This window comes from Phascolarctos cinereus, unplaced genomic scaffold (assembly GCF_003287225.1).
Source record: "Phascolarctos cinereus isolate Bilbo 61053 unplaced genomic scaffold, phaCin_HiC Scaffold_5;HRSCAF=322, whole genome shotgun sequence".
NCBI lineage: Eukaryota > Metazoa > Chordata > Mammalia > Diprotodontia > Phascolarctidae > Phascolarctos > Phascolarctos cinereus.
Window position 1 is genome coordinate 327,885,769 of NW_027555958.1, and position 288,358 is coordinate 328,174,126.

The window sequence follows — 288,358 nt, forward strand, 5'->3', positions numbered from 1 at the left end:
TATGAGTGTGTGCCTTTTTTTTCCCACAAGCCCACCAACATTGACTATTGTCATTTTTTAAATCATTTTTGCCAGTTTACAAAGTATACGGTGAAACCTCAGGGTTGTTTTGATTTGCATTTCTCTTTTTATTAGTGATTTGAAACATTTTTTCCATGTGGTTATAAATATTTTTCAGTTCTTCTTTTGAGAACGTTTTGTTCATATCCTTTGACCATTTCTCTATTGGGAAATGGCTATTAGTCATATATTAATGGAATAGACTAGACAAGGGAGATTCAGAAGTCACAGTGTTAAATAAAGTGGAAAACACAAGTTGCTTAGGGAAAAACTCCGTTTGCTAAAAAAAAATAATTGCTGGAAAAACTGAAAAGCAGTATTTCAGAAGTTAGATTTAGACTAACACTTTACATCACACTCCACAATTCATTCTAAAAGGCTATGTGACCTTAATATTAAAGATCATACCATAAAAAAAATAAAAAGTAAGCAGATACTATACCTCTCATGGGTAAGAGGTATATATATATATATATATATATATATATATATATATATATATATATATATATATATATATATTTACTAAACCAAGAGAGAGAGGCAAGAGGCCATTACAAGAAATAAAATAGATAATTTTGAGTATTTGAAACTGAAAAGCTTCTGCACAGACAATATAATTGGATCTAGAATAAGAAGGGAATTGATAAAATGGGGGGGGAAATCTCTGAATCAAAGATTTGTAAAAAATCTTTGTATCAAAACCCTTTGATAAGGGTTTAATACATAAGATATATAAACAATTTTACATATATACATATATATGCATCATAATATACATATGTAAACATATATGGATACATACATAGACAAGTATAAGTGTATATGTATATATATATATACATATATATATAAACACACACACACACACATATACTTTATCTAACACTAGACCATTGAATTTTGTTGTTTCTGAATCTCCCTTGCCTAGTCCATTCCATTTATCTATCTCTCTATTCTTTAATTAATACCAAATGGTTTTGATGACTGTTATTATATAACATAATAATTTGAGGTCTGATAGTTCTGTTCTTCCTTAGTCCTTACTTCTCTGCATAATTTTCCTTGATATTCTAGATCTTTTGCTTTTTTTAAATTAATTTTATTTTATCAAGTTCTATGAAGCATCCATTGCTAATCTTATTGGTATGGAATTACAAGCATAAATTAATTCTGGTACTATTAATCATTTTTATTATGTTGACCTGGACTAACCATGAGCACTGAATACTCCTCCAACTATTTAAGTTGTTCTTTATTTCTTGAGGGAGCATTTTGTAATTGAATTTACATAAATATTTTGTGTGCTTTGGGAGGTTGATCCCTAGATATTTTGTCCATTTTGTAGTTATTTGGAATATTTCCCTTTTTATTAGTTTGTTGTGTTTTATATTATTATATAGAAATGCTGTTGATTTTAGAGAATTTGTTTTGTAACCCACACTTTGTTAAGTATTAATTGTCTCTATTAGTGTCTGTTGATTCACTGTAGTTTTCCAAGTAAACCATCATATCATCAGCAAGCAAAGATAGTTTAATCTCCTCTTTACCTATCTTTATTCCTTTAATTCCTTCTCTTGTCTTTTTGATATTGCTAGCATTACCAAAACTGTATGAAATAATAGTGAGGAGAATAAACATTATTGCTTCATTTCCATATTTATTGGAAAAAGCTTTTAGTGTATTCCCATTGTATATAACGCTTACTTTGAGGTTTAAATACTTTTATGACATTGAAAGATCACTTTATTCCTATATTTTGTAGATTTTTTTATTATTAAAGATTGTTGTTCTTTGTCAAAACTTTTTTCTGCTTCTACTGAGTTGATCTCAAATCTGAGTTTAATATTATTAATTATACTGATTTTTTTCCCTAATGTTTAACCGTCCCTGGTATAAATCTCACTTGATCATAATGAATGATTCCTTGGATAATTTTCTATAATATGTTTGATGGAATTTTGTTTAAAAATTTTGAGTCTGTATTCATTAATTATATTGGCCTATAGTTTTTTTTTCTTTCTGTGTCTTATCTTTCCTTGGTGTAGTTATTAGACTATATTTGTCTCATAAAAGGATTCTGGTAGGTTGCTTTCTTTCTCAATTTTTGAAAATAGCTTTTGAAGTATGATTACTAGCTGTTCTTTAAAATTTTGGCAGAATTCTCCTATGGGTCCTTTAGTTCCAGGGTTTTTATTTTCCTTTGATAGTCCCTTTACAGCTAAATCTATTTCCTTTTCTAAGATCAAGTTATTTAAGATCTTTATTTGGTCTTCTGATAGTTTGAATACTTTGCATCTTTGAAGGCATTCCTCTATTTCTTTTATGTTCTTAACTGTGCATAATATGTTCTAACTATTCTTTCTAATTCTTCTGGTTTTACTGCAGTTTCACCTGGCATAATTATTATGTTATTGATTTGATTTTCTGCTCTCTTTTAAAAATCAAATTAGCTAAAGGTTTATCAACTTTTATTAGTCTTTTCAAAGAACCAGATTTTAGTTTTATTTACCAATATTATGTTTTTTAATTTATATTCTACCTCTCCTCTAATTTTTAATATTACATCTTTTGTTATTATTTTAGGCTTATTTGTTGATTTTAATGTATATTTAGTCCATTAATCTTTTTTCTATTTTGTAAATGTGTCATTGTAAGGATATGATTTTCTCCCTAATGACTGCTTTAACTTGCATCCTAGAAATTTTGGTATGCTGTTTCATGATTGTCATTTTCCTTTACATAGCTATTAATTGTTTCTATGATTTGTTCTTTGACCTGCTCATTATTTAACATTTCATTGTAAATTCTAGGTGCGGGTTTGTATCTTTTATTTGTGGGCCCTGAACCAATTTTTATTTTTACTACAACATGGTCTGTATTGACTATTTCTGACTTTTTTACATTTGTTTTCAATATCTCTATGCCTTAATACATGGTTAATTTTTGTAAAAGTTCTTTGTGGTACAGAGAAATAATGTATATTCTTTTTTATTGCCCTACTTAGAAGCTGCCATAAGTCTTTTAACTCTAGTTTCTCAAGAAATTTATTTATCTGTATTTTCCCTTTCATTTATCTTTCTTTTAGATTTATCCAAAACTAGTAGAGGGATATTGAAGTCTCTTTTCATTATTTTGTTACTGTGTCTCCTTGAAGCTCAGATGACATTTCCTTTGTGAATTTCAATGCTGAAGTATTTGGAGGATATAAGTTTATTACTGATATTAGTTTGTTGTCTATGGTTCTTTTCAGCATAATGTGGTTTCCTTGTTTGTCCCTTTTTAGTTTTTGAATGTTTTTGATTTGTCTGAGAGCATGATAGCAACTCCTGCTTTTTTGAATTCACTTGATGCACAGTAAAGTATGTTTTTTCTATCCTCTCAGTTTTATTTTGTGTATTTTTTTTAAAAAATGTTTTTCTTGTAAGCAACATATTGTACAGTTTTGTTTTCTTGTCCAATCTGTTGTTCTTTTTTGTTCTATTGGATTGTTCAGTCCATTCACATTTAAAGCTATGAGTTAGATTTACATTTTCCCTTATCTGTCTCTAAAATTTCTTTTAGCTTATGATTTTTCTTTCTTCTACTGTAAATACAATACTATGTTCCTTTAGTTATTTTACTTTAATTATTTTTTAAAGTGGTTCCATTCCCAATAGCTCTCTTCCCCTCACCCCAATTTCCTTTTCTCATTTGTTACCCTTTTCTCTTTAGGTTTCTGTTTATTAGTTCCTCTCTCCTACAATTCTCCGATTACATATTTCTTCTCCATCCCTGTTCTTCTCAGTTAGTCAAGTAGATTCCTCCTCTCTCATCTCCTTCACTTAGTCTTGTTCAGTAGCTTTTTAATTTCATCTTTTTGCTCCTTTGATTTCTTCCCCCACTTTCATGTACCATCTCCTGTTACAGTCCTACAAAAATGATCATTCACCTGGAGGCATAAGCTGGCCAGGTTTTATCCCTAATGCCTCCTGTCCACCTCTTCACTGATAGCTCTGCCAGACTTCTGCTACCACCCCCATCTCCTTGTGTACATTTAGAAAGAAGTCTCTTGATCTTTCTCTTGTCATTCTGTTGCTGTCTTCATTTATTCACTCCCACATTTCTGTTGTTTGGGGACGTTTGGGAAGCAAAGAATCTCTTCAATTTTGATTTTCTTTCTAAAAGTGTTTCAAACTCTTTTTATCATTGAATGTTCACCTTTCACTCTGTATAGTTAAGCTCAGATTTGCAGAATAGGTCACTCTGGGCTGCATTCTGAGCTCCAATGTCATCCCCTACTCCTTTTTTTCTAGTGGGTATGGAATAATGTTGCATAATTTGAATGTTCTTTTCTTTGTATTTGAAAGTCTTTCTCTTGGTGGCTTGTAGATTTTTTTTTAATGGAATCGTTAAATTTAGCTACTATATTTCTTGGAGTTTGCAGCCTTGTCCCTCCCTCCCCCCAGAGGCAATCTGTGAATTATTTCAACTGGAATTTCATTTTTTGTGTTCAGAAGTCATGGGCAGTTCTCTTCTATTAATTCCTTCAGTATTTCTTCTTCATTTTTGTCCTGCTGTGTCCTTCTAGGAGACCTATGATCCTTAGGGTATTTCTAGGCATTCTGCCTTTGAGATCCATATGTTCTACTGGCAAAGTGAGCATATTTTCTTTTAACAGTCTTGCTTTTCGCTTCTTTTCTTCTAGGTTGTCCTTCATTCTGTGTAATTGCATTCTCAATCTGTTGTTCTTTTGTTTGTTTGTTTGTTTTGGCGAAGTTTGCCATTGCAGATTCAAAATTTTCTATCCTAACAAAAACCACATGATTATCTCAATAGACACAGAAAAAGCTTTTGCCCAAATACAATGCGCATTCCTATTACAAACACTACAGAGCATAGGAATAAATGGAGTCTTCCTCAAAATGATAAGTAGCATCTACCTAAAATCTTCAGCAAACATCATATGTAATGGGGATAAGGTAGCAGCATTTCCAATAAGATCAGGAGTGAAATAAAGATGTACGTTATCACCACTGTTGTTCAATATGGTACTAGAAATGTTAGCTTTAGCAATAAGAGAAGAAAAAGAAATTGAAGGTATTAGAATAGGCAAAAAAGAAACACAGCTATCACTTTTTGCAGATGGTATGATGATATATTTAGAGAATCCTAAAGAATCAAATTTTAAAAAACTACTTCAAATAATAAACAACTCTAGCAAAGTTGCAGGTTATAAAATAAACCCACATAAATCATTGGCATTTCTATATTTTAGCAACAAAGCCCAACAGCAAGAGATAGAAAGAGAAACTCCATTTAAAGTTACTGTAAAAATTATAAAATACTTAGGAGTCTACCTGCCAAAACAAACTCAGGAACTATATGAACACAATTACAAAACATTTTTTACACAAATAAAATCAGATCTAAATAAATGGAAAAATGTTAGTTGTTCATGGGTAAGCTGAGCTAACATAGTAAAACTTTACTTATTCAATGCCATACCGATCAAACTACCAAAAAATTATTTTATAGAGCTAGAAAAAAATAATAAGATTCTTTTGGAAGAACAAAAAGTCAAGAATATCAAGGTAACTAATGAAAAGAAATGCTAGGGAAGGTGGCCTAGCCATACCAGATCTTAAATTGTATTATAAAGCAGCAATTATCAAAACTACTTGGTACTGGTTAAGAAATACATTGGTGGATCAGTGGAATAGGTTAGGTACAGAAGACATAGTAGTCAATGACTATGGTAATCTACTATTTGATAAACCCTAAGATCCCAACTTCTGGGATAAGTACTCACTATTTGACAAAAATTGCTGGGAAAACTAGAAAAAATATGGCAGAAACTAAGCATAGACCAAAATCTTATATCATATACCAAAATAAAGTCAAAATGGGTACATGATTTAGATATAAAGGCTGATACTAAAAACAAACTGGGAAAGCAAGGAATAATTTTTCTGGCAGAATTACGGAAAATACAAGAATTTATGACCAAACAAGAGATAGAGAACATTATGAAATGAAAAATGGATAATTTTGATTACATTAAATTGAAAAGTTTTTGCACAAAGTTAATGCAACCAAGATTAGGAGGGAATCAGAAAACTGGGAAAGAATTTTAACAGAGTGTCTCTGATAAGAGCCTCATTTTAAAAATATGTAGGGGACTAAGTCAAATTTATAAGAATACAAGTCATTCCCCAATTGCTAAATGGTAAAAGGATATGAACAGGCAGTTTTCAGATGAAGAAATTAAAGCTATCTATAGTCATATAAAAAAATGTTCTAAATCAATATTGATTAGAGAAATGCAAATCAAAACAACTCTGAGGTACTATATCACACCTACCAGATTGGCCAACATGACAAACAGGAAAATGATAAATATTGGAGAAGATGCAGGAAAAGTGGAACACTAATGCATTGTGGACAGAGTTGTGAACTGATCCAACCATTGTAGAAAGCAATTTGGAACTATGCCCAAAGGGCTTTAAAATGTGCATACCCTTTGACCCAACAATAGTACTTCTAGGGCTGCATCCCAAAGAGATCATAAAAAACGGGAAAAGGAGGGCAGCTAGGTGGCACAATAGATAGAGCACTTGCCTTGGATTTAGGAGGACCTGAGTTCAAATCTGGCCTCAGACACATAACACAAGCTGTGTGACCCTGGTAAGTCACTTAACTCCATTGCCTGGTCAAAAAAAAATGGGAAAAGGACCCACATGTACAAAAATATTTATAGCAGCTCTTTTTGTGGTGGCAAAAAATTGGAAATTGAGGTGATGTCCATCAATTGGGGAATGGCTGAACAAGTTGTGGTATATGAATGTAATGGAATATTATTGTGCTGTAAGAAATTATGAGCAAGTAGACTTTAGAAAAACCTGGAAAGACTTTTATGGACTGATGCTGAGTGAAGCAAGCAGAATCAGGAGAATGCTGTGCACAGTTACAGCAGTACTGTATGATGATCAGTTGTGAATGACTTAGCTGTTCTCAGAAGTACAAGGATCTAAGACACCTCCAAGAGTCTCATGATGGAAAATGTTATCCACATCCAGAGAAAGAACTATGAAGTTTGAATGCAAATAGAAGCATACTATTTACTCGTTTTTTTTCCTTCTGTTTTGTTTTCTTTCCTCTTTCTGGTTCCTGCTATTAGCTCTAATTCTTCCTTATATTGTCAACAGTTTTAGTCTCATTGTTCCAGGAAAAATGGACTAAGTTGTGCAACCTTGGACAAGTCCCTTAACCTCTGTTTACCTCAGTTTTCTCAATTGTAAATTAAAGATAATAATAGCACCTACTTCCCAGAGTAGTCATGAGTACCAAATAAGATAATATTAGTAAAGTACTTAGAACAGTACCTTAAACATAGTAGGCACTATGTAAATGCTCCTATTAAAGAAATAAACATCTAATCTACATTGGATAGTTATACTGTATCTTGAATGTATTTTCTAGAAGGGAAGTTGTTAATCTCTTTTGAGGAGAAACTAGATTTGAGCCATATCTAAGTGTTTTCTTTAATTTCCTCCTAGTTATTCTGGAGATTAGACAGTGAACCAGTGAGATAGATTGAGAGATGACTGACCACCTACTTTTAGGGGTTAGGTTCTCCTCAGGATGAACGTTGCCTATATGACTCCAAAGCAAAAACTACTCATGGAAGGAGGCAGCTCCTCATAGAAAGGTACACTTTGGGCCACAGTCACACTATATTATTTACAGCTTTAATGGATGGAGAATGTTTAAAACAGACATAGAATTTTATGTTTTCTTTTTGTGTTTTTAAGTTTAATTTAATTTCTTTTTAATTTATTTTTCTTCCTCCCACATCCCATCCCAATTAAAACAAAAATAAAAACAAAACAAAATAAAACTCTTATAACAAATATGCAGTCTATTGAAACAAATCCTAGTGCTGGCCCTGTCCAAATGTCTTATTCTGCACTTTGAGTCCTTTTCTCTGACAGGAGATGGGCAGTATACTTCATCATTGGTCCAATAGAATCATGCTTCATCATTCTGTGAATCAGAATTCTCAGGTCACTCAAAGTTATTCATCTTCACAATGTTGGGGTATTTTTTTTTTGTTTTGGGTTTTTTTTTTACTTTCTTCACTCTTTATTTATTTTCAATTATTCAATTACTACTAATTCAATTTATTACATTTTCAATCCATGGAACAAAACAAGCATTTCCATAACACAGTACAATAAAAATGATAATTGCACATGAAACTGCAAATCTACCATATACAGCTTGCTATTCCTTCCAAATATGCAACAAAGTTACCATGAAATTTTTTCCCCTTTTTTCTTCCCTTCCCTCCTTCCTGCCCTAGAGATGGCTACCATTAGAAATATCTATCTATCTATCTATCTATCTATCTATCTATCTATCTATCTATCTGTATGTATGTGTATGTACTTATACGTGTGTATATGCATATATATATATATATATATGTGTGTGTGTGTGTGTGTGGTGTATATACATGCACATAAACATACACACATACATTTTTACCACACACTTACATAAAATATATGTGCTACCATTAGAAACATACATATATATATTTATGCATGTATGTATGTAAAATTATTCTCTAGACGTAGGTAGAGTCTTTCTTCACATGTCCTTTATTTTTAATTTGTACAATTTATAATAATCAAAATGACTTACTCACCCAAAGTTGTTCTTAAAATAATATTGCTGTTGCTGTATACAATATTCACTTGGTTCTGCTCCCTTTGCTTGTCATCATTTTGTGCAAGCCTTTCCATGCCTTTCTAAGATCATCAAGCTCATCATTTCTTATAGCACAATAATATTCCATCACAACCATACACCACAACTTGGTTCAACCATTCCCCAATTGTTGGGGAACCCTGCAATTTCTTGTTCTTTACCAGCACAAACAGAACCACCATAAACATCCCAATCACATCTAAAGTTAAAATTATTTGTGAATTTTCCTCCCTCTTATTTTTACTCACAATTTTCTTTCTCAGCCTCTTTTGACCCTATCCCTGTTACCTTACCTTCTCCCCACACCCTCCCACCCTACATCATCCACCCTTCTAACAGTCCCTCATCTCCTCCCCCACCCCCATCTCAATCCACACACCTCTCCAAAAGTCCCCCTATTTCCTTCCCCACACTGACAAATCATAATTCACATAACCCTCTAAAATCCCTGCCCAACCCTTTCCCACAGTTTTCTCAACTCTCTACATATTCAGAAGATTTCTACACTCTTCCGGACACACATGTTGTTTCCTCTTCAACCCAGATGAGAGTAACATTACCAGCCCCCCACCCTCACCTGTTTTCTCTGTATTAGTTCATCCTTTTATGCCCCATTTTTATAATATAATTGCTCTAATTTACCTATTCCCACTCAATTTTGTTTTTTACAATCACTCCATCATACACAACTCAGCTCCAACCTTTTTTTCAAATTACCTTAGTAATGATGACAGTTTTGAGAATACTGATAATACAAATGTTGTTATATGTATATTGTTCTCCTGATTTTTCTCACTTCACTTTGCATTCTTCTTCATAGATTTATCTGAAACCATCTTTCATCATTTTTTATGGCATAAGAATATTTTATCACATTCATGTATGTTACTTTGTTTAGCAATTCACATATATTCTTGGCAAAGATCATCCCTGAGTTACAGCAAAGATAAACTTTTTGTAATCTTTTGAATAGATAAAAAATCAAATGAAGGTGGTACAAAGTTATCTGAGAGGAGGTAAAAAGTTAGGAAACTGATGGATGTATATAAAGTTGGGAGATGAAAAAAGGCATACAAAATCCTTGAAGCTCAGCTGTCATGTAGGTAGGTTTGAAATAATCAGAGAAAAAAAGTACAAATTAATGAATATTTGGTTATAACAATTTGAGCAAATGCTTTACTTTGTTCTGGCTAGGGTCAGCAAATTTTCACGTGGGAAAGACATATTCTCACAATCCTTCAGGGTACCAATATCTACCCTACCTATACCTCTCTACAAGAAGGTAAAGCTTTCGGGACACATCACCAAACAAGTCAGGCTTGGAGTATTGACTCCACATTCCCCACATTTTGTTCCTTTTGAGGACAAGAGAGATTGTCCCAGCAATCAAGACCATCTTCACAATCTAAGACCCTGAGGTGGTTAAAATACTCAATATTATAAAAGTGATCTTTTTAAATGGCAAGGACTCTGAGGCAGACCTAATTTCATTGGGTAGGCTAAAAAGTGTTGTATGATTATTGAAGACATAAGAGGGAAATGGCCAAGTATAATTCTGAATATCAGGACAATGATACAGGTAAGACTTATGAAGATGCTACCCACTTCCCATCCTCCATGCTTATCAAAGCCTAGACAGTTTTCTAATCAGCTTAACCGGACCTTTTCATTGTTTGGGCTAATTTTGAAACCTACTGACTTCACATGCAGTGAATACTATCTGTAAGGTTGCCAGGGGAATCAGGCATGTAGGTACAGAATTTCTGTCCTATTAGGGTAAAGTGTTCCCTTAGTTAACTCACACATAATCTGCTTAATACATGATGTTCAGGGCTATTGAATAGAAAAAAAGTTCTTTGGTCCTTATGGAAGGGCTCCAGCCCACATGTCCAGCAGTTGGTCTAGTTTATGTCTTTGGAAATATGATGAGAGAAAGGAACAAAGGTAGTATTCCAATGTACAAAAATCATTTTGCCATCATTTAGAGGTGTTTGGGGAAATTTGATGGGTCAGGGAAGAGTGGCCCAGATAAGTCCTACTAGCAAGAGGTAAAAAATGACTACACATGCACACTTTGGAAATCAAGACTAGGAAGGACCTTTTCACTTTCAAGTGGGTTTCATTCTGGAGTAAAAAAAAAAAAACCCTCTTCCTTCACCAGTAGGTGATCTACCCACTGCTTTTCTTTTCTTTTGGTACTCTACACTTGAGCGTTCAAAAGAGCCAGACAGAGGTGATGGTGAATAGCCCTTGAAGATTCTAGGGTTCTAAGAGGACATTTGTTTCTTCTTCCTCTATTAGCATGTAAACTATTAATTCCTGACAAAGTCTCTTCCAGTTATTCAAATGTGGATATCTTTCTATGTTTCTCTTGTGTTTTTTTATTTCCAGTTCAAAGCATTTACTCATTTCTGGGCTTTTCCACAAGGATGCTGGGAAATCCTCTTTTTAATTAAAGATCCATTTCCCATTTATAGGATGATATTATGTAGATTATTCCTATATGGTTTATTCTTGTTTGTAAGCCTTTATTATTGGCCATTTGGGATATAATATTTCAAGTTCACCTCTCCTTGGCACCTGCCAGGCTTTGTGTGAAGCTAGTAGTTGTTTTCTGGTACTTAAATTATTTCCTTTTGGATACCTGCAGTATTTTTTCTTTGACCTGAAGGTTCTGAATTTTGGCTATGATGTTCCTGAGATTTTTCATTTTGGAGAATCTTTTAGGTGGCTCATAGATTCTTTCTATTTTTCACCTTTCCCTCTAGTTTTAAGATTTCTGGGCAGTTTTCATTTGTGACTTCTTGAATTACAGTGTCCAAACTTTTGTGTGGGTGTCATGATTTTCAGGTAATTTGCTGATTTCTAGATTATCCCTCCTTGACTAGCTTCCAGGTCAGTTTTTAATTTTAAAAAATATATATTTTGCATTTTCTTCTTCTTTTCCAATCTTTTTTATTTTGTCTTAATGTGTCCTGTTGTGTCATGGAGTGACTGGCTTATTTTTGCCCCATTCTAATTTTCAGGAAGTTCAGTTCTTGAGCAAAGTTTACCACCACCTCTGAAGTATAAATTCTTCTTGCCATTCTTTCTTCTTTAACTATGCCATTTTGTATATCTTTTTCTATATTTCTTTCATGTTCTCCTTTAGTCTCTGTGGTGAAGGTTTTCTTATCTCTGAGGCGCTATGTTAACTTGTGGAGTTATTCTGGATTTACTCTTCGGGCTTCTTTCAGTCTAAGTTGTTTCTTCATTGGTATTTTCTTCATTTTTTTTTTTATATTTCTTGCCTCAGTTTCTGGATTGAGGACTTGTGCTTCAGTCAAACTCTACTCTTATACTCCTGCAAGCTGTGGGCAGACCCTCCCTGAGCTTGAGTTCTGTTGCTGTCTTGGCCCTGATTTCTTTTTGTGATCCAAACCTGGGCTACCTGGATGCTGGGTTGGACTTTGATTGCTAGGTCAGGACACTCCTCTAGCCCCATCTCCAGCTACAGATGATATATCTAGATCAATTTACAATGAGTGCTACTCTGGCCCTACATCTTGCAGTGGGTCTGGACCATTTTGGACTTTACCTTCTCTCCATTGTAGCTTGCCTCCACTCCATGCTTCCTCGGGATTCTGGCAGTCTTGGGATGATCCTACACTGGATATAGGAATTTATAGCTGATTCTTCTGCGTTTTATTGATTGTTGTTCTTCTTTATGTATCTTTATACTTTCCTGGAGTATTTTTGCACTCCATCTTTATAATTTCTGTATAAAATGTTGATAGCATTCCGTATATTTCCAGTACTTGTGAACTATACTATCTTCAAGGCATGATTTTTGTGATTTTAAAGTTAGCACGGTCTACTTATTTATTACTGTACAAGAAAAAGCTTGTTAGAAGATCTGAATGAATTTAGTATCAAATAAACTCTTTAATGAAACTACTATAAAGTGTCATCTTCTCATCTGGTGGGGAGTGGGAATAGGACTCAGATATATTTAGGAATTTTTTCATAAACAAGCACCTATCCAGTTGTCTAAATGGATAAAAATCCATGTAGCCTTCTATTCATAGTATAGAACTCTAAAGTCCATACCCAAATTTCAAATTAGCACATTGAGAGGAATATTGATGTCCATTAACATATATGGGAGCATTTAGATTTCAATTGACTTTCAGGCTTAAAATTCAGGATGTTTCAGCCACCTGAGCTGCCTTTTCTTTAGCTTCTTAGTTATAAAATGGCATGAGCTCTTCCTGCTATTGAACTACAAGAAATTAAAGTCAACAGTTTGGGATCATGATTAGTTAATGCCAACTGCTCTTTGCCATACTTGAAACTGCACTTTAAGAATTTTTTATTTTTTCCTTACATTTATTATGTTTTACACCTAGTGTATAGAATATCTCTTTACAGTATGCATTGTCTTTTCAGTGCTTAACAAAACAGAATTAGCACTTCACATATGCCAGGATGTAGACATTTAGAGAATCATTAGCCAGAAGGAGTGTGCCATGTCCCCCAGCAATAAAATTCTTTCCAAAATTATGAAGCCAGGAATTTATAAATGACTTCCTTGCAGTTATGTACACATTACATTCCACCATAACTTTTCTCCCTCTCTTTTTGCTGCCTATTAGTGTCAACTTCTACATGAAGCCTTTTCTAGTTTTCCTGGCTTCCCTACCACAATCACCTTGTATTCATTTTGAATATATATTTTATATATCCATGATTTCTTTCCCATTAGAATGTAAACTCCTTGAGTACAGAGACTATTTCACTTTTGGCCTTGTGTCCCCAATCACTAGCAGGCTTCCTAGCATGTGGTAAGATCTGAATGAGTGTTTAATGACTATTGAATTATTGATCAACACAAAGCAAACACATATTATTAAACTTTAAAAGACCATAAAAATGAATGTATAGAACACCAAGCTGATAGCATTAGTTAAATGAATCTCTAAATTATCTACTTGGAAAAAAACAACAACATGCAAATATTTCCCAATTTGACATTCCCTGCTACTTCCATACTATCAATTAGCTATTGGTGGTGAAGAATACAGAATCTATCTATTTTAGGATTCCATGAAGGCTAACATTTTAAAAATAGAGTATTTATCAATGTTAATATTGCATTTGTAGAGGTATGACACCCTTGTCCATAGATTGCCATCCACAATCCAGACCAAATATACTTTGGGTAACAATTGTCTCCATCTAATCTATCAAAGTCAATGGAAATCTAAACTGATAATGATCAATTCTAAGGTTGCTTCATGAGTTCAACTTCTTTTTCTGAATCTACACTAGGAAACAAGTATCTGTGAAATTAAATTTGAAAAATCACTATAAATCTTCCCAACTCTATAGAGAAGAATTGTCTTGTCAGAGACAATTTCTTGTTCCAGAGAGTTTCTAACCTATACCTTTTGACCCAGCAAGACCACTACTAGGTCTATTTCCAAAGATGATTAGCTAAGTGCTTTTGTGTATCCTTTTCTCTTCTGATTTTCAATTCCAATAACTTGCAAATGGCTGATAACTCAGACTTTTTCTATTGTAAATTACTACATTTATCTTCATATATATATATATATATGTGTGTGTGATACTTCAACTTCCTTTTTGTACACTACTGTTAATTGATTAAACTTAAATATTTCTGTTTCAACTCCTGTTTTATGTGTTTCAATTACAGCATTAGTTTTAGTTTGCCTTTTTCCACTCATTCTCCCTTGCAATTTTGTACACTTTCTATGTATTGGACTAATAATATTTTCCCTTATTATTCCTCCTAGATAATTACAACTAGATCTGCATACACCTTGTTTCGATTTGCTAAACAATTTAATTCAACCAAGTCATTTTTCATACTGATGCTCATGCAATTAATAGTTTTCTCCCTAAAAATAAAGTATTGATTTTCAAAAAAAAAGTGGAGAGGAAAAATAAAAGGCAGGAGAATTTAGCTTATACACTTTCTAGTAATAAATCAACTCAAACATAAAAGTGATTTAAAAGAAAACAAAGCAGTAAAATGTCCTTATATTCTAAATTGATCCATACAAAACGCATTTACATTGCACAGGAGATAAAAATCAGAACAGGACTTGAGAGAATTCTTGTATTCAATTATCTTCATGAGAAAGCCAAAAAAAGGACTTGTTGAATATATTCAAAATTATTAATTTCTAATTTAACAATCTATAATAAATCCAAAGAAACTGCACTATGAAATTTGGAATAAAGTCAATTTTGTTGCCATTTTAGTTTGAACATTCATATTCAAAAGTTCATACCTGACTGCTCAGGCCATGGTTCTTACTACATGAAAATAAGTTCAAATAATTACATTTCAGTCTTTTGGTGGAGTCATAAATTTAATCTTTTCCCCAAAAATCTCAGGAACCATCAATGTTAATATTGCATTTGTAGAGGTATGACACCCTTGTCCATAGATTGCCATCCACAATCCAGACCAAATATACTTTGGATAACAATTGTCTCCATCTAATCTATCAAAGCCAATGGAAAATCTAAACTGATAATGATCAATTCTAAGGTTGCTTCATGATTTCAACTTCTTTTTCTGAATCTACACTAGGAAACAAGTATCTGTGAAATTAAATTTGAAAAATCACTATAAATCTTCCCAACTCTCTGGAGAACAATTGTCTTGTCAGAGACAAGAATTTTTTTCAATCTCAAGAGCATGATCTTCTTCCTGTCTCCTAATGTGGCCAGAGCACAGGAAATGAAGGATCTCAGATTGAGAAATTCTCTGTTTTCTTTTTAAACTGATTTCCCTTCAACAAGGCTGGTCATCCTAGGAAAATGACAAACACTGGAGGGCCTATGGGAAAACACTCACATGAATTCATGAAGGGACTGTGAGAAAATAGGCACATGAATGCATTATTAGTGTAGCTTTGAAATTGTCTGTTCTTTGAAACAAATTGGAACTATGCTCACAAAGCAACTAAACTGTACCTAACTTTTTGCCCAGCCATGCTACTACTGGGCACATACCCCTAAAATATCAAAGAAAAAGAAACATATGTGTAGCAACTCTTTTCATAGTAGTTCCAAAACTGAAAGCTAAGATGGAGCTCACCCACTGAGGTATGAGTAAGTAATTTAAGTAATGGAATGTTACTGAGCCAAGAGAAATGATCAGATGGGCAATTTCAGAGGAAGCTGGAAAGGCTTCCACGAACAGATATAGTGAAGTAAGGCAGAAATAGAATAGTTTTTTTTAACAACATTATAAAGAAAAACAACTTTGAAAGATGTTAGAATTCTGATCAATACAATAATAAACCACATGACCAATGTATCTTTTTTTTCCTTTTTGATGACCCAATCAGGGTTAAGTGACTTGCCCAGGATCACACAGCTAGTCAGTTTCAAGTGTCTGAGACAAGATTTGAATTCAGGTCCTCCTGACTCCAAGGCCAGAGCTCTATCTACTATACCACCTAGACCAATGCATCTTCTTACAATGAGACAACAAATGACATGCACATTTTTGGACATGAGCAATGAGAGAATTTGCTTCTATTTACTATGCATATTTGTTATGATTTTTCTTTTTTTGTTTTCATTGTTTAATGGGTGTGGGAAAGAAAAAAATCTTTCATCATTGAAAAATAATATTTAAAAAATAAAGTATACTTATTTTATCTAGATAAAAGGATTGTCTCCAGTGTTGTTCTCAGTATAAATGTCTGCTTTTCTAAAAACTGACAGGCAGACTATAATGGGTTTAAAGCTAGATTCTCTCTTTCTTGAGGGATGTGATAAAACTTTGGAGTACCCCTCCTCCCATGATACTGTATGACTCAACAGAAAAGATATTGGGCTTTCAGAAGAAATAGAGATAGTGATATCTGGAATACGGAAAAAGGAAGGTACAAGAAAAATAAGCAGCCATAATTGGCTATAGACATGATATGAAAGACAGACAGATAGAATCTGCTCAGGGTATCAGGAAGTTTCAAGATAACCAGATAAAACCAACAAAGAACAGAATCTTATCTAAGCAGCATAGCTAGTGGTTTTCAAGAAATACTAACAGAAACCAGAGCCATGGCTAAACTTTGAAGATTGTGAGGCCTTCAGTCAATACCAAACATATCCAGCTTACAACAAGAGAGTATCCATGAAGTTTTAAGATCCCTGCAAGCCAAATCCACTTAATACAAACAAAGACACACCCAAACACTTTCACCTACTGTGCATCAGAGAGACAGTCATAAAATGTTTAGAACCTACTAACACCAGAAGCTAGTTTAACACTAGGTCCAACTTTTTGGAGCCATTAACTATGAAGCACAAGCCTTCAAATCAGTACATGTGTCAAAAGCAGACCTAAATCACATCATGATTTAACTAAGAAATGGAATTTAAAACTCCATGGTGGGGAGTATGTGTTAAAAAGGGCATACTTTCACCTTTCTGAGGCAGGCAGCCCAGGCAAGTGTCCAACCCTCACCAAGTCCCTACTTAACAATTTTAAAACATGTCTTTACTTAGAACGGGCCCAGGAGTTTTGGTGTGGGAAGACCAAAAAATATCACTGACTAGTCATAAAACAGGGTTTTATCCAGGAAACAGCACCAAAAAGATGTTGAAAAATGAACCCATTACTGTACTTTGGTGGATAAAATAAAGCATTATTCTTCATTTACAGCAGTAAAGAAGGAAGCATTTCATACACAAACACAGAGTCCCAATGCTATAAAGAAGCATCACCCTGAAATTGAGTAAGGCTCAAATTTTTAATAGGGTAGCTAGGTGGTGTAATAGATGGAGTGCTGTTCCTGAAGTTAGGAAGGCTCATCATCATGAGTTTGAATCTGGCTTCAGACACTTACTAGCTGTGTGACCCTGGGCAAGCCACTTAACCGTGTTTGTCTCAGTTTATCATCTATAGAATTAACTGGAGAAAGAAATGGCAAACCACTACAGCATCTTTGCAGGTGATACAAGGTCAGCTGGGAGAGGAAGGCACAAAGTTAGGAGACTGATGAAGATATGCAAAGTTAAGAAATAAAGGTATGCAAAATCAAATCCTTTGACAAAAATGTTGTGTCCTAGTCAGACCACTGGCCTTCCTGTTGTTCCTCACACATGAACCTATTTCCCATCTCCATGCATTTGCACAAGCTGCTCCCCATGTATGGAATGTACTCACTCTTTATTTCCACTTATTGGAATCACTGATTTTCTACAAGCAGCTCAAGCTTCACTTTTAGCAGAAGACTTCTCCTGGATCTCCAAGCTACTCATCCCTTGCCCTTGATGGTTAGTTTCTACTTTTAAAATATTTTGCATGTACCTGAATATGTGCATGATGTCTCCCCCATTAGAATGTAAGCTCCTGGAGGGAAGGGATTGTTTTACTTTTGACTTCATATTTCCAATTACTAACAAGTGCCTGGCACACATTATGTACTTAAATGCTTGTTGAAATAATTATTTATTAATGAGTATAAAGAGAAAACAGAAGATGTTCAATTATATAGCATTCAAGGATGCTTACACCTAGTGGAAAGGAGAATGGAGAAGTAAAGAAGGAATAATCACAGAAATGCAAAAACAAAGGGAGAATAAAAGGATGGTCGATAATGTTAAATGTTGCAATAAGAGTAAGCAAGATGAAGGATGAGGACACTTTTGAGAGAACAAGTTTATTAAGGGGATGAGAGTAGAAGACAAATAGCCAAGGGTTATGGAATTAGGAAATTCAGAGGAAGTAGAGGCAGCCAATGGAGAGCAAATTCCCCAAAGGCAGTGATCATATATTACAGCTCCCTCTGGATCACCCAAATTACTTTTGATGGACATTCAGTTAATTCTCATTGAATTGAATTAGTTGGTTATAACAATTCAGAGGTCTAATCAACCTAATGGTATTAAGGTTCCTCAAGTTCTTATTTCCAGCAGTCCAGAGAAAAGATTTTTTTCAGTCTGCCTCAGAAGCAATACAAGAAAAGAAAGGTACTATTAGCATACAGGATCTGATATTCCTAAAACAATCTTGCCATTTTCCCAGGATGCTAGCTAATTAAGTAGCTTTTCTCATGATGCGGAGAGATCATAGACCTGAGGAAGGCCAATACAGACCATTTGCCCATGAGCACACAGACTTTTCCCACAGTAACCTCAAGCTTTCTCAGGGACACAACTGGTAAGGTCAGCTCCTATAATGAGACTCCCGGGAACTGTCCAACCTAGTTATAACATCAGTAAAGAACCTTTAGAATGATGATTGCTAACTTGGGATCACACTCAGTTTGGGCCCCAATGAGGTAATTCTTTGACTTATGTGTTTTTGCCAAACTATTTGGCATATAGGGGAATCTGAAGATGGTAGAAATTTCGTATTGAGAAGGGTCATGGAGCTTGTGGCATGGGGTAGACACACTACCTCATTCTATTTCCAAAGCATAGTGCAGGGAATCAGTGTGACTAGCAACAAATCTCAGTCATAAAATCATAAGATCATAGACTTAGAACTTGGAAGACTGTGAATGTCGTTCAATGCCCTTATTTTATAGATAAGAAAACTGAGGCCCCTAGAGATGAAATGACTTGCCTAAGGTCACCTAGCTAGTAAGTGGAAGAATCACAACTTGAACTACCTCCTCAACTTTAAGTTCACAACCCTTCCTAATCTTACCAAAATCCTGGTACATAGTCATCGTTTAATAAATCTTTATTGATTGTTTTCTCATTTCATTTTTTCAATTACATGTAAAATTGTTTGACATTCATTTTCTTTTATTAGAAATTTGAAATTTCCTCCCTTCCTTCTTCCTGTTCCCTTCCTTGAGAAGGCAAGAAATTTGATGATATATGTTATACATGTGTACTCATGCAAAATATATTTCCATATTAGACATGTTGAAAGAAAACACAGAGCAAAAGAAAAGAAAGTAACAAAACATGCTTTGATCCACATTTGGCATTATTAGTTCTTCTCTGGATGTGGATAGCACTTTTTATCATAAGTCCTTCAATATTGTCTTGTATAATTATATTGCTGAGCATAATTAAGTCATTCACAGCTGATCATGCAATATTGCTGTTATTGTATACAATATTCTCCCGGTTCTGCTCATTTCACTTTCAATCTGTTCATGTAAGTCTTCCCAGATTTTTCTGAAAGCATCCTGCTAGTCATTTCTTATAACACAATAGTGTTCCATCACAATCATATAATACAGCTTGTTCAGCCATTCCCCAATTGATGGCTATCCCTTCAATTTTCAATTCTTTGCCACCAGAAAAGAGCTAATATAAATATGTTTGTATATATAGGTCCTTTTCCTTTTTCTTTGATCTCTTTGGGATATAGACCAAGAAGTGGCATTGATTGGTCAAAAGTTATGCACATTTGTATAGCCCTCTGAGCATAGCTCCAAATTGCTCTCCAGAATCATTAGATCAGTTCACAACTCTACCAACAGTGCATTAGTGTTCCAATTTTCCCACATCCCCTCCAACATTTACGTTTCCTTTTTCTGTTATATTAGCCAATCTGATAGATGTGAGGTGGTATCTCAGAGTTTTTTAATGTATATTTCTTCAGTCAATAGTGATTTAGAGCATTTTTTCATATGACTACATATAGCTTTGGTTTCTTCTTCTAAAAACTGTCTATTCTTATTCTTTGACTATTTATCAATTGGGGAATGACCCATACTCTTGACTCAGTTCTATGCATACCTGAGAAATTAGGCCTTTATTGGAGAAATGTTCCCCCCCCAGTTTCCTATTTTCCTTCTGATCTTGGCAGCATTTGGTTTTAAAGGTTTATTGATTAATAATCTTGAACATACTGCAGGCCATCCCTACTATTGTGTTTGCCCTAGAGTCCCAGTCAATGGTGAGAGTAAAGGGAAGTGGGAAAAACAGTCTCTCTCTACTTTCTCCCTCTCCCTACTTTCTAATACTCCTAACCTGTATTCTTATTGTTGTTGCTACTGATGGTGGTGGTGATAGAATATCTATACATGGGTTAAGTATTGATTGCTGCTCCCTAATTTAGAAGTTCTCTAAGAATCCATCTAACCTCTAATTGGATTCTATTCTGTGTTTTGGGTAATGCTTGGCCCCACCATAGCTCTTCCTTACTTTATCAATAAGCTTAGCATAATAAGATCTAGGTCTGGAAGGAGAAGAATGAAGGAAACAGCATTTATTAAGTGCTTACTATGTGCCAGGCACTGTGCTAAGTGCTTTACAAATATTATCTTATCTGATCCTCACAACAACCCTGTGAGGTAGGTGCTATAATTACACCCCCATCTTATAGTGGAGGAAACTGAGGCAGACAGAGGTTAAGTGACTTACCCAGAGTCACACAGGCTGTCTGAGGCTGAATTTGGATTCAGGTCTTCCTATCTTCAAGCTCAGTGCTCTATCCATTGTGTCACCTAGGTTTAACTGCTTCACTTTGCATATATGTTGACGCTGAGACCCACGGAGAGGGAATGACAGCCAAAAACCAAATGAAGTTTTTTTTTTCTAATTCCATAGCTGTCAAACTTTCAATGTTGTGGTAAGGACAAATTCAACCCCTGAACACAACCATGTCTACAACCTGTCTGTCCAGATGCTTCATACTGAAGTAAATTCCCCTATGTCCAGCTCAGCCTCATTCATCTCCCATTTAGCTTTCCCTGCCCTCTCCTTTTCAATCTCCCTTCTTAGTCCAGACTCCCTGTCAGACACAAAATCCCTCATTCCCCAGGGGATGTTTCTATCCCTTGAGTCTCTCCTCCAATGAGCCTTCTCCAGGAATATCATGTGAAGAACGCCTGAGATTGTTCTCAGGTGGCTAGGATTGGAGGTTGAGGCAGAACCGAGATCTCTGTGGTTTGACTATGTATGGAGTTCTGGTGCTAGGGAAGACAGAGGAAGGGGAAAGTATTGGCCCTGACCTATGGGAACTTGCTAGCAGATAGGAAGGAGGGCAACTCTTAGGCAACAAAGACACATGGAATCCTCAAAAGGTGTTTTGATGAAGGAAATAAACTATTCCTTCCTCCCTCCTCCTAAAGCCTAGCTTTAAGTGAACATGGGTGGCTCTCTTAGATTTCCTACATTCGTATGTGTGCCTAGTTTCTTCCAACACAGTTTCTGTGAGGCTCTTTCCTTATTACCTCTTCTTCACAGAATGGTGAAAACCACAGCTTACTAACTTTTTTCCAGTTCTTAATCTTTTTCTTGCTGTTGTTGTTTTGGATTAGATCTGTCATTTCTTTGGTCTAGAGAACTCTGGATCAAAAAACTTCCTTTACCAATGGAGAGTCCCACTTGCTCTGACTTACGGTCTTACATAGGCATGAAACTTATGCCTAGGGTCCCCCAAAATCTACAGAATTCCCAAGGGTTAAACAACCAATGTATGTCAGAGGCAGAACTAGAACTCAGGCCTTTTCTATGCTGAAGCCATGCCAACTGTCACAGTAAGTTTCCCATTCAAAGAAAGAATAAGCACTAATGAGCATAGTGTTTTTCCTTTTCTGTCTCTCTCTTCCTCCTTCCCTCCTTCTGTTTTCCTCTCCTTCCTTTCCTCTCCATCTTTTCCTCTCTCTCTCTCTCCTTCCTTACTTTCCCTCCCCCTCCCCCTCCTCTTTTTCTCCCTCTTTCCCTTTCCCTCCCTTTCCCCTCTTTTCTTTTTCTTCCCCACCACCCCTGCTTCCCACCATTGGTTGACCTCCAGGTCTAAAATTATATGTTTTTAAAGGAGAAAAATAATTCTACCAGTTTACAGCCTGACTTATTCTGAGCCTTTTGTATTTCAGACCTGGGGGCTATGTATGTATATATTTATATGTATGTTTATATGTGTATGTGTGTGTATGTGTGTGTGTCATAGAAGAGTATTGAGAAGTTAGTTTTCCTTTCTCAATTCAAGCATTTACTGATTGCCTATTTTTTCTTATTCTTATTCTTATTTTTACAAATCACCGTGTAAGCTACCAAGGAGGGATCAAAGTTAAATAAATTTAAAATTGAGTTTAAGACACCATCCCTCCTTCAAGGAAATTCCAGTTTAGTAACTTCTAACCTTAACATCTCCTTCTTAGCCATTAAATTTTAGGTTAGGCTCTCCAGACTATGTCTTGCTCATCACCATGTAACTATAACTCTTATTTGTTCTGTATTAAGGCCCTTCCATCTCTGCCTCTCACCTGTATGAACATAAATATGCTGACTACTTATCTGATTGCTTGTATGAAGTTTATAATAATTAATCCAGCAAATAAGAATACTCTCAGCCGAACAGTTTGTAGGAAGTGACTAAATAAGCCTTGAACAGTCACATGACATGAACACCAAGTGCCATGGCATACAAAATATCAGACCAAAGATTTAGGAGTGTGTTGATTCTTTAATACCAAACTAATAGAAAAAGCCTTAGTTATTCTCCCTGGAAAAATATATAATTCAGGTAAATATTGTTATGATTATGGATAAGAAGTTGATTATATCACCTTTAAATTGTTTTTAACATTTTTATTTAGTTTTGAGTTCCAAATTCTATCCCTATGTTTCTTCACTCACTGAGACAGTAAGCACTCAGATATAGGTTATACATGTGAAATTATGTTAAATATTTCTATATTAGTCATTTTGTACAAAAGGACTCAAAAGAAAAACAATGAAAGAAAAAAAGTAAAAATAGCATCTTTAGGATGTATTCAATCAATATCATTTCTTTCTCTGGAGGAGGATAGTATACTTCATCATTAGTCCTTTGGGATTGTCTTGGATCATTGTATTATTGAGAATAACTAAGTCATTCACAGTTCTTCATCAAACAATATTGTTGTTACTGTGTATGACATTTTCCTGGTTCTGTTCACTTCATTATGCATCAGTTCATGTAAGTCCTTTCAGGTTTTTTTCTGAAATAATCCCGTGTGTCATTTCTTACAGCACAATAATATTCCCTTACAATCATATACCACAGCTTATTTAGCTATTTCCCAATTTATGGGCATCCCTTTGATGTCCAATTCTTAACCACCACAAAAAGAGCTGTTATAAACACTTTTGTACAAATAAGCCCTTCCTCTCCTTTTTTTTTGGAGGTTTTTGGAATATTAACCTAGCAGTGGTACTGCTGAATGAAAAGGTATGTACAGTTTTATAGCCCTTTGGGCATAGTTCCAAAGTGCTCTCCAGAATGGTTGGATCAGTTCACAACTCCACCAATAGTACATTAGTGTCCCACTTTTCCTAAATTCCTTCCAAGATCTAACATTTTCCTTTTTTGTCATATTAGCCACTCTGAGAGGTGAGAAGTGGTACCTCAGAATTGTTTTAATTTACCTCTCTCTGATCAATAGCAATTTAGAGTATTTTTTAATATGACTAGCCATAACTTTGATTTTTTTTGTCTGAAAACTATCTGTTCATACCCTTTGATTATTTATCAATTGGCGAATAACTTGTATTTTTATAAATTTGACACAGTTCTCTATATATTTAAGAAATGAGACCTTTATCAGAGATAACATTTTTTTTTCTAGTTTTCTGCTTTCCTTATAATTTTGGTTGTATTGGTTTTATTTGTGCAGAAACTTTTTAAAATTTTATATAATCAAAATTATCTATTTTACATTTTGTAACGCTCTATATCTTCTTTGGTCCTAAATTATTCCCTTACTAATAAATCTGACAGATGAGCTATTCCATGATCTCTTAATTTGCTAGTTTTATCACTTGAAGGTTGACAAAGTGTTTTCATCATAACAACCCTGTAAAATATATAATTCAAGAATTATTGCTCCATTTTATCGATTAGGGAATTGATGTTTAGATGCTAAATGACTTGTCCATAATCACAGAGCAAGTAAATATTTGATTCAACATTCAAATTCAGGCTCTCTGACTCCAAGTCCTCTCCTCTTTCCACCACACCTTTTCAGAATCATTATCCTCAAGTAGTAGCAGTTACTGCCCTGGCCCCGCTATTGACATTGCTTAATTTCATGCTGTAGTGCAGTGGGCCAGTCAGAAAAGATATTCTCTAGCTTGTGGCAAGTAGACTGCAGTTTGACCTTGTGTCAAACTCAAAGAGATTCTAGGATAGGGATTTCCTTCCCACAGCCCGGAGCAGGGCCTCTTTGATCTCCTTATTCCTCAAAGTGTATACAACAGGGTTCAGCAGTGGAGTGAAAACCGTATAAGTCACTGAGATCAACTGATCCTGGTCCCTGCTGTTTTCTGATTTGGGCTTGAGGTAGGCAATAGAAGCACATCCATAATGAATAATGACCACGGTAATATGAGAAGCACATGTAGCAAAGGCCTTCTTCTGCCCTTCAGCAGATGTAATCTTTAGGATGGTGGAGATGATGAGAATGTAAGAGAAGAAGACCAAACCCATGGGCACCACAATCACTAGTGAACTAATGATAAAATTGATGATATCATGGATAGAGGTGTCAACACAGGAAAGTTTCATTACTGGCAGGATATCACAGAAATAATGGGGTATTTTTGCTTCACAGAAGGGCAGCCTGAACACAGATGCAATCTGAACTGTTGCAACAGTCAGACCAATGCCACATGCACCACATACTAGCTTGGTACACATCTTCTTGTCCATGATTACCGTGTACCGCAGGGGGTTGCAAATGGCCACATAACGATCATATCCCATTGTCGTGAGCAAGAAACAGTTATTGATAGCTAAGGTGATAAAGAAAAACATCTGTGTAGCACAACCTGCTAAAGAGATGGGCTGGTTCAGACCAATGAGACTGGCCAGCATTTCTGGGACAATTATCAATGTATACAAGGTCTCAGAAACAGACAGCATACTTAGGAAGAAGTACATTGGAGTATGGAGGTGGTGGTCCACACTGATTATGGTCACAATAATGGCATTGCTTGCAAGGGTTAAGAGGTACAGAGCAAAGAACACTATGAAAAGTGTAATTTGGTGCTCCTGAAAGCTGGAGAACCCTTGAAAAATAAACTCACTCACCTCTGAATAGTTTTCTCTCTTCATTGGGCCTGAAGAATAAGAAATATAGATTTAGTCAGTCAGTTATATAATAAAAAGAGCACCTGTTATGTAGAGAACTTTGTACTAAGGGAAATAGAGAGAATCCCAACCTACTCCTTATATAATTGGGGAAACAGAACATCCACGTCAAAAAATTAACTTAGCACAACCAGGGAGAATTTGTGATCATATGGAATTTTATAAAATTGTTCTGGGGAATGAATATAGTGATTAGAACTCTAACTGAACATAATTTGGAATTGTAGTGCCAGAAAAAGGGAGGTGCATTGGGAAGTGCATCCTGTGAAAAAATGGTAATAGACATAAAGTGTTTTTGTCTAAAAAAATGGAAGGATAAGACAATGCACAGTAAAGTTTGTCAAATTTTTCTTGGGCCCACCCAGTCTTCAGGTTATGTATATGGTTATACAACCTTAACTTGGATTTTTCCATGGAAAAAGCTCTTTTGCTAGTCTATAACTTTTGCTTCCCCCATTGCCTATTTTTTTCAAATTCAGAAGGTCTCATCCTAGAGCTGGAAATGGCATTAGAAGTTATCTAGTTCAATACCTTCTTTTTGAAATGAGAAAATAAAAATTCAGAAAGGTAGGGTGATTTACCTAAGGTAATATATGTACTTAACAAGCTGCCTCCACCTCTGATCACAATCCAGATTGTACTTTCCACTTGAGTCACACAAAACTACCCATCATTCTCTGCTCAACTGTCATCCACTCCTTCCATGGAACAGTATCTCATCTAGTTCATTCCCAACCCTCAGACCACCTGATGGCCAATCTTTTCACCAAGTCATGGACCATTCCTCCTTTAAAAGTGGCCTCAGCTCTCTACTTCTCCAGACTGATCCTACTCATAATTACAGTTCTCCATCCTATACCACATATTTAGGCAGTGAGGTGATATGGTACTATGGAAAGGGTCCCTGCTCTGGCATTAAAATTATACATGTTCAAATCCTGCCCTTGACACTTACTACCTATGGGATGTTGGTCAAATAACCCTGGCTTCCTGGTCCTCAGTTTCATCATCTGTAAAACGAAGACATTGGGTTAAAAAAACTTCTGGGCTTCTTTCAGTTTTAAACCTGTGGTCCTATGATATCTTGCTGAGATAGGCTATAGTGGTTTCTCTATGAATTTTCAGGTTTATCCAGATGGTGTCTTAATGTATATAACCATAGGTCTCTTGTCTCTCTTATTAAATGGTGAGTACCTCATTAGGGACTAAAGCTCTCACAACATTAATAAAGAACTCTACAAGAAGAATGATCTCAGTGGCATTACTTTTTCATATCCTTTGCTCCATTCCACCTTATAAAGGAAATAAAATTCAGAAAGTGTGAAAGCTGGTCAACTGGAGCAGAGCTCTGGCTTTAGAAGAGAGTCCGTAGAGGCAGAATCCATGAGGGTTCTTCCCTAATCACAGGCACCTCACTTCTGAAAAGCAGGAAAGGATGATAGCAGGATAAAAAGGAAAGAGTACTAGATATGGAGTCAAGAGATGTGGGATTATATCCCAGTTCCAACATTTATTACCTGAATATGGGGAAGCCATTTAAGTTCTTTGGGCATCTATTCTCTCATTTGTAACACAAGTGATATTATTTGCCCTCCAAACTTAAAAAGACTGTGGCTAAGAAGATGCATAGTAAACCTTAAAGAGTATCAGAAATGATAGCTGTTTTCAAGGGTTATAACACAGCAAAAAACAAGTCTTAATTTGACATTTTGCTGAGGATATTGGCATGTTACATCTGCATGAATATTAACAATGGATCCTCTTTCAGAAGAAGCATTAGATAAGGTTGAAAGACTAAGGAGGAAAGGACAAATGAATAGAGTTATTTTAGCTGAGAGAAGGGAAGGCTGAAGGAGAAATAAATGGCATTCTTAAAGTCTCTAAAAAGACAGAGAATGGTGACCTAAGAATCTTTATTTCTACTGAAGACAGACCAAGAAAATATTACTTTTACTGTGGAAAGAAGCATTTAGGTCAGACCTATGGAAGAACTTTCTGTTGACAATCAATATGAAATGTGAAACATTAATTGTGGCAGGTTATGGAATTTATATGAAGATCCTTACAAATAAGGGGAAAAAATCAATGAGAAAAGATTAAGTGAAATTTTGCATGTAGTCTAGAGGGTAAAGTGTAGAGAGTATTGGAGTCTGGAATACTTGAATTTGAATCCAGTCTCAGACACTCACGAGCTATGTGACTCTGCTCAAGTCACTTTCTCTCTGCCCCAGTTTCCTCATATACAAAATAGGGATGATAATAGCACCCAGGGCTATTGTGAGGATCAAATGAGAAAATGTACATAAAATACATATTATGATTATGGTAAAGAAGAATGATTAAAGTACCCTCTATCTCTAAGCTCTATTTTGTGATGCACTGTTGAACAAGGAAGAACAAAGCATTACTATCACTAAAAGAATTATCCTCTTTGTGATAAAGGGAATGGGGGAGTTGATGAGGAAAAAAAGGAGCTGGGTCAGAAGAGAGAAATTGACTGGGTCAAGATGTAATATGACAGGATCATAGATCTAGAGCTGTAAGGTACTTCAAGAAAAAGTCATCTAGTCTAACTCCTCTCATTTTGTGAATGGGAGAACTGAGGCCAAGAGAATGTAAGTAGCTTATCTAAGGTCATGAAAGTAGTGGCTCTCTGCAAACTGTCTACTTAACAACCCCAAAACTCATTGACTCAAGAAGATAGCAAAGTCACCATTCTATGTGAACCTCAATATTTGGGTGTACTCTGCTTTCCTTAGATCCTGAATCTTCCCATTTTTAGTCATGTGAAGAAAAGCTATAATAAAAAATACTACCTCCCCTTGTCTTAGGTTCTAGATTTCTGACTAGGAGTAACAGAAGCAAAGTCCTCCTGATCTCAGAACTCCTCTCAGAAGGCAATTATCCCTAGGCTGGTAGAGAACAGCCATCTACTGTTAGAGAGTGATAATCTCGGTGGGAAAATGCTGATGTCGCTTATTTCATCCTATGAGCATCTTATTGTAAAGATAGTCTCTCACCATTTGTGAGCTGCTTAGCTTAATACTTATTTGTCTGACAGCTTTAAATATGTTTTGTCATTTATTGTCTATCACCATAGCAAGAATGACATGAAGGGGTGTGAAAATCAATATGGCATACCCATCTCTAGAAACTATGAATAAGAAATGAGTGGCACTTTGACCCCATTCCCATTCATTTCTACCAATGACAACTCATTTCTATTGGCCCACATCAAAGTTAAGTAGAAGGATTATTCCAAAAACAGAAAAGTTTAGGAGTAATTGAAGTAGCCATTACCTATTCAGAGAAAAATAAGAGAGAGTCTCCAAGTCTCCAAGACACCCTGATAGTAGCAATTTAAAATTAAATCCAAGGAGAGACCAGCTCTCCAGGGTTCCAGAGTGGACCTCCTGCCACAAACGTGAAAGGAGAGGTCCAAGCCATTATCTCTTGTAGCCCAAGGATTTTGTAAGAGAGAGATGGAGTCTTTTCAAATCTGAATTTCAAGAATCTTTGGCTGTTTGGTCTCCAGATGAAGATGAGATTGGTCTGCCCCAACACTCTAGGGAATTTCCCCCCAGAGTACCTATCACTTAGGCGGCACAGAGAGTTAGGTAATACAGAGTCTGACTCCCCATCTCTAGAGGCCTCATTAAGAACATAAGAAAGGGAAGTTATTTTCATTTAGTTTCTGATTATCAAAGTGTCTTGGCCTTAAGAAATCAGTCCCATCATAAAAATGAGAAGGTGTAGCATAATGGATATTAGATGCAGGTTTGAGTTCTGCCTCTGACATGTGCTGGCCATAGGACTCATGACAAATAATTTAACCTTTCAGGGCTCATCAATTATCTAAGACCATGCATTTCAGAGAATGTGCTGATCTGAACTTCTAGACAGAGTTTCCACACTAAGAATTCCCTATACCAATGAAATCACAGGCCCATTCCCTGTAGAAATTTCATGCTAAACATAAACACAAGCATATCTTAAGAGATATTGTGGGTTTGATTCCGGACCATCGCAATAAAGTAAATGTCACGATAAAGTGAGTCACACTAATTTTTTGGTTTCCCAGTGCATATAAAAATTATATTTACACTATACTGTGGCCTATTAAATGTGTAATAGTAGTATGTCTAAAAATGTGCATACCTTACTTAAAAATATTTTATTGCTAAAAAAAATGCTAACCATCATCTGAATCTTTAGCTAGTTGCAATCTTTTTGCTAGTGGAGGGTCTTGCCATGATGCTAATGACTACTGGCTAAGGGTGATGGTGGCTGAAGGTTTAGATGGCTATTGCAATTTCTTAAAATAAGACAACAATGGAGTTTACTGGGCATTGATTGACTCTTCCTTCCATGTGAACATTTAAAGGTCATTGTAGGTTATTAATTGGCCTAAATTCAATATTGTTGTGTCACAGAAACTAGGGAAGCCTGAGGAGTGAGCGGGAGATAGAGAAATATGCATCAGTGCAACAGTCAGAACATACACAACATTTAAAGACTAAGTTTGCTGTCTTGCATGGGTGTGGTTCATGGCACCTCCCCAAACAATTACAATAGTAACATCAAAGATCATGATCACAAATTATCATAACATATGTAATAATAATAATAATAATAATAATAATAATAATAACAACAATAACAACAACAGCAACAACAAGTTTGAAATATTGTGAAAATTGCCAAAATGTGACACAGAGATACTATGTGAGCACATGCTGTTGGAAAAAGTGGTGCTAATAAAGTTGCTTGATGCAGGTTTGCCATGAACCTTCAGTTTCTAAAAAATGTAATATCTGCAAAGTGAAATAAAGTGAAGTGCAGTAAAATGAGGTATGCTAGCACAAACACAGAAGACATATGCCAAGGGAATTCCAATTGCTTTAACTTTCAGCCTCTATGGATCTAAGAACTACTCTTTTCCCTTAGCATATTCACTCAGATCCAACAAATAAAAGATTAAGCATTCTATTTACGATTTTATTAACAATAGCAAGTGTATATATATATATACATATATATATATATCATATTTGTAGATGTCACAAAGTTAACATATTAGATGACAAAATCAAGATTTAAAAGGATGGTAATAGGCTAAAATAATAGGCTAAATCAAATAAGATTTCATTTAATAGGAATAAGTACAAATTCCTACACTTGGATATAAAAAATGAAATGCACAAGTACAGAATGTCTAGAAATAAGTTCATGTAAAACAAAGAAACAAATAAACCATGATAATACAAAAAAAAAACAAAATTAAATTAATATCTCCAAAAACACATAAAATAACCCACACCAACAAATCAGGAAATATCTCAATCCCAGAAAAAAAAATGAGGAAACTATATCTGACCACTCAAAGGGGGAAAAAAAGAGAATCTTACGAACAAACTTATAAATGAACCGTATCAAATATTTAAAGAGCTATTAATTTACGTGCTACTTAAATTGTTCTTAAAATAAAGAAGATATTCTTTTTTTTTTTGCTTTTAGGCAATTGGGGTTAAGTGACTTGCCCAGGGTGACACAGCTAATAAGTGTCAAGTGTTTGGTCTGAGGATGGATTTAAACTCAGGTTCTCCTTACTCCAGGGCCACTGCTCTATCCGCTATGCCACCTAGCTGCCCCTAAGAAGATATTCTCATACAAAACTTTTGTATGCTGTAAATATGGTTTGGATATCCAAACCAGGGCAAGATAAGTCAGAGAAAGTGCTATTGACCAATATCCCTAAAAAATACAGATGACATTTTCTGTTAAAAAGTGAACAGAGCAGGAAAGGCCCTTCTCACTCATTTGGAAGGTGAACACATTTGAGGACAGGAAGCATCCCAGCAAGCCAGCAGCAAGACCCACCTCACCAAATCAGCAGGAGATCCTGAGCTGCAGTGTGGTGGAGCAGGCAAATGCCAGCATCAGGACCCTTCTCATGCTTTAGTCTATCCAGAGGAATGGCAGATTCCAGCTCCAAGAACCACCATATACTCCAGTGTAACCCGAGGTGGACATGCATTCCAGCAGGGTGCAGGATATTCATATGCTTTGGCACAGCTCAGGGGAAACAGGCATTCTCCAGGGACCAGACCTCCATGTGCTTCAGTGCAGTTCCAGGAAACACAGAAAAACCCCACCTAGCCTCAGCACATGCTAGACATCACTACTAGGACTCTCGCTCAGCACCAGGTAAGTTGCTAGACCCTAAAGCCTGCAGCAGTGCCAGCCACCCCCTACCTTACCCCCTTAACACAGCATTAGACATGAGGGTCCCCTGTGGGCCTCAGGACAACATCAGCATAGCACCAAGTAAACAGCCCGTGCCTAAAGCCAGTAGCACAAAAAGCCTGAGACAGAGCCCATTCCTAGCTATTAGCTATCTCTGCTAGGAGCAGAGATAAAATTTAAAAGAAAGAAAAAATGCCCCCCAAAACCGAGCAAAAAACAACAACAACAACAATAACAAAAAAAAGAATCTGACCATAGAAAGTGATTATGGTGACAGGGAAGACCAAGACACAAACTCAGAAGAGGGCAACAATGTCAAAATACCTATGGGCAAAACTCCAAAGAAAAACAGGAAGTGGCTTTAAGCCCAGGAAGAACTCATGGATGAGTTAAAAAAGGAACTTAAAATCATATAAGAGAGGTAGAAGAAAAAATGGGGAAAAAATGAGAGTGATGCAAGGGAATTATGAAAAAAGAGTCAACAGCTTGGAAAACTGCTTAGAAAGTAGAATTGGCCAAATGGAAAAGAAAACACAAAATCTGATTGAGGAAAACAACACCTTAAAAGTTAGAATTAGGCAAGTAAAAGCTAATGACTTTATGAGACATGATGAATCAATCAAACAAATTCAAAAGAATGAAAAAATGGAAGAAAATGTAAAATACTGCATGTGAAAAACAACTGACCTTGAAAATAGATCCAGGAGAAAAACTTTAAGAATTATTGGACTACCTGAAAGCCATAATCAAAAGGAGGACTGGACAGCATCTTTGAAGAAATAATCAAGAAAAACTGCCCTGATGTCCTGGAACCAGAGGGTAAAATAGGCCTTGAAAAAAATCCACTGATCACCTCAGGAAAGAGATCTCAAAATAAAAGCCTTAAGCAACATTATAGCAAAATTTCAGAATTATCAGAAAAAGGAAAAATACTAAAAGTGGCCAGAAAGAAACAATTCAAATATTGAGGAGACATAATCAGGATCACATAGGACTTGGCAGTTGCAACATTTAAAAACCAGAGGTCATGTAATATGATATTCTGGAAGGCAAAGGAGCTCGGGCTATAACCAAGAATCATTTACTCAGCAAAATTAAGCACAATACATCAAGGGGGGAAATGGCCATTCAACAAAATAGAAGAATTTCAAGTCTTCATAAGGAAAAGACCAGAACTGAACCAAAAACTTGACCTTCAATATCAAGAACCAAGAGAAGTATAAACAGGTAAAAAGGGAAAAGAAAACAAGGAATTCAAGAAATCTTCCCTACATGGGAAGATGCTATTTGTGAAACTGTATCACTAACAGTACAGATAGAAGGAATGTGTGTGTGTGTGTGTGTGTGTGTGTGTGTGTAGGCAACAGAGGGTATAGGTATAAGGTGAATTTGAAGGAATGACATAAAAAAATTAAGGGATGAGAAAGGAGAATACAATTGGTGCAGAAGGAAGGGAGAGATGGGATACATTATCTCACATGAATAGGTGAGAAAGACCTATTACAGTGGTGGGGAAGATGGGGGGGTGGGCAGTGGGCAGTGCTTGAACCTTGCTGTCATCAATATTGGTCAAAGAGGGAATAATATGCGCAACAGTTGAATATCAAAATCTATCTTACTCAATAGGAAAGTAGGAGAGGAGGAGATTAAGTAAAGGTAGGGAGCTGATTGAAAGGAAGGTAGATCTGGGGAGGTGGTAGACAGAAGCAAAACCCTGATGAGGAGGGAAAGAGTGAAAGGAGAGAGAAGACAAACAGGAGGAAGAATAGGATGGAGGGAAATACACAGGTAGTAATCACAACTCTGAATGTGAATGAGATGAACTCTCCCACAAAATGGAAGTGGAACAACCAGAATCCTACAAGAAACAGACTTGAAGCAGAAAGACACACACAGAGTAAAGGTAAGGGCCTGGAGCAGAATCTATTATGCTTCAGCTGAAGTAAAAAAAAAAAAATAGCAGGGGTAGCCATCTTGATCTTAGACAAAGTAAGAGCAAAAACAGACCTAATTAAAAGTGATAAGGAAGGAAAGTACCTCTTACTAAAAGATAGACAATGACTTCATAGACAATGAAGTAATGAAATTAGAAGGGCAAGGAATAGGCTACCTGTCAGATCTATGGGGAGGAGAAGAATTTATGACCAAACAAGAAATAGAAAGCATTGAAAATTGTAGAAGAGATAATTTTGATCATATTAAATTGAGAAGCTTTTGTATAAACAAAATCAATGCAACCAAGGTTAGAAAGAAAGCAGAAAGCTGGGAAACTATCTTTACAGCAAGTGTCTCTGATAAAGGTCTCATTTCTCAAATATGCAGAGAACCAAACCAAACTTATGAGAATACAAGACATTCCCCAATTAATAAACGATCAAAGGATATGAACAGGTAGTTTTCAAATGAAGAAATCAAAGATATCTACAGGCATATGAAGACATGCTCTAGATCACTTTTTATTAGAGAAATGCAAATTAAAACAACTCTGAAATATCACTTCACACCAATCTGATTAGCTAGTATGAGAAGAAAAGAAAATTATGGAGAAGATGTGGGAAAATTGGGACACTAATGCATTGTTGGCAGAGTTGAGAACTGATCCAGCTATTCTGGAGAGTAATTTGGAACTATGCCCAAAGGTGAACCAAGCTGTGCATACCCTTTAAGGGTCTGGCAATACCACTGTCAGGTCTGTATCCTAAAGAGGTCATAAAAAAGGGAAAAGGACCTACAAGTACAAAAATATTTATAGCAGCCATATTCGTGGTGGCAAAATATTGGAAATTGAAGGGATGCCCATCAATTGGGAAATAGCTGATCAAGCTGTGGTATATGAATGTAATGGAATATGATCATGCAATAAGAAATGATGAATAGGCAGATTTCAGAAAAACCTAGAAAGACTTGTACAAACTGATTCTGAGTGAAATGAGCAGAAAGAGGAAAACACTGTACACAGTATTAGCAACACTGTGTGATGATCAACTTCAAATGACTCAGTTTTTCTCAGCAACACAATGATCCAAGACAAGTACAAAGGATTCATGAAGGAAAATACTATCCAAATTGAGATATCTTGGGATGGAAAATTCTTTTGCCCTGACATTTTGTTGGTTCTATTATTCCAGAATTCATTTTCCGAAGTTATTTTAAATTTCTTTGACTGGGAATTTGGGAGAGCTCATGTGAATCCCTGTCTTTACTCCACAATCTTGGCCTTTTTTTACTTATTTTATGTCATATTTATTACTGAAACTATTGCCTCAAAGTTTTTGCTATTGATTCTCTATGGTTTTCTTAGTCAATAATCATATTGTCTGTACACAAGAATAAATTTTCCTCCTCCTTGACAATGCATATTGTTTTCATTTCTTTTTGTTAATTTATTGCTACAGCAAGCACTTCTAGTACTAGTCAAAGCATTTTATTGGGAAAAACCTCAAGTATTTTTCATTGTAAAAAAATACTAGTTCTTGGTTTTAGAAATTTCTATTATTGTATTAAAGAGGCCCTTCTGATGCCTTGCTTTTTTATTTAAAAAAATTAAATGAATGCCACATTCATCTTTTGACATCATCCTATTTTTGTGAATATGTAATCGTTTTTTCGTAAAGTTGAAATGTTTTTAGTATAAATACAATTTGCTCAAAATAAAAAAAATTGTTTTTGGAGAGTAGTAATAATGTGGAGTAGTAGTAATAATAGTAAATTTTTGAGTTCCAAATTCTGTCCCTCCCTCCAGCACTTTCCCCATTCATTGAAAAGGCAAGCAATACGATATCTGTTATGCATGTGAAGTCATGCAAAACAGATCTCAATATTGGCCATGCAGCAAAAATAAAAAGCAAGAAAAATTAAGAGTGAAAAATTTGCTTCTGTCTGCAGTCAGAGTTCATCAGTTCTCTCTCTGGAAGTGGATGGTGTTGTTTATCATGAATCTTTTGTAATTGTCATTGATCATTATATATAATAATTATTTGTGAAGCAGTATGCTTTAATAGATAGAAAACTTGCTTTGAATTTAGGAAGACCTGAGTTCAAGTCCCAGCTTTGACATATTCTGGCTATATGATACTTGGTTAATTTCTCAGCATACTTTCATGCATTATAATTATAAATTGCAAAGTAGTTGCTGTTCTGATTGGTAGGAGTTTCCTCATTGGAAGTTACAACTATCAATTAAATCACAAGTCCTGCCCCTCCCAGCATTCTCCCAAATAGTCTTTTTTGTTAATTTAATTTTTTTTGGCTTAGAATAGTATTTTATTTTCCCCACAATTGCAAATTAAGAAAATTTTCAGTATTCATTTTTATAAGATTTTGAGTTCCAAATTTTTCTCCCTCCCTCCCCTCTCCTCTTCTGAGGCAGTTTGATATAGTTTACATGAATGCTATCATGTAAAACATATTTCCACATTCATCACAGTTGTGGAAGAAAAAATAGATCAAAAGGAAAAAAACACAAGAAAGAATAAAGTAAATTAAAAAGATATCCTTCAATCTGCATTCAGAGTCTATCAGTTCTTTATCTGGATTTGGATAGTATTTTCCTTCATGAATCCTTTGTACTTGTCTTGGATCATTGTGTTGCTGAGAAAAACTGAGTCATTTGAAGTTGATCATCATACAGTGTTGCTAATACTGTGTACAGTGTTTTCCTCTTTCTGCTCATTTCACTCAGAATCGGTTTGTACAAGTCTTTCTAGGTTTTTCTGAAATCTACCTATTAATCATTTCTTATTGCATGATCATATTCCATTACATTCATATACCACAGCTTGATCAGCTATTTCCCAATTGATGGGCATCCCTTCAATTTCCAATATTTTGCCACCATGAATATGGCTGCTATAAATATTTTTGTACTTGTAGGTCCTTTTCCCTTTTTTACGATCTCCTTAGGATACAGACCTGACAGTGGTATTGCCAGACCAAAGGGTATGCACAGCTTGGTTCACCTTTGGGCATAGTTCCAAATTACTCTCCAGAATAGTTGGATCAGTTCTCAACTCTGCCAACAATGCATTAGTGTCCCAATTTTCCCACATCTTCTCCATAATTTTCTTTTCTTCTCATACTAGCCAATCAGATTGGTGTGAAGTGATATTTCAGAGTTGTTTTAATTTGCATTTCTCTAATAAAAAGTGATCTAGAGCATGTCTTCATATGCCTGTAGATATCTTTGATTTCTTCATTTGAAAACTACCTGTTCATATCCTTTGACCATTTATTAATTGGGGAATGTCTTGTATTCTCATAAATTTGGTTCAGTTCTCTGCGTATTTGAAACATGAGATCTTTATCAGAGACACTTGCTGTAAAGACAGTTTCCCAATTTACCAACTGCAATTAACAAATTGTTTTCTGCTCTTATGTTTTGTACTTCCTTCCCCATTTGGCCAATTATATTTTTTAAGGACTTGTTTTCTTCAGTCTACTTTTTTTCCAGTTGGCCAATTGTATTTTTTAGGGACTTGTTTTCTTCAGTCTACTTTTTTTCCAGTTGGCCAATTGTATTTTTAAGGAGGTTGTATGGTGACTAATATTAATAAACTCAACCCTTCCCAGCAATACAAGGATCTAAGACATCTCCAAAGACCTCATAATGGAAAATGCTATCCACATCCAAAGAAAGAGCTATGTAGTTTGAGTGCAGATTGAAACATACTCTTTGCTATTCTTTTTTCTTCTGGTGAGTTTTGTTTCCTCTTTCTGGTGGTTCCTCTTACTGGTTCTAATTCTTACTTACAACATCACTAATATGAAAATATGCTTAATAGGAATGTATATGCATAGCCTATATCAGATTGTGTGCCATCTTGGGGGAGGGTGGTGGGGAGGAAGGGGGAGAAAAATTTTAAACTCAAAAGCGTGTGGGAGTGAATGTTGATAAATCAAAATAAATTAATAAAAAATTAACCAAAAAACAAAAACCAAAAAAAAGAAGAGCCTATAATGGAAATTTTGGTGATATCAAGCTCTGAAAACATATTTTAGTTTCATTCTAATCACTTGGGTAAGGTTTCATGTGCATATTTACTTGGTGTTAAAGTTTCCTTAAGCTTTAGTGTTATTTCCAACAATGATCTTTATTTGTATTATAGTCAATGTTAAAGTACTGGATAACATAGAAATGAATTTCTACTTATTAAAAGCAATGATGGTTAATTGGAAAATCCTCAAATACAGCTTAGAATATTGAGATTGTAAATTTCTTAACAATGGAAATAAAGGAATGATATTTGATATACAAAAAAAAATCTATCTCAATGTAAATCCCAAATAATTAATTATATTTTTTCTTGCAAAGGCAAGACATCATTAATTTATTATCAGACTTAGGAAGAACTATTCTCAGCTTTTTCTGGCTTAACTCATTCTCTTTGCAAGAAAGTCCTCATCCTAGTCCCTGAGGTGTTTTTGAAAACAAAACAGACAAATAAGTAAGTAGTGCCCATAGGAATTGTCTCTTTGTATTTTCAGCTTCCTGCTCACCAAGAGCAATATTCCTGTCTCAAGCTTCTATTTGATTTAAGGTTAGAAAGTCTTCGTAATTCCCAATTTAATGTCAATTATTAAACTGTACCCATTTACCATCATTTTAGGGGATGACCTTCCAACAAATTGGCAAGGCCTATTGAGGTCTAATGTTGGACAGTTTTCTCAACCCTGGATTCCTTTGGTCTTCCATGAAAATGAATTAGAGGGGGGAAGGAAAAGGAAAAAAGCCCATACATGAAATCACTTCAAGGCTTTGCCATCTATTGAAATTCTTTATTTCAAATTCCTGCTTATATTACTATGTGGTAGACCAAGCCTCTCTAGGATTTGAGAACTACCCTATGTACAGAAATGAACAAGTCAACACCCAGTGCCCCAGAAAACACTTTAAAACTCTACATTACAAGCAGATCAACTGCTAATCTCCTTCACAGAGGAAGTTTCCACATCGAAAGTTACCTTTGCCAATAAAATCATATACTTAGACCCAAAAATGTTTGTTGTGAAGTAACCAATGTAAGAGAACAAACTCTAACAATTAAAACAACTTGTGAAAGGGGGAAGTAGTGAGTGGTCCATGGGCTGTAAAACACAATGTTATCAACAATGTCATGTGGCAGCTGAAAACATGGTATGATTTTAGGATATATTAAAAATACAGTGCCTAAAATGAAGGAGGTGAGATTCTCACTCCACTCCGTTAATCTACGTCTAGATCTTTGGATAATAGATTTAAAGCTAGCTGGGATCTTACAGCTATTTTTTTAATAGATGAGGAAACTGGAACCCAGAGAGAAGGAACTGAGCTGAGGTCATAAAGTGAGCAAATAACAATATAAGAACTTGAACCCTGGTCCTCTGACTCCAAATCTAGCACTCTTTTCATCATACCCCACTATATTAATCTGTCCAATTCAGAGCATACATTTTAGGAAGTGCATGGAAACAGCATGAATGCTTTTTGAGGAGGAATAAGAGATGGTAAAGAAACTTAACACCCTGGCATATAAAGATTGATTAAAGGGATAAGAGGTGTTCAGTTTTCAGTAGAGAAGGTTTAGGCAGCTAGGTACATAGTAGGTAAGAGTGTTGGACTTGATGTCAGGAAGATCTGAGTTCAAGTCCTGATTGTACTACCTGTATGGCCCTGGGCAAATTACTTTACCTCACTTGGTCTCAGTTTCCTCATCTGTAAAATAGAGGTAACAGTAGCACCTACCTCAAAGTATTGCTCAGGTCAAATACTAGCCATGTGATCCTAGGGAAGTCTCAGTCTTTTTGACTTGGTATCAAGAAGACCTGGGCTTAAATCTTGCTTCTTACATTAGCAGTGTGACCCTGGACAAATTACTCAACTCTCAGCCTTGATCTCCTCATCTGTAAAATGAGAGCCATAATAGCACCAACCTCACAGAGTTGTCAGGATCAAATGAAATAACATAAGTAAAGTGCTTTGCAAATCTTAAGACACTGTGTCAATACTAACTAATATTATAGGAGACATGGTAGATATCTTTAAATATTTGAAAGATTTTCTGGTAAAATGAGATTCAAGTTTTTCTGCTTGGTCCTGGAAGGTAGAAATAGGACCAATGACTGAAAACTAAAAGGAAGCAGAGTTAGACTCAATATTTAGAAGACATTATTATTTGGGCAGCTAGCTGGTGCAGGCCCGAAGTCTGGAAAACCTCAGTTCAAATCCAGCCTCAGACACTTACTGCAATGTGACCCTTGACAAGTCACTTAATTCTGTGTGCCCCTCAGTTTTCTTGTCTGTAAAATGAGCTGGAGAAGGAAATGGCAAACTACTCCAGTATCTTTGACAAGAAAACCCCAAGTGGGTTCATGGAGAATCAGACACCGTTGAAATGACTAACCAACAGTAACAACAACAAGAAGGAAAACATTCCTAAGAAATAGATCTGCACGAAAGCAGAAGGAGCTATTGATTTCTCCATTCCTGGAGGTGTTCAAGGGATGTAGGATGAGTAACAGTCAAGATGTTTAAGAGAAGGTTTGTGAATCAGATAGAAATTGGACTAGAAATCATTTGAGGTCCTTGGCATCTTAGAGTCTATGATCCCATGAAGGAGGGAAGAATATGCCAATGGCTTTAATATTCAGTCTCATGGTGTAAGTGGAAAGGGGTGTGGGTTTGGAGTTGAAGGACTGGTTTTGAGTCCGTTCAGTTTTACTGGATTTAATTCTTATTTACTGTATTCAATTCAATTCAGTTCCTAATAAGGGCAAGGGAGAGTGTTAAGCACTGGAGTGCATGGATTAAAGGGAACAGTCCCTGCCATCAGGTAGCTTATATTCATTGGGGAGGTGTACAAAATATTCACAAGTAATTAAATATAAGGTATATATAGAGAGTAATACAATGTAGTCTTAAGAGGGACAGAATGCTAAGTACTGGGAGATAGAAAGGGAGGAGGATGTGAGGAGATCAGGACAAACCTCCTAAAGGAGATGGAATTGGATTTCTGATTTGAAAAATAAACACAAATAGGAATCCTGTAAGACAAATGTGAAGATGGATTACCTTTTATCTATGGGGGACTGACTACCCATATCCAAAGGCAGAGATATGGGAATTAGAATGTTGGTGTCTGGGGAGCCTTGAAGACCATCTACTCCAACCATCTCATTTTCCAGGTAAGAAAGAGGCTCAAACGGGGCAAGTGAATTGCCAGACTTTATTACCTTTCTCACAATGTTTCTGAATTCTCAACAGATATTAATTTTTGGGATTTGTGATCAAGAAATTATAATTCTTGGGAATTCCTGAAATCATGTTATTCTATATTTTTCATAATATTTTATTTATGTGTTTAAAAATAATGAGTGACCTTAATACTAGTGAATCATTTTTATAGGGTTACACTAAAAGTTTCATATGTTTTCTATAAAAACACATGATTTATTGTTATTATGAATGAATGTATTTTGACAACAATTTCAAACATATCTGGCAATGAACTGACCGATTTCCTTTATCCTTCTTAAATGACTTCTGGCATCCTTCATACTCTATTCATTATTATGACTATCTCAAAATGTGTTTAATAAATAAAAACATTAAGTTTAGTAGTATTTATGAAGAGTCAATCAGTCAATCTGTAAACATTTGTCAAATGCCTACTGTGTGCCAGGCATTGTGCTAAGCACTGGGACTGTAGCCTATACTGAATATTCAAACACCAGAAAACTCCATCAAACATTATTGGATGGTATTCAAATGATATAACATTCAGATATCCTAGCAAGGCTCTCAGCACTACACAGAATCAATCCCATATAAAAAATGCCAATTTAAGGAATTATTTTCTTCCAAAACTTGCAATTTCTTGGAACATCACTCATAGGGTTTGTATAAAATATACTGCGTATAAACTTGTTGACATTTATTTTGCTTGCAAGAATGACTCACTTAACAGCAAATGGGATCATGATCACATGCTTATAACATGGCAACAGCTACAAGCAAAACTGATTAGATTATAACCACTTTTCTCCTGTGTGCTTTTATCTTAGTTCCCAGAAATGCTGTGCATGTTCTTGGTAACTGCTCTTGTTTTTAACTTGACGTCAATGAATTTCTTCAAATCAGTAACGTCTCTATGTAGATAGTCAACCTTTAATTCTCAGAGGAGAATTATAAGCTTTTCCCTAATTTCTTCTACTGATTTTTCTTGTGATTAGGATTTGGAAATACATGTAAATTTCTGGAGAAATGTCATGGAGGAATTAGGCTTAATTAAGACCTCTGTCCATTCTCTCCTATATATCATACCAAGACTGTTTATCCTAATTATCCCAAATCATAAATGGCTCTCTATTGCCTAAAGCATGATAGCAGGCTGGTTTAACTGGAATATAGATTACATGAAAATGAATAATATACAATAAGCCCAGAAGGCAAGCCAAAATAAGATCGTAAAGGACTTTAAATACCAAACAGGGGAGTTTAGATTTTCTTCAAAAGACAAGTGGCTTCTCAAAGATTTTTGAATAGGGAGTGACATAGACATGTCTCTGTTTTTGTAACATTAATTGGACAGCTGTGTGGAGATTGAACTAGAAAAGGAAGAGACATGAGGAAGGAAGATGAATTAGCAGGCTATTACAATAGCTTGGGCAAGAGGAATTGAAATTGGTTAGGGTCTGTAGGAATGGAAAAGGACAGATGTTAGAGATATTGTGGAGACAGAATTAGAGTACTTGGAACCTGAATATAGGGGGTGAGCGAGAGAGAATATGAGTCTAAGTTTGTGAACCAGGATGACTGTAAGAATGGTGGTGCAATCAACAGAAATGGTGAACTTTGGAGGAGGAACGGATAGGTTTAGGGGAGAATATAATTAATTCTGCTCCTGATTTTGTTAACTGTGTGACTTTGGGTAAGTCACTTAAACTCTTTGTGCCTCAGTTTCTTCATCTATAAAGAAAGAAGATTGAACTATATGATCTATAAGGTCCTTTACAACTCTAAATCTATAATCCTATGACAGCAGTTCAGTACTGTAATAATGAAAAGTTTGGAGTTGGAAAATACAGGTTACACTTATAGCTCTATTACTTGTTAGCTTGACCTTGCTCAAATAACTTAACCTTTATGAGACTCAGTATCCTCATCTGTAAAATTGGAATAATACTATTAATACAAGATTGTGAAGAAAGTGTTGTATAATCCTCAAAGCCTTAGGTAGGGAAATTTATGATTATTAGTGATCATTCTTAGCATTCTCAGTAGATAAAGGGTAAATTGTGGCTCCTGCACGGCCTCAGTTACCATATTAGAAACTAAGTTTATTTTCTTTCTCTTAGTTGCCCCTTTCCAATTTCTTATCTCCAAGGTTCACAACCTAATAATCCCACTTAGTTCCCTTCTTGTCTCTCTACCTGCATCTAGCTCATTGATTACCTTCTCCTTTTCACCACTGATAGTTCCATGGCAGTATCTCAGATACCTAGACAGACAGCTTCCAGAATATGCTTATCTCTGTGCTGGCTCAAATAATTCCTGTGATGAGCCAACAGGGGTCACAATTACTCCAAAGGGAATGACACACACTCAAGCCCTGGATTGGAGGGTAGATAATCAGTAACCAGTCCATCACCTCCCCTGCCCCCAGATTATATCAGAGTTTCCTGAACTCCTCTAGGGCTAATTATCAAGATACTATCAAAGCTGGAAGGGACGGCTGAAGAACATCTATTTTAACCCTCTTATTTCTCAGATAAAGATGTTGAAGTCAATCCAGAGGAAATGACTTGCTAGACCTCACTGCCTCTTAGATGAACTATTTCAACAGACTTCTCCCCCAATTAGGGCCCTAGTCCATTCTCACCTATGTACCATAGGTGCATTTCAAGAATAATTTTCTTAATGATCATACATCAAAAATGGTTCCCTATTGCCTAAATGATAGAGTTATAGATAGAAACTGGACCTATGATTTTTCACTGATACAGGAGTCTCCCAAATGAGGTACCAATGCAGATCTGGATCTTCTCTGCAACTCAGTCCTAAGAGAGTTGCGTCAAGTACTTAGTTGTTAATTGACTTGTCTAGTGTCACATAGCCAATGCATGTTAGAGACAGAGATCTTAGTTATTCTAAGGCCAGCTCTCTATCCATTTGACTATACTTGCTGCCCCTTGGATAAATCATTCAAATGGCATAGATTCAGTACATTTTCATTAAGTGCCTACTATATCCAGAGCTAAGCTCTAGAGGGGAAACAAATGTAAATAAGACAATTCCTCTATTCATGAAGCTCCTCATCTAGCAGAAGACATATGGCATGTAAACAAATAGAATGTATATGAAATAGAATGGTTCAATGTACTGGATAGTTTGAAGAAGCAAAGATCGTTCCTACTTGGAGGAATCGAGGAAAGAATTGTGGAAGGGATATAAGTTGAGCTAGCTCTCTCTAGATGGATAAAATTTCAACAGACATTAAACAAACATGTATTATATGTGCCAGGAACAGTGCTAGCTGCTGGAGGTGAGAAAGTTTCAGCAATGTGATAAGGTGAGAAAGAGAGAGAGAGAGACAGAGACAGAGAGAGAATATTCTACACTTAAGAAATTGTATGGACAAAGACAAAGAGGTGGGAAAACTCGGGATGCATGCAAACAATACAAGTCAGTTAGACCATCAAGTTCACGATGGGAAGTAGTAGCCAGGTAAGGTAGTAAAAGCACTATGGTACCAGATTGTGAGGATCCTTCAGTGCTAATGAGAATAGTCTTTATTTAATAAGCCAAAGGTTCTCAAAGTATGGTATAGGGATTCCTAGAAAGTTCCCTAAGACCCTTTCAGGGGGTCAATGAGCTCAAAAACAATTTTCATAATAGTATTAAGATATTTGAATTTTTAATATTGTAAGTATTGATAGACATAACTCACATAAACAGAAACTCTTTGGGGATAAGATTCTCACTAATTTTTAAAAGTTCAAAGGGGTCCCTGAAACTGAAAAGTTAAAGAACCACTAGGGTAAGAATAGGGGAGCACTAAAGGTTCTCCGAACTATTGAATGGAGTTTAGAAGACCATCTCTATGTATCACATGGATTATTCTGACAGCTAACTGAAAGATAGATTGGATGGGAAAGGGAGAAGGTACAAAGACTTGTTAGGAGAAATTTGCTTAGATGATGGTAATGAGAGTTTATATTAAGATAGGATCTGAAAGACTAAAGGGTTAAAAATTAAAGAAAAAGGATTAGATGAGAAAGTGAAGGAGAAGGAAGAATCAAAGATAATTCCAAGTTCTTCAATGCTGTGGATTCTGTTAATGATGCTATCTTTGACACACAAAGAGAGAGAGAGAGAGAGAGAGAGAGAGAGAGAGAGAGAGAGAGAGAGAGAGAGAGAGAAGTTAGTTTTTTTGGGGAAAGGTAATAAGTTTAATTTTGGACATACTGAATCTGATGTGCCATTAGAATACTGTCCAAAGCCCTCTACCAGTTTTGCTCCAATCTATCTTCTAGGTTGGTACTCCACTACAACTTAACATTCTTTGTGCCTTCTTGGTTTCTCTGAGTGTCTGGGGAGCTTTCCTGTCTCTGCAACTTTGCTTACACTGCTTCCTATGCTTGCTCGTGCTCTCCTTCCCTCTATTGGTTGAATTGCTTCAAATGTCCATCCTTCCAGTCCCAGATCGAATGCCACCTCATCCACAGAGCTTTCCATGATTTCTTCAGTCAGAAGCCTCCATTGCCTCCTTTGTAATCATATCTTGTATCTCTTACATGGACTTACTCTAGTCTACTTATTGTTGTGACAACATTATTTGTTGTGTTACATTATAACATTATGTGTCATATTATAACACATTATATGTGTTATATTATAACACATTATATGTGTTATATTTTCTCAGCTCAGAGTTGAAGCTCTGCATTAGGGCATACTCAGTTTTGGAATGGTACTGGACAGTCTTACCCAATCTGACAAAGTTGCCTTTGAGAAGGGTATAGCCAGAGTGTGTCCAGCCTATACCCTTGATATGCAGCCAACAATGCTTTAAATGCCCAGGAAGCAGGCAGGTGGGAAGGAGGAGGTAGAAGGCAGGGGACATAGAAAAAGAAAAAGCCATGCCCTAGAGAAGGGGCATAATGGCAAGTGAGTAATGATGGTCACTCTGGGATTTTAGGGGGAAGGTGGATGACAGCTAGGGAATGGGATTCCGGGGTAAAGAAACATCATGTCTCCCCTCTCTCCCATCATATGTTTGCATGTTGAAGAAGAGCCCTATTCAATCAATTCTAGTCATAGCTCCACCCCTGCTAGAATGTGTTCCTACTACTGCAAGACCATTGATTATGTAACCATATGACCTAGGTTTGAATCTTGGCTCTTAATTACAAGCTGTATGACCTTGGACAAGTCATTTTGCCTCTGGGCTTCAGTCTCCACATCTGTAAAATTGTTGCTGTTGTTGTCTGTCCTTTGTTCTTGAAGATGACCGATGATATCAGTAGGGTGATGTCTTGACTTGCAAGTGAATTGGATTGAGTACGGCAGAGCTGTGCAAAGTCATTAGCCTCACTCTCTCCTCCAAAGTCACCAGAGTCCAGTGGCAAGACATAGATCAGAATGACTGACAGTGGTCCTGGATGCAGTGGGAGACCTTTTTAACCTAGGTCTTTCCCAGGTCTCAGTTTGTCTGAGGCAACACCCATTCAGTAATTAAAGGCTAAGTAAGAATGGAGGCAAACAATGGCCTAGTTTGCCTTCACAAAAGAATCAATCTGAGAGGGAAAGAGTCTCAAAGTTTCTGGCTGGGACAGAAACAATTGCTGTTTACACTCACTCTGAGACAACCAAACAGGCCTTCGAATGGAGTGATCCCTAGTGTTCCTTCCAGTTTAAAACCCTCTGATCTGTGAGAGCAGGGACTAGATCTTTACCTTTCTGTCTCTCTCAGAGTCTTGAATATGTTAACTGTCTTTTTTCTTTTTTTACTTGAATTGATACTTAATATATATTGTCCCCTTCTCCATAGGGTAGCATTTAATAAATACTTGCTGCTTGTTTGACTGATTATATCCCACCCCCAAAACTATCCCCATATACCCATGGCTCTCCTCTCCCAATCACCAATCTTCTCTGGCTACCTCCTTCCATCAAACTTTTGCCAACTGCATGGGTTTGTGGGAGTGAGTAAAGTGAGGAGAAGGTGAATTTATTGATGTGAATATGTGAAACCACATAATCTTACTGAATATCATCTCTAGAAATGGAAGGAAGTTAAGAAGCTGCAGGTATCTAATGAGATCCGATACCAAAAACACCATACTTCCTCTTTTTTCATGTCTTTTCTTGGTTACAGTTCCCTCCTCCCTTTTCAGTCCCTGCTGGCTGCTGAAGTAGCTCATGTTCCTATGGAAGGTTTTGCATCCACTCCCAAATTGCTTTGGGTAATTCTACTACTATGTGGTAAGTAGAGGGGCCTGAACAATGCTGGGATGGAAGGATGGAAATACAGAGATGGATCTTATACTAATACTGATGCCCAACTAGAGATAGTGTGTTAGGAATCTTTCCTAGGGAGCTCTGATCTCTCTCTGTGCCTGTGGATTCTGATTTGGGGACTGACTAGAAGGCAGAAGAAACAAGACTGAGCTGAGCTTAATGAAGGTCTAAACTTAAAAAAATCTGACAACTCTAACTCATTGATTTAATATACCTCTGCCAAGGCAGAGTTGGATGAGGGAGGAAAGAAGTCCCTATAAAGAGATGGTATCTTTTAGTGTAAATCCCTGGAGAACATAGACCCTTTTAGGGACTGAAGGAATCCAGGTCAGAGATTCCCCCAACTCTGACTTCTCAGAAATCTCAGGCTTTGGCCATGTTTGTGTGGAATCGCTAGAGCCAAGGACTTGCAAGGAAATGCTCCAGTGTCAGTAGATTGAAAGAAGGCTTTCGTTTGCTTTTGGATGGAGGCACTCAATACTTTCCTTGACCAAAGTCTTCGATGAAAGATCAGAGGTCTGACTTGGATTGGGATGGCAGCTCTGATTAAGTATGAATAGAGGAAGGAGAAGGATATGAGAGCCCCAGCACCCAGAATATTTTCAACTCCTGGCCAGGGTTATGTGTACACACTAGTTCTGAAGATAACCCTGTACTTCCAACAGCATAGGGCAGAGATAAAAGGGCACACTGGAACTCTTGCTCTCAAATTCTGGCTACCTTGCCCACATATTCCAGTTCCTACCCTGACAAAGGACCTATGGGTACTCCTTTCTCCCTTGGAGCTGATCATTACTTTCTGTTCTCTTACAGCTTTAAGTGGAAGGTCCACAGGTAAGTACTTCTGATGTACTCTCTTTGTCTCCTCTACCAGTTGCCTCTTATTTTATAATGATAACAAAAGCTCCTATTTCTATAGCCCTTTAAGGCTTACAAAATACTTTCCTCACAACAACCCTACAAGGTGGGTGGGGCATATATTATTATACCCATCTTTAGGCTAGGAAACTGAGATTCAGAGAGGCTAAATGATTTAATTGTAGTCACACAGTAAATGTCAGAATCTCACTATCTGCTTTTTTTTGTGACTTGTGCTCTCAGAAACATGCTGACCTGCCTGCTTCTTACTCCTTGTTATACCTTGTCTCTCTCTATGAGGGATTCAGGGAGACTTGCAGCCCTTGAAACAGCATCTATGGGGTCCAACAGTAGAAAGAGAAGCAAAGGAAAGGATATTTATAAAGCTGTTAAAACTCAGAAATTCAGATAATTCAAAAGTCCATCTGATAGCCAATCAGTCCTGCCTTGCTTTGAGGCTCTGATATACTGGGCACTAAAGGGAAACCCAGAAGGAGGAGGAAAACCTTTGCCTTCCTAGGACTCGTAGTCTGATAGGAGAAGGCAAGATTCATATTCAGGAAATTGTTTCAAGCAGAGAGCTATGAACAAGTACAAATCAGTATGAAGGGTCAGGGTTATGAGAGAGATCATGACAAGAAGAAGCCAGAAGAGAAGGTTTCAAGGGCGGTAGTCTCCCTGAATCCCTCATGCAGAGTTTCCAGGAGAGAGAATGTGACGCTTTGCTGTAAGGGATACAATATTTCAGGTAGCAATCAGACCCAGTGGCTCCACAGTGGCTCCAGCATCCCGTTCCAAACTCCCAGTTACAGTATCATTTTGTTACCATCAGAGATAGTGGAGAATATTGATGCTAGCCTGGTGGTTCTGCCTTGAGTGACCCTATATATCTAGAAGTCTACACTGGCAAGTGTTAGACCTAGGGAGATGTGGGGCAAGGGTCCAGAAAGGTGAGAATGAGTGAAAAAGCATTTTAAGTGCTTCATGTGTACTACATTTTGAGTATACAAGCTAAAACAAACAAACAAATAAGATGGTCTCTGCTCTCCAGGAGCTCATCTCATTAGGAGAGGTAAGAATTACAGAGTAGATAATAGGCCTAAAAGTTTTATGAAAGCAGCGATGGTATGGATGGCAAGGTACAAAGGCCTTTAGCATGAGCCAGCAAGTCGTATGATAGTGTCCAGGGGTCTAGAACACTTGGCAGAGCAGATAGTGACAACTGCTGGTCTTGATATCACCAGAAGGTTTGTAGTGATTGATTACTGATTCATTCAACTGACAAGAAGATCCATATCATCCTTCTCACCTGGTTACCTTTCATGGGCATGAGAAGTTGGGGGAGGGCTAGGATAAGGGGGAAGGACACCCTTCCCCATCTGCCAGGTGATAGCAACAGAGTTCAGGAAAAAAGGATGCATACATTTATGCATATATATATGCATATGCCAAATATCTCTTGTCCTTTCTCTCACTCCTATATTCTGCCTGCATTTCTGGTCTCCTCCTTCCCCCATTTTCTTATTCTCCATACCAGACATTTCTCCACATCCACCCCCTTTCCTTCTTTGCAAGGTTTAGGGCTGATTTGATTCATGGACCTTAACTGCCACGGTAGTGGGATTCTCACTGAGACATTGGCAAGAGGGTCACTCTGAAGGTCAGGTGTTTCAATTTGCCTCAGTCATGGTTAGATTGCAGGGCTGCTGTGGGACAGTTCAAACTGTGTGAGGAAGGGTGTTAAGGGTGAAAGTATCTATAGCGATAGGATTTTCATCTGTCCTAGTAGCATGAACTTTGACACACACACACACATACACAATCAGGGAGTTAACTCTAAAAGTTGTTGCCTAAAATTGCCACAGCCTTAGGTCACAGAGTCACCTTAGGTCCACAGGAGGGTTGGGAAAAGGTAAAGAAGAAGGGGTAAGTTCCTCAGGTATGCCCAGAGTCATAGGTTGGCAAGTTGGTCTTCAGAGTTTTTTTTTTCCTGTAACAACTCTAGAATGGATTCTCTTGCTTTTCCTTTTCCTGTTATATTTTTTCTTTCTGCATTTGAAGGCTTTTAACATATTTTGTTTGGTGTAACAAGGGTAGAGCCACCCTCAGGATAGCTCTCTCTCACTCTGCCTTCCTCCCAAGATTTCCCTCTCTGTATTTCCCCTCTAAAATTTTTATTCCACTCCACCGTATTCCTCATCCTCAAAAACAGATATAAAACCTTGAAGGCAACCCCCACCTCTCACAGTGAGTCCACCCTACAAGGCTACCTCAGGTTCAAGGCACTTTGTAGGTCCAATCCAAAACATAGTTTATGAGGCCCCACCAGTATGCTTAGTTTTTCTAGTCACCACAATATACAATTGTTTTAAAGCAAAGGCACTTGATGAAACTGCAAAGTCAGAAAATAGCAATAAATCTTTTCCTCAGAAATCTAGGTAAACTTTCCAACACACACACACACACACACACACACACACACACACACACACCACACAAATCAATAGGACAAGTAAGCAAACATAATGATCAAGAGGAGAAGCTCATATGTAGGGAGCACATGTAGTCAAGACTCACTCATGGAAGGGAAATTGAGGCCCTGACTCTGCAGGAACACCTTAATGGTGTCTTTTTGTGCTATTCCTATTAACCATGTTCCCCTCTGGTCTCTCATTGCATAGTCTTTCCTAAATGTCTGGCCTGTGCCATTCCTGTGGTGTGGTATATACTTCTGCCTGGTGTGTCCCTCTGCTGGTCCTGAATGGTCAACACTTGGTCAGTGTTCCTCTCTCCACATGTGACACTATAAGAGTGATCTGTACTTGCTCTTTGTACATGTCTTGGGTTTTTTGGGGGGTTTTTTGTTTTTGTTTTTTTCGTTTTGGTGAGGCAATCAGGGTTAAGTGACTTGCCCAAAGTCACACAGCTAGTGAGTGTTATGTGCCTGAGGCCAGATTTGAACTCAAGTTCTCCTGACTCCAGGGCCGGTGCTCTATCCACTGGCACTGCCAGTGATTGTGAAGTTTCTCCCTACTTCCAGTTCCTGGCTTTAGCTGGGGTCATCATCTAAGGTTCTGTCTCTTTGATATTAGAGGAAGAATAGGCTCCGTGATTACTCTTATAGCTTAAAGCCCCAATAATTTTTGCCATAGCTCTCTTTGAAAGTCAGAGACCTCATACATCCAGCAATTGAACCAAGATGGGCGAGGCCCCTTTGTAGCTATTTCTTCCATGCAGTAGGAGGGGGAAGGAAGAGTCTATCTCAGGGGTGGGGAACTTGCAGCCTCAAGGCCATGTGGCCTTCTAGGTCCTCAAGTGCAGCCCTCTGACCGAATCCAATTGGATTCAAATGAGGATTCAAAGTGAGGACCTAGAGGGCCACATGTGGACTAGAAGCCACAGGTTTCTCCTGTCTGATCTATCTCTTTCTCTGAACCTTAGCTGGAATGGGAATTTCCCCTCCACAAGACTATTCTTCACCCCAGTCAACATCTCTTCCAGACATAAAACAGCTCCAGCTAACAAGAGCCTTCAGGTTTAAGTCAGGAACTTTGATTTGTTAGCATTGTATGCTTATATTGCACCATGAATGCTCCATGTTGATTCCACTGAAACTTCTACTCAAGTCTTGGAATCCATAGCATATCCTTAAACACAAAAATCACAGACTCCAAAATACACCCAAGAAAGGTTGAAAAATGTTTTTGCCTGAAGCTGTGAAAATATAATCAAAAGGCTTTTTAAATTAAAGGATGAAAGAGCTGATGACTATGTAAATCAACCAGGCCAGATACCAAGCCAGAGAGTAGATGCGAAGAATAGCAGTCTGGATAACTAGATGTTCACAAAAGACAGAACACAAGAGTCAGTGGACTCCTCTAAAGCATCAGATAACCTCTAAAAAGATCTGTGTGGTTGCACTAGGTACTAATAGACCAATTTAGAGTTTTTAAAAAAGACATACATGGGCAGCTAGGTGCCAGTGGATAGAGCACCGGCCCTGGAGTCAGAACTTGAGTTCAAATCTGGCCTCAGGCACATGACACTCACTAGCTGTGTGACTTTGGGCAAGTCACTTAACCCCAATTGCCTCACCAAAACAAAAAAAACCAAAACAAAAAAACCCCCAAAAAACCCAAGACATGTACAAAGAACAAGTACAGATCACTCCTATAAGAATGCAGCCAGGACTCCTAAAGTATGCGTGCTAGTCAAACCTCTTGTTTCTTCACAACATGGGTAGTGGATAAGAAATAATCATAGGATATCCATGCATGCTCTAAAGTAGAGTGAGGGGCCTTTGTATTACTCATGCTCAGAGGAAAGCTTACTAAGTCTGCAGGTGGATATGTGGGAAGGAGAACACTGCTGCCCATGTTTGAAGGATGAGATTCCTATAGGTCAATCTCCCTTTCCCACTCCCTCATCCTATCCTCTTACATTTGCTATGGACTGTGGCTAACAGGAAATAGGGTCAATTGAAAAACAATTTTTGGTTGGATGGGGGGAGAGGGTTTTTTTTTTTTAAAAAGAACAATCAAAAAAGAATTAGGAGCATTGCAGGGGGTAGGAGTACAAAATATAATGATTACTGGCAATGGAGAAATTATAGAATTGTCACTCTTATTTTTACCTCTTTATTCTCTTCCAAGAAGAATAATCTTTGGATTGGAAAAGACAGAACAAATAAGTGATTAAAAAAATGAAACCTAAGACAGGTAGAGCAATATTAAGAAAGCACCTGGATGCCTTTGGTGAGTTTGCATCACTAGGCCTAGATGATCTATGATTCTGTAAGAGCTACCTGAGAGAATGTGGAGAACAGAAGAGGTGTCACAAATTGATGAAAGGCAAATATTACCCTGGCCTTCTAAAAAAGAAAGAGGATAGAGTCTGTCTTGACTTCAGTTCCTGGAAAAAAAAATCAGGAGTACACTCTGAAAGGGATGGTTGGTGAATACATAGAAAAGAGGTGATATTTGCAAGAGTAAGCTTGTCCTTATTTATTTTAAATTTTTTTTATTATGAATTAATTTATTTATTTTTAGTTTTCAACATTCACTTCCACAAGATTTTGAGTTCCAGATTTTCTCCCTATCTCTCCCTTCCATCAACCCTAAGACGACAGGTATTTAGAATGTACCTTCCCCCCAATCTGCCCTCCCTTCTCTCACCCCCCCTTCTCTTATCCCTTTCTCCTTCTATTTTCCTGTAGGGCAGGATAGATTTCTATACTCCTTTGCTTGTATATCTTATTTCCCAGTTGCATGTAAAAACAATTTTTAACATTCATTCTTAAAATTTTGAGTTCCAAATTCTCTCCCTTCCTCCCTCCCTACCCACCTTCATTGAGAAGGCAAGCGATTTGATATAGGCTACACATGTCTAGTCATGCAAAACACTTCCATGATAGTCATGTTTTGGAAGATTAACTATATTTCCCTCCATCCTATCCTGTCCTCCATTTATTCTAGTATCTCCTTTGACCCTGACCCTCCTCAAAAGTATTTGCTTCCGATTACCCCCTCCCCAAATCTTCCTTCCCTTTTTATCATCCCCCACTCTCTTATCCCCTTCCCCCCTATTTTCCTGTAGGATAAGATAGATTTCCATACCCAATTGAGTGTGTATGTTATTCCCTCCTTAAGTCAAATATGAAGAGAGTAAGATTCACTCATTCTCTCTCACCTCCCCCTCCTCCCCTCCACTGTAAAAGATTTTTCTTGCTTCTTTTATGTGAGATAATTTACCCCATTCTCTACCTCTCCCTTTCTCCTTCTCCCAGTATAATCCTCTCTCACCTCTTAATTTTATTTTTTTATATATCATCCCTTCATATTCAACTCATCCTATGCCTTATGTCTGTCTGTCTGTCTGTCTGTCTTTCTCTCTCTCCCTCCATATATATATATGTATATATATATATATATATACATGTATATATATATATACACGTATGTATGTATGTATGTATGTATGTATGTATGTATTCCTGCCAACTACCCTAGTACTGAGGTCTCATGAGTTAAAAATATCATCTTTCCATGTAGGAATGTAAACAGTTCAATTTGAATAAGTCCCTTATGATTTCTCTTTCCTATTTACCTTTTCATGCTTCTCTTGAGTCTTGTATTTGAAAGTTAAATTTTCTATCCAGCTCTGTCTTCTCATCAAGAATGCTTGAAAGTCCTCTATTTCACTGAATCTCCATTTTTCCCAGGAAGGATCATACTCAGTTTTTCTGGGTAGGTGATTCTCAGTTTTAATCTTTGCTTCTTTAACCTCTGGAATATCATATTCCAAGCTCCCCCAATCCCTTAATGTAGAAGCTGTTAAATCTGGTGTTATCCTGATTGTGTTTCCGCAATATTAGAATTGTTTCTTTCTTGCAATATTTTCTCCTTGACTTGGGAACTCTGGAATTTGCCTACAATATTTTTAGGAGTTTTCCTTTTGGCATCTTGTTTAGGAGTTGATTGGTGGATACTTTTCCATTTCTATTTTACCCTCTGGTTCTAGAATATCAGGGCAGTTTTCCTTGATAATTTCTTGAAAGATGATGTTTAGGTTCTTTTTTCAATCATGGCTTTCAGGTAGTCCAATAATTTTAAAATTATCTCTCTTGGATCTATTTTCCAGGTCAGTTGTTTTTCCAATGAGATATTTCACACAGTCTTCTATTTTTTCATTCTTACGGTTTCATTTTATAATTTATTGATTTCTCATAATGTCATTAGTTTCCATTTGCTCCATTCTAATTTTTAAGGAAGTATTTTCTTCAGTGAGCTTCTGGACCTCCTTTTCCATTTGGCCAACTCTACTTTTGAAGGCATTCTTCTCCTTTTTGGACCTTTTTTTTCCTTTGGGGTCAGTCTATTTTTTAAGGTGTTATTTTCTTCAATATTTTTTTGGGTCTCCTTTAGCAAGCTGTTGACTCATTTTTCATTATTTTCTTGCATCATTCTCATTTCTATTCCCAATTTTTCCTCTACTTCTCTTACTTGATTTTCAAAATCCTTTTTGAACTCTTCTATGGTCTGGGACCAAGTCATATTTTTCTTGGAGGCTTCAGATGTAGGAGTATTTGCTTTGTTGTCTTCTGGTTGTATGTTTTATTCTTCTTTGTCACCAAAGTAAAATTCTAGAGACTGAGTTTTTTGCTTCTGTTTGCTCATGTTCCCAGCCAATTACTTGATTTTTAAATTCTTTGCTAAGGTAGGGTTCTTCTTCCAGTGTTGAGGGTGTACTGTCCTGAGCTTCAGGGGTTTTTGTGAAGTTGTTTTTTTCAGAGATACTTCCAGCAGCTAAACATTTTCAGTTCTTCCAAGGTGGTATGATCAAAGGAGAGATGTTTACTCCTTTCCTGTCCTGTGCTCTGGTCTATGAGTGACTACAAACTTTCTTTTCTGCCTTGGAACTGTGAGGAGGATTCTCTCTGTACCACCACAAGCTCCACCATGCCAGCACTCCTCCTCCCTGCAGGGCCACTACCCAGGACTGTGACCAAGATCTAAGCACAGGCAAAGCAAAATAATCCTTTCTCAGCACCAGCAAAGAGATCTCTGCAATACTCTTCTGATCAGCCACTCAATTTCCCCTCAGTCTGTGATCTGGGGGCACCCCAGCATCTGAGGGCCAAGAGCTCAGGAAGAAACTGCTGCTGCTCTGGCCATTGTCCCAGGGTTGCACTAGGGCCAGGGCTAGACCATGCTCCTCTCTCAACCAACTCTGACAGACCTTTCCCACTGACCTTCTAAGTTGTCTTTGGTGTTTGTGGGTTGAGACGTCTGGAAACCACCACAGCTGCTTGTAATTCAGTCCCCCAAGGCCTGTTCCATGTTTCCTCTGTTCCTGTCTTTGCCTGTGCCACCCATGCTGAACTGCATTCCTCTCCCAGCCTGGTGCAACAGACCTTTCCTATTAACCATCCAAGTTGTCTTGGGCTGGAAATTTGTTTTACTCTGTCTTTTTGTGGGTTCTGCTGCTCTAGAATTTGTTTAGAGCCATTTTTTACAGGTATTTGGAGGAGTTTGGAGGAGAGCTTAAACAAGTCACTTCTTTTACCCTGCCATCTTGGCTCTGCCCGCCAGCTTGTTTTTATTTAGAACAGATCATGTCAAAATAACACTTCCTTTTTTTTTTAAAGAGTGTTACAAGGCAAGTTAAACAATCAAATGTTTATTTCTATAGAATTTGCTTGGATTTTAGTAAAGCATTTGACAACCTATCTTATGTTATTTTTGTGGATAAAATAGAAAAACAAAAGCGAAGTGATGGCCTAGTTAGGTGGATTAGGACCTGGATGACTAGACAGTTGATAGCAAATTGGAAAGACAACCTTTGCATAGTAATAAGAATAATGATCATTGCTTATATAATTCTTTAAGGTTTACAAAGTTTCATGTGTGTGTATGTATATATGTATATATGTGTGTACGTACGTATATACATATATGCATATTTTATTCCATGACAACCATCCTGTAAGGAAGGTGCTATTATTATCCCCATATTTCAGATGAAAAAACTGAGGCTGGCATTTATCACAGACTTTGTTAAAGGCTCAGATGACAAGCTTATCAAATTGGCAGATAGCACAAAACTGGAAGGCTAACTGACACATTGGATGACAGAGTCAAGATCCAAAAAAATCTTGCAAGACTTAAGTATTGGACAATCAGCATAGTATAAGGGGAAAGTTCTCTGGCTTAAAAGTTAAAGAACCTTGGTTCAAATCCTCCCTCTGATGCTTATTACCAGTTTGACTTTAGTCAAGTTACAGCCTCCCATACTTTAGTTTCCTCATATGTAAGAATATAAGGTCATTTCCACCTCTAAGTCTATGATCCTCTTCTCTAATGCTATCAAATTCAGTGGGGATACATGTAAACTCTTAGAGCTGGGCCAGTCAGCCAATGAACATTTATTAAGTGCCTGCTATGTGCCAGTCACTGTGATCAACGTTGAGGATACAAAAAAGGTCAAAAGACAGTCCCTGCCTGCAAGGAACTCCCTAATCTAATAGGAGAAACAACAAGCGAATAAATATGCACCAACAAGCTATATATACAGGAGATTATTAAGAGGGATTTAAAAACTCCACTTCACAAGTGTAAGATGGAAAAAGAAACATTACTAGTTAGCAGGGGTTTTTTTCTAAGATTTTAAGATTTAGGGAGACTACAATCTCAATCTCTTCTACCCTTCAAGAGAGGTAAGGAATATATTATATTGTAAATTTTAACACATTAGGAAACTGAGATTCAGAGGTTAAATAACAGGATACGGCAATTGATTTGGATTAATTGAATATGGAGGGTGAGAGAAAGTAAGGAGTCAAGTATAATACCTTGGTTGGGAGGGTGGTTTACTAGAAATGTGGTGGTACCCTTGGTAGTAATAGGGAAGGTAAGAAGAAGGGAAGGATTGAGAGGGGGTGGGGCAAAACATAATGAATTCAGTTTTGAACATTTTGAGTTTTAATATGTCTACAGGATCTAGTTCAAGATGTCTAATTGGTAGTTGAAGATGTTGGACTGGAAGTCAAGAGGGTGGTTAGGGCCAGACAAATAGACCTGAGAATTATCTGCATGTAGATGATAATTGAATCTACGGGAGCTAATGAGATCACCAAGTGAGATAGCAGAGAGGGAGTAGAGAAGAGGGCTCATGGGGGATATCTACAGTTATGGGAAATGGTATGGATGAAATCCAGCAAAAGAGACTGAAAACTAGTCAGAGAGGATGGAAGAACCAAGAGAAAGCATCGTCTCTGTCTCTGTCTCTCTCTCTCTCTCTCTGTCTCTCTCTCTCTCTCTCTCTCACACACACACACACACACACACACACACACACACACACAAACTAAAAAAAAAAGAATATCAAGAGAAACGGGTGATCAACAGCACTAGAGGCTGCAGAGAGGCCAAGAAGGATGACAATAGAGAACAGACTACTAGATTTGGTAGGAATGTTAGGAAGGCAGGGACTCCTCTCCCTCTGGGTCTCCCTTCAATGCCAAGAATATCAGGACCTCAGAGCAAGTCAGGACAACTGATTAACTTTAAGTGGACTTTTGAATGTCTGAGTTTCTGAGATTGGACATCTTTTCAAGTATCATTTTCTTTGCCTCTCTTTCTACTCTCTGACCTACAGAGGATACTTCAAAGGCTTTACTGTCCTTGAATCCTCCATGGAACAGAATTTTCAGGGGAGAGAATGTGACCCTTCACTGTACGGGGTCAGGCACCTCACATAGCAACCAGACCTGGTGGTTCCATAATGATTCCAGAACCTCAGTTCAAACTCCCAGCTACAGCATCATTTTTGCCAACCTCAGGAACAGTGGAGAATATAAGTGCCAGACAAGTGATTCTGCCCTCAGTGACCCTACATATATAGGAGTCTACAGTGGTAAGTATTGGACCTAGGGAGATCTAGGGCAAAGGTTAAATGAAAAAGCATTTTTCAAGTGATTAATGTGTGTTAAGCACTGGGTTAAGTGTTGGGTATAGGAATAAAAAACAAAGAAACAAATACGATGGCTTCTGCTATCAAGGGGTTCACATTCTAATCAGGAAAGACAAGATGTATAAAGCGACAGAGTTGCAGGAAAGTTTGATAGGCCGGAACATTCTAAGTATTCAGCATTAGTGTGAATGTCAAGGTTCAGGGGTCCTTAGAGCGCATCCGCAAATTGGATAGTTCAATGCCCAAGGATCTGTAGAGCGTTATGGAAGGATAGATGACAATGCCTGGTGATTCTGAAGTCACCAGGAATCTTATACCTGTTGACTTGCAGCTGATACAAATGGAATGAACATCTATGTTATTTTTTTCCACCTGTCCACCCCTCCCCCACCATGGTATCCAGGAAATTGGTGGAGAGGCTAAGGAAAGAGGGAGGAGTACCAGTGGTTCTTCATGCTTGACTACCTGGATGACGTCTTTTTGTTCTCTATGCTGGTTAGTTCTCCACTACCACCCCTTTTTCTTCTGTGCAAGACTTAGGACTGGTTTGATTCCTGGGTCCCAGCTTTCCTTGATAGTAGGGCTCGTACTGGGAAGCTGGCAAAGGGGTTAACTCAAAGTCATGTGTCACAAATTGACTCAGTAATAGACAGGTTGTAGGGCTGATCTAGGACCTCTTAACCATATTAGGAAGGAGCTTGGGGTAGGAGCACCTAGAGTCATGTTGTCAGCAGATCTATATCTAGAATAGCTCATGCTCAACTAACCTCATTACTTTTTTTTTGACAGAGCTAAAAAAATGGTTGAACAACCAAAAGCTTTCTATAGAATTCATCAAGATTTTAATAAGGCATGTGGCAGCCTATCTCATACTATTTTTGTGAATAAAGCAAAGAAATGTGAGTTATAATAATACTATTAGGTAGATTAGGAACTGGAGGAATGGCCAATTGATTGCAACAATGCCTGGCACATTGTAATCACTAATGTGGAAAGACAGTCTCCACATAATAACAATAAGAATAAGAGTGGGAGGAGGAGTATTATCACTTATATAATGCTTTAGGATTTACAAAATGCTTTGTATGTATTATCTCATTTGATCCTTAGCAATTACTCTGTGAAGTAAATGTTATTAGTATCCCCATATTTCAGATGAGGAAACTGAGGCTAGCATTTATCATAGTCTTTGCTAAAGACTCAGATGGAAAGCATATCAAAGTTGCAGATGGCACCAAGCTGGAAAGATAGTTGAATAGAGTTAAGATCCAAAAAAATCTTGACCGGATTAAGTTTTGGGCAATCAAAATGGTGTAAGAGAAAGCTCTCTGCTTGAAGTTAAGGGACTTCATTTCAAAGCTCGCCTTGACACTTATTACCTGCATTCTCTTACTCAAGTGATAGCTCCTCTATACCTGAGTTTCCTCATCTGGAAGATGAGAGTGTTGGCCTAGAGGGCCTCAGATGTGCCTTCCAGCTCTAAATCTATTATCCTCTGCTCTACTATGATCAAATTAAATAGGGATAAACGTAAACCCTCAGAGTTGAATTAAAAACTCAACTCTACAAGATTCAAAAGACAAGATTCAAAATGACTACTCGTGTGTGTGTGTGTGTGTGTGTGTGTGTGTGTGTGTGCGCGCATGTTTAGAAAGGATGCTGGAATTAGGGGAGGAGACTGCATTTTCAATTTGAGTCAAAAAAATAATCTCAATAACCTCAGTATGACAACTAAAATAGGCTGCATTAAAAAAGATATTGTTTCCAGCCTTAGATAAGTGATAACCCCATTGAAATCTGCTCTGGTCAAACCACATCTGTTTGGTTCTGAGCTCTCTCTCTTTGGGAAGTAACTGGTTAAACTGACTATTGCCCAGAAGATAGCAACCTGAACAGTGAAGGATCTTGAGACCATGCTCTGTGAGGATCAGTTGAAGGAACTGGGGATATTTAGCAAGGAAAAGGGAAGAATTAAGGGAGACATGATAGTTATATTCAAACATTTGATAGGCTTTCAGAGGAGAAAGTAAGGCTGGTGACTTTGCACAGCCCACCCTCACTTAAATCCAATTCACTTGCATGTCATGGCTTTGTCATTGTCCTCTTCCAGAACAATGGATAAGCAATAACCTTTGTGAGTAGTAGTAGGAGCTGCCCCACTGGGGACCCAACTGGAACTGGTCAATTGGGCTACACAGCTCCTTTCTATTTCTCATTCTTCCTTCCTCCCTACTTCCCTCCTTCCTTCCTTCCCCTCCCCTCCCCTCCCCTTCTGTTCCCTCCCCTCCCCTTCCGTTCCCTCCCCTCCCCTTCCGTTCCCTCCCCTCCCCTTCCGTTCCCTCCCTCCCCTCCCCTTCCGTTCCCTCCCCTCCCCTTCCGTTCCCTCCCTCCCTCCCCTCCCTCCTTCCCCTCCCCTCCCCTCCCCTCCCCTCCCTCCTCCCCTCCCCTCCCCTTCCCCTCCCCTCCCCTCCCCTTCCCTTCCCTTCCCTCCCCTCCCCTCCCTCCCCTCCCCTCCCTCCCCTCCCCTCCCCTCCCCTTCCCTTCCCCTCCCCTTCCCTTCCCTTCTCTTCCCTTCCCTTCCCTTCCCTTCCCTTCCCTTCCCTTCCCTTCCCTCTGTCCAGATAGGGTATCATACCTTTACCTGAAGGTGTTCTGCCCAAAGAAATGTAAATTTTAATCTCTGACACCTCACAAGATATCCTGGGCTTTATGGGCTAAATTTTTTTCTTCTTTTTTGTGTTTTTTCTTTTGCTATTTTTATTAATTAATTGAGTTTTAGTTTTCAACATTCACTTCCATAGGATTTCGAGTTTTTAATTTTCTCTCCTTCTCACCCTCCACCCTGAAACAGAATGCAATCTGATACAGGCTCTATATATACATTCATATTAAAAATATATTCACATTAATCATGTTATAAAGAAGGATTAAAACCAATGGGAGGAACCACAAGAAAGAAGAAACAAAAAGAGAGAGAGAGAGAGAGAAAATAGTATGCTTCAATATGCATTCAGACTTCATAGTTCTTATTCTGGATGCAGATAGCATTTTCCATGATGAGTCTTTTTGGAGTTGTCTTAGATCCTTGCTTTGCTGAGAAGACCTAAGTCTATCAAAGTCAGTCATCACACAATGTTACTGTTACTATGTACAATGTTCTTCTGGTTTCTGCTCACTTTACTTTGCATCAGTTCACGTAAGTCTTTCCAGGTTTTTCTGAAGTCTGCTTGCTCATTATTTCTTATGGAACAGTAGTATTCTATTCTATTCATGCAGCACAACTTGTTCAGCCATTCACCAATTGACGGACATCCCCTCAATTTCCTATTCTTGGCCACCACAAAAAGAGCTGCTATAATATTTTTCTAGATGTAGGTCCTTTTCCCATTTATATAATATCTTTGGGATACAGATCTTGAAATGATAATGCAGGGTCAAAAGGTACACACATTTTAATAGTCCTTTGGTCATAGTTCTGAATTGCTGTCCAGAATCTTTGGATCAGTTCACAATTCCACCAACAGTGCATTAGTGTACCAATTTTCCCACATCTTGTCTAACACTTATCATTTTCCTGTTTTTTCATGTTAGCTGATCTGATAGGTGTGATGTGGTACCTCAGAGTTATTTTTATTTGCATTTATCTAATCAATAATGATTTAGAGCATTTTTTTTTCATATAACTGTAGATAGCTTTAATTTCTTCATCTGAAAACTGCCTGTTCATATCCTTTGACCATTTATCAATTGGGAAGTGGCTTGTATTCTTATAAATTTAACTCAGTTCTCTTTATATTTGACAAATGAGGCCTTTGCTAGAGACGCTGGTTGTAAAACTTGTTTTCCAGCCTTCTGTTTCCTTCTAATCTTGGTTGCATTGGCTTTGTGCAAAAACTTTTTGATTTAATATAATCAAAATTATCCATTTTTCATTTCACAATGTTTTCTATCTCTAATTTGGTCATAAATTCTTCCATTCATAAATCTTACAGGTAAACTATTCCTTGCTCTCCTAGTTTGCTTATAGTATCAGCCTTTATGTCTAAATTGTGTATCCATTTTGACTTTCTGTCGGTATATGGTGAAGATGTTGGTCTATGCCTAGTTTTTGCCATGCTATTTTCCAGTTTTCCCAGCAATTTTTTGTTAAATAGTGAGTTCTTATCCCAGAAGCTGGAGTCTTTGGGTTTCAGGCTTTTTTTTTCTTCTTAAGGACCATGCCTTAAATTCAAACCACTCTTGCTCTCATTGATTGGCCAACAATAGGTCCCAGGCCAAGCGCTGCTTGGTCATTGTTTGGACGCTGATTGGCTCAAAGTGAATGTAAATAGCAGTTGTTTCTGTTTTGGCCAGAAACCACTCCCAGAATGATTTTTTTTAATAGGCAAAAGAGGCCATTCTCTCCTTCATTTCTCTCTCTTATTTTTGGCTAGGTAATGGGGTTATGTGACTTGTACAGGGTCACACAGCTAGTAAGTGTTATGTGTCTGAGCCAGACTCGAACTCAGGTACTCCTGAATTCAGGGCTGGTGCTCTACCCACTGCACCACCTAGCTGCCCCCTCTCCTTCATTTCTTACCTAGCCTTAATCACTAAATGGGCATTGCTCAGTCAAACAGAAACCTGTTAAAGACCTTAGCTTAAAAAGGCCAAGGCCTCCCATTGCATCCAGGGCCATCTCCAGTCATCCTGATCAGGTGGACCCAGATGGCTCTGGAGGAGAAAGTGAGGCTGGTGACTTTGCACTGCCCTCCATCACTTAAATACAATTCATTTACAAGTCATGGCATCATCTCCCTGATGTCATGGTTCTCTTTCAGAAGGAAGGACAAACAACAACAGCAACGGGCTTTCAGGGAGAAGAGGAGTTAGATGTATGTGCTTAGCTCCAGAAGTGAGAGTTTAGAAATGAAGGTGAAATTTAACAAAATAGACTTCCAAACTTTCCTGATAAAAAGACCAGAGCTCAGCAAAAAAATTGATCTTCAAGTACAGGAATCAAGGACTTAAAAAGGTAAATGGGACAGAAGGATACAATATGTTGTTAATAAGGGGGGGGGTGTTTAAACCCCTACAAGGGAATATGAGACTTGCAACCCTTGAGAACTGTATTGTTATTACACCTTGTTAAAGGAGTATACATTAAGAGGGTGGATACTAGTTGAGTTTGATATAATGATAAAAAAAAATTTAATCAAGTGGGTTAAATGGATCCAAATAAGTGGATCAATCTGATCTTAGAAAATGTACTGAGAAAGGAGGAGGCAGACAAGGGTAAATTACATTACAGGAAAAGACACAAAATCCTATCACAGCAGATGAAAGAAGGGGGGGAGCATTGTTTGAACCTTACTCTCATCAGATTTGGCTCAAGAAGGGCATAATATAATCAGATAGGTATAGAAATCTAACTTGCCCTATAGGCAGTAGGAGGGAAAGGGGAAAGAAAAGGGAGGAGGGAAAGAAAAGGAAGGGGGGAAAAGAAGGGAGGAAAGCAGCAGTAAGACTAAAGGGTAAGAAAAGGGAAAGGGATAATAAAAGGGGGAAGGGAGTGAAGGACACGGTGGTCCAAAGCAAAACACTAGTGAAGGGGAGAAAGGAAAAAGGAGAAAGAAAAGCATAAATAGGGGGGAAAAAGGATGGAGAAAAAGACACAGATAGTAATCATAACTGTGAATGTGAATGGGATGAACTCTCCCATAAAATGGAAACGGATTGCAGAATGGATTGAAAACCATAATCCTACAATATGTTGTTTACAGGAAACACATTTGAAAAAGAGTGACACATACAGGGTAAAGGTAAAAGGCTGGAGCAGAATATATTATGTGTCAGATGAAGTGAAAAAAGCAGGGGTAGCAATCCTGATCTCAGACAAAGCAAAAGCAAAAATAGATCTAGTCAAAAGAGATAAGGAAGGAAACTACATTCTGCTAAAAGGCACCGTAGACAATGAAGTAATATCATTACTAAACATATATGCACCAAATGGTATAGCATCCAAATTCTTACAGGAGAAGTTCAGGGAGTTACAGGAAGAAATAGACAGCAAAACTATACTAGTGGGGGACCTGAACCTCCCCCTCTCAGCACTAGATAAGTCTAACCACAAAATAAACAAGAAAGAAGTTAAGGAGGTGAATAGAACATTAGAAAAGTTAGGTATGATAGACCTCTGGAGAAAACTGAATGGGGATAGAAAGGAATATACTTTTTTCTTGACAGCACATGGCACATACACAAAAATTGACCATGTACTAGGGCATAAAAACTCACAATCCAATGCAGAAAGGCAGAAATATTAAATGCATCCTTTTCAGATCATGATGCAATAAAAATTATATGTAATAAAGGGCCATGGAAAGATAGACTAAAAAATAATTGGAAACTAAATAATCTAATCCTAAAAAATGATTGGGTCAAACAACAAATCATAGAAACAATCAATAATTTCATTCAAGAGAATGACAATAATGAGACAACATACCAAAACCTATGGGATGCAGCGAAAGCAGTTCTTAGGGGAAGTTTTATATCTCTAAATGCTTACATAAATAAAATAGAAAAAGAGGAGATTAATGAATTGGGCATACAACTAAAAAAACTAGAAAAAGAACAAATTAAAAATCCTCAACTAAACACCAAATTAGAAATATTGAAAACCAAAGGAAAAATTAATAAAATTGAAATTAAGAAAACTATTGAACTAATAAATAAAACTAAGAGCTGGTTTTATGAAAAAAACCAATAAAATAGATAAGCCTTTGGTTAATTTAATTAAAAAAAAGAAAGAAGAAAACCAAATTACTAGTATCAAGAATGAAAAGGGTGAAGCTACCACCAAGGAAGAGGAAATTAAAACAATAATTAGGAATTATTTTGCCCAACTATATGCCAACAAATTTGACAATCTTAGTGAAATGGATACATATTTACAAAAATATAAATTGCCCAGATTAACCGAAGAGGAAGTAAAATACTTAAATAACCCCATCTCAGAAAAAAAATTGAACAAGCCATTGATGAACTCCCTAGGAAAAAATCTCCAGGGCCAGATGGATTTACATGCGAATTCTATCAAACATTTAAAGAACAATTAATTCCAATACTATATAGACTATTTGGGAAAATAGGTGAAGAAGGAGTCTTACCAAATTCTTTTTATGATACAAATATGGTGTTGATACCTAAACCAGGAAGAGTCAAAATAGAGAAAGAAAATTATAGACCAATTTCTCTAATGAATATAGATGCAAAAATTTTAAACAAAATACTAGCAAGTAGATTGCAGCAACTTATCACAAGAATAATACACTATGACCAGGTAGGATTTATACCAGGAATGCAGGGTTGGTTCAATATTAGGAAAACTATCAGCATCATTGAGCATATCAACACCAAAACCAACAGAAACCACATGATCATCTCAATAGATGCAGAAAAAGCTTTTGATAAAATACAACACCCATTCCTATTAAAAACACTAGAAAGCATAGGTATAAATGGAGTCTTCCTTAAAATAATAAATAGCATCTATCTAAAACCTTCAGCAAGCATTATATGTAATGGGGACAGGCTAGAAGCATTTCCAATAAGATCGGGGGTGAAACAAGGATGTCCATTATCACCACTGTTATTCAATATTGTACTGGAAACCTTAGCTTTAGCAATAAGAGAAGAAAAAGAAATTGAAGGCATTAGAATAGGCAAAGAAGAAACAAAGCTATCACTCTTTGCAGATGACATGATGATATACTTAGAGAATCCTAGAGAATCAAGTAAAAAACTACTTGAAATAATAAACAACTTTAGCAAAGTTGCAGGCTATAAAATAAACCCACATAAATCATCAGCATTTCTATATATTACCAACAAAGCCCAACAGCAAGAGATAGAAAGAGAAATCCCATTTAAACTTACTGTAGACATTATAAAATATTTAGGAGTCTACCTCCTGAAACAAACCCAGGAACTCTATGAACACAATTACAAAACACTTTTCACACAAATAAAATCAGATCTAAATAATTGGAAAAACATCAGTTGCTCATGGGTAGGCCGAGCTAATATAATAAAAATGACAATCCTACCTAAGCTAATTTACTTATTCAGTGCCATACCAATCAAACTACCAAAAAATTATTTTATAGAGTTAGAAAAAATAATAACAAGATTCATTTGGAAAAACAAAAGGTCCAGAATATCAAAGGAACTAATGAAAAGAAATGCAGGGGAAGGTGGCCTAGCAATTCCAGATCTTAAATTGTATTATAAAGCAGCAATCATCAAAACTGCTTGGTACTGGCTAAGAAATAGGGAGGTGGATCAGTGGAATAGGTTAAATATGCAAGACACAGTAGTCAATGACTATAGTAATCTATTATTTGATAAACCCAAAGACCCCAGCTTCTGGGATAAGAACCCACTCTTTGAAAAAAACTGCTGGGAAAACTGGAAAAGAGTATGGCAGAAACTAGGCATAGACCCAAATCTCACACCATATACCAAAATAAAGTCAAAATGGGTTCATGACTTAGATATAAAGGCTGATACCATAAGTAAACTGGGAGAACAAGGAATAGTTTACCTATCAGATCTATGGAGAACAGAAGAATTCATGACCAAACAGGAGATAGAGAACATTATGAAAAGCAAAATGGATAATTTTGATTACATTAAATTGAAAAGTTTTTGCACAAACAAAGCCAATGCAACTAAGATTAGAAGGAAGGTAGAAAATTGGGAAAGAATTTTTACAACCAGTCTCTCTGATAAAGGCCTCATTTCTAAAATATATAGAGAATTAAGACAAATTTATAAGAACAAAGCCATTCCCCAATTGATAAATGGTCAAAGGATATGAACAGACAGTTCTCAGATGAAGAAATTAAAGCCATCTATAGTCATATGAAAAAATGCTCTAAATCATTATTGATTAGAGAAATGCAAATCAAAACAACTCTGAGGTACCACATCACACCTATCAGATTGGCCAACATGACAAAACAGGAAAATGATAAATGTTGGAGAAGATGTGGGAAAATTGGAACACTAATACATTGTTGGTGGAGTTGTGAAATGATCCAACCATTTTGGAGAACAATTTGGAACTATGCCCAAAGGGCTACAAAAATGTGCATACCCTTTGATCCAGCAATAGCACTTCTAGGGCTATATCCCAAAGAGATCAAACAAATGGGAAAAGGACCCACATGTACAAAAATATTCATAGCAGCTCTTTTTGTGGTGGCAAAGAATTGGAAATTGAGAGGATGCCCATCCATTGGGGAATGGCTGAGCAAGTTGTGGTATATGAATGTAATGGAATACTGTTGTGCTATAAGAAATGATGGACAGGCTGACTTCAGAAAAACTTACATGGTCTGATGCTGAGTGAAGTGAGAAGAACAAAGAGGACTTTGTACACAATAACAGCCATGTTATGCATTGACTAATATTGTTAAACTGAATCCTTCTCAGCATTACAATGATCTAAGACATCTCCAGAGGCCTCGTGATGGAAAATGCTGTCCACATCCAAAGAAAGAACTATGGAAGTTGAATAGCTATCACTTATTTTTACCTTCTGTTGAGTTTTGTTTCATCTTTCTGATGGTTCCTCCTATTGATTTTAATTTTACTTACAACTTCACTAATGTGAAAATATGTTTAATGGGTATGTAAATGTAAAGCCTATATCATATTGTGTGCCGTCTTAGGGAGGGTGGAGGGGAGAAAGGGGGAGAAAAAAATTTCAACTCAAAAGCATATGGAAGTGATTGTTGATAAATCAAAATAAAGTAATAAAAAATAATAGAAATGAAGGTGAAAGAGGAATAGTGAAGCTTCATATAAGAAAAAATTTCTTAAAAATTATAGGTATCCCAATGCTATCTCAGGAGGCACTTAGAAGTCTTTAGTCAAAGATCAGATGACAACCGGTTGGGTATATCATGGGGGAAGTGTTTGTTCCAATGCAGTTTCAACTGTGAAGTCTCTTCCAACTTCAACATGATGCAGTTCTGCCATTATCTGAGATGTCACTAGTCTCTACAAGTTTCAAGCAATAAGCATTTATTAAGGGTTTACTATGTGCCATGAACATAAAAAGTTTCAAAATTTGAGTAAAGAAAGGTAAAAACAGGCCCTGCTCTTAAGGAGTTTATATAATAAGACTCATCCTTGTATTCCCACCCCTTGTCCTAGCAATGAAAGAATGAGTGAATGAATGAATAAATGAATGAAAAAGCATTAATTAATTAGTATAAGCAAAGCGTGGTTATAAGCACTAAGAATGCAAATAGATAAGTGAGACAATCTTGCTGTCAAGGAATTCAAAATTCTTTTTTAATAGTATTTTTTCCAATTACATATAAATACAATTTTTAACTTTCATTTTTTGAAATTTTGAGTTCCAAATTATCTCACTCTCTCCCTTAGATGGTTAGCAATTTAAATAGGCTATGTATATGCAATCATGTAAAACATAATTCCATATCAGTCAGGTTGTAAAAGAAACCAGCCAAAAGAAAAGAACCGTAAAAAAAAAAAGTGAAAATACTGTGTTTTGATCTGCATTCAGACTCCATCAGTTCTTTCTCTGGATGTGGATAACATTTTCCATCATGAGTCTTTTGGAATTGTCTTGAATCATTGTATTGCTGTGAAGAGCTAAGTTGTTCATAGTTGATCATCACACAATGTTGCTAATACTGTATATAATGTTTCTATGGCTCTGCTCACTTCACTTTGCATCTGTTCATGTAAGCCTTTCCAGGTTTTTCTGAAATCTGTCTACTCATCATTTCTTATGGCACAATAGTATTCCATTACATTCATATACCACAACTTGTTCAGCCATCCTCTAACTGATAGATACTCCCTCAATTTCCAATTCTTTGCCACTACAAAAAGAGTTGCTATACATAGTTTTGTCCAAGTAGGTTCTTTTCCACTTTTTGTGATCTCTTTGGGATACAGATATAGTTGTGGTATTGCTGGATCAAAGTGTATGCATAGTTTGATTGCTTTTTGGACACAGTTCCAAATTGCTCTCCAGAATCATTGGATCAGTTCACAACTCCACCAATAGTGTATTAGTGTACCACTTTTCCCCATATCCTCTCCAACATTCATCATTTTCCTTTTTTGTCATATTAGCCAACCTGATAGATGTGAGGTGGTACCTCAGAGTTTTAATTTGAATTTCTCTAATCAGTAGTGATTTAGAGCATTTCTTCATATGACTATAACTAACTTTGATTTCTTCATCTGAAAACTGTCTACTTACATCCTTTGACCATTTATCAATTGGGGAATGACTTGCATTCTTATATATTTGACTCAGTTATCTATATATTTGAGAAATGAGGCCTTTATCAGAAATATTTGCTATAAAGATTGTTTCTCCATTTTCTACTTTCCTTCTAATATTAGCTGCATTGATTTTGGTTGTGCAAACCCTTTTTAATTTAATGTAATCAAAATAATCCATTTTATATTTCATAATGCTATCTGTTTCTTGATTGGTCACAGATTCTTCCTTTCTCCACAAACCTGGCAGGTAAACTATTCCTTGTTCTCCTAATTTGCTTACGGTACCAACCTTTATGTCTAAATCATGCACCCATTTTGACTTTCTCTTGCTATATAGTATAAGACACTATAGGTTTATAGCTAGTTTCTGCCATATTGTTTTCCAGTTTTCCCAGAAGTTTTTGTCTAATAGTGAAAGGAACTTACATTCTAATGGGTATGATAACAAACAGAAGGTTTCAGCAGCAAATCATATGGCAAGGTCCCATGATACATACGATGCAAAGGCAAAACAGATGGTAATGCATATTCTCTGATGTCATTTCTACTGAAAATCATATCCATTTCTGACATTGAACCGTTTGACAATGCCAAGAGCTGAACTTTATTTTCTGGGTCTTTGGTAACTGCGGTTGCTAAAGAAGCAGGAATTCCAGCATCCTGAGAGCAAATGCCAGGTCACATCTCCACAGGGATTACTGCACATGATGATTAGCTGTGGGATTTGGGCTGGAAGTAGAACATGTGTTGGTGGTGACCAGGAAAGAGTGTCCCAGTGTGGATGGTTGTCTAATCATGGTCCTGTACTTTGAATAGACTATAAAAAGGAAGAAGGGAGGAATTATGAAATACTCATGGATGAATAGAAGAGGATAAAATAGACTTTCCCACAAGTTGAGACTCCCAGTGAGGGCTTGGTGTGCCTGAATAATCTGTAGCTTAGCTTGGGGGAGAAACGGTTAAAATGGGCTCAAGATATAGGTCCTGACCCAGACTAAAGAATCCATAGATCAAAGTTTTTTAATAGTAATGTTTTTTTTTAATTCTGAAGAGAGGTTGAAAGGAGGGTTCCCTAGGATTCACCACAGGGCCAAAAAGATCCATTGTACTAAAAAGTTTAAAAGGACTGGTTTAGTTGTATCTCTGGAAGAAAAATCAAAGATTCTACTCTGTCCCCATCTCCCCCAACCTTTCCATTCTTCCAATACTGCAGGGAGAGGGAGGGTATGTCAAAACTACAGAAAAGCCCCTGAGGTTTTTTCCAATGCTGCTTTCAGACTGGCTGCTTCTCCAAGCCTCACTTACGATCATAAAAGAGGGAGAACCCTTACTTCTGAGTTGCCATAGTTGGAAGAACCAACCTATCTACAAGGTGATTTTCTACCATAATAATAAACCTCTCAAATACTGGTATGAGAACCACAACTTCTCCATTCCTTTTGTTACAAGAAACAATAAAGGCTACTACCACTGCACTGGCAAACGACGGGACATAATCTACACTTCAGAGAGTCTCTATCTTGATTTCAAAGCTGAAAAAGGTAAGCATCAAAGTAAGGAACTCTTTATAATCAGGGCCCAGAAAAATAGCTAATAAAAGACTCTAGGATTCAGAAGGGTATCTCAAACTTCAGGGAGTAAAGATCTGAATTGACATTCGAAGTCACTATTTGGGTGGCAAGAGTGGAGTGTCAGTGGAGACAGAGGGTGGAAAGGAAGCAGAACAGGCCTCTCCCAGAAGGCAATTTGTGTTAATTCTAATATCTACGGGGAAATTTACCCTTGTTACATTTTCTCAGGAAGCTAAAGGAGCCCCTAGAAACTCTACCTAGCACTTTGGGCATTATTCTGATCTGTTTTGCGGACATTATCCACACCAAATTCGAGGTTTATTGAGACTAGTGCCTTGTACGTAAAATCTAACATACATAATGTTAGAGCTAGAAACTAACTTAATGGTCACCTATGCCAACCTTCCTATTTTAAAATAGTGTGGACCCAGTAAATATTTGGCTGAGTTATTTGTTGATTAATCCACCAACAGGCCAATTAATAGCTAATTAACTTTAAATGGATTGTTCTGCCCCTTATTTTAAGTAGTCTTAACCCATTTCCTCTGCCCATTTCTTCTTTAGATCTTGGAGTCCTAGTCACTTCTAACTTACCTTGTAAAAACCCCTTAGGTTAGTAGTGGGTCATTTTGGAAGCCACATAGCCTAGATTATGTGGGACAGTCACAATTTGAAGAAAAAAGAATATGTACTTTCAATGTCTCTTAAAAATACCCCTTTGTCTACCCAGTTTTCATGATCTATTTCTCTAGTTCAGGGGTGGAAAACCTGAGGCCTCAAGGCTACATGTGGTCCTCTAGGTCCTCAAGTGTGTCCCTTTGACTGAATCCAAACTTCACAGAACAAATCCCTTTAGTAAAAAGATTTGTTAGACTTGTTTGTTAGATTTGTTGGTGTAGAATAGAGTCTAGTCCATATCAGGATTGGTCACACCTTTGATCTTGCCATCACCCATACAAGTTCCACTTCTATGATCAAGAACTCTGAAATTCCTCTATAAAATCACAACCAACACTTAGTCCATCTTTTCCCATGATTTACTCTCCCTGAACTTAGGTTATTTTCATCCTTACCATAACTTTCAGACCTTATATTCATTAGTTCTTTCCAAGGCCATCATTCCTGCACTGGCTTTACTTTATTCCCTCTGGATCTTGACTCTCAAGTTAGCCACTCAAGTTAACCACTTAAATTAACTACTCAATCACTTATTCTCCATTCCTTGCTTCTACTCCTATTGGTAATCACACCTTGCCAAACATCAGCCCTAGGTTACTCTCTTCATCTTTCTCTTCCCTTACTTAGCATGTTGCTGGATAGAGTTGGATCAAGTCACACAACTGAGTTGACTGGGTCTACTATGAATTTGTTATCTAATCTTTATTGGGCCTTTGTAACAAAACAGTCCTTTTGCTGAACCCTGGCTTATTCTTTTTACTACTGCCCTGAATGGACATTCCAAAATTTTTTCTATCCTCAAGCCTCTTATGAGGAATTTGTATCTTACTGAAAAAATAGAGGACACATTCATTGTGAGCTCTCTCTTCCCCTTCATTGTGTAACTCAGACCCCATCAACTTCACCTTCCCCCCACTATCCTCTCCTCCTTTACTCCCTGTCTCTGACGATCAGGTAGCCCTACCCTTTGAAAAAGTCAACACTGCCACAATTGTCCTTAATCCTATTCCCTTCCATCTTCCCCAACAAACTGCATCTACGATTGAGGCTGCTAATAGGCACATTGGACAGAATGTTGGACTTGGAGTCAGTAATACTTGAGTTCAAATCCATCCTGTCTCAGACATTTCCTACCTGCATGACCTCAGGCAAGTCACTTACTCTCTTTCTCAACCATCTATACACTTAGGATAAGTTCCTCATGGGGCTAATTTGAAGATAAAATAAGATATATAAAGCATCCAAATATTAGCTCTTATCATTACTCTGTTGCTTCTCTCTAAACTTGTCTCTATTTATATATTCCTTCCCTGATATCTACAAATGTGCCTGTTTTAACCATTCTTAAAAACCTTTACAAGATACCACCGTACCCTGTAGTTATTTTTTTTCCTGCAACTTTTCTCCTCTTCTCAGCTAAACTCCATGAGAAAGTCTTCTAAATTTGGTACCTCCACTTCCTTTCCTTTCACTTATTTCTCAGGCCCTCATAATTTGGCTTCAAATATTGTCTCAAATTAAAACACTCTCTTGAAAGTTATCAATGGCCACTTAATTGTCAAATCTGATGACCTTTTCCTAGTCATCATTCTTCTTACCCCTTGCAAATCAATTGGCTCTATTGGCCATCTTTTGCCCTTGAATACTTCTCCTCTCCTCAATACTGTGACATTATTCTCTCTTTTTTCCCATCCTGCTACTTTTCAGTCTCCTTTGCTGGATTGTTGTATCCACATCATGCCCCCTAAATGTATTTCAATGTATTCATCATTCCTCCTAGCTGTACTTCAATGATCTAGTTGTCTCTGGGCCCCATTTTCTTTTTTCTCTACATTCTCACATTTGATGATCTCATAAGCTCCCATGGATTTAATTGCCATTTCTTTGTAAATGAATCCTAGATTATTATGTTCAGCCCTATTGTCTATACTGAGCTCCACCTAGGGATTACCAACTGGCTACTAGAGATTTCAAACTAGATATCCCTCAGATATCTTAAATTCAACATGTCCAAATTGGAACTCAAGTGTTCCTCCAAACCCAATCCTCTTCATCCAACTTTAATATTTCTTTCAAAGGTACCACCATGTTTCCAGTCATCCAAATGTGAAACCTGGAATATCCTTGTTTCTTTAATGTGTAGTTGTCAAATTAGTTACCAAATTTTATCATTTCTATACACAAGATTTCTTACATATATTCCCCCTCTCTCCTGAAACCCATCGTAACTCAGGTACTCAATATCTCTCACCCAGATTATTGCATTATTAACCTTCTCATTGGACTTACCTCCTTATCTCTGTGTAATCCAATCTATCCCCACCCCTACCCACCATGACTTCCTGAGTGATTTTCTTAAATCACAAATCTGGGCATTTCATCCATTTACCCAATAAACTCTGGTGTCTCTCTATTATTTCTAGGACCAAATATAGACTCCTCAGCTTGACATTTAATGCCGTTTATTGCTTTACCCCTATCCCTTTTCCTACATTACTCCACCTCCTGCTTCCTTCAGTCAAATCAATTTGGTTTTTTGTTTTTTCGCTCTTCCTCTTCATGCCTTTGTATTAGCTTTCTCCCATGTCTTGAATGTCCTCCTCTGCCCCTTAGAATCCTTAGTCTCATTCAAGACTATACCTGAGTCCCATCTTTAGCATGGGGCTTTTTCTTATCTCCCTAGATGTTAGTATCATCTCCTACTTCATCTTTCCTGATAAAGTATAAGCTTCTCAAAGGAACGGGATGATTCACTTCAGTCTTTTCCTTCCCAGGGCTTAGGATGGTGCCTAGAATACAGTAGGTCTTAATAACTTTTTGTTGATTGATTGATTGTGAAACCCAGGTTCCCAATTTTTGGTTTAAAAAGTGGCTAGTTTATGGAGAGGAGGAGTTTTATTGGAAGAGAATCCATATTACCTCCCAACCATCATGAGTGCCTCCCTCCTGTTCTTCATTCCTCCTACTCATCTTAAGACTCTGTAGAACTAAAAGTGAGGGACAGAAAATTCTGAGTCTCATTCAATTATCATTTTCAAATTTTGATTTTTAGACTAGAGGCCTGTTTCATTTGTCTGCCTCTCTCAAATTTTCTGTAGGTACTATCAGCCTTATGCAATTCCTGATCCCGCTGATGATTGGAATTCTATTTGTTGTGGACACGGCCTTGTTGGTTTTGACACAGAAGCAACTCCATTTCCTCATTGAAAAGGAGAGGATCTTGGCATCCAAATACCCTGCAAAGGCTGGTATTGATGATGAGTCTAAGGCTAAGTCCGATGATGAAGCTGATCCTGAACCTGAACCTGAACCTGAACCTGATCCTGAACCTGATCCTGGGCCTGATCCTGAGCCTGGGCCTGATCCTGAGCCTGATCCTAATCCTGACTTGATGCCATTTTCATTGGCATCTGATGTCACAGCATAAGCCACAGAGCTTCAAGACCACAGAACAGACATGTTGCTCCAGAAATCATTTTCTTCATCTGTAAAATGGAGAAATGGAAGTAAATAATTTTTAAGTCCCTCCTACCTCTAGTATTGTCTGCATCTTTCTCTTTCTGTCTATGCCCTTCCTCTTTATCCTTGTTCTTGACACATACACCCACAGAATCTTCCAAGTCTTCCCTTCTGCCAAGCTTCCTTCCTCTTTCTACTTGATCTCAGTAAATAGACAGTATCTTGTTCTTTCCCCTCACTCCAGAGGCTGATTGTGAAGAAGAGCATGGACATGACTGGCTGAAGTGAACTGAAATGTTACATGGTTGTGCTAGGCTATATCATCATGTAAAGTAATGATATTTCTCTCTGAGTTCTTAAGTGTGTTGCACATTTTGATTTTATAGTAGCTGACACGGCAGAAAGAGAAAAAGATGGATTTATTCACTAAGAAGGTTCTGAAGTAATAAAGGTCAGTCATTTGAATAGCTGTTCTTCTTTGTAGGAGCACAACAAAAGGAAAACAAGCAACAACCCCCCCCCCCAAAAAAAAAGTATATGACCTTGGAGATTCAAGCACTGCATTGGAACTCAGGAGACCTGGGTTCTAGTTCCAGATGTACCACTTACTAAATGTGTGAACACAAGCAAATGTATTTCTCCTTATGGGCCTCATTTTCTTTGCCTGTAAAATAGAAGGGTAGAATTAAAAAAAAATTGCAAGAGCCTTTCTTTAGTGTCAATATGTTAGCAACTTTCCTTCTGTGCCATCACTTCTCATCCTTAACCCTGAGGGGAGATGAGGCTTCTGTGGAACCTTAGAATGAAACTTTTCCCTTCCACAATCCTGCTATCTATCCATCATTGGCAGTAACTCTTCTAGATGTTGTTGTTCAGTCTTTTCAATCATATCTGACTCTTTATGACCCCATTTGGGGTTTTCTTGCCAAAGATACTGGAGTGGTTTGCCATTTCCTTCTCCAGCCCATTTTACAGATGAGGAAACTGAGGCAAATGGGGTTAAATGACTTGCCCAAGGTCACACAGCTAGTAAGTGTGTGAGGCCAGATTTGAACTCAAGTCTTCCTGACTCCAGGTCTGACACTTTGACACTTTAAATCTCCAACTCTTCTAGATACCCATTCAAAAAAGAAATATATTTCAAAAGGTTGTGTTATAAGGTCTATAATTATATGAGTCCTCCTTTCACTAGTTTAAAAGACTCCCAATAGGAAAAAAAAAACCTTTTAGATTGCATTAAAGGGAATCATGGAGTCCAGGACCAAAGAAACAATAGTCCCATTCTATTCCATTATAGGCAGAGCAAATGTATAATCTTGAGTGCAATAGGGACATTGAGAACATGAACCTGATCCAAAGGAAGGCAATCTGAATGATGAAAGATTTCTAATTCATACTATATGACAATTGATTGAAAGATCATCTACCTTGGAAAAGACAAGACTTAGAGAGGATGGGTTATTTGATGGCCTTTCATGTGGAAGGAGGATTGGCCTTGTTCTGTTTGTTCCCAGGGGGTAGAGCTAAGAATAATGTACATAAATTGCAAAGAAGTAAATTTTGGCTTGGTGTTAGGAAACTTGGTTCCTAATGAATGGGATGTCCCAGTGAAGACTTCTCAGTGTAATTAAGGTTTGGGATAAGACCATCCTAAATTTGGTAATAAGTTCAGGAGGTAGGATAGGGTTAAGTATAGATTTCTGTAAGTTCTTTTTTTAGTGCCATATATCAGTAGTTAAAATTTATCTAGTTGTTAAGCCTTAGCCTACCTTTTAATCTTATTCTGATGCGCCTTTGCCCCTCACTCCTCCTGTTTGTCTACAGGCCCCAGAAAACCCTTAAAAGGCTCCTTATCTACTCCCCTTATCTCCCTTTGAAAGGACCTTACTCAGATACCTTCCAGTTCCCTCCATTATCTATTCCCATTGTCTGTTCAATCTCTCAGACCTTCCAATACAGTTGTAGACTATCTTTCTGTCATGGTGGCCTGGCTCCACAGTACAAAGTCTAGCTTGACTGTACATTTTTAATTGCTTCTTTGACATTATATCAACAAACTAAGAAATATAGAGATGTATACTATTTCCTTTGTTCTATGGTAGAGTCTCGTGTGTGAGATTGTGAGCTGAGTTAATGGACAGCTGGTGGGAGGGGACTTTACCCATTAGGGCTATTTAAATCTGCTTCTTTGTCTCTGTGTCTGTCTCCCCTCATCATAACATACTGGTGGAGGGACACCCAAATCTTGAGATTTGAAATAATTATAATAAGTTAACTTTCCATTTCTTCTCGGATACCTCTGTGTTTTGTTTTTTAATTTGAGTGGCATCCCACACACTAAGAATTAGAGTTATCCAAAAGTAGAATGAGATGCCTTGGGACCCTCTTCAATGAAAGTCTTCAAACAGGAGCTAGATGACCACTTGGCTGGTATGCCTTAAAGGAGATTCTTATTTTAGTATAGGTTGGACTTGGTGGCCTCTAAGGTTCCTTCTAACTCTGAGATCCTGGGATTATTTTAGAATTTCAAGACCACAATGACCAGGAAATTATTCGCAAGCAACTAAGAGAAAGTCATCATGTATTTTTTAAAAATCAGTCTAATTTACATGAGATTTTTTTTATAAAAATGAAAAATAACAGATGTATTACAATATGCAGAAAATTACAATATGTAGGGTAAACATGGCCTAATGAAAATGACAATGCATTTGATGGTCAGAAAAAGTAAGCTTAAATTCTACTTGTTACCTATACGGATCTTAGAGTTGGAGCATTTGTATCTGACAAACGAGGGAACATCATAAATGATTAAAGAAAGAAACAGAAGATGTAAAGGTATTAGTGACACTGAAATAATAATCATTAAACATCTATGCACCTAATGGCATAGAGATTAAATTAATAAAGGAAAAGTTAATTGAATTGAGAATCATATAAGATAGCATCACATGACCAGCAAGATGACTAATTAGTCACTTTCTCTAAAATACCTTAACTTTCTAATCCTCTAAAACAAAGAATTCTGAACCAGTGTAAAGTGTTCAATTAGCAACTTCACTCCACCACCCCAGTCTCCACATACCCCAAGAGAAGAGAATATGTTAACTAATGGGTTTTTGACTAATATATATTTTAGGATCCCTGTTGTCTGCCTCACCCCCCTCTGCTGTTATTGTCATTTAGTCATTTTTCAGTTGTGTCTGATCCTTCCTGACCCCATTTGGGGTTTTCTTGGCAAAGATACTAGAGTGGTTTGCCATTTCTTCTCCAGCTCATGTTACAGATGAAGAAGCTGAAGCAAATTGGGTTCAACAATTTGCCCAGGGTCACGTAGCTAGTAAATATCTGCGGCCAGATTTGAACTCAAGAAGATGAGTTTTCTTGACTCTAGGCCTGTACTCTATCCACTATGCCACCTAGGTGCACCCCTCTCCACTGCTGATATTCTGGTAAAACCCATCCCCTCTCCAAAGAACAACAGAAATAGATTCTGCCAGTCATATGTGACTAAAGCAAAGAATGAAGACAATTAAAATTAGTCCATCACTTAACAAGCATTTATTATGTACTTACTATGTGCCTGGCACTTTATTAAGCACTGGGAATTTTTTAAAAAAAGTGGAAAGTCAGCCCTTGCCCTCAAGGAGCTTCTATCTAATGAGAGGAGACAATGCATATAAAAGAGAGCTGAAAAGGAGAGGGTGGCAAGAAGTTACCATGCAAGGTGACAAGATAAAGTCTAATGGAGATGATTCAGCATTGTAACCTTGAGAGACATGAAGGCATTTTGCCCAAGTTTTTCTCCTCGATTTAAAGATATGGAGAGGAATCAGTCAACCAAAAGGTGAAGTCTGAGGAGCACAGACTACTTCCAGTGTGAAAAATAGTCCAGGGGTGGAATAAGTTTCCAAGGTAAAGAGGTTTCTATGGCATGGCAGGGAAAGCCCTATGCAAATGAGTCAGCAGGTAAAAGGAATGATTGCTAGAGTAAGGAAGTGGGAATGAGATCTAGGGAGAAGAAAAAATAGATTTAGTAAGAAGCAGGCATAGCTTTTCTTCTATGAATAAAAGAAGAACAAAGTGGTTAATGATTCTGAGAATTTGTGAGAGGTGGAATTAAGGACCTGTTGCAGAGACCCTTAATTTCCTGAGAATGCTATGGCAAAATCAGCTGTTGCAAATATGATTAATAATGGAGGGAAATGGCCAGGGACTTGAGGATTAACAAATGGGTTTGGAAAAGCCACAGTAAAAAATGAGAAAATTCCTTCAACTATAAGGTTTTCTTCTAGTTTCCATTACTAACTTTCAATCAAAGATTGTATCTCTTGCTGAAACGCTTCCCAGATCCATCACATTCATGTAGTTAATTACATACTCTTTCACTATGATATTAAATAAAATCACTTTTGTAATTGAAGGCCATTTCTTATTTAATATATGAAGTTTACTCTCCACTATGGATTTTTTTGATAGACAGCAAAAGAAAAAAAAATCTACTTAGATGGAAATCATTCCCACACTCATTACGTTGATGAGGTTTCCCTCTGGAGTGAATTACCTGGTGACTTGATATATAACAAAAAGCCTTCTCATTTTCATACAGTGAAAGAATACTACCTTTTGATCAGGGCAAGGCATGGACTGGGAAATCCCAAGGCTCTGAAGGATTTACCTGGAATACCCTTCCTCTTTATACATCATCCCACAGAACTTGGCAGGTGCTGGGTCAGATTAGCTATGAGAAACAAGGGATAGCCAACATAGGAATTAGACAACATAGTCAGTTGTGTCAAACTTGAAAGAGAGGAAACTGAAGACCACCAGAGGTCATTTTTGTCCCCTCAGAGAATACTCAGGGCAAGAAACAAGGCAGCTTTTCAACCCAGCTTTGGGGGTATACTCCCATCAGAAAAGGAGAGTGATCAAAAAGTTAGTGATTAGAGAATGCAAAAAAAAAAAAAAAGGAATACCAAATATTTCAGGGGAAAACACCTCAATAAAAGCCCAGAACACAAGAAATTAAATCAACAGAGAGGATGCTAAAACAGGAAGTGAGGATGAATGCTAAACTATCAAAGATAATACCAACTCTTCTTAACAAATATAATAAAAAGGGAAATGAATTAATGCCTAGAAAATAAAAAATCCCAAAGTACTCCCAAAAGAATATGTAACAGAAAACACAAAAATAATTTTAAAAATGAAATTAAATTCATAAAAGAAATAGGAATTTATGTAGGTCATTGATTAGAGCTTTCAGTGCAGAATTTTAAAACTCAATTGACACATTAGAAAAAAATTAATCCAGAATCAAAAATATTCCTAAAGAAGTGAAAGAGAGCAAAAGGAATAGGAAAAAATATACTCAATTGGAAGAAAACCTACCAGAAAAATCAAAAGGCAACAACATTAAAGGAAAAAACAAATTCTATAGTCTCATAGCAACTCATTTTGAAAAGAGAGTATTCAGGCATAACTTAAAGATCATAAGTTTCCCAGGAGAATATGAGAAAAATACCCTGAATACCACAATTCAGGAAATACTACATGAAAATTCCTCAGAATTTCTTAATACATATAACAAAACATCAATAAAGAGATTCCATACATTATGTCCAGGAAAAAAATATCAAAACCCACACTTCAATTTCAAGGCACATAATAGTTAAATTGGACAATTTCAAATATAAAAGAAAGGAAATTCAAATAACACAAAATTCTTCCACAACCATGAGAAATTTTTATCCCAAAAAACAAAGGTTCTCAAAATACAATCAACTCTAGCAAGTTACTTAACAGCTCTGTAAAAGGTTGATAATAATAGCACCTACCTCCTCGGGTTGTGAGGATCAAATGAGACAACATCTACAATCTTTGCAAACCTTAATGTGCTTATTATTGTTTATATGATAAAAGGTTTTTATCCAAAAGGAAAGTAAATTCAAACAATATAAAATTATTCCACATCCACAAGAAATCACACAAAAAGAGTAGAATAACATATTCTATTCCCCCAAAAAGGTGTTCAACCTGTAAATGACACTCAGCAAGTCACTTAACATATTTGCAAACCCTTGACAATAATAGTACCTGTCTCCCAGCACCTATTTTCCAGGATTGTAAGGATCAAATCAGAAAATATATATTAAAAGTTTTGCAACTCTTAGAGTCTAATATAAATGCTCTTATTATAATTAAAAAAGATATCTAAATAAAAGTAAAAATCAGCATTGTACATAATGGGGAAACACTAGGAACCTTCTCAATAAATTCATAAATAAAGCAAGGATGCCCCCTTCCTCATTGTTATTTGACATAGTTCTAGAAATGCTAGAAAATTGAGAAAAGACAAGAGAGAGAAATCAAAAGCATACAGATAGAGAAAGAGGAGAGAAAATTTTCCTCATTTACTTAAGACATAATGGTTTACTTAGAGAATCAAACTAATTGAGACAGTAACTTCAATAACATAGCAAGATATAAAATAAACATACCAATTACAGCATTCCTATATATTAATCACACAATCTAGGGGAGAAAAATGAAAGAGAAATCTTACCCAAAATGGTTATATCTGTATATCTGTATATCTCTATCTATCTATCTATCTATCTATCTATCTATCTATCTATCTATCTATGTTACATTACTAAAACACTCTTAGGATAGAACAGATACAATGACAAAATGTGCCTTAAAGACCTGTTAGGATAGAATAGATACAATTAAAAATACTCCTTAAAGACATATGGTATAATTTAAATAACTAGTGGGATATTTCATGCTCAGGTCTGGACCATGACTAAGTTATATAGATTATTAAATTAATTTAAACAGTTGGTGTCATTACAATCTACTTTATTAAACTAGACAAAAGAATAACAAATTTCTTTGAAGGAAAAGAAGACATAGAATATCATGAGAAACAATGAAAAAGAAGTAGGAATAAAGGGCAATAAGACAGCCGGTCCTCAAAATAATGCAATGCCATGAAAACTATCTGATGCTATTTAAAAATATAAAAGTAGATCACTGTAACAGAATAAACAAGATAGGATTAGAAATATTTGAACTCTATAACACAGTATTCAATAAACTTGAAAACACAAATTACTTGAGGAAGAACTTTCAACTTGACAAGAATTGTTGGGGAAGGTGCTCAAAGGACAGTCACAAACAGTTCTCAAAGGAAGTGCAAACTATTAATAACCATATTAAAAATGTTCCAAGTAATAATGAGAAATTTAAATTAAAATAACTCTCAGGTTTTGCTTTACACAGAATAAATGAGCAAAGATAATAAAATATGGAAATAACCAATTTTGGAGTTATAGAAAGATTTTAAAACTGATACACTGTCTGGTCTTCTGGAAGCAGAGCCAAGTGAAGTGGGACTAGGTGGTGGAAACAGAAGCAGCAGGGATTTGGGGAGCTCTTGAGCCAGAGACAATAAAAGGACCTGGCAACTGCTCAGAAAGTGATTACAGAGAACCCTTGTGCTAGCACTAGATACAGGACCAGATGCTGTTTATCAAATTCATGGCCTATAACCACTTCTGGGTCACAGTTCAAGGGCAGAGAGGGGCTCTTTCAGTCAAGAGGGAGTAGGAGCCCTGAGAAGCAGGGTCACTTTTGGTCACAAGGGATCAGAGACCCTGAGGTATAGGATTGTTCCTGGTCTGAGGTAACAGGATCTCTGCAAAGCAGTATCAATTGCAATCCCAAAGGATCAGGGGCCCTTTCTGAGTAAGGAACAAAGATCAGGAGAATAGTGACCATGTTTTTCCCTAGATCAAACCACCTTGGAAGCACTGAAAATTTCCAAATTGCCAAAATTGGCTCTGAAAATAGCAGTGTAAAAAAGCTTGAAGTTTGAGACAGTAACCCTCCCCTCTGCACGCTAACAACAGAGCTCATATTTAACACAAAGTTCAAAAACAATAAGGTAAGTCAAAAATGAACAAGCAAACCTGACCACAAAAAGTTACTATGGTGACAGGGAAGATGAAGACACAAACTCAGAAGAAAATAATAAAGTTAAAACAACTACAAGCAAAAACTCAAAAGAAAGCATGTGAGTTGAACATAAGCCCAACAAGAATTTCTAGAAGAGCTAGAATGTGGTTAAAAATCAATAACAGTTGTAAAGGAAAAAAGTAGGTAAAGAAATGAAAACCAAGGGCAAAAAATAAGAAAAGATAATAAACAGTTTGGTAAAAAAGGCAAAAAAATGCTGAATAAAATAACACCTGAAAAAAGACTTGGCCAAAGAATTGGAAATTGAGAGGATGCCCATCAATTGGGGAATGGCTGAGCAAGTTGTGGTATATGAATGTAATGGAATACTATTGTGCTATAACAAATGATGAACAGGCTGACTTCAGAAAAACCTGGGAAGACTTGTATGGTCTGATGCTGAGTGAAGTGAGCAGAACCAAGAGGACTTCGTATACAATAGCAGACACATTATGCATTGACTAATATTGTTAAACTGAACCCTTCTCAGCATTACGAGGATCTAAGACATCTCCAGAGGCCTTGGGATGGAAAATGCTGTCCACATCCAAAGAAAGAACTATGGAAGTCGAATTGCTCTCACTTATTTTTACCTTAAGTTGAATTTTGTTTCATCTTTCTGATGGTTCCTCCTATTGGTTTTAATTTTTACTTACAACTTCACTAATGTGAAAATATGTTTAATGGGTATGTAAATGTAAAGCCTATGTCAGATTGTGCGCCATCTTGGGGAGGGTTGGGGGGGGGAAGGGAGAAAAAATTTTCAACTCAAAAGCATATGGAAAAAAAAAATTTTTTAAAAACCTCCTTGAAGTGGAGAAACAGAAAAAGAAGTAGGATTTTTCCTTAACCTAAAAAGAATATATAAAGTTCTCCATAAGCCTAAAATCACTGTATAGATACTAGATATTTTTATACAGATAGATAGATAGATATGTGTGTATATAGATATAAATGTAAATCTATCTATATCTCTGAAATGCAATGCTAATATTAAAACACTAAAAATAAAAAAATAGACTTGGCCAAATGGGAAAAGAGAAACAAAAATTTATTGATGAAAATAACTTTTCGAAAAGCAGAATTGGTCAAATGGAAAAGGAGGCACAAAAGCTCACCCAAGAAAATCATTCCTTAATTGGGTATCTTGAAGCTAATGATTCCATGAGACCTGAAGAAACAATAAAACAAGGTTAAAAGAATTAAGAAATAGAAGAAAATGTGAAATATCTCATCAGAAAAACATCTGACCTGAAAATAGATTGAGGAGAAAAATTTTAAGAATTGTTGGATTCTCTGAAAACCATGATCAAAGAAAGAGCCTAGACATCATATTTCAAGAAATTATCAGGGAAATCTGCCACAATATCATAGAATTAGAAGGTAAAAAAAGAAATAGAAAGATTCCACCAATAACCATCTGCAAGATTCAAAAATAAAAATTCTCAGGAATATTATAGCCAAATTCCAGAGCTCTGAGGTCAAAAAGAAAATATTTCAAGAGGCCCAAAAGAAGCCATTCAAACACCATGGAACTGTAGTTGGGATCACATAAGATTTAGCAGCTACCAAACTAAAGAAGCAGAAGGCTTAAAATATGGTAGTCCAGAAAGCAAAAGAATTTGGATTACAACCAAGAATAATCTACCCAGCAAAATTGAGTATTATCCTTCAAGGGAAAAAATGGATACTTAATTAGAGGACTTTAAAGCATTCCTGATGAAAAGAACTGAATAGGAAAATTTGACTTTCAAATATAAGACTCAAGAGAAACATAAAAAACCAAACATGAAAGAAAAATCATAAGGGACTCAATGAGGTTAAACTCTTTAGCTTCTATATGGGAAGATGATAAGATGATACACATAACTTCTAGGAATTTTATCATCATTAGGACAGTTAGAAGGATTCTGTATAAAAAGAGGGTGTAGGACTAAGTGATTTATATTGGGATAATGTGGGGGAAATGGACAGGTGAGAAAGAGGGATGTCCTGGGAGAAGGGGAAGGGAGAGGAAGAATGGGGCAAATTATCTCATATAAAAGAAACTTGCAAGGAAGAACATTTACACTGAAGACAAAAATGGGGGGGAGGGGCAGGAAACACTTAAACCTCACTCAAATCTAAATTAGTTCAAAGAGGGACATATAGATATAATATATATTTGTGCATATATGGCATACACATTTATATATTATATGACATATACATTTATATATTTGCATATATACATATTTATATACACAGGCATATTTATAGGTTTACATATATAATAAATATATTATTATATTGTATGTAAATTTTCATATATGTATTTATGTGCACATACATGTATATGCACATGTATACATATACAGGTATAGATATAGACATAGATATAGATATATAATCAATTGACAATAAAAATCTATCTTACCCAACAGGTAGAGGTTGGGATGTTCAAGGAAGATTGCCACCCTCTGGTGTGAGGGCCTGTTGACTCTTTTTCAGGGCTATTCATACAACTTTAGCATTCACCTGCTACCCAACTACCACCTGTAGTTCCAAAAGGCTGTAGCATGCACAGTGAGCCACACCATCTCAGTAGATGGACTAAATCAGGTTGAAGGTAACTGACAGCCCTCAAACCCATCAGTAAGTTAGGGGGATTTCCATGACAAGCATGTGAAGACTTCCCCCTGCAGAATGGGTGGATCAGAACAATTTGTTCCAATAGCCATTAAAGTGGCCAAAGAGGCACTATGGAGTGCTTAGACCTTTGTTAGACATCAAAGATGCCAAGGTCATCCACTGCATCCTGGGCCATCACTAGTTGTCTTGAATTTTGCCTTGCCACTGGACTTTGATGACTCTGCAAGAGAGAGTGAGACTGATGATTTTGTGCAACTCTGCCTCACTTAAATTCAATTCACACACAAGTCAAGACATCACCCATGATGTCATTGGTCCTCTTCCAAAACAAAGGATGAACAGCAACTCAACAAGGAGGTAGGAGGGAAAGGGTATAAATGAAATGGGGGGGAGCAATAAAACGGAAGGTGGATAAAAGAAATCAGTGGTCACCAAACACTTTTGAGAAGGGACAGATTGAAAGGAGAGAGAGAGAGAGAGAGAGAGAGAGAGAGAGAGAGAGAGAGAGAGAGAGAGAGAGAGATACCAAATAGTGTAGCATCCAAATTCTTAAAGAAAAAGTGAAATGAACTACAGGAGGAAATAGTAAAACTCTACTAGTAAGATATCCCAAATTTCCCATTTCAAAATTAGATGAATCTAACCATAAATAAGAAAGAAGTTAAAGAGATGAATAGAATTTTTGAAAAGTTAGATATCATACACCTCTGGAGAAAACTGAGTGGGAACAGAAAAGAGTGTACCTTTTTCTTGGCTGTACATAGAAATTTTACAAAAAAAAATTTACCATGTATTAGGGCATAAAACCTCACAAACAAATGCAGAAAAGCAGAAATATCCAAGGTACCCTTTTCAGACCATAATGCAACAAAAATACATTTCTAAAGGCCGTGGAAGTATTGATTAAAAATTAATTGGAAATGAAATAACATATTTTTTAGAAATGAGTTATTCAAAGAACAAATCATAGAAACAACCAATAATTTCATTAAAGGGAATGACAACAGAAAAACAACAGTCCCAAATTTGTGGGATGCAGCCAAAGCAGTACTTACAGGAAAATTTATATTCCCAAATGCATATCAATAAAGGAAAGAAAGAACAGATCAATGAATTGGGCACGCAACTAAAAATTAGAAAAATTACAAATAAAAATATTTCCAATTAAACACCAGAATGGAAATCCTGAAAAGAATGGAGAAATCAATAAAATTGAAAGTAAAAAAAAAATTGAACTAATGTATAAAAGTCAAAATTGGTTTTATGAAAAAAAACATTGATTTAATTTTATTTTTAACAAAAGAAGAAGCCAAATTACCAGTATCAAAAATGAAAAGGGTGAATGTACCACCAACGAAGATGAAATTAAAGCAATTATTTTTTGTCTAATTATATATCAATAAAATTATTTAAGTGAAATGGATGAATACTTACAAAAAAATAACCTATTCTGATTACCAGAAGAGGAAATAGAATATTTAAATAACTTTATCTGTGAAAAAAAAATTGAATAAGCCATAAATGAGATCCCTAACAAAAAAAAAATCCCCAGGACCAGATGGATTTAAAACTGAATTCTACCAAAAATTTAAGAAACAAATAATCCCAATGTTATATAAACTATTTGGAAAAATTAGTTAAAGGAATTCTACAAAATTATTTTTTTGACACAAATATGGTTTTGATACCTATATCAGGGAGAGCAAAACCAGAGAAAGAAAACTATTGACCTTTTTTTTATGAATATTGATGTGAAATTTTTAAATAAAATAATAGCAAGGAGATTATAACAATATCTTGCACTGATCATACACTATGATGAGGCAGAGTTTATACCAGGAATACAGAACTGGCTCAATATTGTGAAAACAGCATCATTGACCACATCAATAATAAAAACAACAAAAATCTTATAGTTATGTCTGCAGATGTAGAAAATGCCTTTGATAAAATAGAATGCACCTTCCTATTAAAAACAGGGGGAAGGGGTGTGGAAAACTGCATATGATACAGTTTTTTTGTATATTGATTAATTTTTCTGAACTATTATTTTTCCTCTTTTGCTTATACCAATTTTTTATTCTTTGTTATAAGAGATGGCTCTATGTAGCAGAGGATACATTTGAAACATGTAAGTGAAAGCTATCAATAAATTTGTTTAAAACAACATAAAAGAAAGCATGATAACTAAATGACTCCAAACAGGCTGCAAGAGAAAAAACTATCTCATTTCTTTGCAAAGGTAAAATAACATAACCATAGAAAACTGCACATTCTATCATGCTTTTTTCAATTTTCAATACTTTGGTTGATTTTGTTGAGATTTTTTTTTGTTATTTGCTCTTTGTTAAAGGGGATGATACTCTGAGAGAAGAAGGAAAATGGTATATAGGTAAATGAAAGTGATGTAAAAAACAATATATATCAATAAAATAAGAGATATCAATCAAAATTATTTAAAAAAGAATTTGAGATTACAGTTAATATCAACATTTTTCTAATAGAATGGGACAAATAAAGCAAAAAGATAAAATTATAGAATTGCAAATAGTGCTGACAAAACTAAATTTGATGGCTGTATGGAACAAACTGAATAGAAAAAGTGGGAATATAAATATAGAAAGGTAAAACTTAAATATTACACTTGCTAATGATTATCTACAAAAATTAAATACTGCCTCAGTTGAAGAAAAATAGCAAATCTAAATGTATCAGTCTCAGAATGAGATCTTAAATAGGTCACTTAAAATGCAATATAAAAGTTACTAATGTTTGATCATCAAACATTTAAATATTAAATAATTTCTATGCTATAGAAATTGTTTAAATTTTTCTTTTGGCATGTAATATTCTCCCTAATTCTTTCTGAGGAAAATATGGTACTTAACTCTCAAACATGGCAAGAATAAGCTAATATGACTATTGATTATTTATTTAAAATATTAAATAAATACTAACAAAACAAATTCCAAGTAGGATTTATACCACTGAGGATGATTAATTATTAGGAGGAATGGTAGAATAAACATTAACAATAAGAATTACCATAAAATCGTGATTATATTAACTTATAAGTTAAAAGCTTTTAAGAAAATTTACACCCATTTTTCATTTAAAAAACATAGAAATGGAAATTTTTCTCTTTCACATAAATATAGTATATGTTTAAAATAAAGTGCACGTTTATATGTAATGGAGAAGTATTAGAGGCCTGTCTCACCAAGAAGAATGGTAAAGTACTGTTGGTTATCACCATTATTATTTAACATTTATATTTTAGAAATACTATCTAGGATAATCACAAGGAAAACAAATTCAGGGTATAAGCATAAGCAAAGAGGAAGGTAATATATTTATTTTCTGATGTTATGTTGGCTCACTTAAAAGACCCAAGGGAGATAACCAATAACAACAAAAATAATAAATACCTTTAGAAAGACTGCAGGCCATAAGATAAATCCGTAAAAATAATTAGCATTTTTGTATGTTATTTTTTAAAACTCTGAAGAAATATGACAACAATAAAAGTACAAAATACTTTTTATTAACTTTAAAAGTTATGTAAAAAAAGAACCATCAAAATTTAAACAGAAATTTTTAAAAAAAAATACTTTGAGAACTATCCAGTGTTCGTGACTAAGGTGAATCAATAAAGTTGGCAATGGAACCCAAATTCAAAATACTAATAAATACTATGTGGAATTTGATAAAGTGCTAATGGAATTTATATGGAGGAATAAACAGACAATATTATCAAGAAGAATGACACAAAGAAAGGGGGAATTGACAGATTTCAAATTGTTATTAAACAATAATTATGAAAACTATATGGTAGTGGATTTTTAAAAATAAAATATGAAGAAATAAAATACAACTGATAATTCATAATAAAACCAAAGTCTGGTATTTGGTAAATCCAAGATCAGAAAAAATAGGGAGGGGGGATGATTATTCAGTAACTGAAAATTATTAGAAAAATTGGCTATCAGTATAATGAAAAACAAACAGAATTAGATCCATCTCTCATACATACACCACAATAAAGTCCTTGTGGATCAGAAATTTACATATCCAAAAAGTCACATTTCACATATTCAGGTAGCATGACCTTGAGAGGGATGGCCAACACACTGGATGACAGAGTAGGGTTACAAAAAGTTCTCAAAGGTTAGAATGATAAGGTGAATGTAAGATGAAATTGAATGCAAATAAATGTCAAATCCTTCACTTAGGTTAAAAAAATGCACTCTAAATAGTATTTTGAGATATCACTAGACAAGTTTTTGTGGGAAAGATCTGGGGATTTTAGTGAAATGAAAGTTCAATATTAGCCAGCCACAGTAGAAAGGCAAATGTAATCATGGTTAAGAAGGCATCTTGTCCACAATGAACGAGGTTATCTTATTGTGCCAGAATCAAACAACACTTAGTGTTGTTTTCCATTTTGCATAGCATGTGTTGGGAAGGATATTGACAAGCTGAAACATTTCTAGAAGAGCACCACTATGGGTGGTGAAGAAACTGGAGATCATGCTCTTGAGAAGAAAACTGGGTGAAGGAAGAGGGGAGGTTTAGTTTTGAGAAAAGAAGCTTTAAGAGGAGTGTGATTACTGCCTTCAAACATTTGAATGCTGTCTTTGGGGGAAATGAAACTAGACTTGTTCTGCTTGTCTCCAGAAGGTGGGATGAGGAATAAAAAGTAAAAAATAGCAGAAGTGAGTTTAGGCTCATTGTTGAATATAGCAGGTATATAGCATCCCCTCACCTACCTACTCCCACTTCTATACTCAGAAATTTGAAAAAGAAGACAGTGAAAAACTGAAGAAGGCAGAAAAATGCATGTGGTTTCACAGATCCTCAGATCTCCAAGTTTCTTTTTCCTTCGCCTTTGAAGAAATCTCTAGTTAGGAATGTATTTGGTTTGAATGTAGAAAAGAAAATAGAATAAAAAACAAGAAGGAAAAAGACATGGTAGCCAAGCACTCTACTGCCCATGCAACAGAATGTTGCCCACGTAGAGACCTAAGCCTCTACCAGAATTATAGTATTTAGACAAGTGGAAAACCAGGTTTGTAAAACAGACCAGAAGAAAGCTAGATTGAACTGACAGCTTGTGAAAATCTCAATACAGCATGACATAGAGAGGACCTCTTTTTCACTGCCTCATATTTTCCTTTGAGAAAACTGGAGCATTATTTCACTGCCCTTATTTCAACTTCTACCACTCAGATACCTTCTGTCTCTATCTCCTCCTTCACTCCTGTCTTACAGAATCAAATGGCCTTACTCCTTACTTAGTCTAACTCCTGTGCCTGTTCAAGTGATTCCATTCCATTCCATCCCTTTGTCCTTTTGTCTCCTTGTCCACCCCAGATTGTCCCATTATCAACTCCACTCTATCACTTATTTTTAATATAACCTTGTCTGCTGGCACATTTTCTACTGCCTAACAACATGCCCCTGTCTTTCCCATCTTGATAAAAATCTCTCACTTGTTCCTTTCATCCTTGCTAACTATCACCTATATCTCTTATGGCCTTTGTAGCTAAACTTCTTGAAAAGACCATCTAAAATAGGTGTCTGCATTTTCTGTCTTCTCATTCTCTTCTCTACCTTGTAAAATTTGGTTTCCAACCTTATCATTCCACTAAAACTGCTCTCTCTGAAATTACCAGTGCTCTTAGTTGCCAGATCCAATGGCCTTTTCTCAACCCTCATTCTCCTTGACCTCTCTTTAGTTTTTGACACTGCTGCTCCTCCTCTCTTCTTTAATACCCTTTTTTCCCCTCTAGGTTTTCTGGATACTACTTGCTTCTGGTTCTCCTCCTACTCAACTGGCTCCTTCTCTGTCTTCTGTGGTGAATCTGATTCCAGATCATACCCTCTGTACCTCAGGGTTCTGTCCTGGGCCCTCTTCTCTTCTCCCTCTATACAACTTGGTGGTCTAATTTAGTGGTCTAATAAGCTCCCATGGATTTAATTACCACCTCTACTTTGATGATTCTCAAATCTACCTATTCTGCCTTAACCTGTCTGCTGAATTCCAATATCACATCTCCAACTGCCTTTCAGACATCTCAAATTAGATGTCCAGTAGACATCTTAAATAAAACATGTCCAAAACAGAACTTATTATCTTCCTATTTTTTTCTTTTTTTATTATCTTTCTCCCTAAATTCTCACCCTCTCCTACCTTTCCTATTATTGTAGAAAGCAACACCATCCTCTTAATCCATCAAGCTCTCAACCTAAGAGTTATTCTCAGCTCCTCATGATCTCCCACTTCCTATATCCAATCTGTTGCTAAGGCCTGCCCATTTCATTTGCAACATCTTTCGAATAAGGCTCCTTCTTTCCTCTGACACTGCTACCACTCTGGTGCAGGGCCCCATCACCTGACTCCTAAACTATTGCAATAACCTGCAGATGGATCTGCCTGCCTCAAATTTCTCCCTAAGCCAATCTTTCCTTTATTTAGCCACTAAAGTGATTTTCATAAAGTGCAAGTCTGATCATGTTACTCTCCTACTAAATAAACTCCAGTAACTTCCTATTGCCTCCAAAAATGAAATGCTCTGTTTGACATTCAAAGCCCTTCATAACCTAAGCCCCTTCTATCTTTCCAGTTTTCTTACTTCTCAACATATACTCTTTGATCCAGTGATACTGACCTCCAGCTGTCCCATGAACAAAATACTTCATCCTTTGATTCTGGACATTTTCTCTGTCTGTCCCCCACACTTGGAATGCTCTCCCTCCTTAACTCCACCTACTGACTTCCCTAGCTTCCTTTAAGTCCCAAGTCATTATTTTTTTTATTTATCTTGAATATAGCTTGATTTGGATATTTGTGTATTTTGTCTCCTCAATTAGGTTGTAAGTTTCTTGAGAGCAGGAATTTTCTTTTGCCTCTTTTTGCATCCCAAGCACTTAGCATAATGCCTGGCCCTTAGTAGGAGCTTAATAAATGTTGATTGATGGATGGATGGATTGATCTCAGAAGGAAAAGTATATAAAGTCAAGAGCAGAACAAGAAGAGAAGTAAGCATAAATGTTAGTCCTGAGCAGGAATTCACCAATGAGAGGAAGGGGTCACATGGACAGAGGCATCCACAGCATGAGAAGGATGATGGGGTAGAAGGAGAAAAATCTAGAGAATCATGAACAGAGCCAGAAAAGTTATGGAGGTAATAATATGTGCCCTAACTTAATAAACTCTTTAATTCTCATAAAATTTAAAGGATTATTATTAATCCATGCCTCTGCACACAGAGAGTGTTTAGTCATTGTTGACTCAATATGAAGTCACCATGACTTTATTCACTGAGATCAATAAATAAAGTGCCAAAATGACATTTTCAAGGATAAATGATGGGCTTCCTAAGTGACAGTGACACCAATTAGCCTACAAAATTTATTGAAAGTTATATAGCACGAGAGGGCAGCTAGGTGGCACAGTGGGCCTGGAGTTAGGAAGGCTCATCTTCGTGAGTTCAAATCTGGACCCAGAAACTTACTAGCTGTGTTACCCTTGACAAGTCACTTAACCCTGTTTGCCTCAGTTTCCTCATCTGTAAAATGATCTGGAGAAGGAAATGGCAAACCACTCCAGTATTTTTGCCAAAAAAAAAAACCCTAAACGGGGTCATAAAGAGTCAGACACAACTCAACGATGACAACATATAACATGAAAAGGAAATGAGTAGATGTAGAAAATGTAGAAGGCTCTGCTTGATCTGAAGAATGTTCTTCTTTCCTGTCCACATTCTCAGAGCACTGAGTAGAAGGGGTCATTCAAAATGAAAGAGAGGAGTCCACCAGAAGGCAAAGGGAGCTCCCCCAGGGAGTATAGTGTACCTGCATTTAAAAAAAATTTATAAAATGAGAATGGTCAGATGCCTAAGAAATGTGGAAATATTGCCTGACATCATGGAAATCTTTCAGGCCTGCCTGGTGAAGAATCTATTACACAATTGAGCAAAATCCCAAGACACAGGTTCATTGCAGTTGCTGATGCAACTTCTGCTGTTACCACATAAGAAGTGCTTAAAGTTAGGGGAGTAGTCTCAATTTTGAGATATAGATTTGGGGTATTATTTTTATTTAAAGCTTTGGGCTGTAAATAATAGAGCAAAAATGAGTAAGAGAGAGTTGATGCGTAGGATAAAGAAGGAAACAGGGCAGAATACCTAAATGTCCCTGATGAATTCAAGTCACCTGCTATAGATAAATCAATCAGTCAACAAACATTTATTAAGTACCTACTAATGTGATAGGACTATGTTAAACATTGGATGAAGTACATATTTGGGTCCTAGGGAAATTGGTGTATGTAATTATCTGGGATATTTAAAAGACTGTGGAAAATATGGGAAAGATTAAATGTCCCAATTTTCAAAAAAAAAAAAAGGAATAGGACAAAATCTGTAAGTGATAGGCCAGTGAGCTTGATGTTGATACCTGGAAAACTCTAGAACAAGTCATTAAAGATATAAACATCTGGATAGGGAAGAAGTGATTATAAGAAGCCAGCATGCCTTCTTCACAAACACATCATTGCAGCTTGGGGACACCTAGGTGGAATAGTGAATAGAGTGCCAAGCCTGGATCCAGGAAAACCTGCCAAGCCTCAATCCAGGAAAACCTAAGTTCAAATTTGGCCTTGGAGACTTACAAGCTATGTGACTTTGGGCAAGTCACTTAACCCTGTTTACCTCAGTTTCCTCATCTGTAAAATGAGCTGGAGATAGAAATGGCAAACCATTCCAATATCTCTGCCAAGAAAACCCCAAATGGGGTCACATGACAGCAACTTAAACTTTTGTTAGGATTATTAAACTAGTAGATAATATGTATGCTCTGGATACAGCTTACCTAGACTCCTATCAAACTTTTGACAAAAAATTTCATACTTTTCTTGTGGAGAAGATGGAGAGATATGTGTTAGACAATAATATAATCAAATGGATTCCAAACTGGGTGGATGACTGGAATTAAAGAACAATTGTTGATGATGCAATGCTGAGATGGTAGGGAGTATCTTGTAGATGGAGTATTGTAGGGATTTGTGTTTGGCCCCAAGCTGATGTTTAGCATTTTAATTAGTGACTTGGGAAAAGGTATGAAATCTGCAAATGGAACTCAGCTTAAAAGGGAACTAACACAGAGCATGATAGAATTAGGGTCCTAAAGCGTTGTAACAGGTTAGAGCATTCAGATGAACACAATAAGATGAAATTCCATAGGGATAAATGCAAAGTCTTACACTTGCATACAAAAATGTCAACTTCACAAATAAAATAAGGGAGAGGTGTGTATAAAAATGGTTGGTTTCTAAGAAAAGATCCTGAAGTTTTAGAAAACTGCAAGATCAATATGATGATCTTTCAGGAATAGGGAGGTGAGAGCCCAAATATGTAGCCACCATTCTCAAAAAAATGCACACATGACACAATTTTAAGTTTAATCTGCATTGTTAACATTTTCTCCATTATTTTTAAAATCTAGAAATCAGCAAAGCAATAAATTAAGCCCCAGTTTGGAGCATTTGCCAAATTCTGAGGTATAAATGCTGTCAGTGAAAATTGAGCCAGTTAGAATAGACTTCAGCTCACTCCTGCAGAAGTCACACTGTGCTTTGCCTTCATTAGACCTCATTTGGGCTATTTTGTCAGTTCTGGACACTAGAATTTATGAAGGAAATTGATAAGCTAGATTATTGGGAGGAAGGTAATAAGGATGGTGAAGGGCCTTGAGCCCATGACATGAGGATAGGTCAAAGGATAGGCAAGTTTGGCATGAAAAAGAAAAGATGCAGGGTGGGGGAGTGGAGACATAAGAAAGGTTTTGAAGTGTTTGAAGGGTTATCAAGGAACTAGGCTTGTGTCATTTGTTCTCAATGTACAGAGTCAGGATCTGTAAGTGGAAGTCAAAAAGAAGCAAATTTAGGATTGATATCAGGAAAACTTCCTAATAATTCTGACTGTCTGAATATAGAATGATCTGCCCTGAGATGTGTGGATCTCCTTTTTTTAGAGGTCTTCATAGAGAAGTTGGACAACCATTTATTCAGAATGTTGCTACAGGGTTTCCTTTTGTGAATGGGTTAGACTACTGGCTGCTTTAGTTCTTTCCAGCCCACAAACTCTTTGATTCTATGAACATAGCCTTGCCCCTAAAGGTTCTCCAGCAATCATCCTTCATACTACATTTTTAGCAGCATCACACTCAGCCAGCTGCTTTTAGTACTAGGTGCAACCTGTATACAAGATGGCAAACTATCAATAGTGAATATAGTTACCAAGTCCAGTTTTAACCAATTCAGGAGATAAGTGCACCACAGGAATTTCTTTAGTTCTGAATTTTCTCAGTCTAGTACCATTCATTTCCAACCTGCCCTCTTCTTTAATATAACTAAAATCTAGTGTGTGTGTGTGTGTGTGTGTGTGTGTGTGTGTGTGCTTTTTTAACTTGCCTTATTCATCTTTCCTTTTTTTTTTCTCTATTCATCACACATCTCCTCAGTGTTCTATTTCAAGTCACATCTTGGGAGCCTCCTCTGTCTCTTCCATGTCTATCACGTATATGAGCCTTTTCCAGGTTTGGGGAAGAATCATTGCAACTAAGTAGACAGATCACATTACCTCTTCACTAATCCAGAGAGTATTACTATCCTACTCTAAAAGAATATATCTGAGAGGGCTCTACCCTTTTACTAGATACAACAGTTCATTTAGCAACTGATGGGATAAAGAATCAGATGAAATATTCCTGATTTCCAGGTGTTGGGAAAATATGACTGTCATTAAATGATTTTTTCCAGTTTAGTTAACTAAAAGGAGTGGGTTTTCTTGCCCAGAGCTCAGCACAGGGAATCCTTGACAGCCTCGTTCCTTAAGCTATATACAACAGGATTCAGAAGTGGAATTATGACAATGTAGGTCACTGAAATAAGGCTGTCTTGCTCAAGAGAGTTCTGGGATATGGGACTGAGGTAGATGATGGAAGCACAGCAGTAATGGATGATGACTACAGTAAGATGGGAGGCACATGTAGCAAAGGACTTCTTCCTGCCCTCAGCAGAAGCAATCTTGAAGAAAGTGCAGATGATGAAGACACAGAGGTGAACACCAAGCTCATGGGCAACACAATGACACACACACTGATCACAAAAGTGATTAACTCATAGATAGTGGTGTCAACACAGGCAAGATTCAAGAGGGGCCAGATATAACAGAAAAAGTGGGAGATAATGCTGGCCTCACAGAAAGGGAGATGAGTCACACATGTCACCAGGACAGTGGCCATACTAAGGCCAATTTCCAGTGACCCACATGTCATCTGAATTCATGTTCTCTTCCCCATGATGACTGAAACTATAGAGGTCACAGATGTCTGTATAGAGATCATAATCCATTTCAGTAAGCAAGAAGCAATTGTTGATAGCAAAAGTAAGATAGACAAAGAGCTGTGTGCCGTATTCTGGGATATTAATGGGTTAGTATGGGTTCAGGAGGTCAGCCAGCATCTAGAGAATGATGGCCAAGCTGTAGCATGTCTCAGACATGGATAAGGCACTCAAGAAAAAATATACAAGTATATGAAGGTGATGGTCAAGGTGGATGATGGTCACAATGATGCAATTGCCAGCCAGTCTGAAAGTACAGAAGTAGGAAGATCATGAAAAAGAAGAGGTGGTGCTCCTGCTTGAAGCTGGAAAGTCCCTCAAAAGTAAGCTCACTTACAGATACAAAATTCAGCTGTAGCATTGAGAAAGGCCCTGTCACTCTGAAAGAGAAAAGAGAGGGGAAGAATTCAGACAGAGTGAAAACATAGACATGAAAGAGAAAATGTCAGGGAATTAATGCATGTTGGAATGGGAAGATATGAGAATTAGAACTGAAACAAGAGCCTATTGACAGGGGCTTTGACCCAAGGAGGAGATATTTTCTTCTGGATAGAAATTTCAAAGGGCTATTGACATGCTTTCATTTTATCAGAAATAAGGAAAAGATAGTCTGAGGATGGTGCACTTGGGGTGAAGGATGAGTCTGTGACAAGCTGGTGAAAGGGGAGATATCAATAAGTTCCATCCAGGGGAGCAACTTCTTTGTTACAAAGCAGTAGATTATCTAGGAGAGCAACTTAATGGTCTTCTAGGATTCCTCAGGCAAAGTGCAAGGTTGATAAAATCTATTCTTTCTGAGATAGGGAGAGAGTTACAGTCTTGAATCAGAAAGTTAACCCTCTTAGATGGGGAACATCTTTACCGGCAACTCTTTGTTGCATGTAAACCAGCCAGAGGAGATGGACAGCCTAGGATCCAGAGGCTGGCTTAAAATTGCTCTGTATCCACCGCCTACTCTTGGCTGGGAGAATTGGGGAGGGGCAGGAAGCCTTTAAACTATGGCTTTCTGAATCATCTTTGCTTTCCAATGTCAGGGATTTTTCTTTACCCTGAAGTTTGTCTTCTCTGACTTCTCAAATTTTCTCTAGCATGAAGTCCAAAGGTTTGGGCAAGAGGATCAGAAAACTCAGACAAGAGGAGAAATAGACCAAAATAATGACTTCTTATATTCAGATGATGGGTTTTGGGGATGGTTTTAGACACAGGGTTATGGCTTTGAGTTTGGGCCCAAGGTGTACCTAGAAGGCCTGGGGGTTGCTTCTCTCCTTGTCCTGAGTTATGACCAGAGATAGACCTGTTGCTCTAGAAGAGTTAGCATTCCTGTGCCCTCCCTGAGGGAGGCCACTATTGGTAAAATAATTGGAATAAATTTCTTCGTTTTCAGATCTAATATCTAATCCCTGCTCTGAAACCAAGTCTGGGTTACTTTTTTTCCTTTCTAGACTGAAGGGATTGATCTCTAAGTTTCCTTCCAGTTCTGAAATTTTGCAAGTCTGTAAGATTTGGGCTCCATTTTATTCCACCCTAGCTCAATCTCAGTTTCAAGAAGAGGTGAATGAGCATTTTCCTTCACCAAGACAAATTCACACAATTCCAAGCAATGTGTCTGTATTTGGTGGAGGGGGCGCATCTTGGATATGTAGGTTCCCACATCCAAGAGTAAGGGAGTTGATTTGGGTGCCAATGTGGAACTGGACATGCCAAGGAGCCTCCTCTCTCCTCAAATGCTTATCCTAAGCCATGACACCTTGGGCCACTGCTTTTCATGGACAAGTGCTTCTATGCCCTACCTGAAAGGAGGCAACATGATATAGTGACTATACTTAGCCTTAGAAGATCTGGATTAGAGTCTTTACTGTAACACTGACTGACTGTGTGACTATGAACTTAACCTCTCTATGCTTCAGGCTATCTGTAAAATTTAAATACTAGTATTTGCATTACCTAATATGTAGTTCACAGGACTAAAAGTAGAAATGTAAGCTTCCATTAGCATAGTAATTTAAATCTTCATGTGATTTGTAAGAAAATAAGAAATGTAACTCTAGGCTAGGCTCATGGTCCTTGCAAGTCAGACAGGTTAGGCCCTTAGCAAAATTGTGAAATTGGAAAATATTGATTTTGGCTTTCTGAGATTCTCCTTCATGTGTCCTTTCTTTCATATTCCCAGATGATAGCAACCACAACCCTAATGTCCAGCTGTTTCCTTGCACTCTTCTTTCCTTCCTGATCAAAATTCCCATTCAGGAAAATAATAAGATACCCTTTCTCACTGAGGTGACTAAAAAGTTACTTATGATTTTTTTTCCTAATAACAGTAACATCAATGTTGAAGCAGCCTCACATAGTGGATATATTTACTGGCATAGAATCAGGAAGATCTAAGTCCAAATGCTTCCTCCATTAGTTATTAGCCATGGAACCCTGGGGAAGTCACTTAACATTTATGTGCCATAGATAATTCCTAAGGACACAAGGACTTAGTCATAGTTGAATTATAAGCTATATGAACAGGATTACCACAAAGAGCAACCCAAGATCACAAAATCATGGCTTTTTGACAATTCAACTCATGTAAATATAAAATAGCTTTAAGCCAAAGAAATGAAAAAAAATGGTGGAATTTCCCTCAGTAAGAAATGTAAAGGGATAAATGGACAGAGAGAGAGAATTCTAGTTCTGTATTTGCAGAATACAGTCTTATATCTGCAGAAAGAATTCTATTCTGTATTATAGTATTTAAATAACAAGCCCTGTTCACCCTCACCAACCCCCTTCATAACATGATTTGATAGAAATCTTATGGGGAAGAATTTAGGACCAAAAAATATAGAGAGCATTACAAAATGTAAAATAGGTAATTTTGATTGTATACAATTAAAAAGTTTTGACACAAACAAAACCAATGCAACCAAAATTAAAAGGAAATCACAAAATTGAGGAAAATTCTGCAACAAATATCTCTGACAAATGCCTCAAATATATAGACAACTGGGTCAAATTTATAAAAATACAAGTCAATCCCCAAATGACAAATGGTCCAAGATAGCTTTTTAGACAAAGAAATTGAACCTATCTATAGTGGTATGAAAAAAGAAATGCTCTAAATCACCACTGATTAGAAAAATGCAAATTAAAACAACTCAGACGTACCACTTCACTCTATCAGATTGGTTAATACAACAAAAATGGAAAGTGACCAATGTTGGAGGGAATGTAGGACACTAATGCACAATTGGTGGAACTGTGAATTAGTCCAACTATTGTGGAGTGCGGTTTAGAACTATGCCCAAAGGTCTATAAAACTGTGCATACCCTTTGGCCCAGCAATACCACTGCCAGGTCTATATCCCAAAGAAATTAAAAAAGAGGGGGAAAGGACCTATTTGTACAAAAATATTTCTAGCAGCTCTTTTTGTTGTGACTAAGAATTGGAAATTGAGAGAATGCCCATCAATTGGGGAATGACTAAACAAGTGGTGGTATGTGAATGTGATTGAATATTATTGTGCTATAAGAGATGACAATCAGGCAGATTTCAGAAAACCCTGGAAAGACTTATATGAACTGATGCAGAGTGAAGTGAGCAGAATCAGGAAAAATTGTACACAGTAAAAGCAATATTGTTCAATGAAGAACTGTGAATGACTCAGCCATTTTCAGCAATGCAATTATCCAAGGTAATCCCAAAGGACTAATGATGAAGCATACTATCTCCCTCCAGAGAAAGACCTAATATTGTTTGAATAGAGACTGAAACATGCTATTTTTCACTTTCTTTCATTCTTTTTCTTTTATTCAAGTCTTCTGGTACAAGATGACTAATATGGAAATGTTTTGGGTGATTTCACAAGTATAACCTATATCTATCTGATTGTTTACTGTCTCAGGGAGGGGGGAGGAAAGGGGTGAATGAATAGAATTTGGAACTCAAAACTTTAAAAAAAAATTTTAAATTGTTTTAACACCTAATTGGGGGAAATATATGTGTGTGCATATGTATGTATGTATGTATATATGTATATATACATACATACACATATATAGTGTATATTTATATATACATACACACATATTTATACACATATACATATATGTGTGTATGTACATATGTGTATATGTACATAGATATAGATATACATATATATATGAGAAAGAGAGAGAATTCTGTCTTACTTTCTTTTTGGCCTTTCTAGGTAGAAGGGTCCTACTTTGTCACTGTGTTCTCAATTGCTGTGCTACTCTAATGCTTCCTCATGATGTGGAAGCTACCCAGAGACCCACAGAAGAATAACCTTTGGAAGTTCCTACAAAGCTAGAAGGCCTCAAGTATGGCCCCAATGATGAACTGTAATACCTGCCGTCATGGGTCAATCTAAGAAGCTCAACATTAGAGAGCAGGCTAAGGGGAAGAATTCTTAAAATTAAAAAAAAATGGAGACAGTAGCTTATTAAACTATTCATTAAGGCATAGAGGACTTGTAATCCATTCCAATGGAGAAAACATTCACACTGATGAAAACATGGACTTTCAAAGTTCTGATGAATTCTAATGTGATAGCCCTTTCTTCAAAATACCTTTCTCTGAGCCTACTTCAGTGCCATTGTCTTTCCTGGAGGGCAGTAACCAGCATTGCACCCATAGTACTGGGTGTAGTTTAACCAGAGTTGTGAGCAAAAGAAGGACAGAATTTTCATGTTTGCTTCCAGTGTCCTTCCTTAAGACACTCAAGATTTCACAGGTATTCTTGGCCACAGTAGTATGTAGGGCTTATGTTTTTTAGGAAACAGCTTCTAGTAATTCCTAGATCCTTTTCCTGAGCTATCAATGACAGCTTTTAGCCCATCGGCTTATAATTGAAATTTGCTTTATCTTCCTTTCTACTTCACTGAGTACCTCATTTACTTTTGGGTCTATTCATAGACCTAGGAAATTTTTCTATGGCTTCCTTTCTTCATGTTTGCATTCATACTGCTTCCTCATATGAAATAGTATACCCATTCCAACCCTCTAACTATCAGTTCCTGCATTTAATTTCTAATATTCTTTCAAGACTGAGCTCAAACATATTGAAAAGCAGCTTGACATTAGAGAAAGTCATGAATTTGGAGTGAGGAGAGCCCTGGGTTGGAAATCCTCCCTGAAAAATTTGCTAGCAGTGTGAACTACAGAAATAATTTATTCTCCCTGAAATTGTTTCTTCATCTGTAAAATAATAACCTTATTATCCACCTCACAGAACTAGCATGAGGATCAAATGAGGTATAAGGAATATAAGGAATAAGGACTGGACTTATGATTTGTTTGGGATAGGGGAATTCAGGATGAGGAAATTCCCTCTATGAATTCAGATTGGTACCTTCTCTGAAACCTATAGCTTTAGTCAGTTGCCCAGAGCACTGACAGACAACATGATTTGTCCGTGGTCACACAGCCAGTATGCCTCAGAGACAGGTCTTGAACCCAGGTCTTCCTACCTCCAAGATTGGCTCCCTATCCACTATGCCATGATGGATCTCAAGATATTAAAAATATAATACAAACATTAACTATGCTTGGTACATCATCTCCTCCATGAAGCCTTCCTTGATCATGTTGATTTTTTTTTGCCGCTGAATTAAACTGTCTTTTAATTCAATGATAGGATAGTTTATGGATTCTATCCTTTACCAGGCATGGAAGTGAAACTCTCCCATTTGTCTGTACTTCCTCAGAGTTTCCAGCTTAGAGACAGGCATCACATTGGCGATTTGCCTGCAGTCTGCTTTGTGGCTATTTATAATAAGAAATAACACGTCATGGTCTCTACTTGCACAACTTTGGTCTAGTGTCTCTTCAGAACTCTTGAGTGCTGCATGTCTATTGAATTAAGTGGACCTGGCTTAGTCTTTGTGATTTATTTGTAACTAATTTGTCAATTAAGTTTAAAACATCATCATCATAACTGCTGACATTTATGTAAATGCTTAACAGTTTGACCATGTTCTTTTTTTGTATTAAAGCTTTTGATAGCTCCCCATTCCAAATATATGAACTCCTTTAACTAGTATTGAATATACTCCACAATATGGTTCCCACCTTATTCTGTACTAGTCTGCTTAACAAATTCATTGTTCCAGCCAAATTGGGAAACTGAACTCAGTACTCCACCTCCCACCTTCAAAAATTATTCTCTGTTCCCGGATTATGCTGCTTCTTCATCTCTACCTTTTGCTTCATGGCTCTTCTCAGATACTGCCTCCTCTGTGATCCATAATTCTTTCCCTTACCCCACCTGTTAGGATTTGCTCTCTCTCCTCAGCATTCCTTGTAGTATGTTTGTTTGTATGAATGTCATATCCCTGCCCTGCACTTCCCCAAGCTGTGTTCTTTCAGCTGGGACTATTTCCTCTTTGTCTTCATTTTCCACATATTATTTCATTTGGTTGTCATAACAACGCTATGAGATAGTTAAATATTATTAGAGAAAGACCCAATTTCTCAAAGAATCAAGTTGCACCAATTGGCAAGTTGCTTTTTTTTTTATCATGTATTAATGAAAATGGTTATTGGATGAAAATTTTTATTTCAAAGTAGAACTGAATAACATTTTATGCCAGTTGATGCACCTGGTCCTTCCAGTGTTAACCTCAGTTGAGGATACAAGACTCAGAAAGCATGGAGGTTTGACCAATATCACATAGCTTTGTAAATCACAAAGCTATGACTCAAAGCCAGGTCTTCTCACTCCAGACTGAGTGCTCTTCCTACTCTACTACTGCTATTCCTTGGGCATATTGTTTGATCTAACAGTGTGACATTTCCCTCCATCAAGAACACTTTTTTTATTTCAACTGGGATACCATTTAGCCAGGAGACAGAGGAGGAAGATTGGAAGAGAGTTTGATTAGAGGGGATGGAGATTATTGGATTTCTTGTCCTTCTGCTATCACTCTGCAGACAATGCCCCAGAATGTGACATTGGTAATGAAATAATTGCTCGATCCAAAATGAACTTGATTTATTCCACTCCTTCCCACCTCATGACTGACCAAGATTGAGAAGAAAATCACATCAGTCTACTCCAGCCCTTCGCCCACTTCCCCACTCCCCTCCTCCCCCCCCAACACCATTCTCACCACCCTGCCCTCTGCAGAACAGTTCTTTAAGTCTTGAGACTGGGAAGTATAGCTTTCTCTTCTGGTCTGGGGCTCTGCAGTCCCTCTCGCTGAAGTCTCATTGCTTATCCCTAAGGAGCTTGCATCAAGATCCAAAGAGCAGGGAAGCAAAAGACCTTGTTACAGTTGGCCCATATACCAGATTTTCTGAGTTAATGCTCTGGGAACCCAGGGTTGGTTCTGATGTCAGGCTGGCCCCCTGAAGTGGGAACCTGATTTTTCTGTAGTCCTACCAAAGGTTATGATCTGCTGACCATCTACACTCCAGACCTCAAAAACTGAGTAGGGGGAGGACTTTTTAAAAAATTTATCTTGACTGATCAACAATCACTTCCATAAGCTTTTGTCTTTTAAATTTTCTCCCCCTCCCCCCTCCCCTCTTTCTCCAAGGTGGCATGCAATCTGATATAGGCTACATACATACATTCTTATTAAACATATTTTCTTATTAGTCATGTTGTAAGGAAGAATTAGAACCAATTGAAGGAACCACAAGAAAGAGGACACAAAACAAATCAGAAGTAAAAAAAAAAAGAGGAAATAGTATGCTTCAAACTCCATAGTTCTTTCTTTGGATATGGACAGCATTTTCCATCATGAGACTTTTGGAGAAGTCTTAGATCTTTGCATTGCTGAGAAGAGCTTCGCACAACATGGCTGTTACTGTGTACGATGTTTTCCTGGTTCTGCTCACTTCACTCAGTCCATACAAGTCTTTCCAGGTTTTTCTGAAGTCTGCTAGCTCATCATTTCTTACAGCACAATACTATTCCATTACATTCATATAACACAACTTGTTCAGCCATTCCCCAACTGACGAGCATTCCCTTAAATTCCAATTTTTTGCCACCACATAAAGAACTGCTATAAATATTTTTGTACATGTGGATCCTTTTCCCATTTTTATTATCTCTTTTGTTTTAATTTGCTTTTGCTGGGTCAAAGGGTATGCACATTTTTATAGCCTTTTGGCAATAGTTCCAAATTGCTCTCCAAAATGGTTGGATCATTTCACAACTCCACAACAATGAATTAATGTTCCAGTTTTCCCACATCTAGGGACAGGACTTTAGAGAGCAAAGATGAGCCAAAAAAAAAAAAAGATGAGTCAAACATAATGATCATCTCTCCCCAGTCTGACAGACAAATGTCCAAATATTAACCAATCAACCAGCGAGTATTTATCAAGTGCTTTCTATGTGCTAGTCACAAAGATCAGTATTCAATTCACTCTCCATCTTCTTTCCTCCAGACAGAATGAGCATACCTTCCCTTCAAACTTCCTTAAGTTTTCACATATTCCCAGACCTCTCTTAGCACAAATCTCAGCATAGTTTTCTACCCCAATACATAAGGAATTAACAAAACATACAAAGTCAACTCACAGGTCCAACTCAGTAAACAGTTGAAAGAGAATAAGCATATACTTCATACACTAGGAAACACAGACATAAATAATAAATTATCATCTGGAAAAATTCTCAGTCTCATTAAGATTATGGTATCAGGGAAAGAACACTTAATCTAATATCAGAAGGCCTGAGTCTGAATCCCAGTTTTGTCAATAATGAATCAAATCTAATTAGGAAACTTGGAGTCAGGAAAATCTGAGTTCAAATCCTGCCCTAGACACTTATTAGCTGTGTGTCCCTAAGCGTATCAGTCAATTAGTTAGTCTACAAGCATTTATTAAGCTTTTACTATCTACTAGGCATTGTGCTAAACATTAGGATAGAAAGAAAGGGGAAAAAAACAGTCCCTGCTTTAAAGGACCATAAATCTGAATGAAAGAGACAACAAGTAAATTACTAGGTATATACAAGATATATTTTTGTTGTTCAGTCATTTTTCAGTTGCATCTGACTCTTCACTACCCAATTTGGGGTTTACTTGGCAAAGATAATGGAGTGGCTTACCATTTCCTTTTCCAGCTCATTTTTACAGACGAGGAAACTGAGAAAAACAGGGTTAAGTGATTTTCCCAGAGCCACACAACTAATAAATGTTTGAGGCCAGATTTCAATTTACAAAGGTGAGTCTTTCTGACTCCAGTCCTGGCACTCTATCAACTGTACCACCTAGCTGTCCCTAGATAAATATAAGTTATATACAGAATAGATAAAGATAATCTGAAAAGGGAAGGCATTGGCATTTGATGGAGACTGGGAAAGGCCTCCTGCAGAAGGTAGCTGAATCCTGAAAGAAGCCAGAGAAAGTAGGAAGCAGAAGTGAGGGGGTGGAGCATTCTCCTCAGGGGACAAAGACATGGAGGACAGTCAGTAAGGAGGCAAAGAAATTGGAAATGGTGTGCATAATGTTTGAGTAACTGCAAGTAAGCCAGTGTCATTAGATTGTATAGTGAATGGAGGACAGTAAAACATGAAAATATCAGACAGGTATGAAGGGGCTAGGTTGTGAAGGGCTTCAGATACCAAACAGTGGTAAAAATGAGCCAATGGAGCTCACTGAGGAGGAGGATAACATAGCAAGACATACGTTTGAGAAAAATCACCTTAGCAACTGAGTGGAGGGTGGATTGGAGGAGGGAAAGACTTGAAAGGTAAAGACCACTTGGAAGGTTATTACACTAGTTCAGGTGAGAGTTCAAGAGGGCCTCAACAAGGATTGTGGCCATATGTGTGGAAGAGGGAAAAATATTTGAGATATATTTGAAGATAGAAATAATAAGATTGAGCAACAAATTGAATTATATGGTGTGATTCAGAGTGAAGAGTCAAGACAAACACAGGTTGTGAGCCTGGAGACCTGGAAGGACAGTAGTGCCCTTGAAAGTACTAGGGAAGTTGGAAGAGAGAGGGGATTGTGACAGTAAAGATGATGAGTTCTGCTTTGGATATGTAGAGTTTAACATGTCTATAAGAAGGGGCAGCTAGGTGGCACAGTGCATAGAGCACTGCCCTTGGATTCAGGAGGACCTGAGTTCAAGTCTGGCCTCAGACACATAACACTTACTAGCTGTGTGGCCCTGGGCAAGTCACTTAACCTAACCAGAAAATAAGAGATGTCTATAGGACATTCGATTTGAGATGTGACAGAGGAGACTAGGGCTCAGCAGAGAGACTAGGGCTAAATAAGAAAATCTAGGAATTATCTGCACTGAGATGATAAACTAATACATGGGGATTTATGAGATCACTAGTTTCAGATAGTATAGAGGAAAAAGAGAAGGGGACCCAAGACAGAACCTTAGGTAACAACTACAGTTAGTGGGCATGACATGGATGAAGAACCAGCAAAGCAGACTGAGGAATGGTTGGATAAATGGGATGAGAAACAGGAGAGAGATGTCATGAAAACCTAGAGAAGCGAGAGTATCTAGAAAGAGGAGATGATTCACAGTGTCAGAGTCTAAAGAGATTAAAGGAGGATCAGGGTTTAGAATTCCTAGGTTCCCAAAGTGGGCAATACCACCCCCTGGGGGGCACTGGAATGATCCAGGGAGCAGTAGTATCCTTGGGTGCAACTGCAGGGGCACTGAGTAAAAATAAGGGGGAGGTGGAAGCATAAGGAAAGAAGAGAAGAGAAGAAAATTTTGAAAAACCATTTGTACATGTTTCATCTGTAGTGTAACAGAGTTAAAGTTATGGTGATTACATTATTTTCCAAACAAACACACAAGATGCAAGTTATGCAAATCAAAAGTTATGCAATCAAGTCCACTGACAAGTCTTAATAAGCAAGTGTTGGCAGGCAAGAGTGTCATGCATTGTTGAGAAGTCCAGCCTGCATTGGCAAAAATATGTATGTGTAATGACTTGTTTACAATACAATAGTATATGGTTACATGATGCAGTATTGTGTCATCAAAATTTCAATTCAGGAAAAAAAAATACTCACGAATTTACAATAAATTACTAATTTAAGGTGAGTCATTTTTTAAAAAAAAATTATATATTTTTTGAAATGACACAAATTTAAAAGAATTTAAAAGGTTAAAGAAAGTAGATTTCCAGGGTGGGTGCTGAGTATTTTTTTTAAAGGGGGCAGTAGGCCAAATAAGTTTGGGAACCTCTGGAATCTCCTCCTTGCTATCTGACTAATCCCTCTCAGTCTCTTTGGCTAGATCTTCATCCAGATTATGCCCATTTATCATGGGTTGCCCCCAAGGTTCTGTCCTGGGTTCTCTTCTCTTCTCTCTCTAAACTAGTCTCTTTGTAGTCTCATCAGTTCCCATAGATTCAATTATCTTCTTCATGCTGCTACATTTCCTCCTAAAAAAATTTTTTAAAGAGCTTGTTTATGATATATCAAGAAATCATTCATATAAACTCCTCAAATATAACAGAATCAGAAGGCAAAATGAAAATAGAAACTACCTACAAAATGCCTCCTAAAAGAAGTCCCAAAATGAAAATTCCCAGGAACTTCATAGCCAAAATCTGGAACTTTCAAGTCAAAACAAAAATACTACAAACAACCAGAAAGAAAGAATTCAAGTACAGTATGGATCACATAAGATTTAGGAACCACTACTATTAATGAAGAAGAGAGCTTAGAATATAATATTCTAAAAAGGCAAAATATGTAGGCTTACAACCAAGAATAATTTACCAGTAAAAATATGTACTACAGTGGATGGGGGAGGGGGAACAGAAAGGATGGTGCTATAATGGATTCCCAGATATTCCTGTTGAGAAGAGTAGGGCAGATTAGAAACCTTGCAAAACAAACATAGGAGTGAAGAGAAACAAAAAAAGAGCAATACAAAAAAGGAATCAAAAGGCATTAAATAAGGATTAAGTGTTTACCTTCCAATAGAGGAAGATGACATGCATCCCCTCAGATCCCTAATGTCATCAAGAGTCATAGAGGGAGTTAAATAAAACAGAAGACCTGGGAGTCATTTTGTTATACCTTGATAATCTTAAAAGAAGAAAGGAAAGGAAGAGGAAAATAAATACAGTAAGCAACTAAAGGGGAAGAAAAGTGGAGAAACTGAACTACCTCATAAAGTCCAAGTGCACAAGTAAGAAGACTCTACCAAAAGTTAAGAAAGGGTTGAAGAATGGGCTACACTTGAACTTAACTTTCCTCTGAACTTGTCAAAGGAGAGTAGAACACACACATACACACACACACACACACACACACACACACACACACACATATATACATGCACGCATACATACATATACATACATACATACACACACACTTTCACAAAGAGGTTGGTGTAGAAATGCATTTATCTCAAGTAAATAGAAGGAATAGGGAGAGGGAATGGTAGAATAAAAGGGAAGGCATTTAAAAGGAGAGATTAGCCAAACAAAATCAAATTTTGAAGGATGGATAGTGAAGAAGGGTTTTAAAGGGGAAAACTGGGTAACAACTTGTGATTTATATGCAATAGATAATTTCATCAAATAAAAGGACAAGATAAAATACTAAAAGCTTTAGGAGGCAGGCAAGCAGTCTTCAGCAAGTGTTTATATCTAAACACTTCTATCAACAAAAGCAAAATAAAAGAGCAATTAATTGAGCACGAAACTGAAAATAAACTAGAAAACAAAAAAAAATTACAAGAGCCAATTAAATATCATGAATTAATTGGATTTCTTAAAAAGGGAATATCCGAATTACCAGTCACAAAAATATAACAAATGAAGAAGAAACAAAAGAATTATATATTTTGCCCAATTATATTCCAATAAATTTGACAGGCTAAGTTAAATGGATAAAAATTTATAGGAATATAAAATGCCCAGACTAACAAAAAGTAAATATCAAATTTAAATATCCAATCCAAGGAAAAGGAAATTAAACAATATATGTGTGCTCCATAAAGAAAAAATAACCTGGTACCGAATGGATTGACAAAGAAACTCTATCAAATATTCAAAGAATCTCAATACGATTACACAAAATCTTTGAAAAGGAAAAAGAGAAGTCCTAAAATACATTCCCTTTGTGATGCACATATGATCTTGATATCTAAATGAATGAGAGTAAAAACAGAGAAATAAAATGATAAACCAATCACTAATGATCACTGATACGAGAATTCTAAATAAAATAGAAAACTGACTGCACCAAACTATCACAAAGGTCACGAACTATGAGTAGGTCAGGTTCATATCAGAAGTACAGGATTAGTTCAATATTAGAAAAACTATCAACATAACATACCATATTAGTAACAAGAATACAAACGACTGTACCAATTGATACAGAAAAAAGCTTTTTGACAGGAAAAACCATCTAGTCATCTTAAAAGAAAAAAATAAAACAAGAAAACGTAAGAAGACATGAGCCTTCCTTTGATAGAATAAACAGTGTTTATCTAGAAACAAGAATAAGAATTATAGGTAATGACAAATTAGAGTTCTTTCCAACAAAATAAGCAAAGCAAGGATCATCACCACTATTATTTGAAATAGTATTAGAAATACTAGCCACAGCAATCAGTCAAGACCAAGAAGTCAAAGGAATAAGCATAAGCAAAGAAGGGACGAAATTATCTTTTTGCAGATATTATAGTTTACTTATAAAACTTTACAAAGTCAGATAAAACCAACCAAAACTCTTAACAGCAGTTACTCAATACAAAATAAATCCACATAAACCATAAGAATGTCTGTATATTACCAACAAAATCCAGCAAAAGAGGGGTTCGATTTTAAACGCTATAGAACATTAAAAGTATTTGGACACCTATTCACCAAGACATACATAATAACCACATGAATACAACCACAAAACACTTTATGATAAGACAGATCTAAATAATAGGAGAAATATATTTTTTTCATAGATGGATTGAATCAGTATAATGAAAATGGAAAGACTATCTACATTAATTTACTTATTCAATGCAACACCAAATTATTAAAGATATATATTTTTAGAGATAGAAAATGTAATAATGAAATTCATCTAGAGAAAGAAAGGTCAAGAATATCAAGAGAAATAATGAAAAAAATGGAAAGTTGGGAGTAGGGAGAGGCTAGCAGCACCACATATCAAACTACATTGTAAAACAGCAATCATTTTTTAAAAAATGGCAAGAGTTAAGACATAAAGAGGTTCATCAATGCAACAGATTAGATATTAATATCCAGAAGCAATTAAACCTATCTACTGGGGTAATCACTCACGATTCAACAAAAAGTTGTGAAGACTGGAAAATAGTCTGGCAAAAAGTAAATGTAGAACATCTCACATCGTGCATCAAGACCAACTATAAATGAATATATGATTTGGACATGAAGGATGACATCATAAGCAAATGAGAGGAGCAGAGAAGAAATTGCCTTTCAAATCTATGGATGGGGGAGTAGCTCGTGATCAAACAAGAGATAAAGAAGATGACAGAAAAAAACAGACAATTTTAGTTACATAAAATTTAAAAGTTTTGGCAAACATAAAACCAATGCAAGTAACAGAGAGGAGAGAGAGAGAGAGAAAGATCTGATAACATTTCATTTCCAAGATGTGTAACAAAATGATTGAAATTTATCAGGTTACAGGCAGTTAGGTGGTGCAGTGGATAGAGCACTGGCCCGGATTCAGGAGGACCTGAGTTCAAATCCAGCCTCAGACACAAAACACTTACTAGCTGTGTGATCCTGAGCAAGTAAAAAAATTACCTAGTCATTACCTAGTCAAAAAAAAAATTTATCATGTTAAAAGCCATTCTCCAATTGATAAATGTTCAAAGGATATGAGCAGAAAGTTGTTAAGGGAAGAAGCTGAGGCTTTTAAGTAACCACATGGGACAAATACTCCAAATCATTATTAATTGGAGAAATGCAAAGTTAAGTACCTCTGAGATTTCACTTCACACACATTAAATTGGCAAAGTTGACTAAAAAATGAAAAAAATGCTGAAGGGACTGTGGAAAAATAGGTACTTTAATACATTGTTAGTGGAGCAAAGAATTGGTTCATCCATTTCTAGAAAGCAAATTGGAACTGTACCCTCAAAATTACTAAACCATGTCTATTCTTTGACCTAGCCATACCACTATGAAGCCTTGTGGAAATATAGTAAGCCTGATTTTATGTTTTCTAGAAATATTAAGAAATGCTATCTCTCTCACCTAAACCCTTTTCAGACTTTTCTTTAGAAAGAAAAGCTATGGATATCCTTTGAAATGGAGTAAGGATGATAGCCAAATTTAACTCCTGTCTAAATTAGATCATTGCCTCAAACCCACATGAAGGGATTGGTACCATGGTCCACCAAAGGTCATTTTAATTTTTTTGCATTCAATGTTAAAATACTGGTCACAGGAAGGAAATCCTCTTAGTCCTTGAAGTATTCCACAAAGGGAGTCATGATTATTCTAGATTGCTACTTTAACACATTAAGATCTTTTTTTCTTGTTCAAAATCCTAGAAACATTACCAAAAGTTATTTAGGGACACAAGAAACTTTGTATCTCTCTCTCTCTCTCTCTCTCTCTCTCTCTCTCTCTCTCTCTCTCTCTCTCTCTCTCTTTTCCTCTCTCTCCCTCCCTCCCTCTCTCCCTCAGATAGTATTGTATTGGATATAAATTAATATTAGATTCAATACAATTATTTCCATAAAAGTCCATACATATACACACACACACAAATACGCATGTGTGCATGTGTGTGTGTGTGTGCGCGTGCGCGCGCGCGCGCATGTGCTAAATTAGAGATGATCCCAGAGGAAAGAACTGAGATTAAGGAAGACTGAAGGAAAACCTTGCAGAAGGTGTGACTTTAATTGAGGCTTGAAGGAAGCCAATTAAACCAGGAGATGGAAATAAAGAGCAGTGAAAATGCCTACTTTTGGGACATGAAGTGTCATGTGTGAGGAACAGCAAGGTGGCCAATGTCACTGGATCACAGAGTATATGGAGGGGAGCAAGGTATAAAAAAGACTCAAAAGGTAAGAAGGAGCCAAGTTGTAGAGAGACTTAAAATCCAAATACAGGATTTTATATTTGATCCTGAATATGGATAATAGGGAGTAATAGGCAGCCACTTGAGTTTATTGAACGAGGAAGACAGGAGATGATATGGTCAGGAGGGTGGAGGAGAAAATAGCTTTGTTTCATTTGTTTATTTATAATGGGGGTCTGACACATGCATGGACTCTATTGGTTTGCTTAGCTGATAGAACCTCTCCATTTTCACAGAGAAATGGCTTCTAAGAGAATTATAAGACAAGTGCCTTGGACAGATTATAGAGTATGCATAGAGATTGCATAACTGATTGCCATTGACTAATTACATGATTGAGGTGGGCTTTTTCATTTGGCTGTGTAGCCAGAATTACTGGCATCTTCAATATCTTCTGCCAGCTTTGGCTGGGTCTTGCTTTCATTCAGGTCCAGGTCCAATGCCTCTTTATTACTTAGTGTTTAGTGAGAGACAATGAAGATGAAAGGCAATATGTGCCCCAAGAAGTAAGAAATAAGTCTCAATCCCTGGCCTTTTTCATTCATTCTTTTCTTTTCTACCTAAAAGAAGTAGAATTTCATGGCATAGTGAGTTTAAAAGGTCATCATGAAGTTCTCTGGAATTCCAGAGTCTAGGTCCAGAGTCAGTCTAGAATCAATGACCTAAGGAACATGGAGTGATCCTCAGGAGTGACCTTTGGAACTTTACCTTAGTAGAAGGATTTATCTGAAAGATGTGCCATATCTGGATATGAACTTAGTTAGATCAATCCTATGTAGAAATAGTTAATTTGTGAACCTATTTCCTCAGAGACTGAAGTGGTAGAAGGGAGGCTATGTTCTGAATGTATTGTGGAAGATATTCATGTTTATTATTGATATATTTGAGAAGCAAATATCTTCTTGTAAAAGCCAATTGATGTTAAATGGTTTAATTAAAACTAGGGTACTAGTCTTGGTCCCTAATAAGAGTGGGGGAACAGCCAGTAGGGGCTTAAGTTTATGGCACTAGAGAAGAGAAAAATTCCAACTTTTCCTGATACGCTAGCACCCTGAGGTGAGAGATGTAATAGACCTAGCCTTGAGAGAGTTGGACCAGAGTGTAATGCTACATTTGTTAATTGAAAAAAAAAACTTTTTTTAGAAAGAAGCAAGAAGAGGATATAGATGATAGAAGGCTAATAAATATAGGAAAATTGGAAGCAAGAATAGAATTGGGAGGGCAAGTAGAGCTTGCCATGCAATAAGTGGTAATGACATAAAATGAATGAGGAGTACAAGAAAGCTTTTATCCAGATAGAAGTTTAATAGAAAATTGTGGATTTGACTAATGGAAGGTGCAAGGTTATGATAATGATCTCCATAACTATCCTTCCCAGTGGACTTGTATCTAAACCCTGTTTGGTAGGGGGAGGATACTAGGGGAATTAGAAGGTTAAAGGGGTTCACCTTCTACCCAAAACTGATAGTTATCCCCTGAGGCTAGGAAGAAGCAATATGTGAGAGTTGACCTGGAAGGGTTTTTTTTTTCACTAGTAACAAAATTAAACAAAGACCAATGATTTAGATACTGACAGACAGACACAAAAAGGCAGGAATTAGAACAAAGAATCTCTGGTGGTAGTGAATAATCACTTAGCTTCACCTAGGTCTTTTGTTCGTTGCTTCAGGTTTATTTGAAAGTTAAGAGAATTGAGGTTAAAATTTAGTGGAGAGTCACATAACTCCAAGATAGTTTTTATCTCCCCAAAAGGAACTGAAGGGATATCGAATGGCAATCAGAGATTTCCCAGGAGTTAAAAAGAGAGTTGTGATTCCAGATCATATATATATGTATGTATATATACATACATGTGTGTGTGTGTGTGCGCGCGCGCGCACGTATACTTAATATTGGCCTGAGAGTAAAGGTTGGTTTTTGCTATATTTCTTACTTGATGCAACTGTCATGAATTTAGGTTTTATATACTAAAAGAGCTATAGCTCTCTACTTGCTGGGAAGAGAAGAGAAAAGGTATGGAAGAGGAAGAGGTGAGTATAGTAGGAGAGAGAAGGGTATTACAGAAATAAGAAGAAAGGGAGAAATGAAGAGAGGAAGTGAGAGAAATGAGGAGAACAGAGGGGAAAAGGGAAAGAGCAGAATGATAAGAGGGAGATAGGGGAAGGAGAAGAAGAAGAAGAAGAAGAAGAAGAAGAAGAAGAAGAAGAAGAAGAAGGAGAAGAAGAAGAAGAAGAAGAAGAAAGAGTGGGAAACAGTTTGAGTGTGTTTTGACAGGTGAAATCTGAAATAACTGAGGAAACAAAGGAGCATATTGATTTATTAAACAGTGCATACCAATTGCATACCAAATCAGGATCAGGCCTCCTCAGCTTGGCATTGGACCCCGAATGCAGGGGAAGACCGACTTTTATTCATTAAAAGCAAATAGTATATAAACAAGGATTCAAGATTAGGTAATCTGATTTCTAGTTAGAGGAAAGATTAGGGACCTTCTGAGTTGGAAGAATGATAAACAAGTTTGGGGAGCTGGGAGAGGGGGCAGAGTGAGCAAGTGGGCTTTTCCATATGGGAAATAGAATGTCACTCAATTCCCATGATTAGCAAACAGGTGGAATTCACAGGAAAATGAAACTTTAAGTTTCAAAATTGAGTTAGTTTTATAAGATGCAGTCAGTTCACACAATTCTCAAAATCCTCTCAATTTTCCACTTTGGCCCTTGGGGTGGGGGCCAGCCCATTCCCCCATGGATCACTTATCTAGAAGCCAAATTTATAAGGCTTTTTATGTGCTCATGCCTTTATCAACATTACATACCAAGAAAATTCCACTGGGAAGCATTCTCCTGCATAATTTAGTACAACAGCTAATACAAACCCTAAGAACAATAATGATGATATCCAAACCTTGTTAAATAGACTCTATAGGTAAATTAAAGCAGGCTTCAGATAAAACTACTTAGAGAGTTCAGAATGGACTAATTTTGAGAGGGGAGATTTACCAAGGTAACCAAGAAAACTAAGTAAACAAACTCCGTGAAACAAAAGGCCAAAGCAATACAATGATAATCATCAATACTAAATTACATCAAGTCTCCTGTATCCTAGTAATTTACTCCCAATGTTGATTTAATCAGCACATTTTGTCTGGAGTCCGGGATATCACATGTAGTTATCTGGTCCCTGGAAATATCTTCTCTTGGATATTCTAGAATAGGCCTCATTTTCAGGACTGTTCTGAAGGGGGCTCTGTTTCTCTGGCTCCAAGTCACTTGCAGAAATTCCTAATTAGTTCTACTAAAATCTACTGGTAACAAGACAATATAATTTAGGGCAATCTCTTAAATTTGGTTTTCTAAATCTGAAATTTCAAAGAATTTCAGTTTTTATATACCCTTTGCTGTTTGTATCTTGACCTAGATAGACCCTGTACCTGATATGGATAACAGACTAAAGGAAGAATCTTTTAAAAAATTCATAATATTCTGACTTGTAAGAGGAATCATTCTGTCTCTTAAACATGCTTCAAAATAGGAAAATTATTTCACTTTCTTTACAATTATTAAGGAAATTATATATATATATATAATATATATAAAATCCTTAACCCAATTTTGACAACTTAACATACTCAAAGCCTGAATTTCTTACTAGATATATTTGAAAGCCAATCATAAATATGTATATATTCTAATTCTTAGGAAAAATAGTCTAATCCTGTTGCAATCTCAATGTTTAATATTCCATTTAATTAGAAAACTTTTACATTATATCTTTGCCTTACTACTTTGTCTAATTCTCTGTGAAGGAGTATATCATCTCTTTATTTGACCACAAATAACTAAAATGTTTCAGTATTAATCTATTAATTAATAGGTACTATTTCAATAAGGAAACTTCTACAATTCATGTGTATTTATAGAAATTTGCTATGAAAGAAAAAAGGAAGGACATAATAATAGCAATGTCAAGATTGTTACCTCAAGGGAAAAGACTGATGGGATATATAGCATGACAGGGGAAACACTCCCTTAGCTCTGTTTGATTCCAGGAATGAGTCATATTTAACAGATAATCATATAACAAAGCTCCACATTATTCAGAGTACCCGAGCTGAGTTCAGAATTAAACAGGTAAGAAAATTTCCTAGACTGAAGGAAATTGTATCATGGGGAAACTGAGTCAAGAGGCTCCTGTCTTAGGCCACACCAAGATCCCCTCATCCCCTCAACCTTTCCCAGGGACAGACATCTACCTGTAGCAGTTCTCAGATTGAAGTACATGTTATTTTCTCCTTGAAGGGTGGATTGTTGGCTTCATGACAGTTTAGACAGCCATCTCTATACTCAAAACTCAAATTAATATTGTTACAATCCCAAGAAATTTTTCCCACAAATAGCAAAATTTCATTACAGCTTGAATATTAATAGATTTCTCATGTTTCCTTAACAGTTACATTTCATCTGTCCTTTACTTACAAATTTAAAATAACCACATTCTGTAGTTCTTCAAATTATACATACAGTGAATAGATAATTGACTCACAATAATGTATTGAAGTTACATCTTCAAACTACTTTATGCATTTTCATAATTTTTACAAGTAATAGTCAAAAATTTTCAGATGAAAGCTCATTCTTTATTATAGCCGACTTGTAAATGCCCCCTTTTGGCAAGGAGTGGGAAAGGGGATCCTATTTTCTTAGTTCTAGGTTCTCAAACTTCAGTAATTTAAAATTTTTACTACATATGGTCAGCAGCACTGACAAGATGTTATGATCCAGCCTGAATACAAGATCTCAAGAGATCTCACAGATAAGGATATCTTAAAGGATCTGTGCAACTTTTCCCTCCAAAGAGTAAATTATTATTATCATTATTGTTCTTGCTGTTATTATTCTATTAATCTTAAACAAAATATATCACATTAAATATTTAATAATTTTCAAATACTTACTTAATCACAGTCTTTTAACAGCTCAATTTGTCATCTAACAGCATCCAGATTAAAAGAGAAGTTATTTGTTTGGCAGCATTATAAGAAAACTTCTAGAAACACAATAATAACATACATAATGTAATATATTTAAAACACTAAACAAGACTTATTACAGGTCAGATGACATCAATTCAGCTGAATGCATTTACAAATTGTTTAGAGAGAAAATCATTCATTTTATCACTTTTGACATTTTATAATGTAAATCACAATGCAAAACTTGGTAACAATTCAGTATGGAGCAATTTAATTCAATTCAAAAAATAATAACAATAGTCAACATTTATGTAGTGTTTACCATATGCCAGGAACTATGTCAAGTACTTCACAATTATTACAACATTTAGTCTTCACAACAACCCTGGGAAGTGGATACTAATCCTATCCCCTTTACAAATGAAAACAGGCAAAAAGAGGTAAAGTTACTTGCTCAAAGTTACAGAGTTAATACATTTCTTAATGCCACATAGCAAATGCAGTTAAGTTCTGATTCACCATAATTGTTCAATTTAGTTTCTGAACAAAATTTTGTCCAAACGAAATCTGGAGTTTTAAGCACTAATGGTAAAATCTCAAAAAAAAAAAAAAGAAAGAAAGAAAGAAAAAGAAAAAAAACACCAAAGGGCCATTAGTTGGCAATGATTCAAAATTTCAGAGTCCATTTTAAACCATTAGCTCATTTTTGAACATTCTCAGTAGCACTTCCAGCTCCCTATGACTTTTTCTTTATTTCCCAAAAGCTAAATTAATTCATTTAATGTTCATAACCTAGTCCCACTCTCTCTTTCCCTGAGGCATATGCCCCTAGAATCATGTTTCGGGGCAGAGTACCATATTTCCTAGGCATATACCAAACTATCTAAATAACTAATCTTTTATCATAGAATTTCTCTTTTGCAATTTAGCACAAAATTTTATGCTGCTTTGATCAATTGTAACACTGTTACTCTTTTGGTTTCCTAAGAGCTTACAAATCCATGTGGGTTTTTTTTTCTAGTTTTCTTTGGTGATTTTATTTTTAATTTACCTAAATGATTAATTCTATTATATGACTTTTAAAATTCTACTTAAACTTCCCAAAAGACATTTCTAGTTCCCAGTCAGCTCCCTCCTTCCTGTCATTGTGAATATCCTATCCCCATTATCCAGAAGAGGGTTTGGGTTCTAGAAATGATGGAGGTAGAGTAGGTGGTGCTTCCTAATGGATTCCTTCTTTGACATAAATCACTCCTTCCATTACTGAATTAAATTGTATATATTTTAAGCTGCCCTCTGATTTAAACAAGGTTTTCCATTTTCTTAGTTAAGAAAGGGTTAGCAAGAAACAGTTCATAAGCACCAGAAAAAAAGTGGTTTCTTTCCTCAATAAAACTTTCAGTCCTTGCGCAAAAACAGTAGCTCTATCAATCACCAGAGAGTGATAAGTCCCTGTAACTTTCAGTCTCAAACACTTATTATTTATCCTTAAAACAAATTCTACAGAGTAGTACCCCAAAACTCACTAAGATATTTCACATTTACTAAGCTTATGCTAAGGAGAAAGGAGTAAATTCCTTGAATTATCCAAAGTCCCAGGAGTTCTCTCAATTTTAAACTGATTAATCTCCAAACTTTTTAATGATTAATTTCCAATCTCCTTAATTTCCAAGCCTCCAGAACTCCAAAATCTACTACAATATTTTTAGGAGTTACAAATTCAGTCTATAATTAATTTACAATGCCACAAATTTCTACAAACCAGGAAAAAGGTTTTCTTTCTTTGATTATCTGACTTTATTCTGTAACCCTAACCTATCTAAGGTGAAATGACAGAGAAAAAGTATCTTGCAGGGTTTTTTTTCCTTTTTAACCTAATGTCCACTGAAAGCCTAAAGTGAAAGTTAATCCTACTTACTGGGATAGGGAGTTCAGCATCTGATTACAGAAAACTGAGGGAACTGCTTCAACTATGAAACTTTATTAATCTTTCCCAGCATACTAAACTCATTGACTGTAGCTTTTTATAGCAGTTTTTTTTTTCCTGACTGGCTGCATTTTCCTATTAGAAATCTTCCAAGGTAGAAGAATCAACAAACAGCATTAAACACAATAATATAAAACAAAATTTTTTTTTCTGAGCATTTTACAAAGACATAAAAACTCAGACAATACAGTAAGATAGAAAAACTTAATGTACACAATTTTATAAAACTTGCAGTAACTTAAAGTCCATTTTTCAGGCCAAATTCGGGTCCCATTTGGTGTTTTACAAATTATAGAGCAATCTTAATTTCATTAACAATCAGAAGTGCCAAACTGAGGCCAAAATATTCTATTAGCTGAAACTCTTGCAGTTTTAAACCAAATCTCACATAATTTAATAGTTCCCACTACTAGTTTGTCAGTCGCTCACCAACTATTGTTATTTGTGACTACTGATCATGCCAATCACCAATATTGCTCTTTGTGACACATAGTATATTCTTCCCCAACTTAAGGGGAAATTTATCTATTCTCTGAAAAAGCCTTCCCAGGAAAACACCTGCCCCAATGATGTGGAGGTTTATTGCCCTCAACAATGTTGGGGCTTACCTTATCTTGGAAGAATTGAAATCAAGAGGAGAGTCCTACCTCCAAAAGAAGTCCTCAATGAAGAAGTCCCATGGAGCAAAGAAGTTTTTCTGAAAGGCACTCATCCTAGGGTTCAGAGTTCTGACTTGACCTAGCTGGCTTTGCCAAACAATTTATGATGAGTAAAATCTGAAATAACTGAAGAAACAAAGGTTTGAGCTTCCAAGCATATTAACTTATTAAGCAATGCAGGCCAATTGCATAACAAATCAGGATGAGGCCTCTTCAGCTTGACACTGAACCTTGAATACAGGAGGAGACAGATTTTTATGCATTAAAAGCAAATTATAGGATATAAACCATGATACAAAACTAGGTAATCTGATTTCTGTTTGGAAGAACATTTAAGGACTTTTTGAGTTGGGAGGAGAATGAGCAAGTTTCAGGAGTTAGCAAGGGATTGAGTGAGCAGGTGGACTTTCCAAGATATGAAAAAGGACATCACTCAATTAGGAAGCAGGTGGAAAATGAAACTTAAGTTTCAAAATGGAGTCAGTTTTACAAGATTGAATTAGATTGGTTCACACAATTCTCTCAATGTAAAGAAATTGAGGTAAGGTACATCCAGGGCTTGAGGAGTCTCTAAAATAAGTGGCCTCTACAAGGATATATGGAAGTTTAGAATGAATGACTACTAGGGCTGTTAAAGTCTGGCACACTCTGGGGTCTTTTGAGCCCTGACACTTTAAATAGGTTTGAGTTCTGGTGCTCTCTCATGAAATAATGTCAGCACTTGGAAAGTGTTGGGGAGATAGCCCTGACAAATGTAGCATCTAATTGATATAGTTCTTACCCTTCCTTTCTCTGCACAAGAATTGAGAACACTGAGGAAGAAGCCAACAGACCCAGTGTTTGGATGTAACACTATATGTGTGGAAGAAATATCTTTATTTCTATGTAACTACAAGGTCAAATCATTTTACCCTCTGAACTTCAATGGTTTTATGATACTTGTCCTAACTGTAACATGGTTATTTTTAAGGCCAAATATGCTCATATATATTCAAGGAATTGAAGAATTCTTAAATACTTATAAAATATAAGGGGTTATTATTAATCTAGTCTTCTCCATAAAGAAAATGCTGTGGAGGGTCACCTTCTGGTCATGCTCATAATTCATGGCTGAAAGTCCCCTAATTGGTTGCTGAGTTAATAATACAGGCAACCCTACGTGGTAAAAGAAGTAGTGGCTTCTAGTTTCTGGCCCAATTGAATACAGTCAACCATGTGACTAGAGGTCATTTCATCTAAAGAAAGAGAAAGGCAGTCCTTTTCTACCCCAGCAATATGGTGCCACTCTTTATGCAGAAATTGGATTCAACTAGCCAAACTTGAAATGAGGTCTTTGGCCTCTCTTGTTTCTTTCCTTGCTTTAAGCATTCACTTTGTGAGCATCAAAAGGTGTGGAAAGATTGCAAAGATAGAAATTAGCATCTTTCACTTCTCAGGCACCTGAGCATCAGCACAGAGAGACTGCCTAAGCAGCAGCAGTAGCAAACTGGCACCAAGGGACAAGTTGGCATCTGAGAGAAATCACTGGAAAAATCAAGCTTTGTTGATAGATTGTAGAGTGCCAATGGAGGTTAAATGGCTATTCAGCAGTCTTTCAAAATTATTTCTTATCCCAATTAGACTTGAATAGTTTTGTAATTGACTATAATAGTAACAGCTTAAGATACTGAAACCTGTTTAAATTTTTCTGTCCATGTACACAGGCAGTCTTTCATTCTCACCATTGTTTTCTATGTGGAAATAACTGACCTTTTCGGTACCTGATCCGGTTTATACATTTGGCACCTCTTTTATTAACCTCTTTGTAGGATAGCCAAGGCTACAGACAGAAGTAGAATTGTCCCTGAACTAGACTAGGTGGAAAGTTTTAATAAGCCGATAATTTAGGAGAATGAGAAGCCTATTACCTTTACTAAGAAGTAAGGCTTCTTCAGAGCTAAATCCAAGCAAACCTCATTGGCTTGGTAAACATAAGTAATAGTATGGATTACCAACCCTGCAGCCTCAGCCTAACCATGTTGATATTAGAGCTGATTGACTGACCATGGCCTGCCCCTGATTCCATGGATTGAGGGCAATAAATGAGGGGCATAAATTCCATTTCTAATCATACCTAATGGACTTTCCAGTAACTATGATATCAAATGGCTTATCCAATTTATTTGAAAACTGCGTAACATGAGGAGGTAAAACCTCACTTTTTACAGGATGCAGTTTTCTGTCCATATAATTTGCTTTCTCCTCTGAGATTATCTTCCTTCTGCTCTGTATATATCCTCTACATACTTAGTTATTTACATGTTATCTTCCCACATTAGGATGTGGGCACCTTGTGTATAAGGACTGTTTTTGCTTTTTTTGTATCTCTAGCCTTTAGCTCAGAGTTCGATATGTAGTAACTACTTAGTAAATGCTTATTGGTTGACATACTGAGAGCCAAATAATGCCTTATTTGATTTGAATTTCCTACTCTGCTGTGCACATCACTAGAGCATTTCAGATATATTATCATTTAAAGAGGAGAAGGGTCTCCAGAGTGCAATGGATTTTTTGTCCCTCAGGCACTCATGGAGGACCTGAACTTTTGTTCTTTTTAGAAAGTATGGGAGTGGGAATGTCTGGAAGTTCAAGAAACATGAACACTTTGCCTGGCATCATGAGAATTTGTCTAATCAGTTTGATGAAGAATGTCTCTGATATAATGAAGGAGAAAGCCTAAACGAGAGCCTCTCTATAGTTACTAATCCTCATTTCTACTCTCACCAGTTAACTGTTTAGAGACATGGGGAGAAATTCATTTTTTTAAGCTGTAACATTGGAAAAATAGTCCAGCTCACAAAATTACTTCAGCAGTCTTCACTCATAAAGCATCATATGCAATATCATGCTCAACTGCTTTGAATTCATTGACCAATAGAACCATCTCCTCAACAGCACGATCTTGGACTGTCTGCTAGAAGTGATAGGCTTTGATAGGTAAGTTTTCATCACATATTGTTCAGAACCAGGCCTCCATGTGACTTTGCCACAAGCACCTCTCCCTTATTCACTTTTCATTCATACGTTTTCTTCCCCTATTAGCATGTAAGCTACTTGAGAGGGTAGCAACTGTCTCACTTGCTTGTCTTTGTATGCCCAAGTTACTACAATGTGTGGAGCATAGTATTATAATTGTATATGTATGTGTATAGTGGTACATTTATCTAGATATAGATATCTGTGAATATAGATATGTACACATATATAGGTTTTCATGTATATGTATGCATATGACTACATATGTGTATACATTTTATATAGATATAATTTGAGGAAACTTCATGTTCCAATTGTATACTAGTTGTCAAATTATAAGTAGCTACTATAGTCATAGAGTACAGTTTCATCTAGCTTAGGAACTGTGCCACCAGAATTTATTTGGTTCTTAATTGTTTCAGTCTTGTTTCGCTATAGAAATCTCTCCCTTTACTTCCCATGTGACCCCTTTTTTTATGGTAATTGAATTCTAGAACTTTTCTTTGTTTAGCCTCTCCCTTTAATTCTCATATTTTTCCAACAGGGTTGAAATATCATCCCAAGCAATCTGTCTTCACTAACACTTTGGAAGCCTCTTCTATCATCTTCATGCCTCCTCCAGATCTGAGTTTGTAGCAAGCGATGTGGCAAATCATTGTCCCTGACTTGAGAGATCACATACCCAGCAGTTCCTCACTCACTAGGGGCATAATGTTCTGTCCTGGAAAAGAGCATTAACTGGGTATCCCCATCTCAACTGGTTACAGCTATCTACTTTGCAACCTATGAGTAGAGAATAAGATGAAATATTCTTGTTTGTTGGATGTTGGGAGGATGGGACTGCGACTAAATCACCTTTTCTGGCTCAGGTCACTTAAGTGGAAAGGGGTTTCTTGCCCAGAGCTCTTCGCAGAGCATCCTTGACTTCCTTGTTTCTTAGACTGTATACAACAGGGTTCAGCAAGGGGGTAATGACAGTATAGGTCACTGAAATAAGTCTGTCTTGCTCAAGAGAGCTGTGGGACTTGGTTTGAGGTAAATGATGGAAGCACAGCCATAATGGATGATGACTACAGTAAGGTGGGAGGCACATGTGGCAAAAGCCTTCTTCCTGCCTTCAGCTGAGGCAATCTTGAGGATAGTAGAGATAATTAGGACATAGGAGATAAAGACTAAGCCCATGGGCAATACAAGGACACACACACTGACAACAAAATTAATGATCTCGTTGACAGTGGTGTCAACACAGGCAAGCTTTAGGAGAGGCCGGACATCACAGAAAAAGTGGGAGATGACACTGGCATCACAGAAGGGGAGGCAAAACACAGATGTTACTTGAGTAATGGCCATTCCAAGGCCAATTACCCATGATCCACATGCCAGCTGAGCACAAGCACTCTTCCCCATGATGACTGAATACCGTAAAGGATTGCAGATAGCCACATAACGATCATAACCCATAGCTGTGAGCAAGAAACAATTATTGATGCCAAACATAAGATAAAAGAATAGCTGTGTAGCACATTCTGGGATGGCAATAGGTTGGTGTGGTCTTAGAAGCCAGACAGCATACGAGGAATGATGGCTAATGTATAGCATGTCTCAGAGATGGACAATGCACTCAGGAAGAAATACATAGGTATGTGGAGATGATGGTCAAGGTGGATGATGGTCACAATGATGCCATTGCCAGTCAGTGTCATAAAGTACAGACCTAGAAAGACCACAAAGAGAATGAGCTGGTGCTGCCACTTGAAGCTGGAGAATCCCTCAAAGGTGAACTCACTTATAGCTGTGGAATTTGGTCTTGGCATTGAGGAAAATCTTGTCAATCTGAAAGAGACAAGGAGAGGAAAAGATCACATAGGGTTATCATCTAATCATGCAGTAGAAAATGCCAGGGAATTGATGGGCAATAGTAAGTCTCTGTTGATGATCCCACCCCTCTTGAAATTAATTTTGTTAATTTTTTTTGAAAAACACTTCTTAATTGAATCATCTACCAGAACTGAATGCATACATAGTCTGTACACCTTATGAATCAATTAAAGCCATCATGTGAAAGAGTTGGTCACAAGTATACAATGAAAGAGTTATCTCAGAACCATATAAGACTCTAAGGGTCAGAAATTGAAAAGAGAAAAGTGAGGTCATACTAAACTAAATCAAAATTAACTAGCAACCCAGGGGCAACAAATTAATAGAGAAAGAAAAGGTAGAATTGATCTATATTAGAAAAGGAACAAATTGAAAAGGACCAATGGTCTTACAAGCATCCTAGAACAGAAGACATTGGCTGATGTCATTAGCACACCAACCAAGTGAAGAACTGAGGGAAAGCCAGAGAAAATTATTTCTCTTTACCCACCTTTCCTTCATGTTGCCTTTCCATCCACAGACACTATAATATAATTGTTGTTCTTTTGCAGAAATGCTTGCCTCAAACACAAAGGGGCCTAGGGATTATTAGAGATAGATATAAATGTAAACCAAGACAGATAGCTCAATGTCTGCCTAAATGTTAGAAATTGACTTAACTACAGACTCATAAAAATTGTGATAGAACTCATAATTTTTCATATAAAATAAACTACCTAAAACCACAAAAGAATTACATGTACATTAGGGGCTATTATATTTCTCATAGGCTTAAAATAAGATAATTCTAGTAACAAAGTTTTAATAAATGCATGTTATACTGAAGAGGGTATGAGAATTAGAGCTGCAAATCAGGCTAGTCATTAAGTTTTTTGCTCAAGGAAGACAAATTTTTTCTTGGGAAAGAAATCCAAAGGATAGGTGAGAAACTATTGTATTCTTCTCAGCAAGAATGGGGGAGCAGAGCCAGAAGCTGGGGAATATGAAGTGAAGAATTTAAGAGGAGAGACATAAACAAGTTCTACCTGGAGGAAAGCCTTAACTGGTATGACAGTATCTGGAGGAACATCTTGATTGTCTCTTTGGGCAAAGGTCAATACATGTAGGACTTAAGCTCTGTTTGCAACTATAGGTGGGGGCAGGAAGAGTGTGAGGTCTAGCCTTGGCCTAGAGTACTGGTCTCCTGGAACAGTGAGTTGTTCTACCAGGATAGCATTGTACTACATCTTTAAAGTAAAGAAACTGAGGCCCCAAGAAGTTAAATGACTTGATTAAAGTCACACAATTAATAAATGGCAAGCCAGGATTCCAGCCCAGATCATCTAGATCCAAATCTAGGGTAACTAACATCTCTTTATGGTGTTCCTCTATTTATCATTTCATTATAAATTCCTTTGGAAAGATCTGTTTTGAATTAAGGTGCCTAAAAGTGTTCCTTACCCTTATGATCTGAATTTAGGGAGTGGTTATCTTGGGGGTATTTCTCCTTCTCTCTGTGATACCTGATTCTCCTATTGAGTTCCTCTGGGCTGCAGGACTGGATAAAGTTTGAGAAGCTGAACAGGGAAAAATTGTTGATGCAAAAAAAAAGAAGAAGAAGTTTGGGAGACAGAGACAGAAATTTACTCAGGAAAGCAAATTGGCTGCCCAAGGTCATGTAGCTAGTAAGCACTGAGACATAATTTGAATTCTGATCTTCAAGAGTTTGAGTCCAGCCATCTATCTACTCCACTACCTAGCTCCCCCTCATGTCCCAGGATCTCTGCCTCTTTACTGGATAGGGTTTTCCTCCTACCTAATCAAGGCTACTTTTCAGGCTATTTTCCCTAAGTGCCTGGTTTTTAGTGCTTGTCCCCTGGTAAAAATATTCCCAGTAATGACTCTAGCGAGAGTACAGATGGTAAAGAAAGGTTGTCCACTTCTGTAAGTGAGGCATTTCTCTGAATGTTCCTTTGCTCACACAGATTGTCCCCTGTGTAGACTTCAAAGGGAGTGGGATCCAGAGAGCAGTTAGAGTATACATCGCTTAATAATTCTCTGCATGGTGTGCAACCTTCTCTGAATTCCTTAATGTTCTTTTCTCCTAGACTCAGGAAACAGGTGAAGGGAGCACATGTCCTGAACTCTGATTAATTGTCCTTAAACCTTTCCTTAAATAGAACCTAGGCCAAGGGGAAAGAAAAAGGAGAAGAGTGAGTTTATTCTTTTCCTCCCCTCCCCCAGGTGAAAGCAATGTGTCTTCCCTAATGAGAAGAGGGATAGGCTCATTCCATCCCACAACAATCAGGCATTTTGTTTTGCACCATATTTTGAGTCCCTCTATCCCAATGAATATTTTGGACCCTGGAATTGTCCCCTCTAACTTAGAGATGTAAATTGACTAGATTTTCCACTTTTATTTTCAGACCTGGGTCAATTTAAATCAAGCCTGGGAAAGTGTGTGTATTGAGACTGGTTCATCAACAGAGCTATTTAAAAGTTTTACCTGTATCTGCTTTGGGATGAGATTACCCTTTTTGAGGGATTTGTGTTGTGGTCAATGTTTGTCCATTTATTTGTTTGTTTGTTTGTTTGTTTGTTTGTTTGTTTGTTCATTCAAAATCACTATCACTTCATTTCCAAATTTCTCTGGAAAGAGCTTTGTAATCATTTCCTCCATCTGTCCATCTAGTCACTATTTTTAGTCCTAAGTCATCTCCACTCCCCAAGAGAAAGAAATGATTTTCATATAAATCACTGAGAAAAAAGGGAGATTGACATCTAATGAGGCATGTTTTGACTCTCAAAATATGTCTTCAGAGTGGTAGAAAAAAAAATCTCAGGATATGTACCAGTCTGAGAAATCACAGGCTCCTGCCTCATCAGAACACTGACTCTTTGCCCCACAGAGTAAATGGCACTTGCTGTCACAAGATGCCATTCACTTAAGCAAGGAATAGAATTCAGAGAGACAATTTTTTTGTTGCTGTTTTTCTACCAATTAACACTCTAGAGAAGAGACATAAAGACCAGGGAACTTCCTCCTTCAGAAACATAGATAATTCACAAATGCCCATGCTAATTCCTAGAAGCAAATAGCCTGATAACCCCAATAAGTCAGCTTGTTTTTTAAAAAGTGACTTGTTATCAATCCTTCCTTGTCCTTAAATCCTTGGTTAATAGCTTTATATGTTGCCAAAGAAGCCCAGACATCTTGGCTCCAATGAATTCTTCAGCAAGTGGTGATGACTGAACCAATAATTAACTTTGGCCATGGTTCTGATTGCTTTTCTAGTAATAATATTAAAAGAAGTGTGGTGAAATCTAATTAAGTCACATAGGGTATGCAGCATAGTAAAAATAGAAAAATAAAAAGTACATTATATTTTGAGTTAGAAGGCCAGGGTTTGAGTCTGGCTTTTATATTTACTAGATGTGTGAATGTGAACTTTAATCTCCTGGTATGTTGGAAAAATAATTCTTATATTATGTACCTCCTGTATGAAGAAATTCAAGTTGCTATTTATTGACATTTGAATCCTTATTTTACTTTAAGAACTTCAGAAATGCTACCATGCTTGGAAATATGATATTCCAGAGGGCAAAAGAGCTAGGTTTACAACCAAGAATCAACCAGTAAAACTGAATATAATCCTTCAGGGGGAAAATGGATATTCAATGAGATAGAGAACTTTCAAGCCTTTCTGATGAAAAGAACAGTGCTGAATAGAAAATTTGACTTTCCAATACAAGATTCAAGAGAAGCATAAAAAGGTAATCAGAGAAGAGAAATCATAAGGGACTTATTAAATTTGAACTGTTTACATTCCTACATGGAAAGATGATATTTGTAGCTCCTAACATCTTTCTCATTATTAGGGCAGTTAGAAGGAGTATACATAGACAGAAGGCATGGGTATGAATTGAATATGATGGGATGATTATCTGAAAGAAATTAAAGGACGAGAAAGAGGATTGCCCTGGGAGAAGGGGAAAGGGAGAGGTAGAATGGGATAAATTATCTGACGTAAAAGAAGCACGAAAGAATTTTTACAGTGGAGGAAAAGATGGGGAAGGTGAGGGGGGCATGAACCTTACTCTCATCAGAATTGACTGAAAAAGGGAATAACATACACACTTAGTTGGGTATAGAAATCTATCTTACCAGGTAGGAAAGTAGGAGGGGAATGGAATGGGGGTACTAATAGAATCAAGGACAGATTGGGGGAGGTAAAAGCCAGAAAAAAAACACTTTCGAGAATGGACAGGATGAAAGGAAAGAGAGTAGGATGAACAGAGGAGTAATATGATAGAGGAAAATACATAGTAAAAATAAATGTGGAAAAAATTTTATAGCAAATTTCTATTGTTAAAATCCTTATTTCTCAAAAATATAGAGAACTGAATTAATTTTATAGAAATAAGAGCCATTCTTCAATTGATAAATGGTCAAAGGATATGAACAGGCAGATTTTAGATGAAGTAGTCAAAGCTATCTATAGTAGACATGAAAATGGCTCTAAATCACTATTGATTGGAGAAATGCAAATCAAAACAGTCGAGCTGTGACCCCACATGTATCAGACTGGCTAATATGACAGAAAATGAAAATGGCAATGAGGGATGTTGGAGAAGACGTGGGAAAATTGAGACACTAATGCAATGTTGGTGAAGTCATGAACTGATTCAACCACTCGACAGCAACTTGAACTATGCCCAAATGCCTACAAATCATGCATACCTTTGATCAAGCAATACCACTGTTGGTTTATATCCAAAGAGAAAAAAAGGAAAAGGGTCTATGAATACAAAAATATCTATAACCAGCACTTTTGTGGTGGCAAAGAATTGGAACTGAGAGGATGTCCATCAATTGGGAATGCGAACAAGTTTGTTGATATAATTGTGATGGAATACTATTGATCTACAAGAAATGATGAACAGGATGCTCTCAGATAAAACATGGAAAGATTTATATGAACTGATTCAAAGTGAAGTGAGTAGAACCAGAAGAACATTGTACACAGTAATAGCAATATTATACAACGATCAACTGTGAACGCCTTAGCTATTCTCAGCAATATAGTGACCCAAGACAATTCTGAAGGACTTATGATGAAAAATACTACTCGTCTCCAGAGAAAGAACTGATGGAATCTGAATGCAGATCAAAGCATATTTTATTTACTTTATTTTTGTTGGGTTTTTTGTCTGTTTTCTTTTAAAATATTACTAACTTGGATACATATTTTGCATGACTGCACATGTATAACCTATATTAAATTGATTATCTTCTCAGTGAGAGGGGAAGTGGAGGTAGGAAGGGAGATAATTTGGAACTTAAAAATTTCTAAATGTTCTAAATTGTTTTTACATCTAATTAGGGGAAAATAAAATATTAAACTAAAAAGAAAAAAGGAATGCTGCCTTAGGCTAAACTTATGGTTCATGCAATCCATCTATGGTAAACCCAAAGAAAAACTGAAATAAGAAAGATATTTCTAAATATTCTTAGATTCTCATTGTCAGTCTTCCCTTTCCCTATTCTCAGATACAGCAACTCCTAATAAATCCCAATGTCAAGTAATCCTCTTGTCCATACTCTTCCTTTCTCTCCCTATGAAAACCTCTTCTCAGAAAAGAATCTGACACTCTTTTTCACTGTCTTCAGTGACTAAATATTACTTACAATGTTATTTCACATGTAGAATAAAAAGGGAAGAAGTGGACTGGAAAAGTCTTGTTTGTATCAAACATCTCTTGTAAGAGTTTCACATACAAGGTATATAGACAACTAACAGAAGTATACTGCATGAGGAAAAGTATTCCCCAGTAAATAAGTGGTCAAAAGATATAATAGTTGTCCAAAAAACAATTACAAATTATTAGCAATATGACAGAATGCTTCAAATGACTGCAATAGAAATGAAAATTGAAATAGCTCTGAAATTTTACCACTTATGAACCAAATTAGCAAAGATAGCAATGAGAATTGCCAATGTTTGAAAGAGAGGCATATCCAAAAATTGTTGGTAGAACTATAAATTAGTCCAAAGATCTTGGAAAACAACTCAGAATTACATAAATAAAGTGAATAAAAATCTCTTTGGCCTAGAAATCCAATCCCAAGGAGGCCATTGACAAAAAATAAAGGCTTCATATTCACAAAAATATTTACAGCAATGTTTTTGTGTGTGTGATAGCAAAGACCTGAGGCAGTTGGGTGACTGAGTAATGAGTACTACTAGGTGTCTGCTGTAGTAGATAGAGAGCTGGAGTTAGAGTCAGGAAGACCTGAGTTTAATTCCTGCTTCAGATACTTACTAGCTGGAAGACCCTGAACAAGTCACTTACCCCATCTCAGCCTCAGTTTTCTCATAAGCAAATGAGGGCAATAATACATAACAGGGTTATTGTGAGGTTTAAAGAGTAATAAATGTGATTGATAATATATATATATATATATATATAATACATATATAGAGACTACAATAGTGTAAATGAAAAGATGAATAATCAGAATGCATTCACAACTGAATGTTGCAAAACTATAAAGATCAAGCTTGACCCTAAAGTAGAGTTTTTAGAAGCATTCCCTCCTCTCCCCCATCCTTTTGAAAAGATGGGTGTCCACAGGTGTGGGTATCATACACAAAAATCAAATTTTTCCTGTGTTAGTTTTGCTAATTGTTTTTTCCTTCCTCTCTTTTAAAAAAAATGTTTGTTATGATGGTTTACTCTGAAATAATGGGAGAGAGGCAGAAACAGGTAAATCTGGTCAATGTAAAAATAAAAGATATCAGTAAAAATCTATTATGAAGAATGTTTCTTCTCCAGACAATATGTACATATTGATATTGTGAAAACATAGAGGCAGCTTAGCATAATGGACACAGTTCTAGGCTTGGAGTTAGGAAGACCCAAGTTTTTAATTCTGCCTCTGCTACTTAAAGAGTTAATGAAATCCCTTAACATCTATGTTTCTTCACCAGTAAAATTAGAGATAACAACGACAATAGTCATGATAATAATTGTAGTACCCACCTCGTAGGACTATCGTGAAAATTTAACGAGATATAATATATAAAGTATAATATAAACCCCAGCTATTATTCATGTTATCTCTTTCAAGAAGCCCTTTTTGAGCATGTTGCATTTACCCCAATTAACTGCCATTGCTTTTAATTCAATGATTCTACCTTTTAAGGATTCCACAGTTTGCCAGGCATGGACAGAAAGGGTCTCCTTTCTTATAGACAGAAGTCACATTGGCCATTTGCCTGAACTCTACAGTATGGATATTTATAATAAGAAATAAAATATTTGGAGGCATTTCTATCATTTTACCCTTTATGTTCCTTCAGAACTTTTGAATGGTCTTTGTAATTGAGCGTATAGGATTTAATCGCATTGATTTATTAATATTTTGGCTGCCAGTGCTAAAACATCATCATCAAATTCAATACTGCCATCATCATAGTTGCTGATATTTACATAATGCTTAACAGTCATCTGTTCAAAAATTTTCAGTAGCTCCCCATTTCTTGTAGGATGAATTATAAATTCCTTTCCCTTATGTAAGGCCTTCTATACTCCGGCGTCATTTACCTTTCTAAGTTTATTTCATACACCTCCCTTCATGAACTTGACGTGCTGGCCAAACCGGAATACAAACTATTATCTGAATTCCATGTTCTCTTCTACCTTCAGGCATCTGCAAAAGCTGCTCCATACATGTGGGCTGTACCTTCCCTTCATCTCTGCCTCTCAGAGTCCTTATAAACCTTTTCCAGCTCCATGGCCTTTCCTTGAGTGTAGGATTTAAACTTCATTTTCACTGATTCCAAATAGTCTAAATATGCTTTGGTAGTAAATACCATCTTAGAATGGATGCTTCCTTGTTCCTTATATGCTTTGGGGTCTAGTCAGAGAGCTAGGAGGTATTTTCTGAAAAAGCCCCATAGGCTTCTGCCTTTATGACTATGTCCACACTGCTCCCTCATTTGAAATAACTTCCCCAATCCAACTGCCTTCAAAGATTAATTCAAGTGTCACCTCCTTTGTGAAGCTACCTATGATCTACTCCATTGTTTGTGTTCACTCTCTCCTCAGCATTTCTTGTATCCCTCCCAGAAGTTCTTCTTGACATTAAGGGCCTTTTTTTCTATGTCTTTACTAATCAAGGCACAGTTCTTATAGATTCCCTATGCCAGCAGATGTATAATAAGTATTTATTGAAATGAATGGAATTGATATTTTTTTAAAAAATTAACCATCACAATAGCTCAATGAGGTAGATAATTAAATATTAGCTTCATCCTACATATGAAGAAACTGAGAATCCAGAAGGTAAAGGAACTTGCCCCTGGAAAATGACAAAGCAAGGACTCAAAGCCAGATTTTATCCATTATAATGTTATGATCTTTCTACAACTGTTCCTTTGACTTAATTGCCTGACAATTTCCCTTCCTCAACTTCACTTACCACTTTGAGCAGGAATGTTGCTCATCCAGGTTGCAGGAAAGAAAGAAGCTGCCTGGAAAGGATGGAGATTACAGAATATATTTTTCTCTTAGGCTATCACTGAAAATACAATTCGAGAATGTGGCATTAATGAAGAAGGAACATCAGAATCCACCAGCAACCTGACCCATTCTGTGGACCTTCTAATTAGCTAGGGTTGAGAAAGAAGTCACATGAAGTCCCTCATAGCCCTCCACCACCCTGTGGAGAAGACAAAGTTTTAAGGTTTGAGACTGGGAAGTAGATTCATTTCCTCTGGTGCAGGACTCTAGAGTCTCTCTCCCTGAAGTCTCATTGCCTGTCCCTGAGGAGTCTGCATCAAGATGCAAACAGTGGGGCACTGAGGGACTTTGTTAGAGGTGAACCTCATTTACCCAATTCTCAGAGTTAGTGGTCTGGGATTTTGGGATTAGTTCTGATCCCAGGCTGGAACTGTGGGGTGGGAATCTGAAATCTTATCAAGGCTATGATTTCATGGCTGTCTGCTCTGCTGGTCTCAAAACCTGAGGGAACAGAGAGCTTCAGCACCTGAAGATGGGCCAGGCACTAAATAAAGCCTTTTGACCTATAAAAGGTACAAAGAAGTATATCTTCAATCAATCAATTAACAAGTACTTAAGTGACTATTACATGCCATACATAATGACCTTAAGATCAGTATTTAATTCTTTCCTCAATGTTCTTTCCTCTGGGTAGAAGTAGCATACCTTCCCTTCAACTATAGTGGTTTCATCATTCTGCCTGACCCTTCTCAGAATAAATGGCCACACAGCTTCCTGCCACAAATACATAAAAAATTAATACTTGTATTCAAAGTTAAGAACCCAGATTCTCCTCTGTAAGTAGCCAAAGGAAATAAGCACATACTTTCCTCACTAGGAAAGACAAACAATAAAAAATAAATAAATAAATTATCATCTGGGAAAATGTTCAGCCTCACAAAGATCCTGCCAGTATGTTGGATGCTGGGTCAGAGGTCTATCAATTTGACAGGGGAAGTTTGAGATGGAACTTTTTAAAATAAAATAAATGAAACAAAAGGAGAGTCAAGAACTCTTGAGTCATTGAATGCAGGAGCAGCAGTTTAGAAAGAAGAATTTAAGGAGAAAAATTGAAGACATGAGAGGGGGTGGCAGTGAAAACCCAGAGCTGTAGTAGTTAGAATCAGTCAGCTAATAGAAGGCTTTATTTGAGAGATTGGTACAAAAGAGCATTGACTTCATTGGCCAAGAGCTCCAGTGACAGCTGTTATCTATTTTGATACTCACATTTGACCTTCATCGCCATCTAGAGGCGGACAGAGATGAAGTTTCTTAAAGTGTTTGTTGCTCTCTGCTGCCACCTGTGGTTTGAGGTGGGAAAGCAAAAGGAGTTTTGCAATCGCTTTGGGATTTTGGTGAGACATAGATGTGTTGATCAGAGTTGCATTCTCATTGGATATCACAGCATTCTGGTGAGTCGATAACTGAGAGGCAGCAAGGCAGTGCGGTGAACAGGGCCCTGGTCCTAGAATCAGGAAGACATGAGCTTGGATCCATCCTCAGACACTTACTGTGTAAGTTTCTCAACTTCTGCCTTATTTTCCTCACACATAAAATGGGGACCATAATATCAGCTATCTTATGGGATTGTTGGGAGTCTTAAATGAGATAATATTTATAAAACTCTTTACATACAGTTCATGGCACATAGTAGGCACTTAATAAGTTCTTGTTCACTTGTTCCCTTGGCGGGTCAGGCTGTATGGCCCAGGGATAGCCAGTCTGAGGAGCTTTGCTATTGGCTAGGTGAAAGAAAAACTACTACTAACATTAAGAGCTAATGCTTTCTAAAGGGTTTTTAAGGATAATTGATAATTGATAGAATGTGTAATAGTAATGTTTGAAGAGAGAAACATTCTCGAGTAGAAAGAAACAAAAATTTAACAGTGAGCAGAGAAGTAGTTTTGTATGGTACAGATGTTCCTGAAAGAATCAATACCATTTAAGCCTGCAGTCCAGAGTTGTGATTTACCCTAAGCACATCAGTCTTCCTCCCTCACATATTATGTGCCATTTCTTTATTAGTGTGTGCCCATTCTTCATCATAGCTATTGAGCGCATTGGTAAGAGTGGAATCCAGGTTTATATGGGAATTCTGATGTATTTTATTATTTATAAATTTGCTTTAATTTATTAGTATCTATAATATTATTTCAATTGCCTTATTGTTAAATAAATGCTTATGTATTAGATACAGAAGTGGCATTATGTGACTAATTCTGTAGACATTAAAGTCATCAGGGCTCAAGAGCAAGAGTAATGAGAGGATGATGTCCATTTCTTCTTAACAAGGTTATCACTGGGACCCTGAGGAAGTGTGAATGTCACTGTGAAGTGGTGGCCTATCTCTGAGAACTTAGATCTGCCAGCATGAGAGCAGGTTGGAGCAATCAAGGCAAAGAATAAAAACAGGGTACTGTTGAGATGCCTGGGGGACAGCTATGAATCCACACAGTGTGGGTTGTGGCCGGACCCCACCTATAACACATGCATAAGGTGTTACCTTTAGGGGTGCTTGACAATGCCCCTAGAAACATTTTCTCTGCTACCTGATACATGAAAACATGGTTTCTAGATTGTAGCCTGCTAGGATGAAGTCATCCAGGTGACTAGAGTTCTTTTTAGTGAGAGCTCAAGAAGCATAGCACTTCCCAACCCATCATAATAGTGGAAAGAACTTTCACTCTCTATCTGGAAATTAGACTCAATTAGACAGGCTTGTATTAGGTTCCCTGGCTACATTTCCCTTTACTGTTTGCTTCCTGTTTTAGCATCAAACTTATAATCCTTAAAAGGCGTGGAGCAATAGCAAAGGTGGAAGCTGACATCTTTCCCTTCTCAGACAATAGAACAAGGGCTGGGGGAAAGTCCCTGAACAATAGCAGAAGTGGGCTACTCCAAGGGAAGTGCTGGCATTGGAGAGAGGCTACCAGAAGAAGGTGAGAGAAGGAAATAATCATTTATAAGTGCCTACTATATGCCAAACTGGAGCTACATCCTTTACAATATTATCACATTTGATCCTCACAACAACACCATGAAGTAGATGTTGATATTATCATGCTCGTTTTACAGATGAGGCAACTGAGGGAGACAGAGAGTTAAATGACTTACCCAGGGTCACACAGCTACAAAATCCTAAGGCCAGTTTTGAACTCAGGTCTTGATGACTCCAGGTCCATTGTTCTATCCACTGTTCCAGTTAGCTGCCTCTATAGCTGAGGAATGATGAGAAGAAAAATGTATTCATTATGTTTCCCACCATGTTCCTCACTCTATGGACAGGTTGTTATATTCTGCCATTAGGAAGCAAGCAAGGCAGAGGCTGTTTTGCTTTTATCTAAGAATTTATAGAACCTAGGACACTACCTTACCCATAGTAGATGTTTAATAACTGTTCGATGATTTCAAGTGAATTAAATTTATACTTGTATATGCAAAGCAACTGTTTGATTAAATAGCACCAGTGGAGATGAAATGTAACATGGGTAATAATGAGCCTTACAAAAACTATTTTCTACTCCCCCCCAAAAAAAAAGTTTGATTAGCCCCATAGTTGACCATACTAGTAGTAATAACTGAAGATACCAAAACCTGTCAATAACACACAAGTATTCTATGCTCATCCCTGTTTTGGTATAGGAATAAGTGCCTCTGTGATATCTAATTCATGTTGTACATTGTGTACCTCTTTTACTAACTTCTTTTGGGTAAATAAAATCCAAGAATAGAATCTGAAGTAGAAATGTCCCTGGGCAACCCAAGTTGGGGTTTTAATGAGACAGTAATTTAGGAAAATGAGGAACCGATTTCTCCTACTAAGAAGTCAGGCTTCCCCAGAGCTAAAGTCAGGCAAACCTCAATGGCTTGATAAAGACAGCAAGTGACATAGGTCACCATCTCTATGGTCCCAGCTTAGTCATGGCTCTAAGCTTTACATTACATTACTGCTGACTAATTGATCATGGACTGTCCCTGATTCCACAGACTAAAAATGATGAGGGGCATACATTACATTTCAAATCATATTTAATAGGCTTCCTTGTGATAACTGATAAAAATTAGTTTATCCAATTTTTTTGGGAAAAAAGATGCCTACCACGAAGACATGAATTCCCACCTTCTTCCTTTCCCAGTTCTTAGAGACGCTAGTGACTTCCCCTCTGAGCTTGCCTTCCAAAAACTCTTTAGATATCCTGTATATATGCCTGTTAATTTGTTTTCTCCCCACATTAGCATGTGAGATCCTTTGCATGTAGCCACTGGTTTTGTCTTTCTTTGCATCCCCAGACCTTAGCACAGTTTGACACATAATAAGCTCTTAATAAATGCTTATTAACTGACAGACTGGAGACTGAATAAAGACTGGTTTAAACTAAAGAGTTCTCTTTTCTCCTGTGTACACCCCCAGAGCATTCAGGAGATGTGATAATTTAAAGAAAAGAAGGATCCCAAGAGGGCAATGTATTTTTTCCCTTCAGGGACTCATAGGGGACACTTAAATTTTTTTTCAGAAAGTGTGGGAGTGAGGATTACCTGAAGTCCAAGAAACAGACAACAGACACTGCCTGACATCATAGAAGCTTTTCTATGCTGCTTGTTGAATATGTGACAAAATGCAATAGAACCCCAATCTGAGGGCTCCTCATAGTTACCAATGCTCACTTTTGCTGTTGCCAATCATATGTAAAGGGAGATCGGAGGGAAGGGGAGAATCTCATTTTTAAGCTATAGCTTCAAGGGCATAATCTTGTCTCTAATGTAACTATAGCAATCTTCCTTCAAAGGGCATCATACAATGATATCACACTCAGGAAGCTGCTCTAAGCACAAGAAACTACTTTATTAGATAGTATGAGGATGTTCCAATTACAAACTATATATAAGTTTTCAAATCATATGTAATCAATGTCGTTTCAGAGTACAGCTTTGTCCTTAGGAGATAAGTGTGCCTTAGAAACTCACTTAGTTCTGAATTATTTTAGTCTGCTTCCCATACAAATAAGCCTTTCCCTTCACTACTCATCTGACCTCTTCCTTAAAATTTAGTTCTAGTGGTTTGGTTTGGTTTGGTTTGGTTTTGAGTCAATCTGTCCCATTATTCCCTATGTCGTTTCTTTTACCATTGTTCACATATCTCCCCTGTTTCCAAGTCATACCCAGAATGTATCCTCTTTCACCTCCAGATCTCCCTAGGATTCAAGCATTGCAATATTCTGGGGGAAATTATTGCCCTTTAATAGGTAATAGACATATCAATATATCCAGTATCTACATACTCATCTAGGGTGCATTGTGTTCTGCTCTGGAAAGTAACACCAACTGAGTACTATCCCTATTCTCATCTCCAGCAACCCTCCGCTCACTGGTTAGCTCAAACTACTTAACAACCTGTGGGGTAGAGCAGCAAATGAAATATTTCTGAGTGTCAGATGTTGGGAGAATGAGATTCCTTACATAGTCTTTTCTGGCCCACTAAGAGGAGAGGGGTTTCTTGCCCAGAGCTCGGCGCAGGGCATCTTTGACTTCCTTGTTCCTTAAAGTATACACAACAGGGTTCAGCAATGGAGTAAGGACTGTGTAAGCTGCTGAAATAAGCCTGTCTTGCTCAAGAGAGCTGTGGGACTTGGGTTTGAGGTAGATGATGGAAGCACAGCCATAGTGGATGATGACCACGGTAAGGTGAGAGCCACATGTGGCAAAGGCCTTCCACCTCCCCTCAGATGAAGTGATCTTAAGGATAGTAGAGATGTTGAGGACATAAGAAATGAAGATCAAGCCCATAGGCAACACAAGGACACACACACTAACAATAAAATTAATTATCTCATTGATAGTGGTATCAACACAGGCGAGTTTCAGGAGGGGCCGGACATCACAGAAAAAGTGGGAGATAACAGTGGCATCACAGAAAGGGAGGCCAAACACAGAAGTTACCTGAACAATGGCCATTCCAAGGCCAATTCCCCATGACCACATGCCAACTGAATACATGCGTGTTTTCCCATGATGACTGTATACCTCAAAGGCTTACAGATAGCTACGTAGCGATCATAACCCATGACTGTGAGCAAGAAGCAGTTGTTGATGCCAAAGGTGAGATAGAAAAAGAGTTGTGTAGCACATTCTGGGATGGCAATGGGTTGGTGTGGTCTGAGGAGGCCTAACAATGTACGGGGAATTATGGCCAAGGTATAACATGTCTCAGAGATTGACAACACACTCAGGAAGAAATACATAGGTATGTGAAGGTGATGGTTAAGGCGAATAATGGTTACGATTATGCCGTTACCAGCCAGAGTCAGCAAATATAGGCCCAGAAAGACCACAAAAAGAATGAGCCGGTGCTGCCACTTGAAGCTGGAAAACCCCTCAAAGGTGAATTCACTTATAGCTGTGAAATTTGGTCTTGACATTGAGGAAAATCCTGAAAAACTGAAAGAGACGAGGAGAGGAAAAGTTAGCAAGGGTGAAGATATGTGTAGTGAAAATATGTTCTCTATATGATCCTTTAATGTCTCTTAAACTGAATGACTTTCTAATATCTCCTAAACTTTATCTCACCATTTAGAGCCTAACTTGTGACTTTGCTTCATAACACCGCTTTCATTCGCTGTGGAAATTTACTCACTGCCCTCCCTTTCCTTTAACCTCACTGGATTTTGTCCTCTGATAGGCTACCATTCTTGGTCTAGAGCCAGAACTGTTAAGGTGACCCAAAATCTGGGACACTGGATGGCCCTTCATCACCCTGCATCTAGAGATAGTGGCTCAGATCCTCAGGGAAAAAATGTTCTCACTTTGAGAACAAGGAGAAACATCTACCTCATCACTTTGAGGCAAAGAGGAACACCCCACTCTCATCCAGCTGTCCTGTGACTAATGAAAAACCCAAGAGACAGAATTTCTGGTAATTAATAATATTTTTATTAATTAGGCTAGGTAATATCAATAAATTGATGGCCAGTGCTCTCTCTCAGTAATCAAAGACCCCTAACGGAGACACTAAATGCCTCATTTTTTTTTTGAAAGGGAATGCCCATGATAGGAGAAATCAACCCTGGTTGGTGGACATTTAATGAGGAGCTAGGCTAGGAGTCTTCAGCTCTTCCTATTGAGAACATGGTTTGATCATGAGACTCCAGCAATCTGGACAGAAGAATCTATCTCCACCCAGACCACTCCAGTTGGTTTTCTCTTTTGTGAACTGGGTCACTCTAAATTCTAATGGAGGGTTCCAAGAAGCTCTCCTTGGGGCAAGAACCTATGCAGACTGGATTCTGTTTACACTTCCCCCACCCTGGTTGGGTGGAGTCTGGCCCAAGATTGAAGAGCATCTCATCAATTAGTCATGTCCTTCAGAGACTGACTGACTGACCTACAGGGGCTGGGCCCTAAATGAGGAAATACCCCTGAATCCTAGTTTAATGAGCAGTTATTAATACAGTAGTAAAACAATAATTTCTCTCAAGCCAAAAGAGAGAACATCCCAGAAAACCCTAGTCAGTAGAGCAATCACTAACAGTCCCTGGGCTTCTTGATTGTTTCTCACTCTTGGCTGATGCCCCAAGATCTCCCTCCTAGTGCCTCAAGGATCACTTAAACTCCTGTATAGAATTCTCCTGGGCTCTACCCTTTCTTCCTCTCCCCTGTCCCCAGTCAGGTTTCCCTGCTGCTGCTGCTGCTGCATTGACTGCCTCTGGAACTATTGTTGGTGCTAGAAAGTGTCAATGCACCACTAATACTGACCTGTAGTAAGTGATGGAGTCATCCCTTCTTGGCAGAATATAAATGAACCAGAGGGATGAGCAACAGGTCAAACCAGGGCCAGAGGTCAATTAGTCAATTAGATGTTGACAAGAACTGTGACTAAATGCCGTGACCAGTATACCTCCGTGGACAGAAAAGACAGGCAGCCTCAATGCTACCTCCCATCCTTCTTGGAGAGAGCCAGAGTCAGGCCGCTGGACCATGTGCTCCAGAGTCAAGGACTCTCATACCTTCTCTCACTGGCTCACGAATCATTGTTCAGAACAGAGATGATTCAGCCAGGTAGCAGCACCAATATCCTAATGAGCATGACACAGGACTTGAAAACAAAATCTGTGTGCGTATATCAGGGGAGGAAGCGGGGGGTGGTCTCTCAGTCTTATTCTTCAGAAATAGGAAACTTTCCCCTTTAGACCTATGAATGCTGACAAGGATATGACTAACACTTCTGGCTGTCCCTTTGGCAACAGGACTTCTCATCCTCACTAAAGCAGGGGTCTGAACCATGTGCCTCAGCAGCAAAGAAATACTCCCTCCCGCTGTCAGGACAAGGCCAGTGTCCCCCAGGAAATGTAAGTGACTACATCAGTACTGCTGAAACTAGCAAAAGACCATGAAATGAAAGTCCAGGGAATTATTAAAATTGGAATAGGGAGGGTATGAAAATTAGAACTCTAACAGGTACCCAATGACCAGGGTTTTATACCAGGGAGAAGAAATTGCTCCAGGGCAAAAAATTCAAAGGGCTTTTATTGTACAAGTTATTATACTGTTATCAAGAGCAAGAAAGGGGCAGAGTCTATGGGTGGGGTGCCTGGGGTGAAAGATGAGACTGTGGCAGAACAGTTAGATCACTTGGGAAAGCAGCATGGTTGTCTCCCTGGGTTCCTCAGGCAAAATCCAAAGCTGATGGGATCTAAGCTATCTCTCAGCCCTTAGGTGAGAGAGAGGTCCAAACTTGTTCCCAGATATTCATCCCTTCAGACATCAGGTGGCTGTGCAGTCGTAGCTTTCCAGAGCATCTATCATTCTGGAAAGAGGGTAAAGTCCAGGGGTCAGAGGCAGGCTGAGAGCTACCCCACATTCCCTGACCACTGCTAAGGAACAGAGGGAGTTCCCTTGAGGAGGGGAAGGGGAGGAAATATCTAAACTGTGGCTTCCTAGAATACTTTTGCCTCCAAATCTAAAGAATATTTTTCCCCTCAGGTTTAGCCTGTTCTGTCTTTTCAACCTTACAGAGTGCCAGTGGGTTAGACAAAAGGTTCAAGCAACCCAGAGATAACTACTTCCTAAAATCAAATGGTGGGATTGGGTGACACTTTTAGATACATCAAGTCAAAATTAATATTTTCTAGAGTATTTGTCTGTAATGAAATGGTAAATAAGGATATATCATGACGATGCATTGGAAAACAAGTAAGATTTGGATTCAGTGGCCCAAGATTTGGATTTTGGTTCTGCCTTTTACTGTCTATTTGGTCTTGAATGTTTAAATTCTCTAAGCCTTAGTTACTTCACTTTAGGGGAAAAGGGCCCAGTGAAAGAATATGGAGATATATTCTCTCACAAGACAGGCACTTCAGGCAGCTTAGAAATGCTTTCCCAGCCTAAAGTGTTCTCTGATTCTCTTAGCATGTATTCTGGAAAAAGAAAATGGGTTAGGGAGTAATTCAGACAGGGCAAGACAAGAAGGGGAACCATGGCCTCCTCAGATGTCTGTTGTACTTATCCCCAGGTCTTTTCATTTCCTTGAAGTTTTTCTCTCTTGAAGTGATAATATTTTCCCAGGATTATTGGGAAAGAGGAGTGTTTGGACCCAGAGTGTGCCTGAAAAGATCTTGGTGCTTCCTCCCTCCTTCCATGTCCTGTTAAAAGTGGATTTTTTTAAGAGCCAAGAGTATTCTGTTAAGAGCTGACACAACTAATTCCATTTTTTATATTCTGTTTTAATAACCTGGTTGATAGGAGAACTAATTCTGAATTCCTGTTCTGTTCTGCTTCCATTTTCTTCTCTCTAAAGTGGAGGGGTTTGTCTCTAAGGTTCCTTCCAGTACTGACATTTCAAGTGTACAAGATTTGAGTTTTATTTGACTCTACCTCAGATTACTCTGAATTTCAGTAAGAGTTGAACAAGAATTTCCCTTCACTAAGCAAACCAGGCCAATTTCCACAATGTCAGGCAATATGTTTCTGTTTCTTGGGTTTCACAGTTCTCACTCTTATTTTCTGAAATAGTACAGACATGCAAGTCCTTGGGTCCTTCTGAAATATTATATAAGTGCAGAGAAAAGTTCATTGCCCTCTGTACTCTTTTCTTTTCCTTTGAATGGTCCCCTCTCATCCTTGGTGGGGGGGACTGCACAGAAAAGAAGGGGAAGGGGAATCTGTCAATGTAGTAAGGCTTTCTTATGTTTCTACAAAGATTCACCTACTTCTTATGTCATACAATTTTCATATACTTATGATAAACCAATTGGTGTCTCAGTCACCTTGCCATAGTCATTTCCCTTTCTAGGGTCTCAGACTCTCCCTCTATAATCAAAGCAAGGAGTTGGAGTAGATGATCATGCAGGTGACTTTCATCTCTACTGTGATACTCTGAAGGTTTACACAGGGTTTCTCTTCAAGCTCTCTTTCGGCCTCATTCCCAAAGCATCTATTTATTTGCTATAAAATTTACCAGTCTGGTTTTATTCTTTCTATATATACCCAGCATTTAGCACAGTGCCTGACATATAATAAGTGCTTATTTATGCTTGTTGACTGACAGACTGACAATCTCCCCACAATTCCCATTACTCAGGCTACTTGGATGCCAAGGGTGAAGAAACAACCAATGCTTTTGAAAACTAGGCCCAAAGTCAGTTTGAATATAGGAGGCTACTTAACCTCCCCAACTTTGTCATATCCTAGGGTTTCTCTCTCCCCATGGGCTGGGATTTTCTCTCTATCCAATTCAGACATCTGTTAATGCCAATTGCCCAAAGTGTCTGGTTTGTGGTATTTGCTTTGGGTGAAAACATCCCCAGTTATGACTCTGGTGAGAGTACAGACAGTAAAGAAGGATTGCTGACTAGGTGAGATAGTTGTCTGGGTGGCTGCTCTACTCACACTGTACAAATCTCAAATGGGGTGGGATCTAGAAAGCAGCTTGGAGAATATACTACTCGAGAAGTCTTTGCATGGTGCTCAACCCTGCTGTGAGCTCCTGAGTGGCCTATTTCCTACACTCAAGAAACTCAAGAACATGTCTTGACCTATTCAATTAATTGTCTCTCCTCAGTGGAAATAGAGCCCAAACCAAGGGGAAAGAGAAGTGAGAAGAATAACGAATTTCCTTCTCCTCCCTCCCCCATGTGAAAACAATATGCCTTACCCAATGAGAAGGGGGACATTAGGTTCATTCAATCCCATAATGGTCAGGCATTTGCTGTCGTATTTTGAATCTTTATGCCCCAAAGAGTATTCTAGGAACGTGGAATTGTCCCCTCTTTTATATGCAAAGATGTAAATTGCCTAAATCTTCCCTTTCTCAAGCCTAGTCAGTGTGAATCCATCTTGGGAAAGCTCTGATTTATCATCAGAGATATTTAAAAGTTTGATATGAAACATTTCTGCTCTGGGATGGGGCTAAGACACACCTCATTTTGGGGGAGTCTACATTGTGGTTGATGCTGTTTCCTGTTTGTTGTTTACAAAACCATTGTCACCTTTTGTTCCCAGATGTTTATGGAAAAAGCCACATGATCTTTTCCTCCATTTGACAGTCCAATCCATTTACAACCTTAAATCATCTCCATTTTCCAAGTGAAAAATGGTATTCACATACGTGTCTGAGAAAAAAGGGAGACTGACATCTGAGGCAAAGTGTTACATCCTGACTCTTGAAACATCCCTTTAGAGTGATGCAAAAGAATCTCAGAATGAGCAGTCTTAGAAATCTATTCGGGAACCTCTTAAAGTCCTTTACTTCACACACTCTACTCTTAGCAAGACATTCAACCTTTGCCTCATAGGGAAAATACCAAGTGCTGTCACAAGATACCAGGAACTCAAGTAGGGAACAGACCAGAGAGAGACAATTTCTTTCCATGCTACTTACCTACCAGTTAGCACCCTAAAGAAGAGACATAAAGAATACACCATGGAAATTTCTCCTTGAAAAAGACAGCTAATGCAGCAGTGCTCATTCCTAGGCCCTAAAGCCTCACTGGGTCTTGGGCTGTTCAGAGCAAGCCAAACCATCTGAAGGCACAAGTCAATCAGACAAATTAAATGTCCTAATTACTTGTTAAAAGCAGCCCTGCCTTTCTCCTTAAATTTCTGGCTGAATACCCCTGTATGCTGCCAAAGAAGGCCAATTACCTGGCCTCAACTGATTTCCCCAACATTGTGACTAGCCCAGTTATAAACCCTAGCCATGGTGATGCCTGATTTTCTACTAACAATACTAAATGGAAGTGTTGCTGTTTAGACACATCTGGCTCTTTGTGATCCCATGGACCATAGAGTCCATGTGGTTTTCTTGGCAAACATACTGGAGTGGTTTGTCATTTCCTTTTCCAGTCATTAAGGCAAACAGAGGTTAAGTGACTTACCCCAGGGTCCCACAGCTAGTAAGTGTCTGAGGTTGAATTTGAACTCAAGTCTTCCTGACTCCAGGCCCCGAGCTCTATCCACAGTGCCATCTAACTGCCTTTTATTGCATGGTAGATAGAGGTAATTTTAGAGGGCTAGTAATGCTTATATTATAAACCTCCTGTATAAGGAAATGTAAGTTACTATTAATATAAGGATTGGCATCCTAATTTGATTTTATGAAAAGCCTAAGAAGTGCAACTCTAGACTAACCATGGTTCATGTAATCCAGATGGGTCAGGGCCTCAGTAAAATTATGAAATGAGCATTTTTTACTCTGTTATTCTTAGATTCTCCTTCATCAGTTTTTTTTTCCACACTCCTAGACTATAGTAACCCCAACTCCTATATTCTAATGCCCAACTGTTCTCTTTTATTGTCCCTTCTTCCTCTCTTAAAAACTCCCTTTCTAAAAAAATCTGATAATTTTCTCACTAAGATGTTTGACTAAAATAATTACTCATAATGGTACCCTCCCTAATAATATTCACATCCAAAACTATGTAGTTGTAGCTACCAGACAAATTGTAGATACTTGCCACAAGGAATCCTATTCTTGGCTTAGAATCAGGAAGACTTTAAGATTAAATTTTGCCTCTGGTACTTACTAGCTAAGGTATTCTGGGGAAGACACTTAATATATTTGTGCCTCATGTATAATTGATGCCATATTGCTTGCCTTCTCAAATGGGTGAGGAGGAACAGAGGGGGGAGTAAGAACTTAGAACTTTTTTTTAAGAAAATTAGTATTATAAATAAAATAGCTATGTGCCTTAGGATATCCCATAAGACTAATGGACAAAGTTATTGATGGTTCATGATCTGTGTTGGTGAAGGGTATTCAGACACTAACCCCTTTGAGCCTCAGTTTATTTATCTATAAAATAGGGGTGATAATACTTTTTATAACTTGCTTCACAGGACTATTGTGGGGATCTAATGAGATTAAGTACATAAAGTACAATATAAACATCAGCTATTCTTCATATGCCATTTCCTCCATGAAGGCTTCCATGATCATATTGCTTTCCCTCCATTATCCTTACTTCTAATTCAATGATTCTCCCCTTTAGACATTTCATAGTTTACAAGGCATGGAACAGAAACTTTCCCGTCTATCTTCATCTCCTCAGAGCTGCCCTTGTTTATAGACAGAAGTAACTGGTGATTTGCCTACAATACATATTGTGCCTATTTATAATCTAAAAAAATAATAATGGACAAGAGTTCTAGAATTTTAATATCTCTTTCTTTAGGCTTTTTAAATGGCATATATTTCCTGAACTGAGTGGATGTGATTTATTTGCATTTATGTGTCCCACATATGGATGATGTGGTGCTAGCTGGTAAAGAACCTGTTTTTTTTTTCTTGGTGTTAATTTTCAGGCCAAAATTAGAACAAGCAGCAGAGAATTGATCCATATTCTGTCCATATGTGGAACCACTGGTTACAGCAAATGGAGAAATTTTGAATGCTGTGGATAATTTCACATACCTTGACAATATACATTCCAGAGATGTGCACATAGATGATGAGGTTGATACACACATTGCCAGAGCTAGCTCAGTGTTTGGGAGGCTCCAAAGGAAAGTGTTGGAGAGAAGAGGTATTAGGTTGCCTACCAAACTGAAGGTCTACAGAACTGTTGTGCTGACCTCATTGCTTTATGTCTGTGAAACCTGGACAGTCTACCAGTGCCATGCTAGGACACTAAATTGCTTCCATTTGAATTTGTCTTAGGAAGATTCTGAAGATCACTGACAAGATAAGTTCATGGACACTGAGGTCTTTTCTTGAGCTGAACTGCCAAGCATTCAGACTCAACTGCAGAGAGCACAACTCTAATGAGCTGGCCATACTGTTCGAATGCCAAACATACTATTACCTAAAAACACTATTTTAAGGGAAACTCACACAAGGCAAGTGCTCATGTTCATGTCAGAAGAAGTAATGCAAGTCTCTCTGAAGAATTTTGGAATTGATTGTGAGACATGGGAGGTGACCACCCAGCGTGGCACGCCCTAAAGAAAGTACTGTGCTGTACGAGCAAAGAAGAATTGCAGTAGCTCAAAAGAAATGTGAGATGTGCAAGTTTGGAGACAGCTACATTCCAAATGCTGATATGGACTATTTGTGCCTGACTTGTGCTAGAACTTTCCATGCTCGCATTGATGTGATAAGCCATAGTCGGACACTCTGTACCTTGACCCTGACATAGTGAATGTCTTTTTGTTCCTCTTCAAGCACAAAGGACAACAAACATTTATTTGTCCCAATGCTTTATTTGTATCTATGCTGTTAGTTCTAAAACACCACCATCATCATCATCGTCATAATGGCTAGCATTTACATAATGCTTAACAGTTTAAACATGTCCTTCCTTTACTCAAAAGCTTTCAGTAGCTTCCCATTCCCTGTAAGATGAAATATAACCTGGTATTTAAGGTACTCCACAATGTGGGTCCTATCTATCTTCCTAACTTTATTTTATAGTACTTTTGTGTCTGAATTCTATGTTCCAGCTAAACTGGATCTGCTCTCTAAACTCAGTACCCCATTTTCCACCTCTATGCATTCATATCTGTAAGCTTTTCCCCGTGCCTGGACTGTACTCTCTCCCCAGCTCTGCCTTTTAGAATCTTTGTCTTCACTCAAGGCTCAGCCCAGATACCATTTCCTCTGTGAAGCTATCTGGATCTCATCTCTAGTTGTTAGTGTTCTTTTTTTCTCATTCTCTCTCTCTGTCTGTCTCTGTCTGTCTGTCCATCTGCCTATGTCTCTGTCTCTCTCTGTGTCTTCCTCTGTCTCTGTCTGTCTCTGTGTCTCTCTTTGTCTCTCTCTGTCTCTGTCTCTTTCTGTCTCTTTCTCTCTTCATCTCCCTGTCTCTGACTCTTCTTTCTTTATCTCTCTGTCTCTCTCTGTCTCTCTGTCTGTCTCTCTCTCTCTCTCTCTCTCTCTCTCTCTCTCTCTTTCATCAGCATTACTTGTAGTAGGCTTCTTTGCATACAAGATTGTCACTACTCTCACCTGGGTGTGTTCCTCAAGATCTGTGGACCATTGGACCATTTCTTCTTTGCTTTTGTATTCACAGTGTCTTACACATAGTAGATTCTTAATGAGTGTTTACTGAAATGAACTGAATTAACAAACATAATTTCACTGATCTTCAGAATAGCTGTGAGATGGATAATAAAATATCATTGTCTTCATTTTACAGATGAGTAAACTAAGCTTAGGAACCTAACCATGTAGCTAACAGGTGGCAAAGCTAAGACTCAAAGCTAGTTCTATCCCACACAAATCTTCTGTTCTTTCCACTATACTACCACTGCTCCTGTGGTATACATTTGACAATTTCCTTTCCTCAATATCACTTACTTCTTTGGGCAGGTAAGCAGCTTAAGACAGGAAGCAGAGAAGGAATACTGGAAGGGTTTCCCAGAAAGGACAAAGAACATTGAATTTCTTTTCCTTCTTCTATCACTCTGCAGACACAACTCCAGAATGTGGCATGGGGAAGGAAGTAACTTCAGAATTCACCAGGAACCCAATCTAAGAATGACCAAGATTGAGAGGGAAGTCACATAAGGCTATGCTAGCCTCTCATAGTCCCCAGTCCTAAGAAGACACCTCTTTAAGCCTTGAGACTGGTAAGTAAACTCATCTCGTCTGGTTGGGTACTCTAGAGTCCCTCTCCCTAAAGACTCATTGCCTGTCTCAAAGGAACTTGCATCAGTATGCAAAAAGTAGGGCACCTAGGAACTCATTACAGCTGGCTCTCATTTACCAGCTTCTCAAATTTACTAATACTCTTGGAACTTAGGGTTAGCTCTGGTACCAAGCTGGAACCTTGGGGCAAGGAACAGGTATTCCTTTCCTTCTACCAAAAGTTATATGATCTTCTGTTATGTGGGTCTGAAAGATAGAGTAGGGAAAGAGATTCATATCCCAAAGTGGGGTCAAGTACAAAGGTCTTCTGACCACTATCTGGTACCCAGAAATAGAATTCTCAATCAAAAAATCAACAAGAATTTATTGAGTGACTGCTATGTGTCACACAAAGGCTTTAAGATCACTATTTAATTCTCCTTCAGTATTCTCTCATCTAGGCAGAAACAGCACACCTTCCTTTTAACCATTCATAAGTTTCATCTTCCATGACTCTTCTCAGCATGATTCTCGGCATGTCTTCCTAGCCCAAATACATGAAGAACTGATGCAAATTTTGAAGCTCAATACCCAGATTCTCCTAACCAAGTAATCAAAGGAAATAAATATACAGTGTATGCACTTAGAGGAAAGAGACAATAATAAACCAAGACCTGAGAAAGTGTTCAACCTCATTAGGATCCTGATGCAGTGAAAAGAACACTGATTATAATAACATCAGAAGACCTGATTAGGGAGGGAGTGGTCGTATTACATGAACAGGCTTTTGCTTTTAGGACACTTTGGAAGCTAAGTTGAGGTTTTATTGGACTGGGGAGAGACTTAAGGCTTCAGTTTCATGAATGTTGGTAGGAAGATCATTTAATTCTTTCATCTTCCAAATCAACCTCATTCCAAGATTTCACAGTGTTCTTTAAGTTTGTTATCTCTCTCTCTCTCTCTCTCTCTCTCTCTCTCTCTCTCTCTCTCTCTCTCTCTCTCTCTCTCCCCGTTCCTTCCTTTCTTTTAGTGACCCCATTTCAGGTTTTCTTGGCAACAGTACTGGAATAGTTTGGTCGTTCCTTCTCTACCTCAATTTATAAATGAAGAAACTGAGGCAAATAGGATTAAGTGACTTGACCAGGGTCACACAGCTGGTAAATATGTGAGGCCAGATTTGAAGTCAGGGAGATGAATCTTTCTGACTCCACATCCAGTGTTCTATCCATTGCACCACTTAGTTACCCATAAATGACCTTCTAAGGGACATATAGCCAGTAAGTTTCTAAGTCTAGATTTGAACACAGATCTTCCTGAGTCCAGGTCCAGAGCTCTAACCACTGTATCAGCTAGCTGTCTTTCCAAGAACAATGAACATTAATGATACAGGTATTATTCTCAAAATATAACAAAGCATTCTATCAAGCCCCTTTATTGAGAGACAATGTAACTCTAATACCTAAAACAGGAAATTATAAAGTGAAGAAAGAAACCTATATGCTAATACCAATAATGAATATTGATTCAAAATAAATAATGATAAAAAATCTACAGTAATTTATCCAATAAATTATTCATTAAAGCCAAGTTGAATTTATAAAAGGAATGCAAGGATTCAACACTAGGTAAATAATGAACATAATTACATTTAAAATTAAATCATAAAAATCATAACAATAGATATTAAAAACAGGCTTTAACAAAGTACAACACTTATTTGTGCAAAGCCTTACAAACTATAATTGTAAAGGAATCTTTTTGTCAATACTTTAAGAAATATCTATCTAAAATTAAAAGCAAACATCATATGGAATGGAAAACAATAAATAGAGGAATAAATGCATTCTTCCTGCTATTATTTTATATCATTCTAGAAATGCCTGCAATTACATCAAGAAAAAAGAAAGAAATTAAAGACATAAAAGAGGCAGAGAAAAAACTATCCTAACTTGTTGATAGTTCACTTAGGAAACTCCAGTGAATCAACAAAGAAATTATTTGAGACAATTATTGCTTTAGCAAAATTTCAAGCTGCAAAATAAACTGACAAACATGAATAGCATTTTATATATCAACAAAATCCAAGAGGCATATCTAAAAGGGAAATTCCATTCAAAATGGATACAAAATACCAAAGCTCATTCAATAAATTTAAATTTATACAAAATGCTTTTTTAATTTTTAAACATTTATTAATTCATTTATTTTTAGTTTTCAACATTCACTTCCACAAGATTTTGAGTTCCAAATTTTCTCCCCATCTTAACTCTCCCCCCACCCCAAGGTGGCATGCATTCTGAATACCCCTTCCCCTATTCTGCCCTCCCTTCTATCACACCCCCTGCTTCTCTTATCCCCTTCCCCTTCTATTTTCCTGTAGGGCAGGATAGATTTCTATACCCCATTGCCTTTATATCTTATTTCCCAGTTGCATGTGAAAACAATTTTTAACATTTGTTTTTAAAACTTTGGGGTCCAAATTTTCTCCCTTCATCCCTCCCCACCCATCCTTATTGAGAAGGCAAGCAATTATAGTTATACATGTGTAGTCATACAAAACACTTCTATAGCACTCATGTTGTGAAAAACTAACTATATTTCCCTTCATCCTATCCTTCCCTCATTTATTCAATTCTCTCTTTTAACCCTGTCCCTCCTCAGAAGTGTTTGCTCCTGATTACTCCCTCCCCCAATCTGCCCTCCCTTCTATAATCCCCCTACTCTCTTATCCCCTTCCTCCTACTTTCCTGTGGGGTAAGATACATTTCCATACCCAATTGAGTGTGTATGTTATTCCCTCCTTAAGCCCAATCCAATGAGAATAAGATTCACTCATTCCCTCTTACCTTCCCCCATTTCCCCTCCACTGTAAAAGCCTTTTCTTGTCTGTTTTATGTGAGATAATTTGCTCCATTACACCTCTCCCTTTCTCCTCCTAGTGTAAGCCTTTCTCACCTCTTAATTTTATGTTTTAGATATCACCCCTTCATCTTCAACTCACCCTGTGCCATTTATCTATCTATCTATCTATGTATCCATATATTTTTCCCTCCAACTACCCTAATACTGACAAAGATCTCATGTGTTACAAATATCATCTTTCCATGTAGGAATGTAAACAGTTCAACTTTAGCAGGTCCCTTAATATTTCTCTTTCCTGTTTGCCTTTTCATATTTCTCTTGTCTTGTATTTGAAAGTCAAATTTTCTATTCATCTCTGGTCCTTTCATCAAGAATGCTTGAAAGTCCTCTGTTTCACTGAATATCCATTTTTCCCCCTGAAAAATTGTACTCAGTTTCACTGGGAGGTGATTCTTGGTTGTAATCCTGTCTCCTTTGCCCTCTGGAATATCATATTCCAAGCCCTTGGGTCCTTTAATGTAGAAGCTGCTAAATCTTGTGTTACCCTGATTATGTTTCCACAATACTTGAATTGTTTCTTTTTGGCTGCTTACAATATTTTCTCTGTGGCCTGGGAACTTTGGAATTTTACTATAACATTCCTAGGAGTTTTCCTTTGGGGATGTCTTTCAGGAGGTGATCGGTGGATTCTTTCTTTGACTTTGTTGTCTTCTTCTGGTTGTATGCTTTGATCTTCTTTGTCACCAAGGTAAGATTCTATGGTCTAACATTTTTTGCACTGTTTGCTCATGAACCCAGCCAATTACCTGAGTTTTAAACTCTTTGTTAAGGTAGGGGTCTGCTTCCAGTATGGAGAATGTACTGTCCCAAGCTTTAGGGGTTTTGTGCAGCTGTTTTCAGAGATACTTCTTGGCACCTGTAAGTTTTCAGTTCTTCCAAGTTGGTATGATAAAGGGCAAGGTGTTTACTCCTTTCCTGGCCTGTGCTCTGGTCTATGAGTAACCACAAGCACTCTTTTCTGTCTTAGAACTGTGAGGAGGACTCCCTCACTTCCAATACCGCAAGCTCCACTGTTCCAGCACTCCTCCTTGACCCAGGACCTCTACCCAGGATGCAACCCAGATTTGAGCACTGGCAAAGTAAGAGAATCCTGTCTTAGTGCCAGCAAAGAGATCCCTGCAATCCCCCTCTGATCAGCTGCTTGATCCCCCCTCAGTCTGTGGGCCTAGAGCTCAGGAAGCAGCCATTGCACTGCGGCAGTGCCAAGACTGGGGCTGACCAAGCTCTTCTCTCACTATGGTCCAACAGACCTTTCCTGCTGAGCTTCTAGGTTGTCTTGGGCTGGAAATTTGTTTCACTCTGTCTTTTTATGGGTCCTGCTGCTCTAGAATTTGTTTAGAGCTATTTTTTATAGGTATTTGGAGGGTTTTGGGGGAGAGCTCAAGCAAGTCACTGCTTTTACTCCTCCATCTTGGCTCCGCCCCTACAAAATGCTTCTTAAAGAAATAAAGAACAACTTATATGGTGGTAGGAATATTTAATGCTCATTGCTGGGCTGTGACAATATAATAAAAAACGACAATACAATCTCATATAATTTATGGTTTTAATTTTATACTAGTCAAACTTTCAAAAGAAAACATACTGAGTGAAATAAAACAATTACAAAATTTATTTGAGAGAAAAAAATATCTAGAATTTCAAAGGAAATAATGAAAAAAGGAGAAATGAAGGGAAAAAGCAATTATTACCTAGTACTATCATATATATTTATATCTATGTAGTCATAGAAACCATTTGGTTTTGTTGTTAAAATACAAAAATAGATCAATGAAACAGGTAAGTATAAAAAAACTGGGAAGTCTTTCTGAGAAAAGAAACCAACCTTTATATATAAAGAGAAACAAAGGTGGGGGATCTATAGTCTGCCCAGTATGGTCTGAGACCCTGAGCTATAGAATTCACAATTATTTATAGTTCTCTTCATGTATGGTATAAGCAATTTACCTCAAAGCAGAGTCAACCTAGGTTGTCTCATGGCTCAAGCAGGTTAATCTATGGCTCTAGCATCAGAGGAGCTTATTACATTTGTAGGCAGGTCTACCTTTTACACTGTAGGTTACAGCAGCTTCAGGGCAACCTAGGGCAGCCCAGTATATAACACAGGAATTCTCTTGGGACTACATCTTAGCTTCAGTTACACAAGTTTTCATCCCGGACTATACTCTTACTATTAATTATACAATTATTTCTTATTTTATTAAAATTATTATAACTGATAAAAGATCAGCAAGGCAATAGAAAGCAGAAGTGCTCAAGTCATTGATTATTAATTTTTCTTATTTCATAAGAAAAGGGCAAAACAAATAAATTGAACTTAATAACCCAATGTTGGACAAACTCCAAAATATGAATTATTTAAGAAAGAACTATCTGTTTGATAATTGCTGGGAAAATTAGAAAGCAGAGTAGCAGAAATTAGCTTAGGTCAACAGCTTATACCATATTCGACAACAAGTTCAAAATCAGTATGCAATCAGTATTCCATTAACATGGAAGATAAGCAGATCCTATATCTTTTAGAGCTATGAGTAGGAGATTAATTTTAAGCGAGCAAAGGATAAAGGAAATTACAAAATAAAGAGAATTTCAGCAAAGTTGCAGGATGTAAAATAAACCCTTATCATCAGCATATTATATATCACAAAGTGCAGCAGGAGGAGATTAAAAAGAGAAATTCTATTTCAAATAACTGCAGACAAAAATAAAATACTTGGAAGTATACCTGCCAAGACAAACCCAGGAACTTAACGAACACAATTACAAAACACTTTTTACACAAATAAAGTCAGATCTAAACAATTGGAAAAAATAGTAATTGCTCATGCGTCAGCAAAGCCAATAAAATAAAATGACAATTCTACCTAAATTAATCTACTCATTCAGTGCCATACCAATGAAACTATCAAGAACTATTTTATAGAGCTAGAAAAAAGAATAACAAAATTCATCCAGAAGAACAAAAGGTCAAGAATATCAAGGGAATCAATGAAAAAAGAAATGTGAAGTAACCTAGCCATACTGGATCTCAAATTATATCGCAAAGCACTAAACATCAAAACAGTGTGGTACTGGCTAAACAATAGCATGGTGGATCAGTGAAATAGATTAAGCACAAAATACGTTGTAGTAAATGAACATAGTAATTTAGTATTTGATAAATCCAAAGATCTAAGCTCTTGGGACAAAAACTCACTATTTGACAAAAACTGCAAAACAGAAACTAATTATATTTCAACATTTCACACTACATACAACGGTTAGGTTAAAATGGATACATAATTTAGACACAAAGGGTGATACTGTAAGCAAATAGGGGAGCAAGGAATAGTTTACTTGTCAGATCTTTGGAGAAGCGAAGAATTTAATACCATACAAGAGATAGAGAGCATTACTAGATATAAACTAGCTTTGATTATATTAAATTAAAAAGCTTTGCACAAAGAAAACCAGTGCAACCAAAATTAGAGGGAAAGCAGAAAACTGAGGGAGACATTTTACAGCAAGTATCCCTGATGAAGCTCTTATTTCTTAACTGCATAGAGAACTGAGTCAAATTTATAAGAATATAAGTCATTCCTCAATTGGTCAAAGAATATGAACAGGCAATTTTCAGACAAAGAAATCAAATGCATCATATGAAGAACAGTTCTAAATCATTATTGATTAAAGAAATGCAAATTTAGAAACTATGAGGTACCACTTCATACCTATCAGATTGACTAATAAGACAAAAAACAGAAATAATAAATGTTGGAGGGAATGTGGGAAAACTGGGACACCAATGCACTGTTGGAGGAGTTGTGAACTGATGCAACCATTCTGGAGAGCAATTTGGAACTATGTCCAGTGTGCATACTTTTTGATCCAGCAGTACCCCTTCTAGGTCTGTATCCCAAAGAGATCCAAAAAGGGAAAAGAACCTACGTGTACATGAGTACTTATAGCAGCTCTTTTTATTTATTTTTTAAAGCTGATGTAACCATTTTATTTTTTATATTTTACAGTATTTTCCCAATTATGTGTCAAGACAATTTTTAGCATTCATTTTTACAAGATTTTAGTTCTAAATTTTTCTCTCTGCCTCCTTCCTAAAATGATAGGCAATTTGATATAGGTTATACATGTAGGATATATTTCCATAATAGTCACAGTTGTGAAAGAAGAAATGGATTAAAAGGAAAAAGCACAAAAATAAAATAAAGTAAATAAGAAAAATTGTGTGCTTTGATCTGTATTCAGAGTCTATCAGTTCTTTAACTGAATGTGAATAGCATTCATGAGTCCTTTACACTTGCATTAAATCATTATATTGAATCATTGTTGAGAAGAGATGAGTCATTTAGAGTTGATCATCATACAATGTTGCTGATACTATGTATGATGTTTTCCTGGTTCTGTTCATTTTACTTTGCATCAATTTCTACAAGTCTTTCCATGTTCTTTTTCTCCTGAAATCTGACTGTTCATGATTTCTTCTTGCATAATAGTTTTCATTACATTCATACGCTACAGCTTGTTCAGCCATTCCCCAATTGATGTGCATCCTCTCAATTTCCAATATTTTTCCACCATAAAAAGGACTGCTATAAATATTTTTGCATATGTAGGTCCTTTTCCCTTTTTTATAATCTCTTTGGGATTGCTGGATTAAAGGGTATGCACAGTTTGGTTGCCCTTTGAGCGTAGTTCCAAATTGCTCTCCAGAATGTTTGGATCAGTTCATAACTCCACCTACAATGCATTAGTGTCCCAATTTTCTTTCATGCTCTCCAACAATTATAATTTTCCTTTTTCTGTCATATTAGCCAATCTGATAGGTGGCACCTCAGAGTTGTCTTAATTTGCATTTCTCTAATCAAAGATTTAGAGTATTTCTTCAGATGCATATAGATAGCTTTGGTTTCTTCATCTGAAAACTCTCAGTTCATATCCTTTGACCATTTATCAACTGGGGAAAGGCTTGTACTCTCATAAATTCAATTATCTATATATTTGAGACATGAGATCTTTATCAAAGACACTTGCTATAAAGATTGTTTCCTGGCTTTCTGCTTCCTTCATAATCTTGGTTCCATTGGTTTTGTTTGTACAAAAGCTTTTTAATTTAATATAATCAAGATTATCTATTTTACATTTCTTAATGCTATCTATCTCTTGTTTGGTCATGAACTTGTAACTCACTTTACTTCTTTAAGAAATTGGATGCTATACCACTTGGTGCATATATGCTTAATATTGATATTACTTCATTGTCTATGGTACCTTTCAGCAAGATGTAGTTTCCTTCCTTATCTCTTTTAATTAGGTCAATTTATGTTTTAACTTTGTCTGAGATCAGGATTGGCATGTCTTCTTCTTCTTCTTCTTCTTCTTCTTCTTCTTCTTCTTCTTTTTCTTCTTCTTCTTCTTCTTTTTCTTCTTCTTCTTCTTCTTCTTCTTCTTCTTCTTCTTCTTCTTCTTCTTCTTCTTCTGCTGCTGCTGCTGAAACAAAACAGATTCTGCTCCAGCCCCTTCCCTTAATTCTGTGTGTGTCTCTCTGCTTCAGGTGCATTTCTTATAAACAATATATTGTAGGATTCTAGTTTTTGATCCACTCTGCTATCGGCTTGCATTTTATGAGAGTTCATCCCATTACCATTCATATTATTACCTGTGTATTTCCCTCCATTCCATTCTTCCTTCTGTTTGTCTTCTCTCTCCTTTCACCCTTTCCCTGCTCACCAATGTTTTGCTTCTGTGTACCACCTCCCCTGACTGGGCCTCTTTTCTATCAGTCCCCTATACACACCTTTACTTAATCTCCACTCTTCCTACTTCTCTGTTGGCTAAGAGAGATTTCTTTGTTCAACTGATTGTATATATTATTCCCTCTTTGAGCCAATACTTATGAAAGTAAGGTTCAGGCAATGTCCATAGCCCACCCTTCCATCTTTCCCTCCATTGCAATAGAGTTTTTTGCATGTCTTCATGTGACATAATTTACCTCATTCTATCTCTCCCTTCCTTCTGCACCCAGTGTACTCCTCTTTCTTATCCCTTAGGTATTTTTCTTATTCTCTCAAATTCATCTTATACCCTTGTCCTCTGTCTATGTACATTCCTTCTAGCTGTACTATTAGTGATACAATTTTTAAGAATTACATGCATTATCTTCCCAGGTAAGGATGTAAACAGTTCAGCTCCATTGAATCCCTTACACTTTCTTTTCCATTTTTTACTTTTTAGGCTTCTCTTTGGTTTTGATATTGGAGATCAGACTTTTTGTTTAATTCTGGTCTTCTCCCCATGAAAGTTTGAAATCCTTCTATTTCACTGAATGATCATTTTTCCACTTGAAGTATTATGCTTAATTTTGCTGGGTAGGTGACTCTTGGTTGTAATTTTAGCTCCTTTGCCTTCTGGAATATCATATTCCACGACTTCCAATCCTTTAATGTTGCAACTGCCAAGTCCTGTGTAATACTGATTGTAACTCCCCAATATTTGAACTGTTTCTTTCTGGCCACTTGCAGTATTTTTTCCTTGACCAGATAGTTCTGAAATTTGACTATATCGTTCCTTGGAATTTTTATTTTTGTATCTCTTTCCTGAGGTGATTGGTGGGTTCTTTCAATGCCTATTTTGCCCTCTGGTTCCAGGACATCAGGGTAGTTTTCTTTGACAGCTTCTTGAAAGATGCTGTCTTAAGTCCTCCTTTTGATTATAGTCCAATGATTCTGACATTATCGCTCTGGGATCTATTTTTCAGGTCAGTTGTTTTTCCTGTGAGGCATTTTACATTTTCTCCTATTTTTTTTCATTCTTTTGGATTTGTGTGATTGGTTTTTGTTGTCTCATATAGCTATTAGCTTCCACTTGCCTAATTCTAACTTTTAGGAAATTGTTTTCTTCAGTGGATTTTTGTATCTCCTTTTCCATTTGGCCAAACGTACTTTTTAAGCAGTTGTTTTCTTTTTCTAAGCTATTGACTCTTTTTTCATAATTTTTTACATCACTCTCATTGCTTTTCCCAATTTTTCTTATACCTCTCTTATATGATTTTAAGCTCCTTCTTGAGTTCTTATATGAGTTCATTCTGGCCTTAAGACCGCTTTCCCTTTTTCATTGGGGTTTTGCCCATAGGTGTTTTGACATTGTTGTCTTCTTCTGAATTTGTGTCTTAATCTTCACTATCACCATAGTAACTTTTTATGGTCAGATTTTTTTTTTGTTATTGTTTTGCTCATCTTTTTTGGCCTTTTTTCCCTTCTCTTAAATTTGAGTTCTGCTCTTGGTATGGAAGGGGCACTGTCTCAAGCTTCTTGTGCCATTGGCTATAGGCCCTGGCTGTTTACCTGGTGCTGCAGTGATGTTGCCCTGAGGCCCTCATGTCTGGTACTGTACTGAGGGATGGGGTAAGGGACAGCTGGCACTGCTGGAGGCCTTAGGGATGTGGCAGCTTCCCTGATGCTGAGCCAGGGTCCTAGTGCTGGTGTCTGGCACGTGCCAAGGCCAGTGGAACATTTCTCTGTTTCCCTGAAGCTACACTGAAGTCTGTGACTGTCTGGCTGCTGTTAGCTACCTGTTTTCCCAGGGCTATGCAGAAGTGTTGGAGGGCTGGCTGCTGGTGGTTGCCTGATTCCCTGGGACTATACTGAAGCATGTTCCAGTCCTCTGAGCTGAAGTCTGCCCATTCCCCTGGTTTTGCTGAGGTATGTGGGGGTCCTGGTGTTGGCATTTGCCAGCTCTACCACTGGGCTTACGATCTCCCACTGGTTTGCTGAGATGGAACTTGCTGCTGGCCTACTGTGATGCTTTTTGTTCTGAGTGAAATGGACCTTTCTTGCTGATCTTCCAGGCTTCTTGGGATAAAAGATTGTTTCACTGTGCTTTTTGCTAGTTCTGCTGTTCCAGGATTTGCTTCAAGGTGCTATTTTATTATTGTTTGAAGGTGAATATGGGAGAGTTACAGCAATTTACTGCTTATTCCACCATCTTGGCTCCATCACAAATCTATAGCAGCTCTTTTTGGGATGGCAAAGAATTGAAAATTGAGGGGATGTCTGTCAACTGGGGAATGGCTGAACAAGTTGTGGTATATCATTATAATGGAATATTATTGTACTATAAGAAATGATGAGCATGATGATTTCACAAAAACTTGATAAGACTTACTTGAACTGAAGTAGAGTGAAGTGACCAGAACCAGAGAACATTGTACACAGTACACAATAGCAGCAATATTGTATGACAAATAACTGTAAGTGACTTAGCTGTTCTTAGTGACACCATGATCCAAGACAATTCCAAAAGACTTGTGTTGAAAAATGCCACCTCCAGAAAAAGAACTGATGGAGTCTAAATTCAGACTAAAGCATACTTTTTTTGCTTTCTCTCTTTTTTTCCTTTTTCTTTTTTTGGTTTAAATTTTTTTCCCACCAAAAAAAAACTAATATGGAAATATGTTTTACATTTTTGCTTACCATCTTAGAGAAGGGGGAGGATAGGGGAGATAGAATTTGTAACTCAAAATTTAAAAAAAAAAAGAATGTTAAAAATTACTTTATATTTAATTGGGGGAAAATAGCTTACACCCATACCAAGATAAAGTCAAAATGGGTACAGGATTTAAATATAAAGAGTGATACTATAAGCAAACTAGGAGAGCAAGGAACAGTTGACCTTTCAGATCTATGGAAAAGGGAAGAATTTATGACCAAACAAGAGATAGAGAACATTATGAGATGTAAAATGGATAATTTTGATTACATTAAATTGGAAAGCTTTTGCAGAAACAAAGCCAATGCACCCAAGATTAAGAGGGAAGTAGAAAACTAGGAAAGAATTTTTACAACCAATGTCTCTGATAAAGGCCTCATATCTAAAATATGTAGAGAACTGAATCAAATTTATAAGAACACAACTCATTCCCAATTGACAAATGGTCAAAGGATATGAACAGGCAGTTTTCAGAGGAAGAAACTAAAGCTATCTATAGTCATATGAAAAAATGTTCTAAATCACTATTGATTAGATGAATGCAAATCAAAAAGACTCTGAGGTACCACATCACACCTATCAGATTGGCTAATAAAATATTATTTTAAAAAAAGAAAAAAAGAAAAGAATTGATTTCTATTACATGAAAATTAAAAGCATTTGCACAAACAAAATTAATGCATCTAGCATAAAAAGGGAGGAAATGAAAATTTAAAAACTATAACAAATTCTCAGATAAAGTTTTGGTATCCAAGATACACTGACAAATAATAAATAAGTTAAGAGCAAAATCTATTTCCTAATTTATGTTATCAAAGATTATGAACAGCCAATTCTCAAAAGAAGAATTATAAACTATTAATAATTAATTGAAACAACTCTTAGCACTTTCAAAGCACTTTACAAATATTATCTAATTTTATCCTCACAACAACCTTAGTTGTTGAAACTATTTTTGTCTCCATTTTGTAAATGAAGAAACTGAGAGAGGTAACAATTAAGCGATTTGCCAATGGTCATACAGCTTTTAAGTATCTGAGGCAGAATTTGAACTTAGGTGAAAAAACGTTTTATGTCACTAATAATAAAGAAAAATGACAAATTAGAAATTTCACCTAACACTCAGAAGATGGACAAAGATGACAAAAGATGGAAATACTCTATGTTAGAGAGGTTGTAAGAAAGATGGGTAGAATAATGCATTATTAGTCCAGCTGTGAATTAGTACAATCATTATGAAAAGCAATTTGGAATTATGAAAATAAAATACTTAAAATATCCATAGTCTTTAACTAAGAAATTCTATTGTTGGCATATTGCCCAAAAAAGTTACTGGCAAAAAGAAAGGCTCCAACTGCATAAACAAATTTATCATTGCACTTTGATGTTGTTTTGTAGTAGAAAAAACTAGTAACAAAGTAGATGCTTCTCAATTGGGGAATAGTTTAAAAAATTGTGGTACATGAATGTAATGTAACATAATTACTGTCCCAGATGGCTCAGTGGTTAACAATAACAAGAACATTCGTATTGTTCTTACTTTCTAGGCACTGTGCTAAATGCTTTACAATTATTATGTCATTTGGTGTACACAACATTTATGGGAATGAAGTAGATGCTGTTATTACCTCCAGTTTAGATGAGGAAACTGAGGCAAACAGAGGTTAAATCTAAATGACTTGCTTGAAGTGAAAGCTGGTGTCTAAGGCCAGATTTAAATTCAGGTCTTCCTGAATCCAGACCCACCACTCTATCCCTCTATCCACTATAGCACCTAGCTGCCCCAAGATAGAGATCTGGATCTCCAGGTTTTTGTAAGGGTAGAATGAAATAATGCTTGTATAGAGCTTTGCAAACCTTGAAACACTATAAAAATGCTAGGTATCATCATCATCATCATCATTACAAAGGAAATTGGAAAAATAGAATTCTTTCATGAACTGATGCAAAGTGAAATAATCAGTTAAATAAATATATATACAATGACTATAATAATATCAATGGAAAGAACAATAATGACAAAACCTCAAAAAATAATATTTCAAAATTGCAAAGAAGAAACTTGACCCTAAAGAAAAGATGAAAAGACATCTCAATCCATTGCTTTGCAGAGGTGGGAAATCCACAAGTATAGAAAGGCATATGTAATGGCCTATTTTTTTTTTATTTATTGATTGGTGTTGCTGTTTTTTTCTCCTCTCCCTCTTTTCTATTTCTCTTAAATTTGTTATAAGGAATGTTTCTCTAGGAATGGGTTAAGAGAAATTATCTAGAGGAAAATCTTGTTGAAACAAAAACAAAATATATCAATAAAAATCTATTTTAAAAATATAAATACATTTAATAATTTGGAAGGGACTATATGATAATAAATCATTTTACATTCTGAGGGAAAAAATTAAATAAACAAATGTTCTTTTAGAACCCTAATTCCATTAAAGCTCATAGAGAGAGTTAAATAAAACATGGAGAGGAACTGAAAGTGGAATTGTTTCTGTTTTGATGTGTGATGAAAAGTATATAGCCATACAAAAAAAATTTGGGAAGAGAGACACGTGAAGGAGAGAAAGACAGAGACTGGTATTTGAATTCAATAGGGAAACAGGCAGAGATAGAGAGAAAGCAGATGAGGAATAAGAGAGAGAGCAGTTTAGGTGAGGGAATAGTCACAACCAAAACAAACTACAGCTTGGAGAGTGAATTGTGAATACGGAGTTAAAAAAGAAAGAAAACGTTAAAAAAAAAACACCAACAAGATATGAGGCATGGAAAGAGATAAGGGATAGCAGGGAAGTAAAGAAAACTTGCTTCAATGATACATTAGTAGTATTAAGCAAACTCTTTCACCACCATCTTCTTTGTCTTCGTGAAAAGTAGAGGATAAAAAGAGGAAAACATATAAAAGAAGAGAGTGGAGGGAAATGTACAATTAAGAACCATAACTATAAATGTGAATGGAATAAACTCACCCATAAAACAGAAGATAAGAAAAGAACAATAGCATTTTGTTTACAAAACACAAAATTGAAATGTTCACATAATGTTAAAAAGGGTTAGAACAAAATTTGTTCTGATTCAGCTGAACTCAAAAAGTTATCATCACAATTTCAGATTAGGTAGTAGTAAAAATAGACATAAGAAAAGAGATCAGCAGGGAAACTATATTATGCTTACAGACATTAAAGTTAATGAATAAACATTAATGTTCAATATATATGCACCAAATTGAGTCTAAATAATTTAAGGTAAAGCTAATGGAATTATAAGAAGAAATTGACAATAAAATTATAATAATGAGAGACTTCAATGTTGATCTACACAAATCTACCAAAAAGATAAGCAAGAAAGTTGTTAAAGACCTAAACAGAACTTTAGATAAGTTAGCACTGATAGATCTGAATTGGAATTACTGAATTGGAGCAGAAGGAAGTTTATATACTCTCAGCTGTGCATGGCACATACATGAAAATTGATAATATATTGGAGCATAAAAGTCTCACAATTTCAGAGAAGCAAAAATACTAAATGCATCCTTAAATCAATTAAATGCAATTAAAATTATATTCAACAAAGGATCTTTAAAGAAAGAATTAAAAATTAATTGGAGCCTAACTAGTTCAATCTTAAAGAATTGGTAGGTCAAAGTTTAAACAATGAAACAAGAGAAGAAAATTTTGAGAGAGAGAGAGAGAGAGAGAGAGAGAGAGAGAGAGAGAGAGAGAGAGAGAGAGAGAGAGAGAGAGAGAGAGAGAGAGAGTTAAGCCAATAGATCATATCTAAGCAGTTTGTACAAAATAGCTATAATTGACAGCAGCATTTGCATTGGGCACTGAGAGACATACAGTGGGTAAACTAGACATACTACAGAAATGGAAGTTCAGATGTCTACAAGGACACAAACCCTCTAAACTTAGCATAAAGCTATTCCAAAAAAAAAAAACTTCATAAGGACTTCAGGAAGGTATAAAAAGACTTCCAGAACTAGGATCTGTGATCTACCTTTAGCCAGAGGAACCAGCAGACTTCAGTTCTGAGAACCACCATGTACTTCAGTGTAGCCTCCAGCAACCAGAACTCCACATACTTCAGCACAGCTCAGAGCAGATATTCCCCAGGGGCGAGACCTCCACATGCTTCAACAAAGCACTAGGGAAATACAGAAAAACCCCACCGACCTCAGCACTCACCAGACAACCCCACTAGGACCCAATCTTAGCACCAGGTAAGCTGCTAGACCTCAAAGGCCTCCAGCAGCCTAGCCACCCCCCCCATCCCATCTCCTCAGCACAGCACAAGGTTCCCTGCGAGCCTCAGGGCAACATCAGCCCAGCACCAGGTAAACAGCCAGGGCCTGTAGCCACTGGCACAAGAAGCCTGAGACAGTGCCCCTTCAACCCCAGGAACAGAGCTCAAATTTAAAAGAAAGGAAAAAGGGCACAAAAATAAGCAAAAAACAACAACAGCAACAAAGAATCTAACCATAGAAAGTTATTATGGTGACAAGGAAAATCAAGACACAAACTCAGAAGAGGACAATGTCAAAACACCTATGGGCAAAACCCTAAAGAAAAATGGGAATTGGTCTCAAGCCCAGAAAGAACTCATGGAAGAACTCAAAAAGGAGCTTAAAAATCATAAGAGAGATAGAGGAAAAATTGGGGAAAATGAGACTAATGTAAGAGACATGAAAAAAGAGTCAACAGCTTGAAAAACTACTTAAAGTAAAATTGGTCAAATGGAAAAGAAAGCACAAAAGCTAATGGAAGAAAACAACACCTTAAAAATTAGAACTGGGCTAATGACTCTTTGAGACATCAAGAACTAATCAAACAAATTCAAAAGAATAAAAAATGGCAGAACATATAAAATACCTCATTAAAAAAACAATGGACCTGAAAAATAGATCCAGGAGACACAATGTCAGAATCATTGACCTACCTGAGAGCCATCATCAAAAAGAGGACCTGAACAGTATCTTTCAAGAAATTGTCAAGGAAAACTGCCCTGATGTCCTGGAAGCAGGGGGCAAAATAGACATTGAAAAAATATCCACTGATCACCTCAGGAAAGAGATCGAAAAATAAAAACTCTAAGGAACATTATAGCCAAATTCCAGGACTATCAGGTCAAAGGAAAAATACTACAAGAGGCCAGAAAGAAATAATTCAAATATCAGGAAGCCACAATCAGGATTACACAGGACTTGGCAGCTGCAATATTAAAGGATTGGAAGTCATGGAACATGGTATTCCAGAAGGAAAGGAGCTAAGCCTACAACTAAGAATCACTGTCACTTACCAAGCTAAATTAAGCCTCACACATCAAGGGGGAGAACAGCCATTCAATTAAACAGAAGGATTTCAAGCTTTCATAAGAAGACCAAAACTAAACCAAAAGGCTGACTTCTAATATCAAACCTAAGAGAAATATAAACAGGTAAAAAGGGAAAAGAAAACATAAGGGATTCAATAGAGCTAAATTGTTTATATCTCTACATGGGAAAGTGAAATTTGTAATTCTTAAAAATTGTATCACTGGGGCAACTACATGGTGCAGTGGATAGAACTCTGTCCTTGGAATTAGGAGCTGAGTTCAAATCCAGCCTCAGACACTTGACACTTACTAGCTGTGTGACCCTGGACAAGTCACTTAACCCTGATTGTGTCACCAAAAAGCAAAAAAAAAAACTGTATCACTAATAGTTCATAGTACTAGTATTGGTCATAGATAGAGGGTACAGGTATAAGGTGAATCTGAAGGAATAGCACAAAATAATTAAGGGATGAGAAAGAGGAGTATACTGGGTGCAGAAGGAAGGGAGAAGTAAAATGGGGTAAATTGTTTCACATGAAGGGAAGAGAAAGACCAATTACAGTGGAGTGGAAGATGGGAGGGGGGTGCCAAGCATTGCTTCAACTTTACTCTTATCAGCATTGGCTCAAAGATGGAATAATATACATAATCAGCTGAATATAGAAACCTACCTTACCTGACTGGGAAGTAGGAGGGGAGGAGATCAATCAAGTAAAGGTGGGTGGGGTGGGAACTGACAAAAAGGAGGGAAGGTCAGGAGAGGTGGTAGACATAAGCAACACACTAGTGAGGAAGGAAATGGTGAAAAGACTGCAAGGACAAACAGGAGGAAGAATAGGGTGGAGTGATACACAAGTAGTAATGATGACTGTGAATGTGAATGGCATGAACTCTCCCATAAAACGGAAGCAGATAGCAGAGAGGATCAAAAATCACAATCCTACTACATGTTGTTTACAAGAAATATACTTGAAGTCAAGCCTAGCTATGTTTGAGAGATTTATCATAAATTTGACTCTAGGGTGAGGAAATTTTTGGTCACAGCAACTCTAGGATACCATCTACTAAACCAGAGATAGTACAGTCTGTATCTGTGGAAAGAGTGCATGCATTGGCAAAAATCCCACACACTTCAAGGATTCAAGTGTAAAATAAAGACAATCTGTTTCTGATTCAACAATTATATTGTGAGATTTTATTAAGGAAATAAATCCAAATGAAATTCAAGTCTTGGAATACATGTCCTTTAAGTCATTGGAAAAAAGAATGATTGGGAGTCACAAAACATGCATATGAGTACTTTTATTTAAAAAACATCCAATAAGTATGCACATCTGTAAGTAACTAATATAAAATCACATTGAAGGAGGACTCTAACTGGTTGATGATATACAATTAGAAATCAATAGTTTATTGAAGTCAAGAATTATTATCCCCTGATTAAAAGTGACACAATATAAAACATTTCAATTAGTTGGTTAATTGTATGCCATACCATTTAATTATATACATTAACTTCTCAGGTGGTTAAGTTATTTAGTATATTGTCTGGTGTTTGTTTGTTTGTTTGTTTTTATCATACCTGAAGTCTTAGTGTTGACATGTGTGGTGTTGCCAGTGAGATTAACTGTGTAATAATTTATCTAATTGACTACACGTGTAAACCAAATATACCAGTTGATATGAACATTAAATATGTGTTTTAAAGTGTTTGAGTTAATACCTGAACTCCAACATTCTTTCTTGGCTCCATTAATAAATTTCTTGTATTACATTGAAAAAGAATGAAAGAAACAAACTTGAAGCAGAGAGACAAACACAGAATAAAGGTAAGGGGCTGGGGCAGAATCTATTCTGCTTCAGCTGAAGTTAAAAAAAAAAAAGCAGGTGTAGGAATCTTGATCTCAGACAAAGTAAAAGCAAAAATACACCTAATTAAAAGAGATAAGGAAGGAAATCATATCTTGAGAGATCCAGCCATAACACCTCCTAAAACTTTGCACAGGGGACTCCTCTTCCCACACTCATTTCTTAAGGTTAGTAAAAAAAGTAAGTGATTATTGATGGAAATGGATGATAACTAAATCCAATTTAGGTTTTCTAAGCTCCCCCTATTCCCAAACTGTGGATTACAAAGTTTAGATAAATAAAATTCCAATTTTCATGACCATGAGTGTTTCATGCTTTCATTTGTGAGTATTCTGAGACCAGAAGAAACAGAGTTTACTATCCCTATTGTATTTTTCTTTGACATGATTAGAAACTGGGGAGATACTAAACAAGGAGAAAGCAAGTTGGGCCCTTACCCACCAATATCACCTGGCACTAGAACCTCTAGGACCTTGTTAAGACCAAGTGTCCTTACATTAGTATAGAGGGCAGTGGAGTTTCAGGGCCAGGCTCAGTGTGACCATAAGAAAGTCATTCCACTTTTCTGGGTCTTAGTTTCCTTGAGTGTAAAATAAAGCAATTAGACTTGATAATACTACAAACTTCTGCCATAAAACTTGAAAGCAATGAAATATAATTCAGAATTTCTCGTTAGTCTGACCTTTATTTTCAGTATGTTCAACTAGGTTGGGAGTCTGGGTGGGAACTAAGTGAATACAAGTTGTATGATCACTGAATTGTCATGAACATTTAGTAACTCTGGGACCTTGGACAAGCAAAAAAAACTCTCTGTGCCTCAGTTTACCTATCTGCAAATGGGGAAATAATTATATCTGATGCTTGTATAGAAATTTATGTTTAATAAAAGTCTTTGTACATACATCTCATTTGATCCTTTCAACAACACTGTGCAGTTACTATAGGGATTAATATTCTCATTTTACTAATAAGAAAACTGAAGTTCAGAGAGGTTAAATGACTTGCCTGGGGTCACAGAGGTAGGAAGAATTGGAGGCAGGATGTGAACCAATATCTCTTCAGATTTCAAGTTCCACTCTCTTTCAACCATACCATATAGCCCTACTAATATTTTCACTAACAACTCTGAAAGGTTGTTATGAGGAGGGGGGGCTTTTATTTAATGTCTACTATATGTCAGGCACTGTGTTAAGTGCTTTACAAGTATTATCTCATTTAATCCTCACAGCAACCCTGCAAGAAAGATACTGTTGTTCTCCCCATTTTATAGTTGGAGAAACTGAGGCAAACAGTGATTAAGTGACTTGCTCAGCGTCACACAGCTATTAAGTATCTAGACTATATTTGAATTCACGTCTTCCTGTCTCCACGACCAGTTCTATCCACTATATGATATAGCTGCCAAAAGAGAGAAGAGGAGAGGAGAGCAGAGAAGAGAAGAGGAGGGGAGGGGAGAGAATAGAAAAGGGGAGGAGGAGATTGTGGGGAAAAGGTGGAGTAATGGTCATTATAATGAGGATATTAGAAAGTTAAGATGTCCCAGTGATCAGAGGTCTCTAGGTAGACCCCTCTTTATGGTTCCTTCCAATGTCAACCAATCAATAAATAAGAATTTATGAAGTACCTATTATGTTCCAAATGCTGCACTAAGCATCAGAACTATAAAAATGAAAATACAATAGTTTCTTCCTTCAAGTTGTATATACCTTCTTTTGTCTTCATTACCTCATGCCTGGACTTTTGCCTATTGGTTGATCTCCCTATTACAAGTTTCTCCTCACTCCAGTCTATCCTCCACTCAGCTGCTGAGTGATCTTCCTAAAGTATAGGGTTTTGACCATGTCAACCCCCACCCCACTGCCAACACACACACACACACACACACACACACACACACACACATACCCCGAACTCCAGTGGTTCCCTATCACCTCCAGATCAAATATAAAACACTCTCCTTATTGTCCAAAGCCCCTCACAGCTACCCCTTCTTCCTAGACAATCTTCTTATACCTTACACTCCTCACTTACTCTTTGATCCAGTAACACTGGCCTCCTTGCTCTTCCTGAAACAATATCTCTATCTCCCAGCTCTGGTCAGTTTCCCTGGCTTTCTATCATTCCTGAAATTCTCTCCCTACTCATCTCGGCCTCCTAGCTTCCCCAGCTTCTTTCAAATTCCCAATGCTCAATTCAAGTGCCTTCCCTCTATTTATTATCTCCAGTTTATCCTGTATGTAGCATGTTTGTATACAGTTATTTGCATTTCATTTCCCTCAAATAAATGTTTATTGAGTTGTTATTATTGGGAGAAACTATATATGTGTGTGTGTGTGTATGCAAATGCAATATATTAACACAAAGTAAATATGTGTTAATTTTTTTTTTGGCGAGGCAATTGGGGTTTAGTGACTTGCCCAAGGTCACACAGCTAGTGTCAAGAGTCTGCTCTGAGACCAGATTTGAACTCAGGTCCTCCTAACTCCAGGGCTGGTGCTGTAGCCACTGCACCACCTAGTTGCCCCAAGATGTGTTAATTTTATGAGGGAAAATAGCAGAGGGATCAGGAAAGGCTTCATGTAGATGGTAGAATTTGAATTGAGGTTTGAAGGAAGTTAGAGCTTCTGAGAAAAAGTGAAGAGGAGCATATTCTGAGCGTGTGGGACAGCCTGGACAAAAGCACAGAAACAGGAAATGGCATATCATTTGTGAGAAACAGCAAAAAGTACACTTTGGCTAAACCAATGAGTGTGTAAAGGTGTATAATATATAATAAGACTGACAAAGTAGGCTGAAGCCAGATTTTAAAAGACCTTAAATACCAAACAGAGAAATTTGTATTTTATTTGAGAGACAACAGGGTACCACTCCTGAGGGAGACACTTGAGAAGGGGAGACCAATTAAAAGATTGCTGCAGTAGTACAGGTAAAAATGATGGGGGTATCAACCAAGGTGGTGGCTATGTAAGTAGAGCATAGATGTAAAAGATGTGGGGAAGATACAAGAAGATTTGGCAACTGGAAAGATATGTGTAATAAGTGAAAGTGAGTTAAGGATGATTCTGGGATTCATATCTGGATGATTGTAAGGTTGGTATTGTCCTCAACAGAAAGAGGAAAGTTAAGAAAAGGTCAGGGGAGGATAGGAGGTAGGGAGAAAAGGTAATGAATCCTGTTTTACACCTGTTATTTTTGAGAAGCTTGTGGAAAATCCAAACTGGTGATGTATAACTGGAACTCAGGAGAGACAAGAATTAAATCTATGGTTCTGGGAGTCATCTACATAGAGATAATTAAAACCATGGGAGTTGATGGACAAAGAGAGAGAGAGAGAGTAAGAGAGAGAGAGAGAGAGAGAGAGAGAGAGAGAGAGAGAGAGAGAGAGGAGAGTAAAAAAAAAATGGTTCAGAATGGATCCTTGGGGCATACCTATAGTTAGAGGGCACAATATGGATGAAGGTTCAGCAGAAAACAGATACTTTCCTGGAGGAAAACTGGAAGAGAACAGTGTCAGAAAAACTCATAAATGAGAGAATCCAATATGCTTTCTTCTTTCCACTCACATTGCTGCCCCCTCATGCAAATTTTTATCACCTTACTCTTAGACTACTGGAAAAGCTTTCTAGTTGGTGTCCCTACCTCAAGTTTCTCCCCAGTCCAAGCTATTGTTCACTTAGCTGCCAAAGGGATTTTTCCTGAAGTCCAGATCTGACTATCACTCCCTGCACACCCACAATTCTTTTTTTATATGTGTAGTCATGTAAAACTTCTATAGTAGTCATGTTGTGAAAAACTAACTCTATTTCCCTTAATCCTATGCCATCTCCCATTTATTCTATTCTTTCTTTTGGCTCTGTCCCTCCTCAGAAGTGTTTGCTTCTGATTACCCCCTTCCCCAATCTGTCCTCTCTTCTGTTATTCCCCCTTCTTATCCCTTTCCCACCTATTTTCCTGTAGGGTAAGATAGATTTCCATACCCAATTGACTGCGTATGTTATTCCCTCCTTAAGCCCAATCCAATGAGAATAAGATTCACTCATTCCCTCTTACCTTCCCCCATTTCCCCTCCACTGTAAAAGCCTTTTCTTGTCTGTTTTATGTGAGATAATTTACCCCATTATACCTCTCCCTTTCTGCTTCTCCCAGTATAACCCAATTTCACCCCTTAATTTTACTCTCAAGATGTCACCCCTTCATCTTCAACTCACCCTGTGCCATCTATCTATCTATCCATCTATCTATCTATCTATCCACATGCATACATATAATTTTTTTTCCCCTCCAACTACCTTAATACTGACAAACATCTCATGAGTTTCAAATATCATCTTTCCATGCAGGAATGTAAGCTTCAGTTCAACTTTAATAAGTTGCTTATGATTTCTCTTTCCTGTTTACCTCTTCATGTTTCTCTTGAGTCTTGTATTTGAAAATCAAATTTTCTATTCGTCTCTGGTCTTTTCATCAAAAATGCTTGAAAGTCCCCTATTTCACTGAATGTCCATTTTTTCCCCTGAAAAATTGTACTCAATTTCACTGGGAGGTGATTCTTGGTTGTAATCCTGTCTCCTTTGCCCTCTGGAATATCATATTCCAAGCCCTTGGGTCCTTTAATGTAGAAGCTGCTAAATCTTTTGTCATTTCCACAGTCCTTGAATTGTTTCTTTCAGGCTGCTTGCAGTATTTTCTCCTTGACCTGGGAACTCTGGAATTTGGCTACAATATTCCTAGGAGTTTTCCTTTGTGGATGTCTTTCAGGAGGTGATCAGTGGATTCCTTTCAATTTCTATTTTGCCCTCTGGTTCTAAAATATCAGGGAAGTTTTCCTTGATAGTTTCTTGAAAGATGATGTCTAGGCTCTTTTTTTGATCATGGTTGTCAGATAACCCAATGATTTTTAAATTATCTCTTCTGGATGCATTTTCCAGGTCAGTTGTTTTTCCAATGAGATATGTCACATTGTTTTTTACTTTTTCATTCTTTTGGTTTTGTTTTACACTGTCTTCATTTCTCATAAAGTCACTAGCTTCCAATTCCTGCATTCTAATTTTTAAGGAAATATTTTATTCAGTGAGCTTTTGCACTTCCTTTTCCATTTGTCCAATTCTGCTTTTTAAGGCATTCTTCTCCTCATTGGCTTTTTTGGACCTCTTTTGCCATTTCAGAGGTACTTGTAGGCACCTGTAAATTTTCAGTTCTTCAAAGGTGATATGATAAGGAGCGAGGTGCTTACTCCTTTTCTGGCCTGTGCTCTGGCTATTTTTTAAGGTGTTATTTTATTCAGTATTTTTGGGTCCCTGCTAGCAAGCTGTTCACTTGTTTTTCATGATTTTCTTGCTTCACTCTTATTTCTCTTCCCAGTTTTTCCTCTACTTATCTTACTTGCTTCTCAAAATCCTTTTTGAGCCCTCCCATGGCCAGGGACCAATTCATATTTTTCTTAGAGGTTTTGGATGTAGCAGCTTTGACTTTGTTGTCTTCTTCTGGTTGTATGTTTTGATCTTCTTTGTCACCAAAGAAAGATTCTATGGTCTGACTTTTTTGCAAGGTTTGCCCATGATCCCAGCCAATTACTTGAGTTATAAACTCTTTGTTAAGGTAGGGGTCTGCTTCCACTATGGAGAATGTACTGTCCCAAGCTTTAGGGGTTTTGTGCAGCTGTTTTCAGAGATACTTCTTGGCACCTGTAAGTTTTCAGTTCTTCCAAGTTGGTGTGATAAAGGGCAAGGTGTTTACTCCTTTCCTGGCCTGTGCTCTGGTCTATGAGTACCCATAAGCACTCATTTCTGCCTTGGAACTGTGAGGAGGATTCTCTCTACACTACCACTACAAGCTCCACCATGCCAGTGCTCCTCCTTGCCCCAGGACCACCACCCACATCTGTGACCTAGATCTAAGCACAGGCAAAGCAAGAGAATCCTTCCTCAGTACTAGCAAAGAGATCCCTGCAATCCCCCTCTGATCAGTGACTTGATTCCCCCTCAGTCTGTGGGATGTAAGCTCTGGAAGCAGCCACAGCTCTGGGTCTGCAGCTGGGACTGGGGCTGGGACCAAGCTTCTCTCTCACCTGGGTCACAGACTTTTCCTAATGATCTTCTAAGTTCTCTTTGGCATTTATGGGTTCAGAAGTCAGGAAAACACCACAGCTGCCCATGTTTCAGGCCTCTGAGGCCTGCTCCAGGTTCACTGAGGCCTGTTTTGCCTGCATACCCACACCAAACTGCATTCCTCTTCCAGCCTCATGCAATAGACCTTTCTAATCAACCATCCAGGTTGTCTTGGGCTGGAAATTTGTTTTCTTCTGTCTTTTTGTGGGTTCTGCTGCTTTAGAATTTGTTTAGAGTGATTTTTACAGGTATTTGGAGAGGTTTGGGGGAGAGCTCAAGCAAATCACTGCTTTTACTCCACCATCTTAACTCCACCATCTTGGCTCCACTCCCCACCCCAATTCTTAACAGACTCCAATTACTATTATCTCTGGGATCAAACATAAAATCCTTTTCACCTTTTAAAGCTTTTTACAACCCAGCCCCTTCCTGCCTTTCCAACCTTCTTACAATTAATTCCCTTCAACATGGTCTATGATTCATCAACATATCAACATCATAGCAACATCAACAAACAGGTGTTTATGCTGTTCCTTGTGCATGACATGCTACCTCCCAGCTTTGTGCCTTTTTGCTAGCTATTTCTCATCCCTGGAATGCTCTCCTTCCCCATCTGCGCTCTTGATTTCATTCAAGACTCTGTTCAAATCCCTGTTTCTGCTATAGGCCTTTCCTGGTCTTCTCCCATTCTTCCCTAACCCTCACTGCAACTGGTGCCTTCCCTCTGATGCTACTTCTATTTATACTCTATACACCTTAAATAGATAGATAGATAGATAGATAATAGATAGATAGATAGATAGATAGATATAGATATAGATATAGATATAGATATAGATATAGATATAGATATAGATATAGATATAGATATAGATATAGATACAGATATAGATATAGATATAGAAATATAGATATATCACTTTTTGCCTATTCTTTTCCTTATTTAAAGGTGAGCTTTTTAAGGGCAGGAACTTTTTTTTGCCTCTTTTTGAGTCCCCAGGGCTTAACACAGTGACTGGAACATGACTACTATTTAATAAATGCTTGTTGTTGACTGAAATTAACTGAAGAGAGCTGGGCATTGGGGATGGGGTAGAATAATGGAGACAAGGTCATGTTTATAGGCAGTAGGGAAAGAGTCAACCTTGGATTTTGCCTGCCATTCACTTACTACACTCCTAATCATGTAGTGTTGAATGCTATTGGAAAAAGTCATGTAATCATTCTGATTGGGTAAACACTACAAATTTATGATATCTACTCTCAGCTGGCTCTTTAATGACATGAGCCTAACCTTATACTCTTCTCTGATTGAATATCCATCACACTCCCAGTGAAAGGTGTTCCAAAACTTTCACTTCTCTCCTCAAGCCTCCTACAGGACTCTTCCCCCATTCTTTCAACAGAGGACCCCATATCATACTTTTAGTGGGAAAATAAAGGCCATTCACCATGAGCTCCCTTTGCTCTCCTTCTCTACATTTTCAAAATCCTCAATATTACTCCCCATTCTCTCCTTTACTGCAATTTCTTATGAAGACATGGTACTTCTCAATGAGGTTAATTGTGTTCCTTATACCCTTAGACTACATTCTTTCAGGTCTTTTCTCTCACATTGCCCCCAACAAATGACCTCCTCTTATCTTCAATTTTCCCAGGGTTGCAATTAGAATAAGAGGAGATAGGCAAGAAGTCAAAAGATTCAGAGTAGAAAGCAGTGTGACATTGAACTGATGAACTATGTCATCAAATTTAGGAAGTCTTGTGAAGTCAGAGCAAGCTTGGGAAAGAACTGAAGGCAAAAAAAAAACTGGACATCAAGGTGAGGATGAAGAATAAGTCAAGGGGGAAAATGAGAGGAAGAGATGGAAGATACATTACTTCAGGATTCTTGGTCATGGGAGTAGATGATGGTGAGATCAAAGGCATGACCTTTCTTGTGCGGATGGAGCAAAAGGGTGTGTTATGGGAATTGAGGAGATTGTTGACCTGGGAGGACAGATTATTTAATGGACCTCAACACATATACTGACATTTTCTAATATAAAAGCAAGTGTCTTACAAAGTGTGCAAATAATTCTTCAGGTAAATCAAAATCTGTTCAGTACACCTAGGAGAGGGCTTAGATTCAAGTAATTTAGTTTCTATACTTGGCCCTATCACAGATTATCTGTGTGGGCTTAAGTAAGTCATTTAACTTTTCAGTGTCTCATTTTTTACCACTATCAAATAGATATGATAAATATTTCACTTTCCAAGCTTCACAGAGTTTTCACAAAGAGTAAATGGGATGATACATGGATGTACTTCAAAAATTTTAAGTATACAAATGTAATCTTCAATTATAAATTATCCAGTTTTATCTTCAAAGGAAATAGCACCAATTTAACTAAAATGTTCCTTCACCTCAATAACTTTCCTCAACTTCCCCTTTTATTCATCACTCTAGCATGCCCTCCACACTGTATTTCAAATGTTATGCACTTGGGTTCTTTGTCCCTGCTTCTCTACTTCTGGTTATGTGTCTTAAAGGTATGTCCCATCTGTACCATCAGACAAGAAAGTTCCCTGAAGTTTAGGATGTTTTCTTCGTCCCATGAATTACCCTTCTTCCTATCACTAATGCCCCTGTGTTTCCCTGGGTCATTTGTCATTTGCTCATTTCCTTTTGTTTCTGTTCTTACACCTTTTTAACGTGTGTGTATGTGTGCATTTGTTCTCCTCCTCCATTAGACTATGAAGAGCCCCATGGTCAAGGATTAGATCTCTCCCTTCTTCCTATCCCCACTCAGCATCCAAAGCAGGCTCCACTCAAGATGCATATATAGAGGGAGGAGAGAGGAGGTATTTGTCACCCCATGGTGCTGACTGACTTTTCATATCTTTCAGTTGTGAAGATCACTTAATGAAGACAAAGAACCACTCAAGTGAATGAATTTGTTTTCCAGGGATTCTCAAGCTTTCAGGAGCATCAGATCATTCTCTTTGTAGTGTTTTTGGCAACGTACATCTTAACTCTGGCTGGCAGTGTATTCATTGTGACTACCATCCACATTGATCGTCACCGCCACACTCCTATGTACCCCTGAGCATCTTGTCAACCTCAGAGACCTTCTACTCTCTGGTTATTATCTCTCCCATGCTGTCTAGTCTGGTGGGCCTTAGCCAATCCATCTCTTTCATAGGATGTGCTACCCAGATGTTCTTCTTCCTTGGCTATGTCATTACTAACTGCCTCCTGCTGTCAGTGATGGGTTGCAATTGATATGTAGCCATCTGCAAACCTCTCCATTACTTTGTTATCATGAACCAGAGGGTCTGACCCCTGATGGCATTACAGGTTTCTCTCTGTTACTTGTCCAGGCTGTGGCTATCTTCCGGTTGCCCTTCTGTGATCCACTTATTTTTTTTCAATTAACAAACATTTATGAAGCACCTACTATGTGCCAATCACTGTGTAAAATGCTGGGGATGCTGAACATAAAGAAGTAAGAATGAAAGAATCCATGTCCTCAAGAAACTTACATTCTATCAAGGGGAAAAACACATGCATAGATAAGTAGATGCAAAACAGATATAAAATAAATATAATTTTAGAGAGTGGGTGGAGAGGAGGGGAGAGTTATTATTAAGTTAAATACATGTAAGTATGAAGTGATATTCATGTGTTAGTGTCTGGACTCTGGATGATTTCTTTCTGTTTATTAATTTATTTTGATTTATCAACAATCACTTCCATATTCTTTTGAGTTGAAAATTTTTCTCCCCCTTCCTCCGCTCCACCCTCCCCAACACAGTGCACAATCTAATATAGGATTTACATTTACATTCCTATTAAACATGTTTTCACATTAGTGAAGTTGTAAGTAAAAATTAAAACCAACAGGAGGAACCATCAGAAAGAGGAAACAAAACTCAACAGAAGGTAAAAATAAGTGATAGCGATTCAACTTCCGTAATTCTTTCTTTGGATGTGGACAGCATTTTCCATCATGAGGCCTCTGGAGATGTCTTAGATCCTTGTAATGCTGAGAAGGGTTCAGTTTAACAATATTAGTCAATGCATAACATGGCTGTTATTGTGTACAAAGTCCTCTTCATTCTACTCACTTCACTCAGCATCAGACCATATAAGTCTTTCCAGGTTTTTCTGAAGTCAGCCTGTTCATCATTTCTTATAGCACAATAGTATTCCGTTACATTCATATACCACAACTTGCTCAGCCATATCCCAATGGATGGGCATCCTCTCAATTTCCAATTCTTTGCCACCACAAAAAGAGCTGCTAAGGATATTTTTGTACATGTGGGTCCTTTTCCCATTTGTATGATCTCTTTGGGATATAGCCCTAGAAGTGCTATTGCTGGATCAAAGGGTATGCATATTTTTGTAGCCCTTTGGGCATAGTTCCAAATTGTTCTCCAAAATGGTTGGATCATTTCACAACTCCAACAATGTATTAGTGTTCCAATTTTCCCACATCTTCTCCAACATTTATCATTTTCCCATTTTGTCATGTTGGCCAATCTGATAGGTGTGATGTGGTACCTCAGAGTTGTTTTGATTTGCATTTCTCTAATCAATAATGATTTAGAGCATTTTTTCATATGACTATAGATGGTTTTAATTTTTTCATCTGAGAACTGTGTGTTCATAGCCTTTGACCATTTGTGTGATCCACTTATCAAGCATATTTTCTGTGATGTTCAGCTTGTACCAGATCTATCCTGTGCCAACACATTCATAATTATATTCTAACCTTGGTCATCAGCCTTTAGCCATTACTGCACCTGCCACTTGTCTCTTTATCTCCTACATTCTCATCATCTCCACCATCCTGCACATTGCCTCAGCTGAGGGAAGACAGAAGGCCTTTGCCACATATGCCTCCCATCTCACAATTGTCATTATACACTATGGCTGTGCCTCCATTGCCTACTTCAAACCCAAGTCAGAGAATACTAAAGATCAAGACCAGCTGATTTCTGTGGCATACACTGTCAGCACTCCCCTGCTAAATCCTGTTGTTTACAGCCTGAGGAATAAGGAGGTCAAGAATGCCCTGAGCAGAGCTCTGGGCAGGAAATCTCTTAGTGTCACTGAAAGGACTGAATGACCTTAACCCAAGAACTGGACAACTTCTCATGCTGCCAGACAATTGTGCAGAGCTTTTATGATCAAGGCATTTAGAAACTTGGGGAAGTCCAATTTAACATCATTTGGGCCAAAAGCAGGACAAAACTATCAAATTTTCCCCACATCCTCAAACTCTGGAAATATGTCAAAAGCACAGGGTCATCCCTTAAGCCACTGTGTAAATGTTGTTGGTTACCAGATTCCCACAATGTCACTGGACGTTCTTATATGAGATTTTAAATTAATTTTTAAAATTTTATTTTCAATTAACAACTATTTAATTTCTCTCCCTCCCACCATCCCTCCCCTATTAAGAAAAAAGGGAAACATAAAGGCTTTTCTAATAAATATACACAGTCAAGCACAACAAATTCACATATTGGTCACTGCAAAAAAAAAAAAAGTACATCTTATTTTGTCTTTTGATTCAATTACTTCTCTGTCAGCAGGTGGGTGATTCTTCATCATTAGTCCTCTGGAATTGTGATTGGTTATTGCATTGATCTACCTTCTTAAGTCTCTTAAAGTTCTTTGTCTTTACAATGCTTTTATCATAGTAGAAATTATATTCTTGTTTCTTCTCACTTGACTCTGGATCAATCAATTTGTTTAAATTTTCTAAGGTTTCTCTGAAACAATCTTCCATCATTTCTTACAGCACAATACTATTACATTATCTTAGTACATCATAATTTGTATAGCCATTCTTCAATTGAGAGGCACCCCCTTAGTTTACAGTTCTTTGCCACTACAAAAAGCTATACATGGGCCTTTTTCCTCTTTTTCTGATCTTTTTGGGGCATAGGTCTAAGGAGTGATGTTATTTCAGCTTAATTTTTAAATGATCAATTTAAATGAACCAGAATGAATTCCACAGTCACTTTCATTTGTTAATTGTTCACTTTGATGAGAGCTTATAGTAGACAAGGATATTGGGGGTGGGGGGGAGAAGCATTTTATAAATTTATTTTTAAAAGCTAGATGAGTGCTAACTTCATTATGTTGAAAAATTATGTAGCCATTAAAAACAGATTTGCAAAGCCTAACAGAGTTGTTAAAGGATCATCTTAAGCAATGCAATTTGAATTAAAATTTATATCAGCTTTAAAGGAAAAAGGAGATGTAGCAGGGAATAATTAATTGAGTAGAACTTCACTTATGGGAAAAGTAGTTATGAGATGGTGGGGGTCATGAAGTCCCAGCATACCCTATGGAATTATCTCTCCTTCTGGCCACAAATAAGTCATAGGAAGCCAAAAGCTATGTGGAGAAGAAAGTGTTTTCTCAGAATATAAGCTCTTTAAGGGCAGGGGTGTGTTCTGTGTTTGTCTTTGTGTCAGCAGGAAATAGCACATTGCTTGGTGAGTAGTGAGCATGTAATACTCAGTTGTTCATTGAGTGGTCATGGAAAGAAGATGCAAGTGTGCTTGACCTGTTTTGCGGAAATATATAGACTGAAAAATTGGTAAGAAACTATGCCATTGGGGCAGCTAGGTGGTGCAGTGGATAGAGCTCCCAGTTGGAGTCAGGAGGACCTGAGTTCAAATCCAGCCTCACACACTTGACACTTACTAGCTCTCTGACCCTGGGCAAGTCTCTTTCTTTTTTTAAAAGGCAATTGGGGTTAAGTGACTTGCCCAGGGTCACACAGCTAGTAAGTGTCAAGTGTCTGGTCTGAGGCCAGATTTGAACTCAGGTCCCCCTGACTTCAGGGCCGGTGCTCTATTCACTGTGCCACCTACCTGCTCCCCTGGGCAAGTCGCTTAACCCCGATTGCCTCAGAAAAAAAAAAAAAAAAGAAAAGAAACTATGCCATCAGGCAATCATATGGATTCATGCGGGAGCAGAGAGCTCTCCATGATATTAAAGAGAAAATTAAGTGCCATCTTTTTTTGAGATAGTTATCTCATAAAAACATAGTTTATCATTCTGCTGAAATTCTGGAAACCACTCCTAAGGTCTTGTGGTGTCAGTTCCCTGAAAACTTAAAGCATTTGAGTGAGAAATAGAATTCTAGAAAGCTTATAACTCTAAGATCAGGCCTCAGGGAGAAAAAATTCTGAATTCGAAATAGACTGAACAGAGTTTAGCTGAACTCCATGTATCTATATTTCTTTAAAACTTGATATCTTTTGAGAATGAAATGAATTATTCTGTGATTATATTATTATATATTCTTGAGTTAATAGTAGTTGATTAATATTTACATTTACTATTTTACTAAAGAATTTAATTTATTTTTAGTTCACAAAAAATACAACAAACTTGGACTGGATCATATTCTATTGCAGCACCTGTCCCAGTTACCTGGTTCCCACAGTCAAAAACCAAACACTACTCTTTACTCAATTACTCAAACCATAGTCATAGAACTCTGGAGAAATGAAGAGGCTAGCCATTCAAACCCATGTCTATAAAATTATTATGAATGGTACATTGTTCAAATCAGTCCAAGGGCTTCTCATCATGTAGCTAGATTTTCACTTTCATTTCCACAAGGATGTAAACTACTCTAAGATTCCTCTCATCTCTAATTCCCATGAGCTAATGATCTCAGAATCACAGAACTGGAGAATTTGAGAGTTGGAAGGGACCTCATTGGGCATCTAGTCTAACCCATATGCATAATGGAATTGACATTATGTCTCCCCAACTATTCTAGGCTATTCCTGGCTCAGGCCAGTCCAGTGATTCAGGCTCTGGATTGGAACAAAACAAAACCCTCGTGGACAAAATCACAATAAAAATAACTTTACTGAGTTCCGCTTCTGGGAGCCAAGATGGTGGAGTGAAAAGGTAGTTGCTCTCACTCTCCCCTATCAACCTCTGAAAACCCAGAAAATATCACGCCAGAAAAAAACACTGGAACAGCTGAACTAGAAGAAAGACGGGGAGCAGCAGTGCAGCAGCCCAGCAAACGGGTCTCCCAGTGCCTCAGCAAAAAATAGGGAACACAGAGGGGCCCAGGGATAAGTACCCTGCAGCATTCATCTGAAAGGAGAAGAAAGCAACCTAAAGGCTTCCTAAAGCCCCAGCCTTGCTGATTCCAGCCCAACACCAGGTGAGCTGTCAGAACCCCAGGAAGAAGATCCTGAAGCCCAGGCAGTGGAGTGGGCAAGCACCAACACCTGGACCTCCGGGTGCCTATGTGAGGGTGGGAGGAACTGGTGAAAACCAGCTCAGAATACCACCAGGTGCCTTGGCACTCTACCACAAAGGAATCTCCCAGTGCATTAGCAGAAAAAGAGGGAGCAACAAGGGGCCCCAGGCAGATAAACACCCTGCAGCACCCATCTAAAAGGAGCTGAAGAAAGCTAAAGGAAAGGAAAAGCAGGCAACCTAGAATTGCCTGAAAGTTCCAGCCTTGCTGATTCCAGCCCAACATGAGGTAAGCTGCCAGAAACCTACAGCCTCCAATTGCCAACATAAGAGGCCCCAGCACACAAAGCCAGTGACCAAGACCTAGGCTCCCAACACAAGAAGCTTGGGTCAGTACCCTCTGTTCCCCAGCAGGAGAGCTCAATCTCTTTAAAGGCCAGGGAATAAAGAAACACCATGAGTAAAAAGAAACGTACCATAGATTCATATTATGAGAAGAGTGAAGATCAAGACAGAAATTCTGAAGAGGACAACATTGTCAACAAACCCACATCTGCAACAACAAAAGGGAATATGAACTGGTCTGAAGCCCAAAAAGCCTTCTTAGAAGAGCTCAAGAAGGATTTTAATAGTCAAATGAGAGAGGTAGAAGAGTCCTTCAAAAATACAATTGGCCAATTGGAAAAAAAATACACTGAAGAAAACAAGTCCCTAAAAAACACAATTGGCCAATTGAAGAAGGAAGTACAAAAACTAACAGAAGAAAACAATCTGTTAAAAACTAGAATTGGACAAATGGAAACTAATGTCTCTATGAGAGAGCAAGAATCAGTCAAACAGAAACAAAAAAATGAAAAAAAATGAAAATGTAAAATACCTCATCAGTAAAACAACCGACCTGGAAAATCGACTCAGGAGAGACAATTTAAAAATTATTGGACTACCTGAAAATCATGATGAAAAAAAGAGCCTGGACAGTATCTTTCAGGAAATCATAAAGGAAAACTGCCCGAAGTCCTAGAACCAGAAGGGAAAATAACCATAGAAAGAATCCACCATCACCACCTGAAAGAGATCCCAAATTGACAACGCCAAGGAATATAATAGCAAAATTCCAAAATTACCAGATGAAAGAGAAGGTGCTGCAAGCAGCCAGAAAGAAACAATTTAAATATCATGGAACCACAGTCAGGATTACACAGGACCTTGCAGCTTCTACATTAAAAGACCGCAGGGCATGGAACATGATATTCCGTAAGGCAAAGGAGCTTGGAATGCAGCCAAGGATCAATTACCCAGCAAAAATGAGCATCATTTTTCAAGGGAGGAGTGGATATTCAATGAAATAGGAGACTTCCAAACTTTCCTGATAAAAAGACCAGAGCTCAACAAAAAATTTGATCTTCAAGTACAGGACTCAAGAAGGACTTAAAAAGGTAAATGGGACAGAAAGATACAATATGTTGTTAATGGGGGGGGCTGTTTAAACCCCTACAAGGGAATATGAGACTTGCAACCCTTGAGAACTGTATTGTTATTACACCATGTTAAAGGAGTATACATAAAGAGGGTGGATATTAGTTGACTTTGATGTAATGATAAAAAAAAATCTAATCAAGTGGGTTAAATGGATCCAAATAAGTGGATCAATCTGATCTTAGAAAATGTACTGAGAAAGGAGGAGGCAGACAAGGGTAAATTACATTACAGGAAAAGACACAAAATCCTATTACAGCAGAGGGAAAGAAGGGGGGGGAGCATTGTTTGAACCTTACTCTCATCAGATTTGGCTCAAGAAGGGCATAATATAATCAGTTAGGTATAGAAATCTAACTTGCCCTATAGGCAGTAGGAGGGAAAAGGGGAAAGAAAAGGGAGGGGGAAAGAAAAGGGAGGGAAAAAGCAGTAAGAGTAAAGGGGAAGAAAAGGGAAAGGGATAATAAAAGGGGGGAGGGACTGAAGGAGGCAGTGGTCAAAAGCAAAACACTAGTGAAGGGGGAAAGGAAAAAGGAGAAAGAAAAGCATAAATAGGGGGGAAAGGATGGAGAAAAAGACACAGATAGTAATCATAACTGTGAATGTGAATGGGATGAACTCTCCCATAAAATGGAAACGGATTGCAGAATGGATTAAAAACCATAATCCTACAATATGTTGTTTACAGGAAACACATTTGAAAAAGAGTGACACATACAGGGTAAAGGTAAAAGGCTGGAGCAGAATATATTATGCTTCAGCTGAAGTAAAAAAAGCAGGGGTAGCAATCCTGATCTCAGACAAAGCAAAAGCAAAAATAGATCTAATCAAAAGAGATAAGGAAGGAAACTACATCCTGCTAAAAGGCACCATAGACAATGAAGTAATATCATTACTAAACATATATGCACCAAATGGTATAGCATCCAAATTCTTAGAGGAGAAGTTCAGGGAGTTACAGGAAGAAATAGACAGCAAAACTATACTAGTGGGGGACCTGAATCTCCCCCTCTCTGCACTAGATAAATCTAACCACAAAATAAACAAGAAAGAAGTTAAGGAGGTGAATAGAACATTAGAAAAGTTAGGTATGATAGACCTCTGGAGAAAACTGAATGGGGATAGAAAGGAATATACTTTTTTCTGCAGTACATGGCACATACACAAAAATTGACCATGTACTAGGGCATAAAAACCTCACAATCCAATGCAGAAAGGCAGAAATATTAAATGCATCCTTTTCAGATCATGATGCAATAAAAATTATATGTAATAAAGGGCCATGGAAAGATAGACTAAAAAATAATTGGAAACTAAATAATCTAATCCTAAAAAATGATTGGGTCAAACAACAAATCATAGAAACAATCAATAATTTCATTCAAGAGAATGACAATAATGAGACAACATACCAAAACTATGGGATGCAGCAAAAGCAGTTCTTAGGGGAAGTTTTATATCTACATAAATAAAATAGAAAAAGAGGAGATTAATGAATTGGGCATACAACTAAAAAAACTAGAGAAAAAGAACAATTAAAAATCCTCAACTAAACACAAATTAGAAATATTGAAAACCAAAGGAAAAATTAATAAAATTGAAATTAAGAAAACTATTGAACTAATAAATAAAACTAAGAGCTGGTTTTTTTAAAAAAACCAATAAAATAGATAAACCTTTGGTTAATTTAATTTAAAAAAAAAAGAAAAAACCAAATTACTAGTATCAAGAATGAAAAGGGTGAAGCTACCACCAAGGAAGAGGAAATTAAAACAATAATTAGGAATTATTTTGCCCAACTATATGCCAACAAATTTGACAATCTTAGTGAAATGGATACATATTTACAAAAATATAAATTGCCCAGATTAACGAAGAGGAAGTAAAATACTTAAATAACCCCATCTCAGAAAAAGAAATTGAACAAGCCATTGATGAACTCCCTAGGAAAAAATCTCCAGGGCCAGATGGATTTACATGGAATTCTATCAAACATTTAAAGAACAATTAATTCCAATACTATATAGACTATTTGGGAAAATAGGTGAAGAAGGAGTCTTACCAAATTCTTTTTATGATACAAATATGGTGTTGATACCTAAACCAGGAAGAGTCAAAATAGAGAAAGAAAATTATAGACCAATTTCTCTAATGAATATAGATGCAAAAATTTTAAACAAAATACTAGCAAGTAGATTGCAGCAACTTATCACAAGAATAATACACTATGAACAGGTAGGATTTATACCAGGAATGCAGGGTTGGTTCAATATTAGGAAAACTATCAGCATCATTGAGCATATCAACACCAAAACCAACAGAAACCACATGATCATCTCAATAGATGCAGAAAAAGCTTTTGATAAAATACAACACCCATTCCTATTAAAAACACTAGAAAGCATAGGTATAAATGGAGTCTTCCTTAAAATAATAAATAGCTATCTAAAACCTTCAGCAAGCATTATATGTAATGGGGACAGGCTAGAAGCATTTCCAATAAGATCGGGGGTGAAACAAGGATGTCCATTATCACCACTGTTATTCAATATTGTACTGGAAACTTAGCTTTAGCAATAAGAGAAGAAAAAGAAATTGAAGGCATTAGAATAGGCAAAGAAGAAACAAAGCTATCACTCTTTGCAGATGACATGATGATATACTTAGAGAATCCTAGAGAATCAAGTAAAAAACTACTTGAAATATAATAAACAACTTTAGCAAAGTTGCAGGCTATAAAATCAACCCACATAAATCATCAGCATTTCTATATATTACCAACAAAGCCCAACAGCAAGAGATAGAAAGAGAAATCCCATTTAAACTTACTGTAGACATTATAAAATATTTAGGAGTCTACCTCCTGAAACAAACCCAGGAACTCTATGAACACAATTACAAAACACTTTTCACACAAATAAAATCAGATCTAAATAATTGGAAAAACATCAGTTGCTCATGGGTAGGCCGAGCTAATATAATAAAAATGACAATCCTACCTAAGCTAATTTACTTATTCAGTGCCATACCAATCAAACTACCAAAAAATTATTTTATAGAATTAGAAAAAATAATAAGATTCATTTGGAAAAACAAAAGGTCCAGAATATCAAAGGAACTAATGAAAAGAAATGCAGGGGAAGGTGGCCTAGCAATTCCAGATCTTAAATTGTATTATAAAGCAGCAATCATCAAAACTGCTTGGTACTGGCTAAGAAATAGGGAGGTGGATCAGTGGAATAGGTTAAATATGCAAGACACAGTAGTCAATGACTATAGTAATCTATTATTTGATAAACCCAAAGACCCCAGCTTCTGGGATAAGAACCCACTCTTTAAAAAAACTGCTGGGAAAACTGGAAAAGAGTATGGCAGAAACTAGGCATAGACCCAAATCTCACACCATATACCAAAATAAAGTCAAAATGGGTTCATGACTTAGATATAAAGGCTGATACCATAAGTAAACTGGGAGAACAAGGAATAGTTTACCTATCAGATCTATGGAGAACAGAAGAATTCATGACCAAACAGGAGATAGAGAACATTATGAAAAGCAAAATGGATAATTTTGATTACATTAAATTGAAAAGTTTTTGCACAAACAAAGCCAATGCAACTAAGATTAGAAGGAAGGTAGAAAATTGGGAAAGAATTTTTACAACCAGTCTCTCTGATAAAGGCCTCATTTCTAAAATATATAGAGAATTAAGACAAATTTATAAGAACACAAGCCATTCCCCAATTGATAAATGGTCAAAGGATATGAACAGACAGTTCTCAGATGAAGAAATTAAAGCCATCTATAGTCATATGAAAAAAATGCTCTAAATCATTATTGATTAGAGAAATGCAAATCAAAACAACTCTGAGGTACCACATCACACCTATCAGATTGGCCAACATGACAAAACAGGAAAATGATAAATGTTGGAGAAGATGTGGGAAAATTGGAACACTAATACATTGTTGGTGGAGTTGTGAAATGATCCAACCATTTTGGAGAACAATTTGGAACTATGCCCAAAGGGCTACAAAATGTGCATACCCTTTGATCCAGCAATAGCACTTCTAGGGCTATATCCCAAAGAGATCAAACAAATGGGAAAAGGACCCACATGTACAAAAATATTCATAGCAGCTCTTTTTGTGGTGGCAAAGAATTGGAAATTGAGAGGATGCCCATCAATTGGGGAATGGCTGAGCAAGTTGTGGTATATGAATGTAATGGAATACTATTGTGCTATAAGAAATGATGAACAGGCTGACTTCAGAAAAACCTGGAAAGACTTATATGGTCTGATGCTGAGTGAAGTGAGCAGAGCCAGGAGGACTTTGTATTATGCGATGACTAATATTGTTAAACTGAACCCTTCTCAGCATTACAAGGATCTAAGACATCTCCAGAGGCCTCATGATGGAAAATGCTGTCCACATCCAAAGAAAAAACTATGGAAGTTGAATCGCTATCACTTATTTTTACCTTCTGTTGAGTTTTGTTTCATCTTTCTGATGGTTCCTCCTATTGGTTTTAATTTTTACTTACAACTTCACTAATGTGAAAACATGTTTAATAGGAATGTAAATGTAAATCCTATATCAGATTGTGCACCATCTTGGGGGGGGTAAGGGGGAGAAAAATTTTCAACTCAAAAGAATATGGAAGTGATTGTTGATAAATCAAAATAAATTAAAAATTTAAAAAAAATAACTTTACTTACAATAAAAACAATTCACTTTAATAAAAAGAGGTATCATTGCCTTGTGCTTCTCTGCTAATTACCAGGACAGCTATATTGGATCAGAAAAATGTTACTCAGGTCAGTACGAATCTCCAGAATACTAATCTCACATAGGCTGAGCTTTTAATAACCTTCGTCCTCTAGAATAACCAAGTCCTTAGGACGACCTCCTTGCCCTCCTAAAGGGAAACTATATCAGCCTATGTAAAACAAATATGATTCCTAATACACTAAGTAACAGTCAGTCATCCAACGTAGGCTTAAAAACCTCCAATAAAGAGGAATCCATGACCACCCAATTTCACTTTTGGATGGCTCTAAGTATTAGGAAGTGTTTTTTTTTCCTGAAATCAACCCCAGTATTGTCCTTTTTGCCAGTTTCACCTATTACTCCTGGCTTTGTCCTCTGGGACAATATAGAATAAATCTAATTCCTCTTTCACATACCAGCTCTTAAAATGCTTGAATATAGCTATCATGTTCACACACACCCCTACACTTGAGTATTCTTTTCACAATGTTAAACATTCTCAGCTCCTCTAAAAAATCTTCATATATAACATAACAAGGCCCTTCTTCATCCCTTTTGCCCTCCTCTGGATACTCTCCAGTTTTTTCAATATTCTTCCTGAATTGTACTACCCAGAATTGAACAAAATATTCCAGATGTGCTTCAAAATGGGCAGAGTATAGAGTTCCAGCACTTCCATATTCCAGAAGTTAAGGGAAGGTAATAAGTACTTATATAACTTACTGTGTGCTATGCACTGTGCTAAGAGCTTTAGAAATGTTATCTCAATTGATCCTCCAGGAAGAGAACTAATGAACTCTGAATACAGATTGAAACATATTGGTTTACTTTCTTAATTTTTCTTGGTTTTTTTGTTTGTTTTTTGCAATATGGCTAATATCAGAATATACTTTGCATGATTTCATATGTATAATTAATATCATATTGCTTGCCTTGTCAATAAGTGGAAGAATGATGGGGGGAGGGAGAGAATTCAAAACTCAATTTTTTAAAATTAATGTAAAATTTTAAAATATAATTAGGAAATATTTATTTAAATCAGTGAAAATATAATAAAACATAAAACATTTCTAGCCTGTCAAGATTATTTTAGATCATTACTCTGTCATCCATTGTGCTAGATATACCTCCTGGTTTCATTGTTCTCCTTCAATCCCAGATAAAATCTTACCTTCTACAAGAAGCCTTTCTTGATGTCCCTTAATTCTAGTGCTTTCCTTTTGTTGAGTTATCCCATATATTGCTTGCCTGTATATAGTTGTTTGCATAATATCTCTCCCATTAGACTGTGAACTCATTGAAAGTAGGGACTGTCTTTTGTATTTCTTTGTATCCCTAATACTTAGCATAGTGTTTAGAACATAGTAGGTGCTTAATAAATGTTAATTGGCTGACTAATTGACTGTCATCTGGAAATATGAAGAGTATACCATCTGTGCCTGTATCCAGGTCTCTGACAAAAGTATTAGCACAAAACCAATCATGGATCCCTGGGGTACTTGACAGAAGATGCTCTTCTAAGTTGCCATTAAACCATTAATGATAAATCTTTGTGTCAGTCTGTTCATAGAATCTACACTTAGAAGATGTTCTCAACCAGTTCTCAAATCATGTAATTATACCATCATTCAGTCCACATATCTTCATCTTTCCCACAATATTAGCATGAAACACTTTATCAAAGGCTTTGTTAAAATCCAAGTAAACTCTCTAGAACATTCCCCTGATCTACCACATTTTGAAATAAGGTTGATCTGAAATAACTTGTTTGATGAATCCATGATGAGTAAGTTTCTTTTCTAGGTAATTATTAAGCATCCCTTTAATAATCTATTTTAGAAGTTTGTAAGGAAGTAAAATAAGACTCACTATCTTATGTCTTATGTTCACTCTCTTCCCGTTTTGGAAAATCATGACATTTACTTCTTTCTGATCCCCGGATGTCTTCTTTGTTCTTCATGATTTTTCTCACTGAAGTAGTGAAGCCATCACATTTGTGAGCTTTTTCAGTACCCCAGAATATAATTATTTAACCTAGGACACATGTGGGATGACCAAGTGCTCTCTTAACATTTTCTTACTTCTTTCAGATTATTATTAGCTATTTTTTCTCTCATTTTTAGGCCAAAAGTCATTTTCCTTTGCAAATAAGAGACACTAAATGGAAAGTGTCCCATTGTGCCTTTTCACTGTTGTCAGTAATCATTATCTGATCTCCCAACCTCCCAGTAATGCTGTTCTCATATAATCTTTTATCTTTCTCTTTCTCTAATACAGTTTAGAAAAAAATAACAAAAACAACAACAACATTTTCAGATATCTCTAATTGCTAGAAATTTTTTGGACTTCCTACCACCTGGAGCTTAGATTTGCTGGCCCATCTCAGCTACTTCTGAGATTTAACACTCTTGGCATGCCTTTATAGTCATCTTTTTCCTTCCCTTGTTTCCATCTTCTGAACATCTCATAAAATTCTGAGTTGGTTTTGCAGTCTCCATATATCTAGATTGGTCTCTTCAAACAACTCTTCTTGTAAAATAAGAGCATTATTTTCAGCATCTTCTGCATTCCCTTCCAACTCTAAGTCCATGGCTCTATGATTACAAGATACAGCCATACTCTAAGGTCATTTTCCATTTCTCTCACTTTTTTTCTGACTTCCTTAAATGTCTCCTAAGATTCCAAAGGCAATCCAATGCAGGAAGAAGTAGGAATTCTTGATTAATCCCCTCAGAGTAAGCATGGAGGCTGGGGGAGGATGGGGCACAGGCTGCCTTTTCCATGGCCATACTAACCTTGCTATCCTTCCAGAGTCTTAAGGAATCATCAAGTGTGGGGTGAGAGTGAAAAGTGGGCAGGAGTACATATCTGCATCACCTCCAGGATACATGAAGCCCTGTCCTAGATGCAAAGCTTCAGTTCAAGACCCAGTGAAAAATTGTAGGGCCCATATGGACTCTTGTCTCATTTGGATCTAACCCAAAATGGAGGTGGAATGGAAAAAGGAATCCTGAAGTTATCCTAGCACAGAAGCCATGTGACTTACAGGAAAATGTAGCAGTCCTTAAGACAAAAGACCTGAGTTGGAATTCAAGCTTTGACACTTATTAGCTGTATTACCAGAAGTGGTTCACTTGATATTCCTGAACCTCAGTTTCCTGATCTATAGAGAGGGGATAATAATATTTAGACTAGTTCTACCTCACAGGATTAGCCTGTAGAAAATATCCTGTAAAGTGCTATAGAAATACTAGTTATTATTCTTATCCTATTCATTGATTAACATCCTCATTAATATCTTAAAACCTGGGCCACATGATGGAGCTCAATGTCTTACCCTGTACAGGTCACTGGCCCTACAAACATATAGGGCCCCCATAAGTTTTGCATGTCCTGACTCTAGCATTTACCCCTTATACACACTCCTGAGTCCAATGTGTAAAGGATGATTCACAGGGGAATAAAATGACAACATATATTCACACATAAGTCTATATATGACTTTATATGTGTGTTTCATCTTTCTTTTCTGAATAGTCTGCTTAAAAGCCTGCTAGAATGGTTGAAGAATAATCTCAAGCAATTCAATGTAAATTATCTGGGAAGGGGGGCCTAGTGAAGTTGGGGGTGGAGTACAGGATCCTGTTAAAGCTGGAGGAGCTGGGTTTCATGGTATCCCATTATATTTTATTTTTTAATAATTTATTACACACACAAAATCAAATAACCACACATTTACAATTATTGACACTTAAAAATGTATTTCTACAAATAATATGGCCATAAAAAATTTATTAGTTTTTCCTTCTGTGCTCCCTTCCAGCATGTTTATTTTTCCATCTGTACATTTGTAGATATATTTTTTTTTTCTCCTTCCAAATAATCATGGTCAGTAAGTATACTATTCTTCTGGGTCTACATTGGTTGTTTCATATTATTTCATTTAAGTAATTTTTATTTTTTTCATAATCCCCATATTTATCATTTTAGTGGCATTGTCCTATTTCATTGCATTAATATGTGATAGTTTATTCAACCATTCATCACTGTACAATATTTATATGGGATCTTAAAAGAGGGAGAGTGATAAGATTTGATCAAGCTGGCCACAGAGGGAAGAATTGGGAGTTATGGATAGAGCTTGCAGAGAGTGGAACTTAAGCTGGATGTTGGGGAGGAAGAGAGAGCTGGAAGGATCTCCTAACAATTAGAGCTGTCCAAAAAAATGGAGAAGATACCTAGCTTTAAATCTATTAAGATAGATAGAACCAAGTTGAGCCAAGAAGGTAAGTTGTAGCAGTGTAGCCACACACTTTGGAACCTCCTTTCATCTGCTAGCATGAGAGTGAAAGTTGATGTGAGTCACTCAACCCAGAGAAAAAAGAGAGTAAAGAGAGTTGGTGCCAAATTAATACTACATGTAAATTTTTTAGGAAAATCAATTTGACAGCTGAATGGAAGATGGGCTGGAGTGGGAAGAGACTTGAGGCAGGAAATCTAATGAAAGGACTATTACAGTAGTTCAAGTAAGAAGTCATAAGGGCTTACATCAGGGTGGTGGCAGTGTCAGAGCAGAGAAAGGGGCATATACAAGAGATCTAAATATAGAGATCTATATAAGATAGGTGTCTTACATTCTTTACAACACTCAGTATATACTCCTAATAATATGATGATTCTTGTGATATTGCCACATTGCCTCCCTTCCCAGATATTCTACCAATTTACAATTCTACCAGCAAAGTGCATTTATACCTACTTCTCTATAATCCTGACGTCATTGAACTTTACCCCATAATTATTTTTGCCATTTTTTTGTTTATGAAGTGGTAGTTCAAAGTAGTTTTAACTAGCATTTCCTTATGAGAGTTGGTTAACATTTTTCCTAGTAATTATCTTTATAACATGTGCATCCTCTTTCATAAGGCTTCTGTTCAGATTATTTGGCCACATAACCAATGTTGAATGAGTATTGTCTTTGTATATTTGCATCAGTCCTTTGTGAAGTTGATAAGAAGTTTTATTTGTTATATTAGTAGCTAGAAATATTTTCCCTAATTTCACACACAAATTATTTTTATCTTGTATTCATTTTTGCCAGGAAAATCCTTTATTTTTATATCATTAAATATATTTACGTTATCCTGTATGATATCTTCTATTGTTAAAATAGTTAATATTTATCCACTCTACATAATTGAGATAAACATGTTGTTCCCCTTTTCTAAATATTTTATACTTCACATTCACATTTAATTCAATGATAGAGGTGGAATTCATTGTCATAAAGGATCTAAATTCATTTTTTGCCATATTGCAAGAGGCCATTTTTTCCAGTGTTTGTCAAATACTGAACCCTTACTCCAATTGGGTTTTTTTTGTGTGTTTTTTTTACCTATAGGATTATCAAACACTAAGCTTTTATATGCATTGGATTCTATTTCTGAAGATATTTGTTATTCTACTGCTTTATTTTTCCTATTACCAAATAATTTTAATGATAGTTGATTTATGTTTTAAAATCTAGAAAGGCTGGTCTAAACTGAAATTGATTTCATTTTCTTTCCCAAAAAAAATTTTCTTCTTAAATTATCTACTACTACAGAAGGTACACCATCCTCCCAATCACCCAGGCTGACTACCTAGATATCATCTTTTCCTGCTGTCAACCATTCATAACCCCCTTAGGCAGCATCTTGCCCAGTTCTGTCAATTTTACCTTCATAACATCTCTTGTATATGTACTCCTCTTTTATGACATTGCCACCACACTGATGTAAGCCCTCATCACCTCACATCTGAACTATTGCAATAGCCTTCTGATTGGTCTCTCTGCTTCAAGTCTCTCCCAACACCAGTTCATCCTACTCAGCTATCCAGTTGAATTTCCTAAAGCAGAGGTTGGACCATATCACCTTCCTATTCAATAAACTGCGGTGGTTCCCTATCATCTCCATGATCAAGTGTAAAATCCTCTTTTGGTCATCCAGACCCCTTCACAACCTTGGCCTCTTCCACCTTTTCAGTCTTCTTAAATCTTATCCCTTCCCAACCCACTACCACCTACTCTGCCATCCAGTAACACTTGTCTCCTTGCTGTTCCTTTCACAAGACAACTCATCACTCAACTGCATTTTCACTAACTGTGCCCCAATGCACTTAATTCTCTTCCTCTTCCTCTTCATCTGCATCTCCTGGTCTCCTCAAATCCTTGCTAAAATCTCACTGTCTACAGGAAGTCTTTCCCAAACACTCTCAATGCTAGTGCCTTCTTTCCATTGATTATCTCCACTTAATCTAGTACATATCTTCTTTGCACAACACTGTTTGCGTGTTGTCTCCCACATTTGACTCTGAGCTCGTTGAGAGTAGGGACTGTTTTTCACCTTTCTTTGTAAGCCCATGCTTGGCATTATGTTTGGAATATAGTAAATGCTTAGTAAATGAATATTGACAGACTGCCATCTACTTTTCTCCATGTTCTTTTCTCAAAATAACTAGTAGTATCCATGGTCATTTTTCCCAAATAAATTTTACTATGGCTTTGTGCAATTTTATAAATAAATCCATTGACTTCTCATTAAATCTAAATTTTTACTTTCTAGGATGTAGTCATTTTTTCCAGATTATATTACTCCAAATCATATATGAGCATTTCATTTCCCATCCATTTATTTAAGCCATCCTTTATGTCTGCAAATATTGGGATTTTTTTTTTAGGTTCTCTTTCTGATTATAGGTAGCTAGATGGTAGAATGAATAGAATGTTGGAGTTGAAGTCAAAAAGACCTGATTTGGAATCTGTTGTCAGGTATTGCTAGTTGTGTGACCCTGAGCAAGTCACTTAACCTTTATTAGCCTCATCTTCCTCATATGTAAAATGGAAATAAAAATAGCACCTACCTCCCAAGGTTCTTATGAGGATCAAATGATTTACATAAAGTGTTTTGCAAACCTTAAAGTGCCATGTTAATGTGCTAGCTATTATTATTGTCATTATTATTATTTGTTAATTAATTAATTAATAATAATAGGTCATATTTTGTTAGGTTAGTTTATTCTTAGATGTTTAATAGTTTTTGCTGTTATAAAAGAGATTTCTTTTTTATAGCGTTATGTTGGCTATTGCTGGTAGCTTACAAGAATTCAAGTGATTTTTCTGGATTTTTTTTATATCCTAAAATCTTTTGAATTCATTCATTTTCTTAATTAGATTTATTGTTGAAACTATTGAATTTTAAAGGTAGAGTAATAGAATTAAGTAGTTGGAAGAGCCCTTGGGTATCATTTAGTAAAAGGAACAACTCTTGGTATTCTGGGAATGGAGAGGGTATGCAGACAGTGCCAAATCAGGAAAGGTGAGGTTTCTAGAACTTGAAAGATTCCCATTAATTCCAGGTCCTCCTAAAACCACTTCAAAAAAAAATTATGCCGCATGAAGCACGAGATCAATAAAAGAAAAAAATAACTGAAAATAACTTATGGTATTGTAACATCCACTCCCATACAAAAAAAAAAAAGGAAAACAACACCAAAAAACATGTTATTGGCCCAAACCGCTCCCCATCCACTCTGAGCTAATGCTGAGGAAGAAAGGGGGAAGCCGCTAGTGCCTGGTTTGGCATCAAACATTCAGTTCTGTGTTACCTAGCAGTCACAATCACCTTACCCAGTACCTGTGCCAGCACCCACTCCAACAGGGCTATGACCTCCTGTGCCCCCAGTGACCTAAATCAATATCCATTCCACATCTTGGCCTGAGAAGAAGGGCAAGAGCCTAGAAATTGCTCTCACTCTGACTTGCTACCTACCCTAGTCCACTCTGAGGACAGAGAGCTCTTCAGGAGCTGGTAGAGACTCTCCACTGCAACCCAGGAGCCTGAGCTGAGGAACTGGCAGGTCAGTAATTCCAGCAATTAGAATGTTAAGAGAAATTTGGAAGAAGCAACAGAGAACAGGGGTTGGTTGGGAGAGGAGGCTGGTAACAGAAAAGGACCCTTACCAGAAATCCCTAGTGGGGAGAATGAAACAAATATGAGAAAACTCTAATATAATAAAGAAATATTATGGTTAAAAGACTGCCAAAAGAATGGCAACAACAGTTACAAGCAGAACACTTGAAAAGAATCTCCAAGGACTCCAAGAATGGATAAAACCTAGGGATTCAAACTGGTAAAAATGAAAGAGTGCATTCTAGTTAAAAGAAAAACCAATTCTAAAGCACAGGTCTGGGAGGAGCAGTGTCCTATGTGAGAGAAAGCAGACCAGTATGTATATAACTATAAAGTGCAGGGAAGCAATATATAGTAAGCCTGGAAAAGGTAGAAAGGGACTAGGTTGGGGATACTTTTAAATGCCAGAAGATAATGTATTTTACCCTAGAGGTAATATGGAGCTACTGAAATTTATTGAGTGATGTGATTAGATCTATCCTTTAGCAAAATCCCTTTAACAATTGTGTTTGGGCTGAATTGGAGTGTAGAGAGATATTTGAGGCACAGAGTCCAAAGAGTAGGCTTCTGAAATAGTTCAGGAGACAGGTGATGAGACTCTGAAGCAGGGCAGTGTTGTATGAATGAAGAAAAGGGGCTATATACAAGCTTACTGGGTATGTGGGGTGGGAGAGTGAGGAGTAGAAGACGACATCATGGTCATACACCTAGGTGGCTGGAAGGATGATGATGCCATTAATAGAAATAAAGAGATTCAGAAAAGAGCTGGATTTGGGGAGGAAAGGTAATGAGTATGAGGTTGTGTTTGAAATGCTGATGACATGTCCAGTTGGAAAAGTCCAATAGGCATGTTGTAATGAGGAAATGAAACTTAGGACAGATACCAAGAGCAAATATATAAACTTAGGAGTTATCTACATAGAAATGATTATTGAACTCATGGGAGCTAATGAGGTCAGCAAGTGTGAGAGTGTTGAGAAAAGAGAAGGGATTGTAGGATATATCTTTGGAATATAGCCACAGTTAGTAGCATGACATGGATAATGACACAGCAAAGAAGATAGAGGAGCATTCAGACAAGAAAGAGGATAACAAAGAAAAAGTAATGTCACAAAAAGAAATGGTGGTCAGCAATGTCAAATGCTTCAGAGAGGTCAAGAAGGATAAAGATTGTGAAATGGGCATTAGATATGTCAATTAAGATATCCTTGGTAACTTTAGAGAGGACATTTTCATTGAAATGGTGAGGTCAGAAGCCAGAATATAGAAGATTGAGAAGCCAGCCAAGAAGAGAAGTGGAGGGATTATAGAGAGCTTTTTCAAGAAATTTGGCCAAGAAAAGGAAGAGAAATATGTGACAATATTTACTAGGCATTGGTATGACACGGGAAAGGCTTTTTTGAGGATGCAAATGAGGATGGAGAATAGACCCTGGGCATATTTGTTTCCTGAAGTAAAAGAAGAGAGACTGAAAATTAGAGTGGGGCAATGATAGAAGTGGAGTGCTAGGTGGCGCAGTAGACAGAGCACTAGGCTTGGAAGGAAGACTCGTCTTCATGAGTTCAAATTTTGTCTCAGACATTTAGTAATTGTGTGGTCCTGAGACATTCATTCTAACCTGTTTGCCTCAGTTCCTCAGCTGTAAAATGAACTAGAGAAGTAAATAGAAATCTACTCCAGAATCTTTGCCATGAAAATTCCAAATAGGGTCATGAAGAGTCAGACACAATTGAAACAACTTAACAGCAATGATGGAAGAGCAGTCTCCTGGAGAACATGGAAACAGATTGAACAAAGGCAAGAATATGCTGATAAATTTTTAATACTAATTCTCTGGGGGGAAATGTGTGCATGACACACATTTAAGTTTAATCTGCATTATTAACATTTTATCTATCACTTTGTTATCAACATCAACAAAATCAACAATCAATAAAACAATAAATCAAACCCTGGATTGTTTTCTAACTTTTCAAATGCTCACAACGAAAATTCAGCCACCAGCTCTCTCTCAAGCCGGTACAAACTGACTCCCACATACCCCTGGATGAAGGGTACACATAAAGGAGATGCTGGACTTGGCAAGGTAAAGGGTTACCTCTTCATCAGAGGTAGTAATCTCCTCCCCTGATACTTCTCTATAGTGTAAGATAGATTTCTATACACAACCAAGTGTGTATGTTATTCCCTCTTTGAACCAAATCCAATGCAAGTAAGGTTCAAGGGTTGCTCTTTCTCTCCCCACTTCTTTTTCTCCATTGTAATAGTTCTTTCATACCTCTTCATGGGAGATAAGTAACCCCATCCTACCTCTCCCTTCCCTCTTCTCCCAGTGCAATACTCTTTTTCATTTCTAATATTTTATATCATTCCATCAAAATCAACTTATACCCATACACTGTCTAGCTATACTCCTTCTAACTGCCCTAATAGTCATGCAGTTCTTAAGAGTCAGAAATATCATCTTCACATGTAGAGATGTAAACAGTTTAACCTTATTGGATCTCTTATGTTTTCTCTTTCCTGTTTACCTTTGTATGCTTTTCTTGAGTCTTGTATTTGAAAGTCAGTTTTTCTTTGGATCTGGCCGGCTGTACCAGGGCTTCTAGACCTGGCCACTTGCTGGCTGTGCTGGGGTCTGAAGGCCTTACAGTTGGCCCATGATGCTAACCTGTTCTGGAGCTAGGGGCTGCCTTGTGGTTTGCCCAGACACTGCCTGCACTGGGCTGTACTCCCCTTTTACCTAAGTAAGACAGACCTTTCTGTAGTCTTTCTAAGTTGTCTTGGGCTAGAAAATTGTTTCACCTCATCCTTTTATGGGTCCTGCCATTTCAGAATTCTTTGAGGCAGTATTTAAAGTTGTTTGGAAGGTAATTTGGGAGAGCTCAGACAAGTCCCTGCCTTTTCTCCATCATCTTGGTTCCATTCCATCAGAGACAGCAAGTAGTAAAGAAGAAATAGTAAGGGGTGATGTCAAGGGGTTGAAAGATGAATAGGAGAAGAGAAGAGGGATCTCTCTGTAAATAGCCTTGATTTTCTCTGTAAAGTAAGAAGTGACATCCTCAACCAAACAGTAAGCAGAGTAGATGCTGTAGTAGGCTTGAGGAGGGAAAAAAGTTTGACACAATGCTTATGGTGAATGTGATAGAATTAAGGAAAAATAAAAGGATTACCCAGTTGATATTAGATACATCAATTTTAAGTGTGTGCAGTCAGCAGTTTCATGGCTAAGTTGGATCAACTTACCTTTAAAATGAAGGTCAGCAGAATAGATCACAAGTTAAAAAACATTAATACATTGTTTTGTAAGAAACAAAATTATAACCTAAAGATTTATACAGAGTTAAAGCGAGAGTTGGATTAGAACCTATTATCCCTTTCCTTAATTAAAAAAAAAAAAGCAATGGGGACATAGGGAGGTTTCATGCATTTATTTGCTGAGATAAGTGAATGTGGATGTAGATATTAAATACATATATCAGATTCAGTTGATGTGTTGGCACTTTTTGCTAAACTATTTCTTCATTCTTTCATTTTTATTCTTTATTACAAAATATGGTTCTCTGGAGAGAGTTGGAAGAAGAACAGAATTTGAAATAAAAACCAAAGATATGGAATGAATGAAATGAATGAATTGAATGAATGAAACAAAAATATGTATTAAGCCCTTACTATGTGCAAAGCGTTGGTGTTACAAAAGTAGAAACAGCCCCTGCTCTCAAGGAGCTTACATTATAATGGGGAGACAACATATAGAGGGAACTTCAACTACAAGGTAGCAGGAAAGGTAGCATAGTCTTTAGATTTAGTGGCATATGTCCTTCCTTAATGTCATTTCCACTAATAAATTTTTATCTGTTCCTGATGTTGAACCATTTGATGGTGACAAGGACCTTGGTGTTGAGAACTTTCTTTTCTGGGTCTACAGGAGCCGTGGTTGTTAAGGAGTCATGGGTTTCAGCATCTGCAGAAGCAATTGCCAAGTTACATCTCCCCAGGGGTTGCTTCCTGGGATAATGACTAGGGGGTTGGGCAGAAAGGAGTTGGAAATAAGATCTGTGATCTGGATAATCTTCCCATTCCCAAACTCTTGGGCTGACCTAGCCCATGAGCACTTGGTCAGTGATTGTTGGAGGTGGTAGTGAGGAAGGTGGGCTTCTCCACAAAAATTTTTTATAAAATTAGAACAAATAAAAACAGAAGAAAAATGCAGGGGTGGTGATTATAATCTCAGGCCAGGCAACAGTAAAAAATATACTTGGTTAAGAGAGATAAGAAGAGAAACTGCATTATGCTTAAAGGCACTATAAATAATGAAACATCATTATTAAATATATATGCACCAGATGGCATAACATCTAAGTACTTAAAGAAAAAGCTAACCAAATAACAGAGGGAACAAGACAGGAAAACCACAATGCTTTCTGGATGAATCTCAGTCTGTTCTTTGTTTGCTCCTTTCATCTATCATTAATTCTTGGTTGGAGTGATTACTTTACTCCAGCATCTTGTTCTTCTTCATTAGCAACAGCTGAGTGGCACATTGTATGGCACATATGGCTTGGGGTTAGAAAGACCTGAGTTCAAATGTTGCATCATGTTTACTAGCTATGAAATCTTTCTCAGCCCAGTTCCTTTATCTATAAAATGAGCTATAAATTTATGTTCCTATATCTATAATATGATTTCTTGTGTTGGTCCTTCTATTTTAAGGATGAAATTATTATTATGGAAATAAAAGGACTACTAAAGACTCTGTTTTTTTGTAGAGACAAGAGCTTTAGCAGATTTTCAGATCATTAAAATTTCATTATCTATCTCTGATATATCAGTCGTTCTTTAAGAAGACCTAATCTACTTTGAGGTTAACTGCATCATCCACAATTAATGATCAATTGAGCTCTTAATTTTCTATGTTAATCATTCTAACTTCTTTTTTTTTTAATCTTCTTGGGACTGAGGGCATTCTAAAATGTCTTCTAAAAATGCAAGGTTTAGCACCCTTTTTTGCACCCATTTTTTGTGGGATATGAATTAATCTTTACACTAGCTCTGGGTGTAAGTTTTTAGAAGAAACTTTTCTTCCCCTAAGGGAGTGAGGGGGAAAGGAGTCATGTGGATTTTGTTCCCTATGCCTTAAATGGCTTCCTTACTTCCTTACCTCCACTTTTCTTCATGGTTCAGTTTAGGCACAGCCTCCAAGACAGTCTTTCATGACTTCTTCCCACCCTCACCCTCACCCCCACTTGTTGCTATTTTTTCCCTCCTCAATTACCTTGCATTTGCTCATGAGTATTTGTGTTGTATTTTCTCAGTAGAATGTAGTGGGTGGGTACTGTTTCATTTTTGTCTTTGCACATCCTAGGCACTTTATAAATAGTTATTTAATCATAAATTCCCTGACAGGACTGTGGTCTTGCAACTATAGCCCTACTTATTCGTATGTGTACATGTCTCAATGTGCATCCATAGTCATTTTTTCCAGTTTTGCAGCTACAAATATGGATATATTTATAAATATCTGTTAATATTCTTTTACATATACACATATACACTCAGCTAAAATAATGTAATTGCCCAGTAAAAGAGCAGGACAACTTACAAGCTTACAAGGTCTTCCCATCTAGTTCACAGATATGCTAACTAGGCTCTCCCATGCCTTTTTCCATCATCTCAAAGGGAAGTCAGATATTCCTGATGGAAACTGTTACTGTTATATTAGGAAACAGCATTCCCCACCACACTCCCCTCACCTCCATCACCCTCTTTATTGACTTGTCTCTGCCCAATTTTTTGCTCCAGACCTTTGGCCAATTAGTTTTTTTTTTAATAATCCCTGCTATACTCCTAGTCAATCAGGAATGACAGCCATCATCTATCTGGATTTTGTTCCTCCACCTACACAGGCCCACATGATCAGTGACTCACTGGTCTGATGCTGAGTATGTGTATATCATGTCAGAATTAATGCAAGCAATTGCCAATGTGCCAAGAACATAATACAAATTGATGATTGAGACCACTATCAAATTCACTTCAAAATTCTACTGAAATTGTTCTTCATTAAACCACCTAAATAGCCCAACAAGTTAAAAGTGCAGGGCATTTAACTTTCCATTAGTGACTGGTGCTGAAGCTCCTGGGATGGTGACCAGGTCATCACTAGTCTATTCAACGCTTTGGCTGTGAACCAAAATGCTTCATGCTAAAATTTGTTTGGGACCTGAATTTCTCCCTCTTCTGCTCTGCAAAGAGCCCTTCTCTGTGTTCAGGTGTTCTCTTATAAGTACTACAAAGCAGATAGACAGGCAACATATCAAAGATGTTGGCAGGATCACGTCCCAAAGTCAATAGCTTTGTTTTTAAGGGGAAAATAGCTCTCACCCATCATGCAATCCCCCAGCCCCCTCAGAATTCTAGCCTGGAATCAGAGCCATCCCCAGGTTCCCAAAGCATTCTCTTTGAGATCAAGAAATGAGGCCCATTTGCAACAAAGTCCCAAGGCACTCTGCTGTTTGATCCTGAATCTTCATGCTCATCCCACAGGGATGGGCCAGGTATCTTCAGGGAAAGCTACTCCAGGGTCCTGGGCTAGACAAAAAGGCTCTGCCCTGAGGGCTTCAAAGCTGAACTTCTGGCTCTCAAAATTTAAAAGTTAGTTCTTCCAGAGGGTGGGTCTAAAAGTGGATGGAGAGCCTGCTGTGATTCTCCCTTCCAGTCCTGGCTGGCTGCATATTCTCTCACTTCTGAATTTCTTTTCCCTCCACACAGATTTCCTTAGACACTGACATTCTGGTCTATGTCTGAAGATGAACAAGGGGAGCAGCTACTGTATCCATCTTCCTCATTAAGCATCTTCCTAACCTTTCTCTCAAGCCTTCTGGTTGAATGTCAGTCCTGCTCAACAAAGTGTAAGTGACATTGAAGAGGGAGAGAAAATGGAGTTTATGTAATTATATGATATCTCATGATGTTTTCCCTGTGGAATCCCACTATCTTTTCCTTCTGCCACTTCTTAAAAGCAAAGGGATATATTTGTTTTGACACTGTAAAAAAATCTTTCCCATACCACCACTCCATAAATTATATTCCCCCAAAACGGTTTGGCAAAATTGCCTGCTACAGCTATTTCAGTTGATAGTAACTGGTACTTTCTACCTTCATATTTTACCAGTTCTTAATAGAAAGGAAGGATGTATATTTTAACTTTAATGATCTTCTCCCAGCTTTATCTGTTGCATTTCACCTGAATTGCATTGCCTTATTTTCTTTATTTACATTTTTAGTCATTTTGAATGTTGTTTTTTTATTCTGATTTCTTCTTTTTTTATCCTACATATGAGTCTTCTCACATTCCTCTTGATTTTATGTAGCCATCATTCCATATGACAAGATAATATTCCTTTACATTCACTTATAATTTGTTTAGCCATTTTTAAGTATAAAACACAATTTCTTTCTTGCTTTTGCTGTTACAGTTAGTGCTGTTGTGAGTATTTTTTATATGTACGAGTCCTTTCTTGCTGACATTGGCCTTGGTGGGAAAGAAACCCAATAGTAAGATCCCTGGATCAAAGGGTATAAGCAATTTAGAAACATTTTTCATAATTCCAAATTGTTTTCCAAAATGACTGGATGAATTCCCAGCTTCTCCAACAGTATATTAGCCTGCCTGTCTTCCTGTTGCTCCTTTAACATTGAATATTTCCATCTTTTAACATGTCTGTCAATTCAATGAGGATAAAGAGAAACCTCAAAACTAGTTTTAAATTCCTTTTATTAATACTCACTTGAAGCCATAAATTAGCATACCTGTCTTTTCACAGACCGTTCAAAACTGAATCTTTGCCATTTGGATAAAAGTGAGACAATTATCTCAAGAAGTATTTTAATTTGCATTTTTAGATCTCTAATGATTTCTTATGTGTACTTATTTAAGATTATTGTTTGTAGTTTGCGTGCATTTTTCTTAAACTTTCTTGCACATGACCAATGTGGGAATCTGTTTTCTTTGACTGTACATATTTGTTACAAGGATTTTCTTTTTCTTTTCTTTTTTTCTATTTTGGGGGATAGGATGGAAGGGACAATGGGGCTAGGGAATAGAATTCCCCCAAAAAAATTTTTTTAAAAAGAGAGAAAGTAATTACAGATATGCAAGAACATTTTGTAAGCTATATGTTGAATTTATTATAATATTAAAAAGGAAAAGCAAGCTTTACATAATAGGATTTTATATTGTCATGTATAACCTCTACTTTCTGTGTATGTAATTGCTCATTTTAATTGGTATTTTAAAAATCCAGAATGAAAAGAAGATGTGGGGAAAAGAAAACTATTAAAGGACATTAGCACTTCAACCATTTTTACTAATCTCATATATTAATATATGAAAGTAGTGCAAATAAATTTTGGATGTCATGCTTTTATCTAAGATACATAGCACAAAGGTTTGTCCCCCATCCTCACCTTTTATTTTAATTACATTGGTTTTGTTTCCACAAAAGTTTTTTTTAAATTTTTGTACAATTAAATTGATTTTTTAAATCTCCCTGAAAAATTTTTATCTTGTACCTGATTACTATCTTTCTCAATATGTATAGCTTTTAAAAACATAAGCTTCCATTCTCCTTTGTTTTAATATGCTGATTTTTAAATATTTAGATTATTTGGCCATTTGAGTTGTATTATTGTATACAGCAAAATTTTTTCCAATAAACTGTTTTCTAATTTTCCTAGCAGTTCTTTGGGGAAAAAAACCTATTGCCAATTCATTTGTTTTCCTGAGTTTATGCAGTGGAAAAAAGCATTTGCTCTGGCATCAAGTGACAAGGATTCAAATCCTGTCCCTGAAACTTACACCTGTGCGAACCTGTTATTTCATTTGTAAAGTGAAAAGGTTATACTAAATGATTTCTGAGGTCCTTTCTAGTTATAGATCTATAATACTGTGTGTCTTTATAGCCTAATTCTCAGCATTATTTGACTTCCTCAGGCCATAAAGTGTAATCAGTGTGTTTCGTTTTGTTTTGTTTTGGCCAATTAGGTGGTATAATGGGTAAAATGTTGAATTTGGAGTTAGGAAGTACTCAAATCCAGCCTCAGACGTTTACCAGCTGTATGACAAGCTAAACATTTAACTATCTAAGTTTCCTTAACTGTAAAATAGGGATGATGGGCACATACCTCCCAAAGTTGTTGTGGGGATTGAAAGAGACAGTATTTGTAAATATCTTTATAAACTTTAAAGCATTATATACATTCTAGGTATTATTTTATTATTATTATTTTAATTGTTAGGAAGCAACACATTACTGATATCTTCTCAAATAACTTGTTAGTGTTGTGTATAAGTAGAGCAACAACTTTTTAAAGTAGAAGAATAAAAAAATTTTAAAACAACTACAGCTTGACCTATTTTTAAAAGTTATTTATGATAAAATATGTAATATGGCTAAGGAAAAAAACATAAAAATTAATACGTAAGAACTTTGTAAACCTTAAAGAACTACATAAATGTTAATTATTATTATTATTATTATTATTATTAACAGTGTCATATGATGCCAACAAATAAGAGTTCTCTAAGATCACCATAATCATCAAAAGTCCATCAAAGCTAGTGTACCAAATGTACTCTTCAGAACTTTAATTTCCTTCTTATTTGTCTTTATGTTAAATATGGCAAGTTCTGAAGCATGCAAAAATCACCTATTGTTACAATAATGCTCTCTAAGACTTTTCGCATTTCAGGTAGTTTCTCCTTTAGGTATTCCTAAAGGTGATTCCATTCATATGTAAATATATGTGCATATATATTTAATAGGAATGTTATTTCTTTGGAGAGGTAACATTGGGAAGTGTATATAGAGTTCGCTTTGAAATCAGAGTGGATTCAAGGCCTCTGCCACATACTGGCTGTTTGTCCCTGAGCACATCATCCCAGTGCCCTAGGCACCTCTCTTAGATTATTGGTCTGCATTGTTAAAAGAATTTCACCACCAAGACAAGAACTCCCTACACCTATGAAATCACAGGTCTGGTAAAAAAAAAAAGAATACATATATATTGATACCTTTAAATATGATATGATCTCGCTATGTGTTTCTCATAGTATTGATTTTATTGTTACTTATCTGAAATTGTGATTTCGACTTCTCCATTTTTGCATTCAGCTAAATATGTTATTTTTTATTTCTTGACCCTTACTTTAACTCTGAATATGTCTTTTTGTTTAAATTGTTTTATCTTGTATGCAAAAAAAATTGTTAGGTAATTTTGCAAATTTCTTCTATTTTACGGATGATTTTAGTTTGTGTACATTCAAGTTCAAGATTAATATTATTGTTTGTTTTTCTTTCCATCAAATTTTTATTTTAATTTTCAAAAAGTCAGGAGTAGAAATAAACAGCTTGTTTCCTAGAAACAACTTAATTCCTTTCTGCACCAGACACACATTCCTCTTCCTATAAACCCAGATACCCAAATATATCCCTTTTTGTGTTTTAAAAAATTAAAATTAGATGTTTGTACTTTTTTCCTTTGAAACATTTGATCTATGTCTCCCCTCTCACACATCCAGCTCTTACTCCTCTGTCCAGCTCAATTCCAGATTCTGTAACTCTACTTTCACTGTTTTCTTTTTCATAATACCCTTTGCCAATTTAGACAAGAGTGAAGCTCAGTCAGTATCATGCCCCCTTCTTGATGTCCCAACTCTTTGAATGATCATCACATTTCAAAAATACTAGTTCACTTATTCCCTTTTTGTTCCTTTCTGCTCTATCACACTCTGTCCAATTGTCCTCCATTAGAGTAGCCCATAGGTGTTCTTTCTTTGTTTTTTCCAATGGCCCTTAGACAAGGTAGAATTTCTAAGGGTCAATAGTCTGGCCTCCTCTATGCAACTTTTAACCTTTGATTTGTCATTTATCCTTTTCATGCTGTAGGAAAATATCTTTCCCCAGGAAAAAAAATTCAATATCGTTGGATATGTATATGCTAGTGTTTTCAACAGTTTTGCAGTATATTTGGCAATTTAGTAGTATTTTCAACACTTTACATGCGTATTTCTGGATCTCCACAATGAAGGTAGTGAAGTACATTTTCTCAACCTTTCTCTGGAACTGTTTGGTCATTATCATTCCACGGTATTTAGTTTCATTTTATTGTTCTTTTAATTTACATCATCATGGTCATTTTTCATATCAGTTTTCTGGTTATTAATTATTCTGCACTCATTCAAATAAGTGTTTCAATGCTTCTTTGAATTATTCATATTTGTAATTTCTTATTGTGCAGTAATATTACATTCCATTCATGTACCATAGTTTGTTTAACCATTCCCCAATTTGTGGTCATCTTCTTTGCTTTCAATCCTTTGCTGCCACAAAAAAAAATGTGCTAAGAATATTTTAGTTTATATAGAACATTTCATTTCATTCTTCACCTCCTTGGGGCATATACTTAATATTGCCAAAGGGAATGGGCATTTAAGACACTTTTAATTAACACAATTCCAAACCGTTTTTCAAAACATTTGCACCAATTCATAGCTGTACCAGTAACATATTAGCATGCTTGTCTGCTCATATCCCCTACAACATTTACTGTTTTCATTTTTTCTTCATCTTTGTAAACTTTCTGGGATAAAGCAAAACTTCAGAGTTGTTTTGATTTGCATTTTCCTTATTATTAGTCAACCACATCAGTTAGCAGTTTGCAAAGTTTTTTTGAGGATTGTTAGTATCTTTTGGCAACTCATCCATTTAAGGAATGTTTCTTGCAAATATAGATATAGATATATATATAGAGATATAGATATAGATATATATACACATATATATGCATATATATGTGTGTGTGTGTATACACATATACATAGATATATATATATATATATATATATATATTAATATCCTATATTTCTTGAATATTGGATCCTCATCAGAAAGTACTAGTTCACCTTTATCAAGCTTCTTTTGTTTGATGTTTTTTGTTTCTAAGCCTCTATTTGTCTCTGGATTTTGGATTGTTGTTATTGTATAATAACTATGAATGTGGTTATGATCCATCTTTTTTATCAAAAAGAATCAACCTCATAAGTTATCTTATTTTAAATTGCAAGCTAAAAATATTTATTTTTAGTATATAATATTTCAGCACTTTCTTTCATTTCTTGTCATCAATGAGTAGTTCCACAGAAGAAGTGGTGTTCCTTAATATGTAAACTTAAATATCCTGGATTTTTGCAAGATTCCTTTCATTGAAATTGGAACTCTGGTACTTGGGGACTACATTTTTGGGTAAGTTAGGATTAGGTTCCTCCCTAGCAATCTGTATTTTCCTCACTTTAAAAAAAAGAGCAATTTTTTTTAAGAATAGCACCTTTCAATTAATTTTCTTGTGTGCTTTCCTGAAATAAGGATTTTGAACCTTTTTTCCATGCTTTTCTGTTTTGTTTTGTTTTGTTTGTTTTCCTGGAGGGCAATAATTCTCAGAGTGTCTCACTAAGCTTAGTCTTCAAGGTTCACTTCAGTCTATAGAGATCTTAAGTGATTTTTCTAATTTTATTGTCTTTTGGTTTTAAATTCATTGTTCCTTTTGGCATTTTAGTGTCCTGTCTTATTCTGTTTTTCTGAGTTTTCATGCTTTGGTATGCTTTTTTGTCATATGTTCTAAGACTCAACTTTTTTGTCTTTTTAAATTCTTCTTTAAGCTAATATCCCTCCTTATAAGTCCTTTTATTTGTTGTATTAACCTCCTGATCCACTGTTGGCATTCTCAATAGTGCTCCATGCTTGTTTCAGGTGGTCTAGTTGTTTCAAAAATTATTTTTTATTCTGGATTATTCATTTCACATTCTTAAACTCCCTGCTATTTATTCATCTTATTATGGTCTCTTTTTTGTTTTCTGATTTTCCCCATCTGCTGTCAAGCTTTTCTGTGGGGTCTCTTTTGTGAAAAACATGTTTCTTTTCTCCTTTTCTTTGTTGTAATACTCTTATTTTACTTGTACTTATTTTACATCTATTGCTGCTTTGAGATGATAAAGGGTCTTTTGACACAGCCATGCATTCAGCCGTCTTGCTGAAATTCTGTTGTCTTCCACTTCACTGAAAATACCGTTTGTTACTGGAGGACTAGAGTTGCCAAAGTAGAACATTACAGGTTGTCTAATTGAGAACAGGATCAAGTGATTATTTACAGAAAAAAAAAATCTCATGACAAATGAGGAAAAGGGAAAAGTGACTAGAACACCTCAAGAAGGTGTACCTGTGGTTCAGCCTTGAGAAAATTCAGACAATAGTTTCCAATGGACCAGCTGGTGAGCCAGGCACGATGTGTATTCTTTTAGTAGGCTCAGGGGAGGTTGCGTTCATACCATTCCTAGCTCTCTTCTTAAAAAAAATAGACTCATAGATAGATACATAGATACAGACTTTATTTTGGGCCTAATATATACCAGACACCATGCTAAGCACTTGAGATACAAATACAAGCAAGTAAGATAATCCTTGTCCTCAAGAAATTTATATTCTAATGGGAGAAGATAACACATAAAGGAGAACTGCAAAGGTCAGGGGAAGGAGATGGGGATGATGGTGAGGCGCAAGCAGCATCATGTGGACATGTCTTGAAAGTGGTATGTAAACTAGATTACATGCAAGACAAGGCAAAGGCCCACCTTTCAGAGGCCAGTATATCAGAGTTGATATCCAAGGTTCTTGTGGTAGAATATGGAAACAATGACTAGAGGGTAGAAATATACAATTTTTGTCCCCATCTAAACCATAAGATCCTTGAGGGCAGAGACTATATCTTTTTTCAACTTACTATCTGTTCTACTGTCTAGCACTGTTTTCTGCTCTCAGTAAATGCTTAATAAATTCATATCTATTTGTCCCTGAATACTCCTTAGGACATGGGGACTCATGAAAAATAGCATATAACCCCTATTGAATCATACAAAATTGATTATACCTTTTTTACTAGGCAAGGCATTCTATGTATGTGGAGGATGTAAGAAATCCCTTACTTCCCTTCTGTATCCTCCCTTTTGGTCCAGGTTCAAGCCAAAAAGATCAGGATAAGTGTTCCCTTCACCAAGGTATAATGAATGTAAGTAACATGCCAAATAGGAGCTCATAGAAATGCAGAGAAGAACAGAACCCAAGTAGCTTGGACAAATGGACAATCTAGCTGCTCCCAAGACCCACTCCCATTTGGGGATCTGCACACTTGGCAATTTGTGTAGGGAATGAAGCTACTCACAAAACTGCCACAGCCATAGAAAAAACATCTTTCTCTTTTCTCTGCATACTCACAGCTTTAGCACATCAACAGGGATCCATGATGCCACACACCCTCAGCATGTTAGCCTTTCTGGATGATCCCTGTGCTTCTTCCTCAATCATCTCCCACAATTTGCCCATGCCACATGTTTCACATCTTCTCCCCAGAACTTAACTTTACAGAACTCCTCCAGGAAGCCTGTAAAGACTCTACACTCTCTTTTCAAATATATGACAACAGAAATTATCCATGCAATGACTTTAGACATTAACCTTTCAGTGGATTTCAAACAATTATCTTAGGAAGTATTGTCTGTCTGGAAATATTAAAATGTAAGCATATGAGGGCAAAGTCAGGTCAGAACCCACACACCCCAAAAAAGTCCTTGGTAGAGTACTTAGCACTTTGTGTAAGGTCCTTTAATCTTCACTGAATGAGTATAAAATTTTCATCACCTCCATCCCAGGCTTGTCAGTTTTTGCTGGGTCTCTAGATTCTCATCAGATCCATATGACCCAGGATCTATGTGAATCTGGGTTTCTCAGAGCAGGTGCAATTGCAGGTTTGGGCACATTTTTTCTAGTCCCTCCCCTTTTTTAACCAACATCCATATCTCCTTTTTTGTTCCTCTTCTTCAGTGGTGCAGTCAGAAGAATGCTGGCTTTGGCCTCAGAGTACCTTTTACCACTTACTACCTATGTAACCTTGGGCAAATCACTTTATCTCTAATTCTCCATTTTCTCAATTGTAAAGTGAGGGTTTAGAGTAGATAACCTCTAAGGTCCCTCACAGCTCTAATTGTGTGATCCTGTGAGCCTTCTCCAATCGGTCATGGAGGTCCTAGTAGCCACTATGTATGTGTCCTAAAGGAGAAGACAAAGATAGTCAATTCCCATAATAAGGCCCTTGGCCAATGATCAGACAATAATGGCACTTGAAAAAATGGTATTACATAATAAATCTGAACATATCTCATCCTGTTGAGTCAGGTGCCCTGCCCCAGTGATGGCCATTTTATAAGTATGTTACTTCATGGTCAGACTCTCATTCCTCTCTACTTCCCATCCTCCTTTTCACCCACAGGATTTCCTCAATGCCAAGGGCAAACTTCACCACTATAAGTGAGTTTACCCTAGAGGGTTTCTCTAGCTTTGGATGGAAGCACCAGCTCATTCTCTTTGTGATTTTCCTCATCTTATACCTACTGACCTTGGCCAGCAATGCTCTCATCTTGACACTCATCTACCTCAATCGACAACTTCATACACCCATGTACTTCTTCTTGAGTGTGCTATCTATCTCAGAGACCTGCTATACTGTCGCTATCATACCACGCATGCTGACTGGACTCTTGCACCCATACCAACCTATTACCATCCCAGGTTGTGCCACACAGCTCTTCTTCTATCTTACCTTTGGTGTCAACAACTGCTTCCTTCTCACAGCCATGGGCTATGACCGCTATGTGGCCATCTGTAACCCCCTAAGGTACTCAGTCATCATGGGAAAGACAACATGTGCTCAGCTAGCAGGCGGGTCATGGAGCATGGGCCTTGGCACAGCCATCATTCAGGTGCCATCTGTGTTCAGCCTGCCTTTCTGTAATGTTAGCATCATTTCCCATTTCTTCTGTGATATCCGCCCACTGTTGAAACTTGCCTGTGCAGACACAACTATTAAAGAGCTTGTCACCTTGATCATCGGTTTGGGTGTTATTGTTCTGCCTATGGTCCTGGTCTTCATCTCCTATGTCCTCATTTTTTCCACCATCCTCAAGATTGCTTCTGCTGAGGGGCGATGGAAGGCTTTTGCTACCTGTGTCTCTCACCTCACTGTGGTCATCATCCACTATGGCTGTACTTCCTTTGTCTATCTCAAGCCCAAATCCCAGAATTCTCTGGAAGATAGACTTATCTCGGTGATTTACACTGTCATCACACCCTTGCTGAACCCTGTTGTGTATAGCCTGAGGAATAAGGAGATAAAAGATGCCTTACGTAGAGCCCTTGCCTGGAAACCCATCTCTTAGAAGTTGATTGCAAGTGAGTGTAAGATTGTAAGGCCAGTTGAATTCTTCTTTTTGCCATGGGAAGGATTAGTAATGGACTTTTCTCTAACTATTCTAGAATATCTGGTGTGATTATTTACAAAAAGGAAAACACACTGCTTCTCACCTTTCCTAAAGATGAATGACATCGTTACCTAGCATCACTGTACCTATGAAACCTCTGAAAGGTTTACCACTCAAACTTAGTATTTAGTGAAAAGAATGCTAGATGTGAAATAATGAGACAGGGGTTCAAATCTGGATTGAATCTTTATTAGCTTTGTAACTATGTTTCAGTCATGTCAGACTCTTTGTGATCTGGTGAACCATAGCACTCCAATACTGTCCATGGGGTTTTCTTGGGAAAGATATTGGAGTGGTTCGCCATTTCCTTCTCCAATAGATTAAGGCAAATAGAGGTTAAGTAACTTGTCCAGAGTCATATTGTGTCTGAGGCTGGATTTGAACTCAGGTCTTCTTGACTCGAGGCCCAGAGCTCTATCCACTAAACCACCTAGCTGCCTCTTGTGACCATGTACAGGTCACTTAATCTGAGTTTTAGTTTCCTCATCTGTATAATGGGGAATAATACTTGTACTATCTACCTCATTGGGTTGCTATGAGGAAAACACTTTCAAAAACTTAGAGTGACATACAAAGGTGAATTACTGCAGTTACTGCTGCTGCTGCTGCTGCTACTTCTACTATTACTACTATTACCACTACTACTACTACTACTACTACTACTACTACCATGACCACCACTACTATTGCTACTACTACTATCCAATTCATATTTCTGTCATTCATTCAACAACTGTCCAGCCTCCACCCTGGAATATTTCCCTTTCTGAAGTAGGCTCCCCTCTGTCAGGGTGTTTGTTTACAGGAAGATAATACCAATAAAGAGGAGGCCTAGAATCCAAACTTTAGTTCTATTGGTAGCTTCATTTCTGACATGAAGTATTTCCTAATTTCCACCACCACCACCCCTGCCCTTATCCCCAATGACTAGTGATTCTCCTCCCCATAAAAATGACCTATTTATTGGTTATATATTTTTATACTTATTTGTATATATGCTGTCTTCTCCAGTTGAATGTAAGCTTTTTGAGCAGTAACTATTTTAATTTTGTCTTTGTGACTCTTAGCACAATAACTGGCACATAGTAAGTGTTTAATGAATATTTGTTGATTGACATTAGAAAACCTCATGCCATCCCAAAGATATCTTCTCTGCCTGTAGAGTAGTTAAGGCAGTAGAGCTTTTAGGTCAAAGAAAAGGAAAGACCTTTAAATGCAAAAGAGGTAACCTTACAGAAGAGTACTATGCAGTTAAGTCTCCACTATCCCAGAATAAAAGGCTCTTAAGCAGTTGTTGAAGTAACTAGTGACAAGGTCTCTTTCTGGCTGCTATGATTCTAAGTCTCTAAAAGCTCTGCTTCTGCCATTTCACAATACATCACTCAGACTATGACTATCTATACTTATCCATGCTTACCCACTAGCAGGCTTCATCATAACCTTGCCATCATGACAGTCACTTCTGGCTGTCTACATTCCCTTGTATCTATGCCTAACTGACCAAAAACCCTAAGATTGTCTGATCTGAGGAGAAATATTATATTGGTGGGACTAGAAGTAACATCCTCATCACAGCTTCAGTCCACCACTAGTCTTAGAGAAAACTTCAAAGACAATATAGGGAAAAGGTAAGCTTGTTCTCCCTTCTATGTGTACCTGTGGTGATGTATTGTTGGCACCTTCCCAGATGTGATTTATTTGGGGGTTTTTAACTTGGTGTTTGTGTACTTGTTTTGTTTTTTAAATATTTTGCTCATTGTATTTTATTACTTCTATTTCCAAGTATAAGAAGTATTTTTATCAATCTGTCCCTCCCACTACTCCCCAGAGAACATTTTTTTTTTTTTGGCCTTTTGGTAACACAATCAGGGTTAAGTGACTTGCCCAAGGTCACACAAGTGGTGTTAAGTGTCTGAGGCTGGATTTGAACTCAGGTCCTCCTGATTCCAAGGCTGGAACTCTATCTACTGTGCTACCTAGCTACCCCTGCAAATTAATTTTTTTTAAATCTAAAAAACAAATTCCTCAACACATATCTACTTAGTTCAACAAAAGAAGTTAATATAGTTCATTTTCTTTGTAAGCCTTTGCATCTTATTTTATGCATTTAAAAGCATTTATTTCGAGAAAAGATCCATAGGCTTTGCCAGATTACTAAAAGATTCCATCTCAAAAACACACACACACACACACACACACATATACACACATGCACAGGTCAAGAACCCTCTGATTTAGAAGAACAGGTTAATGTGATGTCATATATTCCTAAAACTTCAAAACATGCTTGTCCTCAGTGCTAAAGAAGACGAAGTAGGTGCTTCAACAATTTCTTTAATGCCTTGCAACCTTCCTTTTCCCCTAGAAACTTTCTTTTCTCTGCCTCCTCCTCCATCTACCCATTAGCTGTCCAATGTCTCCACTCATATATGTCTTAGGGCAGAAAATTAACTTCTCCTTTCTCTCTCCAGATACCCTGTCCCTACTTAGCTCAATTTTACATTCTCTAGTCTATTTCTTACTCTGCATTTTCTTCCCATTATGCTCTCTGCAACCTTTTCTGGATTACTGACAAATTTCACTTCATTTTTTTTCATATTTTTTTCATCTTTCCATTCCCAGAAATCTGACTTTCTCCAGAAGATAACTATATTCTTGGTCATTCTCTCCAGTACTGATTTCTCCTACTCTCATATCTCCTGACATATTGGTCCAGGAAAGGAAATTACCACAATCCTTGCTCCCCACTCTCACTTTCAGACTCTATCTCTACTACCGTGACTCAGCAACCTTCTCCCCATGAGGTTCACTCCATTCATCTGTATCATCCAGTCTAAATCTTTGTTGCAGTGACAGGGCACTGTCTTTCCTTTCTGAAAGAGCTCATAGTCTCTCTTCAACCTAACACATGAAGTGGGTGCATCAATATATATGCAGATGTTCCCTCAAACAACCTCCTTAAATTTACCTCCTTAGCAACTTCCTTAAATTCTATTACCTACATGATTGCTACCCAGAGGGATAGCTATTGTTTGATCTCTATATCTCCAATAACTATGCCGCCTCCATAATTCTAAACTCTAAAAGTTCTCTTTCTGATCATTCATTCCTGTTTTTTCATCTCTCCCCTTTGCTTCACTCTCTTTTTGTTTATCTATTATTTATTTATTTTTAACATTCATTTAAAAGAATTGAATTCCAAATTTTTTCCCTCCCACCAGTCCCTTTCCCACCCACTGAGAAAGCAATTAACAAGATATCAATAGTATGTGTGAAATCATATTATCCATGTTACAAAAAAGCAAGAAAAATAAAGTTTATATATACATATATATATAATATATACATATGAATGTATAGGTATGCACATACATGGAAAAATACATACTTGCATGCATGCATACATACATACATACACTCCAATTTGTACTCAGAATTCTCTCTCTGGCGGTAGATAGCAGAATTTTTATCACAAATCATTTAGAATTTTCTTGGATCATTATCTTGATCAGAAAAGCCAAGTCTTTCACAGTTGATCATCATTACAATATTGCTGTTAATGTGTACAATGATTTCCTGGTTCTGCTCTCTTCACTTATGTGTCAGTTTATATAGGTCTTCCCAGGTTGTTCTGAAACCATTTCCCTCCCATCACTTTTATATCACAATAATATTCCATCACAAGCATATGCCACAGATTGTTTAGTGATTCTCCAATTGATGGGCATCCTCTCCGTTTTTAATTCTTTGCCACCATGAAATTTTTTTGGTTTAAATATTTTTTCACATATAGGTCTTTTTCTTTTTTCTCTGATCTTTTTGGAAATAGACCTAGTAATGGTATTGCTGAGTCTAAAGGTATGTACAGTTTTATAGCCCTTTGGGAATAGTTCTGAGTGGTAGTTGGACTAGTTCATAATTTGACCAACAATGTACTAGTGTCCATATTTTTGTACGTCCCTTCATTTTCTTTTTCTGTCATGTTAGCCAATCTGATAGGGGTGAGGTGGTATCTCAGAGTTGTTTTAATTTCATTTTTCTAATCAGTAGAAATGGACATTGAAAGAATCCATTCCAGAATTTTTTTTTCAGGAGATGATCAGTAGATGCTTTCTATTTCTATTTTACCCTCTGGTTATAGGATATCAGGGAAGTTTTTGTTTATAATTTCTTGAAATATGGTGCCTAGGCTCTTTTACATCATGCCTCTCAGGTAATCCAATAATTCTTAAGTTATCTTTTCTCAATCTATTTTCCAGGTCAGTTTTTTTCCAAAAGATATTTCACATTTTTCTTATTTTCATTGTTTTTACTGTGTTTTATTGTTTCTTGATGTCTCATGAACTCATTCATTTTTCTTTTTCTAATTCTTTTTTTTTTTAATTATTTTCTCCAGCGAATTTTGTGCCTCTTTTTCCATTTGGTCAATTCTGTTTTTTAAGGTGTTATTGTCTTCACTCTTTTATGCCTCTTTTATTAAGCTGCTAATTCTCTCTCTTTTTTTGTAATTTTCTTGCAATCCTCTTATTTCTTTTCTCAATTTTTCCTCTATCACTCATCTGTCTCTTTTTTAAAAACTCTTCCAGGAATTCTTCTTGGGCTTGGATTCAGTTTGCATTTCTTTTGAGGCTTTGCTTGTAGTTTTTCCACACTGTTGTCTTCTTCTGAGTTTGTCTTGGTTGTTGCCCCTGCCACCATAATTGCTTTTATGGTCAAGTTCTCTTTTTGATGTTTACTCATTTTCCCAGACTATTTCTTGATTTTGAACTTTAGGATACACTGGAGGTAGGGATACACTGTTCCAGGGTTCAGAATTTTTCATGCTGCTGTTTTCAGAAACAGTTCTGAGAGTCTGCAAGTCTTCTGTGATTCCAAGGTGGTGTGATCTGGGGAGAGGTGTGATCACTGCTCTCCTGGTCTGTGCTCTGCTCTTTACCCCGGAAGGGCACCTGTTTCCCTGCAGGCACAAGTGCTAGTGCTCTCTTGGCCCTGGAACTGTGACCAGGGCCCCAGATTTCCTGCAGCTGCAAGCACTCATGCTCCTCTTTGCCTTGTAACTGCAACCTAGAACTGCATATGGGCAATGCTACACAGTTCTGTACCCAGTGCCAGCTCAGGGTTCCCTATAATCTCTTTCTAACAAGTTTCCAGGTCTCCTACTGTCCCTGGCTTGAGAGATCTAAATGCTGCTACTACCACTATTGCAGCAGCCTTCAAGGACCAACCACTGTTGCTGCTAACACTTGCTCCAGACTAGTCCCCATCCTGGAATCACAGACATTTTCTGCTGACCTGTTAAGTTGTCTTGGGCAGGAAAAATGTTTCATCTCTCTCTTCTGTTGGTTCTTCCACTTCAGAATTCCTTTTGAGGAGTGATTTTAAAATTGATTTGGGGGGATATGAAGAAAGTTTGTCTGGGTTGCTGCCTCTACTCCGCCATCTTGGCTCCACCCTTTCTTCCTCGCTTTTAAACTTAATGTTCAACTTCACTGTGACCTATAGTTCCTCTTTCACTGTTTTCCCAGCTCATCACCCCTGCTGTGATTCTATTTTCCTTTCTTTGCAGTCTTGACTTTATAATTAGCCAGCTGAATTTATGTTCTGTGCTTTACTTTTGACTTCTTTTCTTCCTTGTCTTATTGCTCTTAATAGCCTTCAGTTGCATAACCCTGGATTACCCCCACCATTTTTATTCAGATGATTCCCAGGTCTATATATTGAGCTTTACTATCTCTCCTGAGCTCCAATCTCACATTACCAACTACCTTTCAACATCTTGATTTGGAAGGCTCAGAGGCATCTCAAACTCAACATATTTAAAATAGAACTTTTCTTTCCTTCAAACCCTCCCCTCTTCTGAACTTTCTCATTATTGTTAGGGTATCTCCATTTTTCCATTCATCCAGGCCCTCAACCTCACTCTAATTCACCCCAGATATCCAATCCTTTGCCCAGTCTTGTCATTTTTACTTTCACAACATCTCTTACACCCATCCATCAACCTAATTCAGTCCTATCACCTATGTTGACAAATTCAAATCCAAATAGAAACAGATTCATACAAGGCTCGTATTGACTTGGAAAACCACAAATTAACACTATTTATGTTGCATTAAATTTTTGTTTTGTTAAACATTTCCCAACTACATTTTAATCTAGTTCAGATCACATTCTAGAACTTCTCTCTGTAGCTTGTCAGCTGTAAGTTGAACACTTCTGACTTAAACTATTGCCATAGTCCTCTCTCTGGCTTCCTTGATTCAAGTCTCTCCCCATCCTAATCCATCCTCCATTCCGATGCCAAGGTTGTTTTTCTCAAATATAGTTCTGACCATGTCATCTCTTGCTCAGTGAACTCTAGTGGCCCCCATATTACCTTCAGGATCAAACATAAGCTCTTCTACGTTTCATTAAAAGTTCTCCATACCTTGGTACCATCCTACCTTTCTAGTCTTCTTACACTTTACTCCCCTCCACACACTCTTCTAGAGTCATGTTGGCTTACTTGCAGCTCCTTGAACACAACATTCCATCTTCTGTCTTCATGCCTTGATGCCAGATGGCCCCCATATCTGGAATGCTCTTTTTCCCTCACCTTTTCCTCTTAATTTCCCTGGCTTCTTGCAAGACTAAGCTCAAACGTCACCTTTTCAGGAGGCCTGTACTAGTCCCTCTAACTACTAGAGTATTTGTATCTGGGGTTACCTTCTATTTACTCTCTATATACTTTGTATGCAGCTAGTTATTTATACAGCTTCTGATTCATTAAAATGTAAGATCTTCACATTACCTGGCATAAAGTAAGAACTCTATAAATGCTTGTTGACTGACTAAATAGATTATTTTTATCTGTAATTTCTTTGATCTTATTGCAGAAGTTCATAAGCCATGCACAACAACAGAGATCAGGATGGCACAAAGCTAAGTAAGGTTTCTGATATGCTGAATAACTTGTGAAATGTGAAATGGAAAGAACTTGACAGATCATTTAGTCCAACCATCTCATTTTACAGAGAGGAAAATTGAGGTCTGGATTGGCTGAGTGACTTGTCCACCAACTAGTTGTAGAGCCTGGACTAAAACTCAGGTCTCCTGACTCCCAGTCCAATGGTGTATTCACTATACCACAGACATTTATTCAAAAATCTTTACCCCCAAAATATTTATTAGGCATATACTATATGATATACACTTTCTGGTTCTAGGTACCAAGGGATATAATTCTTTTCCTTAGGAGGAAAAGGACCTAAAACAGCTACAAAATTTTGGAGGATTCTGAAGCAAATATTTAATGACAAGAAATTCACAGGAATTGAAGAAGCAAAGCAAGGTAGTTGTTCTAAGGGCTTAACAAATACTTAAGGAGCTAGGAGATCTACAGAAACCAAGCAAAAAGTCCCAGCAGAAGTAACAGCTTGACCTGTCAAAGTCATCCTTTACAATAGCCCTGAGACTTTTCCACTTTGCCGTCTGTTTCCCGTAAACATCTGAAAAACAATGCAGGAGAAAACAGGTACAGCTGTGAAACGTAAAGCTACTGAGGGTGGGGGGAGAATTTATAAAATCTTTTAAAAATTTTGAGACATGGGTTCCAAGAGAGCCATAAATAGGGAGGGGTGACTCATCTTTGCCCTAGGGTGCCAAATTTAGAGGATGCTGACAGCACTTGCAGTCCTGCAGCAGCATAGATACAACAAAGCTTAGCACTTAGTTAGCAAGAATAATTAGCTAAAATAGGAAGCTACCAGATGGCACTTCCTCCCTCCCAAACCATACTGAGCTCCTATCCTCAACTACTCCACTCCCTACCTGCTTTGTAGTAGCTTTCAGTGTCCAGGCCTCTGCTGTTCCCTCCCACCACACACTCCAGGACTAAATTGGCCTTGATGGTTGCGTAGGGTACGCTCAGGTTACAGTTGATTTTCAGGGACATTTCATGACATGGTGCTTGCCATAGGCACTATTACTTCAATTTGCATTGTGGCATAGATGGCTTGTTGTACTAGTTATTGTGTACACCTAAATGGCTTCTGTGCACTAATTTTAACACAAGATTTAGAGGTAGAAAGAAATTTAGAAGTTATTTGGTCTTTTCTCAAATGCATGCAATTTTACTGAAGGTGAAACTAATTCTAAAAGAGGTAAAATAACTTGTGGTTCTTTGAAGAAGCATCATTACTACCCCTCCTCATCACAACCCTTGCCAAGCATTTTCTTCTCCAAGTCGATTTTTGTATGTCGTGGTCTCTAGTCCTTTCATGGTCCTGGTGAAGCTTTTGATGATATACTCCAAGCTGTCATTGTCCTTCCTAATGTAGCACCCAGAAATAAATGTGATAGTCTTTATGTGTTCTGGCCAGAACAGAGCAGAGCAGAACTATGACCTCCCTCATTTTAGAGACTCAGATGGATCTCTGATACCATTGATTTGGATATTCTCTGTAGTAATGCAGATATAATCCATCCATGTCTGCCCATCCTTGTATGATTCTAGTCCATGTCTTTTCATAAGTTTTCCACAACAATTCTGCTAAATATACTGAAGGCCTTCCTTGCTTTCTTCTGGCATAATGAGGATACTAGTAGAATACATGGACTATTCAACTATCGTCTCTTGCCCTCACCATGAGACCAACCTACCTTTTCTCTCTATCATACAATTCCCTGGTGACATCTTTTACTCTTCAAATTGTTTTTCATTGGTTATGTGTTGCAACCTGTTCAAACTTGCCCTACATCTCTCCATTGTCTTCTGTAAGAGATTTTTTAAAATAAAACTGTTGTATATTATGCCACTCTGTTGTCTAGCAACAGTAATGAATATTGATGTTAAAAAGATGGGCCTTTGTTTCCACTAGGAGCTTGACATTATTAAAAGAGCTTTACAGTTTCCTGAAGGCAATCCAATCTGCTCTCTAATTCCTGTTCCATTCTGGTCCCAGGTCACTGTTCATTTGTGCTATCTGTCCCATGTATGCATAATGATGGACAAGTTCTATAGGTTGTCTTTCCTCCCAAATATATGTATATTTGTGATCTTCACAATTGCCATTCTTTACTCATTTGGCCTTTCCTTGTCGACATTTAGGCCAAACTCATTTGAATGATTATTGATCTCTTTCAGAAGGTTGTTCAATATTCCACAGTTTAATGTAGCCAGTACAGTGTAATTTGTAAACAATAACATCTAGAGAACCTCACCACCCTTCAGGAATCCATCTTTAATTTGGGTTCATATTAGACATCCTCCATCACAATGGCAAACACTTTCATAATATCTCCCTGTTTTGTAATTCTTCTAGGGGTTAAGATCACTAGGTCTTTGAACAGGATTATATGTACTGTATCTTTCAAGGAATTATAATGGAAACTTTTCTCACTGTAGTCTAGGATGACTTTAGCTCTTTGGGCTGAAGTACCACACCATTGACTCATATTGAGGTCAAAGTTGACTCAAATCCGCAGATCTCATTCATGTAAATTGTTGTCTATCTACACGTCCCTTGTGAAGCTGATTCTTTGAACCCCAATACAGAACTTCACATTTATCCCCGCTAATGTTTGTCTTATTCAATTTGGCCTATCATTCTAACACATGATATTTTTGGATTCTAACTATAATTCAAGGTGTTAGTTACTCTTCCCAGTGCTGAGTCATCTGCAAATATGATAAGCATGTCTTCTACTGCCTTTATCTCTAAATCAGTGACTAAAATATTGAGTAGTATAGGACCAAGGACAGATCCTGAGGGCATACTGCTAAAGACATCTTTCCAGGCCAATGGTAACTCATTAATGACTACTTTTAGGGTCTAATAATTAACAAGTTTTGAATGCACCAAAATTTACTATCATCTAACACATGTCTGTCTATTTTGTCTGCAAAGACAGCATAAGGCACCATCAAATGCTTTGCTGAAATTTAGGCACAGTATGTTTAATAACTTCCTCTCATTTATGAGTCTAACAACCCCATCAAAAATTGCCTGTTCTTAATGAAACATACTAGTTCTGTGATCACTGCTTCTTCTTCTGAATGTTCATAAATTATCCTATATAATCAATTCTAAAAGTCTGCCAGAAATGGAACCCGAATTCACTGGACTACATTTTGCCTGTGTTCACCCACTTGCTGTTGTTGTTGTTGCTGTCCATTCATTTCTATTATGTCCAACTCTTTGTGACTTCATTTGGTGAAGATACTGGAGTGGTTTGCCATTTCCTTCTCTAGCTTATTTTACAGATGAGGAACCGAGGCAAACAGCTTAAGTGACTTTCCTGGGGTAACATAACTAGCAATTTCGGAGGCCAGATTTGAACACAGGAAGATGAGTTTTTCTGACTCCATGCTTGGCACTCTATCCATTCTGCCATGAATGCCTTCATCTATTTGAAGTCCCACCCTATTCCCCAACCCCTAACAGTTCACAAAAAAAAAAAGAAAACCCTTTATTATACTACTTACCTCAGCATGTTGTTGTGGGGATTACATTCAATATGCCATGATAAGCTTTCAAAAACTGTTGAATGTTAAGCTACTACTACACGTGAACCAGGACAAAGCAGTCTTGTATCTGTAAACCAGTGTCATTTCACATGAATATATATACATATATTCCTAGATATACACACATATGCATATGTATATGCATACAAATATATGCACATATATTTTACATACATGTATTCATGTGCATACATATTATGTGTGTATGTATATGTGTGCATGTATGTATATGTATTGTATATGTGTATATGTGTGTGTATGTATATGTGTGTGTATATACACACATATATACATATATATAATATACATACATGCACACATATACACACATATATGTGTGTATATGTATATATGTGTGCATATATATGTATATATGTATGTATGTATGTATGTATATGTATATGTATCCTTTTAACAAGATCTCAATTTAGAGCAAGCACTCTTAACCTGTTGCTCATATGGAGATTTCAAGGGCATCTGCAAACTTGGGATGAGGGGGAAAAGTGTATCTTTATCTTCACCAATGTCTAAGTTAAATTTAGCATTTCCTTCAACTATGAATGTAGGCAACAAACCTTATTCTGAGAAGGGGTCTTTGATTTCAACAGACTGCCTAAAGGGTGCCATGACATAAAAACATTGAAAACACAATTTAAGAATTACAGCTTATGCTTGAATGAATATGGTGTTTCCAGGTTAAGCTGAAGTGCCACTTCTTTTGGTTCCCCTAGCTGTGAGTGCCTTCTCCCACAAGGTTACTCTGTTTCTACTTTTTGGGGTTTTGTCCCCAGTGCTGGCATAGTGTCTGGTAGAAAGCAGGTAGTTAATAAATGCTTGATGATTTGTGTTTTGTATATGCCTAAATGTATGTACATTGTCCTCCACTGGAACAAAAACTTCTCTTTGTATCCCCACCACCTTAAGGAGGTATTTCTTGGTTCTTTTTTATGTTTTTGATTGATTGATATGAAAGCACCAGTGAATGGAAAGATCACTAGATTGGAAGTCAGAGTTTCATAGTTCAAATCTTACTTGACACTAACTAGCTGCATCATTTTGGCACTAACTAGCTGCATGGTTACTAGCAAATAATCTCCTTCCTTCATTTTCTTATTTGCAAAATGAGGTTAAGACAATATATCTAAGGGACTCTCCCACTCTGAATCTTATGATCCTTGGGTCTTATTAAGTGCTTTGGGATCACCCAAAATGGAGAGACAGACATGAACCGAGAGATAGACATGCACTAGGTGACTAAAAAAATCAGAGATTGAGCAGCTGAGGACATAAGGAACCAAATCAGTTTCTGAATGTACACCCAGAGTATTCCATTGTGCCTAAGAGGATGGGCCAATGCCAAACCAGGTAAACAGTTTAATGTCTGGACCTGAGCCTTCAACCCCAAGCATGCTAGCACCACTGGATCTAGGACAGAGGCTGTTTCCCAGTGTATAAATGAAAAATTTCACCTGGAGATGAAAATGTCTACTCAGCCTTTCAGCAGGGCTGCCTAGAACTCCAGGCTGAACATGGAATCTCTGTGTTAGCAAGAAAACCTTAGCAAAAGATGTTCCTACTGTTGAGGCACCTGCAGCTACGGAATGGTGTCATTTAACTATTTGGGAACACTCTACAGAAGATGAGCAAAACTTCAAGGTCATCTTCATCTAATCTCCATCCTGTTACGGAAACCAAGATTAGTCTATGATAACTGCAATGAAATCTGTGCAGGGCTGGATCTCATTCTGCTACTGGATCTTATTCCTTATCTGGAAGAAGGTGATTCAAAGAATGATGATTTAGACGTTTCTGGCCAACTTCCTTTTACTAATGAAGTAAGAAATTGAGGGAGTAAGTTTATTTTTTTTTAATAACACAGAAGAATCAATAGCTGAAGCAAATTATAGACCAATTAGGGGACTACATCTGGAACATAAATGCCATGTTGGCAATGAAGAACTGATTTTTTAAAAAAATCAATGTTCTAGGAGGAGCATAACTATTTTTTCTCCTTGGTGCTTAATTCTTTTTTAAAGCAGTTGTTTATTTGCATTCATTCCAATGTTATAAATATTCATTTAAATTATTTGGTTAGGAATCTTGAATCTACATTAAATATTTAGTTTGGAAAGCTATGTAAACCTTACATTTACTATGGTAATTTTATTAGTAGCTGTTTGCATTTTCACAAGTTTTACAGGATTCAACAGTTAAGTTAAAAAAAGAACCCAACTTTATATTAGTCAAAAAGCATTTATTAAGAACCTGCTATGTGCTAGGTACTGGGAATACATATGCAAGGAATAAAATAGTCCTCAGTCATAAGGAACTTACATTCTAACATGGAAAATAAGGATATTTATAAGTACACACAGAATAAAGATAATAAATACAGAGTTAAATATAAGATCATCTTAGAAGAAGAGCACTAGCAATGGGGGAGATCAGGAGAAGTTTCATGTACAAGGTTATTCTTGAGCTTGGAGCCACAGGTGAGAGTTGGTTGAATCTCACCTGTGGCTCCAGAAAGCTGTAACATGAACAATGGCCATACTCCAGTAAAACCATCTCAGCAGATAGTCCAAATCAGGTTAAGGGTAACCAACAGGCCAGTGAGGTGGGGAGATATCTACCCCAAACATGTGAAGATTTCACCTAGTGGAATGGGTGGATGAGAAAAATTTGTTCCAATGGCCATGAAGGCAGTGGAAGCAGGCAACGTGGGGCACTTAGAGCTTGGTCAAACATCCAAGATGCCAAGGTCAGTCACTGCATTCTGGGCCATTGCCAGTTGTCTTTACCAGTCCTACCACTAGATTTTGAGAGCCTCAGAGAGTAAGGCTCACAACTATGTACAACTCTGCCTCACTTACATCCAATTCAAACACAAGCCAAGACATCACCTGTGATTTCATTGGTCCTCTGAAAATGAAGGAAAAACAACAGCAACAACAGGCTTGAGCTATTCTTGAAGGGTGACAGGGATTCTCTGAAGCACACATAGTGTCATTCCCGACTCGGAGTATAGCCTTTGCAAAGGCATAGAGACAAGAGATAACATGTCAACTTTGAGAAAGAGAGATTGGCCTGATTAATTAAATTGGAGAGTGTGAACAATTAATCAATCAATAAGCATTTATTAAGTGTCTGCTATGTGCCGGGCACTGTGCTAAGCACTGGGGATACGAAAAGACATAAAAGACAGTTCCTGCCCTCAAGAAGCTTACAATCTAATGGGAGAGACAACAAAAGAATATATATCTATATCTATATCTATATCTATATCTATATCTATATCTATATCTATATCATCTATATCTCCAGGATAAATAGGAAATAATAGACAGAAGACACTAGAATTCAGAGGGATTAGGGGAGGCATCCTACAGAAGGTGGGATTCTAGTCGGGACTTAAAGGAAGCCAAAGAGATTGGTAGTTCAAGTAGAGGAGGGAGAGCATTCCAGAATGAGGGACAGCCAGAAAAAAAACCTGAAAGTTAGTATGCTTTGCTTATGTCTTATGTCATTGGATCAAAGAATATGCCTTTGGGAGTAAGGTGTAAGAAAACTGGAAAAGTAGAAGGGGACTAGGTTATGTAGGGTTTTGAATGCCAAACATAGCATTTTGTATTTGCTTCTGGAGGCAATAGGAAGCCACTGGAGTTTATCAAATAGAGGAGTGACATGATCAGACCCACACTTTCCAAAAGTCACTTTAGTGGCTTAATGGAGGACTGATTGGAGCAGGGAGAGGCTTGAGGCAGACAGACCCACCAGAAAGTTATTACGATATTCTAGGCACAAGGTAATGAGGGCCTGTGCTAATGGTGACAGTGTCAGAGAAGAGAAGAGGGTAGTCATATTAAAGAGATGTTGCAAAGGCAAAAGTGATAGGCCTTAACAACAAATTAGATATGGGAGATGACAGATAGTGATCCAGAATGGCTCCTGGCTTGGGAGTCTGAGAGATTAGGAGGATGATGTTGCCTTCTACAATAATAGGGAAAGTAAGAAAAAGGAAGGGTTTAGAGGGAAAGACAATGAATTCTGTTTTGGACATATTGAGTTTAAGAAGTCTGCTGGATATCCAATTCAGATGTCTGAAAGGAAGTTGGAGAGGTGAGGTTGAAATTCAGCAGAGAGATTGGAACAGAATAGGTAGATTTGAGAATCATCCACATAAAGATGTAAGTGATATACGATGAAGATGGAAAGATAGGTTGGGGCAAGGTTGTGAAAGATTTTAAAAGCCAAACAGAGAAGTTCACATGTGATCCTAGAGTGAATAGAAAACCACCAGAGTTTATTGAGCGGAGGAGTGACATGATCAGATCTGCCTTTAAGGAAAATTCCTTTGGTAGAGTGGCTAGATACTTGAGGTAAAGCTACTAATTAGTAGGCCACTGCAATAATCTAGGTGAGAAGTGATGAGGTCCCAAACTAAGGTGGTGGCTGCATGTATAGAGAGAACAGGGGCAGATTTGAAAGTAGAAACGCCAAGATTTGGCAGCTGAATGGATAGATATGTGGGGGTGAGTGAGAGTGAGAAGATAAAGATCACATCAAGATTATAAAGTTGGAAGATTGGAAGAACAGCAGTACCTTCAACAAAACTAGGAAGTTTGGAAGAATGGTAAGTTTGGGAGAAAGATAATGAGTTCAGTTTTATACATTTTGAGTTTGAGGTATCTCCAGGATACCCAATTTAGGACATCCAATAATCAGTCGGTGATGCAGGACTGAAACTGAAAACAGTGTCTGAGGTTGGATACATAGATTTGATTCATGGACATAATGATGATAATCAAAGCCCTGGGACCTGCTGAGGTCATTTAGAAAGCATACAAACAGAAGAAAAAAGGACCTACAGCAGAGCCTTAGGACACACCCACAGTTAGGGCGTGTAATATGTATAATGAGTCAGATGATTGAGAAAGAACATTCACATAGAGAACAGGAGATCGAAGAAAGAAGTGTCATGAAAACCCAGTGAGGAAAGAGTATCCAAGAGAGAAATGGGGTTGACAGTGTAAAATGTAATAGATAAGTTAAGAAGGATGGGGAGTGAGAAAAGACTGTCAAAATTGACAATTAAGAGATTGTTGGTAACTTTAGAGAGAGCAGTTTTAATTGAACAGTGAAGATGGAAGCCAGATTATAACAGGTTAAGGAGTGATGAGAAGAGAGGGCATGAAGGCATCAGTTATGGCCAACCTTTTCTAGAGTTTGACAGGAAAAAATAGAGACATATTAGATAATAGCTTGAAGAGGTGGTAATGTGTAGTGAAAGTTTATTAAGGACTGTGGAGACTTGAACATATTTAAAGGCAGATGGGAAGGGAGCAGTTCAGATTAGAGAGAGAAGGTAGAAAATTGAGGTTGCAATCTACTGGAGAAGTAAGGAGGGAATGGGATCAAGGGCACATGTAGAGAGATAGGCCTTGGCAAGGAGACTCAGGTGAAGGAGGAGAGAAAATGGGGATTAATGCAAAAGGATTTTGAAAGCACCTCGTTTTTTTTTCCCTAAGCAATTGGGCAAGGCTTTCAGCTGAGAGAGAATGAAGGAGAGAACATGGGAGGCTTGAGGAGAGAACAGAAGGTTTCTGAAGGGATTGGTATAGGGAATCAATTAGGAAGGAACAAAAAGATTATTCTTAACAGTTTCTGAATAAGAAAGTGGAACTTTGTGAGTTATGGTGAGATCCAGGGTGTAACCATCCCTATGTGTGACTGAGGTGGAATGAAGGAGTAGGTCATGTGATTTAAGGAGATTGATGAATTGGAAGGTTAAGAAGTTTGAAGGGTATCAGTTAAGGAGAGGAAGATGGTGAGCCAGGTTCTTAACTCCTTAACAAAAGAGAGAAAATGGCCTAGGGAACAGCACAAAACAACCACTATGATTTGGAATAGGTTGAAATTTCTAGTTGAGTGAATTGCAAAAGAGGAAAGGGAGTTGAATAATAATGATAAAGGGAGAAATTGGAAGTTGAAGTGGGAAGCAACAAGTATTTCAACTTTCCCATCAGAACCAGTGTGCTGGGATTGTGAGTTAAGGTACAGCTTGTCATGGAAAGGAGAACCAGAGGTGAAATGCTTTGTGGAGAAACCAAGATCTCAGTGAAGATACATAGATGAAAGCATGAAAAGAGTATGAGATGATGAAGTCTAGGATGAAGAGTTTTGTTTACTGTGGAATAGGAATTGAGGTCATTGTGAAAGAGATGGGCAGGGTTAGTGTGGGTAATAGATAGGGCAAGTTGGGGGGGTAGAATAAGAAGGCAAAAGGTAGAGTTAGGGAATAGTTTACTTTTATGTTATCCAGAATTGGTTAACATAGGGATATTGAGAGAAATAGGTGGTGGGAGATTGTTAGATATAAGATAGTAGTGGGCAGCTCTAGATAGGCAGCTGAATTGCAATGTTCATGATTTCTAAGGATTGTTGTTTCCTCAGAGGTCTTGGAATATAGGTCCTTAGTCATCCTTACCTTCTCCTGGGTGGAGAGTGTGGAGAAGAGTGGGATTTGATTGGCTTTCAGTATCTTCCCCTTCCTCTGTTGTGGTGTGTCTGGGGGAAGGGAAGGATGTGAAGCAGAGAGTACTAGGCAGTCTGGGTCTGGGTCAGCCTGGAAACATGGGATTTTAACTGAACATTCAGGATGCAAAAGATTTTTATAAACAGAAGGAAAAGGAATGGATATTCCAAGGTGTTAAAGGACTGATCAGAATACAAACAAAAATAGTTCACATTTGTATAGTGTTTTAAGGTTCGCAGTGTTTTATCTTTACCCCAGGCATTCTAAGCAAACACTGAAGGAAAAGGACTCTTTACCTTAATAATAGCTGACATTTAAATAGTTCTTTAAATATATTGTCATTCAATCCAAATACCAATTTTCCAAAGTATGTATCACAAGTATTATTCTTCCCATTTTATGAAGAAAAACAAGATCAAAGTGATAAGGGATGTGCCTATGGACTAACTAGGTCAGAAGCTAACTTCAAATTCAGGTCTCTCCTGATGACAGAACCATCATTCTGTCACAGATGAGTTGCAAAATAATGGTTACATATTAAATAAACATTTCTTTTTTGTAAAGGGACTCCTCTTCATTTTTCCTGGGTCTTCCTCTAATTCTAGGGGTGCTTGGATAATATCTATCAATGCTTATCAGCAGAGCCATCCTTATGGAGCAAAGGAATAACAAACTCAATTGCCTTAGCCCCATATTCTGTAGGGTTGGGCACCAATATTAATGGAAACTATAAGAGGATAGGAAGACTCCAAGACACTGTGGGCTAAAATATAACTTGCCCTCTATATGCAACTTCATTCTTCCGTCACTGTCAGTTAATTGGGTGACCTATGTGACCCCTCCTGGTTTATATAGACGTCAATCAATGTTCTAGGTTGTACTGATTAAAGTTGCCCTTGGCTGTTTCTTTAATTCCCATTTCCCGGCCATGAAAATGTGAATCATAGGGTGTGATAATTGGTCTAGACCCAAAAATCCCATGGGGAAGATTTTAATCATTAGTGATTACACTAGGAGTTAGGGTATGTGTATTGGAATGATCATTGGATCTAGAATCTAAAGGATCTGGGTTGGAATCCCATTCCTACCATTTACTAGTTGAATGACTCGAAGAAGCTTCACTTTCCTCCTCTGTACAATGGGCAGGAAGGAAGAGGTAAAGAGAAGAAATAGATGATCTCTAGCATCCCTTCCAGTCTAAACCCTATGATTTTGTCTCATTATCATAAACTGGTAAAGTTTAAAAATAAAAAGTTAGCTTCTGGTTCTAGAGGTTTCTTCCGACATGCAAACTGCTACAAAGTTGTCAAAATGTTGGGTATGGAATCAGGTAAGAGCCCCACCTATAATGAGCCTTCAGGCCACTGCCTATTTGGATCATGGCTCTCTTGTTCCCAAGAACCCTCTCAATGCACCTTCGGTGAATGTACCAAAAGGCCCTACTTGAAGAGTTTCCTCTCCTATTCCTGGCTTTTAAAACCTTCTCCTTATGATAGAGACTATTGAAAGTCAGTGTGAATCTTCCTCTGGGTCTGTGGTTCCCCTCCTTGGCCATTCATAGTCACAAAGGAGATCAGGACTGACTAAATTCTAAAGAGAAGGAAGTCCAGATTAATGAAAAGAATACTGGATTTGGATTCAGAAGAGTTGCATTCTAATTTTGGCTCTACCTGTTAATAAACTTGTGTAACCTCAAGAAAATTATTTACTTTCTCTGTGCCTTAGTAATAATATCAATAACAATAATAATAATAATAATAATAATAGCATTTGTAAGGTTCTATATTATTTCATTTGATTCCTCACAATGACTCTTTGAAGTAAGTGCTATTTTTATCCTCATTCTGCAGATGAGAAAACTGAGGTTGAGAGAGGATCACACAGCTGGTAAGTAACTGGTACAGAATTAAAAATCTTTCTGGCTCCAAATCTGGCTCTACACCACTTAGCTGCCTTAGTTTCACCATCTTTAAAAGGAGAAAGTAGGACTATATGATCTCTAAAACAGTCCTCTCTAGCCTTAGTCATGTCAATGATTCCATGATTCTGAGTCTGTTTCCTTTCTGCCATACAGGCTCCCTCAATCACCTCATTTCTCAATGTGTCTGCAAATCTATGGCCCAAATTCCACATCTCAACACCCTTATCTCCTTTAAACCTCACTGTCAGAATGTGTTACAATGCTACCCAGAGAAATGTAAGTGATGTTTTGGGAGAAGAAATACAATGAGGATTTGTTGTAGATTGCTGGTAAGTGTTATTGTAGAGCATTTAAAAGTCCTGACTTCCTTGCAGAAATCTCTCATTTTTCCCTCTCTTTATATCCCCTAACTCATATTCCTACTAAAAATTCCTAGGCTGGGAGGAACCTTAAAAAGGTCATTTCGTCCATCTCTACATTTCCAGGAAGGACTCTACCTAATCTAGCCCAGTAACATAAGATTCCAGACTGGTTTTAAAGAGCCTACAGGAAAGGTAAAATGCAAAAATTCTCATAATCACAAATTCCTGTGATGAACAAGTTTCATTTAATTTAACTGATCATCAGATTAATAGTTGAGAATTTTTTCTTGATGTCTGAGACAGCATATCATAACATAACATATCATGAAGGCAAGCCTTAAAGCCAGGAAGGCCTGGAGTTCAATTTCATTTCTGACACACATTCAATGTGTGATCCTGGGCAAATCACATAATCTCTCAATGCTCTAAGTAGCTCTCTAAGACTATAAGTTACAGGGAAAATGCTGATCTGCATTGGTCCCCACTCAGGAATTCCCTATATCAATGAAATCAAAGATCCAGTTCATACCCAGTTCCTATGATAGCATGCCGCAGTTTCAAGAGATTTTACTGACCATTTGGTTGTACTTATATCACACCATTGACTTAAACAGAGTATGTATTGTACAAGGCACTATTTTTTAAGGTTTCAATTGTCTCTCTCTCTGTCTCTGTCTCTCTCTGTCTCTGTCTCTCCCCTTTTCTCTCCTGCTCACACAATGCACCATGTACACACACACACACACACACACACACACACCACACACACACACACTCCCCTCATCATTTTCAAACTCCTATCTATCCATGCCTCCACCATCTTCTACTTAGGAAGCTGATTTCCAAAACCAAGTGAAAGACTTTACATTTATCTCTATTACCTTTCATCTTCTTAGATTCATCCTTGTCTTCCAGTCTGGATTCTGACTCTGTCATCCAATGTGCTAATGAACCCTCCTAACTTTGAGTCATTTAAAAATTTGATAAAGCCTTGCTATCTGCGCATTTATCTCTAAGTCACAGGTTCATAGTATCACAAATTTAGACCTAAAAAAAGAATTTAAAGACTATATCTTGTCCAAATCTATATTACAGATGAAGAACTAAAGCCAAAAGAGGTTAAATACCTTGCCCAGGGTCACAGGACTAATAAATATCTGAGGTGGATTTGAATCCAGTTCTTCCTGATTCTAAGTCCAGCACCCCTTCCACTTTGCCATACTGCAAAGTTATCTTAGACACAGCAAATTTGAGATGCCTTGTATATCTAATTCAAAATGCCCATTAGGCTAATTATAATGTGGAATGGGAGCTCAAAAGAGAGAGAGTAAGACATACTATAGTTACAGGAAAGACTCATACCCACCTTCTTATTCATCCACTTCAGCCATGCCATAGGCTCAAATAATAGTTCTTTCCTTTGGTGGTAAAGTAAAATAAGTCTAATTACTTCTCCACATGAAAGCCCTTCAAATTATCTTGTAGACAGTTGCTTGAATCTAATTCTTTTCTCCAGACCAAACAATCTCAGTTGGAATAGTAACATAATCACTTTGCTTTGAGTATCAATCTTATATCATCACTTCTCATCATTCCTTAAAGATTTATTTTTTGCTGTTTAGAACCCTTCCCTTCTCTCAACCCTGCTCAAGTTTCCAGATTTAGTTGCTCAGAAAGACTGAGATTGCTTCAAGGTTTACTTCTATACAAACTATAAAAATGAATGCACTTATATTCACTGAAGAACTTTTTGTGGGGCATGACAAGACCCTCAGCCTAATAAATCAGAGCCTTGCTTTTCCTTGACTCAAAAAGCATCACAAAAGTAGTTAAACTAAGCTAAGCTTAGCTAAGCTAAGATCTAAGTCTCAGTAGTTATGCTATCAAATGCTAGAATAATTTCTCTAATTGATGCCTAAGTATCTAAGTTTTGCAGACTTTTCCCTAAATTAGAGACTAGAAGTATCTGTCCAGGAGAAAGCTTTTTTTATTTATAAGACCTTGCCTTCTGGCTATGCTAATTTGATTGGGGCATGTTGATTGAAAAGTTAATAGCAAGTGAAAAAATCATGGGGTTTAGATGAATCTTATAGTTTATCTGATTACAGTGTAATAATAAAAATAATTTGAACTTGTTTGAAAAGGATACATGAATGTTACAAAGTATATAATTACGAGCGACTTTACTACTTTCAAGTATAATTAAAACTACTATATAATTTGTTGTTGAGTCATTTCAGTTGTGTCTAATTCTTTCATGGTCCCATTCAGGCTTTCTTGGCAAAAATACTGGAGTAATTTGTCATTTCCTTCTCTAGTTCATTTTACAGATGAGGAAACTGAGGCAAACAGGATTAAATGATTTGCCCTGGGTCACAGAGTTGCCTGAAGCTGAATTTAAACTCAGGTCTTCCTGATTCCAGGGCAGGCTCCTTATTAACTGTGATAGATAGATAAATATAGATATAGATATCTATAGATACATATGTATATATTTATACATATGTGTGTATGTATATGTATATGTGTATATGACATATATATGTATGTATAGTATAGTATATAAAAATATTTCATAGATAACATTATATAAGTATTATATAATCATATATTAATATTATTAAAACAACTATAATTTAAACTAAAATAGTCCAATGAAGTTTTAACAATTAACAAATTAGCTATAACAGTCCCAGTGTTTATATGTTCATGAAAGTTTTCCAAGGTTTCAAAAATATTTTTGTAATCAAACTTTATTTCTTTTACAATCTTTTACAATCTTGTTTGTTGAATTTCTCCTATAATCTTAGTTGGTTCTCTCAGTTTGCTTAAAAGGTACTTTTCTCTTAGCTAGATCAAAAGTAAACTTCAGTCCCAGACACACCAAAATTTTCTTAAGTTCTGAAGTAGAAGAATCAACATGTCTTGTGTTTTTTGGATCTATATTGTACCCATGTATATTCAAAAACTGCACACATGATGACCTTTCTAAAAGATCTAATATTCAGAACACAGATTTGAACAGCACAGGACCAAGAACAAATCTCCAGATAATTCTACTGAAGACCTCATTCCAAGTTGACATTGAACCATTAATAACTGCTTTTTTAGTCCTTTCCTCTAATGTACATATCTCCATCTTTTCCACATGAACAATATGAGAAAAATTGGCAAATAACCCTTTTGCTAAAATCTAGGCAAACTGCATCATTAATATTTGTCTGATCAACCAATTTACTAATGCTGTCAAAAAAGGAAATAAGGTTAGTCTGCCCTGACCTGTTCATGATGAAGCCGTCTTGGTTCTCTGTGATCCTTTCCTTTTCCAGATGTGTACTAAACATCACTTTAATAATCAAGTCTAGAATTTTCCCATAAATAAAAATCCAGCTCATTGGCATCTAGTTTTCAGACTATTCTCTTCTTTTTTTGAAAACTGAGACAGTTTATCTTTTTTAATCCTATAATATTTCTCCCATTCTCTACAGCTTTTATGTTGCTGACAGTGGCTGTCAAATCATATTCATCAGTTCTTTCAGTACCCTAATCAAGTCCACAAGCATATATTAAGGGCCTGCATTTTACCATTCGCTATAATAAGGGCTAGAGATACAAAGAAAGGCAACAATTTAATTTAATTTAATTTAAAAATCAGTCCTTTTGAAGGAGCCCACAGTTTAATGGGGAGAAAAGATGTGAACTATATATAAACAAGATGAAGACAAGATAAATTAGAGATAATTTCACAGGGAAGGCATTAACATTAAGGATTACTGGGTAAGGCTTCTTGCAGAAGATGGTATTTTGACTAAAACTTAAATGAAGCCAGAGAAGCCAATAAGCAGAGATGAAGAGGGAGAGCATTTCAGGCATGGAGGATAGCCTGTGGAAGTGCTTGGAATCAGGAGATAGAGGATCACATGTGAGGAATAACAAGGATGTCAGTGTCACTAAATTGTAAAGTTATCTAGAGGAGAGTAAAGAATAAGAAGATGGGAAAGGTAGGAAGGGGACATGAAATGACAGGCTAGATATAGTTCATCTGAGCCATGTGGTCTGAAATGGGTATCAGCTCCTTATTAGCCATTTTTTTTTCTTTTCTTTACTATCCAAAAATAATTTAATCTCCTTGGAAAAGAAAAGAAAATAATAATAAAGTAAAAAATAAAAATAACAATCAATTCTGCCTTGACTCTGTTGTCAGTTATCATTATCCTCTCACGCTACAGTCCTATCGCCTTTTTGATCTTTCTCTTTTGTCAATACTGATTTTTTAAAAATGCAACTTTTTGCTGTCCTTTATTTTTTCTCACCAGCCATAGCCTCTTCTGAGCTTTAAGACTCCTGGCACTATTATACTTTTACTTTTTTTTTTTCAATGAACAAAAATCTTTTTTCTCTCCTTCCCACCATCCCTTCCCATTCATAGAAAATGATAAGCAAAACACTTGTAACAAATATGCATAGTCAAGCAGAACAAATTCTTGTATTGGTCATTTCCCAAAAAAAAAATATATATCTGTCTTTCTGCACCATGCATATATCACCTCTCTGTCAGGAGGTGGGTAGCATGTTTCATCATAAGTCCTCTGGAATTGTGGTTGGCTATTTTGTTGATCAGAGTTCATAAGTCTTACAAAACTGTTTATCTTTGCAATATTGTTATTGTATAAATTATTCTCCTAGTTCTTCTCACTTCATTCTGAATAAATTCATACAAGTCTTCCCAGGGACAGAATTTGGAACTCAAAATTTAAAAAAAAAAAGTTAAAATTGTTTTTACATGTAGTCAGGGAAAAATTAAGCATTAAATAATTATAAAAAAGAAACACATGTATTGTACAAAGTAAGTGACAAATAGTGAAAATCAAGGAAATCGTTTGTCTACAAAACATAATTGTTCCTTTTGCTCAATGATAGACTACATTGAAAAGACCACCAGAGTTCATGAGGGCTGGCTGCAATAAAATGATCATCCCCTCGGGTCACAAGGTTTCTCTGAAATACCTTCCACCATTTCTTACAGTACAAGAGTGTCCTATTACATTTATATACTATAATTTATTCAATCAATTGGTGGTCACCTCCTTACTTTTCTACTTCTTTACCACTCGAAAAAAGCTGCTATAAATATTTTGTACATCTGGTACTTTTTTTTTTCTTTAGGACATAGGTCCTGGCACTAATATTACAAGACCTTTCAATTTTTATAGGTTACTTTTCTGTTGACTTTCCTTGTTTCTATCATCTACATGGATCCTTGCAAAAATCTAAGTTGGGTAGTGAGTTATCTGTGCATCCATATCAATCACTTCAGAAAGCTCATTTTTATTTCTTATCAAAATTATGTTCCTCTATGTCCAGAATCTCATTCTTGAGATTTTCACATCTCTGCTCAACTTTGGTCCATAGGATCCTACCCATCCATCCCCTGAATTCTTTGAAATCTGATCTCTACAATCTAGGGTGCATATAAGACTGTGCTCCGTTCTAATTGCTTTCTCTATCAGAGACTCTAAGAAGTATTGGTTACTATCACCCCAGAAACCATCAGAATACACCCAGAAAAGAATTTTCCTTTATTAATTCTCCTATATTTTGAAGGATAAAATTATTAAGGCAATTTTTTTTTAAGTTATTAGCTATTCTGCTTTTGGCAGAGAGAGAACTTCAGTAGATTTCTTGATAATTGAAATCCCCCTCACTGTATGCCAGGTTTGTGCTATGTTTAAAAAACTCCTTATTTATGTCCTCTTTCTCTCCTGGTGATCTGTAGTCAACTGCAATACTGCTTCTGACTGTCATTCAACCAAATCATATCCACCATATTTCCCACCACCCAGCAACCCCAGTTCCTGAATTTCTTCACATGACATGCCTGCTTACTACACAATGTTACTCTTCCTTTTCTTAATGTTCTGTCCTTTTTGAATAACACCTACCCAACCAGAGTTATGGGGCAATTAGGCAAAACAGTGGATAGAGCACCAGGCCTGAAATAATAAGACCTAAGTTCAAATTCTGCCTCAGATACTTACCAGCTGTGTGATCTTGGGCAGGTCATTAACCCTTTTTACTTTACTTCCTCAACCATAAAATGAGCTGGACAAGGAACTGACAAATCACTCAAGTGTCTTTTCCAAGAAAATCCCAAAAGGGGTGACAAAGAGCCAGAAGTGACCGAAACAACTGAGCAACAACCAGAGCTATATTCTGGTCATGAATTTCATCTGAGTGACACTTCTGAGGTCAAATTTGACCCTTGCAATAGGATTGCCAGTTCATCTTGCTTTTTGCCTAAACTTTCTCTATTTGCATATAGACATTTGAGACCAGGAATTTAATAGTGGCTCTTTTCTTTGATTTTATCCCTCGTGAACTTCTTTATGGTATCTGTCTCAACAGAGGCATGTATGTGTGTATATACATACATGTGTATATATATATATATGTATGTGTGTGTGTGTATATATATAGAAAGAGAGAGAGCACAAATGTCTATGCACATCAGTATTGATATCTATATATCTTTATATAAACGTATATGTATGCATACATACATACACACATATGTCTCCATCAAGATAAATGCCAAAATACTGTTGTTGTTGTCGCTGCTGTTGTTGCTTGTCCTTCATTTTCAAAGAGGACCAATGATATCATGGGGTGATATCTTGACTTGCTTATAAACTGGATTTAAGTGAGGCAGAATTTGACGAAGTCATCAGCCTCACTCTCTCTTCCAGAGTCATTAAAATCCAGCGGCAAGACAAAAGTCGGTATGACTGGTGATGGCCTGAGGTGCAGTGAATGACCATGGTGTCTTCAATGCCTGACCAACCTCTAAGCATCCACAGCACTTGCTTCAGCCACCTTCGTAACTGTTGGAACAAATTTTTCTCCTCCTCCCATTCTGCTAGGGGAAGTCTTCACATGCTTGGGTAAACATTGCCTGAACTCATTGATAGGTTTGAGGACAGTCGTTTGCCCTCAACCAGAAAGAATAGCTACATAATGAAGGAAGGAGAATAGGAATTGAGATCGTTTTGAGACCATGGCTTAAAATATAAGAACAAATGACTCCTGGCCAGGAACAAATTACCTGATAAGAATGCATTTGCCTAGTTTCATATAAATGTAATCAAAACAGCTGCAAGCTAAAAAAAATTAGGGGAAGGAAAAAATGCATACATATATACATGTGTACATGTACATGCATGTACGCAGTCGTGCATATATAAATATGCATGTGCGTATTTTTATCTCTTCCCCATTTTTTCAGTTTAAAGCCCTGTTGTTTACAAGAAACTAGGCAAAAACATTCTTATCAAGCAATCTGTTCTTAGCCAGCAGCCTGTTATTCTTATATCTTAAGCTGTGGTCCCAAAATCCAAATCCCATTCTCAGACACCATCTTATTAGCCAACTTTTTGCTTCCTGTGACTTATAGGATCACAAGATTTCAAACTAAAAAAACTTTAGAGATCCTTTAGTTCAGAGTTCTCATTTTACAGATTAGGAAACTAATACCCAGAGAGCTTAAGTGACCTATGGCCACATAATTAGCAAGTAGAAGATTTAGGATCTGAGGCCAGGCTCCCTAAGCTCCATTTCTAATAGTCTTTGCCCAAACAGCCATCTTATTTCAGCTGGCCTCCATTTCCTCTGGTGGTCTTTTCAATGTAGTCTACCATTGAACAAAAGGAACAATTTTTTTGCACTTTCCTTGACTTTCACTATTTGTCCCTTACTTTGTACAATACATGTGTTTTTTAATAATTATTCAATATTTGATTTTGCCATAATTACATGTAAAACAATTTTAAATTTTTTAATTTTGAGAATTTATTCAAAATTTTTCAAAATTTTTGAGAATTTGTTCCAAATCCTCTCCCTCCCTCTCCTTCATCTTCATTGAGAAGGCAAAAAATTTAGTATTGATTATATGTGTGCAGTTATGTAAAACATATTTCCATATGAATCATGCTAATACATGTGTTTCTAAATAATGACAGAAGGAAGTCAAATACCATTTTCTTTTGGTCTGTTTTTTTTGGCTACACAATGAGGTTAAGTGACTTGCCCAGGATCACACAGCTAGTAAGTATCAAGTGTCTAAGGCCAGATTTGAACTCAGGTCCTCATGAATCGAGGGCCAGAGCTCTATCTGCTATGCCACATAACTGCCACTCAAATATAATTTTCAAATGCATTATAGTAGCTCATGCTTTAAAGTAGGAATTCTTAACTTTTTTGGTGTCATGGTCCCCTTTGGGAATCTGGTGAAGGTTAAGTACCCCTTCTTAGAATAATATTTTTAAATGTATAAAATACACGGGATTAATCAATTAATAAACATATAAATAACTACTATGTGCCAGGTATTATACTACACAGTGGACAACAAAAGAATCAATTACATTGAAATACTTTTATCAAAATATTTTTTCAAAACAAGGTAATAAACCCCAAGGTTAAAAAACCTCTGCTTTAGTTTCCATGGTGAATCTCCCATTCTATCCCTCAATCTATTTGCTGAGTAACTTATGGTTCTCATTTACAAGACCTATTCTTGCTAATAGTGAGGCGTATTCTAAAACTTCAAATAATAATAATAGTTCATATTTATATAGTACTTTAATGTTGGCAATGCACAACTCTAGGCAGTAGATAGTGTAAGTATTACTATACCCATTTTTCAAAAGAGAAAACTTAGACTCAGCAAGGTTAAGAAAATTGCCCATGATTGCACAACTAATAAATTAGTGTCTCAGACAGTATTTGAACCCAAGTCTTGATTGCAAGTTAGTGCTCACGTCATTATTCCACCCACCTCACTACTATTCCTGGTTCAAATAATGGTGTTTAGCATATGGTAAGCAGAAGCAGTGCAGTTAATTCTTAGCTCAAGACAACTGGCATTTTAGCAAGTTTTACAATGTATTTGACCTGATTCTGTGTCTGGAAGGCAACCCCCCACAATACTTGTGGTAGGACAGAGGGGGTGGGAGATGACTGAGATCTATCTTCCCCCTTCTTGAAAACAGAATGTTTTTTTTCATTCTTTGCTGCCTAACTCCTACATAATGAAAAAGTTGACCAGAATTGCAGAAAATTTCCCAAGGTAAGAGTGACTCCCCCCTACATCACCTCCAAGCAAACACACACAACATTTTTAATCAGTGGCACCTACAGAGAGAAATTCCTCACCAGAGCTAAGAGAGAGTTGAGAAGTAGGACAACACAAATAGGGAATATGCACATTGCCAAGGTCACATTCTAAGCCAATTCAGTCAAAGTAATTTACTCAGTCTATTTGGTGGAATTTTTCCAATTCTGTTTTCTTCATGCCTTTTAGCCCTGGAGAATATTCAGTGGAGATATAGGATCAGACAGAAGTGAGTGAGGTTATTTTCTAGGGATTTCCCAGCTTTCATGATCGCCATTTATTCTCTTTGTTGTGTTTCTTCTGCGTACATCTTAACTCTAGCCGGCAATGCCATCATCATAATTATCATCAGCATTGATCATCACCTCCACACTCCTACTTCTTCTCAACTATGCTGTCCACTTCAGAGATCTTGTATACTTTGGTCACTATTCTATAAATGCTTTCCAACCTCATGAGCCTGAGCCAATCTGTCACCTTTGAAGGCTGTGCCACCTTTTTCTTTACCACCTTAACTATCAACAACTTAGCTGTAAGTTTCTTGCTCACAGCAATGGATATGATTGATATGTAGCCATTTGCAACCCCCTGAGGCATGCAGTCATCATGAGGTCAGCTGGCATGTGGAGCATGTAGTAGCAATCTTATTATAGCAATGACTTAGGTGACATCAGTGTTTAATCTTCCTTTCTATGATAAAGGAGTGCCACACTTTTGTGACATTCATCCTGTAATGAAACTTCCCTGCATTGACACCACTGTCAAAGAGATTTTGATACTCATAATAAGTGTACTGGTGATGCTGGTGCCCAAGGCTTTTGCCTTCTTCTCCTATGTGCTCATCATCTTCACCATCCTTAAAAATACCATTTTTGGGGGCCGTTATGTCTCTATTGCCTACCTAAAGCCCAAATCAGAGAACATCAGAGACCAGGACCAGTTGATTTCATTGACCTATACTGTTATCACTCCACTGTTCAATCCTGTTGTACACAGCCTTGGGAACCAGAAGGTCAAGGATGCTCTGTGTCAAGCTTTAAGCAAAATGTTTTTTGTTTTGTTTTGTTTTGTTGATCCATCACTTCATGGTACCAAGAAACCACAATACTAGATAAGACAGGGCCTGGATGGGTATATGTCATTCAAAAGAAATTGGATATTAAGAAGTATTAAGGAATCCAGGAACCAGAGAATACTTGTATGGAGGTCAAAGAGGGAGAAACAAAAGCTATTTTTTATTGTAGCATACTACATACCACCTAGGCAGTAAGCGGAAATAGATGAGGTGTTTGGAGAATATCTCACAACCCTGGCACACAGGCATGATATGATAATGATGCAGACTTTAATTATCCAGACATCTACTGAAGTTCTCTCTGCCAAAAACAGGGTAGCTAACAACTTTTTTTTTTATATTTTACCTCAGTAATAATTTCACCCTTTAAAAGGTAGAGGAATCAACAAGTAAAAGTTCTTTCCTGAATCTCTTCTCACAAACAGGGATAATTTGCTTACTAGGGTAAAAATTATAAAACTTTGTAGGTAAGTAGCCCCTTCTTCTTAGAATTTATGATAAAACAGGTGAAATCCAGGTGTGCTTTGATGTGCATGCTATATTTGGGGAAAGTAGATTCCAAAGGGTTCATATAGGTAGGATCACATTGAGTGAATTCTACATAGGAAGGCCCAGGAAGGATGAGAGAGGATCACAAATAAAATTTGGAAGACACAAAGGGAAACAATTCCAATAAGGAAGGGCAATGGGATTCAATTGAAGAGACAATCTCATCGCTCAGGGGAAACATGTGAACTTAGATTTTAAAAAGGAATGGATAGAAATTGGAAGCAAGGCCAAGTTGCAGAGGATGAAAGGAGAGTGATATGGTCCTTTTAAAACAGTTTCTGTAAATGTTAAGGCTCAAAATGATCTGAGACTAGCAAGCGAAACTAAGATCAACAAAATTTTTTTTGTTTTTAGCTATTGTAAAAGATAAAGGAAGCAAAAAGAAGATAGGGGACTTTTGGTTGGGATGGATGCAACAATGATAAATGGCCAAAAAAGGCAGAGTTGCTCAATTTTTATTTTTTTTTTCTCTGCAAAGGAGAATCATCTTCTACTGGAAGTGACAGAACAAAAAAGACTAACAGGTAACTGATACCCAAGATAAGTAAGGAGATAATAAAAAAATCTAACTTCCCTTGAAAACTTCAAGTTACTTAGTCCAGATGACCTTGATCTTTGTTTCCTGAAGGAACTGGCACATGAAATTGCTGAGTCAATATCAATGACATTTGAAAGAATGCAGAAAATGAAAGAGGTAGCAAAAAATTGAAGAAAGGCAAAGGTGATCCTAATCTTCAAAGTGGAAAAGAGCAGTCTGCAGAGCTATAGTCCAACAAACATGACTTTGAAACTGAGCAAAGAGAGGTTCATCTCTAGATTGGCTTTGGAGGAATAAAATTTTGGGTCACAGTAAATTTATGCCACACTATTCAATATGACCAAACTGGTATTCTCTCTGTTCCTTACATAACCATGTCTTGTCTCCATACCTTTGCACTGGCCTCCCCTCCCCCATGCTTGGCTGGTACTCACTCCTTACCTCATGGAATCCCTTTCTTCCTTTCTTCCACTCAGCTTAAGCACTACCTTCTTCATGAAACTCTTCTAATCCTTCCAACTGTGTGTGCTCTCCCTCCCCAAATACTTTGTCTTTATTATATATTTATTACCTTATATTTATTCATCACATACTCTTTGTCTGCCTATTAAAATCATTGGCTCCTTGAAAGTAGAAATTGTTTTGTTGCTTGTATATGTATGGCCAGTGCCTTTGCATACTATCTAGCATAGTCAGTGCTTAATAAATGCTTGTTGATTGATTGATTGACTTTCCAGATAGGTTGAACTAGCCAGAACTTACATACCCACTGGCATAATCATCAAGAACATAGTGTCATCTTCATACAGTGAGGATTTATCAAAATAAGACACCAATGATACACATTAATTAGCAGATCCCTTTTGTAACAAACTACCAGGTCACCAAACATGACTTCACCATATTCATCAAAATATTCATTCACATTGATCCATTCTTCTGCCCACCCTCACTTTCTTAAACTAACCATAGTTTAGGTCTGTGCTTTTTTTTCCCCATGCCCCAAGTACGAAAAGCCAAATATTATGAAACTTTGATGCATTGTATTAATTAGCTTTTGGGGTACAAAACATATTTTGTCACAGTATGAGAAGCTTTTGCTGTACAAACCATGTCAGTAGGTAAAATACAGGCACACAGTCTGGTTCCTTAATTCAGCTAAATATTACTTAAAACATGCCTATGGGGCAGAGCCAAGATGGTGGAGAAAGGGCAGGGACTTGCCTCAGCTCTCCCAAATTCCCCTCCAAATAACTTTAAAATAATGCCTCAAAATGAATTCTGGAGTGGCACAACCAACAAAGGGACATGGTAAACAATTTTCCAGTCCAAGACAATTTAGGTTGGCATAAAAAGTCCATCTCACTTGTGTGAGAGTGGAGCACAGTCCAATGTAGGCCCCTCCTGGCAAGCCAGAAGCAGAACTTGGAGGTGACTGCAGCAGGGTCAGACAACTGGTCAGAAGGAGATTACAGGGGACCCTTTGCTGGCACTGGGTGCAGGACTCTGTTGTATTGTCCACATGCAGTTCTGGGTCACAGTTCCAAGGCAAAGAGAAGCACTAGCACAGAAGAAATCCCAGACACAGAGCCCAGGGACCCTGGTCACAGTTCCAGGGTAGAAAATAATGCTTGTGGTCATTCACAGACAAGAGCACACTCCAGAAGCACAATGAACGCACCTCTCCTTAGATCATACTATCTTGGAAGTATTGAAAACTTACAGACCCCCAGAGCTAGCTCCCAAAATAGAAACACAAAAAATCCTAAAACTTGGAACAATGCCCCCTACGCCCCAAGAGAAGAGCCCAACTTTAACATAGAGTTAAAAGTCAAAATGAGGCTAGGAAAATGAGCAAACAACAACAATAAAATAACCTGACTATAGAAAGTTACTATGGTGACAGGGAAGATCAAACACAAACTCAGGAGATAATAAGCTCAAAATAGCTATATCCAAAGCCTCAAAGAAAAAATGTGAATTGGTCTCAGACCACCCAAAAAAGAATTACTGAAAGAACTCAAAAAGGATGTTTAAAATCAAAGAGATAGAGTAAAAAATGGGGAAAGAAATGAGAGTGATGCAATAAAATCATTTTTAAAAGAGTCAACATTTTGGTAAAGGAGGCACAAAAAATACTGAGGAAAAGTCCTACCTTAAAAACAGAATTAGCCAAAAGGAAAAATATGTACAAAAATTCACTGAAGAAAAGAACTCCTTAAAAAAGTAAAATTGGCCAAATAGAAAAGGAAGCACAAAAACTCACTGAAGAAAATTATTGCTTAAAAATTAGACTTGGGCAAGGAGAAGCTAACGTCTCCATGAAACATCAAGAAACAATAAAAACAAAATGTTAAAAAATAAAAAATAGAAGAAACTGTGAAATATCTCATCAGAAAAGCAACTGATCTAGAAGATAGATCTAGGAGAGATATTTTAATAATTATTGGACTACCTGAAATCCATGATCAAAAAATAACCTGCACGCTTCAAAAAATTATGATAGGAAACTCTCCTAATGTCCTAGAACCAGGGAATAAGCTAAAAATTAAAAGAATCCACTGATCACCACCTGAAAGAGATCCCAAAATGAAAATTTCCAAAAATAGTATAGCCAAATTTTAGAGCTCCCAGGTGAAAGAGAATATACTTCAAGCAGTCAGAAAGAAACAATTTAAATATTATGGAGCCACAGTTAGAATCACACAAGATTTAGCAGCTCCTGCATTAAAGAGCTAGAGGACTTAGAATATGATATTCCAGAGGGCAAAGGAGCTAAAATTACAAGAATCACCTACCCGCAAAACTGAGTATAAATCCTCCAAGGAGGAAAATGGATATTTAGTGAATTAGAGGACTTTCAAGCATGAAAATTCCAGAGCTGAATAGGAAAATTGACTTTCAAACACAAGATTCAAGAGAAGCATAAGAAGGTCAGCAGGAAAGAGAAATCATAAGGGATTCAATACAGTTAAACTGCTTACATTCATACATGGGAAGATGATACTTGTAACTCCTAAGACTTTATCATTATTGGGGCAGTTAGAACACATATACATAGACAGAGGGTGTAGATGTGAGCTGACTATGATGGGATGATATCTACAAAAAGAAAATTAAAGGGTGAGAAAAAGAGATACACTGGGAGATATAGGAAAGGAGAAGTAGAATGGGATAAATTATCTCACATAAAAGGCATGAAAGGAAGAGCTTTTACAGTAAAGGGGAATATAGGGGTGGCAGACAATGTTTGAGCCTTACTTTTGTTGGAATTGATTCAGAGAGGGGATAACACACACGTTCAGTTGGGTATAGAAATCTATTTTACCCTACAGGCTAGTAGGAGAGAAAGAACAAAAGGAGGGAGTCACTGATAGAAGTGGGGCAGATTCAGGGAGGCAGGGTCAGAAGTAAAACAGTTTTGAGGAGATACAGGGAGAAAAGAGAGAGAAAGATAAATGGGGGGAAACTAGGATAGAGGCCAATACACAATCAGTAATCAAAACTGTGAAAAAAATTTTATAACAAATATCTCTAATGAAAGCCTCATTTCTCAAATATATAGAGAATTGAGTCATAAGCATATGAGTCATTCCCCAATTGATAAATGGTTAAAGGATATGAACAAGAAGTTTTCAGATGAAGAATCAAATCTTTATGAAAAAAATGCTCTAAATCACTGTCGATTAGAGAAATGCATATTAAAAAAAATTCTGAGATATTACCTCATACCTATCAGATTGGATAATATGACAGAAAAGGAAAATTACAAATTTTAGAAGGGATGTTGGAAAATTGGGACACTAAAGAACTGTTGATGGAGTTGTAAACTGATCCAACCATTTCTGGAGAGCAATTTGAACCTATGCCCAAAGGGCTATAAAACCATGGATACGCTTTGACCTAGCAATCTAACTAACTACTAGGTCTGTATCCCAAAAAGACAAAAAACAAAAAGGAAAAGGACCCACATGTACAAAAATATTTATAGCAGCTCTTTTTGTAGTGGCAAAGAATTGGAAATTGAGGGGATGGCTGAACAAGTTGTGGTATATGATTGTGATGGAATACAATTGTGCCATAAGAAATGATGAGCAGGATGCTCTCAGAAAAACCTGGAAAGACTTACATGAACTGATGCAAAGTGAAATAAGCAATGTTGAGAGAACATTGTACATATTAACAGCTATATTGTACAATGATCAACTGTGAATGACTTAGCTGTTCTCAGCAATACAATGATCCAAGACAATACCAAAGGACTTATGATGAAAAGTACTATCCATCTCCAGACAAAAAAAAACCTGATAGAGTCTGAATGTAGATTTTTAAAAAACTTTTCTCTATTTTATTTTTCTTGGGGTTTTTTTTTGGGGGGTTGCATTTTCTTTTACAACATGACTAGTAATGAAATATGCTTTGTATGATGGTGCACGTAAAATCTATATCACATTTCTTGCCTTCTCAATGAGGGAGGAGGAGAAAAAGGGAGTGAAAGAATTTGGAACCCAAATATTTTTAAAAGAATGTTAAAATCTGTTTTTACATGTAATCAAAGAAAAATAAATATATTAAAAAGAAAAAAATAAAATCTCACCTTCTATAGGAAAAAAAAACTTTACATGTATTTGGAAAAAATAAAATAGGAAAAAATTGATTTAGAAAACCAGAAACATATTAAAGCTGAGTATATACCTAGGAAAAAACCCATGCCTGGACTTGACATCTCTGGCTTTTCCCTCCTGGGCAAACTGGATCATTCTTAGGCCTGATACTTGATAACATTCAGTTCTTTATTACTGAACTCTACGTTGAGACTCCAGTTCCAGGTTAAATTTTTTTCATAAGTTACCCAAACCTTAAACTAGCTGTTATTTGCTAGGAAACATTCAAATTGAAATGAGTTTAAAATCTTCTCTAGTTTCTCTTTGAAATACCATATTGGCCTGGATATGAGATATCTGCAAATATGGGCCATATCCTTAAAATGATATTTATTTAAAAGGAAAAAAATATGTAGGATATACATCAATGATTCATTATAAAAATTATTAGATAGATTTATCATGAATGTTTGGAATTTTTTCTTCTTTTTACATTTATTTCCATTCAAATAAAGTCTGAGAAGGAAAAAAAATGATAATAAGGGTGATAAAGACAAAGAGAGCAATAAGAAAAAAATCATTTTCTTCCTCAGAATCATCCCATAATATGTGATTTTTCCTAATAAAAGAGTGAGATAATAGACTGAACTCAGTTTTTCTATAAGTCAGATTTGGGTTTGGGAAGAGTTGGGAGAGAAACATGGCTTTTATTTGTTTGTTTGTTTTATCAATCTAGCAAATATTTCTTAGGTGGAAAAAAAAACTTCTGGGATGGCATGAAGCCTAAAGCAAAGGCCTCATAAGAAAGCATTTCTTCATATAAGGAAGCCTAGAACAAAGTAAAGAAAGTCATAGTATCGTAGACCTAGTGCCTGAAGAGACCCTAGAGATAATGTTGTCCAATTTCAGCATTTAACAACTGAGAAAGTAGGCTAAGAGAAGGGAAGTTGGCTGCCCATGATCACACAGTTGTTAGGATTCAAATCCATATTCTCTGATGCCAAAACCAGCACTTTGTCCATTACACATTATTTTTCTAAAGCAAAATCAAGCACAAAAGGGGTCAAATATGAAGTCTTCATTACTGGAAAAGTTTTGCCATAGAATCAAGATGCTCAACACCATGCTTGAGAAATGGTAAAACAAACAAACAAAAAACACCACGGGGGGGGGAATTTTGGAGGAAAAAAACAAAAGGACTATAGTTGTGATGGCCAAAAGCAGTCCTGGAAAGAAAGGATCATAAGTATGGCTAATCAGCTTTCTAGGAAGAAGACAGGTAGGAAGGAAAAGGCCGTGAGCAAAGAAAAGATCACACCTAAAATCAGACAAGGCCTGGGAAGAGTTCAGCTTTTCATCTGTCCAGTGGGGTGGACAAAGCAGAAAGTACTGAATTATTGAATATCATGGGGTCAATTCTACCATCTACAAAAACACCAAAGATGTAACAGCCATATCCCATTATGACTTTAGCTTTCTTTTTAGAATAGGGGTAACAGAATGGCCCTGAGCTCTCTGCATGGTTCCTTTCTCTGCTGATTTATGGAATTAATATCAGATGAAAAGGCATCAGAACAATCACAGTAGTGAAGAGCCCCTATATAGGAAAATTCCTAACTTTCAGACCAAAGTTTGGCTCTTTGCCCTAATTTAAATTTTTATTTCGCTCCAGAAAACTCTCATGCTCTCTATACTTGAAGGGAAAAAAATCAAAATATAAGAAATATTTAGGTTAAAGAAGAGAGAGTAGAGCATATTACAGTGTCTGTTACTAGACAGGCATGAAGAACTTAGGGATTTTGGAAGGCACTTCCTTCATCCCTTGAACAGGTAAGTAGAAAGGTAATTTCAGCCCAGGTCTTCTGTTAAAGTTGCTAAAGAGGTCCACCTCAATCTCTCTCCTTTTTCTACCACATCTCTTACCTTTCAGTTTTTTCTTTTGGTTATTGACCACATACTAATGATGTTCTTACTCTGCACAGTAAGTCCAAGCTAAGGCTTAGCCAACCATTTCCCTGGGCTTTCTATTCAGTCTGATCTCTCTCAGACTGTTTGTATGTCTCTTAAAACTATCCTAAGTCAAGCATGACTCAAGAGCCACTTCCAGCTCAAAGATCTGGGAAGTCCAAATTGTTCTCAGGGATGGGAGGGAAAGCTTATCCCTCTGAACTATTAATCATCAGAATTCCAGTCAGTTTTCAAATTCTTATTACATTAATAAAGAGAGATTTCTATACAAAGCTATGACTGAGAAATCCATAGCAATATCTGTGATGTGCTCTTAAGAGACTCACCACCATCTTGAACAGAAAAAATATCCATGACACAGTGGATAGGGCATTGGCTGAGGAGTGTGGAGAGTTGGATTCAAATTTCCCTCTGATGCCTACTACCTGTGTATTCTTGGGAAAGTTGCTTAATCTTCCTGTGCCTCAATTTCCTCATCAATAAAATTAGAAGGTTGGATTGGATGACCTTTGAGGTCCTTTCTCACTCTGGATCTGCTATCCTATGATCTGTATTTTCCACATGCCTGTGAACATCACCTCTTGGTAACATTCAAAAATTCCAGAGGCAAGGACTTCAAGGCTACTCAACTTCTAAAGTTCTAACAGTGCACGGCAATGTCACAGAGGCATCTGCTTGGCAACTCCCTTCAACTAAACTCTCCCAAATCTCTCCCTAGATGAGGTAAATTCCACCAATGGCACCAATTCTGAACTTTTCAGTTCTTGACTTAACTGATTTCTGCTTGGTCACTTGGTACCTCACAAAGGTACATGCTGTTGTTTTTATAATTCATTCAAGTCACTCATTTTTCCTTGAATATTTTCTCAATCTTTTTTTCATCTCCTGGTGTACTCTCTGGGACTCCTTTAAAACCCTTCTCTTTCTGTCTTTCTCTGTATTCTCCTCCTTCTTCTTTGTCTCCTGATCCTATTTTATAACCCCATTCATCCTATTTCTGCCTTAGAATTACTAGGTAGTAGAACATCTCTAACGTCCTGCCCAGTTGGAGGAAAGCCATTTTTGATGCTTCAACCCTACCAAAAGCCCAGGGAGTTGCCATCAAACCCACCATGCACCATTTCAGGTATTATCACTTTCCTCCCTTCCTTTTCTTCACTAACTGATTAGAAACACAGGCCTATGTTCTGCTTAGATGGTTGGTAGAGACCCAGCTCAAGACACAAACCTGAAAAGCATCCCATCTCATCTCCAGCCTTAAGATCTTAACCCTCTACAAATGCCTAACAATAAATTTCATTAAAAGGTATAAATTCTATATGTTGTCAACCGCTTATTCCTTGGATGTGAATGTTAGCTACCTGTTTAGAGGATCATCCGTATTAAATGTAAAGAGCAATATGAATGAGGGATCAATTCTCTTTTTCTTTTATTTTCTGTGAGCCTCCAAAGCAGTCCAGAAATTTGGAAAAAAGAATAGGCAGTAAAATCTTCAGTCACCTAGGCCCAAACACTATAACATCTTCAATCTCTCCTAGCTAGGAATGTCACTTAACTTCTGTCTGCTTCAGTTCCTCTGCTCTAAAATAAAGATCGTAATAGCACCTGTTTCTCAGGATTGTTGTGAGGATCAAATAAGACAATATTTGTAAAGCACCTGGCACAAAGTAGGCACTGTATAAATGCAAATTGACTACTGGTGATCATTATTTTCCCTTCTAAAGGCTCGCAAATCATCCCTTCAATAGCAACTTCCGGAATTTGTCAGTAATTGAAATAAGAAATGCCAGTTTATAGTTCAAACAGGCTCTGCACTAAGACAGAAGCTCTCTGAGTCTGTCAATCTACAATCTTTTCCAGCCTACTTTCATGCTGTGGTATTAGGGCCCTTGCTTGCATAATCCAAGTCTCCCACTGTTGTTCTCCTAGGGACACCACTTTTCTCAAGAACAAATTCCAACGTTGGACCCATAGTATTTGTCCATCATGGGGAACAGTGCCCTAGATCAGGTGTGGGGAACCTGAGGCTTCGAGCCTTCTGGGTCCTTGGGTATGGCCTTTTGACTGAGAGCAAGTTTTAAGGAAAAAATTCTTTTATTAAGGGGATTTGTTCTGTAAAGTATGGATTCAGTCAAAGGGCTGCACTTGAGGACCTAGAGGGCCACATGTGGCCTCAAGGCCACAGGTTCCCCACCCCTGTACACAGACCAACTTAGAGTTGCAATTGCAATTCCAGATTTAATTGAGGCACTCAGTTTCCCTGTAGGAACAGGTTTATTGATTACTAGGACTCTTCTCCTTTCAAGCAATTTTTTTTTCAGCCAAAGACAAAGTTTATCTGGCCGTATGACCAGACTGTTAAGGAATCTAAGCATTTGGATCACTAATGAAATGGGCCAGATTGGCTAGACTCTTAAAGAATGTGAGCCTCAAGTAATTCTTTATCTTCACAAGGTAGACAAAAATAAAATTACCAGAAATAACTCCCTAGAGCCAATCCTTCAGGTTTATCTTACTGGTCAAAATTAACAGGTGAGACTAGAAAGACTTCCTGAATTGAGTCAGCTACCTTAATGTTAGTGGCCTTAATTGTATAGGAATGATAGGACAATCTAAGAATCAAATGAGATAATATTTGTAAAGTACCTGGCACCAAGTAGACACTTGTATAAATGCAAGTTGACTCATAGTGATCATTGTTTCGAAAGAACAGTTGCAAGGATAGTGTTTACCTTTCTTTCTTTCTTTCATTTTTCTGCCCATTATCCCCAAAATGTCTTCATTCTTAAGGTCTGCATATACTCTTGATATCAGGAGACCTCTGCTTTTCAAATGCAAATGTGCAGCAATCCAGTGCAATTGTCTCAGTACTCATCTTTTTTTGGAGATGACTCCAAATGTGATTGCATCAATATTCAAACATTAATGTGAATAATAAATGTGTAATATCATAGCAACAATGTCCTGTGGGATTAACATACTGTACTTGAACAATGAGATATCACAGCAACAGACACGAATTCAAATCGTGAAACAGTAACAATGACTTTTTCATGTATTAATATATAGACCCTAATAATTCATACAGCAGCATTGACAATTTTCCTGAAGATAAAACATATTAATAAATTCATAAATAGACAAATTGCATAACCATATTTTCATGCTAGCCTCAGGTAGGGAATGAAGCTAATCTAGTGTGGTTAAGCTGATTACAATTCCATTTATCTTTCAAAAATTAAAATAACCAGAACATTTCAGAAGAAATATTCTCTAGGAAACAGCTCCGGGAAACAATCAGGTAAAAAAGAAAACGGTATCTTTACCTTAAAAGAAAACTTATTAGCTACCAGAAAAAAATAATTTTAAAAAAATAAAAGCAATTTCTAGAATGGAAGTAGTGTTATTTAAGGATGAAAGTTTGGGTCTATAGAGCCACTTAAGGGTAGAGTCATGAGCCCAGAGTTATTTAATTTGAAAGTGCTTTCAGGAAAAGAGTGAGCCAAGCTAGAAGGAAAAAATATCCATAACTTCAGAAATGCCTTATGAAAAATTCCTACGGCTTCTCTATTTTCCTTCAAGGCTTAGCTCAAATCTTCCCTTCTACAAGAGGCCTTTTTGAGTCCCCCTCCATGTTAGTGCCTTCCCTCTAAGAAAATCCCCAGGGGCAGCTAGATGGCACAGTGGCTAGAGCACTGGCCCTGAAGATAAGAGGACCTGAATTCAAATCCGGCCTCAGAACAAATACTTGACACTTACTAGCTGTGTGACCCTGGGCAGGTCACTTAACCCCAATTGCCAAACAAAAACAAAAACAAGGCTATCCCCAAATTATTCTGTATATATCTTGTTTATACATCACTGTGTATGCATAAGAATGTGAGTTCATTCAGGACAAGGGCAGGTTTTGCCTTTCTTTGTATCCCCAGTTCTTAGCACATTGCCTGGCACATAGTAAACACTTAATAAATGCTTGTTGACTTGTAAAAGAAAATACTTGTGAGAGAAACAGCCAGGAATTAGTGCTACATTCCCAGTGATGGAATCTCATATATAATATGCAAACATACATAGGTTATCTAAATAGATAGCCTAAGGTTGAAGTGGTATGGACAACTATGGTCTGACCCTCATACATCAGGAAAACTAAGGGAGTTGGTATGAGGGAGGAGCTGAGGAATGCCTTTGTCCTTATGTTTCTGCTAAAAAGTCTGGAAGTGACTCAGTAAGTCTCTAGCAATTTTTTTTTTATTCAAGAATTTACTAGATGCCTACTACGTGCCAGACAGTGTGCTAAGCACTTTACAAACATTATCTCCTTTGATCTTCACCACAACTCTAGTAGGTAGGTGCTATTGTTACCCCCAACTTTAAATTGAGGTAACTGAGTTAGGCAGCAATTAAGTGTATTTCCCAGGGTCACACAGCTAGTAAGTGTCTAATGATGGATTCAAACCCACTTCTTCCTGACTTCAGGCCCAGTGATCTTATATAATATATGTGTGCAGCGTATAGCTCAGCATTCTCTCCACCTCTCAGGAGTCAGATCTACCTGCACTTAAGTAGCAGCATCCCAAATCCTTCCATCTTGGGTGAAAGCTGAGTTATACAAGCATGCCACCTTTTTTTGCCCAAATTAGAATCATTTGTATGATCAGAATTTTATTTTTGAGAACATTTCATCTTTATTAGGCTGACTCCCTCCAGAGAATTTGAAATAAAGGATCTAAACTTTTTCTGAGCTTTTAAAATCTGTTTTCCCAAAATCTCATGTGCATATGGAAGGAATTAAATCCAAATTTTCCCCTTACCCATCTATCATGATTTCTAAAATGGTCACTTCCTCCCAAGGTTTATGTCATTTCTACCTCAGCAACAAGATCCTATTTATCGGTCTTAATCATGCCCAGAATAGTAGTTACCTTCTTGACTTTATCTAGTTATTGAAAAAGAAATTATTGTTAAAATTCAAAAGCCCACTGGCAGACATTCAAGACCTGATACAATGTGATTTTAAGATATTTTTCTAGGCTTATCTTGTGTTGTTCTTCTGCATGTAGTCAAACTGGACTGCTTGTCTCCCCAGTGCATCCTGTCCCTTTGATTAGATTTAACATATCTTCTGAAATATCTTCTTCTCCAAGTCCATTGCTTTCTTTTGAAACCCTGCCATCCTTCAGTGGCAAGCTCAAGTGCCACCTTCAGTGACATCCTAGCCAAGAATGATGCTTCCCTTCTTGGAACCTTCACAGTATTTTGTGCCTCTTCTACACACACGTATTGTAAGAATGAGCTCAAAGACCCTTTTGGCTTTGGCTGTGCCCATATCCATATTAAAGACTGGGAATATGTCTGAGAAAGTAGGAGAGATAATGGCCTTATTCCTTAAGGTTGACTTTATTTCTGCGCTTTTCCTTTGCCGATTTGGTTAAATGGGATAGAAGTAAGGAAGTAAGGAATTTCAAATTCCAAAACTATTTTGGTAATTATTGGGCAAGTAACTCCTACATGTAATTACATGGCATAGTCCAGCCTTCACAGATAAAATCAGGAAGCATGGAGAATATGGACCATAAGGTATTGTGAGATTTCTGATACAGAGACCCAAGAACTTGGGCAAGAAAGTTTAAATCAGAGGAGTTCAGGGAATTAACTAGTAGAAAGGAACATACTCTGTGTCCCCACGAGCTTTGATTCTGAGGTAAAGAATCTCCTCATGGGAACAGAAAATCCTTCTAACCAAGACTCTAGAAAGAAAGAGATAACCCTTTGAGGCAAGGTTGTTGCTGGTCTTATTACTGAAGCAAAGGTGGCAGATTTTATTAAAGTTGTCCCAAAAAATCTTGCGTCTTTAAAACTAAAAATAAAAGAATGGCAATCCAATCTTCTGAGTTTGCTTCTGTCTCCCAAATTCTATGATTCTGCAATAGGGAAGAGATAGTACTACAGCCAAAGACTATAACTAAAACCAAAAACTGGAACAGAAAGAAACTTAAGCCACATGACTAGTGAGACCAAGCCTAGAATCACACAGTAGAAATTATGTAACTGTCAAGGGATCATCCAATGTAGCAAGGTACAGCGAGTACCACCTGATGGAAAATGCCCATACAGTGATTCACATACAGCATTCAGCAGAGGCAATGCAATGTCATTTGTCAGTCAGTAAGCATCTATGAAGCATCTGCTGTGAGCTAGGTACTGTCCTAAGAACTGGGGATATAAAGAAAGGAAAAAAGACATGGAACATAAATTTGTAATGGAGCCAGGAAGAATGGTTTCATGATTTTTTCCCACCTTTTCCATTAGCATATGAGGAGTAAAAACAGCAGATCATGAGAGTAAGCCAAGCGTGAGTCTTGGAAGGGAAGATCAATGACAGGAAAAGGGATGAAGTGACTGGAAAGAAGAGGGCAGACAATATATAGTTGAACCAATTCATTAAAGGGATAAAATAGGGAAAAGAGGAGAGTGTAAACAGTGCAAGGTGATGGCTTGGGAAAGAACTGAATGGTCAAGGGATTGGAGGTCACAGTGAGGACAAAGACAGTGAGGAAGAGGGAGAGGTAGGACAACTGATGGTGATGAGATAAGGGGATTTCAGAGTTCATGAACATGAAAGTGGTACATTTGTGGGTGTTGATGGTGAGATCAATTGTATGACCATCGTTATGTGGCACTGAGTTAGGGTGAAATTAGTAAGATCAGGATTTGTGAGATTAGAGTGTTTGAGTAAGTATCAATATGTTTGCTGACATCACCTATTATGAGGTCAGGAGTTGGAACAGAAAGACCTTGCCTATGTACTGAATTCATGGAGGAAAGAAAGGGAATGTCCTGGAGGTTAATAGATATTAGCTACTAGAATTTTAATTGGGTGGTAGATATGGGTTGAGTGAATCTCAGAGAATGGCAGAAATTTACTCAGGGGTTACTGAGTGATGGTGGTAGAGGGAAAGGCTGTAGCTGGCAATCAGAGAATGACAGTTGAGTGACGACAGCTGGTTGTTCAGAATCACTAGGATGGGGAGCATCTGGAGGGAGATGAGAGTTTACTATTCATTGAGGAATGAGTTCAGGTTCATCAATATCCCTATGTGATTTGGTCTATATCAGGAGATACTGCAACTCTGCAGCATCTGCAATGTGAATTATCCCTCAATGAATGTACCTGGCCACACATATTCCCTGCACAAGATCATAAAAATCAATAAAAGATTTAGAACTGGAAGAGACCTTAGAGGCCATCAAGGACATATCACCCCCATTCCTCATTTTCAGGTAAGGAAACTGAGGCTCAGTGAGGTTAGGTGATTTGTCCACAGTCACATATCTATTGCTCAGCTAGTGTCTAAGGTGGGGTTTGAACCTATGTCCTCCTTCCTCCAGGTCCAGTGCCCTACTTGCTACACCAGGCTTCCACTTCAGAATATGTTTTTGCCCCTCCATGAATGTGTCCAGGCCCCAAATGTTCTCTTTATATATACTTCTCCACTCACGTTCCATGTATGTTCCCTCCTCCTATTGATACTATGTGTATTTATAGTCAGAGTGTGTCCCAGGTGAATGTGGAAAACGTTTTATTGCTGCACTTCTTCCTATGCCTCTTCATTAATATGCTTTTGCTTTTAAATAGTTATGTATTCTGGGATGATTAATAAGTAAACACTGAAGTAAATACTTCAGTTGGGGCTTGTAAGCTATGGTTTTAGTGCTTTTGAATCAAAAATAGCTTGAACTTGGGGTAGCCTTTTCTCAGAAACCTGCCCTGCAAGCTTATCTAGGCATCACATAGTCATTTGTGTTCATGTCTCATACAGGCAGTATGGTACTGTGGAGGATAACATGCTAGGTTTGGAGGCAGAAAGACCTGAGTTCAAATATAGCATCTGATGTCTAATAGACATGTGATCCTAGTTAAGTCACTTAACTTTTATATGCCTCAGATAACTCATCTACTAAGTTATAGATGGCTTGTGCTCTACAGGATGGGAGGAAGTTCTCATATCAGGCATTCCTCAAGCTGACACAATCACTGATCCTTATTCAATTCATATATATGTGTCATATCTCCCCTACTATACTGTAACCAATATAAGGCCAGTCACTGTCTTATTTCTCTTTGAATCTTCCTCAGTTTCCTGCACAGAACCTTGCACATCATAGTTGCTTAGTAAATGTTTATTGAATGAATGAGTGAATGAGCAAAGTCCATAATCCTCCATTATAGCCAATGATAATCATTTAGTCTGATTTGTCCCTCAGTGTTGAAGGGAATGACAGGAGAAATAGTCAGTCAATTAACCTTTATTAAGTCCCTACTATGTGCCTGAACTGTGTAAGGGTTTTGAAGAAAAGCAAAAGACAATCATTGCCCTCAAAGAGCTCGAAATCTAATGTGGAAACAATGTGAAAGCACCTATGTACAAACAAGATAGATATATATATGTGTGTGCATTTTGTGTTTATATGTATATGTGTGTGTTCAATAGGAAATAATCAACAGAGAGAAGGCACTAAAATTAAGAAGAATAGGAAAGTATATGTAGTAGAAGACCCGTATAGCATTTGTTTCACATTTTCAGTGCTCATGAGATATTATTTTGTATTATACTCTTTCATGTCTATATCATAGTTAAACCTTGTATCTCCTAGCACCTACCACATTGTTTTGCATGCATGAGGTGCTTAATTGTTTTTTTTATTTAATTAAATGAGATGAACTTTGCCTTTTTTATGGATTATTACTAGGTGAAGGTAACACAATGCACAAAGGAGCTTCCTGAGATTGAAGAAAGCCTTCCTCTCCTAGAGATTATCTGAAATTTATAACCTCAAATTCCAAGCCACAACTCTGTGGAAAAATAGGATCTGCTCATTAAAACTAGAATTTCACTATTTAACCCATATCCCTTCTAAAGGAGTTCCTGCCTAGGATGAAAGTGCTCAAAGGTTTCCTTCGTATTAATCATAGAATTGGGGAAATTATAATGAGCTCCCTAAGGAACTAGGTGTTTGGATTCCGACTCCTCTTGGTCCCTTGGTGACTCTCAGTACTCTTCAGAGAATGTGCCCAGGACCCCACACTGGCTCCTCCCCAGGGAACTCCTCTTACTATTCTCAGACTTTAAAGGCCTCTTTCTACAAAGGGACTATAGTTAGGGACTCACTCTCTCTGATTTTCATTCTAAGTCCTGACCAATCATTGGAGAGAGATGGACTGACCAGATTCCTGAAGAAGCCTTTATGGGCTTCCAGCCACTTCACTGTGTTTGCAGCTTTCTGGCCAAGGCCCTAGCAACATTGCTATCCCTTTGACCCCCTCCTAAGCCCAGGCTTTAAATGAGCTGCCTGGCAAATGTAAGTGACACTTTAAGGTGAGCAAATAAAATGGGGGTTTATTGTAAATATGCTGGAAAATGATTTAATTATCTCTGGATAAGTGCTCTGAATTCCACCTATATGGCTTTTTTTTGCCTGACTTTCTTCTCTACTTCCCCCAAACTATACTTCCTTCTGAAAAATATTAAACTTATAAGGTTGGAAGGGATACTACACAGGTGATTTTAGTTATCCTCCATTTCCAGATACGATTCCATCTTATAAAGCAAAGACAAATGCTACTCTAGCTTGGGCTTAAAAATCTTCCAGGGAAAACAATTTATAATTGTAGTACAATACAACTCAATAAAACACAGTACAACACAATGCAATACAATACAATTCAATGAAACACGAGAGAGGCAGCCAGGTACAGTGGATAGAACACTGGAATTGGCAACAGGAAAACTCTGCCTTCACTAGTTATGTGATCATCGGCAAGTTACTTAAATCCTCTGAGTCCCGGTTTCTTCATATGTAAAATAAGCAGTTGGACTAAATGACCTTCATAGGTTCCTTCCAATTCTAAATATATAATCCTACAATGAGCATTTATTAATTGCCTTGTTGTTGTTCAGTTCTTCAATTGTGTCTGACTCTACATGACCCCATGGACAAAGTCAAGTCCACGCAGTTTTCCTGGCAAAGATACTGGAGTAGTTTGCCATTTCTTTCTTCAGGGTGTCCCCATTTTACAGATGAGGACCTGAGGTAAATAGGGGTTAAGTGACTTGCTCAAGAACACACAACTAATAAGTGTCTGAGACCAGATTTGAACTCAGATCTTCCTGACCCAGGCCCTAGTACTCTATCCAATGGACCACTTAGCTGCCCCTAGTGCCTAATTACCTTAAATGCTTACTGAATGCAAAACTCTGGACTAAATGCTAAAGAAAATACCAAGCCTAAATGAGACAGATTCTACCCCAAGGAGCTTAGAGTTTAGTAAGGAAAATAAGACAAGTAAGGGGGACAGGGAAAGGAATAAATATTTATGTAGTGCCTCCTATGTGCCAGGCACTGTGTTAAGTATTTTTACAAATACAACCTCATTTAATCCTTACAACAACCCTGCATGGTAGGTGCTATTATTATCCTCATTTTACAGTTGAGGAAACTGAGGCAATCAGAAGTTAAGTGACTTCCCCAAGGTCACATAAGTGCCTGAGGCCAGATTTGAACATGGAGCCATCCTGATTCCAGGCCTAGACCTCTATCTACTGTGCCACCAACTGTCTCCTGCAAATAGCTATAATATAAAGTTGAATGTAACTGAGAGAGGTATAAACAAGCAAACAAAAGAATGAACTGATGATGGTAATCAACTGAAAGCAAAGATAAGTGAGACTTTTTTTTAAGTGAGACAAACCATGATGCCTTATAATAAGTTCTAGTTTTAAGCAAATTTCATCATCAGAAACTTCTTGATGTCTAACATAAATCCGTTTGATGACATCTTAACCCTATATGTCCTCTGCTATCCTCTGCACCTTCCCCAATCTGGACATCTCCCTCTGACCTCATTTCATAGAGCAAATACTTCCATTCTTCAAGGATCTGTGATTTCTTTGGTTTGGTTATTCTCCCCTCCCCTGCCAGTGCAAAAAACACCCCCTCTAAAGCATCATCAGGGGGCTTTGTGAGTTTCCATACCTGAAAAAAATCTATCACTTAGTAGGGTGATTTTGACCTCTGTGATCTTAATTAGCTGGTACTTGGATTGCATACCACACAAGGCCCACATTTTCAAAGTCTTTCCAGCTTCATAGGATCATACAAAGTTTATCTTCTGCCATCACAGATTTCAAGAACTTGGAGTCACTCCCATCCCATGAGACATCAGAATAAGTTTTTGATAGAGATAAAGACTAAACGTATTTCTGAAAATTTATAAATGTACAAATAAAATCCCTTTTCTAAAATTGCACTTGGGATTTCATCATTTAAGATGATAAATAAAAGATGATAAAAAGAACCCTACAGTAAATCCTTTGGTGACAGCCAGGTGGCACAGTAGATAGAGTGCCAGCCCTGAAGTCAGGAAGACTTGAATACAAATCCAACCTCAGACACTTAGCTGTATGATCCTGGGCAAATCACTTAGCCCTGTTTGCTTCAGTTTCCTCATCTGTAAAATGAACTGGAGAAGGAAATGGCAAACTACTCCAGTATCTTTGCCAAAAATACCCCAAATGGGGTCACAAAGAGTTGGACACAAGTGAAATGACTGAACAACAACATAATAATAAATCCTTTAGTAAAACAAATAATCTCTCTCTCTCTCTCTCTCTCTCTCTCTCTCTCTCTCTCTCTCTCACACACACACACACACACACACACACACACACAATTTATTTCTGTATAGCATGATTCTTCTTCTAATTACAGCTCACCCTTATATAATTCTCAAAGGTTTAAAAGGATTTTCCTCACAATAACACTTGAGGTAGATAGCACAAATATTATTACTACCATTTTACAAATAAGGAACTAGAGAATCGGAGAAATCAAGGTCATATCAAATTCCCACCAGGCTTTTGATTCCAAATCAAGTGTGCTTTTCAGAAATCCGTGCTGTATTTGTCCTTGATTAAAACAAGCAATATCTATATTCTCTCCATGTCATCTTACATCAATGGTTACCTTTAGCAAAATATTTAAATGCTATTGCAAGGTTACCTTAACAATAAATACCTCCCAGTTCTGAATTAGTAATGTTTGAACATGGTTTGTCAGAATGATAATTAAGGGTTCTGGACAGCCAGGGCTTTGTCCTAGAATTCAGAAATGTAGAGAGAGCAGGAGTTTGGACAGTAGAAACAACTGAGTTTATGACCCACTTAACAAGAATAATTAGTTAAAACAGGAATCTCCCATCGTTAATAACATCTGTGAGCCATTATAGTAATTAATTCTCCCTTCTGTGAAAATGAGTATTTTTGCAAGAGGCAACTTGGTGTACTGGATATTTTTCAATAAGGGCTGGCTTTAGAGTCAGGAAGACTGGTGTTCAGTTGTGTGCCTTTGACATGTTCTAGCTGTATGACCATAGGAAAGTGTCCCAGGGGACTAAGATCATAATTTGTAGACTAGTTGATCATCTCCAAGGTATAGAGAGTCTCCACCCTGGAATTTCTCCACATTGAGAAAAGTTTAGACAATATATAACACATGTGTATACATAAATACGTTACATACACACATGCCTATATTCCATGCCTATCTACAGTATATATCTGTATGTATATGTGAATGTGTATTTACTTTATGAATTACTCAGTGCTAGGTGCAATTTATAGGAAGTACATGAATAAGAGTTGCGTAGGACAGTCAGGAATACAAGGGTTGAAAACTGCATCATTGAAGGAAACTGCCATTAATGCAATTACAGATCCATTTGAGTATTTCAGTATTATGATTTATGAAGTTAATTTAAGAAATGTTCATCTTGCTTGCCCTAAGTACCAAACTTGCTAGTTAAATAGCTTTTAGTTTTATTTATCATTCTATAGTTTTTTCTAGTTAATCTATTTCTCCTTTAATTTTTTAAATATCTCTTCTTTTTGCTTATTTTAGGTTTGATTGTTAGCTTTCCAATTTTTAAAAGTATATTCAATTCATTAATGCTGCCTTTTTCTATGTTGTTAATATATATTTGCAAGGTTATGATATTTCCCCTAAAGGCTGTTTAAACAGCATCCCAGAAATATTGGTAAGTTGTTTCATTACCATTTTCACTCACATAATTATCAATTGTTTCTATGATTTGTTTTTTCAATCCACTCATTTTTTTCATTGTTAAGTCTCTGTCTTTGATTTGTGCTCCCTAAATGATTTCTTTTATTTTCTTTTTTGCATTATGGTCTGTAAAGGACTTATTTACTTTTCTTTCCTTTTAAACTTCTTTGTAATATCTCTATGCTCTAACTTATGGTCAATTTTTGTAAAAGTTCCATGTGGTGCTGAGAAATATGAATGTTCTTTAGCAGTCCTGTTTTAAAGATTCCATAAGTCTTTTAGCTCTAGTTTCTCTAGAAATTTGTTCAATTTTATTTTTTTCTCTTTTGTTTATCTTTTCTGTTTGTATTGTCCAAAACTGAGAGAGGGACATTGAAATCTCCTGCCATTAGTGTATTACTTCTTATATCTTCTTGTAATTCAATTAATTTTTTCTCTAGGAATTTACATACTAAGGCAATTGGGGGATATAAGTTTAATGTCGACAAGGTTCACTGTCTATGGTTCCTTTCAGCATAATGTAGTTCCCTCATTTGTCTCTTTTTATGTTGTGAATATTTTTTTTTGCTTTCTCTGATAGCATGATTACAACTTTTGTTTTATTCACTTGATGCACAGTAAAATTGTTCTCCAGCTCCTCATTTTTATTCTGTAAATGTCTGCTTTTAGGTGTGTTTCTTGTAAGCAGCAGATCATAGGATTTTGTTTTCTTATCTACTCTGTCACTATTTTTGATTTCATTGGATTGTTTAATCTGTTCACATTCCAAGGTGAAAGAGGTTTATATTTTCTTGAATTTGTCTCATTTTTTTTCTGAATTGGGACTTTTTCTGTCTTCCTTTGTAAACACAGTAATTTATTTCTTCAGTTATTTTAGCTTAGTCTACTTTAAGGTAACCCTATTCTCACTAACTCCTTTCCTCTTACCCTTAAGCACCTTCCTCTCTTATTCATTGCCCTTTTCCCTAGTTTTGGAGTTTTCCTTATTAGTTCCTTTTTCTTTCCCTCTTTTATCAAGTTATTTAATATTCCTCCTCTTTTTTTCTGTCAGCTGAGAAGTCAAATCAAATCCACCCTTCCTCTAATCCCCTCAACTTGTTTTTGTTTATTATTTTATTTAATTTTCTGTGCCTTTTATTTTTTTAAAGTGTTTTTTACTCATTCTCTTAATTATTTATCTTCCATTGCTGTCTACTCTAGACTTTTATTCCTTGCATGGGACTTTATATTTATTTAATCCTCATTTAATCTTTGCATTCCTCAAGGAATTAAAGATTCTAAGGTACCCCATATGGGGTTCCCTCTTCTAAACAGTTTCTATGTTATTACCTTGAAGACCTCACTCCCAGCTCACTTTTTATATCACGCCTCATTCTTAGAAATACCAATTCCTGCCAGTAATAGCAAGGATATTTCCCAATGGTAGGAATTTTCCTATTCCCCAATTGTCTAGTTCATTATTGACCTTTGCCTTCTGACTGTCATTTTCCCCCCCACTTGCCATGAAATCTCCTCCCTAGGTCCATAACTTCCCACTCTCTAGGTGTCAGTTGCTACCAGGAATGCGGATTCCTCTTTTCTTGAGGCAATATGAGTAGTCTCTCTATGCAGTAAATCACTGCAGAGTATGTCCATTATAAGATCCCCAACTCCATTTGTAGAATAGCTCTCTTCCTCCATGGGAGCATTCTTCAATAGTATCCCTTCCTACCACTGAAGGGCTCCCCCCTTTCTTTCCATTATCTTAATCCCTCTCTTTGCTTCCTTGCCCATTCTTCTATAGTCCCTCTTCTTCCTGAGAGACTATAGAGTTATTTTTTTATAGCTAATCTCTTTAAGGTGAATAACACATTCCTTTTTATTTTCTTCCTCCCCATCCCCTTTACGTGTCCTCTCATTCTACAATTTAGTTCCAAAAAAATTCATTGACCTATAAGCACCTGTAGGCAAGGTGTTGTGAGGTTTGTCCCATAATACTTCAAGTCTGTTTCTCTACCACTAATTCTATGTGACTTACACTTTCACCCTTGTCTCTTTGTATAATTTTTTAGAAAATAATCTCTTAATTGTCCCTCTGTTGGTATTTTCTTGTTTTTGATCTTATTTGATATATTTGTTTACTTTCTTGTACTTCTGTTGCCCAGGGTGTTTGAAAAGCAAATAATATATTCAAAACTGATTTTATTTCTAGGAATGCTTTGAACACATTTTTATTGGATATCCCTCTTTGTTCATTATGTTTAGGCTGAGATTTTTAGGGTGTATCATCTTGGTTTGCATCTTGAGCTCCTTTGTTCTTTGGAATACATAATTCCATTTCCTCTTGTGGTTTCTTGTGGCTACAGAATAGTCTCATATTATTCTAATTTTATTTCTTCTATATTTGAGGGTCTTTCTCCTGATCACTTGCAGAATTTTTTGTTTATCATTATAATTGTTGAATTTAACCATGTGTCTTGGAATTTTCAGGATAGATTTGGTTTTGGTTTTGGTTTTTTTCTGGAAGTAACATATGGATTCTTTTCATTGGCACTTTGTTTTCTTTGTTCAGAAGTTGCATTTCTTGCATTGTGGTATTCGTGTTTTTTCACTTGTGTTCCTCTGAGAGACAACAAATTAAATCCTTAAGTTTTCTCTATGCATCCTGTCTTTGAGATTAATACCTTTTGCTTGTTTGGAGATCATGTTTTCTTTTAATGTTATTGTTGTTGGGTTTGGTTTTTTGGTTTTTTGTTTGTTTGTTTTTTGCTTCTCTTCTTCCAGATTGTCCTTTATTTCTGTGCAATAGCTGTATTCCTAATCAGTTATTCTTCTCTTTCTTTGGTTAAGACTTGCCACCGTGGATTCAAGTTTTCCTATTTTGCCAATTATTTCCACTGTGCAGACCATAAATTCTGTTTTCCCAATTATTATTTCTCCTTTAAATGATTTGGCAATACCCTACTATGATCCATGCTTTCTTCAGAATCCACACAGTCCTCTGTGTCCTCAGGTGTTGATTCATTCTCTTTTGTCTTGCAATATTTATTCAGATATGTCTAGACTCGCTCAGCTGTTCTGGAGGTCATATTCTGTTCTTTTATTAGTATCTTCTCTTTTGACTTATCTGCTTATACTCTGGGTCTTTCACTGAGTGTTCTCCTTCCTAAGATCTTGGGTAATTTTATTCTTTTTCCCTTATATTATCCTATTGCTTACTTTCTGATTTCCTCCCCTTTGATTATAGTTTCCCTGGGAGCTAGACCTTAAAGCTGTCTCAGCTTCCTCCAACATTGGACAATTCATGTTTTAGAGGCCTCAATCCCTGGCCTAGGTGACTTCTAGGAAGACATAATTTGCCCCAGATGGATTCTAGGCCCCTTATAGCCCTGGTGGTTACACACACACTCTGGCTTTCTGTTCTACTTCCTTTCATTTCTCAGTTTTCAGATGAACACTGTTGTAGCACAGAGCATTGTTATACTACAGCGCCAGTCAGAGTGAGATTCTGTTTTTTGGTTTTCTGTGGCAGTAGGAGGGGATTGGAGAGAGTTGAACTCTGTCATAAGCCTGTGAGTTAGCTTGTGCAGCTTTGTCAGGGGATGATGAGTCATGGAGCAGGGATGAATGCAGGGGATTAAGGATTAGCCTTCTCTAATGTTAATTCATTGGGTTTTTTACCTCATTAGGGTTTTTGATGTCTTGGATCATATAATAGCTGAAATTGCATTATATCCTGTGCGTATCACTATTGTGGTGAGATTTTAGAAATCATGAGGATTGAAGAAAGTATCTTGATTTTCATCTTGGTGGTCATATGAATAAGAAGACTACAGCAACATGATCTAATCAATCAAATCAGTAAATATGAGAGACAAAATCATCCCACTCTCTTCTGCCTTGGCAAGGCATCACCACCATCATCATCCTCATAGCATATAATGCATTAAGGTTTGCAAAATGTTTTTCACATAGTATCTCATTTGATCTTCACAACAACCTTGTGAGATAGGTCTATTACTAATTCCCATCTAATAGACAAAGAAACAGGCTAAGAGAGATCAAGTGACTTGTCTAGGATCACATAGTGATTAAGCATCTGAGGCCAGATTTGAATTCAGGTTTTCCCCCACTACAAGCCCAGCACTCTATCCACAGTGCTTCCTAGTTCCCTTATCTATAGTATTGTGTTTGAGTGATACTTTTAGAGGAGACATTGGCAAGGTGGAATTTGCCTAGAGGAGGGTGATCTTCCTGGTGAGGTATATTCAAGTCACATAAAAAAATTGGTTAAGAAACAGAGAATGTTTAGATTAAAGAAGGAAACATGAAAGGAAGAACATAGCTATAGTCTTCAAATATTTGATGAGTTAGGCCTATTTCAGCATCTTATTAAAAAATGTCATTCTCCTATGTACTATCAAAAAAAAAAGAGTTGCCTCATGGAAAAGGGATTAGCCATATTTTGCTTAGTTCTCTACTCAGAAGAGAGAACTAGGACGTGTAGAAGTACAGAGAGGCAGATTTCAGATGAATATAACAAAGAACTTTGTAGAAATTAGATCTATACGCAAATGGAATAGGCTTATTAGGGAGTAAGTTCCACCTATGAATATGTTCACACAGAGACTAGATGACTTTTGATAGGCATAATATGGTGAGGATTTCTGCATAGAATAGATAACTCTGAGTTAATGCTAATTGATTGGTTAATAAATTATTTTTAAAAAAAACATTCGTTAACTGCTTCGCATCTTCCAGGCACTAGGGATACAAATACAAGAAAACATTACAATCCCTCATCTCAAGGACCTTACATTCTAATAGAAGAAGACAATGCAAATTGGTGGAGGGGCCAAGTAGAAGTTGAAAGGAATGGTGAAGTCATAGGACAGATGATTGTCATGTCCTTTCCAGGAATCTAGGAATGGTAATGCTGATTTGTTCTCTATTCTGAGAGATAGAGTTGGAATAACTATAGCTAACACTGATATAGTACTTTAAGGCTTACAGAGCATTTTACATTTTATCTCATTTGATCCTTATAATAACTCTGGGAGATAGGTACTATTATTACAATTTTACAGATTCGGAAACTAAGGCAGGCAGACAGAGGTAAAGTGATTTGCCCAGGGTCACATGGCTAGTGAAGTGTACGAGACAGAATTTTAATTCAGATCTCCTGTACTTCAATTCCAGTGGTCTATCCACTATGTCACACAGCAGAATGTGTGTGTGTGTGTGTGTGTGTGTGTGTGTGTGTGAAGGGTAAAGGAAAGGCATGACATGGAGGGTATGGTCCAGAGCAAGGTAAGATGAATGCCAACCAATCAGAAGCCAAGGGTAGTAGGAGTGGAAACCAATCTTAAGAACCTAATCAACCTATCCCAGTGCTAATATCTGTGGAGGACACACAGAAATACACAACAGAGCCTAAGGACTTCAAAAACCCTACACTGTAGCTAAAGACACTGCACTAACCTACGAAAAGTAATTAAAGGACAGTCAAAGATAAAGCTGTGTTAAGTACAGCAGGCCAAAGGGCAAAGGCAATTTAATAAATCTTTGAACATAATTCCAGATTGCTCCACAAAATGGTTGGACTGGTTCACAGTTCCACCAACAGTGGAATTAGTATCCTAACTAGTATCCCAATTTTTCCATATTCCCTCCAACATTTGTCGCTTTCTTCCTCAATCATTTGAAATCATAGTAATAGTAATATTGTTTTGAGAACAACTTTGAGTGCTAAGTCATTTTGACTATTATAAATGTCCAAATTAACTACAAAAGGTATATGAAGGAAGATACTATCTACATCCAAAGAAAGAACTGATAAATAAAAGTATGTATAGAATGATTTCACATATGTGTGTGTGTGTGTCTGTGTCTGTGGGTGTGTGTGTGCATCTGATGGTAGCCATCCCTAGGGCATGGGACAGGGGAGGAAAGAACAAAGGGAAAAAAAGTTACATGACAACTTTAATATATATTTAAAAGGAATATCAAGTCGTACATAATAGATAGATAATCATCTTTTTCTATTCTATTATGTTATGAAAATGCTTGTTTTATTTCTTAAGTTCAGAATAAAGCTTTTTAAAGTACAGTAGGAGTTCAGAGAATAGAGATATCAATCATAGAAGACTTCATAAATGATGTGGGACTTGAGCTAGTCTTTGGAGGAATGGTAGGATTAGGAAAAGTGGGGGAAGGAAAGAATGTTATTTCAGGTGGGAGGAATTATATGAGTAAAGTCACAGCGGGGGTGGGTGGGTGGAATGAACAGAGCATGTGCAGGGAAAAGTGAAAAAAGAAAATAACACTGACTGGAATACACAAGAAATTATCCTGTGTGGCTAATTGTGATGACTTCTGGTTACAAGGAGGATTTCTGCACCAGGGCTCAATAAAGCTGTGATTTAGAAGGAGGAGCAGAGAATTATGAGATGAGGTGTAAAGGGCCTGAGAAATCACCTAGTTCAGTCCTCTTTTTTTTTTACATGAGGCAGCCTGGTTTAGGGGAAAGAACACTGAATCTGGAATCAGAGGTCCCTAGTTCAAATCTCATCTCTGACACTTACTACCTCTATGACCCTGGGCATTTAGCCGTGGTCTGATTGTAGCAATGACACAGGCGACATCAGTGTTCAGGTTGCCCTTCTGTAGTATAGAAGTGTCCCACTTCTTCTGTGATATCCATCCCATGATGAAATTTTCCTGCATTGACACCACCATCAATGAGATCTTAACTCTAATAATCAGTGTCTTGGTGCTTCTGGTACCTATGGGCTTGATCTTCATCTCCTACGTCCTCATCATCACCACCATTCTTAAAATTGCCACTGCTGAGGGTCGGTAAAAGGCCTTTGCCATATGTGCCTCTCACCTCACCATGGTCATTGTCCCTTACGGCTGTGCCACCATTGCCTATCTAAAGCCCAAGTCAGAGAACACCAGAGACCAGAACCAACTGATTTCAGTGACATATACCGTCATCACCCCACTACTGAACCCCATTGTGTATAGCCTGAGGAATAAAGAGGTCCATTATCATGAAGCACTTGCCCATCACATTAGATGGGTAAAAAGCAAGAAAAGTACTTAACTGTCACTGTTCAGATTTAGGTTCTTGGAGCCATGCTCTAACAGCAGAAGGATATTTGTTGGAAGAAAAAACAGAGATTCAATCTCAGTGATTGTGGTTATGCAGAGATGAAAATATTAGCATGCACGGGCATAGAGATAAGGCTAAGAAATGATGCAGGAATATGATCTTTACAAATACCACTCAGGTTTCTTTGTGAGAGTCTCCAATGACTTAGAAAATCTTAAGAGAGAGATTCCTAACACACTTTTTTTCTTCCCACTTCCCTTCAGCTGTGAAAGGATGTTTGGGAAGGGGACCATAGTGCTTATTAGCTCCAAGTGTTCTATCCTCTGAAAGAAGTCCAATGAAACCTTCTCCAACATTTCTTGCCATGAAATATAAGAGGAATATATTTCCTTTTCATATTGGCCCTCCTCTAACCTAGAACTAAACTATATCTTCAGAGATGCCAGCTCACCCTGGTCAAGTGGTTATAAAAGTGAACTAGTACAGTGGAAACTAAGGTCTTATCATACAGGGAGGCTGGGATCAAGAATTAGAGTGATTTGTGGGAGAAATTAATGAACAGAGAGAAGAGTTTGGGTGGTTGGTGGGGTTTTTCAAAGGAAGTCGAATCAAAGAATAAGAGAGAAAGGGAGCTAAGAAAAGAAATATTGTAAAGCTTTGAGAGAGAGAGAGATGATAATGAATATGGGAGGAGAAGATAGGAAACATAATTATTTTACAACATCTTGATGGACTAGTCCTCCAACCATCTGGTGACATAATATTAGAACGTCTTCAACCCCAATTGAAGGAGAAATAAAATATAACCAACTGTGCAATGGACAGAGAGATATGGGCTTTATAGGAACATGGACTCCAGAACACAGAGGTCAAGTCAAGGAGGACTATCATTTAAATTAATATGACTGAAGCTCCCAAGAATGCACATGCCACGTATGGATGAACTTATGCTGACAGTTCACTGGTAAGAGTCAAATGATTCTGCTTGTCATCAAGAAGCAACCAATCTATAAGTCTGGGAATTATACCTGTCATGTCTTTTGAAATGAAAGGAGTTAATTATAATGGTTTAATTAAACATTTAATTCAACAAATTATAAGTACTCATTTATTATGTGACACACGCTGAAGGCACACAGATAAAAGCTAAATAGCCCTTGCTTGCAGGGAGTTTAGAATGTAATAAGTGATAAAAATGAGTACACAGACAAGAATGCTATAGTATAAACTGTGATAGTGCCAAAGAAGATTCACAAAAAGCGGCATGAGAAATTTGAGTTAGGAGAGCTCACTTTCACCTGCTGGCCTGGGGAGGACTTCACAGAGGAGGTAACTTTTGAGTAGATGGAAATATTGGAGTGAAGCATATGTTCAAAGTCGAGGCATCAGTGGGAACAAAGGCATAAATATAGAAGACAGTAGGATGAGAAAAGAAAAGTGAAGGCAGTTCTTTTTGTCTGGGAGGCAAGATATGTCAAGAAAGTAGTAAGCAATGACGCTAGACAAGGTGGAAGTCCTTGAATGAGAGGTGAAAGAATTTAGCCCCTAGCCTTTATTGAGTGGGAAAAGGAAAACAAAAGACTAGTGTTGGTTTTCACTACATCTGAGAAAAGGAGAATTGGAGTATAAGAAAGTGTTTCTCTAGTATATTTCAAATGCCAGAGACGTTGGGCACATGTATTTGATCACTAAAAAGATAGACTAGACAGAATTCTATGCGGAGAAACAACATTGTATTCCAAAAAGAGCACTGGAATTAGAATAAAAAATACATGATTAGAGTCAGAAGACTTGAATCTTTTATTCATCACTTACTAGCTATGTGATCACAAGTAAGTCATTTAATTAGCCTTAGTTTCCTCTCCCATAAAATGGAGGTCCTAATGCTTGTACTTTGCATCTCATAGGTAAAGCTGGGTAGGGCCACTTAGCGACTGCTGCCTCCCCTCCCCTGAGAGGGCAGGGAGGAGTCTCCCCTTTCTTCAGACTGAGGCCTTACTACTGAGTGCTGTCCATCTCCCACTGTTTTCACTACAGAATTCATAGGTATACGTTGCCTGCACCCATAATCACCAAGCACCTGGACTGCCAGTACCAGCTAGCAATGAGGCAGACACCTTTTTTCCCACTGGGATCCACTGTTCCCCCCCTCCAAAACCCCAACCTCCCCAGAGGGGCTTAGAGGCAGCCATAAAGACCTCCCCACTCAGCAGTTTCCATCACCATTATATATTATATATGGCATATGTAATGTAGAATTTATATAATAGATAATATATCGTAGTATATATTATAAAATATATAACATATGGTTTGTTATATATCATAGATATGGGATTTAGAAGATATTTATATAATGTAATACAGCATACATAATATATTGCATTATGTAATAAATTGTATTCTATATTACATAATATGCAAATATATTATGTCATAGTTATATACTTTATGTCATACATTATATAAAACATTTATGTATCATAGATTTTATATATTATATAGCAAGACATAATTTTTTATATTATCATATGCATTGTCTGGGAACTTTTATGTCCCCAAGCCAGGAATCTGTGTCAAGGAAGCTGGAGTCAATCAAATTGCATATGGAAGAGGAAGTCAAGAAACACAGGGATTCTGAGTCAAGAAAATGCTGCTCCTATCATAATACACAACTGCATATTATTTTACAAAGTTTCATAGTATATTACATAGGTTTGTATGTCAATACAATGATATGACATATGATGTGTAATATATTCATATGTAATGTATTATATAATGTGTAGTATAAGATTTTACGTACTATGTTAAATAGTATGATATGTTACATGTAGTCAATAAGTAATAAGTCAAAAAGTTAATATTGCTGGTGCAATATAAAGCTTCTTGTTATTGTTCAGTCATTTGAGTTGTATCCAACTCTCTGTGACCCCATTTGGGGTTTTCTTTGATAAAGATACTAGAGTGCTTTGTCATTTTCTTCTCCAGATAATTCTACCTATGAGGAAAATGAGGCAAACAAGGTTAGGTGACTTGCCCAGGTTCACACAGCTAGGAAGTGTCTGAGGCCAAGTTTGAACTCGGGTCCTCCTGACTCTGGAACTAATGCTTTACCCACTGTGTTACCTTGATGTCCTCATATAGATTATTATACAGGCATAATAGTTATATTTATGAGTACAGTAATGATAAGTCATGTCATATGTATATTAGACATATTTTTATGATTATAAATTATATTTTATTTTTATAATTTTAAAAATTGTTGCCTTTGTTCTTTGCTTCTTGGGCTCAATCAAGGGAACTCACCTTGCGGATGGTGACATCCTGAGGGCAGCTGCTGTCTTCCCTGGGGGATCTTCCTCTAGCTATTCTGTTTGAGACCCCTGGGTTCCATTTGAGGTCTCTGCCGTTGGCAACATCCTCCACCCTTGCTAGTCTCCTGCCATCATTACTGACCACTCCAAAAGTACAAGACCACCCACAAACAGCAGTGTCCCAACCCTCTGCACCAGCTTCCAATGAGGAAGAACCCCTCCACCAAGCAACAGCTGCAGTGAGGCAGGCCCCCCATGCCCAGACATACTCCTTTGCCTCCAGGGGTTTAAAGATGGTCCAGATAGTCAACACACTTTAGATGCCCAAACTGCTGCCTGTCCTCCTAGTGATCCCAGACTGAGGGCGAGAATGCTAGCCAGCAAAAGCAGCATAAATATAACATATTCATATGATTATGTATCATGTTATATATTTATATATGTAATTTATGTAATCAAACATAGTATATGTTTTATGGTATGTACTATAATTTTATTATATAACACAATATTCTAATGTATAATATAATTATATTGTGGATTGTAATGTATTATAAATCTATAGCATGACTATTATATTGTGTATTATAATGTGTTATAATCTATAATTATGTAGTTATAATTACATAAGATAATTATATTATGTTGAATAATTACATATCATAATGTATTTAGAGATTATATACAATTGTATTATGTATTATAGTGTCTTATAATTCTATAGTATTATTATGCAACATGTGGAATATGGAATACGTAGTTCATATCATATCATATGATGTTGTTTTCAGTCATGTCTGACTCTTCATGACCCCATTTGGAGCTTTCTCGGCAAAAATACTGGAGTACTTTGCCATTTCCTTCTCCAGCTCATTTTACAGATAAGAAACTGAGGCAAATGGGGTTAGGTAACTCGCCATGGTCACCTTTCTTGTAAGTGTCTAAGGCCAGATTTTAACTCAGGAAGATGAATCTTCCTGACTCCAGGCCTGGTGCTCTGTGCACTATGGCGCCACCTGCCTACATGATGTCATATGTTATATAATAAAATTGAGATTTAAGAGATATTTATTCATCATACATAAGTATATAATGTATTAACATATTTATAATAAAATACAGTAAATATACCATGCATTATATATTTACAGCATATCAAATATTATGTTTGTTCTATATTATATATAATTATATATTTATGGCACATTTCTATCACATATATTTAATACTACATGTTATAGATAATACATTTATAGTTTATATGATATATCACATATAATGCATGTTGCATGATATACTATATACAAATATAATATATAACATATTCAATATTATACATAATTTAATATATTACACACTATATGATAGGTTGTATATTATATATGTTTCTATCATATTATACTGTAGGTATTATTTTTATTTTATTATGTATGACATAATTATATGTAATTTTATCACATATACTATTATATATTTATATACTTACATTTTATAGAGATAACTTGTGATAAAGTGGATAGAGTGCTGGGCCTGGAGTCAGGAAGACCTGAGTTCAAATACAGCCTTAGACACTTACTAGCTATGTGACCTTGGGAAAGTCACAATCTCTCTTTGCATCAGTATCCTCATCTGTTAAATAAGGATAATAATTTCACCCAAGGTTGTTGTGAGGATCAAATGAGATAATATTTGAAAAGTGCTTAATGTGGTGTCTGGCACTTAGTTTGCTAGTTAACATCATCACAGGCTAGTTGAGAGGAAAATACTTTCTAAATTGTAAAACACACAAAGTATTATATATTTTTATTAGTATTAAACCAGTTTATCAGGCTCTAATACAATTAGCCAAGATTAAATATTCCTCAACGCTTCCCTACTCACCAAATAACATTCTGATTACTACATCAGTTCTCCAGGTACTTTGAAATCAGAAATTAGATGTTATCTTAGAGAGTATTCGTGAATATTCTGATCATTTGACAAATACAGCCCTCCATAAGCTAATTGTTATTTGGGTTTTAATTACATTTTTGTGAATTTAATTCATGTGAGTCAATTCACCAGAACTTGACCAGTCTCTGAGATGTTAGGCAGTTCTGGATGGGTAGAGTGAATAGAGTGCCATACTTGGAGATGGTAAGACCTGAGTTCAAATCCAGCCTCAGATACTTACCAGCCACGTGACTCTAGGTAAGTCATTTAACTCTGTCTGTCTCAGTTTCTTCAGCAGTAAAATGGGAATAAATGTAGCACCTACCTTATAGTGTTGGTGTAAGGATAAAATGAGATAATATTTGTAAATCACTTGTAAGTCATAAAGTACTATAGAGATGCTAGCTATTATTATTGCTCAAAGTACATTTTTTTAGCCATCACTTTATATAAGAAATTGCTTGAGGAACTATGGAGTTAGAAGAATGGGTGGAGAGAGTTACGAAGATAGCTATGATTTGGTAATAGCCCTCAAGAAGCTCATAGTCTTGTTTGAAAGGCAATACATAAAACCATCGAAAGCCAAATAGCAATATAATTAAAATATATTAATCAACAACTCCTATTAAGCATTTATTATGTGTCGGCTGCTACTAAGCACTTGGGATAGATGTAAAGACAAAAACAGTCCCTCCCCTCAAGGAGCTTATATTCTAATGGGATATGAAATATTAAGTATGTATAATATACATCCAGAGCCAATGGAAAGTAACCTAAGAGGAAAAGGCTCTAGCATCTTGGGGTAGGCGAAAGGTGAATAAGACCCAGAAAGGGCTCCTGCAGAAGACAGCATTTGAACTGAGTCTTAAAGGGAACCAGGGATTCTTAGAGGTGAAGGTGAAGAAGGAGATCATTCCAGCCATGGTGGACAGTCTATAGAAAAGCATGGAAATGGCAGTGGGAGTCTCACGTGTGTTGAACAGTAAGTGAAACAGTATGGCTCTTTCATAGAGTGGGTAGAGGAGAGCAACATGTGAGATGTCGGGAAAGACAGGAAGGAGCCATGTTTGGAAGTTTTTGTGGAATCTGTAGTCATCCGTGGGAGTACTTCCTCAAATAGTACAGTCAGCAAACCTATCTCCTCTCTTTAATCTTGTTTCTGTCTGTGTCTTACCATACAATCCTTCAGACATAGCCTTTCTCTAGGTCTCAGCATTCCCTAGGTACTAGTAAAACAAAGGGGCTATACATTCCTTGCTCTTGCTAAATGACTATTTTTGCTGCTGAGTCATTTCAACCATTTCCAACTCTTCATGACTCCTTTTGGGGTTTTCTTGGCAAGGATACTGGAGTGGTTTGCTATTTCCTTCTCCAGCCCATTTTACAGATGAAGAACTGAGGCAAGCAGGGTTAAGTGCCTTGTCCAGGATCACACAGTAAGTGAGGTTAGATATGAACTCATGAAGTTTAGTCTTCCTGATTCCAAGCCTAATGTTCTATCCACAGCACCACCTAGCTGCTCCTACTTGGTTATCTTATGTGCTTTGTGTGCTTACAAATTTCTACCAAGATCCTATATAACCCTTTGCAATTTCATTTATATTCTAAAGTGATATTGTTTTTAGCTATTGTATCTCCCCTCTTGAAAAGGAAACTGCATTTCCTGGGAAAGGCAGTTTCTAGGCTCTTTTGGGAAGCTCTTCTTAGCTTTATACTAGTTAGACTTCTATAGTAAATGGTAGTAGTCCATACTGATGCTTCTCTTTTATCCATTTCCCATTTCTAGTGTCAATAACTTGTTTGACTAAGTCAGGCTGGAACTACCTTATTATTATGTGAAGTGTCTTCTTGAACTTTATTTTTTCTCTTTTTATTTAGTGCTAATTTCAACCTTTGCTTTTACAAATTGTGGTTTGACTGCATGAAAACAGCTGATTCAGAAATAACCTCCACATCATTATCCTAGGATTTCCTCTCTATTAAAACAGTCAACTTTTTTTGTGCAGTGCTTACCATGTTCAGTGCCTGCCAACATCCATCCTGGGAGAATGTTTTCTTGTATATGCAGAGATTAAGTTTCTGAGGAGTTTACAAACCTGTGGATTCTCTCATTTCTTAGTCTAGTACCATATTTCTTAAAATATTGTTCAAGATCCTTCTTTATATTCACCTTGGTATTGAAGTTACCTAGTTCTAGTGTATACAAACACACACACACAATGACTTAGTCTGGAAAATCTTGTTGATGTCTTCATAGAATTTCTCTACCTCTACATCCACTACAATAGGTCTTGCATATAGGTTTCAATTCTCTTCATGCATTTTTTTTGTTTATGCTCATTTTAACACTATAAGATTAGAAGATAAAGCATTATATGAATTCACATTTCTTGTAGCCTTTGGGTACACAATGCAATGAATTCTACTAATGTCTTATTTGTTTCTCCACATAGAATCTAGGAGTTATCAATACATTTAGCTACAACTTCATTATGTTTTCTGGTTTTATTTGTATATTACTATTATAGGGCTCAGTTTCTTTACTAATATGTCAATTCTCAGAATCACAGGCTCTCGTAGTTGGAAAGGACTTCAAGGTTCATCTATACCAATCTCTATCTGCATAAAAATCCTCTCTATAACATCTAACATTGACAGGCTCTCAGCCTGTCAGAAGGGGAGTGATGTAAGCAGAGTGGTACAATGAAAGAGATTAATTAGGCAGCAGTGTGTAGCAAGAACTGGAAGGAAAACAGACTGGTGGCTAGGAAAATGGGAAAAAAAACCAAGACTACATAGAATAGTTGAGGCACAGATACATGAAATTTCTGGAAATTAAAAAAAAAACAATACAACATATATCCCCAAGGAAGTCATAGCTAAGAAGAAAATCTTCATATATACCAAAATACTGCACCACTTTTTCTTGTAGGAAAGAACTGGAAACAAAATAGATACCCACCAATTGGAGAATGGCTACACAAATTGTGGTACATGAATGTAATGGAATGCTATTTTAAGAAATGTGCTTTAACAAATGATGAACATGATAATACAGAGAAACTTCGAAAGACATGAACTGAATCAAAGTAAAGTAAACAGAGTCCCAGAAATCAATACACAATGGTCACAACAATATAAATGGAAAGAATAACCACAAAACAATCAAAACTGAATTTGAAGAATTTAAAGATATGAGAAGACATGCCCCCCCACAAACACACACACACACACACACCACACACACACACACACACACATACTGTTTTGCAGAGGTGGGAGGTCCCACAAGTATGAAATTTGATAATTATTTTCATATTTTTCAAAGTATTGATCAGTTTTGCTGATTTTTTTTTTCTTTTCATCATTTTTGTGTTCTTTAAAAATATTATTTATTATATTGTATAGCTCTCTGGGGAAACATAGGTGATATAAAAACAAAAGATGCCAATAAAATATTTTTTAAGAAAGAAAAATATGAATGAAACATTGCAGAGCTTCCTAAATGAGATTTATAATCACTTGAAAGATGTCAGCCTGATTATCTAAATGGAATTACACTACTTAGAGTTTCAGACCAAGATATATGTACTGGGTTTTTTAAAATTCTTTCTAAAACTTAATTAACTTATCTACAAAAGCCTAGGTCCTGAATGAAAAAAATTAAAAAGCAGAGGAAAGCTAGCTGTATTGTCTTGGGTAATTTACACAGCTCTTGTAACAATTATAAGCTTCTCCCAGAAACGAAGGCTATCTTTTTTAGCACTGACATTTTTCCTTTGATGATATATGGTTGAGACTCAGGAAGGCCAGCATGATGTTCTGCTACTTACTATCCATATAACCTTAGGCAGTCACCCTCACTGGACCTCAGTTTTCTCATCTGTAAAAAAAAAAAAAAGGTGGGGGAGGAGATGGAATTGGACTAGATGATAATAGATGTTCTTTAAACCTCTAAATATTTGATCTTATGAGCCTATAATCCAAAAAAATTAAAGTTGAGAGTGACCCAAAGAACAACAAAGAGGCCCATGGTAGGAATGAGCAAGCTGCAACTCGTTACCCAACAAGAATTTTATAGGAGAAGAAGCATCCAGGATGGTATCAAAGGGATGGCCAAACAGCAAAGAAAGTGTATTGATCAGGTGACGAGACTGGGGAGAAAACAATGGACGTTCCTTGTGTTCCAGTGACGTCCATGCAGGCTAAAGAAATCTAGAATAGGAGTTGGCAAACTACAACCAGAGAGCCAAATCTCCCCTGCCACCTATTTTTGTACTGCCCTAAAGCTAAGAATATTTTTTATATTTTTAATTTATTTAAATCCATTCTATTTGTGATCTAGAGAAAGGCTCTTAGCATAATGGGTCTACCCTCTAAACTCTGTGGGGAAGTATTTTGGGAAAGGAAGATCTGTACTGGCTGAGAGGGAATTAATGGATTGCAACCTGCATCTTTGGAGAGAGTGCCTACATTAGAGAGATCACTGATCCATTGAAATATAGAAGCTTCAACATATTGAAAAATAAGGTTTTTTTGGTGATGGGTGGGAGTGAATGTGGGAGGAGGGAAGCAGTATGTGAGTATAAACCTACATTTGAGGGAAAACTGAAATGTGTACAGTATTTTTGGTTTATCTTTACAAATCTAAAATCACTTAGTCATCTTAGGGATATCAAAATGCATTATGGATGCCTTGGTTTGTGATAAAATTATCATATTTAGAATATTGTCGTTGTTGTTGTTCCTTCATTCTCAAAGAGAACCATGACATTAGGAGGGTAATGTCTTGACTTGCAAGTGAATTGGATTTCAGTGAGGCACAGCTGTGCAAAGTCATCAACCTCATTCTTTCCTCCAGAGTCATTGAGAGTCCAGTGGCATGACATAAGTCAAGAGGACTGGTGATGGCCCCGGAATATTGACTATAAGGGCACTAAACCACTCCAATATCTCTGCCAAGAAAACCCCAAATGATGTTGCAAAAAGTCTGACACAACTGAAAAATAATTGAACAACAATTGTGTATTCAGAAATAATTGCATACTTTCCAAGTAAATTCATTTTTAAATGGTTTTAGTTTTCATTATAAAGGAACAATACAGGCTCTTCAGTCAGCCAATCAATAGTGCTAATCAGTCGATCTCACCACTAAAAGCCCAGGTTATTAAAGGGATGTCAGGATCCAGGTAAACCACTGTCCACTTGGTCCCTCCTCCCTTGTTTCATAATAACATGAGATGGAAGACTAGCTCTGTGTCAAACACCCACCTATGAGGCAACCTTCGACATAGACCACTGATCAGAATCTAGCCTATCTGTAGAAACAGTTGGTTATTTGAACAGAGAGGTTCTGGGTACAAAACCCAGTGTTTTGCCAACAATCATGTCAGATGACAAGCTAAGAAAGGGATGCCCTACAGTATTCATCAGTCCCAGAAGCCTGTCATTAGGCAGACCATCAGTCTGGAGGAATGAGGAAGTACAAAGCTATAACTACTGGGACAAATATCAAGAAAACAAAGACATTTGAAATTCAATTAGTCAGTCAGAGGTCTTAGCCTAACCAATTCAACAGGGGATAGGAAGGAAAGGGACAAACATTTATTAAGCACCTATGCTGTGCTATAAGCACTTTACAAATATTATCTCATTTGATCGTCCCAACAATCCTGGGAAGTAGGTGCTTTTATTATTCCTATTTTACAGTTGAGAAAACTGATGCAGACAGCAGTTAAGTGACTTGCCCAAGTTTGCAGGGCTAGTAAGTGTCTGAGGCTGGATTTGAACTCAGGTCTCTCTGTCTTCAGGTCCAGTGATCTATCTACTATGCCACCTAGCTGTCTAATATTTATATGTGAAAGGTACTGTGGATACAAATAACATGTATAGAGATGGGAACTGGTTTTCTGAGTCCAAAAAAGAATAAGTAGATCAGTTTGGCTCTAAGATAGAGGATGTGAAGAGGATTCATGTAAATTAAGACTAGAAAGGTTTGCTGGAAGAATATTATAAATGGCTTTTAAGTAGAAGAATTTGTATTTTATCTTACAGGCAATACAAAGCTACTAGAGATCAAAGATAATCAGCAAGGCAAAACGAGTCCAAGGAGCTAGTGAGTAATGTAGTAACTTGGGGCTAGGAACTGTTTCATTTTCTGTCTTTGTGGCACCAGTGCCTGGCATACAGTAGGTGCTTGCAGATTGACTGATTGAGTGACTCTTGGAATGAAAGCTCATGGTGTGTCTAAAAGCCACTGGCTTTTCCAGTCTGTTTCAGCTATGTCGAAGGGTTCACCAACAAACATCAACTGGTCCTACTTTACCTTCTTGTTCTATTGGGTCCACTAATAAAATAGGAATAAGCACTGGAGCTGTGATTTCACTGGTACAAGGAACTCTCAGTGAAGAAACTCCCCCTATCAATGCAGATCATCCTCATCTAGCAATTTATATAATCTTAGAAAGTTGCTTGTAGCACAGAGGTTAAGTGACTTACTCAGGGCCACACAACCACTAAAATACTCAATTTGTTATTTAGTCATTTCCAGCTCTTTGTGACCCTATTTGAAACTTTCTTGACAAAGATATTAGAATAGTTTGCCATTTTCTTCTCCAGCTCATTTTATAGATGAAGAACTGAGGCAAACAGGGTTAAGTGACTTGCCCAGGGTCACATAGCTAATTAAGTGCCTGAGGCCAGATTTGAACTCATGAACATGAGTCTTTCTGCTTCCACGCCCAGTGCTCTATCCACTGTGCCATCCAAGTGCCCCATAAAGTACTAAATAGGCCACACTAGTAAGATACCAACATAAGCTTTTTATAATAATGATAATAGCTACCATTTATACAGTGCTTACTGTATGCCAAGCATGGTGCTAAATGCTTTACAAATATTATTTCATTTGATTCTCACAATCCCAAGAGAGAGATAGGTACCATTTTTATCCCCATTTTACAGATGAGGAAAGTAAGGCAAACAGAGGTTAAGTAATATGTAATGGGACTTCAAAATTAAAACCCACTTTGAGGGGCAAAGACAAAAAAATTATGTCCGAGGTCCATGACTGGAGCCCCTGGTCCTGAAGGGATATAGCCTTACTCACTGAGAGAGGTACAACCAATAGAAGCAAGGAAGAAGCTAGCTAGCCATGGGAATCCTACAGAAGCTACCACAAGATGAGAGGTCTAGAAAAGACTTCAGAAGCCATTCAGTCCAGCCTCCTGTCATATTTTACTGATGTTGTAACTGAGGCCCAGGGAAGTTAAATGACTTGCCCAAGGTCCCACAGGCAGTTATCAATGGCTGGACTTGAACTCTAGTCCTCTGACTACCAGGCCACTTCACCTGCCGCCATATCAAACTGCCTCCCTAAATCTCTCGTGTTCAGCATTTCACTTGGTGGAGCATGTGAGGGAGGGAGGAGGCATGGCAACCCAGGAGTGATTCAAACTCTTCAGCAAACTATTAAAAGAGAAAATTCTTTACCTTGAACCACTCCATCCTTTTCAGCTTCGGCAAAGCTGCCTGCTCTCTGACACCAAGATGCTGAAACAGACAAAAAAGACTAGAATGAAGTAATTAAAAGTGGGAGGAGCAAGGTTCAGGGAGAAAAAGAAGAGAATATTTGGACCAGGAATAAACTAGGCGATATCTAACAGGAAAAAGGAGGGAAGGGGTGGACAATTATCTTCTTTAATTAAATGATTGATTTGATAAAACCTTGCTGGCAATTGTATTTCTGCTTCAGATCTTAGCACAAAGGACAGCTGAGGGAAGCTTCTAATTTCATTAGAGCTTGGCAGGAATCTGCTAATTGCCAATCAAAGGCAGGAGAGCAAGCTAATATCACATTGTGAGAAAAGGTAGGAAGCCTGAAATAAATAAATTAAACCTCAGTCGGGAGTTCCCAGATACTGAGTCTCAAAAGCAGTAAACAGATATGGAAAACAGGCACTTTGCCAATCAGTTTATCACAAGAGTTAACCATGAGAGCTCTACGTTCTAACAAGAATGGCTGAGGATGAAAATTTTGCTTCTAACATGTTTGTAAGGCGATTCTGCAGTGATCTATAGTTTGGGTGATATATATGGAAGATGAAGGAGAGTTAATTAATCTTACAGAGACCCTTGTGTCCAGGAGAGTAGAGGGAGATATTTAGAGATTAGCATCAAAGTAAAACAAGAGGGAAAAGTGGGAAATAGGATTCATTAGGTGACTAATTTTAATATTGTGTTATGCCTTGTATGTTTGTGTGTTCTCAGCTTAATTTTGCTAAATAAAACTAAATCTCTAATGTAGAAATATGATTTCCATGACTTCACGTGTATAATGGGTATCATGTTGCTTGCTTTCTCAATGGGTGAGGGAGGGGCTAAAGGGAAGGAGAAATTTTGGAGCTGAAAATAAAAATTAAAAAGAAAATGCATAAAGAAAAATAGAATATTATCATACCATGAGAAATGACCAAGTTCATGAAGTTGTGAACTGATGCAGGGTCAAATGGGGAGAATTAGAGCAATTTATATAGTGATAACAATATTATAAAGTAAAACAGCTCTGAAAGACTTTAGACCTCTGATCAGCGCAATGAGAAACCAGTAATCCAGAGAACCAAGGATGAAATAAGCTACCCAGCTACTCACAAAGAAGCAATGGACTCAAAATAGAGAATAAGACCTACACTTTTGGAAATGGACAATAAAGAATTTTTCTTCACTTAACTGTGCACATTTGCAATTTTTTTTTTCATTTTGGTTGTTCATTATTTAATAAAAAAGAGAAAAAATAGGCAAATGAAGAAAGAAAAGAAAGAAGGGAGAGAGGGAGAAAGAAAGAAAGAAAGAAAGAAAGAAAGAAAGAAAGAAAGAAAGAAAGAGAAAGAAAGAAAGAAAGAAAGAAAGAAAGAGAAAGAAAGAAAGAAATCCTTACACTTGTCACCCATCTCCACATCCAAATAGTGGGAACAAAAAGCCCAGCATCAAGGAAATAGAAGATATTTTGAGATAAGTAATAAGATAAAATAAGGTAGATCAGTTTGGGTTCTAAAGTGTTGTATGTAATTAGGCTATTGCCACAACAGTTAGCCACAAGGGAGCTAGAAAAAAAGCTTGCTTCAAACAAGTGTAAATGGCTGTCTTAATGCTATTCAAGTGAGGTTTGGGATTCCAAAGTGCAATACAAGGAAAGGTGACAACCTCTCTTGTGTGCCACTTATGTTGCCAAGGGAAAAGCTCTGGGGGTATATGCAAGGTGGGTGAGTCCCATAGACACATCCTTAATGTTAGGAAAAGGAGAAATATCCTACCTTTAGACTCTGGGTTCCCTTCAGCCCTAGACCTTGGGTTCTACATTCCCTAAACCAAGGCTTGGAAGGTAGAAGTTGCTACTAAGACTGTTAGCCCCAGTCAACAGAAGCTGATGCTTCTGGGGAAAGAAGACTGGTGTAGCTAAGAGATGCAGCACCAAGATTCAAGACAGTAAAGACAGAGCAGAAAGAGACAAAGTGAATCAAGCCAGGGGAAATACAATGTGAAGGGCTGTCATCACATATGATGGACACAGGACTGGGCTGCTAAGATCCTGGGTGGCATTGGGTAACTTAAACTGGTAAAGCTAGGGTAGATTTTTATAGGGTTCTTATCTGGATGAAGAAGGAATGGTTCTCTTAAGTGCCAACATTTTAAAAATAGCCTTTTTATAATTTTACATGCTTCTATGATAGAGTACTGGGCAGCTAGGTGGCAAAGTGGATACAGCACCAAGCCAGGCATCAGGAAGACCTGAATTCAAATCCTGTCTCAGACACTCACTAGCTGTGTGACCCTGGACAGGTCAATTTACCTTGTTTGCCTCAGTTTCCTCATCTGTAAAATGAGTTGGAGAAGGAAATGGCAAGCCACTTCATTATCATTGACAAGAAAACCCCACATAGGGTCACAAAGAGTTAGAAATGACTGAAGAACAACTTTTGTTAGGCGATTTTTTAAGTTTCAGATTCTTATTTCGGTTTTGTGTTTGTGTATGATTCATAAGGAATACTGAACATCTGAATCTTGGATGATACTAATAAACTAATAATTATAGAGGTTTAAAAAAAAATTCCCCAGCCTGAGGAACTGCATGTTTCTCACTAGTTGAGGAGGGAAAGGAGAAGAGAATAAGCATTTACATAGCACCTACTACATGTCAGGCACTGGGCTAAGTGTTTTACAAATATTATGCCATTTGATGCTCACAATGACCCTATGAGGTAACTGCTGTTACTATTCTCATTTTACAAGTTGAGGAAACTGAAGCAAACAGAGTGGGAAAGGAAGCTTTTGGCCATTATTGCAAATCTTACTTTGACAGGGTGACCCAGCGGATTTGAACTTCCCTGGAGTTTCTTCATTTAACAGGGCTGCAAGGCTACTGAAATCCTTACAGTGGGAAGGAGTTTTCCAATGACCTGCAGAGAGTACTATGATGGGGTTTCCATTCATACCAAGAAACACCTATTCTCCTTCCTGGAAGAAAAAGAGAAAGGGATAAAAAGAATGTGTTTCTACTCTCCAGGTTGTCAGGGAAAATAAAATTTCCCTTGTAGGACTGGGTAAAAAAATAGTTTAAGCAGGAATCAAAGAAGAGGCAGAGGGGAATTTAGGAGATTGGAGGGTGAAAGAATGTGATAAAGAGAAGGAAAAGAAGATTTGGAAGTATATTATAGATTTCACACTCTTCCTAAAGAGAGAAGAGGCAACTCATCTCTGGAGGATGAAGCTTCTTCTCCTGAAAAGAACAACAATGGAAAACCACTTGTCATCAGATGAGAGGTCATTCAATAATGGGGAAAAAAATAAAAGAAGAGTAGTTGTCATTTGAAACTTCCTAAGTTCTAGGAACAATATTTCCTAGGGCC

At 37.0% G+C, this 288,358-nt stretch overlaps 3 protein-coding genes and 5 pseudogenes across 3 annotated transcripts; 4 read left to right on the top strand and 4 right to left on the bottom strand.

Annotated features, from left to right (window-relative positions):
• Nucleotides 1–24,919: 24,919 nt before the first annotated feature.
• LOC110201879 (olfactory receptor 10J1-like) lies at nt 24,920–25,852 on the bottom strand. The gene has a single exon (XM_078156798.1). It carries the CDS (start codon nt 25,850–25,852, stop codon nt 24,920–24,922), a length of 933 nt encoding a protein of 310 aa, XP_078012924.1.
• A 21,556-nt stretch (nt 25,853–47,408) lies between these two features.
• FCER1A (Fc epsilon receptor Ia) lies at nt 47,409–76,054 on the top strand. The gene is made up of 5 exons (XM_020977749.2): nt 47,409–47,594; nt 48,444–48,464; nt 58,644–58,901; nt 71,552–71,815; nt 75,622–76,054. Exons 1-5 carry the CDS (start codon nt 47,468–47,470, stop codon nt 75,948–75,950), a joined length of 999 nt encoding a protein of 332 aa, XP_020833408.2. The 5' UTR covers nt 47,409–47,467; the 3' UTR covers nt 75,951–76,054.
• A 21,412-nt stretch (nt 76,055–97,466) lies between these two features.
• Nucleotides 97,467–98,403, bottom strand: LOC144454097 (olfactory receptor 10J4-like; annotated as a pseudogene).
• A 27,196-nt stretch (nt 98,404–125,599) lies between these two features.
• LOC110201878 (olfactory receptor 10J4-like) lies at nt 125,600–126,539 on the bottom strand (annotated as a pseudogene).
• Nucleotides 126,540–140,622: 14,083 nt separating this feature from the next.
• Nucleotides 140,623–141,563, bottom strand: LOC144457969 (olfactory receptor 10J4-like; annotated as a pseudogene).
• A 25,174-nt stretch (nt 141,564–166,737) lies between these two features.
• On the top strand, nt 166,738–181,013 carry LOC110201844 (olfactory receptor 10J1-like; annotated as a pseudogene).
• A 32,708-nt stretch (nt 181,014–213,721) lies between these two features.
• On the top strand, nt 213,722–214,657 carry LOC110201869 (olfactory receptor 10J4-like). Its single transcript, XM_020977740.1, has one exon. The coding sequence runs from the start codon at nt 213,722–213,724 to the stop codon at nt 214,655–214,657; it is 936 nt and encodes a 311-aa protein (XP_020833399.1).
• A 28,987-nt stretch (nt 214,658–243,644) lies between these two features.
• On the top strand, nt 243,645–244,364 carry LOC110201845 (olfactory receptor 10J1-like; annotated as a pseudogene).
• Nucleotides 244,365–288,358: the final 43,994 nt, after the last annotated feature.

Bases quoted from the DNA above. Each gene is read 5' to 3' on its own strand.
- LOC110201869 (XM_020977740.1), top strand. From the start codon at position 213,722: ATGCCAAGGGCAAACTTCACCACTATAAGTGAGTTTACCCTAGAGGGT.
- LOC110201879 (XM_078156798.1), bottom strand. From the start codon at position 25,852: ATGAAGAGAGAAAACTATTCAGAGGTGAGTGAGTTTATTTTTCAAGGG.
- FCER1A (XM_020977749.2), top strand. From the start codon at position 47,468: ATGTCTTTTCTTGGTTACAGTTCCCTCCTCCCTTTTCAGTCCCTGCTG. The intron at 48,465-58,643 runs GTAAGTACTTCT...TCTGACCTACAG, and splicing joins TTTAAGTGGAAGGTCCACAG to AGGATACTTCAAAGGCTTTA. The intron at 71,816-75,621 runs GTAAGCATCAAA...AATTTTCTGTAG, and splicing joins TGATTTCAAAGCTGAAAAAG to GTACTATCAGCCTTATGCAA.